This window comes from Dryobates pubescens, chromosome Z (assembly GCF_014839835.1).
Source record: "Dryobates pubescens isolate bDryPub1 chromosome Z, bDryPub1.pri, whole genome shotgun sequence".
Taxonomy (NCBI): Eukaryota; Metazoa; Chordata; class Aves; order Piciformes; family Picidae; genus Dryobates; species Dryobates pubescens.
Window position 1 is genome coordinate 113,196,208 of NC_071657.1, and position 267,924 is coordinate 113,464,131.

General features: G+C 45.1%; 2 protein-coding genes across 5 annotated transcripts; one reads left to right on the top strand and one right to left on the bottom strand.

The window, feature by feature from the left end:
* Nucleotides 1-13,543: 13,543 nt before the first annotated feature.
* On the top strand, nucleotides 13,544-231,373 carry FRMD4A (FERM domain containing 4A). The gene is made up of 24 exons (XM_009900274.2): nucleotides 13,544-13,762; nucleotides 91,829-91,894; nucleotides 125,316-125,410; nucleotides 133,054-133,146; nucleotides 146,766-146,850; nucleotides 156,749-156,805; nucleotides 159,265-159,287; nucleotides 167,647-167,730; nucleotides 176,303-176,368; nucleotides 176,571-176,628; nucleotides 178,320-178,406; nucleotides 193,290-193,366; nucleotides 197,509-197,647; nucleotides 203,887-204,028; nucleotides 212,940-213,073; nucleotides 216,271-216,393; nucleotides 219,479-219,707; nucleotides 220,861-220,917; nucleotides 221,400-221,637; nucleotides 222,061-222,225; nucleotides 224,000-224,859; nucleotides 227,401-227,497; nucleotides 229,194-229,265; nucleotides 231,262-231,373. Exons 1-23 carry the CDS (start codon nucleotides 13,670-13,672, stop codon nucleotides 229,261-229,263), a joined length of 3,138 nt encoding a protein of 1,045 aa, XP_009898576.2. The 5' UTR covers nucleotides 13,544-13,669; the 3' UTR covers nucleotides 229,264-229,265; nucleotides 231,262-231,373.
* A 7,341-nt stretch (nucleotides 231,374-238,714) lies between these two features.
* Nucleotides 238,715-256,690, bottom strand: PRPF18 (pre-mRNA processing factor 18). 4 transcript variants are annotated; one of them, XM_054178073.1, is made up of 12 exons: nucleotides 256,612-256,690; nucleotides 255,150-255,227; nucleotides 255,002-255,028; nucleotides 253,698-253,718; nucleotides 252,118-252,222; nucleotides 250,574-250,687; nucleotides 248,199-248,345; nucleotides 246,021-246,089; nucleotides 244,852-244,992; nucleotides 243,860-243,931; nucleotides 241,508-241,663; nucleotides 238,715-239,015 (listed from the first exon to the last, which is right to left on the bottom strand). In XM_054178073.1, the coding sequence occupies exons 1-12, from the start codon at nucleotides 256,675-256,677 to the stop codon at nucleotides 238,935-238,937; spliced, it is 1,077 nt and encodes a 358-aa protein (XP_054034048.1). In that variant the 5' UTR covers nucleotides 256,678-256,690; the 3' UTR covers nucleotides 238,715-238,934. The 4 variants fall into 4 exon arrangements, with proteins under 4 accessions (XP_054034048.1, XP_054034049.1, XP_009898575.1 ...); XM_054178074.1 differs by lacking the exon at nucleotides 253,698-253,718; XM_054178075.1 differs by lacking the exons at nucleotides 238,715-239,015; nucleotides 241,508-241,663 and adding an exon at nucleotides 243,497-243,706.
* Nucleotides 256,691-267,924: the final 11,234 nt, after the last annotated feature.

The following is a 267,924-nucleotide window of genomic DNA, read 5'->3' on the forward strand; positions in this document are numbered from 1 at the left end:
TCCCTCTGTTGTGGTTTCCCAGATATAGCTCCATGTTTCTGACTGGGGAGCACTGAAAGGAAAGCAGCGCACACATTGCAGCTTCTGCTCCTATCTTGCACACATGGAATAATCCTCAGTCCCTCAAGTTGGACTGACAGCTGACACAGAGTCCAGGCATCATCTGGACTCAGATGTTCAGTTTTGAGTTCTCAGATTATCTGTGAGAAACTAATTTGCTACAGTTTGAGAACTAGCTTTGGCCACAGACGTTTTGGATTGGAAATCCTGAGGGTTCTTCTCTGCTCGGAGGTAACGTTTGACTTCACAATGACTCTGGCAGCTAAATTGGAGGATATTGAAGTGACACTGGAGCACCTACTAATGGATGTGTTTGTAAGTAAACTACAATTTCCTATTTAAAGTGAGATGCTAATAATCCAGAAGACAGTGTACAAATTTAGTGGTGTATCCTGGTGTTTCACTGACTTAATTCCTTTGCATTTCCCTGTAAACTGTGTCTCCAACACTACTAATGTATTGTGGTATAGCTAAGATGCCTACTGGAAGCGGTAATGTGTAAAGCTGGAGCAGTGTGACAGGATACAGTGTGCTGGGTTTGTGTATCTACAATGTTGATAAAGTACATGAAAGGATGAGAGATTTGGTCAGTTGGCGAAATATCTTTGTAAAAGAAGTGCATAGACAGAATATTTAAACTGTGTGTCATCAAGTGCCCTTGGCTTTAGGATTTTGGCAGCTAATAGATTAGAGTCTCTTACCACTTCGACTTCTGAGTTAGCTTTGTAAGAGATAGAGGAACAAGCAAAAGTAGTCATGTTTTCAATAAAATTAAGTTTATTTCTCCTGCATGTCCCAAACACTTTAAATCAGTGTTAATCTGGAATTGCTTCCTTGAAATCATCAAAGCTCAGTGAAGCCATGTATGATTTGCTTCTGTACATCTGGGGCAAGAGTCTACCTGTATCATCTCCTTTTAAAACTTTCTTCAAAAGATCAATATATTTCAAAAGAGTTTCCTGCTTTTTCCAACACCACTTGGCCAGAGTTGGCCAGGGTTTGGAAGTTCGTCAGGGAGGGAAACAATAGAGGGATTTCCAGATCATCTTCTTCAGAAAAAAAAATTCATACCAAGGTGATCTGTACTTTCTGAATTTAAGCTGTAAGAAATAAGATAGCAAGTGACATTCTGGATTTTCAGAAGAGATTTTTGGCATCTCTTAAATGAAATGCTTCAAATATCAGGGTCTAGTGATGAGGAATCTTAGGCATCAACCACAAAAGTGGAAAACAGGAGAGCTTGCCAGCTGTCTAGCCCTGTGGTCCAATTACTTAGGTGTCCATCTGTGCTGTGGAATTGATTCAAGTCTCTCTGGGCTGTCCATTTCCCCTCAGCTCTTTGGGTAGTGCCCTGCCCCTTTCTCACAAGTTACTGAAGTAGTGATAGAGGAAAATAGTAGGAGGCTGCATGTGAAGTACTGAAATACTCTTTGGGCTGTAAGATTTGAATCAGTCCAGTGTTTATTTGCCACTTTGAGTTCCACTCCTTTCCCAGCTCTAAGTACTGTGAATCTTGGAGACAATCCCTAAGGATTTAAATACTCATGACAAGCAAAGATGCAACATCTGCATCTCATGACCACAGCAGGCTTTGAAAGTTACTCTTTGTGGGAAGGGGTCAGTGCTTTCTTTGGACTCTTTGCAGTTGCTATACAGTAAACATGACATTACAATCTCTCTTGGTCTATTTGTAGCTCAGCATCACTTCTTTGAGCTGAGCAGTTGACACCTGGGAAGCTAAGATCCTCCATGGAGCAGGTGTCATTGAACAGTGGGTGCCTACAGGCATTTTGTTGCAGGGCATCTCCAAGCACTATCTCAGAGATTGCCAAGATCTAGAAAGCCAGGGCTGACTGAGCTGATTGAGACTGATTGTTTGAAGGATATCAAAAGCCTCTTGCCCTACTGAGAACCATCCAGCCCTATAAAACAAGTCATATGGAATTACTTCTTCTTGGCTTTTCATGTCCCATCCAGAGCACTGTTTTGAGGTTGCGTGTGGGCTTTGTCTATTCATATGTCCATCTCTTGCTTTCATCTAAATATTTTTCCTCATGGGTTGGTTTGTTTGTTGGGGCTGGGGGGGGGGGGGGGGGGGGGGGGGGGGGGGAGGGGGGGGGGAAGGAGGGGGAAGGTTGGGGGTTTTTTGGGTTTTGTTTTTGCAAAGAGGGTGACAGTAGACCAAATAAAATATAGACAAATTTCACCAGAGCTGCAGGTGGTCTTAGTTCATGAAGCCAACAGAGCTCTTCTCAGGTTGTGTTTCGAACTGACCCTCAATTATATAATCCCATAGAACTATCAGAGCATCCCCAGCTGGGACACTGCAATCACAGCTGAAATTGTGAGGCAGGGACATATCTATGTGGTGTCATGCTGTGCCATGCCAGAGCCCCAGCTGGCTCTGGAAAAGCTGGTGTGTCTGTGCAGCATTGTGCAGAGCCACACTGCAGCAGTGTCACTGCTTCATTCCCCTTGTCCTTCTGCAGAGCCTGGGGCTGTGAGACTCAGAATTAATAAGTCCAGGCTCCACATCTCACTTTGACTGTGAGAACTGTGAATCTAACCTAGCCTCTATGGAATGCAAGGAAATAAGTTTTCCCTGATGAGCAGCCATGCTTTCAGCTATCTGAGGTCTTCTAGAAACTACCTAGGAATCATGGCAGGAAGAGTTTCAGATAATCTAAACTAAATATTCCAAATGCAGAATCATTTTGTCTGACACTATCAGGCACAATTTTCAGCCTTTACACATATACCACCTTGCCTTGCAGCTGTATTTGATCTTAAACTGTTTGTCCTTTGAGCAATGCTAAAAATAATCTCCTGGATACAGAAAAGTAAATAAGAAACTTAATAAACTTAATATGAAGGGCAAAACATAAAGCTCTGGCTGTTATAGATCATTCTAGCAGCCAGGTTCATTTGAGGTCATTAATTCATTACCAGGTGTTTTGCTGTTATCAGTAAGACTGGGACTTGGGTGAGGAGTGTGGGGCCAGATCAGTGGGCCTGAACAGGCTGCAGGCAGATGGACTGCCAGGTAACAGGACCCTCCTGGGAATGATCTTGAAGTCTGCTCCATGTCATGCATCTTTATCTCTGTCAGGTTTATTGCTGAAAGAATGAAGCCATCTGTCACTGTAATGCTCCTCTTCCAGTTCTTCGGTGCCCTCCACTGCTCCTAACCAGGCAACCACCTACAAAATTGGAGAACTCTGGTCTCTGGACCCTTGATTTTTTTTCCTTTGAAGAAACCTAGTTTTAATGATTGTCAGGGGGGCAGGAACCCATTCCCAGTTCAGTGGGCCCTGAGAAAGCCCACTTTAACAGCGTGTACCAAGCTGGCAGGCCCATTTTGTCACAGTGTAGGAAGGTTATAGTAGACAGCAAAGTTTTCAAATAAAACTGAGACCCAGCTCAGTTCAGACTAACTCACCTTGATGTAATTGGCTTCTGCAGGAATACAGGCTGGAGGAAGACCATAGATTGGATCAGTTTTCCTCTGGACAAGGTTTTTAACTAAGTTGTCCTGCAGGAATTCACCATGAATGGGTTCAGCAGAGTTCCACAGGGAGGATGGCAAATCTTGGCAGCAGATATATTTAACGCTTCCTCTAGAAAGCTAATATAACATGGGAACATTTCTTAAAATAGGTTTTCCCTTTTTTATTGGTGGGGACAGACTAGAGATTTGCATCTGCATGACATGAGCTGCCACTTCCTTGTAGGACAGGGTGTACTCATTGTGTTGCCATCCCTCTATCAGAGAAGCAGCTGTTGCTGCACTGATGCTTCCTTTCCTGTTTCCAAAGGGCATTGGAGAGCTTTGCTGGGCTTTACAAAGTGCGATAAAAAGGAAGTCTCTGACATGACATTTCATAATTAGCTGTCATCACCATCAGGTTGCCACCAAGCTGCTTGGTGAGCTGGGACTTGGCTGACTGGAGAAACACAAACAGAGCAAAAGGGGCCTTTGTAGGGAGGCAGTGCAGGCAACAAGCTCAGGAGGTCCCTCTGGTGTGCTGAAAGGAAAAGGAGGTCTGGGTAAGAAATACAGGCTGAGTCCTTAGCTCACTATTTGCAAAAAACATCCCTGAAAAAAACCCTCCTTGCCTCTGGACATGCTTAATTATTCTTGTGCAGTCTATGGAAGAAGACCTTTGAGTGACACCTCAGGACCAACCTTGCTGACTTCCAAGCCTTGCCTTAGGCACAACTAGAGGAAACCTCCCTGATACATCATGCCCAACATGCCTGGGGATGTCTGGGAATGTTTGGTAGTGAGCTGGGCTGTGGAACCTGCCCCACTGATATGCTTTCCTTGCATTATGGATGTGGCGTTAGGTCTGTTAGAAGCAGGCTCTCAAGCAAGAAAGCAAAGAGAGAATAATTTTGGTGAAAAAGTGAGCCTGAAGCAGCCAAACATCAGCTGGCCTCAAAAAGGAGATTGAATTCTGAAGCAGGTGTGACAGAGCTTTAGTGGATGTCCCAGGAGAGAAAGAGAGATTTAAATTAGGTCTTTCAACCATGAACAATGTATCCCTGGCCCACTCCAAACATCACCTGGGAAACAACAGGCAATTTATCTCCAGTGGATCACGGGGTCTTAGACACCATCCAAACACAGTTAAGCCTGCTAAATCCACAGACCACTCCATACCTTCACCTACATTCCTGCAGACATTTATTTTTCCACAGCTGGCTCCTCAGCCTTCCCTCCACCACACTCCACAGATAAGTAGATATTTATGCATATATGTGCACATCTATATTATATGCTTTTTAAAAGCATGTGTATGTATATATGTAGGAAATGATTTGATGAAAGTGACATTCTGGAGGGCTTCCTGGCATGCAGAAGGCCTGAGATTGCTTTGCCCTGGGTGGACATAGCAATTCAAATTTGCTATGCTCCAGCCTCCTCAATCACTCTGAGAAATAGCTGCTCTTCTCCCTTCCCACACTGTCAAGTCCTGGCAGCACTTACAGCAAAATAGCAGGGACATGCAACTTAATCTCTGTTTCTAATATCATAACAGTCAGAGGAAATTACCTGGGATACTGCAAGTATTCTGGCTCATTCCTCTGCCAGCTAGCAATGAGAGGAATTAAAGTTTGAGTCAACCTCCTGCATCCAGCCAGTCCTCAAGCTGCATATTTGAAGAAGAAATCAAAGCCTGAAGAGTCCAAACTGAGAGACAGAGGTGACAAAGGAGTCAGGGCTCTCTGGAGTACCTTGTCAATGGGGATGGCACTGTGAGGTGGACATGGTCACAATGCCCTGGGGGGCTACCAATGCCCCCATATTCAATCAATTCAGTATTTTAAAATCAAGCTGCCAAGAGAGGCATTTAAGTGACCTGGCTCTTCATGAATACTAAATAGCAACAAAAGCAGTGGAGATAAGTGCCAGATCTTCTCATCACTCCACAAACAGGGAAACTGAGAGACAGGGGCAGAAAGTCTCTAGCTTCCCACTTTAAAAAAAAGCAGAAATATGACTTCCAGAATCCCAGTTTGATGATTTGTTTATACTCCCTCCAGAGTATAAAACTACACCACAATGGCAAAATAATCCAGCCATCAATGTTTGGGTCACAGATCCCCAATGCCATGGATCAAGAGTGCCTTTTGATCTAGCCCTACCATGCTTTAGCACATAAAGGTGTTATATTTGTCCCTCCTTCAGGCAATTACATCATCAATTTTCCTATTTTCTCATGCTGTCATCACTGGTAAACAGTAGCCATTCCCACAGCTAGTACTGAGGACAATCTGGAGAAAGGAATGGTGTAGTAACATGGCTGTGATGAACCTGCTTCAAACACCATCTGCACAGTGAGCCCTGCACAGAGCAGCCCCATCCTTGCCGTAATCAAACATTCTTACAGGTCCTATCGACTCCTAGTGTCTGTGTTACATTTTTCTTATTAACCATTGCAATAATAAGACATCATCAACATGCAAAGTGGCAATAAATTGTGTAGCTTTGCCAGCCTGCCAGGACTTGTTAATTGAAGAGCATGCAACAAATTCATATGTGGAACAGTCACAAATCATTCATAATGCAAAAGCATGGGTGCTACCCTCACTCTCTACAGTGTAATGGATATTTCCCCATGTTTATTTATCAGAGAAATCCATTCTTTGAAGTAGTTCCTAAAGAGTTTATCTCTGGAAAGAGCAGCATCCTCCAGTTTATCCTCAGCATCCAGTTTTCAGGAGATTTAAAGCCTCGTTCTCTAGTGCTGCAGTCAGACTTTTTCCAGTGTAGTGGGCAGGGGCAGAATCAGGCCCCTTGACCTACACTAAAAGATGAGGTTACTCAGCATGATTGTACCATTGAGGAGATCCAATTAGGTAGATGTTTGTCAGGTTTTGTTTAGACACTTCTGAAAATGAGAACATTAAAACATCAAAGCAAGTCTTTCCAATGACCTAGTCCAGCACCATGTCTTGCATGGCAACTGACATCAGATGCCTACAGACAAGTGTAAGAGCAGGGCAAGTATGCAGCCACAGTCCCCACAGTATCTTCCAACCACCAGCTCTTTTCATTCAGGAATTTCATGACCCAGAAGTAGCCTTCAAATTTAACAGCCCACAATAGATGTTCTTTCATTAAATTGTTAAGTCATTTTGTAAACTTAGCCAGGGACCCAGGTTACCAGGCACAGCTGCCATGAAGAAGAAAAGCCACACTGTTGTGCTGCAGCCCTGTGCACAGTGTTGTCAACCACAGATAACTCCTAACTTCGCTTCCAGGAGAGTCAGGTTGACCCTCAGAAAGCCGTGGTGGAACAGAAGAACTTTGTGGAGCAGTCTAGGCTTGATCACCTATGCTCACACAAAAAGAAGATGGTGAGAATGAAGAGCTGGGAGTATCAATACCAGCAGGGATGTTAGCGAAGGCAAGGTAGCTAAACACAGCTACCAAGGGACACAGCAGAATTTCTGATAACTGGAGAGGTAAACCAAGCGTGACCAGTTATCAAGCTTATTTTACAATCAATGAGGAGACACTGACACTTTTAGGTATCATTCACCCCCCAGTAATGTAGGCAGTTGAAGCAGGTCTGGTATCTCAAACCTTGTGAGTGCCCATTTCTCATCACTGATGACAAAAAGGAGTCCAGATTACAAGTATACATAAAAGCAACCAAGGTTAGGAGAGGTAACCATCACTGCAGATGTCTCCTGCAACTGAGGTAGGGTGTTGTTACGTCTTGGCAGACACAGGAGAGCTGAAGCTCTAAAATATAGATGAGTAGGAATTACAAGGAGCATCTCCAAGGCTGAAAATCCAGAGTCAAACAAATATTCACATTTCTTAATCCGTCCGTGAAAAACCCACATAGAACAGAACCAAACAGGTTTCTGTATTTTGCCAATGTTAGCAGTTCCTCTTTTCTTACTTTGTGCAAACAGTTTTCCCCTCACTCAGAGAAAAGTCATCATTATTTCATGCCTGCAAGACCTCAACTACAAAACAAAATTTGCCTGAGAATCTGGTTTTCAGCTCTGATAAGACTTTAAAAAACCCGTCTAAACATGTCTCAGGGGTCTTCTTTTTCCCCTCCTTTCTTTAGGGACATGTTGGCTTTCTCTGCTATTCATGTGGCTTTCTCTTGGGGCAATATAACTCTCCCTCCTTCCCTCACACAGGCACATAAACTTTCCCACAATATATTAAGATTAATCAAAACAGAGTAACAAGGATGAAGATTTAAAAGAAAATTACACGGAACAAAGAAGGATTTCTCTTCACAGTGTTTGACATAGTCCATATGTCACATATCATGTTCAAGGCTTAAAACTAGCTCAAGGCCGAGTACCTTCCATGCCATGCTGAGCAAACCCCTATTTCTTCAAGGACTGAAGTAAATCAGCAGTGCCAAACACTACTCAGGAACAGCTTGCTGACCTTTTAAGACTTGACACCAGGATGCACCAAGTATTTGCACACTCGCAGTCACCAGGATTTGCAAAGACTTCAGACCCCTGAGAGAAATATTGCACAGTCATACTCCAGCTGAGTGCATGACTGCTATTGTATGCACCACATCCAGCCTCTGCTACGCATCCACAATGTGGGAATGTGGTGGTGGTGCCAAATATCTCCTCTTTTGTTTATGTAAGCCCTGGAAGCCAGAGGTGGCCTCTGCAATCCCTTTGTGATGTTTACAGGAGCATGTCTCCAGGGCAATGGGGTCAGGCAAGTTCCTTCCCTAATTAATTAGTGTCTCTCTGAGTTATGTGGGAACACAGCTGACCTACCAGCACAGTAAAACACAAGGGAAATGTCCTTCCATCTAGCAGAGGCCTCACTTGCTATCTGCTGCCATTCTTCTGGTCAGGGTTTTCCAGGAGCCTGTATGCACAGAAGCTGGGACCTCTTTACCCAGATGGGACCGCTTTACTACACACAGGACAGAGAGAGGGTGGGGAGAAGAACTAGAGGTGCGGTCTGATTCTGGAGAATCTGCTTGGTGGCATCAGGGGAAGAGGAAAGGTGCAGGTTGTTCCGTCCTCTGTCCTGAAGACATTTTCTGGAGTGTCTAGGTCTGTGCCCTGATTTTCACTAGAGGCTGTGCCAAGAACTTGCTGGTTTGGTGGACACAACATGTGATGGGTCTAAGTGCTTGGCTAGGTGAAGGCTCAGCAGGTGACATCTTGCTCTGTCACTCACTCTTCATGATATCCAAGTCTGCAATACGAAAAGCACTTTTGCTGGAACTTTTTGGAACATCCAGCATTACATTTTGGTTAACCTACAGCAGTGTGGATCACATAGGAACTTCTCTGAAACAAGGAGTACTTGGTTCTGGGTTTCTGTTTAGTTTTATGCTAGTCAGATCTACTAATATGTCTATGAACTGCAGATAGTTAAACAACCATGTTCTAGCACAATGGCAAAGTTGTCACAGGAGCCTAAATGTGTCTCTGTTGATACAAGTGATGGGCATGCTGCACATGCAGTCCAACACCATGCTGATTACTGCATAACCCAGAGCACCAAAACAGAGTAAAACAGAGCAAGAATCTCTATTCAACTGTAGGGCTGCCCTTCATGTTCAGCCTGGATTGCTGTTCCTAGCAGCAGCACTCACATGCACTGCTTTCCCAGAGGAGACAGACATGATGGTCTGTGTGGCCTCCAGACATGACACAGCATTGCCACACACAGGGGAAGCCCCTGGACTTTACTGTGGCTGAGGACCATGAACAGCCTTTCTCACCTTCACAAGCTGCTGGGTTATTGCCAGCTGTGATGGAGAAGGCTCGTACAGGAACAAAGCTCCACGTGGTGTGTTTTCTCACATTCTTCCCCAGGATAGAGTGATTGCAACATTTCTCTGTAAAACACCATGTAAGACTGGGAAATTGTTTGGTTTCCTTAACTTTTAAGGCAAAGTGGATTTGCAATGACAGCCTGCACTTATCTTTCACTCTCAGGCCATTTCCTTTACAGTCTGATTCTGGTTGCAATAAAACATAAGCTAAGTCACTCTAGAGACTGCAATCCCAAAACATCACCTTATTCTCTTTGTCTTTTTATTGCTTTACCATGTCCCAGCAAATCAGCTAGGCAGGATTCAGTGGGAAGTTAGAAATTCCACCAAGATTAATAGGAGCTGAAAAAGAACTCAAATACAAGTGGTTTTCCTATCAGGACTCCAGGGGCTTTGTTACTAATAGAGACCATAGACATCATACCAGATGGAGATAGACATCATACTGTGAGGAACTGCAAGGTACCCTTGTTTTCCTCTTATTCTGTTGCCATACTGCTGTATTCATGGAGTACAGAACTTAAACTGGGCGTTCTATACTGAGTGAACTTTCAGTTTTACAAAACAGTGTCTTATTGTTAGATCAGATAGATACCACAAACTGCATTTCACTCTGTGCCACTGCTGTCGCTGGTTTCCATTCACTCATCTCCCCTGTGCATACACTGACTTGAAATTTGACTCCTCCATTGCCAATATAAGACTCACTTTGCAGCAGTAAATTGTTTCTTTCTCCTTTTCATTAAAAAAAAAATCAGTATAAATAGCAATCTGTTGGAATGTGCTTTCCTCTGATGCATTGTTACTGCAAACCACTGCTCCTGGCAGCCTGCAATTATTACTGAAAAGCATCCACTGCTTTAAACAGTTTCATATTTCAGCAGTTAGTAAATACGGTGTGTCTCTTTTGAGGGTCTGTACTGGTAGGGCCAGGACACTCCCTTTCAAAAGTCTGGCTTTTATTTCCTGCTGTGCTGGTTAGTTGGAGATGTCCTGGCAGACAACAATGCAGTTGAATGAAGCCTCAGTGATGAGTCTTTATCATCTTAATTTGCCTCTGCAGTGAGCTACACAAGAGAGGGGGTTCTCCAGAGGGAAATTCAGAATTTCATGGGCTGAAGTGCCCATGGACATGCTTATGTCTGCCATGAACACCTAAACTCCCTCTTTGCAAACAACTAGAAAGGCTCTTATGAGAGCATGTTTTGTATTACCGACCCTATAGGCAATCTGTCAAACTAAACCTAATATTCTGTGCTATACACTTACCTCCCAATGTACTTTGAAGAGCTCTAAAAATAAGAAGCAAACATCTTACCCTTCCACAGACTTGATGATTATGGTTTGGACTTCTTTCTCCAGGTTCATACCACCTGGGAAATGATGAATGAGACCGGGAAGTGTATGTGCGTCCACATCTCCAGTTGTCTGTGATTACTGTGAAGGACACCGTAGAGGGGTGTCTAGGGTGCAGCACAGGGAGGGAAGGAGAATTCAGGCCCATTGAGATATGAAAGGATTTTGTTGGAACTGGTTCCAGTACTGTACAAATGGATGGATTTCTTCTACTTTCCACATGTGTAAGAGGTGTCCTGCAAAGGCTGGTGAGAGGTCTCAGGCACAAGCTGTATGAGGAGAGGTTAAGGGAGCTGGGATTGTTTAGCCTGGAGAAGAGGAGACTCAGGGGACACCTTATTGGTCTTTACAACTACCTGAAAGGAGGTTGTAGATGGGTGGGGGTTGATCTCTTCTCCCAGGCAACCAGCGCCAGAAGAAGAGGACACAGTCTCAAGCTACACCAGGGGAGGTTTAGGCTCGAGGTGAGGAGAAAGCTCATCACAGAAAGAGTAACTGGCCATTGGAATGTGCTGCCCAGGGAGGTGATGGAGTCACCATCCCTGGAGGTGTTCAAGAGGGGATTGGACGTGGCACTTGAAGCCATGGTTTAGTTAGTCATCAGGTGTTCGTTCTAGGTTGGACTTGATGATCTCTGAGGTCTTTTCCAACATTATTGATTCTATGATTCTATGATTTCTGTATTATTAGTCAGCTTCCTTGAGCAATGTACAGATTTGCATTTCATTTGAAAAAAAATGTATGCAAAGAACTTGTGGCTTATGGAAATGACTGTATGAATGCTCCTCTTTATCCTGTGGAGAAAATCAGTCTGTGCGGTGCTTCATGCTGGTACCACCAGACCATCCCTGATCCCTCCTCTTGATTGTTTACAGACACAGGAGGAGACACAGATTATGGCTCTTTGTCCCCTCTGGTGGATAAAGTTCTATCTGCAAGACTGGTCTTTGGAGATGGAGCTGCAGGGGGCCTTGCTGGCAGGAATGTGAGAATTTCAGGGGAAGAGGGCTAGAGTGAGCGGGAGCCCCCTCAGCCCAGGGCTTCAGATCAGATAAGTAGGGAGATCTTTGCTACTTTGCCCTCATATGAAGCATTAACCTCCGAGGTCTTGACTCAGGCTGAGTGAGTCTTTATTCAGGCAAAGCTCCCAGCAAGGGAGATCGCAGCTGCCTTTGTCCTCTTTCTGCACCGGTAGGTTTCCAGTGGGTCTGCTGGTGTAGGTAGCTGGGAAATGCCAGCCACCTCATGCTTAAAAAAGCAGGTAGGCAAACTGTGAGATGGGGTGGGGGGCATTAGCAATCATTACAAATTCTGCAAGAAGACCCTAACTCTGCACCTATTCCACATAAAGAACCTGCATAAGTCAGTCATGCTTAAGATATTTCCATCTTTTCCTGTCTCTGACTCTCTTTGGCAAAGACATATGGAGCTAATTATGAACAAAGGCCGATTGTTTGAATATTTAGAGTTTCCCACATCAAGCTGCTGCTTTTTTTTTCCCTTTTTTTTTTTTCTTTGACTAGTTTTAATGCATGTGCATATGCTGAGCAGATACAGAGTTTCTCTTCTTGATTTTAAACAGTTGCTTTAATGGCATGTCCCTAACACCTTCACCCTGGCTTTTGGACTTGGATCAAAACAAAGTATTTTTAGTTCAGCATTAAAATGAGAACAATGCATGGAGGAAGGGACTGGCTCCACAGCTCAGCAGATTTTGCTCTCCCAGCTAGATTGCTCTGAGGAAAAGAGTGTGGGCCAACATCTTTTCCGTTTTACTAAGCAAATTCAGAATGCCATTGTGGAGGATGGTGGACTGGGAAATCTCTAAACTGCATTAACTCTAAACTGCATCTGGACCAGTACCTGCAACTGAGCACCAAAATGAACACAGCTTCCAAACCACATGTTTACAAAATCATAGAATCATACCTGGCTCCTCTGGGACAACTCCTGGTGCTGCAGAAAGTCTGTGGGAAGAAAAAGTATTATTCTCATTTTCAAAATACTTGTGTACAATTTAAAGTCTAAATATAGTTTCAAACTTTTCTTCCAGAGAAAGAAAATGTCATTGTCTACTAGTCTCTGAAGTGGGTTTTTTAAAGAAAAACGAAGGCGTTAACCCTAAGTATAGAATCCAATATAATTATTTTTTATAAGGACACATAGAAGCTGCAAACATCACTGAGCAGCAGGTTTCCACTAACACCTGTGCTTCCAGAGATGAGAGTGAGTGCTTGTGTCTGTTCTTCGCATGTCTGCGTGCACTACGCTGCCCGGTGCCATACAGACCACACAGCCTGAGTCAGGGAGGGCTCGTGCTTAGCTGAGCAGCCACAAGGATCTGCTCAAGCCCTATTCTGGTTATATGCTTTCCAACATCTAGAAATATCTGATCTGAATATAGGATTTAACATTAATCTCTGCACCAGATGGTGATACACCAAATATTCTTTTTAAGGTGGACATGTGATCTATAGTACAGCAAACCAGAGGGCTCTGTAGTCACATGGCAAAATGTAAAACAACTTTGATAGAGCTTTTATTAGACAACTGACCTGGTTACCATCTGTAGCAACAAGAAACAAGCTTGACATTTTTGGAACATTCTCCCCAGAAGCTTAATTCTTCCACCTCTGTGGCACAGCAATCCCGCTGAGTGAACTGTGCCGAGAAACAGAAGGAAGCTAAAGATACGCTGCTTGAAGCATGTTGTTAAGGTTACAAGGCTTGGGGGTTTCCTTTTTTTTTTCCCCCTTTCTCTCTTTTCCCCCTCCTTCCCCCCTCCTTCTTTCCAGTAAGCCACGTCTTGACTCATACAGTCTGATGTGAAAACCCACTCAGCTCTTTGATAGTTGGGAAATCTAAATGAGTCTGTAAGTTCTTTCAGAGGAAGCCTGTGCATGCTGTGAACTCTCTCTGTCACACACACATTCACACACACGAATTACCTCTGCATTATGGTAGTACAGGCAGCTGTGACTCCGGGTAGGACACGAAGACTTTTATTCAAAATCCCATATGGATCACTGAGGAGACGCAGTGTGGAAAGGGTAAGCTGTGATTTCTTTGTCCTGAATGCATGCCAAGAGGATGAGGAGGGTACCATTTGATAGCAGTTGTCTGCCCCAGTAGCAGTCAGAGCTAATAGGGGTTATGTCATCCTGTGCAGAAATTACTAGTGGTGTGTGGCATGGTGTGTAGAAATTGGTGGGACCTGCATGGTGATGGATGGGATTTAATACCAGTCTGAGGTTGTGTGATAACTTAGGGTTGAAATTGGTGCCAGAAGGAGCAACAAGACAACATGCAACAATTAAAACTGGCTAAAGGCTTTGATAATACTCCACAAAGTAATAATTTCTGAAATAATTTCTGGAAAGGATTGTTTCTAATAATCATTACTCATTGGGATATTGTGATGGTGTGTGGTGGCACCAGCCTGTAGCAGTGGGGACTAAATAATAATGTCAAACAATTATAGTAAACAATAGTAGTAAATAATAATAAATAACAATAACAACAACAATAATAATAATAATGATGTCAGGGTGATGTGGAAGGGCTCACTATCAGTGAACATAGATGCAGGTGTCTGTCCCACCTGAGATGAAGAGCAAGCAGTGGCTGCACAGTACAATATGGACTATACAGTGCATGTTATGTCCCTCTGGTCAGTGACAGCCAAGGTGACACAATAGGACTGGCAGTCTCTATCTAGACAAAGTGATGCCATTGCTTTCTTACTGTGACAGGCATATCAGGAAGTCCCAGGGAAGCTGGAATTATGTCTTTAACTTCCTGGAAGCATGTTGCATTAGCAACAGCACCTGGGGAACCAAAGGGGTACCATTGCTTTGAAGGACTGACAGGCTGGCAAAGAGGCAGTGGCTGGGACATGAGCCTCAGCACAGAGAGTGATGCACACCTGTGAGCACACACCAAGCTCACACTGAGGCTCACACTGGGTGCTTCAGGTTGCCTTTGCCTCATGAGAAGCCTCTGCTGGAGAAGGCACGGGAGGAACAGCACCTCCTGGGGACAATGACACTTTGCACATCCCCTCTGCTTGTCACTGCTAATACCTCCTGAGATGATGCTTGGCTAAAGGAAATGGGCACAGTCTGCACTCTCTGAGCCAGAAGAGCTTTGGGCAGGGTGTACCAGGGGTGGGTGAGGGACACTGCATGGTCCATGGCTGCTGGTAGGTGCAGAAACTCTACAAGCCAAAGGATCTCAAAGTTGCTTTGCACAAGATTAAGGGAATCCTTTGCTCGAGGCATCTGTTTTGCTGAAAAGCAGATTGTTGGCAGCTGAAGCCACCTGGAAGTTTACTTCCAGTCTGCTGAATGTGTCACTCAAAAAAAGGTCTGGGTTTGGACATTTCAAACTAAATTTTTTTTCCTGACTTTTCATTCCAACTGTATAATTTCATTTGGATGAATACCATAATGCCTTCTTTTCTTTTCTTTTCTTTTCTTTTTTTCTTTTCTTTTCTTTTCTTTTCTTTTCTTTTCTTTTCTTTTCTTTTCTTTCCTTTTCTTTCCTTTTCTTTTCTCTTTTCTTTTTTCTTCTTTTCTTTTCTTTTCTCTTTCCTTTTCTTTTCTTTTCTTTTCTTTTCTTTTCTTTTCTTTTCTTTTCCTTTCCTTTTCTTTTCTTTTCTTGTCTTTTCCATTTCTTTTCTTTTCTTTTCTTTTCAGATATGAAAAAAAATCTCAAAAATTAAATGCAGGTTAAAAACTGTTTCATTTAACACAAAGAGGGGTTGTTTGTTTTTCTTCCTTCTCCATTTGGCAGAAGGGAAAGAGAATAACTTTGTGTCAACCTGAAACATATTTTCTTTGCCTTTCCAGTCCATCAAGCAAACCAAAGATAATCAATTATTCACACAACTTTGGTCTGCTATTGTTTCATTCGTGTTTGTTGCTTTGGAGTGCATTCAGAAAAGTCCTTCCTGGTAAATTTGATCTCTTTGGTTCCAGATGCCTGTTCTGAGGGGGGCCCAAGGCCGGCAGTCCTGCCTGCAGCCCTAACCTGCCCTTGGGACAGGTTTTATTTGTGTCTGCCTGCTCAGTGCCCAGCACCATTGTAATACTACCAATACTGTCCCTTCTGGAGAGACACTGCTCTTGCTGAACCAGGTTGTAGGAGGTGGGTTGGTGTCTACTGGCTTTGCAGCTGCTTTTGCAAGTGTAGGGAGGCAGAAAGTCTGATGTCTCCTTCCAGGGCAGTTTCCTGCAAGGTGGCAGATGACATTTTGGCCAAAACAAGCTGCTGCTGGCTAAGGTGAGTCCCTCCCTGTCTGAAAGGACTCAAGCTTTCACACAGGTCATACCTGAGACCAATAAGCCTAGACACGAGATATAACAGTGTGGAAAATGGGAGACAATTCTCCTCCATGCATGCACACATCCCCTTTGGATGCATGCTGTCCATACTGACCTCCCCTGGGAGGTCAAGAGAATTAATAGTGTTCAGCCTGGAGAAGAGAAAGCTGCATGGAGATGCTGCAGCAGCTTTTCAGTACTTAAAGGGCGCCCACAGGAGTGATCAGAGGGAACTCTATCAGGGAGTGCAATGATCAGATAAGATGAAAATGAAGGAGGATAGATTTAGCACAGATATTAGGAATAAACACTTAATAGTGAGGATGGTGAAACACTAGAACAGGTTGCCTAGGGAGGTCATAGATGCGCCCTACCTGGAAGAGTTCAAGGCCAGGATGGATGAGGCTTTGAGCAGCCTAGTCTAGTGGAAGGTGTCCCTGCCCATGGTGGGGGAGATGGAACAAGGTGATTTTTAAGGTCCCTTCCAGTGCAAACTATTCTTTGATTCTATGATTCTGTGTGACAGAGAGATGCAAAACCCAGCAGTCCTCTCACAGGGTGTTTTCAGAAAGTAACCCCATGGTAGGGAGCATGGAGATATCTGCAGAAGAAGGTGTCAGAGAAGGCTGGTATTTATGATGCAGGCAAGAATGGGTGCATAAGGATGACCAGCACTGCAGGGGACTTGTCACTGTATACTCACTTAACAGCTTCACACACAGCCCAAGTGAGCAGCTGCTGTCAGGGGGCTTTATATTGTTTTATTTTCACTGACACCCACAGTTTACTTCTCTCCTTCCCACTTCCTGACCTGAGGTTTAGGCTGCTTGTCAGGCAAATGCTGGAGCCTTACTATTATGGTTGCCAGAGGATTTGGTAGGATTATATTTGCAGCCAGCTCTGTTTTGTCCTAAATCTCTGTCCTTCCATTATTCTCTCCACCTCATCAGACACCTGGCCCTTGAGGTTTCGGTCAACTTGATTGAAGCATGTTCTCTCTCTCTGGAGCTACTCCCACCAGTTAGAGACTGAAGGGCAGATCACATGCACTTGGGGTCCTGAAGTTCAGTATCCACAAAATCCTGATGCAGGAGTGAAAGACCCAAAGTACAATCACAAGTGAGCAAGTTTCACATGTCAAGCCTGAGATGTGAGGGATGTGTACAATGTGTGGCATGCGCCCAGAAGAGAAGATGACTTTGCAAAGGCTTTCACAAGTCCCAGTGAAGATAAAAAAAAGGGTGCTAAATATTAGTAGCTATAGCAGAGACCATCAAACATGTCAGCTGAGGCAGAATTATGTTTTGTACTATGAAGCACACCAGCAGTCAGTGTCAGGTCTGAAACATGAGTTGGATTCATCTAAGTCAATGCTGATGTCTATGAGACATAGAATAATAGAATCATTTTGTTTGGAAGAGACCTTTAAGGTCATCAAGTCCAACTGTTAATCCAGCATTACCAAGCCACCACTAAACCATGTCCCTCAGCACCACATCTATATGTCTTTTAAATACCTTCAGGGATGGTGACTCCACCATTCCCTTGGGCAGCCTGTTCCAGTGCCTCACAGCCTTTTTGGTGAAGATTTTTTTCTTAATATCCAAGGTAAACCTTCTCTGGCACAACTTGAGGCTGTTTCTTGTCCTACTGCTTGCCATTGCTTGTCCTATTCATGTCCATTCTGGCCATCAGTTTGGGCTCCCTTCAGAATCACTGCAGAGACTGCAGCCAAAATATCTTTCAGGGGCTGCAGAGAGTTCCCCTGGACACCCTAGTCTGGCTGAATTAATAACTCCCTAAACAACAGCCAGGCCTCCTTTAATCAGCACATATAGGACACCTTGGTCCCCTAAACCAGGAGATATGAATCCCATCCCTGATAGTATTACTCAACACAGAGCCCCCTCCCCACCAGATCTTCCTTCTCTGCATCTCCTTCCCCCACCAGCAAACTCGTACGTTAGTTGTGTAGCCCTTTCTGCCTTTGCATTATTAATGTGAGACGGTTTATGCCTGTGAGCTGTTGTTATTGTATCCATGTGCTGCGGATGTGTGTGAGAGGAAAATGAATAGGAGGCCTGCTAATGTCTAACAAATGCCCAACACCATTCAGAGATCTTTCTGCTGTTTCAAGGCACTGATAAAGAAGAACACATATTTACTCCTTCTCTCATGACCTCAGTGGTTGTTTTCCAGCCACGAGAATGTTTCTCACCGCAAACACAAGGCATTGCTTCTTGAGTTAGAAAGCCTAGAGAAAGCATGCAGCTTTCTTGTATTAAAAAAGAGTAAGTCTGTCTTCTCTGCTGCCTTCAAGGCTCAAAGGATGATACCACAGATGTTGTGTAAGAAGGAAGGCCTCCTCCAGACTAAATGAAGTGCTGCAAGGAATGAATTAAGCTGGGAGAGATGTGGCCAGAAAAGCCATTTTAGATTAGGCCTTGCAGTTTGTACCCCAGCTTTAGGTCCCAGCTCTCAGCTATGGTAAACTAAAGGCCCCGTGCTCAATCGTGTCAGTGGATGTTTGCAGCTGAGCAGGATTTTAGTCCAGATTGGGGTTTTTATTTCTTGTGTCTCCAAAGAAGATAAGCCATGAACACTCATTCATATCATGACTTTAAAACATACCAAGAAGAGATAAATCTGCAAATGGATATTTATTGCCATAGAAAACAGATGGCAGAAGACAAAGCTCCCACATTCTCATCCCGAGATACAAGCACGTTAAGAATGCGGCAGGAAACGTCATTCCTCCTATAAATAAATTTCTTTTCAAAAGAGAGAACCCAGGGCTGAAAAAATTAATCAGTCTTTCTACTCTACAGGCCAAGTCTGAGGCAGGTTTTCCCACGCTATTCTGCAGTTTATGGTGATCTCTGCTTTTGGCAAGAGAGGATGCTGCCTTCAAGTAAATGCAGCAAAAGAATTTGAGTCTTGCTGCTGCACACACCTACCAGTCCTTTTACTACTCTGAGTTACTGATTTTCTTTTTCTCTTGGACAAAGTATAAATCAGTTATTCTTTTTTTCCAGCATGAATTCAAGAGTAAAGTGGTCAGAAACCTTTCACACCAAGGGCTGTTCTGCAGGGTCTGGTGAGGTGGAATAAGGCAGATCCTGCAGCATTCACGATGGAGTGATCCCCATGTATTAAAATCTCTCATGCAAGCCTCTATGAGTGATGCTGTGAGCACTCATTCTGACACCATGACTAAACGAGTGCTTCAAGGGAAGTTGATCTTTCCACTTCACACAATTTACTTGCAAACTCTTACACTGACAAGCAAGTCCTGCAGACCTTTGCCTAATACCTTCAATGGCATTTTTTGGACAAGTCTCTTACCTTGACAGCACCACTACCAATCTGATAGACACTGTGGTGACAGCAGAGTTGCTCATGTACTGTGAATAACAAAACAACAGTAGATATTTGAGTGTAGAAGTTGTCCAAGAGAGAAGAAAGACCTTGAAGCAAGTAATTCCTGTTGTCTTAACATTTTTTTCTGGAAGTCATTCAAGTTGCAAGGTGAGGAAACCAATATGCAAATTTTGGTGGGAAAAAAAGGCATTTTGCAATTTATTTGCAGTGAATGGTTCACCAGCCCAACACACAAAGAACTGTATGTTAAAAAAATAATAAGTAGCAGAACTGTCACCTGTATAATGTTCTGATATAATATCTTGTGACTGCTGAAACATCAATTTCATCTGCTTCATCTGAGCTTTATCTTTTCTGACCTGTTCACAGGTATTTTGGAGGAATTGGTTTAATTTGAACTCTACCTAGACAAATAGATGTTTGGCACACTCTCCTGGGCATCTAGAAGTTGTAATAGTTAGTGACACTTCTAAAAGGTGTAACAAATCAAAACAGACTTCCCTGTGAAACAGATCGGGAACTCTGCCAGGCTTTGTCCCCACAAACTGTACACAGGTTAACAGTGCAAGAGGTGAGAGGATGGCAGAGGCTAATGGATAGTGACTGGTGAACTCTGCAGAGTTCAGAGCCAGGATACTGCTCAAATCACCTTTCAAATGGTTGCAGCTTAATAGAATTATCAGAAGCTCTCAAGGCCTGGAGACCTCACGAGCACAGGTTCTGCTGTGAACTTTCCAGTGCTTCAGATTCTTATTTTGATCAGAAAATGAAAAGCTTTTTTCATTATAGGTTGGCATTTGTCATCTTTGCCTTGGCCAGACAGCAAGGGCAGGTCAGGGGACAGAGCAAAGGCAAGCCAGAGAACAGAGGCTGGGAGCCAGAAACGAGCCTAGTGTTTTGGACAAAGGGAAGGAGAGGATTATGTGAATCTGATCATAAAGCTCCTGATCATAAAGTTCCTGTAGTGTGTGGACATCTTTGGTCTTCCACCTAATAAGCCCACTCAAAGGTGTTTCTCAGGTAACTAGTATCATGCCCAGATCATCCCCCCACCAGTAGCTGAAAACTCAAGAGTTACAAAGGTTTAGCACCAGAGTAGTTACTTCCAGATTCTGCTCTGCAGCCCAAAAGACAAGAACTTACCCCTGCAAGGAGCTTCCTGCAAGAGCTTTTCCACAGGGAGACTGTTTCATGCAAGGTCAGCAGGTGATAATTGAAAGTAGTAGCTTGAGCATTTGAAATACCTTCCAATCTGCTTCACTCTGACGAGCTATTTCTAAATCAGCTTCTAGCCAGGACTTATCCCTGGAAGGGCTCAAACATGCCTTCAGCTGGGCATAGAAAGCCTCTGTATTTTTCAATTTATGATCCATGCAAGGGATTAAATGTTGCTTCAACAAATTTCCTAAGCAAACAGCATTTTCAAACATTGAGTGCAAAGTACAACACTGTTATTAATTTCTTGATCAATCTTCTCATCTGTTTAGACCAGAACACTCTAAGTGTATGAAAAAAATGAATTAAACACACAACTCCCCCCAAACAAACAAAGCTCTGGATGAGTAGCAAACTTAGCCCTCAGGGATATTTTCCATTTTCACTCTTCAGACATCTGTGGTCCAGACCAAGCACCAGCACAAGTCTAGTTAAACACTAGCAGTGACTTTTGTGAAGTTCACAAGCACCAGGGCCCTCCTAACCAGCCTGATGGAAATGATGAAAAAGGCCATTCTTACCAAAAGGATATCTGTTATGTCACACAGTTGATGTTTTGCTGATTCAAGAAGTTTTGAAAGTTGGGTTTAGATTTCACACATTCTTCCAAACTTCTGGTCAAACATTCTGTCTGAGCTTAGCTTATTTCCTGGTGAAGTATATCTTATTCTCATCGTGTCAATCATTTCTAATGGCTTCCAGGAAACAGTGACTTTTCATCCTACCAGCAGATGGATATGAGAGAATCTTATGCTTTGATTTTTCTTGTTGGGACCAAAGTATCAAGCTCTCCAAATTGCACAAGGAAAGAGTACAATTAGTCTCCACTTCCCAAAGATACCACATGAAAAGCTTTTGAAAAGATAATGGGCTGCAAATGATGCCATTTAGTCACCAGCACACACTCTACAGTCCAGCTGTACTTCTGGAATATATTTAGAAGGTGTAATTAGGGTTGTGAGCAAGTCTCTTAACTGAGGTTGAAATTCATTTTAGTTTCCAGCACTCCCTTTATAAAAGCCACCGACTCTTGGTGACGTGAGACCATGGATATCTATTTTCTCTTCATGTTTTGCATCATCATAGATTAGGTAAACTCTGTGTGAAATGGTAGCTAAGGACCAGTAACTTGCAATTAATGCTGATGCACTGAGCATCTGCCTTTAGAGATCTGTGTGCATGACAGGTACCATTTTATGGTTTACCATTTTAGTTCAGAACAGAAATCACTGTAAGAGTGAACCAATTTAGCCTTAACTCAAAAGTTTCCACAACAGGGAGTTTCTACCCTGCCAACTCCCAACAAATGATTGATGGGTCAAAATGTGTTTTGGAGAAAATGATCTAAGAGAGATTAAAGGTAGGAGTTAGGGTCTTGCTAGTGTGTATTTCACATCAGCTGCCTTCCATTTGTACCTTCAGCCAGCATACATTTACTTCTCCACAGCACTCCAAAAAAGGTCTCCAGCATCTTGCTTTATTAATCCTTTTGCTGTACATTCAGGAGCCACTGTATGTCTCTAACCACAACATTGTAATATTATTGATACTTTGGAGCATCTTAGGAAGCTGAATGAGGATGGCAATAAGTAACTTTCTGTCTTTGAGTCTTCTCTTAATCTATCTTAATGCATCAGCATACAGCAGGGAGGAGGAGCAAGGTTAAAACCCTGCAGGTAGTTTGTCCTCTTTAAAGGTCCAGGTTTTCACAGAAAACCAGGGAAAAAAGCAAGTTGCAAATATTTCACAGGCTCTCCTTTCCTCAGAGCAGAGATCAAAGCTGTTACTGTTTCAAGAGGGCAGAGCCTAGAGTTTCCAATTTTTGAAAACACTGTCAAGAAAATCTGTCAAGGCTAATGTGATGGATGGGCTGTTGCAAGAGGGAAGCTTAGCAATCCTGGATGACAATTTGAAATGATTCCTTATAATACATTAGGCTTCACATATTACAAAGGCTCCACAGATACTGATCCTCTCTAGAATTCTGCAAGACCCAGCCAGTGGTGCTGTTGCCACGTGGCAGCAAGGATGCTTTCAGAGTCAAGGTGAACTGCTAACAGTGCAAATCAGGAGGTGTACGAAGCAGGATTGAACTTCAGTGCTCTTGTTGGCTAGAAGTGCACATCCACATCCCCCTCCTACCTCTTCAGCATCTCTCCATCCAATCTGTGCTTGCAAGCCACCCGGGGGACTGGGAGTAGGCTTTCTAATTTTCACAATTTCCACTCTGAAATGTTGGAAAACTTCCTTTTTTCATACTGTACTTTGCTGTAATGTGGCCATTGCGTATCCTCCTGTAAACTTTCAAATGCACCAATAGTGGTGGTTTCCTGCAGCTGGAAAAAAGGGTTTGCTTTAATTACAGCAAGTGGGAACCTGGCCAAGGAGAGTCATAAAACCAGACAACATTGATTTTTGAAAGCACAGTTATGTTAGTGCATTCCAATGCATCAAGTCAGTCACTGGAGAGTGGTTAAGGTGGCCTTGGGGCCAACTTCCAGCTTCTGGAGGATGGTGTCAGCAACACAACAGGCTTGGGGAAGTGTGGCTGGAAAGCTGTCTGGCAGAAGGGGACGTGGGGGTTCTAATCAACAAGCAACTGAATATGAGCAAGCAGAGTGCCCAGGTGGCCAAGAAAGCCAACGTCATCCTGGCTTGGATTGCAAATGCTGTATCCAGTAGGAGCAGGGAGGTGATTGTCCTCTTGTACTCAGCTCTAGTGAGTATTTTGTTCAGTTTTGGGCACCTCAATACAAGAGAGACGTGGAGGTGCTGGAGTGAGTGCAGAGGGGGGCAGCGAAACTGATGAATGGCCTGGAGAATAAATCCTATGAGGAGCAGCTGAAGGAGCTGGGGCTGTATAGTTTCAAAAAGAGGAGGCTGAGGGAATACCTCATTGCTCTCTTCAACTACCTGAAAGGACATTGTAGAGAGGCTGGTACTGGTCTCTTCTCACAGGTAATTAGTGATAGAAGAGGGAATGGCTTCAAGCTGTGACTGGGTAGGTTTAGACTGGACATTAGGAAAAAAATTTTCACAGAAAGAGTGGTCAGGCACTGGAATGTGCTGCCCAGGGAGCTGATTGAGCCACCAACCCTGGTGTGTTTAAAGGTCATTTGGATGTGGTGCTTGGGGATATGGTTTAGAGGTGAACTTTGCAGAACAGGGTTATCAGTTGGACTTGGTGATCCCAAGGGTCTTTCCAACTTGAATGTTTCTGTGATTCTGTGAAAAATAAGCAGGCTGATGACAGCAGATGGTCCAGCCCCTTTTCTTTATGATCAGTCACAGCAAATCATGTGGTACTGGCCAAATCCTGGGTTGCAGCAGCATTCTGAAAACCTTTCATTCCTGACCTTTGGTTTTTGCTAATCCACAGATGCTGATATGTCCCCTAGACTGGAAGGGAAATCAATGCAAGATTTAGGACAAGGGTGTAGGTGGCATGAATGTTTTCCTGCAAAGGACAAGAGATGCTGTGAGGTCTCTGGACATCCCTTACTGAGCCCCAGCACTGGTGTTTTCTCTGAAGTCATCAGCTTCCCTTCCCCAGGAGTCCTCTATTTAAGGGACTCAACATTAAAGACCCCTGTTTTGGAGGGAAGGGAGCATAACATTTCTGAAAGTCAGCATATTTTAGAGAAATTCCAGCTGGAAACCCACAAATCCAGATACTGTGAATCATGTGAAGATGGATCAGGCATCTTCAGCCAGGCTGTGTACCACCACACGCTTGCACATAGCCGCTCTTCCGTGAGATAAACACTTTGCAAGGGGAAACTGCAGGAATGGCCTCAAATTCCCTCAGCATTATCCTCCGAGAGACCCTCTGTTGTTTGTGTTTTGTAGCAACTGCCCAATCAGGGAGGCAATGACCACGTCTCTCTCCCAGTCCCTAGTTCATGAAGCCAAGAAATACCAACGTGAAAAGGTCTACATTCTCATATCCTGGAATGAACTGACCATGCCCGGTCAGATGGGGACAGAACTCAGAGTATCATTTACATAGGCTTTTCTTCCCATGACTGTTTCCCAATCAGAGCTTAAGTAAACACGAGATCATCACCAATTTGTAAGTGCTGAGATTTATGTCTCTCCTGATCATATTTTAATAGAAGCAGCAATACACTTCCATTCTGGCTCCTTTGCCCATCTCTTAATCAGTCTTGTGACAAAATCAAACCCCTGATATGAAATCAAACAGATCCACAGTGTTCCCTGCCAAGGCAGTGATTCTTGTCCCACTGGACCACTGCCCTGTACAGTGTTGATTTTGGTGGGCTTCAGACATAAATCTTCCCTAAGACCACTTCTTTCACTGCACGGAATAAAAGCCCTATTGTTACAGCTACAACACACTTGGGACACATCTCCATTGCTCTTTAGACTAAAGCAGTCACTTAATAGGAGTGCTCTTACAGTTGAGTACCCTGTTCCATCTGCTTTCCATGATGGAGCGGCCACTGTACCAGGGGAAGGTGTGGGTGGTGGGGTTGTTGCTCTCTGTCCCCTCATTTTGTCTGAGCAATGGGGTGTAGGAGTATTTGTACCAAATCCTAGGCAAAGAACCATGATGGAAACCTGCAGTTATTTATACTCTTCATGACCACTGCAATAGCCCAAATGAGGTCAGTCAGGACCAGCTTTGCCTTGAAGCATCTGGTTCACACAGGTCAAAACATCATTATGAAGGAAAATGTTCTGGCTTTGCAAGGCCGTGGCATGCCTTGTCAGTTGATGCCTGTCCATGGCAAGATTGAGCCCCAGCTTCTGTCCCTGCTGTCAGGACCCTTTAGAGGTTGTCCTTCAACCCACGTGTGCATTGTTCATTAATGGCAATAGGCATTACATTGTCAATATTTGTCTGTGAGCAGGTCTGCAGGAACCAAGAGCTTACCATCCCAAACAGAGGGAGTGAGAGCCAAATCAGGGCAACATAACAGCAAGAACCACGAGTGTAGATCAAAAGATGTCTAGACCCATTGAAGCTTTGTGTCTGCATAGAGATCCTGCTGGGACTGAGCTCCATCTGGAGTCACACAGGGTGTGTGCTGCTTGGGACCTACAGGAGAGGGCATAGCATGGCATTTCAGGCTGACACAGAAGGCTTGGTGGGAGCTGCTCAGAAGAAATGGGAGTAGTCTTGCATGTGGTTGAAAAAGAATTGGATGGATAGAATGTGTGGCCCTAAGCAGTGCAGAAGTGAGTTTATTTCAACCACATGAAGCTATTCAACTTGTGAACAACATTAGCTGGGTTTTGATCACTCTCTTTTTTCCAAGCTACTGTGGTGCTTGGGCAGAACTTCCAAGTTCATCAGTCTCTTAAAAGTTCCTATATTTTCTTCCTTAGACTTGAGACTTCTTTTTTTTTAAAAAAAAAAAGGGAAAAATCTGCCATATCCTTCAGCTGCAAATGATTTAATAGTTCTTGGCTTTGTGTGATCTGAATATTTTCTTGTTCTCTTGCTTTGCAGCTGTGACCTACTTAATTACAAGCAGGAAACAAATCCCAGAGTCATTAGGCATTCTGCTTGGCTTGAAGAAAAGGGGGAAAAAAATTAAATCTCATGTTTTTAAATACTAGGATGTCCTTCTTAATAACAGGAAGTCAGGCTCCAGATTGCAACAGTGAACATTTGAATTCTTTGTGGATCAAGATAAGGACAGCAAAGAGCTTATAGGTTTTATATTTTTTACGGCATGGATGTTTTGTGGGCAGGGGAAATGACAGCCACTTCTAACAGCCAAAATGCGAATGAGTCATAAATTTTTGAATCAAGAGCGTAAATCCTCTTTGTTTTAACTTCTGAACAGCTTCAGTCTGTCTGCTCTGCACAGAGGCGGTGAAGTGACTGACTGCCTGCTTCAATCCACCAGCTTTTGATCCATTTTCTCCCCTTTTCAGGTGTGAGCAAACAATCTAGACAGTGAGTTTGGATTCCACACAGCAAATCGTCGGGTTGGAAAGCAGAGCGTGGGAGATTTTGATTCACTGTTCTGCACCTCTGCAGATAGTGTCTAGGCTTCTATCTATAGCTCCTCAAACACAGCACCCTGTCTGGGTATGCTGGTGGGGATGTGGGTGTAACAGTAGCTACAGAAAACAGCCAAGACTGCTATTCTCTGTGACTGGCTGTCCCACACAGGCACTTCAGTCCTCTTGTCCTTGTTTATCTGCAGCTCTGGGAGCAGCTTAATAATACAAATCTCTTAATGCATTATGAGGCAATAGAAGCTGATGTTTGTACAGGGTTTTAAGCCAAGCAACACAGAAGTGCAAGTTATCATCTTCTGTCAACTGTGTATGCATTATCACTGTAGATGGCATGCGTCCAGCCCTGTCCTACAACACAAATGGAGATTTTCCATTAGCTCAAACCACAGGGGTCTGTGTTTTGGGAGCAAACAGGGTAGAGGTCAACTCTTATGCTTTACTGAGAAGATCTAACTGGTCCCAGCTGGGGAGATGTTCTCAGCATGAAGATCTGCTGCAGTACAGTAATCCCCCTACGCTGACTCCTAAGTTCCCCATCTGCAGATTAATTGTGCAGTGGCAATAGAAACAGCCAAACCATCCCACATGAGTTTGGCCCTGTGCAGGTATCATGAATGCTTAAGTGTCTGCATACACTGTCTTGTGGTGCTAGCAGATCAGAATGGCTCACTCTAAGACCTCTGCACACCAGAGCCAACAGAGCAAATACCTTTCTCCATGGCACCTTTCTACAGGCATTTAGCATCACCTGAATGTAAACAGCACTACTGGCACAAGGAGCATTTAAATACATAACCAGTCTTCACCTCAGGGAACATTTATTCACTCATGCCTATTTTGATAATCAGTGTAGGAGCTTTCGACACGGAGGGTACATTACTGATTAAAGAGCTCGTAAGTGTTTCTGCTCGTGGAATATGACCAGTTGGCTCTCTAGTAGGCTGAACACATATTTACTTTTTAATGTAAAACAGCTTCCCTGAGATTTCATAGCATCTGACAAATGACAGTGAATTAATCTACAGAGGAAATGGAGATCCATAAAGTTATGAGACTCATCTAATGCTCCTTAGGAAACTGATGACTTTTCTGGAATAGGACCAGATCCCTCCTCATTTCCACTCTGAAGGTCACACCTGACCTTTTTATATTGTATCTTTTCTCTCTGTTTGGTGACAATTGCATCCTAACCAGCAAGAAAAGTACTTATTCATAATGATTGTAAGGTTCTTCATAATAAATTAAATACATGGGCATCAACTTCAGCAGGAACAAGCTTTCCTATCCAGAAGTGAGATCAAACATGAGAAATCTGGACCACCAATTCTCTGAAATATGTTCCCTTTGCCCCCCTCCTTTTCAGTGTAATGCTCAGCTCTTGTCTGTGAACAGAAAGGACTTTGTATTACACATTGAATACAGTGAGTGTTACCACTGGGTCTGAATCAGACAGACTACTTAAATATATCTGCAGAGTAAGTTGTAAGAAAATTTTCTGCTGAAATGGGCCATTTGTGCTGTGTGCAGGCTTGTTTTGCATAGGCAGCAAGGATGCCCTTCATTCAATTATCCATCTTGCCACAGGGCAAAACTGCAGACTGGCTTTTTATGGGACACAAGATTTGTCCTCTCTCCCAGGCAAACAGTGCCAGTTTAGAGATACCTGCAATGTGAAGCAGTGTCCTCCAAGCCACAGCCAAGGCCATTTTGACCTCTTGGCTGTTATGGAGGTCAGGCTCCATGAGGCTCTGAGCAAACTTATCTGGTGGAGCATATCCCTGCTCACTGCAGGAGGGTTGGACTGGATGACCTTTGGAGGTCCCTTCCAACCCAAACCATTCTATGTTCTGATAAGGGGTAGCAAGCAGAAGGTAAATGTATAACTCAAAATTATATGAGCACAGGTGTACTGAGGAACTTCTCATAGAAGGAAATACTTCTTTCAGTCATCTCAGGCATTTGCAAAAGCTTGAAACAAGATAAATGTGACTGAAAAATACAAACAGTCAGGTGTGTTCAATCCCTAGTCTGAAAATTAGTGTCCACCTGATGGACACAAACTCAGGTTTGTCTTGGTTTGTGTTACTTCACTCCTCCTGAACCTTGCCAGAGGCTGTTTTAGACAAAGGTGAATAATGTGGTAGGACAGAAGCTCAACTGTTGATGAGCTTTACATTGCATTCATACCCACCTCCTATATATGCTGGGGAGGTGGTGTTTCTGGTTTTGTCTGGCCAAAAACACTTCTCTGTATCATTTCTGCATATAATACCAGAGAGCAGCATGATGATAAACCTTGGAGTGATGGTCATGTTCAAGTAAGTGCTGCTTTGATTGGACACCATGGTTGTTACAGTCCCCAGCAGGATCAGAGTTAATCATAAGTCTGAGTTTCCAAAGTGAATAATCATATTTAAGATCTCACCATTCATTTTCTGTGGCTGTTCTGCACTATTTACTTAATACATTGTCCTGACCTACATCCGCTCCTGCAGTCTCATTCAACCCAGCGTTAGTGGAGAAAGAGGATTGAACAGCAAATCTCTGCACAATCTCTTCCACATTTTTGCCTAGCAGAAGTGAAAATCACTTTAGCTGGTGGAATATTAGGGACAAGTACAAGCCCAGCTTTATAGGATTCACTTACTTTTAAACCTTGTTAAATTACTAACACAGCTTACTTTAGGGAATGAAATGTGTATGATTTGAGGCTATGACATCCTCTCCTGTGTCAGGCAATAAAAAGCTCTCCAAAGTGAGGGCATGGAAGGAGCTACTGTTCACATAATGATAATACTTAGTGCTACCAGAGCACTTTGCATTTCCAAAGTGCTTCAGAAGTGTTATGATCAAGGTAGATGACTGGAATAGAAAATTTTCCTTCAGTTAATGTGAAGCAGCAGGTTTTTTTTTTCATTTTTGAACATTTTAGGCCATATGGACTTATGAGAACATCTTGAGGAAACTGGCCAGCATTTCTGACTCCTGATGTTCATACTAAAATGTAACTAGCAGAGAAAGGCTTCAATTTCTTGAATTTTCTCTGTAAGGGGGTTGTAGGAATGTCAGTTGTGCCCCACCAGGGGGTGAGGGTTGAAAGCTATTTATGTCTGGTTTTGGCAGTGTGTAGATGATAGACGGTACCTGAAGTGGTGCAGGTACGGCCATAGGGCAGCAGATCTTTGGGAGATACTTCCAAGTACAGCATCTTCAATTATAGCTCCAGAGAGGTGGGTTGCTCTACGGTGTCAGTAGTTCCTCTACAAGACTGTGGAGGTTCAGCCATTATCATTTTCCCTGTCTTGTAGCCCAGAGAGACTGAGATCATGATCTTCTGGCAATCCAAAATGATTACAAGGTCAGCAGAACCTCAGCTGATCAAAGCTCTCAGAAGAACATTATGGACATCCATACTTTATTTTATTCTTTTAAAATTCAGATTCAGTGTTGTCTAGTGTACCCCTCAAAGTCTGAGGATTTGGTTCTTCTGGTCATTGCCTGCTCCTTTTAAAACCCCTCCCTCAAACCTTTCCTTATATGAACAAAGTACAAAATCTGCAAAGGTCTATGAAATAAATACCGTCGTATCCAGTTCTTGCACTCCAGGAAGATTCCACTTCACACATAGGGGAAAGACAGTGAAGCCCACCTGTTATCATAAGGGTTAGCATGAGGGTTGAGACCACCTTGTCTAGAGGAGGAATAGGGCATTCAGAGACTCAGATTCTCACTTGGATTTGGTGCCCAGCATTCATTTGGATATCTTGGTGCAGTTTGTGTTTCAGTGCAGTACCAGGAGGGAGGTCACTTCTCTAAGTCCCCATTGAGGGCCCTGGCTCTCTGTGGGCACATGTGAAGGGCAGGAGTGAATCTTTCATATTGTATTTGATCACTCGCTGATGGGTCATCTCTAACTGTTCCCATCATATTAGCCACAAAATTGATGTGCACAAGGAGGAAATACAGCTAGTTAAACATCTCAGAAAAAGACATCTCCAAATTAAGAAAGCAAGAAGCTGTAACATGAAAGGGAACTTTAGACACAGAGATCTAACAGCGTTAATCCTCTTGACATTATGGAGAAATAAAGATCAAAAAGGCTAATGGATTTGAAATAATACCTAAAAGACCACACTGGGCTGGAGCTGCAGGGCCCACTGGGGCCATATGTTGGGCAGAAGCAGGATGTTCCTGGTATGTCTACAGCAAGCTCAAAGGAAACCGCCCTCCACCCAGCATGTCTGTCTTTCAACATACCCAAAATACATCCACACCCCCTGAAAAGCTGTGCATAGAGATTTACTCAGCAGCATACTGGAGAGGACAAACTCTTCCTGCTGAGGCCAGATTCTGCAGTCTGCCTAAAGGCAAAACACAGACCTGTTTCTTGAACTCCTAGTGCAGGCAATGCCTACCTACATCAGTGCACAGTAGTGGTTTGCGGGCTTTGAGGTGAGGAGGAGCTGTCTGCTGGGCTTGGTTTGGGAAGTCTACTGCCAGGCTTCAAAATCTCAGTGGCAGCCCCATGAAAATGCAGCAGCCCAAAGGGGTTTGGTGTTGGCTTTTTTCTGTCTTTCTTATATTCGTGGGAAGTAAGGAACTATTTTTACACCCTAGTGACAGCCTTTGGACTGTCAGTAAAATGTGGGAGGTTTCATAGTAAATGTTTTGTCTGACATTTTCTTAGAAACAGCAGGAAATAATCAGTGCCTAATTAGAGAGGGAATATTGAAAAGACCTGCAAATGTCCATAGGTCTATGTGGAGGGCTACAAAGGACTCTTTTTTTTCCTTAATTGACCTTACTGAAGGTGAAGTTCAGTGTGTTTTGTAGAAATGTAAGATGACTTTACAGAAATTACTCCAAGTGTGGACCTGTAGAAGAGCCAAGCTGCTGATTCTCAGTATGTTTTTTCTCCCTTCTTCTGCTATTCCCTGTAGCAATGACCTCTTCTGGGTTTTTTGGGTAAGTGAACACCTTCTGAAGGTTCTCCCTGGAAAAGAGCACCTTTGGTGGTGTATCTCTTGGCTCTGGAGAGGACAGCCTGTCATTCACAGAATCACAGAACAGTTAGGGGTTGGAAGGGACCTTGAAAGATCATCCAGTCTAAGCCCCCTGCCAGAGCAGGATCACCTAGAGGAGGTCACACAGGAATGCACACAGACAGGTTTTGAATGTCTCCAGAGGAGACTCCACAACACCCCTGAGCAGCCTAGTCCAGTGCTCTGTCACTCTTACAGTGAAAAAGGGTTCCCTTATGTTCACTTAGAACCTCCTCTGCTCCAGCTTGCACCCATTGCCCTTTCTCCTGTCATTTGACATCACTGAACAGAGCCTGGCTCTGTCTTCCCAACACTCACCCTTCACATTTTTATAAACATGAATGAGGTCTCACCTCAGCCGCTTCTCCAAACTAAAGAGCTCCAGCTCCCTCAGCCTTTCCTCATAAGGGAGATGTTCCACTCCCTTCATCGTCTTTGTGGTTCTGCCCTGAGGCCCTGCTTGAACTGAGGGACCCAGAACTGGACACAATATTCTAGATGTGGCCTCACCACCTCTTTGCCTGAGAAACATCCACGGTTGCAATCCCTCAGAAGCTGTGAGGTGGGACAGGTAATATACATTCAGGCAGCTTTCACCCCCTCAAAAAAATATTTTTTGAGTAATCAGCAGGAAAAACTCTGCAGGAAACCAAACAACCTGCTCTAATCATGAAGGTAAATCTACCCACTGAAATGCTCACTGGGCCTCCTGTAGACTCAAGTGACTTCTAAGGAGACTGCTCCAGTCTATCAGTTAAATAAATATGTAGGGGGGCTGTTTTCAGAAAATCTGATTATGTCATCAGCCAACTGAAAAGGCTCCTTCAGAGCTGCCCCTTAGTCTGTTGATAATTACTGAGTTGGGGTGGAGGTTGAAAGTCGCCTTTTGAGCATAGGGAAAGGCTAGATGCACATGTGGAGTAGCTAATTTTAAAACTCCAGCATATCCTCTATTTCCCCTCCTCTCCCCCTCTGCAGAATACCAAAGGCATTAGTCACATCCCACAGCAATCACTTGCTTTGGTTTGGTTTCTTTTCCCCCACTGTGTTTTCCTTTATCAAACACATTTCTTTCTTTTCCTTTCCTGTGCTTCCAGGCAGAGCTCTTATATACAGGCTGTAGCCTGGAGCAAATATTGTCTAGTCATGCTAAATAAAAACCCCACTTTTCCTCCAAATGAGGCTTTATAATAGAGATGTTCCTGGTTCCTTGCCTACAGTGTCACCTCTTTTACAGGCAGGCAAAGAAATCACTGAGGTGATGAGAATAGAGACTAGCAGCAAAGGCTGGACACCAAGCAAACACACAGGGCAAGAGAGAGGATGAAAGAAAACTGCACTTAGCAGAATAAATAGCTTCTGACAAATTTGAGGGAAATACTACTATGATTTTATTACTGTATTTGATAACAACACTCTAAAAATGCTGTCCTGTAGAAGCAATTAGATAAGAATATGAATATTGCAGCTGTGTTTTCCTGGCTCTCCTTCTGCCCTGTCAATGAGCTGATGAGCATCCTTGTGGCATTATTGTGATGAGCTTCTTGCTCCATGCCCTCCAATCCTCAAAGATCAAACTATGGATGGGGTCAGACCTGAAGAAAGCCAATCAGTAATTAATATCCCTCCTCCTTGCTCATCCAGGATATTAAATCTGAGACATCAAGGTTGCTGGGAAATGGTGACTTCTCTGCTCTACTAAACCAGCAGCTTTAGAGACTCAGTACTTGCAGGTCCTTTGTGATTTCATCTCAAAGTGTGGTTGTCTTGCCTACACTTCTAATATGCTTCCTTGGAAATGCCTCTATGTAGGCACTTCCCAGCTGACTCTCCCTCTGAGTCCTGCTGCGTTTTTGTGCACATTCCTCTGAAGGGAGAGTGAAATGAGTGAAAAAATAGCACTGGCAGGCAGCTGTCTCCAAGGACACTGGTCAGTACTGTGCCTTTGGTACAAATATTTCCATTGCAGTTCCTCCACCTGGTTATTAAACTTTAGCCCATAGGTGGAAGGAGCATTCATGTGTTCTCTTGGAAAAAGTTGTTGCAATTTCACTGCATGGATTTTCTGGTGATGTAACTGAACTGCCCTCATCGGAGGGAGTGAACTACCCTCATTCAACCCACCTCATCAACCCACCCTATGTCAACATAGATGTAAACACCATTGAAGTCTCCACCCAGACAAGCTGGTCCTGGGTGGAAATGGGAAGGAAACCAATCTCTTCTCAACATCCCTTTTAGGAAAGGATGTCAGAAGTGAACCTTTGCATCCATAGACTAAAAAAGTATCCAGCTCAGATGGAGAGAACTGCTTTTCTTTCTCCTGGGCTTGTTCAGATGAGACCTTATGAGTGCAAGCTCACTAAGGGTTAAAAATGCGTCCATGTGAGCTGAATCAAACTGATTTTAAATGGGTTTAATCTGTGCAACTTTCCAAGGTAGCACCCCTTGGGTAAATAAAATTCTTTGCAGACTATTGCATGTTTCATATAAAGATTAAGTTCCCTTCTGACTCTAAACCATATAAAGGCTCCAGAATAGACAGTTGGGTGGATGCCTATGCAGTGGCCAGTCAGCACAAGAACAAAAGGATGAAATGTTGCATGTGGCAAAGCTGTCCTCTTGCCTGTTCCTTGGGAGTGTTTGAAAGAGTTAAACCCAATACTGGAATGTCTTGGGAATGTTGGCAGAGGGAGAGCAAGCAGCTTTTTTCCTCCCTCTGGATGGAGTCCCAGGACTGAGCTTGCAAAGTGATGACTTTGGATCCAAGTTTGCTTCTTGGTTCTGCAGCAGAGAGCTGGGAGGTGATGCAGTGTAACCAAGAAACCCTTTGTGAGGGATGTGCAATTACCTTCCTAAGTCAGAAGAGGTATTTTTACCTCTTCTCCACTTGCCCCTGGGTGCAGCAGTGCTGGCTTTGAGAAGATCCATGGAGGGAGAAACCACATCCTGAAGGGCGTGTGCAAAAGGAGAAAGACACATCCCCAAACAGTTTATTTTGGCTGCTGGGTTTTGTTGTCGGGTTTGTTTTGGTGGTTTAGGTTTTTTCCCTTTCTTTTCCTTCTCCTTCTTTGATGGAAATTGCAGTGACTTTTTAACCTTGCAGTTCATAAGGCGCCTTGGGATTAGCTGATTGCCTCCGAGCAGGGAGTCCGGGGTGTTTCACACGGGCAGCTGGCATGGCTGCTGTGCTCTTTGGCTTTGAGGATCTGCTCTACAGCTGGGACAGCCTGGTGTGGAGTCTGACGTCCCGGGCTCTGAGGACTTGCCGTTTTGGAAACCTGAGGGTCCTGCAGCTCATGCTGAAGCCATGGTGCATTTCCAGAGCCGTTTATCAGGTAGGGTTACAAAACACCGAGCCAAACTGTCAACCCCCAGTACTACAGAGGGGAAACCCCACCATCCACCTTGGGATCTGCCACAAGTGCTGGGAAAGAGGACACACCACAGGCAGGGGAGGTCAGGTTTTGTGGGTGGTGGGATCTCCTCTGTCTGAACACAGGTCCAAACCCTCCTTCCCACAGAGAGGAAGAAGTGAATGCAGATGAAGGTTCACTGCTCTATTCCCTTTCATTGAGCTTTATACTTATAAGTGCAGTCAGCTAGAGCTGTCTTGCATCCTCAGGCTGGCTCTGTGGCTGCACAAGAGTATTTAAAACTTATCCAGAGTAAAAGTTGCCTAAAGACGCCTAACCTCTGGAAAACAGGCAAACACAGTGGAGTCTAGACTGCAGTAAGACTAGTTATCCCTACTTGACTTGTGCAATGCTTTTTGGCTTCTTCATCTTGCAAAGTCCAAGGCATCTGATTGTCTAAAACATTTGTTCTACTTGGTATGTGTTTTATGTGGTATATAGAGAGGTTTGGGGCTTGGTTGACTAGCTTCTCTAACCGCTTGCAACTCGAGCTGTAACAGCTCTGATAAACTGTGTGTTTCTGAGACTAGCTATGCTGGGTTAAATAAACTGAACATTACAGTCAAGGCACTGGAAATGGATGCCACTTAGAATAGCAACTCCTTCCAGTCCATAGAGGAGTCCAGCCTGAAATGACACTGTAAATCAACCAGTATCCAGATTACTTGCTTTTTTATCAGACGTAGATAACTGAGGCTAGACTTTATTCTGCTGTGGGGACAAACCTGTTACAGTATTTATCAACTTCACAGATTTGACTAGTGCTGGAGGCTGGATTGATAAATCAGTGTTTGCATTCAGAAAACAAAACAAAACAAAAGCATTTTCTGGTACTCCCATTTGCTTAGTATTTTGCTTTTCTGGTGCGTTTGAAGACTCCGTGTGTGAAGGCAAGTTATACAGAAGCCAGTTTAAAAGACTGTAGAAATTGTGTGTTACTTAGAGGGAGACCAATGCAAGGCTCTCAGTAATTCTGACAAACTTTGAATCAGCTTCAAATTAAGCTCTGGTTTCAGCAGACTTCAGGAATAGATTTTATAGCCTTCTTTGGAGCTCAGCAGGCATGGGCAGTGTGTTTATTTTAAGTATTGGTTTGTTCTGGAAGATGCCTGCAGCCAATAACACAAATCCCTTACCCAGAAGGACACTTCATCCTGCTGATTCTCTGGTAGCCCTGGGGCATGGCTTTGAAATCTACATGGTAGGTACCACAGTGATGGCTCCAAGTGAACCAAGTTGCCCACATTAGGCTGCACTTGACCAGTGTGAGCCTGCAGATCAGTTCGTTCAGAGGCTGTCCATGGTGTGGCGGTGCCCCATCCACTCTCTGCAGTTTGTTTTAGGATCCTGAACCTGAGGCAAATCAATTCTCATGGGAGGGGGAAATAGGAGGGCTTAATGATGAACACCCTTTTTACCCTCAGCTCACGTACAACCATTCTCAAAAACTAAAGAGGTCTTAGATGTGTCCAGATTCCTATTACAAATAACCTATGCCACCTTAGGGACCATGCATGAGGGGATGCTACTGCCTGGGATAACTCCTGGGACTGGTGGTGTTTTAATAGATTTACTCTTCTGCAAGCACTGAGCACATGCATTTTCTCCATTACAACATGCACCCATCTTCAGCTATTTCCCATGGTATTATATCACATTCCTGATATGTTACCACCTTTTGCTAGAGTCACCAGGGACGTGAGACTGGCAAAGGTGCCTTCCTTGCCATTCTAGTGGGCATCAATGCAGCCTGCCATTCACAGGACAGAGTGGACTTTGATAGTTGTCTGTTTCTCAGACAGAAAAAGTGAACATCAGCAACAGCTCAGTTAAACCATGTCACTTTATTTGTGAATGCCCATGAGCTTCCACTTCTTTGGAGAGGACCTGAAATGGTGAGGCAGATACCAGGAGTGTTGCTGCTGGGTGGAGGTTTGCTTCAGAAAGGCATCTCATAGCTCATCAGCAGAGAGACAGCACCAGTGGTATTATCAGTGGTGAGCATGAGCTGATAGTTACCTCCACACTTAATACTAACAGTGTTTCCTCCAGTAGCTAGCATGAAATTTACATATTGACAGGGTGTTTTAGTAGAATATTGCTTGGACAGAAAACCTGATGGCTTCATCACTTCCCAGAGATAGAGACTTCTCCACTATTTATTGTTTAGACAAGCAAGTAAGCTCTTGGTTCTGGTTGTTTTTGTTTCTGCTGTGTATTAATCTCTGTTGCTACTGCACCCTGAGAGCAAAGCAGATAAGATGTAGAAACTCTGCATGGTACCAGAATCAAAAAAGTCCTGAAAGAACACAGTAATCAGCTTTGTAAAACTGAGCAAATCCTTTTTGTACTCCAAAAAGTATGCTTTAAGCTTATGTGAGTTAATCAGATCTCAATGCAGCTGTGCTTCTGGATCCATTTGTTGGCTCATTCTTACTGAGACTGACTTGGAGGTACCACAGCAGCTTACCACATAGCCAGGCTCTTGGCTGAGCCAGATTCATGCTGCTGTGCACACATCACTGGGGAGGACTCAGGTCCTTTGCATCACCAATATGGCTGCTCAGCTATAGCACTGACTTGGAGAATTATCTTTTTCCTAGACTATTATCTTCATTACATGAACCCTGGAGAACATCCATGGGTTTGGTAATTCCCTTTTACTGTCCCATCCATGAAATATATACAAACAAAGAGAATACTGTACAGAGGGTACAGTCCAGATTTACTGCTAGTGTTAACAGGAAATGGGTTCTTGAAAACAAAAGGAGCTCCAGGCATTAACATAATCAGTGTAATTCCCCTTATTTCTGACAAGTGAGTCTTTGCTTTCTTGACTCTCAGGACACCAGCTGTAATGCATTAGCAGAAGTAGACGTAATAGCAATTTTAGTGTGATGCTGGATGTGACAGTCAGGATGCGATCGCAAGCACCTGAGATTCCTATCTTCAAATCCAAACTACAGTCAAAAGGATGGACTTGCCCAGGCTGCAATCTGAGCAGTAGTTGCTATATAAAAGCTTACACAACCAAAAATTATTCCTTCATTCTTGGTCTCCAGACTGGATTTGACTCAGATGCTGGGTAACTCCATTTCTCATTGTCTTTAATGCTATGGTACTCAGGACATCTGAAAACTGCTTTTGGTACCCTGGAGTTAGGTACCATCATCTGCCCCAGACCGCACATCTGTTCCCAGCAGGTAAATCTTCCTGCAAGTCTGCTTCAGTTCCCAGGGAGGCGCTTGTCTGCACAGTCTGGACAAACCCCTGGCCTTGTTCTGTTTGCCGTGGAGCCAATATTCACCAGTTGCTATATTTCAATTGCCATGAAGCCTTGCTGCATTTAAATTGTGTTTTGTGATCCACCATATGGTTTTCTGACTGCATTTGAAAAAGGAGCTTAACAAATAATAAACTTCCAGTCGAGGCTTTCAGGCGGTCAGTTGTGTAAGATGCCATAGAGCCGTCAGATGCTTTTTTACCAATGCCCAGAAGATGTCTGACTGCTCTGACCCACTAAAAATTGGCCTTGTGAACTAACAGTGCTTGCTTTTGCAGAAATATGTTTCAAGAAGTGGTGGAGGATGTCTGGTTTATAATGGAATAGGCAGTCAGTACTGTACTTCAACATCCTGAAGATATTCACTATTTATTTAATCTCCAAACCTATCAACAAATGTTCGACTTTCCTAGCTCTGTCTGTGCAGTGTCAAAGAGCATCAGGCAGGCCAGGACCTACATCTTTCATAAAAATGTGTTTATATGTCTGTCTGTTTAAAATCCCACCAACTGCTCCTACCACGTCAAAGGTGGACCACTGAGTGCAGAGCAGTCTCTCAAAGAGCTGTAATACCAATCACAGGTACTTAATTACTCACATACTGTACAAAGTAATGCTACACACTGCTTCTTATCTACCAAGTACTTGGAAAGGAGGTTAAGTAATATCATACTTATTTTACTGATGTACAGACTGAGGCAGAAATGAATGAAATTACTTCCTTGGGCTATAGACACAACCAGAGTTGGCTTCAGTACTTCACTGCTTCCCATATATCCAGTTATAGGTAACAGTTTTAAGGAAGGAGGTGGCATGTAACATTTAGGACCTGGATGTTAACCTAAAATGAGGAAGAGAAGAGAGCTTTTGCCATGCTAGCAGGAGGATATAGGCCCAAGGAACAATGGCAGGAACAACTGCAGAAGCCAAGGTATCACAATGGGGAAAGGATATCTGGGGGTTCTGGGCAACCCCAGCCCTGGGAGAGGGATTGATGCGTCTGTGGAAAGTCCCAGCTCCTGCAAGCCTGTATCAAGTTACAGATCACAGTATCACAAAGGTTGGAAGAGACCTCGAGGATCATTGAGTCCAACCTGTTACCACAAACCTCATGACTAGACTATGGCACCAAGTACCATGTCCAATCTCCTCTTGAACACCTCCAGGGACGGTGACTCCACCACCTCCCTGGGCAGCACATTCCAATCACAAACAACTCTCTCAGTGAAGAACTTTCTCCTCACCTCGAGTCTAAACCTCCCCTGGTGCAGCTTGAGACTGTGTCCCCTTGTTCTGGTGCTGGTTGCCTGGGAGAAGAGACCAACCTCTTCCTGGCTACAACCACCTTTCAGGTAGTTGTAGAGGGCAATGAGGTCACCCCTGAGCCTCCTCTTCTCCAGGCTAAACAATCCCAGCTCCCTCAGCCTCTCCTCCTAGATCCCAGGCTGCTAGCTGGTTTCCAGCTGTGGAAATCACCTTTGTGTCCTAGCCCCTTAGTACTGAGGATGGTTTTGCAGTGCTTTAAGACCCTGACACGTTATTTGGGCTGGAGCTGACAGCTGTCGCAGACCAGGAAGTGGTTTTTCATCTATAGACATGCAGATGTGCTCAGCCACATGAGCTTTCCTTGGGCCTTATGTTCAGATACTTCATTCCCCTCCTTTTCTACATGCTGCCATTTTATTTTCCATGAGAAGAATGCATCTCAGGTGTGTTTCTCACACAGTGCTGGCAATGGGCTGCTAATAGGTTTTCATTCTGCTGTCATGGGCACTGGAAGCTGATCTGAAGAGCTTTGGGGCTTCTCTTCCATTCACTTTGGAGTTAGGTTGCTAGCTCTCAGTACTCTGCTGGGTACTGCATGGATAAAGGGACAGGCAGTGGGCTCTGAGACATCCTCACAAACCTGTGTACCCTATCAGAAATGTGATCTTCCTCCTCATAAAGAAGCAACTTGGAAAATCCATTCTTGTTTCAGCATCATTCCTCACCCTGTTTGCCTTCTTGAAGACATCTTATTATAGCTAAGCACAATTAAGGATTCAGGAGCCAAAGAAGCCTGCCCTGCTGCCAGAAAAGGCTCTGCAAATCAGTGTCGAGCAAGAGGGAGGAAGGAAAAGGCTGAAATGTTAAACACATCATTTCAGATTGGTAAAACTTCCAGGTTTTGATTTATGGCTTCATCACCAAGTAGATTAATGTGGAATTCAAACACAACCAGCTCTTTGCTTTCCTTTCAGGCCTGAGGTATTAGCATTTGCCATTAATCTAGTCTGCTCCAGCATGATGAAGGCTGAGGAAACGGGAGATTAGACTTGTGGGATTGTTGGGTGGGCAGGAGAAAAGAGCCAACAAAATTCACTTTATTCAGGTCTCAGGTTGTAGATGAAGCTCTTTCCATCTCCTTCAAAGTCAGCAAACCCATTTCCTTTCTCTTCTGGTTTTGGGCAGAGGATTTTTCAGTGTGGTTGTTGATTTTCTGATCATAAGGACAACAGTGGATGTGGCTACTGGTGCCACCTGTAGAAGCATGCTTGCAGCTCTCTGTCCTCAGAATACTGTAATGCCCCAGTACAGCCTGTGTTTCAGGAGGCTTCGGGCCAGCAGGTTGAGAGGTGATTCTGCCCCTTTACTATGCTCTGCTGAGACCCTACCCCGAATACTGCCTCCAGTTCTGGTGTCCCCATCATATGAAGGACACAGAACTGTTGGAGTGAGTCCAAAGGAGGGCCACAAAGATGATCCAAGGGCTGGAACACCTCTGCTATGTGGATAGGCTGAGGGAGCTGGGCTTGGTCAGCCTAGAGAATACTCCAGGGGGACCTCATAGCTGCCTTACAATACCTGAAGAGATCCTACAGGAAGGATGGAGAGGAACTTTTCATAAGGGTTTCTAGCAGCAGGACAAGGGGGAATGGCTGAAGCTGAGGGAGAATAGGTTTAGATTGGCTCTTAGGAAGAAGTTCTTCAGTGCTAGGGTAGTGAGACATTGGAAAAGGCTACCCAGGGAGGCTGTGGATGCCTTCACCCTGGGTGTGTTCAAGACTGAGTTGGATGAGGCCTGGAACAGCTGAGTCTAGATGAGAGGTGTCCCTGCCCATGGTGGGGAGGTTGGAGTAGATGATCCTAAAGGCTCCTTCCAATCTGAGTTATTCGATGATTCTCTAAAGCCACCCCATCAGGTATTGTAATGGGGTTAGGCCCTTCCAAGCTTGCAGTTCGACTAATTCACACTTTAGTGGGGGGTAACTGTGACTTTTTTCCCTGATACTCTTTGCTGAGCTAGTGCACAGCCTCTTGGAGCTGCCCTGGAGCCTTCTCAAACTTTATTGCTACATATTTAAGCATTTATGAAACTTGAACTGCTTCCCTTAAAAAAAAAAAGAAAAAAAGACCCAACAAAAAGCTAAAGCCAAAAAAGCAACAGCAACTGACACAAATCACAAAGAAAAAGAGGAAAATAACTCTCCATCCCACCCCCCCACCCCCAAAAAAAAAAAAAATCTCCAGTGTTGCAGAAAGGGAGAATGAACCTCACATATTTCCAAAAACCATTTGGGAGACTTTGGCTCGTGGAGTTTCTCACCCCATCTTCATTCTAGATAGAAGCAAAGAGGGTTAGACAGGCAGAGGAGAGAAAAGGCAAGTGTTAAAAATGCAGCTTTGTCAGAAAATATATCCAAAACAGACACAAAAAAACCCAGATCAGCTTGTGGAGGAATCTCAAGCCATTTCTACTGGAGGCATCTTTTGAAAAAGCACAAGAGGTGTTCAGTTCCCATTCCCAGGTGTTTTTGCAACACTAAAATTGCCCTTAGCACTTGATACAGACCTCTGGTGCCTTTCTAGAGTTGGGAAGGGCCCTGGCAATCTGGTAGGATTTGTGCTACTGCCATCAGTCCCACTGTAGCCCCACAGAGAAGGAGTAGAGAGGAGGTCAAAATGTCAGTGATGAAAAATATCCAGCTAGCCATCAGTGCTTGATGACATTCTGGGGCATGCCAGAGCAGCCCACCCTGGACTGGTCTTCATCTCGTACTGCAAGAGGGCAATAGCAGGCCAGGTTCGGGTAATGCTAGAGCACTGCTTGGGATGTCTTGTCCAGGGCTGACTGAAGATTCAAGGTGGAGCTTACCTGAGGAGCACAAAGGGCTTCCACGCTTGCAAAATTTGGGGCAATAACCCTTTTGCCTCCTGGGTAGTCACAAACACCTACTCCCCTTGGCAGCTTGTGGGCTCTTATCTCTCCTTCCACTGCCTTAAGGACAGGGACAGGAACTATTAAGTCATGGTAGGAGTTGATGTAAGGTAGACTTGAAACACACACTGATACCCCTGTCCATCTTGACATGAAATTTTATGGATAGTAGGAGAAGATCAAGTGGTCAGGTCTCATGACTGAGCCTTTTTTTGGTTCAACAGATATGGCAGCCTCTTAAAAGGGAAAGAATATTTGGCATGGTTTTGCTCACATGTCAGTTTTTCCAACTTGCTTCCCTGTGAGAAACAGTCTCCAGTACGGAGTCTGTCCATGAGAGAGGAGTCTGTCTGCCTCTGTTATGAACATGGGCAAAGTTTTTGATGGTGTTAGTTCTAATACACTAATAAATGGGTTAGGATTGCAAATGCAACTTGAAGGGATACAAACCATCTCAGGGTTTGCAGGAGCTGGATCCAAAATGCTTCTTCCTAGACTTACCTATTTTCTATTCAGTGTCTTGAAGTGTGAGATGGGATGCAGCTCATTCTCCTTCAGTGATTCAAAATCTACACTGGTTCCTTCTGAGATGAGTGTCTTGGCATAAGTCACTGTCTGGAGATGCCTGCCCTTTATGCTGAAACTGGAAAGAGCCGAGATCACTAAACCCAGCTAGATGCTAGCTTGTTAAATACCCACAGTCCTGTGAGGCAGGGTGTAGTTGTGCTTGTTCGTATTGTGCGATGTGTTGATTAGGGAGCCTGCCAGTCCCAACAGGGAATGCTGCAATACAAGCTGACAGACCAGCTGTGGAGAGGTGACCACAGCCACAGGTGGGCCAGAATGGCCTCGAACCACAGAACCAGTAGCTATTTATTGAGAGCTTCATGCATGCTTTACTTCACTTTCCCACTGCCTACCAATCCTCAAACCCACTGTTCTGTCTTATTCTAACAGATGGTTTTTCCCCCAACTGCTTTTCCCGTCTGCTTCAGTCATACAGCATCTACATCCCCATCCTTTCTCACACAGTTCTGAGATACAAGAAGACATCCCATCACTTAGCACCCCCCGGGTGCCCGCATAGACACAGAGACCAGATAAACATCTCATAAACTCCCTTGGGTTCCCACAGCAGAGCCCAGTCACGTTCTAACTGTCATTCAGGGCCTGGGTAGAAAATGCTGGAAGCCCTCAGGAAGGCAGATAGCCATCAGAACAGAGTGCCCAGCAACCCTGCAACTCCAAGTCATCCAGCTTCAGCTGCTGCAGTTGATACAGCATGTTCTGTAGCAGGACAGACTCCCAGGCCCCTGCTTTTGGTAAAGAGCTTTGCCTTTCCCAGAGAGACATTTGTGAACAATTCAACCCTTGAAATTAACTGAAACTAGTGAGGAGTTTTGCCTGAAGAATTTTTGCTCAATTCGACCCCTTTCCCCTCAAAGAGAAATCCATCCTGAATGTATGGCTCAGAGTGACCCAAGAGCAGGCCCACTCACATTGGACTTCCATGTGTTTCTTCTCTTGCATAAAAGACAATGGTCATGGGGGAAAAATTTGCTTTTTCCTTCTTGTTTGCAATATGTCTTTGTTTTTTCACCAAAGGCATTGTGCAATGGCTGCCATTTCTTCCAGATGTTCTCCTGGAGCAAAGGTGGGGCTGACTAGTACCATTGATGTGATCCTGCCCTAATTGTGTTTGCAGCTGCATCCAAGATGCTGCCTTGAATCATCTGTATTCTTGCAGAAATTCTTTTTACATCCAACCAACAGCATCCAATTGTTTAGAGAAAACCAGTCGCTCTTAGGCAGGGGAACTTTGGGGGAAAATAAGCCCAAATTATGCCCTTGAAAGATGGCTTTCATGTGATAGCAAAAAAAAGAACATAAAAATAAAAGCTTTGAATGCCATCCAGGTCTCAGCACCAGAAGGCCCTGGAGTCACAGTATGTGCTGCCTCTCCTTCCATCCCTCCCCAGGTTGGATTGAGGAGAATATTAACTTTGACACCCACAACTGGCTACAGCAAGTATTTTACCAACATTCACACATTAATTCCTTATGAAGCTTCAGTATAAAGAACCATTTCTAGTGCCCTCTCTTTTTAATTCATCTGTGTGGTAGTTTAGGCTGGGTAATCTGTAATACTCTTCATTCACATTTCTCATGCACTGCATGTTTTCCTGTGTGCTCACAGAAAATAAGGCTTGTTGTTTCCTAAATGGAAAGCTTATGGACCCGAGTTGGAGGGAAATTGTCATGGGATTTCAAACCCTGCTTTTTTCCCTTCCCCTTCTTTCAGTTTGGGAGGTCTTTCTTTTAACCATGTGCATCCACTGAGAACTCAAAAAAAGCTGACAAAGCATAGCTTTGGGTTTGTTATATCCCTCCAGCTCCTGGAGAAGAGCTCCACATGACAGCCAGTGCTAAATCTCAAATACAAAATGTTATCCAAGGTCAAATTCCTCCGCACTGTGAATTCCATCTGCCCCCCCAGTGGGAGATTAGCATCTTTCAAACACCTGGCAGGAGTCGCCCAATGTCTGCAGCTTTGCATAACTTGCAAATCCTGTTGCATGCAGTTGCTTGCCACCTCCACTGGTCACTGCTTCTGTAGCTGCCAGTCACTGGGAGACGAGGGGCTCTCATAAAGCTCCAGGAGGGCAGGAATGTGGGTTTTACAGTCACTGCAAACACACTTAGCTTCACTTCCATGGGGCCTGACCTCAAGCCCTGTGTGCTTAGGGGCTTATGATCATTTCCATGCTGGTAGAGAAGTAGCTCATGATGAAGAGATACATGTTTGAGGACTGGGAATTTTTATGTTGCTTTAAGTTGCTGTACTTGGGCTGACCTCTGCTTTTCCCTGCTTTTTCCTTTCTTTTTTTTTTTCTTTTTCCTCCTTCTCCTAATGCTTTTTTACCACTCTTTAGAGCCCCACAGCCACAGGAGTCAGGCAGATCCTCATCTATGTAGGCACAGCTGAGACAACAACTTCAAGTATTGGTAGGGCCAGCAGTGAAGCTGGGCTTTGCAAAACCTCAAGCAATCAGTCAGGGGGTTCATAGAACCAGACTGAAAAGGAGGAATGGTTTGCACCAGACAAACTACATAAGGGTAGCCACTGAGATGAGGAGGTACAGAAGGAAGGGGAATAAGCAGCACAGGGGTTGGATAATTTCTAATTAAAGGACAGAGTCGCTATTCATCTTAGAAAAGAGAAATTCTGGGAAGTTTGCTGTCATGCATATTCTCAGCCATTCATCATCTGAAATGTCTCTTAATTGCCACTATTACATCACAAACATTCCCATAATTTATCAGTCAGAACCTCCTACAAAGGGATTCTTTCATTCAGGCATTTTCACAGAAATTTGTTCCCCTTGGACCATGGTCCTGTAACACACACAGACCAGGAATCTTTTCCTTCTTTCTTCTAAATGCCAGATGATTTTTGTAGACAATATGTTTCAATAAATATGCTTCTCATTTTCAACCTCTTTCCTCTTTGTCCCAAGATAATCAGCTCTTAACAGCTCTTCTTCCTCTTATGGTAAAAGCTGAAATGTAAATATTCAAGATGTCATAAGTGTCAGGAGCCAGCTGAGTCCTACTAACCCAGACGAAGGGACCCTGCCATGGGGCTGCCTTAAACATTTGGCTCAGCCAACAGACTGTATTTATAATGTAAACTCCCCTTGTCAGTTCCTAACTCCTGGCTTCAGATTTAGGAAATTTAAGATTGGGGGGGGGGGGGTTGTATTTTCCCACCAGTTAGTTGAGAGCTAAATTTTTTCCTCTCAGAAAAGGCACTTGCATGTCAAAGACCAATGACCTAAAAAATATCAGTAGTTTTGCAGTCTAAATATAGCCCAGGACTGAAATCCTGAATTCCATTGAAGGAGCCAGTGTAAACAGCCTTTGTCTGTGCAAGCAGGGGTGGGCTGCAGCCCAAGGCTGCTTCTTTATGTTATCACATACTGCAGCGCCTGGGTGTCCCAGCACCAGAGAGGGATGTCCTGGCCAAAGCCTTTCCCATTTATGGCCTTCATTACCCATCTTCAGCAAAGGGCCTAAAGATGCTGCCCTTCTGCTGGTTTGCACCCACTCATTGTAAGGGTTTATTTCCGTGTTTGTGAGGTGGAGAGCCCCAGGTTCAAGCACTGCCACTGAATTTGCCAAGGAGTTAGATCACAGTGGAAAGCTGCAGGGGCAGTCCCCCTTGTAAATGCCAAGATGCTCAGAAATTATTAAGCCAAGAAGAAGAGCCTTCATTGGGTGAAGAATAGCCATCATTGGGTGATGATGAAGGAGAAGTAATCCACTGCTGTCACCTGAGTCAGGGGCTGTGATTCCCAGTCACATCACTTTATAATAGCAAAACTAATCTTGTATTTATTTGTGGATGCTTTATCAGGCACAAACTCATTCCTCTGAATCATCTCATCTTACAGTTGAAACATATAGCAAATCAGAAGTCACTCCTGCCAATAGTGATGGTAGCTGAAGGTAACCAGGAAAGATGGACCCATATGCCCTAAAAAAATCAGGCATTGCCCAGGAACATCTCCCACCTACACTATCTTCAGCTTGGGCCAGAGTCTGTTATTTATTAATACATATGGGTAATGTCTTAATCGTTAGCTGAGGATGTGGAAGGCATGCTAGCCATTAGAGCTTCCCCTCCCTCACAACTTGGGAGGATTGGAAGTAAATGAAACCCAGCCAGGAAAATGCAGCAGGGAATATGATGTGCACAGTGTTGAAATTGTTTGTGAATGCTCAGGGGTGGGCAGAGCTAATTTTTGTCAGAGCTGATAGCTGTTGGTTTACCTCACTCCTTTTCATTTCACTAACCCAACTCTCAGTGGATCTCATTATCCTGGAAGTTGTCCAAGAGACTCCTCCTCCTCTAAGAGGGCTCCAGACACCTTGCAGGTCTCCAGAGACTAATTGCTATTTATATAGGCCAGACATAAGATTTCTCAGTGGAGCATTTTCTTCTGTGTCTCACAAGTTTATTGTGTTTTAGGGATGAGTGTATCTGGGTGGCCTCTTGAGGTTTTCTCCAAAGGTTTTCTCAAAAGAAAGGTCTTCTCCAAAAGCTTTCTGTTTGCATGCTTCTTTTCCCAGCATGTACTTCTCCTCTTTCATTCCTAGACACTATTTGCTTTGTTGTAACCAGGCTCCTGTCAGAGTAGCTGCATAAGCCCTAAGCAGGGTGATAGACCCAAAGTGTTGACAGGCCTGTAGCCTGGGAGAGTTGTACTGTCCTTGAAACACCATGTATCTGGTGTTTCAGATTCAGGCAGACCTGCTTCCCTTCCATCTGCTGTTTCTCCTCTTGCTTTTCAGTATTTTTTGCTCTGGCTCTTCCTGCCAGGAGTTGCAATCCCATCTCCTGTTCATAAGCAAATTAAAGTGCTTGCAGATGACACTGCTTCTAGCCTCTTCCAAGGCAAAGCCCAAATGCCACTTAGGATGCCAAGTGATGCTTCACATGTCCATGGTTCACTCCAGGAGTGAGTGCAGCTGAGTGACTGAGCATTGTACAGCCACAGCTGTGGAATGTAGGACCAGTTATTTGAAGACTCCTATCTTAGTCATCACTGACCTAGTTTGGGTCACCCATCAATATGCTCTTCCCTTTACATCAAACTACCCAGGAGGTCTACATGCAAAACAGAACACACCCAGAAAACAAGTACTCTGGAAGGATTTTGCTGGGCCATTTGGCAGCTTGGAAAATCTGACGGTCACTTATCATTTAGCTGCTTTGTAGCTATGAAAATAAAGGGACTTCTGAATTAGTACCACTACAGAAAAGTGAAGTCTGTAAACAGAATGGGACAAAGCTGTATCCCAAATCAGCAGTTGTTTTTGATACTCTTTTGGACTGGAGTCATCTTGAAAGGCTGGGAAGTGCTAGATAAGCCACTTCATTTTGGAGGGAAAAGACAGAAATCAGCAATGCTAATTTAATGGGTGAAATATATCTTTGGTCTCTTGCATTGAACCAAGATAAGGACACTGGGCTCTGCATCCAGCTTTGCCAGGGGAGCTGTGGAATCTTTGGATCTTGCATGACCTTTGCCTCCTGAGTGTTGGTGTTTCCTCCTCCCATTGTTCCAACCTGCTTTGGGAATATCTGAGCTAATAACAGTGCACTTCACTAGAGGCTTCAGGCAAGTTTTTTTGCACATGTTGCTATATGCATGTTAAACATATATCTTAATGTGAGAGAGTGCACAAATTTCATATGGACAGTACACTCTGAGTCATAGAATGGTTTGGGTTGGAAGGGATCTTTAAAGGGCATCTAGTCCAGCTCCAACTGTGGTAAGCAGGGACATTTTCAGCTACATTCCTGACCTGGAATGCTTCCACAGATGGGGCAACCTGTACCAGTGTTTCATTACCCTCATTGTAAAGAATTTGTTGCTTATACCTAGTCTGAACCTACTCTCTTTAAGTTTAAAACCATTACTCCTTGTGCTAGCACAACAAGCCCTGCTAAAAAGTCTGTCCCCATCTTTCATATACTTGCCTTTAATTACCAAAAGGCTGCAAAGTCATTCAGCACTGAGTTCATACAGGCAATAGTCTTGGGCTGGTTGATGAGAAAGTCACTGTACATAATTGGGACCATACACTGGGAAGAAGAGTTGGAATAATAACCTTTTTCTCTGCAGCAGGACCTGGTTTGGAAGCAAGGGTAAGTGTGTGATATGACGCCACTACCAAGACAAGGGCAGCTCACTGCCACTGGCTGACAGCCTGGGCTGCTCAGGCTTTCTTACATAAGCAAGCAAAATCCCCCTTTTCAGGTTCTTTTGTATACCTAGAACTTCAAATTTTGCCAGAAATCCAAAGAGGAGCAGTGAAAATTCAACAAATCTTTTTGCTGCCCATTCCCAGGCTGTGGTACAACTGATAAAGATCTTTCAAAGAGCTGAGGGTTTCATAGATCTTTTGATCTATGAAATAGAATCATAGATCTTTTGTTTGTTTCCTCATTTTTATAGAACCAGCCCTGGTTTGTTTGGGTTTTCCTTCCTGAGCATCTGGAGATTAAAGGTGTTTTAACTCATCACCAAATGGCTCAGCAAGGCAGCGTTAAACACATGCTGTTTGACAGCAGAAACCCAAATCACGCACTAGCACTGAAGATTAGCTGAGTCAGAAGTCTTCTATTGCCTTCAGCCTTTCTGTTTCTGTGTGTGAGGTCAGGAGTACATGAGAGGACCTGGACAACGGATTCCCTTTATCAAAGCACAATATTTACCAGCAAACTATCTAACCCGGGGGACTGACAAACACAGGAGTGAGGGACTGGGAGAGGCACAAAGCTGTGATGCACAGTACCACCTAGTGACAGAGCCCAGCTACATAAGCAGGGCAACCCCGCATTTGCAAAGTTCAGGATCCATTTCCTCATCCAATCTTTAATCCTTTATGCACCTTTAATCCTTTAATGCTACTGTCAGCTACTGTCTCCCGCGGGTCAAGGAACAGCAGCATTTGAAGCAAATGACATTGTTTTCTTCCTTCTCATAGTTTCCTTTTTGCAAATCAGACTTGGATTATGATAGACAGGACTTCTTGTTTCCAGTGAGAAGGAGACAAGGAATGTTGTTTTCTTTGCTGTGTGTGGTAGGCAGGTTGTGTTCTGCATGTATCACCCTCTGAATCACTCAGGAGGAATTCCTCGTTGCATTGTGCAAAAGGGGAAAAGAAAAATGCAAGCTCCAGTGAGTAATGCAGACTTTCAGGGCATCTGCAATGAAAAGAAATACCACAGCCTTGTTCCATTTATAGCAACGATGTGAAAGAGCAGTGTGAGGACCTCTGCTCAAGAGAAGGCTTCTAACCTTTTCCATTAATTTATTTTCAAAGAATTGCTTATTGAAGGCTAAGCTGCTTTTTATAAGCCTCAGAGGCTGAGTGTGTCTTTGTCCTTTTTTCATTATTGCTGCTCGTCTCTGTTACTCTGGCTTTTAAGAGAAAACAGTGACTGTACATGGGTGGTGGTTTTCTCCCTGTGGTTATCTGAGACAAGCCCAGCACTGAGAGGGGAATTTTGTCACCTTTTGGCAATGGCAGAATTGCATAGTGTGAAGTGAATTAGAAGAACTCCAGATCTGTAGAATTTCCCCATACTCCAACCCATGGATCTACCCAGGATCCATGCAGTTGGGCTTAAAAGGCTTTGATTTCTTCTCCTCATTAAAGTCTCTTTACACATGTTCTTGAGCAAGACCAAAAAGCCTCCACTAAGTCTCCATGAATGGGTGAGGGAGCAGACACAACTCCATATCTGGGTACCACCCTGCAGCTTGTGGGAGGCATCAGAAGATCACTGCACCTTCCTGTGGGGCTTCACACGCATATAAGGCTTCTGCGCACTTCCTCCAGGGTTTGCATCAATTACAGTTGGTCTAGAAGGGGTTGGGGCCACCACTACGCTCTGTGCTTTCCATGGACAGACAACAGGAGGGTTAGGGTAGCCTTCTCTTCCTCTTATCCATGAAAGGGCTTCATAGAGAAAGGATAGTCTGACCCTATCCTGGACCTTGCTGCACTAGTTGGTACAAAATCCCTTGCTTGTACACCAGGCAAGCTGAGGTGTTTGTCAGAGGTTTTATATCTTTTCTGTATTTCTTTTCTGTATTTCATCTCTGACTTCAGTGGAAGTCTTTGTCTAAAGACTGGCTGGTAACTCAAACCCCAGCCCTGTCCTTCCTTTGATTACTAAAATTTACTAGATCACTCAAGTGCAAAAAACAGCGTATTTGGGGGGTCACCAGCATGAATCTGTCCTGAAAAGGTAATGCGCAGTCACTGAGCACATTGCTCCCAACAAGAGCATCTGTTCACTGCCTGCCAAGGGATGAGGCCATCTCACGCACACAGTCATCCCACAGTGCACACAGCATTTCCATCAGGATTTCTTCCTAGGCTTATCCTTCTAGGGCTAATTGCTTTTTTCTTTCCCACAATCTGCAGTGCCGTGTCCAGCTTTTGAGCATAGCAGCCTTGGAGAAGCTCTTGCAGCTGGGTAAACATGGTTGAGTAAATAGGGCCCTTCACAATAGAGTTACCAGGAAATCCAAACACTGCAAAGGCCAGCAATTCAGCAGGGACATGATTATGTCATTACAAGACATTCTCCTCCCAGGCACCAGAAGAACACAGCCTGAACACTACCTAGCAAAGATGCACCTCAAACAGTAGGTATTCCACCCCACAGGTATCCAGGAGACTCTTCTTTCTTATCTTCTTTCAGTCATCCTTAGTGTTAAGGAGGAAGATGAGGTTCTACGGAGAGGCATGCAGATTTTCCCTCCCACTCAAGATGTTTCAGGTGTAACAGGCTGCACCAGCCCCATTCTCCATGCAGGGCTGAAGGAAAGATGGAGGGATGTTAAATGGGGAAATATTATCAGGCTAAGTTCTGTTCATGGTAATGCAGAGGTAAAAAGAAACTGATAGTGAATTGAATGCTGATTTACAACAAACTGAAGGAGATATGGCCAGGTCAGCTGCTTCTATGGGCACAGGATTATATGGGCTTTTAGGCACCAGGGTGAGGAGGAGAGGTAGAGGAGTCTCCATTCCCTTGCTCTTTCCCTGGCGTGTTGCAATGGCTGTTGGAAATTACAATGTCATTTACTTTACTCTGCATGTTTGTCTAGTGGCTTTGGCCACTGTGGTCTCTTCTGGCTCTTGGTTGTGTTTTTTTCCTCTGGGGCCTATGCAAGCTTCCTTTCCCCTGGATCTACTGTTCTTACACATTTCCCTGAAAAGCAATCATTAGCATGTAAAGTAACTCTCATTAATCTCCGGCCATTGCTGCAAGGCAAACTTTTCCTTGCAGTAAATTGCAAATTGTACCAGAATCTGACCTTGAACACAGAAGCCAATATAATATATGCTGATATGGACAAACTGGCTATGAGTCTCAAGTGAGCACATACCAAGCCAAATCCTGAAGTGAAGAATTAGGCAGCTTTATACTAACAGAGGAGCTGGCTTACTGCGTTATTGGTGTTTGTGAAAATTAATCGTATCCTGCAACAACGTTCACAGGATATGTTTGATTTATTACTAATCCTGTAGCACTCTTGCAGCCAGAGGATCTGCTGCCAGAGGATATCATAATGATGCAGCTGGCACCCCTGTTGCAATGGCCATCAACATAGTCAGTGGCACGCACCGGATCTGTCCTCCTCAGCAAGACTATTGCATTTGCTACTCAAAATGAAAACTCAGGCCCTGTAGCTCTGGTTATAAGTTTGTCTCCTATATAAAATAAGAATATTTTCTTCTGATGTATTCTCATACAAGGATAAATATATATGCACAGATCTGGCAAGCACATATAAGATTGAAAATATTTCCAAGTATTCAAATCTGCAGAACAAAACTGACTTTGTCTCAGTCTGTGGGAGTTTCTGTCACCCAGCTGTCCCTGCAGAGGTGTGTGAGGAAGCTGTGCAGTGCTCTGAGACTGAGATGATTTCTGATCAAGAATGGAAAGACATGACACAGCTACTGCAGTGCTGTCTTCCCAAAACACAGCTGGGTCTCCCAAGATTGGGCCACAGAAAAAGGAGGTGGAAGAAATTAAATTCCGTTTCTCAGAGGGTTTCTTGCCCTGGTTTTATCCTGGGCCTTGCACAACTTTGCAGGGCATTTTGGCATGGGTGCTTTTCCTGCCAATAAACTTCTTTCACTAACATTTTTCCAGTTTACCAAAACCCTACCCCTGCCTGGGGTCTGACCATGCAGACAGAATTAAATCTCTCTGTTGACCAGGAAAGGGCCGTGTCTATGCTCACACACCAACAGGCTTGTTAGAGGTATTTGGGGCAAAAGGAGATTAGATTTGTGCAGTTCAGCTTGTTCCCTGTGGAAAAGCTTGCTTTGTGCAGATCAGGAGAGTCTCATTTTCAGAGCACAGGTGATGAATTTCCAAAGGTGAAGATGAAATGCAAGATGAAGGTAGTTGCTCAAGAGGATCCTGCTGAGCTCAAGTTTAAGTCAGAAGACTTTACTCTGCTAGGATGTGATGACTTGGGCCTTGCTTTAATTCCCCAAAAATCAGGGATTTAGTGAGAAGGCACATAACCCATAGTTTTACATAGAATACATAGAATACATAGAATAGAATACATAGAATAAACCAGGTTGGAAGAGACCTTCAAGATCATCGCGTCCAACCCATCAACCAATCCAACTCTGCCCAAGCAACTAACCCACGGCACCAAGCACCCCGTCAAGTCTTCTCCTAAAAACCTCCAGTGATGGTGACTCCACCACCTCCCCAGGCAGCCCATTCCAATGTGCAATCACTCTTTCTGTATAGAACTTTTTTCTAACATCCAGCCTGTATCTCCCCTGGCGCAGCCTGAGACTGTGTCCTCTTGTTCTGGTACTGCTTGCCTGGGAGAAGAGACCAACATCCGTCTGTCTACAACCTCCCTTCAGGTAGTTGTAGAGAGTAATAAGGTCACCCCTGAGTCTCCTCTTCTCCAGGTTAAGCAACCCCAGCTCCCTCAGCCTCTCCTCGTAGGGCTTATGTTCCAAACCCCTCACCAACTTTGTTGCTCTTCTCTGGACTCGTTCCAGCAAGTCAACATCCTTCCTAAACTGAGGGGCCCAGAACTGGACACAGTACTCGAGGTGCGGCCTAACCAGTGCAGTGTACAGGGGCAGAATGACCTCCCTGCTCCTGCTGGCCACACTGTTCCTGATGCAGGCCAGGATGCCATTGGCCCTCTTGGCTGCCTGGGCACACTGCAGGCTCATGTTCAGTCTACCGTCGACCAGCACCCCCAGGTCCCTCTCAGCCTGACTGCTCTCCAGCCACTCTGACCCCAGCCTGTAGCTCTGCATGGGGTTGCTGTGGCCAATGTGCAGAACCCGGCACTTGAATGTGTTAAATCTCATGCCGTTGGACTCTGCCCATATGCCCAGCCTGTCGAGGTCCCTCTGCAGAGCCTCTCTACCCTCCAGCAGATCAACTCCTGCCCCCAGCTTGGTGTCATCAGCAAATTTACTGATGATGGACTCGATGCCCTCGTCCAGATCATCAATAAAGATGTTAAAGAGCATGGGGCCCAGCACTGATCCCTGGGGCACACCACTGGTGACTGGCTGCCAGCTGGATGTGGCACCAATCACTACCACTCTCTGGGCTCGGCCCTCCAGCCAGTTCTTAACCCATCTCAGTGTGCTCCCATCCAAGCCATGGGCTGACAGCTTGGCCAGGAGTTTGCTATGGGGAACGGTGTCAAAGGCCTTGCTGAGGTCCAGGTAGACTACATCCACAGGCCTCCCCACATCCACCAGGCGGGTCACCTGATCATAGAAGGACATAGAAGGATGTTTTAGACATCAAGACAAAAGCTTTTTTCTGTATTTTCAATACTGAGATAGCTTTTTCACTCCCCTTCTCTCTCCATCCTGGCCAATAAAGCAGAGGACAGGTGGTGCACAAGAGAACACTGCATCATGCGGGGATGCTTCCCCAGAGCAGAGTTCTCCTCAGGCACAGGCAGGATATCTGTCACCCACTGTGGTTGACCCTAGGGCAGAAAGATGTTGCCCAGCCTGGCTGATAATTATCCCACAAGGAAAGGAAACTGGCTGTGCAAATTGTGAAACATGAGGGCTGTCAGCATCAAGGGGATTCACACTGGGGATGACAGGCATGACCTGCTTTTCCTGCTCTGTTTGTTTTTTTGGTGACATGCTGTCATTCAGTGAATAATCCAGAGTTTTCCTCTTAGGGGCATTTCCCTTGTTCATTTGGTGCTGAAGATAACCAAGGTGAGGATGGGGACAGACACCCCACTCCCTGACTTCTACAAAACTTCAATCCTGTTCCAGTCATACTGGGGGAAACCAAATGAAAAGGGTATATATGTCCCCAAAATCTTGGGAGGAGGCTAGGGATCTCCCATCCTCCTCAAGGGAGAGGAATGAAGGTAGCTGGACAATCCCCTCTCCTGCTCCCTTGTCTCAAATTAACTTCCATCACAGCAGCTGCTGCATCCCACTGTACAGCCAGCAGTGCAAGATCTAAGTGGTGCTTACCAAGAAGGGCTCCTCATACATTGGCACCTGCTTTTTAATTACCTGCCTGCAATTAAGGATGCACAGGGCAAGGAATGAGCAGTTCCACAGCTGCAAACACCCCAAACAGTCTGTTGCAACTGGGCAGTTCTAGAAGCCTCAGATGCATACAGTCTGATTAAACTGTGATGGTACATGATGTGCAGCACTTTCAGGATTGCTTTCAGAATTGCTTACGCACAACTGTTCACTAGTCCTAGTTCTCCCTGATACATCCATTATTAGAACTACAACTGTACATTAAATTTGCACAGAAGCACATGTGTTTGTATGGGAAACAGTCCGTAAACCAAGCAAACTGACAGCATTCTTGCAGAAAACTCTGGCTTTATTCTGTGTGCACTTTCAAGAAGGGTAAGTTGGGTTCTGAGTCAGAAGATTTCTTGCTATGCCAAGAATCAAGATACCAGCCCAAGTGGAAAAAAGCCAATTCAAACACTAAAAGAAGTGGTCAGTCTCTCAGTAGCTGGGCTTTAAAAGTTGCTGGCACATCATGCCTGAATGAGTTGCTTCAACTGCAGCTCTGGGTCTCCTATTTGGGCTGAATCAAGACCTGCCCTCTGTGTACCTAATGGTACGTAACATTTGGCCACAAAGTCTCTTGACAGTGCACCAGGACAGCATTAAGCACCAAACATTTTGCATGAGATGTCACAGCAAGTTCAGACATGGGGACATTCAGGTCTCCCCTAACTGACTTCCCAATCAATACCTACAAAGTTCCTCAGGGATCTTGCTCTTACTCCTGTTTTCTCCTCAAGCTGTCTGTTGATAATTCTAAATCATAATTACAGAACTGTAATGATAATCCAATTACTGGAGCAGGGCATCTTTTCAAAAGCCTGTAATAGAAAAAGTGCAAACGTTCTCTAAATTCATGCTTTTGCAAACTGGCTTTGACAGGCTGTCCTCTGCTGACAGTACCTCACATCCTGCATACCAAGTACAAGAGCAACCTCAGTACGAGTCACTACCTACACCACGGCTGGAGTTTTGTTTTACTACATTGCCCACCTTATAGTGGAGTCCAGCAAACTATAAAGGCACCGAACACAGGTCCCATCCTGTGTGACTGCAAAGCTGGGGCTGCTCTGAGCATTCTGCAAGGGCAGGAGGGCAGAAATAATGAGCATTTTGAAGACAGGTGAGCCAGTGCTCTTTGCTTTTTGCCCAGAGCAGCTGTCTCCATAAAAGCTCCTGACAGGTAGGCAGTGAGCTGGGCAATGCTCTCATTCCTGTCAAACTCTTGTTTTCCTCAGCACACATGCCTCAAGCATCCTGCTTTTCTCTTATTGCCGTGCAAACTCAGGCAATCATTCAGGTGCAGGTGCTGTCTTGAAGCTAGCTTAATTCCTAAAATGTGTGGTTGGATAATCAATTGCTCCATTTGGCTCTTTTGAAGCCTGTCCTGGCAGGGCTTGGGAGCGCTGCTGAGTTTATCTCTTCACTTTACCCAGATCATTCCTGGCCATCTCTTCCTTGTAATGGGGATTTTATTAATTTTTTTGCCAAGAGGGATGAGCAGATGGGGTAGAAGCAACTCTAGGAGACACAGCCTCCACCTGCGGCTCCTGTATCTTCATCAATGGCTGTAGCACAGGAGCAAACATACCCCTTCATGAGCATCTTCTGCTTCTTAAGTCCCCAAAATGCAGGGTCAGCTCCTCCAGGCTAGTTGATGGTGGCTGCAAAGCAGTCACAAGCTCTTTCTGGAGTAATTTGAGGCATCATCCCTCCAGGAAACCTCAGGTATCTTCGGGTGTTAAGGCTTTTTGCATAGCCACAAGCTCAGGGAAGATCAAGAGCATCATAGCTGCTCAAAAAGGCAACATTCAGGAAAAGCCAGGTTAAGTTTATGCCTCCAGAGAATGATGGTATCCTTAAATGCATCTTAGAGGTGCTGTAGCCATAATTCTGGATATTGACACACTGCCAGCAGAGCCAGGGCATCAGGCTGACGAAGGGAATAGCAGGACCCAAGCCACTCACCCCACCCTGTCATCGGAGCTCCTGGTGAGGAGCACTGGAGAAACAGCCCCATCTACATGAACCCTTAGCTGCAGAGGGCTGCACGTCAGAGGCTAGGTTTGGCACATTTATGTCACTTCAGGCTCTGCTGGCTTCAGATGAAGGGCATTTGGGTACTCCATCTCTCTAATTAAGCCTAAATGCCACTTTTCACTCAGACAACCAGAGGCCACTGTAGATTGTACAGAGGTTAGCCACAACCTTCAGAAAACTATGGGAAAATACACTGCATTTGCTGTCCTTTGTCAAAATGCTAAATAAGAAACCTGCCACAGTTGGCAAATATTCCACCAAAAGCACAGGAGGCCACAAAGAGCTGGTTTTAAGTCAGCACTGCAACATTTGCATTTGGCAAAGACCCTGATCTGCACCGAGAGCCACGTGAGCTGTCTGAGTTTAGCATTGTGCCTTCAATGCATTTTTCACCCCACCTCCTCGTTTCTAGGGATGCCATTATCAACAGAGGACCTGCTTTTATTATTAAGTAGCAAATCAATCCAGCTCTGTTAAGTGCAATCCAATTATTGCCTGTAGTTACTGTAGGCTGAAGAAGTCATAAATAAATGAGCATGCTGTAGTTATTTAACATTTTTGTCCCGCCGTAAGCACCCAGACCATAAATGAGAATTTGTTTTATTCTGCACCAGCTGGGCAATGATTCTGCTGTGAATCGCTTGGTTTGGGGGGATTTTTGGTTGGTGTGGCAGAGGGCTGGCTGTGGTGCTCCGTGCTGGCCCAGACAATTGCAGGATAATCAGGGATAAATGCAAACTCCTTTTTCCTTTTGTTTCCAGCGGAGACGCGGGGCAGGGGCCTCTTCCTGCTCTTCTCACATTGAACCCAGCAGGAGCAGAGCAAACCCAGGCTCATGTGTCAGTCCGTGGGCACAGGAAAGCCAAGAAAAGGTGCTTTGCAAAACCCCAGCCTTTGCAAAACTCCCGAGGGGACAGGGATGAACGCGGTGCTTGCTTTTCCTTCTGTTACTGCTGTTCTGTTCCCAAAGCACCCCAGCTGTTTGGGTTTGGGTTTCAAACCGTATTTTTAGAGGGGTTTGGTTGTTTAGTGGAAATAGAGCGTCTTGTAGTATACAGGCACCTAATAACTCATTACCTCATTAGCAAGGTGCTCTATGAACAGCCGCACAAGTAAAACGGTGCTCAAGTACAATATAAACACGGTCACTGCTAAACAGACCCATTTAAAAAAGTATCCCTCACATCTGGCTTTCTTTTGATGCTGTTTTTTCCCTTTTTCTTTTCCTTTCCTGAAGGCTGTTTTTCTACTTCTGCCCATTAGGATAATTTTGAAGTGTCCACCCTCAGTTGGGGGGGAGCATGGAGGAGGCTTTGACCAACCTGGTCTAGTGGAAGGTGTCCCTGTGCATGGCCATGGGGGTTAGACCAAGATGATCTTTAAGGTCTGCTGCAACCCAAACCATTCTGTGATTCTGTGAGTTTACAATTATTATTCACTGCTTCTGTCAGGGAGTGTATAAAAATGACATTTACAGCCCTGCTCCATCATTTATGTGATTTTGTCCTTGGTCACTTTTCAATGCAGAAATCTTCATGAGTTTGGGAGGAGGGGGGTGGGGATCAAACGAACAAACAAACAAAATCACACATGCACAGAAAGGCTGATGTTGCATGAAAGCAGGTGGCACTTTCTCTATTCTGTTTGTCACAAGCAGCAAGCTATCTTCAGCGATCCTGTGGTTTAAGGATTTTGTTCTGAGAGAATAAAAGGATAAGGGGGAAATGGGGTATTTCCTATGGATTGCCTTGTTTATTTCCTTGGGCTTGCTTGTTTCTCTGTAAGGGGAAATCAGCAAGAAAAAAGAACTTCTAGTGAAAACCATGAATGATGGGAGATGGTTTCCAGATTTCCCTCCAGATATTTCCACAGCCCTAAATAAAATATTTGGAAAGCTGCTATTGAAATCAACTGCTCTCAAGGGATGCAGAATGGCCTATTATGGGATCTCCACTCTCCAGTTCTGGGTGCTGTCTGAATTTTAGCTAAAATAACTATCTGAAACCTTGAGATTTGTCATCCTGCTTCTTAGGGGGAAACCTTGTAGCCTTCTGCTCATTACCATGGATATGGTGTCTTGGAAATTCATGAGGCCAGAAGCCAGCCATGTCCTGATCTCCAGACCTTCTCCCATGGGGCAGAAGAGCAAAGTGGTGACAGTTGCACATTGATTCAGTTGCTCTAAAGAATCAAAGGCTAGAGCACACTCACACATATCCAGTGCATCACGTTTGAAAATTAAAAATCTAGTGACATGACTTGAAAGACCTCCATATTGCTAGGTAGGCTTTAGCCAAGAGGCCTGAATTCAGAGGTCATAAGTTTTCTCACTTGACCTGGGAAGTAGAAATGGAAACAGGCAGGTTTCTTCAGGGTATATTGGCACAATCCTCAGACTTAGTTGAAGGTCTGCACCAGCTCAAAATCTGTATCTGTGTTCTTCCTAGAGAGTATATTTACTTTGGCCACATACAGGTGGAAGTACCAAGCCCAGCTCTGTCAGCTGAGGGAACAGCAATGCTTTAAGGGCTCTGGGAATGAATGAGCAGAGAGATAACCTAAGTGATCACCACTGGAAAAAACCCGCCATTCACCACTGATTATCACACTCAAGGTCTCAAGAGAGGCTACAATTATTCCCTACTCCAAGTCTAGAGTAAATCAGCATTTTCACAGTAATTGCAATGTAGTAACTATTGTAGATGTTGATTTTTAAATAGAAAACACTGCTCAAACATAAGATTTACAGTCCTGTTAGTTAGCTTCAGCAACTTGGGAATCAATTACCTTGCTGTACAACATGACCAAAGATTATAGGGTAGCCCATGTAATAATTCATACTGCCATCTATGAGTGAAACTCTAACTCCAACATTTCACATAGAAAGACACCCTGCACAGCAATAATTCCAGTAATAATCATCATAACCATAAAAAGGGAAAAGGGCAGAAATGGTGGTTACAAAATATGGGAAGCCCTGCGTACATACAGAACACTGGGAGGTGATGAGAGCTTTGCCATTCTCAATCACATTTCAGACTGATAATAGCAGTAGGATTTTGTTAATGGATAAATTTTATCAGTTCAGTTCACTTGGTTTGGCAAGTGAAGCTCTGTGGCTCTGCTCCAGCAGAAGCACTGGGACACACAGACAGTGTGTTGTGACATCAGCAACACAAAACACACTACTGGCCCCTGTTAACCACTTGCCCTCTTGTCTGATGTCAGTACTGCTAATTTCTAGGATGACTTTTACAAGCAGCAATTTTCCTGTTTTCTCCCCACCTCTGTCTCCTGGCACTTGTTGCCACACTTGACTCTTTTCTTCTGCTTGGGACAGGAAAAATTTGGGCCTGTTTCTCCAGGTCACTCTGCACAAAGGAAACATCTTTCTTTTAACTCCTTTGAAACAAGACCACCCAGGTCAGCGTTTCAGACTGTGTTTCCAAGCAAATTATGGAGAAAGAACATTAATTAAATCTTTTTTCCCCCTGCAAAGGAATTGCCGCTGTGACCCTTTAACTATTGTCTTTGTTCATTTTCTTCTCATTTATTTCCTATTTATTTCAGTCCTCACTTCGAATGAAGCTGGCAGCTAAGCTTTTGAGCTTGAACCCTCAAAGCACAGTGTTCCCTCATAAAACAAAAAACAGTGAAAACATAAGAAAAATGGTTACCATCATTATAAAATGGAACCGGACAGGGATTCCAGATGCAAGTGTCCATCACCAGACAGCAAAAAGTTTGTACAAATTTATCAGACTACTCACTTGACTCTAACCAGCAAGGCACACTCCATTTTTAAAATGGCTAAGGCTCAAAAATATTAAGACTGCCTTAAAATAATCATAGAATCATAGAATCAATAAAGTTGGAAAAGGCCTTAAAGATCATCAAGTCCAACTTGTCACCCAAGACCTCATGACTACTAAACCATGGCACAAAGTGCCATGTCCAATCCCCTCTTGAACACCTCCAGGGATGGTGACTCCACCACCTCCCTGGGCAGCCCATTGCAATGGCTAACAAACTCTCTCTGTAAAGAACTTTCTCCTCACCTTGAGCCTAAACTTCCCCTGGCACAGCTTGAGACTGTGTCCTCTTGTTCTGATGCTGATTGCCTGGGAGAATAGACCAACCCCCTCCTGGCTACAACAATTAATAGATTGCACAGAGTTGTACTCTCTTCTCCTTCACCTTCTGGAATCAGCCCAGAAGAGCAGGTTTTCAGAAAAGCATCATCTGTCATGAGATTTGGCAACCTTGTGCTCTCAGACCGTAAGGTCACCGCAGAAAGGCAGCTGTCTCTGGAATGAGGAGGGGGAGAAGTGTCTGCCTGTGAGGTAAGGAACAGGAAAATTAGCATTGCTCTAAACAAGGAGGCTGAGCTGCAGTGGGGAAATAACATCACTGCCCCTCTGAGATGGTCCAAATTCTGGGAATGTGCAAGCTTGCTACACCCATGTGCCCATCAGATGTGGGCATCCAAGCTATGGGCCACAGAGAGACATACAGCCTTTCCCCATCCAGGCTGGTGGCTCCCAAGAAATTAGAGGAGGCAAGGGGAGGCTTTTATCTTTAGTTTTCATGATTACAGCTTGAATGTGCAAAGGATAATGTATGAATCCTGTTGAGTCTTCACAGGAGTTTGTCTCTGTTTTGGAGGTGCAGTTCAGTTGCATTCTGCAGCTAAGCAAACACCAGGGACCATGGAGCATCTGGGTTTTATTTCCTCTCCTTCTCCCATGCAATCTCTCATGAGAGCTGCTGTGGAAATTCTTATTTTGCCTAAAAATATGCATTTGAACAACTATGATGGTATTTAAGTCTATTTGATTGCTTTAATAAAAAAAACTTCCAATATACCGAATCTGAAAATGTTTTCAGTGTACTCCAAGTCTTACAAAGAAAGATTCTAGTCACCATCACAAATTCAAAGTTCGACTGCTTGGTTTGTTGTATGGCTTAATTACTGTGTATCTTGTCTGCCTAGTGGCTGCTGTAACTACTCTGAATACAATTTCTCTCCCTTCTTTAAATAAAACAAGCTCAAGGAGTTAGTGTAAAAAGTATCACCTTAGCAAGAGTTTTGGGTTATGCATGAAATCTGTATTTACCTCTCAGGGCTTAAGAAGTCACACTTCACAGTCCTCCTAGGAGAGAGGGAAGTGTTTTATGATCACACTCACATTATATTTGAGAATAGAGGGATAGTGTAAGGCAAGACATCACTCAGAAATAGGTGGGAGAGAATAGGCCCAACCATAACAAATATGTCCTTTCCCATCTTAAAAACAGCCCAAAGACTGCAAAAACACCACAAAGCTGCAGAAATTACCAACAATCATCTGACAAGTACTGGTTTTGCTGGTAGGCAGGCACCTCCATCATTTTCTGCAAAAACAGAGCAGGGGATGAAAAGTTGAGCATGTGGAGCATTTTTGAAGGCACAGCTAATAGGTGAAACCTTCACCTTTTCATGCAGGGGATCTGTGGCTTCAGGAGGTGTGAATTTGAGCTTCTTATCTCTTCTTTTGTGGAAGAAGTATCAATGTCACTTAACCTATGGCTTTGCAGACTTGTCTTCGAAACAGGCATCAATATCCAAGACTCTCCATCGCAAACAGTAGCCAGCAAGGGCTTTTAAGTCCTATTGGTGGGCTACTTGTAGGCTTCCCTGCCCTTTTCAGAGCTGGTATCTAGCAGCTCTGGGTCTGGGTGGCTCTGTGCAAACACAACTAGACTTGGAGACCACAGGGTGCTCAAAAACCAGGCCACAACCACATACAGAGTGGAAATGAGCAACCTTTATGAAGTGAATTAATCAAGTGCTTCAATCTCCTTAGCTGTGGGTTAATACTCTTGTGGTGACTGCCCTGCACAGAGTATCAGGAGAGCTGGATTTTGTTCCTGATGTGCTTCAGTAATGAAAAGGAAATTGTATTCAGAGGAGTAATAGAAGCCCTTGCTCCCAGAGACGTCAGATATGCAGCAATTAGATTCAAGTTAAACAATAAATCAAGGAACACTGAGCCTTTGGCTCTAGCAGAGCACCATTAGGACTTGTGCTATGTTTATTTAGAAGATGCTGAGTCCATTTAAAATGTTTTCATGTTAATGTAATTTGGGTGTTTGTTATTAAAGCGATTGACTGAGCCTAGATGCAAACACTATTGGTCAGATAAGTATTTTCTGGCAAATAAGATCTATTCACTGTACTTTTATGACGTGAAGGCTTCTTTGCTCCATGATTTATTTTCTCTTTGCTTCCTCTCAGGATTGCCTCATAAAGATTAAAAAAAAAAAAAAAAAAGCCAAAGTGACCAAAGTGTAAAGTAGGAATCGACGATTAAACTGTCAGAAATGGAGGGGCCTTTGTTAATCACTGATTCATTAGCTGGGAAAAGAAGAGTGGATTCAAGTTAGCACAAAGGCTTTGGTGTCACAGCGTTTGTGATTTATTCCCATCTCTCTCTCTCTCTCTCTCTCTCCAATGTGGTATGGGCTCTTACCCAGGTAAACTGATCTCTCTATGACTCCATTTTCCCATCTGTTCAACTTAGGCAATGCTCTTGACTCACAGAGATAGTGAACTTTGAATAAGAAGAAAAGGTTTCCTTAAAACCCATGCCTCCATCTGAAATTAGGCTACTTGCTACTAACACCTACAAGAGCTTTGTCTAGAACAGCTACTTCTCACTAAAGCCAGAAGGTTTCCCTGATTTTTTTGGGGGGGCAGCAATGGAGTAGAGAAAAAAACATTTTAAGAAATAAGAAAGTATGACCAAAAGATAACAGAAACTGGAAAGCAAGCTTACAACCCTTCTATTCCAATTACTAAAATTATCATTTGCCTGTGTCACTGGAGTATTTCATCAGCCCTTTTTTAATGTTGTAGTGATGTGTTCAAAGCATTTACTTTTTATTTGGTTTTTATTTAAAAAAAAAATTGTGAAAGCTGTTAATGAGCATTTTGATGCCACTTTGAAAAACTCTCAGGTTCTTCTGCAAAAATGTGCCACCCTTTGAAATAAAAAGAATTCCCAACTTGTGTAAGGTTTGCAGTACTCAGTAGAAGGCAGCACAAAACTACAAAAACGTTCTTCAAATCTGACACTGTTCAATGCACAAAGGCTACTTCAGGGTACCAAAAAAAACCCAAATAAATGAGAATTTGTTTTATTCTTTATAAAGTACTTTATTATGTAGCTCCGTGCAAAGAGGTACATGTAGGTTTTGCTTAACAGGAAGCAGGTTTCTGTGCTCAGATCTCTCAGCTGATTCATCTGATGTCCTTTACAATCATATGTTCTGCCTTTTGTCATCCAAGAAGGCTTTTCTGTGGCTTTCACCAGCACCAGCCAACTGTTACATCGGAGGACAGCGTGGGGGAGAATGATCTTGTCTTTCTTCAATCTTGCTCCTGAGTTCTTGCTGTTTACTTGGAGTTCCCTCACACAGATAAAATTGGTTCACTTGTTTTTGGAAGCATTAGATGTCCTCTTACCAGTCGCTTTCTATTTGTCTCTTCTCTGTGGTCATATCAGTGGTCTGCAAGAATGTCTCCAGGTCTCCTCCAGCCAAAAACTGCCCTTTTCCAGAATCATTAGTGCTTTCTGGTTTTCCTCCATGCTTCCAAACACCTTTGTCTTCCACCAGCCCATGTTTTTCTCCTGAGAAAGCCTTCCCATCTCCCACCATGACCCACTCCATTTTATGGATAGAAGTGGCCCCTGCCACATCCTCTCCTTCCTGCATTGTTCTGCTTTCAGGTCGTGTCAGATGAAGATGGCAATATTCTGGCAACTGGAAGAAGTTCCTGAGACAGAGCTTCACTCAGCTTTGAAGAACAGGCCAGCAGGGTCACACATGTCCCCTCTGTCCCATGAATGGGTAGAATGGCATAGTGAGGACCTGACTTCCAACAGAGAGGGAAACCTCTCACCTCTGCTATTCCTCCTGCAAGGACAAGGATGGCTTCCAGCACATTCCATTAGGAAGATCTTCTCTTTTCCCCCTGCTCCCAGCCCCAAGTGGGTACAAATTAGAAAGGGCTACAAGAACAGCCCCTTTCCCTGGCATCATGCCACTAAGACATGGGTCACCTATGGAGTGCTGGTGGTACACCAGGCTTATCTTTATTCCCTTATGCACACTTCAACTGTTCATTTTGTTTTGTTTCTTGGATGCCAGGATTACCCAGAGCTAACTGGGACACGGGTGACTTACACGTGACTTCCGTCCTGCTCCAGTCCCAGCCTGGAGCTGGAGGCAGCAGGCAGCATTTGCCAGCCCACAGGTCACAGCACCAACCAGCTGGAGTTGGCTTGGCCCCACCATCCCTTTCAGCTGCCTCGTGAATATCGAGCTTCATTTGCCTGAAGAGTAATCCTGCCAGCACACACTTTCTGTGCCTAATGAAGGGAGGATTTATTGCACCAGCTCTTTGGGAACATTGAGGTTTGCTTATTTTCCTCTTCAGCTCTTGAGATCCTTTAAGCAGAATCTGTGTGAAAACTAATCAGACACCCCAGAGGCTTATTTTGTCCAAGTCTAAAGTACTGCTTCTCCCTCCCCCCCTTCTTTTGTGCCCCAATTACTTAAGGGATTGTCCTGAAAATTAATGAAAGTATGGCATGGGAAATAACACCCACTGTTCATCTCAGAAGCAAAGCATTTCTGTGGAAGGCTTAGCTAGAAACATCTTGTGGTTTATTCAGCAGACTTGGAGATCTTCCCAGTTTGAAGTGCACTGCATCATGACAGTTGGTAGTGAATGTGCCCTATCTCTCAAATTGATTGCAGGTCCAGATCCAGGTATATGAGTCAGGTCCTGCTCCTGGCTAATTGCATTTTACTTTTCTGAATGAGATCTCTGTGGTTTCCACCTAGTTTTCAAAGTTCTCAGCATGAATTATCTCAAGGACACAATTCATCCAAACTTGTTATAGATGGAAAATGAGGTGATGAGGACAGGTACATGCAATCCTCTGTCTCTCTCTTGCTGACCCTGGTCTATGGAGCAGGTGAGAGCAGCCTGATGGCTTGAGGGACTATTTGGGTCATAGAATGGTCTGGGCTGGAAGGGACCTCCAAAGATTAACTAGTCCAACACCCCTGCAGTCAGCAGGAGCATTATCCATTAGATCAGGCTGTCCAGAGCCCTGTGGAGCCTAACCTTTAATATCTCCAAGGATGGGGCCTCAACTACCTTCCTGGCCAACCTATTCCACTGTTCCACTACTCTCATGGTAAAGAACTTCCTTCTAATTTCCAACCTAAATCTATCCTTCTCCAGTTTCAAACCATTGCCCCTCATCCTATTACTGCAGGCCTTTGTAAACAGTCCTTCTGCAGCCTTCTTGTAGGCACCCTTCAGGTAACAGAAGGCTGCTATTAGGTCTTCCTGGAGCCTTCTCTTCTCCAGGCTGAACAACCCCAGCTCCCTCAGCCTGTCCTAGTAGGAGAGGTGCTCCAGCCCCTTGATTATTTCAGTTGAGGCACATTTGGTGCATGGAAAATACAGGTAGTCTCAGATGAACAGAGGTAAGGACACTTGCTGCTACTTCAGTCAACCTACTTCAGAGCTCATAAGCACACAAGACCATGCTATGCCATGAATTTCAGAAGACCTGCATGAATTAACCCATAGGCTGTCCTGGTACTTCATGTTCTAGGATTGGCTGACCCATGTTGTGGTTAGAATAAGACAGCTGTATTGATTTACAGTGAGGTTCATGTGCCAGATTATATGATCTCTGAAACCAAATTTAAGCTTCCAAGTTACTTAGGTCCATGTTGCTTTCTAAGTTTGGGGACTTTTAAATCTTTATTACCACTTAAATATTACAAGTTGAGTTGTGCAATCAAATGGGAGTTAGGCTCTTAAACTCCTCCCACAGGGAGGCAAGCAGTTAGATGCCTTCAGCAAATCCTAAATATTCTGTGAAAGCATTTCCCTCACCTTCCTTGAGTTTCAGATGTACCATTCAGGGGAGGTGACACTGACTTCTGTAAAGCACTGCAACCACTTATGGATGCAAATCGTTGTGTAAGTGTGAATATTACATCATGACATGCCATCTCCTCCACCTCCTTAGTGCTAATTAATTCCATTCTGGGATAGACAATATTCATTAAGCTTTTCTGAAAATACTAGAAGTTCATGTAACAGCTCACACATTTTGATAGCACCCACAGTCCTATCACCATGTTCCCTGTGAAGTATTTTGATACTTTAATCTTTGCCAACGGGAGTGGAAATAAATTGTCAACAGTAGTTCTCCAGCACAAGGCCATGGTGTTTCTTCCTTGCTTTGTTATCAGAAGCAATTAAAAGGAATCAGTCCATTGTCATTTTGGTGCAGAGGCATCTGGTTGCTGGAGGTTTTCCTCAGTGTTTGTCAGAGTTAAATATTTGGGTTACTGCTCTCTTTTTGGGACTTGCCATGATATAAACCAGTTTGGGAAAAACACAGCTATTGCCTGTTTCTAATCATTGCAATGACAAGAGCTGCCTGCAGACTAAATGTTTGTTGGCTGGTCATATTCTTTGGGTACTGGCGACTCCAGAGACATTGTGAGATTACAGAAGCTCCTTGAAAAAAAGGATTCTTGCTACTGCTGCTGAATTATGACTAGGAAACATAGAGAGAAATGTGCTTAAGGTGAATATGATGGCTTGTTTTTTTTCTGAAAGGAAGCTGTTGAGGAAATCAAAGAGAGGAACAAGTTTTGTTAGCCCTCCCTCTGATTTTAAACCACAGGCACTCAATCCTTTCATCCTCTACCTCGAGTTCTGTGGCATCAAGAGATTCCCTAATGTACAGGGCCACCCCTCCTCTTCTCCCTCTCCTGTCTCACCTAAAGAGCTTGTAACCATCCAGTGCAGTACTCCAGTTGTGTGAGTTGTCCCACCATGTTTCTGTAATGGCAGCTGCGTCATAGTGTTACTGGTGAGCCAAGACTTCCAGTTCCTCTTGTTTGTTACCCGTACTGCATGCATTGGTGTACATGCAGTTCAGCTGGGCTGCTGATTTCTCAACTAACTCTAGTTTATGTCCCTCTCTCTCCTCTCCAGAGAGACTGGTTTCCTCACCCACCCCCTTCAAACCTAGTTTAAAGCCCTCCCAATGAGCTCTGCCAACTTTTGTGCTTGAACCCTCTTGCCCTTTCTAGATAGATTCACCCCATCTAGGTCCAGCAGGTCAGGTGTGGTAAAAGTTGCCCCTTGGTCAAAGAACCCAAAATTCCGCTGCTGGCACCGTCCCTTGAGCCATTTGTTGATGGCATGGGTTCTCCTGTTCCTCTCAGTGTACATCCCTGCCACCAAGGGAACTGAACAGAACGCCGCTTGAGCTCCTGCCCCATCAATCAATTGTCCAAGGGCCTCAAATTCCTTTTTGACTGTCCTGGTGCCCTTCTTATCAATCCCATTGCTTCCAGCTTGGATTACCAGCAATGGGTAATAGTCAGAGGGCTGGATTAGCTTTGGTAGACTCCTGGTGATGTCCCTTACCCAGGCCCCAGGTAGGCAGCAGACTTCTCTGTTGGATGGGTCAGAACAACATATAGATCCTTCTGTTTCTCTCAGGAGAGAGTCAGATAAAAATTACCCTCCTGTTTTTCTTTATGGCACTAGTCCTGATGGTTGGTGGGGACTGATTTGCTTTAGGCATCCCCTCAGATGGTTCCTCTTCTGTCTTCTCACCCACACTGCCCTCAACCTGCAGGGCCTTACACTTATTGTGCAAGGGCAACAGGGCAGGTGAAGAGAGCCAGGATGGATTCCCCATGCTTCTCCTTACAGGGACCTGTGCCCATCCCCTCTGTTTCCAGGGTTGCCTCCCTCAACTGGGAGAAGTCTGTAAAGCCTGCTCCCACACTCCCTTTCGCATTCCCTTATAGTCCTGAGTCTTGATACTTCATTCTTTAGCTCGGTCACCAGATTGAGAAGATAATTCACCTGGTCACACCTCACACAGGTGTTGTCTCCTTCCCCCTCCATTCCAGGTGCCAGGCTCCAGCATTCTCTGCAGCTAGCAGTCTGGACACCTGTGTGCTCGTGCACCGGCACTGTCTGGGTACCTACTGATTTTCTAGTAGCCTTTGGCCGAGTCGTTACCATGGCTGGATCTCTACAGGAAGGTGAAATTAAGTTTGGGGGTTTTATTGTTTGTTTTTAAATAAATATATTCCACCTGACTACTATATTTTGCCCAAGCTACCACAGGGGCTTCTGCACTCTGTGGCTGGCCCAGCACGCACTGCTCGCTGCAATCCAGCCGGGAGGCTCTCTTGCCACATGGCAGTCGCATGGCTTTGCTATCCCTCGTTTGAATTGCCAGCAGCTGACATCACCCTCTCGAGCAGGCATGCAAGATGACCCTGCCGGTCCTCGCTGTCTGCCGAGGTCCTCCTGCCCCAAAAAGTCCCCAAAAGAAACCAAAATAGAGCACCTCTCAGCTCACCTCAGCTCGTGCATGCCAATCCCAGTGCCAGTCCCGAACAGCTCTCTAGCCAAATGACCTCCAGCAATCATCGAGTCCACTCTCCCTGCAAAGCAGGTCTACTTGGGGCAGGTCACACTGGAAGATATCCAGGTGGGTTTTGAAGATCACTAGAGGAGACGACTAGTCAGACTAGTAATCAGTTTTTATTACAAATGTTACATTGTGAATTAGAGGATTAAGGAAATGTAGCAGGAATATCTCCTACTATTGCAGGGAAATGTGATGTCCTTGTATCAAATCTTATTGACTTGCTTTTGGAAGAGAAATGTGGTCCTGGATAGGTAGGAAAGGGATCTGAGGAGGATATACCTTGCATGTTCACAAATACAATGATCCAACCTCTTTCTGCATGGTGGTTCTCAAAGCCTGCAGAGGAGCTGAGCTGTTGTATCTGGTAAACCGAGGGGCTCCTCATCCATTTGTACCCCAGACTGTTTCCATGATGTGACACCCGTCAGTTCGTCTGTGAGTCAGGCCCTTCCCTGTAACATAAGCCAACTGATGCCCCAAAGATGTTGGAGGACATTAGTAGGATTGCACAGTGATGGGATGCTCTTTGGTCACCTCCAGTAGAAACCCCCACTGCAATATGAGGAATAAGAAAGGATGTTTGCTTTCTGCTTCTAGACTACTCCAAAACCCATGTGTGTTTGTCCAGGCTTTGTGCCAAATAAAGAGACTAGACTGTTGCAGGGAGCCTTCTTTTTCAAGTTAAGTCTAGGGAAACTCCCCACATCTGAGTCACCTTCATTATCCAGGTTTTGCTGCTATGCATGAAACAAATTACTTTCCAATTAGAGGCTTTTTTAACCAACCAGGTGAGCTCTTTTATCAGCAGCTGAATAATGCAGCACCACACCCTAGCTCTGCTTTGGAGACAGATTCTGCTGGGAGAGGATGAGTTGACTTTGAATGGTAACCTGTGCCATGTAGTAATGGGTGGGGAAATTACCTTGAGGCTTTGCTAGTTGAGGGATCATCCTATCCCAAGGGCAAAGTCCATTGCCTTGACATATTCTTGTAGAGCAACAAGCACAAACAGGCACCTGCACGGTAAGTGCACCTTTGAAGCAGCTTCACCTCCTGCTTTAGTGAAAGGCAGACTGGAAAAGTGATTTTTTGTTGCTAGTTCTGATCAGGGTTGAGGACTAGAAGTACATGTTCTGTGTTTTCACCACTGAAAACAGTAGAACCTGCTTGAGATATGTTGTGACCACTGTTGAAGGAAAAAGCCAAACTGGAACATAGGAGGTAATTTAAAGTTTTACCTCTGAAATGATGGATTTACAGATTTTGATGTTTGTGTTTTGATTGGTTGCTCCCCAGGGGTACTTAAACAGCCAGATTCTAGGTGTGGATTAGATGCACCCAGCAATCATTATTATTGCAATCCAGTCATGGTCCCCCTGCTTTCCTTGAAGCCTCCTGCTAGTGTGTCCTGACCTTGGGATTGCCTCCAAAGCAGAATTGGGATTCCTCAGTCTCTTGCTTGCTCTTAACCCTCAGCAGCCAGAGGCCAGAACTGCCTCTATATTTATCCCCTTAATAAAAACCAGCCCCTTGAATGGAGCAAATTGGATGGATGGATGTGCCCATGGCTGAATAGAATAGAATAAAATAGAATAGACCAGGCTGGAAGCGACCTTCAAGATCATCGCATCCAGCCCATCATCCAACCCACCTAATCAACTAAACCATGCAACCAAGCACCCTATCAAGTCTCCTCCTAAACACCTCCAATGATGGTGACTCCACCACCTCCCTGGGCAGCCCATTCCAATCGCCAATCACTCTCTCTATGAAGAATTTCTTCCTAACCTCCAGCCTAATCCTCCCCTGGCACAGCTTGAGACTGTGTCCTCTTGTTCTGGTGCTGGTTGCCTGGGAGAAGAGACCAGCCCCTACCTGGCTACAACCTCCCTTCAGGTAGTTGTGGAGAGCAATAAGTTCTCCCCTGAGCCTCCTCTTCTCCAGGATAAGCAATCCCAGCTCCCTCAGTCTCTCCTCATAGGGCTTGTGTTCCAAGCCCCTCACCAACTTTGTTGCCCTTCTCTGGACACACTCCAGCAACTCAACATCCTCCCTAAACTGAGGGGCCCAGAACTGGACACAGGACTCAAGATGTGGCCTAACCAGTGCAGTGTACAGGGGCAGAATGACCTCCCTGCTCCTGCTGGCCACACTGGTCCTGATGCAGGCCAGGATGCCATTGGCCCTCTTGGCCACCTGGGCACACTGCAGGCTCATGTTCAGCCTACCATCGACCAGTACAGACCCATTTTTATTATGCCTGTGCCCTTAAAGACAGGAGAAGGAACTCTCTGGTTTTTGCTTATCGCACTCAAAAGAATTTTGCAGCCCGGTGTCCCCTCCCCTGAGACCCATTGCAGAGAAGAGGACATTGAGGCTCATGGCATCCCCGTGCTGGCATGGTCTTCATTTTCATTCTGAGAGTAGATCAAACCCAAAAATATCTCCATCTAAAATCAGACATCCAAATTATTCACCACCATGTTGAGAGAGAGGCTCTCTTATCTTCCTACAGGGCAAAGAGGAAATTGCCTGTAACCCCTGTAAGCCCCAGCTCCATCCTGGCCATGAGCATGCTCATAGTGGCATAAATGTCAGCTAAAAATGAAGAACGGGGCTCACCTCCACATCTCCCCTTGCAAATCAGACCTCTTCCTGTCCAGCCTGTGCCAGAGCATGGCACAATGCAGTCTCAGGATTTTACCTGGTAGGAATAAGTCCAGTGCCAGAAAGAAAATGCTAATGGGAAGCACAGCAGCAACACCAGCAGCAAGTCAGAGCTCTGAGTCCAGGTGTCATAGTGTGGTTGCTTCACACTGTGACTATTTCAACTAGTGCTTTTTGGAGTCTCACACAGGTTGTCCCTCTCAGCTGGTCTAATTATTTAATAGCAATACCTTTCCATCATGGCTACTGCTAGTACAATCTATAACGATGCTTGCTTTATTCCTGGGCAATAATCTCTGTTAGTGGGTGCATCACAAGTTGCATCCATCTCCCAGCTGGGGGAAGGTGGAGGAGAGGGATGTGAACGGGGGGTGCCCCTCCAGCATCAGAGCTGCAGCCTGGCAGGAGCTGTGCTGCCTGCCCATCCCCATGGGTGCCTAGGGCCTGCACTGCCCTCCTCTTCCTCCTTGCCACGGCTTCGTGAGCACTGGCAACAAGAGCAAGCATCCCCACTCCTCTCGCCCCTGTCCATTATCATTTCAAGGCGTGCACGCCTGTGTCGGGGGTGTGAACGCTCCCAACCCTCGCACCCTTTCTCCCTCGGTCCTTCCTTTCCCTTCATCCTCCTCCCAGAGGCGAGGGAGAGCCCAGATGTTGGCAGGCCCAAGCCGGGTTCATCTGTTTCACATGACCCAGCGCCAACTGCTGCTCGCTGCCCTCCTCCCTCCTTCCTCCCCCTCCTTCTTTTCCTCCCTTCCCCTCCTCCTCCTCGTCCTCCCCAGCTCCAGCCTCGCAGCGCGGCAGCGGCCGCGCAGGAGCCGAGCGCCGCGAGTCGGCAAGGCGGGGAAAGGGAGGAAGAAGGGGGGAAAGGAGGGCTAGAGCATCCCGCGCCGGAGCATGGGACCGCCCTAGGGCCGCCCGGGAGCAGTCCGGGAGCCGTCCGGGAGCGGAGGGAAGGGCCGCGCCGGCCCCGCGCATCCCCCCGCGGAGACGCGGGCGATGGATGCTGTGCGGTAGAGCCGCGGCCTGCCGACGTTGGTGCAGCGGGGATGCTCTCGTCCCGGGGTCGGAGCTGAGGGGCCGCCGGAGCCGCCGAGGGAGCGGGAGAAGGTAACGGGGTCTTTGTCTGCGGAGGGGAGGCGAGGCGAGGCGGACCGGGGCTCCCCTTCCAGCCCCGCGGGGAAAGCCCAGCCGCAGTGTGCGGGGCTGCTCCACGCCCCCCTCTCTCCATTTATCCCAGACAGAGAGAAATGTGGGCAGCATCTGCTTCCTCCGTGCTTTAAAAAAAACCACAAAACCACAAACAACCCAGCCCCGATATCCTGAATTCGGTGGGCGAGTAACGGAGGCAAGCCCGGCGGCTGGGTTTTTTTCTGCACTAGAGGAAAGGAGAGAGTGTAAGGGAAAGAAGCTGTGCTGATTTCTTACAGCCCCCCCACCCCCACCCCACCCCCACCCCCTCCAGCAATCTGGATGCCTGTCCCCAGTGACTGCTAAGATGGTCTGCTCCTTCCCTTTCCAAATGGCTGAAGCAAGTTTAATGCAGAGCTGGGGGCTTTGCAAAGGGTAAAAGCCTTGTGCTTGTTATTCCTTTGCCCTATGTACCTTTTCCTAAATCAGGGCTGCAAAAGTTGCCATAGATGTAGGGCTAGAAAAGACAAATAAATAGCTCCGTTTCCAAACTGTGTCTGTATGGGTGTATCTGCATGCCTTGCAGACATGCTCCGTGTAAGGAGGGTTTCTGGCCTCATTGTTAGCCCGCTGGCTGCCGGGGAGGGCACGAGAAAAGTTGTTTCAAGGCTCTCAGTAAAATTTCCAGGAGAGACAATTGTTTCTAATAATAGCCCTGGCAGCGGGTTAGCAATACAACACACACAGATGCGGGAGCCAGCTAGCAAATCTCCTCTCCCAGGCAAGCCAGGTTGCAGGGAAATCTCAGCTCCCAGCTTATTGCTTTGGTTTGAGGTTTTAAAACATCGTCTTGAACAAAAAACCCGGCACCATTCGCCCTTTCCACCGGGAAGGGGGTGTGGTGCTTGTGCCTGCACACCGCGTTTCGTGGGCATGACTGACCCGGGCTCTTCTGGTGCATCCAATATCGAGAGAGGCTGGCTGAATCCTGGCTCTGCCCAGTGCCAGCTGGTCATCAGCGTTTCTCGGACTTCACTCACTCTAAATTCGCTCCCAGGGTCTGATGAGCATCCCCCATCTATGCATGGAGGGGGTTGTAACCAGCATGGGTGTCTGTGCCATTTTCCCTGCCTAGAACTGCCTGCCAAGCAATAGAGAGATCTCAATGGAGCTAAAACTATCAGACTGATTCCCTTGCTCCTTGCAATGATGGCAGGGGGGGAAGCAGGAGGGCTTCTGATTGCTCTGATGCCTCCACACTCACTTCAGCCCACATTGCTAGCCCTGACTGGGTGAAGCTGCACCAGCTCAGTTTGGTGGCTCAGAGCTCCTTGTCTCAACCTTCCTAGCACAAGGTACTGACAGCTTGTCCTCTTCTAAATACTAATATTTTCAAGGTGGCTTTAAGTACCAGTGTCAAGCAGGGACATGCCATGTGTTGCAGGAGGGAGAGCTGCTCATGACGTGGCTTCTGCAGCCCAGCTGTGCCACTGAGCAAGGGAGGCTCTGGCAGAAGCTGTGGAGAGCTACAGATACGTTGCTGCTTGTAATGAGAGTCTCCAGCTCAGAACCAGCTTGCACTGCTGCTAAGGTCATCCATCTGAGGACTGAACTGGCTGAAGGAATTTTCACTGGTCACCCTTCACAGTGTGAATGGTCCAGTCCAAATCAGTTCTCACAGTGGGCATAAGGGCACTTGTGGGGCGTAACATGGATTTACTGCCATACATCTGAACTGGTTATCACATTAAAAATGCAAGTCAGTATTTGGTGAGACCTATGGTCACAGCATTGGGTCAGTCAGGGCCATGCACCAATGCAGCATCACTTGGTGCAGAGAGCATAGTCCACAGAGATTGTGTCAAATTGTTTAGCCAAATTAAGAACTTTGGTGAGAGATTTGGGTGTTGTTAATAAGGACATAAGACTGGGAAAGACTTCCCAAGTCATGGAGTCTGGTCCCATGTAACACCAGTTATTACAGACATACATATCCCCCTGGTTGCCACTGTTGCTTTTTGCGTGGGTAAGAGCAGAAGGTTTGAATGTAGCTCAAGAAAGAGCAAAGTAAGACTGATTGGTATGGCTTAGGGGAAAAAAGCTGGTTTAGGGAGAATTCAAAAGGGGCTGGGAAGTGACTGAAGTCTCAAATCCTGATCCAATAGAACTGCAGAGAAGGAAGGATCATGTATTGTGATTGATGAGACACACAGGAAGGTAGAAAGAGTGTGTTGGCACACCACCAACTAAATTTGAGGTCAGGGCTTAGTGGTGTCCCCTGAAGATGCACTGTGTAACCCACTTCTTGTGAACTAAGCAGGAGCAGGCTGGATCATCAGGGACAAGCAAAGGTTGCTGTCAGGCACAGAGCCATGCTCACAATTGGCTCTCAGGGACCTTGGGTGTCTTTCACTCAAAACACTCTAGGTTTGAGGCAACCTGTATTCCTGTCGCACCTTAAAACTCCACCTAGCTGGAAGCCATCCTACAAATGCCCCATCTCTTGAGGAGGTTGTAGGTGGCAGTGCTGCAGTATGATCTATAAGCAAGTGATAGTGGCTTTCCTGAGATTCTAATGTTTCATTGCAGGATGGAGTGTGCTCAGGTGCACAGACAGATTCCAAGGTCAGTTGGCATTGCTGGTCTCCAGTCACCCTTGCTGGTTTGCTCCTTCTAGCAGCTGGAGGTGTGGATTGCCCTGCAGCCTCAGTGCAAGCAGAGCCTGGCAGCCCAGCAGGCAGGGAGGTCTGACAAGGTTAAGTTGCTGTAGAATGACTTGGGAGCCTCCTCCACTCCAAATTTGTTTTTGTCCTGACCTCTCCCAGGCTATACAGTTCCCTAAGCAAGCAGTGGATTGACCAGCATTGCCTTGGGGACCACTGCAACTCACAGCATTCCCTGGTGTTTCTCCTTCTCCCAGACTTTTAACAACTTAATCTCCGCCCCTCCTGTAACTCTCAGTATGTGTGATTTCCTAGAAAGCCAGAGTTTTCCAAGGCTGCACAGTGAACTGGTGGCCCTGCCTTCTGCTTGGGACATGAATCCCATCAAGGACCAAAAATTGATCGGACTACTTTTCACTCTGATCTGACACTGAAAAGAGACCCCAGCCACATATTTGATCAGCTCTTTCATGCTGACAAATCACAAACACGTAGGGTTGATCCTGCCTCTCTCTGCTCCACATCATCTTTGCTCTCCACCTACTTATGGTGCTAGATATCTTGGGTGCATTTCCATGGGTTGGGACCTCACCCCTTATCCAGTCTTAAAGTGCAAAGGAAAGCAGAGGAGCAGGAACCATCTGATTCTCAGTGAAGTTAGCTTACAATCTTTTCTGTCTCCTTGCTTAGCAGACACATTGTCCTTCTGTTCCTGTCCTGAGCTTCTGTGTGGCATTTTCACATCATGTTAAACAATTACTGTGTCCCACCATCAAGAAAAGATCACTAGTGGGTAGTAAAATGCTCTTTCCACACTATCTGTGCCGGTGGGACGTGGTGTGACCTAATGTAGTAATCTTTGCAAAAAGTCCTTGAAGGCACAAGAAGAGACACAAGTTGAGCCCTTTTTTACTTGAAGTCCCTGTAAAAGGGTCCACTGAAAATCTCCTTGAAAGCTGAAAACAGGAAGAGGTCCCCTTTTGGCTACAGAATTGCTTTGTGCTAACACTTCCACATGTAATGTGTAACATTTTGACAATGGCTGTTGGGCTTGCCAGCCCACAAGGCTCAGTCTCTGTGTTTAGATTTATTTTTTTTTTCATCTTAGAAGTTCCCAGATCTCCCAACCAAAATAAATCCACCCTTGTTTGGGTTTCCTGACCGCGTGGGATTGAACATGGCTGCAGCTGTACCACACACGCTGCAAGTGCTGTTGGCATCCTCTCCATTCAAGCTGAAATATTTCACACCAGGAAGTGCTTTGCAGATAGCAGAGCAGTCACAGGCTGACCCTGCTGCTTTCACACAGGGTTTGTGAAGAACAAGCCAGGGCTGGAAAGCTGACACATCAAGTGTGGAAAGACAGCACAAAATCTGAAGATAAAACATAGTGGTTGTCCTGGAGAAAGGAGTAGGGATGAAGCTCTTCCCACTTTTAAAAACAGTTTTGCCCTTTCTCTGCGTGGATAGCATCTCTCTTGGCTATCCCCACATAGGGTTTTATGAAGATGCCCATCATCTCAACATGTGGCTGACACGTGTGTGCTTGTGTACTACCAGACACTCATTTCCCAGTGAAATGGGCCACTCAAGAGGACATGGATGATTTAGGGAATGTGTAATCAGATATAGTGCTTCCTTTGTGTGCACACAGCCCCCAGCATGGAAGCATGCTGGAAAATACATTTGATAGGTACCTTCCACTGTCTGAAGTGGTCTGGGCTCCCTGAGATGCTTTGCAGCACTGTTGAGGGTGGTGATGCAGCCATTGCAGGTGTCGCCTGGGCTTGTGCTTCAGGAGGTGGTAGGAATGGTGGAAAAAGGAAACTTGTGCCTCACCTAGACCAGAGAAAGATGGAGGGAAGCACTGAGTCTGCTTTGCCTTGGTGTTGCACCATGGAAGATGCTTTCTGAAATGTTTTGGGAGTGCTGATGGCAATTCTGGAGGGAATCTTTGAATCTAAAGATTCTGGGCTGTGTACTCTCTTGTTCAGTCCCCTCTTGCAGGTACACCATGCATAGGTGGTAAAAGGCTGCTCCAAAATGGAAATCAAATCCTGGGAGCTTAGGGCTCAGAGGTATTAGATCCAGCTGCTGAGTTTGCAGACATTGCATCAGGCTGTTCCTTCTTTCCATCCTTAACTCTTTTGCATCAATTCTGCATTAAAGACCTGCTGAGTTTTCTTCCAGAAAGGAATATCCTTCCCTGGCTCTTAAAAAACAGATGTGTCTGGTACAAAGAAAAGTTTGAGTCGAGGAGTTTATTCCAGGTTCCTCCTGGGCAGAGGTTACAGGATATCCTTATTTATTATGGTGTGAGGTGCCCTGATGCAGAGAGGACCCACTGTTGCTTCACCAATAGTCAAAGAGTCAAAACATTCTCAATATAGGTGATGCAAAATCCTGGCATTACGCAGAAGATGGCTGGGATATGAATGCACAGGCCATATGTCCTGGAGATAGCTTTCCCTGCTTGAGCTCAAAGTGGGGCTAGTCTTAGCTCTCTAGTCCTCACCAGACACACAGCATCAGGAGTTATCAGGACAAAGAAAGGCAAGTATGACCGCTCATGTTCCTCCAACCATCTAGGTGTACAAGCAGAATGTATGGAAGATGTCCCAGTTCTGCCCTGCTCAGCACAGACTGTGCTCTTGAACAAAGAATGAGCAGAAATGGTCAAATCAGACTTTTGAAGGGCCTGTTTCTATAAAACACCTGGATCTTTGAGGATGAGTCAGCTGCTTGTCATTTGAATGTGCTCTTCCTCTTGCCCTGTCCTTCCTGTGAATGCCTGCTGGGGGATGATGAGGATGATGTCCACCCATCACCAACCCCATCAGCTGCTGCAGCTCAGGCAGAACCGTTGGCAGCTGCCCAGTCTGGGCACCAGCTGCGGCACTGGCTCTTGACATCAAATATATGTCAAACTTACTGATTAGCAGTGGCTGCAAACAACCTGGTGACATATTTTTCCACTGGAAGCTTATCAGTTCTTAGACTGTTATTCAGAATGTGAGGGAAAAAAACCTCACAACAATAACAACAAAACAAACAAACCATCCCCCCTAGCCCCCCCAAATCCAAACAAACTAAGAGCCAATGAAACAAGAAGCAAACAAAACAAAACTAAACAAGGTGCAAAAAAACAGTGCAAAACACCCAACATTTCTGTGCAGAGATTAAGGTTTTACACTTCTCCCCCCACCCCAATCTGGAATGACTGTTGCAAGCGTGTTTTCTGTTATGTGTAACAGCTTACACTGCTCAGTGCTATTGACCTGCTCTGTTACAGAATACCTGAGCGATGCACTGCCCAGCGCCTTGGCTCCATTGATCAGGGCAATCACCACTCACACTTCCGAATGCCTAGTGCTACAGCAGGTACAAAACACTCAACCAGCACTAAAAAAACACTCTGAGCCTTAAATCCTAATTTGTTCTTTGAAAATATTTCACACATATTACTACTTCTACTGCCTTGGGTCACTTTGGTCATCTTCCTATGAACCTACATTGATTTTTTTTTAACTCTGCAGCAAATCACATCAGTTTAAGTAGCAAATAAATCATCCTGTTCTCCTCTATAACTAAACCAAACCTCCTGCAAATGTTTTCCCAGAAGACTTGAATGCTATCATGTAATTACCACCCTGTCTGGGTGCACAAATGAGTGATATCTGGAACAGTTTGCTGAAAATATGCCATATTTGAAATGTAAAACTACCCAAAAAATGCATTTTTATATATGTTTACAAAGAATTAAACGTCTGATGTAGGAGAGATTAACAGGCATGAGCATCTTTGGGAATAATAATAATAATAATCTGTTGCTATGTGCTTTAATGCCACATGGTTGTTACCATGATGATGACTCATGGTGCTTGCCACAGTACATAGCAGGGAATCAACCAGAAAGTGACCAGAAGTCCCTACAGAGATGTTGATCTAACTTACAAAAGGCTGTGATGTCCAATACTGGTAAATGATTGCCCTGGCAGATAATTTAAGTCTTTTTCCCTTAGACCATGCATAGTGAACAGAGTAAACATGGAGCTCCTCCAGGGGAAACAAGACTCTTCCAGGACATAGCACAATTCTTTTGTGGCTGTACTATGATCAAGAGTTGATGAAGCACCTGTCCCAGGACCACTGGCTTGTCCTTGTGCAAAGACACCAGTGAGCATCCCATTTCACTTCTGCTGTTGATATTTCTTTGGCCTGCATCAGGGACTGGCAATCCAAATGATGGATCACAGTCCCTGTACATAATGTGCAAACGTAGCATGAAACTACGGAAATTGCCTTAAAGTGATTATTATCTAGAAAATAAGTTCACCCTGGGTGAGGCAGGTTGGCGAGCTCACAAAATAAAGTTGTTCTTCACATAGTTTAGCTGAGCTGAGTTAGCTCAGGGGAAGTTTGCATACAGGGCAAGTTATCCCGATCCTGGGTGTTAACTGGGAAGTTGGCAGCAAAGAAAATTGTCTACCTGTTGACTTATTAATGTAATGGGGATTACGTTTTTGCTCTGGGTTTTGTGTTAGCGATGCTTTTGCAGCCTTTGGCATATGGATGAAAAGCATGGTATGGATCAATAGTCCCAAGGTCCATAAGGTGGGATGAAGCCATAGGCTACCCTAGCTGCTTGCCTCCCACTTCCTGTAGCATGTGAGCCTCTGGTTGCAATGGTTTCACTTGGGCTGCTCTGTAAGGAGTGATGAAGAGCTCAGCAGGATTGCAGCTTTCATCTCTTACCAGGACTTGTGGTCAGCTCCAGGAAGGAGGTTTTCTACCAGCTCCATGAGGCTGTGAAGGAGATTAGAGCAGGAGAGGATGGAAACTCCATCCCCTGGCTCAATTAAAACTCATCTGCATGGAAGTGCTGACCACAGGGAAGAGCCCCAAGCTGGCAGGAGGATGAGCAGCTGGGCCACTTCAGCTGCACAATTACTTATTTATTATTTATTCCCCGTGCAGCCCTCACCCATGTGCACTGCACATGTGGAAAGGCTGTAGGAGCAACACAAGCTTCCTAGGTAAAAGTAGAGGAGACAACTACAGGATCTCAGTTTCAAGCAAGGTTTTAAGAGCTCTGGTGTGTTCTTGACCTAAAAATGTTGGCCCAAAGCAGGTGTCCACATTCAAACAGCTGCACAACTGACCACCTGAGTCAAAGTTTATCAAGACACACTTCTCCTGAGTGCAAAGGAGGTTGCAAATCTGAGAGGTTCAAGCCTCCTGTGGCCAGTGAATGCTTTAAAATAATCAATAATACTGAAAACTCTGTCACTTCCCTGTGGTCAACCTCAGCTCCAGAGCTCAGAGGATGCCCTGACCAGCCATCTTAAAGCTCCTACAGCCTCCATTCCTGCCTTGTAACTAGTAGGGATAGTGCTTAGAAGCTGATATATTTTTAAGCTGCCAATTGTTTTTCTGGCAAAGAAAGTGAATGGAAAGGTGTAATGGTGTGAATCAGAAGAAAATGGGTCAGACTGAACCACCAGGTTAACCTGGCTATTTTCCCAACACAGACGTGAGGGAAAAGTAACACAGAAAATCTCGGGATTGAGATCCGAATAGAGTTTACTGATCAAAATCAGATAAACATGGTACAAAATGCATTATTACCTTAGTCTGTTTGCAGAAAAAGCAGGGTGCAAAGCAGCAGCAAGCAGAAGCAAGGGAGCCAAAAGCCCAAGCCAGAAAACTACTCCCCCATCCCTCCTTGTCCCCATGACGAACCAGTAGAAAAAAAACAACACCCAAAACCCTGGAACCCAGAAGCAGCAACTGGAACAGGAAGTCTCCCATGTTGCAACCTGAATTTCAAGCCCTGTAATACCTTGTTCCAGCCAGCACTTTTGTTTTTTGAAGCTGGCATGACTGGAGCATGGTATGAATAACAGCAGCAGGTTCAACTCAATCCATGACAAAAGGTAACAAGGCTGAAAAAGTCAAACATAGTGAAAAGTCTGGATTGGGAATGTCTCTCTTGTATCAACATAGAAGGCGGGGAGGGCACAAGGTGTTCTGTGTCCCTTTGCATTTTAAAGTATTTAGAGCTGTATTATCTTTAGGAAGGGAAACAATACGTGACATAAACCAGCACAAGGTCCACACTGGTGAGGAAGCTGGCTTCTGCAGAAAAGAACTTTATCTCGGGATATAACTGAAATCAGGCCTCCAAAGCAGGCCCCTCTCAGGGCTGTGATTTAGGTGTCTGCAGGGTAATACCCTGGTTGGTTTAAAAAGCAGCATTGGAATTAGATTTAATTCTAACTGCATGGCTCAAGTACTGAGTGTTTTGAGGTTAAGACGTGCCGTTCCCAGCTTTAAAGTTCACCTGAGAGTTATTGCTTGGTGTTGTAAATGGACTTAAGGACCATAGGAGACAGTTTTTCATTTCAGCCCTGATACAGTAAGCCACTTAAACACTTGCTTATGTCACACTGAAATAAAAGGGATTTATGAACACAGCCATGTACTCTGCTGAATCAGAGCATTTTTGCTGAGTGCTGTTTAGAGGAAGCACGAGAAATAACCTGTGCAGATGTCCTCGGGTGATGTGGGAGCCTCAGCAAGGCTGGAAAGTGCTAGGCGGAAGAAGCAAGGAGCCCCTGGGCAGGCCGGGAACTCTTTTGTCAGCTCTCAAGACAAAACAGGGAAGTCACCAGGGTCACTCAGCCTTTAGCTCCCTTTAATTTTTATCCAGTCAGTCCCCATCAGCATCCACACAATGGCTGGGTCACGCTTTTCATGCCATGCTTCCACCAGGATGACACCACAGCTGACACCACCCCACCTGCTTGCTTGCTTTCTAATTACTGAAACTTTCCTCTCCTGATGAATGGGTGTTTGAAGAAATGATCACAATGCTTGATACAGCCCCTCATAAACACATCCCCAGCACAGATCCCTCACATGATGGGTAATATCAAGCTCCTCCAAGAGGCAGCAACCCTCCCTTCCTGCAGGTCAGGAGAGGGTTTTAAGAGCTGTGTCTGTAACCATGGTTTCAGCAATTTCATCTCCATTCCTTAGTCCATGGGTAAGAACATTGATTTTTCAAGGGATTGGGAAAAAAAGGCTTGCAGTGAAAGCCAATGGCTTTGGGCACAATATGTTCCTCTGGGCCTGCCCAACTGGTGGGAGATGCCACATCACTGTTGACTTGTGTTTTCTGGCTATGAAATGTGCATGTATTTCACACAGCCGCAGAGTATGTCCTTAAGAGGGAAACCCATGCTGCATTAGAAGGTGGAGTATGGCTATGCATCAGCCACCTACATCTCTTTGCACCACCATTATCCACATTTGCAGCATCTTTCCTGGGCCCATCTTTTCAGTTCCAAAGCTACATTTGCCACCAAGTTCCCTGCTTCTCTTTCTTTGAATATGCAACAACTTCATTCTCCTACATAAGTACTGCTAGAAGATGACAGGTGCCTGAGGATACAGCTGGGATACCATTCCTAGGGAAAAAAACTGCCGGCTTAGAGCTAACCTCCCCTGTTCCAGAACACTAAATAGTCTCTCCGTTAAAAAGTCATCACGTGGACAAATCTGAATGTTAGAAGTGTTGTCTAATGGATTCCTATGCACTGCAGTAGGAAACAGTGGTACTTAATTCTGTATTGGCTTATTTCAGGAAGTTCGGATCATGTTATGTACTGTGTCACTGACCATTAGACACAGGGCAGAACACACAGACCTGTGCTCTCTATGCAAGGATCCTTGTGCCAATTTACAATAATTTTTCTCTCTTTTGAAATAATAATTACAAACCAGACTTTCAATTGTTGGTTTAAGAAAGGTGGAAAATAGTTGGTAGAAATAAGAATCATATTCAGAACAAGGGTATCTCCCCATCCTCAGACCTTTGAGCCACAAAGGCTCAGGCAGAAGCCAGCCTGCCTAAATATGGCCCATTCTGGTGAAAAGGAGGAGCAGGGGAAGTGAATGTGCATGAAGACTTCAGAGATGGACTGTAAGATGGCATGAACAGTGCTGAAAGCCATAGCAATGTGATGTCAGGGCAAGACACTGTACAGAGGCCCATGACTGGGACAGATGAACCAGATTTACACCAACAGCCATCTCTTTATTCTTCTTCAGGGATTGTTCCCATTGAGTCACAACCAGAAGACTGTAAAAATGAGCAAGCCTCAAGGGCAGGCCCCTCTGGGCAGCTCCCCAGCTGCCCAGCCGTTGCTGTTCTGCACCAATGACAGAGTCAGCTGTAGCCATGTCCCCTCTCCCCAGGTGTGCGTGCAAGGATCAGTCATGTAGCTCAGCTCTTTGCACGCTATTTCACAGCCCTCCTCATCCCAATCACTGCCAGTATTATTTACTAGGTGCTGATGCACCTAGCTAGCAGCTGGGTAGGATGCTCTGCAAACACAGAGCTTTGAAAAAAAATAAAAATCCATTCCTTCAGGATCCTGAAGTGTGAGTGTAGAACAGGACGTGACAGATGGATGCAAGCAAGTGAAGAGACGGTGCTGGTCAGTGCAACAGACGGCCAGTTACAAGACCTGCCCCAGCTCAGCACAGAGAACTGTTACCACATGTGCAGACATGGAAAACACAAAAAAATCCGCCCCCCCTCTCTCCCTACAAGCTTAGGAGATGTCAGGCTGAGAAGGCAGCAAGAAGTGGTCAAGTGGGAGCAGGATGTTTAATCTAAGAGTTTATTGTAATCAGCAGGCTGTCATCTCTCCCTATCTCCTTTCAACGGGTCTGTCCAAACAGCAGGCTAAGCCACACAGATTTTTGTGTATTCAGCACAGTAATTGCCTCCTGTACAGGCAGTGAGCATTTAGGAAACATTCTGCCTCCAATTATAATTTGTGATTTAAGTCATGGAAGAACACGCCATATTCCTCCTGATTTCTGCAGTCACTGGCCTAATGAAACGTGCCGCAGATATTTATAGAACTGCCATTGTAAATAGCATTTGCATGTGGTGCCTTGGAGTTATTTAGTGTGACAGTGCTTTCACCAGGAGGATTTGTTCATTTTGAAAGGGAAAGGTTCCCTTTGGAGCTGTTTCCTCCCAGCGCCTTCGCTGTTTGTGTTGGGTGGATCAGTTCTGCGGACAGTTGCTGATAATTTAGTGACAAGGCGATGGGTGCACAGGGATTAGCTGAGCGTGGTATGGGTTTTTTGGGCTGTGTCACAGACAGTTTATAGGATTTTCTGAGACAGTGTTTGGAGTTATAGCAAAGATGAATAGAGAGGAGAGCAGTCACTGGAACAGTTTATGCCACAGAGCGAAACAACTGCCAGCTTGCCTTCCCTAGGAAACACATTGTGTAAATATTTGGGCAGAAGCCTCCACAGGAGATTTAAAGTCTGTGATAAAGGTAACTAAAACATTCTTTCTTTGAGAAAAGCAGCTAGGATATGGAAGATCCCATGAGTAACCACGAGAGAGATTTCCTTTCTGTAATATCCCTACATAAAAGAGAACAAGTGCATGTCAGGTCTTGTTGGTGCTGGTGGGTCTCAAAGCATTTTACAAAGGAGGTCAGCATTAGTTTTCCTATCCTCAAGGTGCAGAAGCCAAGGAGAGGAGAAAGCACACATGCTTTGTGTATGATCAGCTCTCCTGCACGCTAATCCAGCACCTTATCCACACAAACATGTTCTTTCAGCTCTTTGCACGCCTTACAAGCGCTATCTGTGTCTGTACATTGAAGATACATTGACCCTGGTCTTTACACACTTGTGTGTATAAAAGACAGAGCTTTTGAGAAGCGCTCGTGTTCAACTCTTCAAGTGCTTGAGGGTCAGGCTGCATGGGCAGGCACTGAAAGAAGTGGCAGATTTTCTGAAAAAAAAAAAAAAAAGTGATGTACTGAGCTGTTATGAAAAAAAAAAATTGTTCTGTATTTTGGCACATCCTCCCCATTTGAGTTGGTGATAAATCTGGCCCATGAAACGCATGTGGCCCATATTCACACCCAGCATGTGTAGCTCCCTGCCATATGTATGAACTGTTAGCACTCAGGAGTGTGTAATACACTTCCATATCTTCATACATCTTGAGAAGCATTAGAAATTTGAGGGGTTGATATAGATACAGCATGCTGGCTCTTGGAAGACTCTTCTGGGTGGAGCACTAGAGCTTGGATCTAGTCTTCTATCCATCATGCTCTTGTCACCTGGGAACTGTCTCACCTAACTTGAAATGTCTGGAATTCTTTCTGCTTTGAGAATCAAGGGCATCTAGACTGTTAGGTTAAACCAGACACTTGACTTTTTACCTTCTGGAGTTAGGGTGAAAGGCTGTTGCCCTTCAGAAGGAAATTGGGAAGCTGTGTTGGTACAGGAAAAGACACTCATTGAGGCATGGTGAAATCAAGGACTTGGTCAGGAGCAAACTCTTTTGGTTCTCTGCCACAACAAGTATTTTCTTCTGTCAACAGCTTCTCTCAACCATTGCTTCTTGTGTCTTTGCTAGGATTTTACTTTTCCATGGTGAAGGGAAAGCCATGGTGCTGTGCCTCATCTAATTTTCCCCCACTCTTCTCTGGGTAAGAGCCTTTGGAGAGGGGCACTTCAATTCACTCCTGATAGTCTTCCTTCATCCAAGCTCTGGTGCTGCTCAGCTCACGCTTAGTGACCTCCTGCTCCCACATTCACACTTATAGGGCTTTGGGGCTCCCTGACTTGTTCCCTAAGAGCTGGCCACAGCCCCACCCACAGCAATGCAGCAGATACTATAGATCAGCTAATTTGCAAAGCTTCAGAAGCACATCCTCCACACAGCCTGTGCTAAATCAGTTCCTTCTTGCTGTGCTTTGAAATGTTCCTGTTTCTTGCTCTGACAAACTAGTAGAGTTTGTATCATCTAATGATGCAAAAAGCACGTAGTGCAGGCTTCAGATACCTGGTGGAATAATAAAATGGAGAGAAGGGAAGGCAAGACCATCATATTTTAGCTTTTGTCAAGTAGAAATTCTGCCTTCTACCTTATTTTCTTTTCTCTTGGAAGCATGATTTGATTCTAAGGGAAGTGAAAAGCCCCATGGCTGGGCATCCTGCCTACAACAGGAAATACTGTAACACGTCTCCAGCCACATACATACATTGCGGTCCTTTTGAGCTTCAAGCTCAAGACAGAACTAGATGCTTGTTCACTGTCTGTGTTGGTACCTGGGCTTGGATCAGGGTCTAGTGTTAAGTCTCTTTCTCTCCCCTGAGGCTGTGCAGTGGCTGATGCATCCTCTTCAGCTCCTTACCTTCTCTTGTGCAGAAAAGCCTAAGTGGAAGCAGCCTGCAGACCACCAGCTGGGGCCATTAACCCATAGAATGAACCTTCAAACCATTGAGAGGCACAGAAACAAGGTGACGCTAAAGAAATATTTGTGTGCCTTGCTGTGTGTTCACACACTGCATGATCAAATCATAAAACCGATTGTGGCCTTTGACAGGCACTTTGCTGAGGGACAGAACTGCTGGGGACAAGCTGATGTGAAAGCAGTGTACAGTTGTCCAGTTCCGGGCCCCTCAGTTCAAGGACAGAGAACTGCTTGAAAGAGTCCAGTGCAGAGACACAATGATGATGGAGTGGAACATCTCCCTTCTGAGGAAAGACTGAGGGAGGTGGAGCTCTTCAGATTGGAGAAGAGGAGACTGAGTGGTGATCTCATTCATGCTTATAAATATGTGAGGGGTGAGTGTGAGGAGGATGGAGCCAGGATCTTCTCAGTGATGCCCAATGATAGGACAAGGGGCAATGTGTGCAGGCTGGAGCAGAGGAGGTTCCACATGAACATAAGGGAAAGCATTTTCACTGTGAGGGTGCTGGAGCCCTGAACAGGCTGCCCAGAAAGGTTGTGGAGCCCCCTTCTCTGGAGGCATGCCAAACCTGCCTGGATGTGTTCCTGTGTGATGTGCTCTAGGTGATCCTGCTCTGGCAGTGGGGTTGGACTGGATGATCTTTTGAGGTCCCTTCTAACCCCTAATGTTCTGCGAGTCCCTTTCCCATTTTTTCAAATGATATTCACAAATACCTTGCAATTAGTCAGGTGCCATGTTCTGTATTTCAGAGCTTCATTTTATTCAGGTACTTCATGTTCCTAGCTGTTTGCATTTGGGATTTATTAAGCAGTGGAAGCACGAAGGGAATTTGAAACTCTGGGTTGGAAAAGTGTGGAGAACTAGAGAAGCAAGTGCTTTGCTGAAATGCTAAAGCACAAAGTCAAACATCTCATAACATCTTGCCTCTTCCCCCTTTCACCTTCTGTTTTTTTATTTCAACTTCGTTACAATGGATGGAGCGTAACACAGGAGAGCTGGGCTGTGTTTCTATCTCTGCCATTGCACGTTATTGCCCTGGTAAACTCACTTCTTGCCTTGGGTAAAGTTGTATTAAAACTGGACTATCAGTGCATACTCACCATCCCAGGGATGCAGCAGATGTGTGACAGTAAAAGGACAGGAGAGATGCTGAAGCAGAGCTCAGCCACTCGGATTTTTATCTGCTGGGGTTGCCCAGCAAAACAAGCTTGATGTTCCTCATGCTCACATGAGCACAACCCCCACAGCTCTTATTCCAGGCAGAGCAGACTGTTGCAAAGCCCTTCTGTGAGCCTCTGGTGTAGCTTTACAGCTGAGCTGAAAGCTGTTTAATACAGACCTCATAAAGAAAAATCTCACTCACCAATTTATATACCTTATGAGAAGCCATATTTTGCATAGGATTGCTTGCTGGGGGAAACTCTCGTAAGAAGACAATTTATTGCCATGGCAGTAACTGTCTGACATTTATGAGAAGCCTTGTTTTACAAGGCTTTCCTTTGGCTGCAATGCCAGGGCTTCAGTTGTGCTCATGGAAAATGAGAAGGAAAGTGGTATTATTTAGTGAAGGAAAGTGATATTATTTCACATGCATGATACTCCAGAGGCCTGCTGGTGGGAATAACAATGGGGGTAAAGTTTGCCTGGATTGCAATGGGATTGTGCATTCCAGGATCATAAATTTGGACTGAGTTGGAGGGAAAAGCTCATTCTGTCTAAAGCGGTCTCACAATAAACTCTGTAGCTTGCATGGTCACTTGAGGTTCAATAGATTTCTCAACACATCTGGTTTTTGCTATGGGCATGAGACTGGGGTCAGGGTAAGTGTTGATCTTTCCTGACACCGGGAAAGGTGGAGATGGATGTGGGACAGGAGCACCCAGGAGAGTCGGACAGGCTGTGCCTGCAAATGGCAGGGTAAGGGAGAAGCTGATGGAGACAGCCAAGGTTGCTGCCCCCATGGCAATGGCCATACACCACCTGAACTCAAGCAGGTGATGTTGATGGTGCCAGCCTCCTGCATGCCAGCAAATTCAGCATTCAGCTCCACCCAGCCACATGTGGATGCATTTTAGCTTGCAGAGCTAAAGCAGAAGGATGAGCTGTTCTTTGTTAAACCCCCAAGCCCACACCTTCCCACTCTCTGTAAAGCAGCTTTGCATCAAGGGCTCAGCTCCCCTCAGTAGGGAGAACTGATGGCTGAGGGCAGTACGTAGGGCACTGTGGCAGCCACATCCGCAGGAGCGTTTTCCTCCCAGCCAGGCTCCTGTGGACCTCTGCTCCCTTCAGGTGATGCTTTTGGACCCACCACAGCAAGAAATATCATTAAAATGATTTGGGGATTTATACAGTACTTAGGAAGGCACCTTGGCTAGAAGGTGGTGGGTCCCTGGAGGACTGAACTGTACTGTGGGGCTGAGCTGGGTCCATGCCACTGTGTGTAAGTGTCATAAGGCAAGCTCACTCTGAGGGTCTGCCTACGTGCTGCCTAAGTCATGCTGAGGAAAGGATTTCCAAGAGCCAAAGAGGCTTAGTTAGTTCATATCCCATTAGCAGAGAGTGGGGCTGTGCCTGTGCATGTTGAAGGGCTTGGAGGAGTTGAGCTGGGATCTGTAACTCTGCAAAGCAAAGTTGCTCCTCACTTATGGTGCTCTGTGCAAGAGGAAAACCAGGAAAGGGCTTGACTGACTGTAGAGGAGCTCCTTCCTGCCTCAGGTCATTTATTCATTAGCATCCCAGTCTACAGAACCTTGAACATCTTGTAAAAATCTTCTATACTCTAAAGTTTTATTGATGTTATTTGTTAACAGTTGTAATAAACTATACTGGTGTGGAAGCACCTTTGGATCCAAATAATCACAAGTGGCTTCCATGGTAGATCAGATGGGGATAATCCATTTAGCAGGGCCTGTGGTGACAGGACAAGGGGTGATGGTTTTACACTGAAGGAGGAGAGCTTTGGACTAGATATAAGGAAGAAATTGTTTACAGTGAGGGTGGTGAAATATTGGAACAAGTTGCCCAGGGAAGTGGCAGATGTCCCATCCCTGGAGACATTCCACGTTAGGTTGGATGGGGCTCTGAGCAACCTGATCTAGTTGAAGGCATTCCCACTTACTGCAAGCGGTTTGGACTAGATGACCTTTAAAGGTCCCTTCCAAGACAAAATCATTCCATGATTCCAAGATCTTAAATAGGCCATCCCAAGTAGGACAAGCCCATTTTGGGATTCAGGCCCAAATGAGCAGCTGGTACAACCCCAGGGAGCACTGTCAGCAGAGCCCAGGGAGCAGTCTTGCTTGCTTGGTGCTACCTCTGAGATGGCTGAATCACTGTTGTTATGAGGTGTGGGGGAAACTTTTCTGGATGTCTCCTCAACTAACCAAGCTGGCTGCAAAACTGGAGGCTGCAGTATGAAATGTTGGGGCCCTTGTGCTGCAAACCATCCCTCTGGCCTCGTTTTTCACAATCGAACAACCTCATCCCAGCAGCTGCATCCAGGCAGACTCCACACACTCCTCCATGACAGCTACTGGGGTGGATTTTCTTTTTCTCCTTCCAGCCTTTTCTTTCTTTTGGTGCCAAAAGAATGGGAATTAATTGCAGGGGGGGGAACAGAAAATCAAAATAAAACAAACCCTAAACCAAAACAAGACCAAAAGCAGAGCAGTGAATGGAAGCCTTCAGCCTGTGCTGGGAGAGACAGCAGTGTGCTGAGCCCTAACATGCATGCCTCTTCTCTCTTGCAGATGACGGAGGGTCGCAGATGCCAGGTGCACCTCCTTGATGACAGGAAGCTGGAGCTCCTTGTTCAGGTAGGAACTGCATATTTTGCCATATGATAGTCTGTTTTGGCTGCAGATTTTCACTTGGCTCAAGAGAGAAAAGGGTTTCCAGCTGGTTTTCTCCACAGCTTCACACTGTGATTGCCTGCGGAGCTCAGGGAGGCTGTGCTAGTGCTGGGTGGGAAGGATCTGCAATGACCTGTCTGTGGGAAGGACTAATTCAGGATGTATTTTGCTTTATTTATTTCTCAAAATTGTCCCTGTAACTGCCAGTGAGATAGAAAAGCAGCTCTGGTCATTTCTGACACTGTTCACTATATCCTTTAGCTATTTCTTGAGGCATTGCTCAACTTTGAGAAATCTGCCTTTTTTTTTTTTTTTTTGTGAAAAGTATCTGCCTACAATACCTCCAACATGTGTTTTAATCCTCCTTACTTGCCATCATGTGTTGCTGGGGTAGGATGCCAGGCTCTGTGCCAGAGGTAGGTATGCCACATGCATCCACCTGTGTCAGAAGTGCAGCTGGAACAGAAGAGGCTGCAGTGGTGGTGCCACAGGACAGCATTGCTTGAGATATTACAGAGGTTCTAAATCATGTCCAACACAGATATACATTAAAATGAGTCTCTGCTCCATCTGCCCTATTTTTTATTTTTAAAAACAATGGAAAATTAGCAAAAATGAGATTCTGGTGCTGACTGTGTAATGATGGGCTACTGGAAGCTTTCCTCACAATTTTGGCTCATGTCTCAGAGATCACCAATGGGTTAATAACAAGAATGAGTGGAATGTCTTTCCTTTTACAAACTGCTGGCCAGCCACAGACAGCCCAAGACACAGGAAATGAAACTTCCCATAGTGCCCAATTTCCCTGGTTGCAGCTGATAAGCCAGGAACCAGGATCGTATCCTGCCCAGCACAGACAAAACTGAATGGGGATTGCTGAAGGCCACTTGAATCACCGGAAGCACATTCAGCCTCACTTTCTGGAAAGCTGCTTAAAACCACCAAATGTTCATGGGTAACCGTTTTTCAAGTACATAGTCACTGAGGAGGTGAAATCCCTCAGCTCTCCAGGACACTCAGTGTGGTCAGCGAGTGCCTGGATAACTGTAAAAGAGCCAGGCCAGGGCTGGAATGAGAACAGCTAAATCAGGATGACTAATTAAAACAAAACACCGTTCCAATGGTCTCTGCACATGAGCATCTCTGCACCATGCTTCACTGGGCTCTCACTGATGCTTAGCAGCTGGCTAGGGGTAGTTTACCCATCTTCATCACAAAGATGCAACACTCTACTATAGCACTGCTCACAACATTAATAATCACAGTTTAAAATATACTGCAGGGAATATATATGAGCTGCCCTGGTCAACCTGCTTATTTGGGGTTTTACCAATAACACAAAAACCCCATAGTGAAGATGAAAGTAGGGGATGCTGGTTTAAGAAGCTCTGTGCCCTCTTCTGAGTGAGCAGGAACAATATCATGTGACATTATTTTAAGTGGGAATTTCTTCTAATCAATACAGGAAGTGAATTGCTCTGTAAATCACACTTAACTAGTCTGCAAGTGACCCGTGCCTGAATTTTAGTCATACAATAAATTGTTTTACTGTTTTCAAGTAATGTATGAATGGAGAAAGCCAGAAGGGATGATTATGAAAAATTATTATCCAGAAAAAGCAGTGACCTCCGCTGCATGCATTGACCCAGCTCTCTGAGCAGCACTGTCTCCCTCAGATGCTTTTCTGGTTAAATGAGGCTTTTCAGTGCTGTCAGGTAGACTCTACTCAGGGCAACAGTAAATAAAACACTTTGGGGTAGAGCAGATGACAGAAGAAGAAGATGTTTGGATTTCAGTAGGTCTCCAGTATTGATACTCTCTGCAGACATAGGCACATCACTTTGGTTTGCTTCCTATTAAGCACAGGCAAAGTCTCCAGCTTTAGGGTGGTCCTAGTGCTGCTCCACCACTTGAGGCAGAAATGGTCTGATGCTACCCAGATGAGAAATGCTTTCCTTGGCACGTCCCAAATTAACTAGCTCCCTCTGGGAGCAACATGCACCTCACCAGGGGAAATCTCCACAGCTGACCCATATTGTTTGCAACTTGTGGTGAGATTTCAGAGAAAAGTTGCATTGTAATCTCTGAGCACCATTATTAATACCTTATCTCATAGCTGAAGTGAATACAAAGATGTAAATAAAATGTTCATCCATCCCTGGGCTTTTGGCTGTCACTTCAAGACTGTATTTTTCTGTGGGGATCTTGCTATGGGCTAGAACAGAGGGTGATTTGTTGGTTTATGCCACAGAAAAGGTTTCTTCATAGCTGTGTTGAGTCTTAATATCTAGACCTGCATTGGCTTGAATCACTTAGGACCTAGGCTCTTAAATTCTCATGTGAAAATTCCTCCTTCCCACCAACCTCAACCTTTCCTGAAGCTTTTCTATAGCTAATTTCACACTCCTGTGGCAAATTTATGAGGCACCACTGGGAATTGGTAGAATGGATTTCTCCACCACGGGTGAGGTCAAAACAACATCCTACTGGATCTGGCTTTACGCAGCCTTGCAGTGCTTGGGTATGTGATGTCAAGTGCTCTGCTTAGAGAAGGGTTCAGGGATCCTGCTGCTGTGTTTGGGTATGGATAAGCACAGCAGAAGAAGCTGGTTCTGATTGAAAGAGGGAGATGGGTACAGCTTTCTCAAAAGGCTGCAGAAGGGCTCATGGAGCACCTTGAAACTGCTTAGGCCAGTGGCTCTGGGGAGCTGAAATTATTTCCTCTCCAGCTGCCTTGAGTGATGCTGGGCAGATCTGGGAACGATCACGGTGTTTGCAAAAAACAGTGTACTAAGCATATGTGCTCCCTTTTTTGTCTGCAAATTAGCTGTGATCAGTCTCAGGGGTTTATGAATGTCGTTCAAAATGTATCAATGGATGGCTAACGAGGACCACACTTCAGGTTGCAAGACGATGGCAAGTGGGAACTGTTCTCCCACGGTTGCTCACAGGAGTCAGCCTTGACTCTGAGACAGCTCCACCAGACCAGATTGTAATGTTTTGCACCACAAATTCTCTTCTGAAACTACAACGACCCTTCAGGCTGGCCCCAAGGCTGTTGCCAGTGGGACCCCCACATGCACATATGTTTTATTTGCATTACTGAGCCCCAAAAGTGTGATTTGGGCTCAGAGGCAGCATTTATAACCTCTTTCTGTGAATGCTGGCTTGCTTCGGTGTTGGCACCTAAAGCACAGGCTTAGGGTTACCACCATCAGGGAAGCAATCCTGGTTTTACTCAGTCAAAGGGTCCTGACTAATGCCTTTTGCTTCCAAGCTGAGCGGCTGCAGTGTGGTAGAGCAGCAGCTAGGAGAAAGCAGAAACACAGGCTTTGCAGATAAAAGAAAGCCCTCCCCAACGTGCTTTGTCAGACAGATGCTGAAATTTAGAAGGGCTAATCATAAACAGAGACAGAGGAGGATCATATGGAAATCTCTTCCTGAGGGTCTGAAACTCAAAGCCTGTTTGATTTGGGATTAGGAAGAAGAGTTGCATTTGGTATGTGTTTCATTTGATAAATGCCTGTTGATCTGGTGTGTGGCAAGTTTACATAGGATATTTTTTGGACAGTATTTTCTTTCTGTGCAGGAGCAGAGCATGGCTCTTTGGATCTCCTACAATCTGAAGCAGGTTGTTGGGGTTTTTCCCCCCCTCTTTCTGTTTGGCTCATGTTTAGTTTCTAATGCAGATTTTTGGGTTTTCTTTTTTTTAAGTGTTTTTTAAGTGTTTCTTTTTTTTAAGTGTTTGGCTTTAATCCTTTTCAGTGAGTGAGTTTCTTTCTTGCTTCTGGAAAATGTATTTTCTCACATTCCCCAGTCTCAGCCTTCCTATCAGTGATATGATTTCCCTATGACCAAATATCATTAGTCTGTTGCACCTGAAAGGTTTGTGTTTCTCTAGTTAAAGACTTGCACAATTGGCAATACATTCCCTTTCATCTGGGGTTTTTAGAAACAAGTCTCTTTTCCAGGGTGGCTGAACCAGGCAGCTTGGCTTGCTCCCAGCTCATGTGCCGGCTGCCGGTGCCTGTTATCTGACAGCAGCTCCAGCAATTGTCATCCAAAGTGTAAAGCCTCCTAATTCTTTCACTCTGGAAGAGCTATTGCAAAAATAGAACTCATCCAAGGCTCCTAGCAGAGCGGTATGTGGGGTCTGGAAGGCTCTGAAATGTAATCATAGGGAAAAAATGGGCTTTTTTTGTTTCAGACTTTCTCCCCAGGGAGCACTGAGCCTGATTTGGAAGAGTTAGGGTGAGATGTGGGGGTCAGGACCATGCTCACCTGTAGGTGTTTGGTTGGTTAACCCACACGTTATCACTTCTTAAGTACTTCCTGCTGCCCAAATAGCTCAGGGTAAGCTAGGTAAGCTTGTAGCATTTCTGTCTCCCAGCTACAAGGCAAGAGCATCCAAAACTATGTGAATGCTAATGTGTGTAAATGCCTAGCCAAAATTAATGTGATGCACAGAACATCCCTTTCCAATCCTTTAGCCTTGTGCAAAAGGTGACTGGCTCTGCTCTGAGTGGATCAGAAGTCCTTTGAAACCCCAGGACTTGTTTCTAGCATGCCTGCTGGGCTTCAGCATCTCATACCCAGCAACCACTCCAGACTGGGAGATGCTGGTAGCTGTGAGCTAGCACTGGGATGGCAAGATACCTCCTGGGCTAGTGAGATGCCTTATGGGCTGGTGACTTACTGCCACATGAATAGCTGGCATCAGCGTGACTGACCCGGTGGAAATGTTCAGTTCAGAGCACACCAATGTCCCTTGCTGCTCTGGGCTTAGCCTCACAGGGGCCTGGCAGAGGCACACAGTCCCGGGGAACATACAGCATCTTTTGAAAGCAGTAACTCCACTAATAATGGTTAGAAGGAGAAATCCAATTTTCTACTCTCCTCCCAGATGCTGTAGAGTTTTTGGCAATAATTTCACTGTTGCTCATGGTCAGGAAATTACAGTCAGTGGGAATTTACCTATGTTTCCTAGCTGCCTCATTCCTGTATGCCACTAAGTGGAGCTGGTACAGCAAGCAAAGGCTCCCTTCCAGGAGGTGCTAAGGATGGCACCTGCCTGCCATTGGGGAGAAGTTTTCTGATTTTGGATAGAGGTTTTGCATGAGGACCAGAGCAATACACCACATCCTCAGACTAGGACAAACAATCTCCTCTGGGAAGTCACAACATTTGCAAGGAAATGAGGTCCAGCCCTGCTCCATTGCTGGAACTGGGGATTCCTTTAACAGTACTCAAGCTGATGCAGAGACGCAGCCTCATGGCCCTGGCCATAAATGGAGACATTTGGATGCCAATAGCTGTCCTCGTCATGTGACAGCTCGGCTCCCTGTAGCACTTGCAGCCTCTTCTCCAAAAGTGCTTTTTACCATCACTACAGAAGGCAGCAGCATCCAGCACTGGGCTGGGAGTGGGTGAGAGGGTGAGTCCTGATTCTCCAGTTCCACTACCCTTCCCTGACACCCTTCCAGGAGCAGCACAATGAATATGTTGCTGGGGTTGCTTATAGGCCATGTCCTACAGGACACAGAGAACTGGGATGGGCTGGCAGTGCTACCTTTGGGTGAGTGTCGGAGGGAGGCTTCCCTCAACTCTCTTCCCACCCAGCCTCTTCATACCTACAACAGAACATCTGGAAAGTGTCCCTTCATCTCAATGCAAGAGCTCAGCTTTGGCTTGGCAACTGTCCTCTGAGGGGATTTGTAGTTTTGGGTCGGTGTGTTGCTCCTCTCACCAAAAAAAATGGATATTTTCTGCAGGGCAGCCGAGTAACTGGAGACCAGGCTGAACTTGAGTGGGGTTTTCTGCTAGGAATCTGACAGAATCCAGTCCCCTGCACTGAGAAGTATGTGCCAAAATCGGATTTGGATCATAATTTAAAATGGATTGTATGCGAAAGGGTGCTCAGATCTGCCTTCTGGAGAGCAGGCTTTATTTCCTTTAACTAACTGCAAAGCTAGGACTCTGATATGTCTGATTTCCAAACCAAATCCTGATTTACGACAGTAAGGCTATAGTCAAGCTCAGTATGTGTTTGGAATATTGCAAAGTAGAATTTTTACTGTCTTTGATGTTAAAAATTATTGAGATCCACAGCTTTGGATCAACTTGGGAGCTGTAGAAGTGTCTGAGGTGGGATTTACATCACTGAGACAAACCACACAATTCCCCTTACACAGCCTGTGGCTCCTGGCAGTGTGAAGCTCTTTGTCTTCTCCAGGAAAGTCTCCTCTGGCCTTCTACCACCTCTTGAGTCCCTGTTTGACAGTTTTGATCATCTTAAATACAACAAGCATGGCTACAGATGAGGCAAATATATGTCTGGATTTGCTTACCATGAGAAGTGGAGGGATGAAGGAGATACTGCTCTGCACAAAGGGTGGTAGGAGCCTGGAACAGAGATTTGAGTCTGTGGTCTCACTAAGCAACCAGTGAGCTGTGAACAAAGAGCTTTTCTGCTGAAAGTTGGCTGTTTACCAAAGAGTAACATTAAGAAAATATGTTTACCATTGCTCCATGGGGAAAGTGATGCTGGGAGGGCTGTTAGCTTTCCCAGTCATCTCACCTCCTACAGACAAGGTTGTTGCACCACACCTAGATGTTGCCTTAGATGGGATTGGGGGTAAATTAAAACAGGACAAGGTGAGCCAAGTCTGCTCCCAAACCCAGCCTTTTAGCCTACAAGGTGTAACTGTGTTAACCTGCTCTACAGAGCCTCACTAATTCCCTCAAAAATCATCCACCCCTGCTATCCATGGCCTGAAGAGCATCTGGGGTCATGCTGGAGGGTCGTTGCTCCAGGATTCATTTCTCAGCTTAAGCTCCAGTGAACCCAGAAGCCCACAGAAGTTGAGCCTAAAGGGGAAAGTGTTTGCTGGGAAGTGGAAATGGAAGAGCACGGAGGCAGAAAAGAAATAAATTTGATATGCAGAGGTGGAGAGTGAAAATTCAATTTAGGAGCCAAGAAGGACCTCAGAAAGGATGAAGGTGGAAAGGCTCAATTGTGAGGGCAAAATTGAAGAGATGTGTGACAGGAGGTGGGATGAAAATCTCAGGGAATTCCTGAACAAGGCTGAACTAGGGTTGGAAGAGCTTCTGCTGTGCACTCTGGCTTGACTCCAGCAAGGCCAATGCAGTGGTGCTGGCCACAAGATGCTGGTCCAAGCACAGAAACTTCCAGATGTGCTTATGTGTTCCAGACTCCCCTGAGCTGGCTTTGAATGTCCATGATGCACAGTGAGAATGAACGCTGCCCCTGTGCTGCAGAGGGCACTTGAGGGATGGACTTGCTGGTGGAGAACAAACCCTGTGGTCAGATGCCAGCAAGGCAGGCTGCAGGGAGCAAGCTGTCAAGTCATGATAGTCAGTAAGGTTCACTGGGTGCAGGATTTGAAGAGGTCAAGTAGGGCACACAGCTCCAGGGCAGGGATCAGCCATGAATCCAAATGGGCAGGGGGCACAGAAAACCTCCAAGGGGATCTACTGTGCACTAAAGGTCATTCTGGTCAAGCAGCTCTAGAGAAAGCCAGGCTGTGTCTGGAATTGCAGCACTAGAAATTAATGAAACCCAGCAGGAATAGCTGTGTCCCTCCAGATTTGTTTCTCAGCTACCTGCAGGTCGGCATAGGCATGGGAGGAGCATCAGCAGAAGATGGGACAGGTAGAGGCAGGGGGTAATAGATGCTAAGAGCAAAGTGACCCTGGAGAATGAGTCCAGTTAGGGCTGACCTCTGGCCTATGGCAGAGGTACTTCTGTGTCTTGAGATTAACTGGTGGGATGATGCTTCCCTGGACAGCACTGCCACGTGTGCCCCTCTTTCTGAGCTTCCTGCTGTTTTCTCAACAGAGCTCAGAGTGGATTTCATCCTTTCATACCCTAAGACCCCTGTAACCAACCCTACATGTCTGTCAGGTGCCACATGAGGAGCCTCAGGGAGCAGAGTCCCACAGTGAGATGTTTACAGCATCATAATGCCAGGGAATGGCAATCATGCACCTCTATGGAGGGAAATGAGGGTGTGATTTCCAACAGCCTGCATAATCAATATCCCTATTATCAGTCTTTCAGAATAAATTACATTTAAACTAATACAGGCTGGGGAGCCATCCATGAGCTGCCAGGAGAGAAATAAGCTGAAGACATATGTTTATTCATAATGCATATGGTGAGAGCTGGATGTCTTTTACAGCTGGCCAAATACAAGTGAAGACATTCACTATTTCCCTTTTTCAGTTGTTCTGCTAAAGTCTGTCAAATATGCTTAATTGTGGGCACACCTGGTGCTTTTCAACCTTATGGGGTGGCAGCTAGGGACTAGCCCAGTGAAACATCTGGTGAAGGAAGAAAGCTCTTCCCTTTCTGATGAGTTAATTCCTAAAGTTTTGTAGAGCATCAGCTATTTAAGCTGCCCTGGTGACCTCCCACCACATATACCAGTACAGGAGTGGTATCTAATGGCTCTGTTACAGAAAAAATGTCTCAGTCACAATTGCTTGGAGAAATTCAGAAATTTACTATTGTTTCTGGGCCAACCAGCAGTGGTTGTGAAATACATTATTGTAGCCCATGAGATGCTGCTCCAACCACAGACTCCCCAGTGTCCCCCAGCCTTTCTTCCTCCTTCTCAGGGTGCCTACAAGGCCCTGCCACAGGGACCCACTAAGTGCAAAGGTGGAATTAAATGCATTTCAGCAGCAGGATGATGGGGTTCAAATGAACAGAGCTCCTTCTGCTCTCTGCTTCTACTCCTTTGTGGTAGACCACGTCTTGTGTCAGTGCTACATCCTATTCCTTACCCCCATCCCCAGCTTGCCTGGAGGAGTTCAGGAAGTGTTCAGGGGGAGACTTGATGGGGTGCTTGGTGCCATGGTTTAGTTGTTTAGGTGGGTTGGACTGGTTGATGGGTTGGATGCAATGATCTTGAAGGTCTCTTCCAACCTGGTTTGGTTTATTGGTTTATTGGCCTGAGCACCTGCCTGAATCAGACCATGGCAGTCACTGATGAGGTTCATCTCATTTAACTTGAAGCACACACAGCGTAGGCATCTGTGCCCAAGCTAGGCTTTTACAAGTGGTGGAGAGAGGAGGGCACTTGCAGGGTATGGCTGAGCTCATCCTAAAATAGACTGTCTGAATTTTTTTCTCCTTGACTGCAAAAGTAGCCTCTGCAATTACATCTTAGGTAGGTCTTCAGACTGCAGACGGTTATGTGTGACCACATTAGTCCCCCTTTGGCTCTGAGTTTTCCTTATGTATCCCCCTGCCTGGATGAGGATACCCAAACAGTAAATCCAGGTAAATGTGGCACAGGAAAAGCACTGCCTCCTGGAAGGCAATGGGAATACAACATTATTTTTTATAGCATGGTCTGAGCAAGTAGTTTTGAAAAATAATAACCTATGTACCAGAAGATTTCAGAAGATACTGAACAATCCAGAAGAGAGTAGCTCAGAAGAAATGATGAGCAAGGCAGCATAGCAGATTTGTTTTCAAGCCAAGGTATAAAGATGTGCATTTCTAATCTGAGCTGGCATTTCAGGATGGAGCATTTCTCCTTATTACTGCCATTGCACTGTGCAGTACAAACACAAGGTTGATAGTGAGAGATGCCAGACTTGATTGTCTGAACTACATTACTCAGTGTATAGAAAATGGGTTTCTTTTCCCTTTCCCTTTCCTTTTCAGCCTCAAGCAAATGCAGCTCAGACAAAAGTTCCCAACATTCAGCCAAAAGGTTCTTCCTTCATCATGGCAGAATGAGAGCTTCAGCCACAAGTGAGGCTCCTGGGCTCAGGGGTATTGTACATAATTAGTAAAAAGGGTTTTAAATTGTTGCCATCTCACTGGGAAATAGTTTTATTTCTCTTTCCCTTGAAGCAGGTAACCAAAAGTTGCAGCAGACCATGGCTGTGTGGTGTCAAGGTGAGATGGCTTGCCCACAGTAATGCATTCAGGCTGGTTAGTTTAGGGCTCACACAGACATGGGTTTCAGCATCTGATGTCAAAATGGATTTGTCCCTCTCTCTGGTGGTTTATGTTCCTGGATCCTCCTCCTCCAGGGATGTGCTGTCTTGCTGACAGTAGCATGCCTGTAAGCTCAGTGCCCCGAGAAGGAGTGCAGCAGGCACAGCATCCACTACTGGCACAGAAAGACTGCCTGTGGCATTTGTGTCAGCTGTGATAGGGGATGTCATCAGAAAAAACATCAGCTTTTCTAATTTGCAGGACAGAGGAGATGGCTTTTAGCTTATAATTGGGTCATGGTTTTGGAAAAAAACCCAAACAAACAAAAAAACCCAACCAACCAACCAAAGAAACCTGCATGGCCTCATAATGAGCAACAAGACATGTGCTCATTCTTGCCTTACATTCCTCTCCTGAACTCTCCGGGAGAAGCAATCCCTTTGTATGAGAAACTGTTATCATCCAGATAGGATATTTTTACTTTTCCATCTGTCTGCACTCAGACAGCTCATCACCATTATATTTCAATGAAAACTCTTTTGTTATTACCTTTGCTGGGAAAGTGCCTACATTTGGGGGGGAAGAAACATAAATCTAATCCTGCCTTGGGAGGAAGCTTCAGTCTCTGTCTCAACTTTGAAAATGATGCTGTCTTGGTAGTAGGTCAAACCAGAGACTTGGAGGTAGAGCTAACAAAGTATGCCAACTTTAGGAAATGTTTCTCTTTGGTAAAACTGATCAACACTATATATTTTGGCTTAGTGGTTTATCTCTATCTTTGGAGTGGACTCTCCCCACTGCTGTGCTGCCCATCGCTGGGATTCCTGTTACCAGAACAAGAGTAGTCTGTCCTGTACAAGCAGACAGCAGGCCAGCAGTGCAGCCTGGTCCCTGGCATATCTGCCTTTATGAGCCACCATTCCCTGCATTCTCTGGAATAACATGGAATGAGCAGTACAGACATTTCCTTATCCTCTCATGGGCACAGGCACATTTTGGGCTGCTGGCAAAAGACTGCTGATTTGCAGAGGTACCTCTAATTCATTGCTGGTGTGCAATCCTGTGGTTATGGTGGAGGATAGAGAAATAGAGAGGCTTGAAGCAGGAGGTGCAGCAGTGACTAGAGGCGACCTGACAAGATTGTGAACAGGCCAGCAACTCTCAGTGCATTCCTGCCCTCCTAGTTTGGCAGCCCAGACAGTGTTAGAGACTTGGGTTTGTCAGAGCAGATCTTGTACGTCTTATGTCTTGAAGTTACACTTGTCTCCTGGAAAAGAAACTAATTAAGGAGATTTGCCTTTGCCCTTTTTAAGAATAAAAGAAAAGGATCCAGCCAAGCCATTTACACTTCGTTTTGTCTCCTCTCTTTGAAGCCAGGACAAGCATTTCATGCATAGAATTGGTCTGACCCACAAAGCAATATGGGCAATGCTGTTGCTCATGCTTCCTCAGTCTCTCTGATGTTCACTGAAAGGAGACCATCCCAATATCCATATATCAGCCTCATACAGCAGGCAAACCATTGCATAGGATGAGGCTTTGGCTGCTGAGGAGCTCAAAGGCAAAAATATTGAGGGAATTTGGTTTCTCTTGGTTATCAGGAAGGCTGGCTTGTTTTTTTGGGGTTGTTTTGGTTTGTTTTTTATTTAGTTCTCCCTTTTGAGAATGTTTCAGCAGTAGATGACTAATAAGGATACCTTTCCACTTAGACTCTGCCTTTACTCCTATCACTAATGGACAAGGGATGTACAAGATCATTTCTCAAGGTTCAGTTCAGGCTTATCTTCTATAATTCTCTAATTTTTCTTGTCTTGAGTAACCAGAGTGTTTTTATACATAGATTATATGTACTAACCTGCTTTAAAGAGGAGGAAGCACTATCCATGTCCCTCATCTGGTCCATCTCATGGAGACTGGTGCCAATTTCTTTGGGCTCCTGGTCCATCTCACGGAGACTAGTGCCTGTTTCTTAGGGCTCCCTTAGCTCCTCTGTGCCAAATTGAGATCACAGGCAGCAGCTGGGTTAACCCTCAAGCCCCAGCAACTCCAGTGTCCTTTGTCTCTGCACCCACGTCCCATTCACTGGCCTTCTGCTACTGCTTTGGCTACCACAGCTCTAATAGTACACAATTTGCATGCTCCAGCACAGCTCTGGGGCCGAGCTTTGGGGCCAAGCTTTGGGAGCAGGGGGTGACATTTCACTCCTAGCAGGGTACAATATCTTCCTGAAGATGGACACCACAAATATTTCCAGGGTGGTCACTTGCATATTTATAGAGGATTTTCCCAAATTATTCAGCAAATGTCTCTGTTATAAAAGCATTGAGCGTCAGGCAGACTCAATATGATTCAGAGCTTGTCACAAGCATTATGCACAGCTCTAGCACTTGGGCTTTAGTGGATGATTTTAAGGCAGTCCTTTCCCTGAAAAACATTATGGAGGCAGCTAGCATGAATTATTATTTATTTTCACTGGGTGGACAGTTGATCAGTGACAGATGTTTCTAATTGCATTAAGCAAGTGGAAATAATGAGAATTAGACAGCAGATTCACCAGGAATTTACATTTAGATTGAGTTACAATTTGCTGTTTAAAAAACCCACAAACCAACAACAACAAATGCAATGTGGACTCATTGGCTCTTCAGCAGAAATGGGAGCCCATTATTTTTAACTATTATTTGATTATTTTAAAATAAGCTGTGTTACTGTACTTACAGATACTTGACTGACTCAATGTGATGATTTAATATGTGTGTATTATGTCTCCTGAAAAAGATGTGGAACAATGACATTGTCCATCAGCAAACACCTCTGGGCCATCTCATTTAAACTGTATTCTTAGCCTGAAAGGTTGGGCTAGATGATCCTTGAGGTCCCTTCCAACCTGGTGTTCTGTGAATCCACCTCTCCACCTCTCCATCAGGGTCATATTGAAAACCAAACACAAAACGAGGGCAGCTACAACCACATCTCATAGTGCTGGTACAAAATTTGGCCAGCATCTGGTTGGCGGTGACTGGATTGGGCTCACCCAAACCTTTGGCATCCCTGACAAATTGAATTAAGTTGCGCTGATGGAAGACAAGCTGCATGCCCCTCCGTGGGCACCACACTATGCGGAGTGTGGCAAGAATTTCAGGTTGATTATCCCCGTGCCATGCATTGAGGGCAGCTGATGTAAAGCCAGCCAGAGCAGGGCAGAGGTGGGTTCACCGTCTGCAGCAGGGTAGGGGAGTGAGCAGGGTGTTAGCACACAGAGGAACAGCATCTGCTGCTTCCAAATGACACATAGATGACAATTATCTCCCAATTCATGCCAAAAGGAAATGAGCTGTGGTTCAAACCACTGGAGATTTTTCTTCTGGGACTCTCATGGCTTTTCTTTAAAATATATTTTATCTCCTAGATTTCAAGTTCAGCTTCAGACACAGAAATGTGTGAATCCCCCATCAGCAGAGAAGGGATCTATGTGCAGAATATCATATGTCTCTGTTAAGTGCAGAATCCAAGCTATAGTAATTTTTTTAACTAACTAGCTGGCTCAGGTTTTAATTATTTTTTTCTTCCTTCTGCCTAATGAAAGCCTTACCCAGAACTCCTTGAAGTCAGAGAGTCTTGTCTATCAGCGTCAGTAGGCTTTGGATCAGATTTCAAATCACTGATACATTATTAATTACACATCTGGGACTCCCTTTTCAAAGAGTTCATTGTTAAATAAATTCACTTTTAGACATTAAGACTTGGCATTCTTCTGCACTTAGAAGTCTGGCAAACCAGCAAGAGCCATAGGCCAACTTCTCTTCTGGTATTGATGGATAGATCTCTGCTCAATAGCAGTGGTTTACACTATAAGGATATAACATATCTCTTTTCTCTCATATAGCCACTTTCTGTCTCAGACTAAGTCTGTGTTTGAAACTTGCCTTTTTTATGATTTCTCCTCATTTTCCCACAACTTTTCTCTATCAGCAAGAGTTCCTTTCTGGATCCAAAGAATGCAGGCAGAAATACCTTTGCCATCAAGTTTCCTTTCTCTTCAAAGAGATACTGGCACCTTTTTCATAGGACAAACTGCAGTCACACCTTCAGAACCTCCCAGAAGAGCAAGCAGGCAGGCAACTATTTCCCTGGTCCTTATGGCAAATAGAATGGAAAATGTCTTTCTAAACATTTATGATCTTTACTGTAGCCCTCAATAATCCAGTTCAAATCCAGCCATCGAGACATTAAAGTGACCAAGGAGCTGGTCTAGGAGATCCATTTACCCAGAGGGATAGCATTCTGGTAAAGGAATATGCAGAAATACAGATTCTCCTGCTGTAGTCCATTCAGAATATAGGAGGTTAGGCTCTAGATGGAAAGTCAGAACGTATTATGTTGTGATTTAATGGCACAGAGTATTCCCTCTTTGTAGTTGAAGGCACAGGGACCAGCAGCCCATATGGGTGTTTCCTGTGCTACAAGCAAGGATCTTCTAAGCTACACTCATCCCATCCTTTGCTTCTACAAGGGCTACCTAGACAGTTTGGGAAGGAGGGATGGAGCAAGTCCTTTCTTCCTTCTTCTGGTACCAAATTAGTTTTAAATGGCTGAATGGTTCTGGTTACTACAAATGTCCAAAGGGAATTGTGGGGCTTCATCTGAATTATTCATATCATAGCTACACATTTCCCAAAGCTTCCACATAATTGACAACTGTTTAAGTTATTTGGAACAGAAAATCAATGAAACACAGCTCCCACCATTTAAATAATGAAGCTCTGAATGTTTATTGGAGGCAGATACCCACTGAAGCCATGGATTGCTTTCAATGCAGGGGATAAAAATCACCACACAGTTTTGGAGGGGACTGTGAAGGAAGAGGGGGAAGAGGGCATTGAAGCACTGGGGCACTCAAACCCCTGAGCAGTCAAAGCTATTTCACCATTGCAAGTGAGGCATATCTCCTGTTTCATCACAACAAATTCACCTCCCTCAGCTTTTCAGAAATCACATTAAATACAATTATACTCTTCACCCTCACTTTATAGAAAGTTCAACTCTTTCAAGAACTGCAACCCTTCAGCATTAGAAATGATAGAGGCATTTAGTCCTTGCAGTAGGAGTGAGTTTAGGGGTGAGTTCACAGCTATCTGGTAGAACACCAGAAAGGAGAGAGAGAACTGTCACACAGGCAGCATGGCTACTGACCAGTCAGCAGAAACGCCTTCGGTTCTCAGAGGGCCATCAAGGTCTCCAGCATACATCAGCAGCAACTGACAGCAGCATGACTGATCGCCAGACTGGCACAGTTTGGCTCTGTCACTTAAAGAAATAGACTGGGAAGAGCCTCTCTAATTTCCCTGCCTGCACTGCTGCTTTAGGATCTGCTTCTGCCCATCTTTCACATTGGGTTTAATGAAAGCATGGACAGACACAGTTACTTATTCGCTTGAATCTCACTTTGCAGTGAGTTGTCTGGGTGAGACTCAGAAACTTTCAGGACACTGGCAGAGTGGCTCCACTCTTCTTCAGGGAAGAGGAAGGACTCCAGCAAACCTTGAGAGCAGGCAGCCACTATCCAACCCATGAGGGAAGTGTGGTCTCTGTGCCAGTCATGGCGGAGGGCATCAGTACTTGGGTTGGTGACAATTTGGATGAGAGCTAGCAGCATTGTAGGGTTTGGGTCAACTTGACACCAGTCTATCTTCCCATTCCTGGCAGTACTGAGTGAGATTTAGCTATTTTGAGGAATAAAAAGCTGTGCTGTCCTTGGGTTTTGAAAGCTGGTTGCATTTTGGTAGCTTTATCTCAGCCCTTTTAACTCCAGCTGGCCCAGCCCTTGACTAGCAGCTTCCTGTGCCCTGCCACTGTGTGGTGCATTCAGTCTGTTCTTGGCTCCTGTGCAACATCCCTGAAGAGAAACACCCCAAATCTCATCTCTGGGACACCAAGCCTGTGGGCAGATACATGACATTTCAATTCAGAAATGAGACCACCTTGGGGAGCCAGTTCCAGTCCCAAGCCCATAGATAATGACCACTAGGGCCAATTACAAACCCTGTCCTCAATCTTCATCTGCAAAAAGAAAATGAGGCAGCCAAGGGTTCTCTCTACCAGAAACAAAAGCTCAGAGGGAGAGAAGTGGATGTGACCATTGCTTTCCATTGCCCCTTTCCCCAGGCAGGGCTCTCCTACTTCAAGTGTGGGAAGTGGTGGAGCTGGTATCAGCATCCCTTTCTCAGCTGATCTTGTTCAGTTGCTCCTCCCCTTCCCTCTTCCCACAGCCATTACACCAGCCGTGGGCCAAGGATCGCTCCTTTTCAGGAATCAGGCTACCTTTGTTTGCTTTCTCCTGCTTCCTCCTGCTTCCAAAAATCTTCCCCAGGTTTCCATGGTTCTTTACATCAACTGGCTAATTCTGCTGTGGCCCCAGCACGTGGGTCATCACCTGCATTTTTGTGCATCTACATTTTCCAATTATTTCCTCAGCAGCTGTTTATCACTCACAGTTTCTATCTTGCCTGAGTTCTCTCCTAATCACTGTCTTATTTCTTCTTTATTTTGTCTTTGCAGAAAATATAAAAGGATTATATCCTATTTAGTAAAAGACACTCACTATCTCATCTGGTCATTCATTTCATCCTCCTCTTTTTTAATAGGCCTGCTTTATCACCACCACTTCTTTTTACAAACATCAGGGGAAATAAACCTTTCTTAACCTCTCCCCCCCCTACCCCTCCCCTAATTCACATGGTGAGCAAGTGTTATTTTGCTTTCTTTTCTTTCAAGCTGTGATGATGGTGAGGCTGCAACTAGGAAATGAAGCCCAGCAGCGTCATCCCCTTCTCATCCTTCTTCAAAGCTGAAGGGAATTAGGAGCAGAGATGTTTGCAAGGGGGAGTAGTAGGACCCTTTTGGGCTGCAGGCAGTCCTGGCAGGCAGTCCTGGCAGGCAGTCCTGACATGCATCAAGATGGTCCATGTGCTTCAGTCACACCAGGTTTTAGTGTTCCTTTTGTTAGTTCAGCAGGTATCAGAGGAGAAGTAACTGAACATTCAGAAGTGGAGGCAGGACTTGTCTGTACCCAAGGTTTCTCCATTGCAACTCGATCTGCTTTCTGAAGTGTCCTGTCCCTGTCCCTTCTTTGTTGACATGGATGATTGCTGGATATGATGACTACCACAACTCACAGAGATCAGCCCAGGGGATGCAAGCAGCTTCCTTTCTGTGTTCTATGACATGCTGGACAGAAAATATTTTGCTTCTAAGAGACACATAGTCAATTGGCTTCATGTATAGGCTCTGAATGTATAGGGAATAGTGCAGATAGTACTTCATATGAGTAGCTAAAGGCAGGGGGACTTCCTATCCTTTTGCTGATGACATTTGTTGACCTTCATTCTTCTACGAAATAGCCATGGATTTATCACAAGCTTAAAGCTTGATCATATTCAGCACCTTCTGCTGACTCAAAAAGCAGAGACTCCCCTGGGGTGCTCACCAAGGGTGGAGGGACCCTCTTTCTTGCAGGACAAGGTGTGTTTGGCCCTACCCTGTGGCCCAGGGGAGTGAGTAGCACACCCACACACAGGAGATTAGAGGCCAGACTATCAGTAAGGATGCACTGATTTACTGTGCCTTGGGAGCTGGACCTACACCATGCATAATTCTTTCATTCTGATTCAGGGTTAAAGCAGTTTACTTAGCTATCCCATTTCTTGTGGTCTCTGACCATTTGGTTCCCCTTAGCATCTGAGCTTTGCCACAAGGCATTAAGAAATGTAACCAACATCTGGCAAATGAGGTTCAGCTACTCTCTCCTGACCTTCCCAGGGGAAGAACTGTCCGTCTAATGTGTGGTATTTTCATAGCATGCTTTATATTTCAGTGTTCTAAGCCAGAAGCTTCAAAACATTGTGGTATCTTCCTCATACAGCAGCTTTATACATGCAGATAATTAAACTGATGAAAGCACCCACGAATCCCAATATGCTTCAGCTCCAAGGTCTTTAGGGCAAGGAGTGTGTAATATTGGTGTCTGTGTGAAGAATCTGACAGTGGAGTCAACAATTTTGACTATATCCCTAGGCATAAGTATGGGTAAAAAAGATGACTGCACAAAAGCCTATGCAGCCATTTTGCTTCTAAAGATACCCCCTTCTCCAATCTCAGCACATAAGGATGTAGATCTCTTCAAGTTTAATTAGTTTCCCTGCCCTCACAAGTAGTGTGTAGGACATCTGTTGGAAAGAGTCCAATGGAGAGCTGTGAGGATGATTGCAGGACTTGAACATTTCTCCTGTGAAGAGAGACTGAGAGGACTGGGGCTGTTTAGTCTTGAGAAGATAAGGCTGAGAGGGGGTCTTATTAATGGCTATAAATACCTGAGGGGTAGGTGTCAAGATGAAGGTGCCAGGCTCTTTTTGGTGGTGCCCAGTGATAGGACAAGGAGCAGTGGGTACAAGAACACAAGAGGTTCCTCTGCAACATGAGGAGACATTTCTTTGCTGTGAGGGTGACAGACCACTGGAACAGGCTGCTCCGAGAGGTTGTGGAAGTGTTCCTGTGTGGCCTTGCCCTAAGTGATCCTGCTTTGGCAGGGGGGTAGGACGCAATGATCTCTGGAGGTCTCTTCCAACATTCTGTGATTCAGTGATAAAACAGAAAGATTTAATTCTGTGCATCAGACCTATCACCATTATTGATTTTATTTACTTTTATTGCCATTACATTTGCTAAAATCTGATCTTCCCACAACTCATAAGATGTTCCTGCAGGTTTTGCATGTTATTGACTTTTTCTAAATTATTTTAATGGGTTTAGAAAATATGCTAAAAATAAACATCCACTTAGCTTATTTAATATTTTCACCTATGAAGAAGTGACTTGGAGTCAGGATGGAAATAAAGATCCTTATTCAGGAGAGATATTTAAAAAGCAAACAGAATATAAGGATGCAGCTAAGCTAGTGTGTCTTGGGAAATTATTTTTGCTTTTCCACATCAGCAATACCAGATCAAGAGCATTTCCAAGCACCAATTTCTGTAGGTTGGGTAGAGAGGGATGGACATTTCTACAGTTGATTTGAAACTGGATGAAGTAGAGCCCTTCAGAGGTTTACAGTCGAAAAGATAAATGGGTTGTGTGAGCTGTCCGATTTCATTATGTGCCCTAGCAAAACTCTTTCTTTAATGTTTGATAGAATTATGATCAAATATTTCAAAATAAAACTGCTGACCTCTGTAGAAATTGTTGTTGACCTTGTCAAGGTAGGTTTAATGCTTAAAAGGAATATCAACAGTCTCTCAGTGATATAAAACTTCAACAGATGATGCCAAATCAAAATATATATAGGAGGCAGCTGTTTTTTTCATGCTGGCCAAGCTCTTATCAAACCCTGTTGTTGGCTGAATGTGAAATGGATTCCTGACACAGAAAGTTGGCTCTGAAGCTCGTTTATTTGCCACATGTGATACAGATGGATAATTTAAAACACAACTGACTTTCCTGTAGTAGTTGACTACCCTTTTTCAAAATCAGACAGATCTCCAGAAACTGAAAGGCAAGCAGACATAAAGACCCAAAATGTTTTAAGCCAAACATTTACAATACAGATTGTCTGCATAAATTTGACATGTTGGAATCACTTTCTTAAACTAGGTCATAGAACTTTCAGCCCAGCATGCTGCAAAGAATGCCATATCCACGTCTTTTTTCCTTTGCATTAAGGCAAGGGTTTGAACCAAAGCCATGTACACAAACCCTCTTAACTCCACAGCATGTGCAATTTGCATCTTGAGCTGCTTCAGTCTGAATTAATTTAGCACCAATCTCCAATTGGAGAGCTCCATCTAATCTGGTCTCAATCCATCACTGCTGTGTTACGTGCAAAGGAAGGTGAAAAACCCTCTGCAGACTCCAGTTCTGTGATAAAAGTGGGAGATATGCTTAGTCTCATCAGTCTCTTTGCTTGCTTTAATTGATTACAGATACTAGCAATGAAATCCAAAATTCAGCCAATGTCTCACATAGTATCTCTGTTGCAGGGACAACTTCCACAGGCTAAATGCATTTGTGTTGCAAAATGAGAACTTTTTTGAGTCTTCACCAAGCTGGGGGAAAGAGGAGTTGCCTGGCTACCCAGGCTTCTGCTATGCCACTCACAGATATCAGGGTGTAGGAACACGCGAAAAGACCAGTTATACAAAGCAGAAAACTTGTAGCCCAGGTAACAAACTCTGTTGTGTTACACCATTGTAATTCAGCAGATCATCACATTCCTGCTTCACAGTAGGAAGCAGGCTGAAAGCAGCATTCCCTTCCATCACCTAAGACAAGCTGGGGAGAAAAAAACACCACAGTTTGAGTTTCTCTTGTATTTGGGTAGTCCATGTCTGGGGACTAAACCCAAGCCTGAGCACAGCTCTGCTACTTGGCCAGGTTTCAGTGTCCTTCATGGGGCAAACCTAGGGGAGGGCACAAAGCCTTGTGCTCTGCCTGTTGGATTAAGAAAGCACTGGGCTGGGCTGGCTGGTTGTGGCTGCAGCTAGGTGAGAGGCAGAAAGGATGGGACATGTCATGCACATCTGAGCTGTGTCTTGTCATCTGTGCAAAACATTGCTGCGGAACCTGCTACCACATGAGATTATTATTCTGGTTTTCCATCCCTGGAAAAATGGTGGAGTGGCTCCTTCTGGAGGGCATCTCAAGGCACTTGGAAGAGAAGAGGGTTATCAGGAGATTCACCAAGGGGAAATCCTGCTTGATTAACTTGATAGCATTCTGTGATGCCATAACTGAATGAATAGATTCAGGGAGACCAGTGGATGTGGTCTACCTTGACCTTAACAAGGCATTTGACACCGTCTCCTATGGCATCTTAGTGAGCAAGCTCAGAAAGTGTGGGATGAAAGAGCAGACAGTGAGGTGGATTAGGAATTGGTTACAAGATAGAGTTCAAAGAGTGGTGATCAATGGTGCCAAGTCCAGCTGGAGATTTGTAATTAGTGGAGTGCCCAGGGATCAGTGCTGGGACTGGTGCTGTTCAACATCTTCATCAATGACATTGATGAGGGAACAGAGTGTCTGCTCAGCAAGTTTGCTGATGACACCAAACTGGGAGGCTTGGCTGATACAGCTGAAGGCTGTGTGGCCATCCAACGAGACTTGGACAGACTGCAGAGCTGGGCAGAGAGAAACCAAATGAGGTTCAACAAGGACAAGTGCAGAGTCCTGCATCTGGGGAGGAATAATAAACTGCACCAGTACAGGCTGGGAGGTGATCTGGGGGAGAGCAGCCCTGTGGAGAGAGACCTGGGAGTCTGGTGGATAACAAGTTATCCATGGAACAGCTATGTGCCCTGGTGGCCAAGGTGGCCAATGGGATCCTGGGCTGCATTAAGAAGAGTGTGTCCAGCAGATCAAGGGAGGTTCTCCACCCCCTCTACTCTGCCCTGGTGAGACCTCATCTTGAGTACTGCATTCAGTTTTGGGCTCCCCAGTTTAAGAGGGACAGGGATCTGCTGGAGAGGGTCCAGCAGAGGGCAATGAGGATGATTAGGGGGCTGGAGCATATGCCTTACGAGGAGAGGCTGAGGGACCTGGGGCTTTTAGTCTGGAGCAGAGAAGACTGAGAGGGGATTTAATAAATGTTTATAAATATCTGAGGGCTTATAAATATCTGAGGGTTTATAAATATCTGTCAGGAGAGAGGGGACAGGCTCTTCTCACTTGCTCCCTGTGATAGGACAAGGAGCAAAGGATGTAAGCTGCATCACAGGAGGTTCCACCTGAATACAAGGGGGAACTTCTTTACTGTAAGGGTCACAGACCACTGGAACAGGCTCCCTAGAGAGGTTGTGGAGTCTCCTTCTCTGGAGACTTTCAAGGCCTATCTGGATGCATTCCTCTGTGACCTGAGCTAGATTGTATAGTCCTGCTCTGGCAGGGGGGTTGGACTTGATGATCTCTTTGGGTACCTTCCAACCCCTGACATCCTGTGATACTGTGATCCTGTGAACACCTGAAGTCTGTTTGACTACTGATGGTCAGTTTGGGACCATTCTTTCTCTGATTTAGGTCATAGGGGAGGAAAGTCACTGACTTTTTGCTAGAAGAAACAAGTCAGAACTTCTTCACTGGCTCATGGACTTTACTGGTGTCCATCTGGCTAAGCTCTCATTCCCTTGAATGAGGTGAATAGATCCATACTGACATCGAGAAGTGCTTCCTGGCACAAGCTATCCCTCAAATGATGCTTGGGCATTGTCTAGAAGATTAGGTCCCACAGCCCAGAACTGTGAAATTGATGCTGCATTCTGGAGACCACTCAAATCTGTGCCATGGCCCTCTGCAAGTTACTAGTACTGACATGGCCAGTGGTCCTTAACCAAGAGTCAAATATGCCCAGTCCCAGTTATATGGAGATTAGGTGACCTCTCAGATGCTTATGACACTGGGACCTCGGAAACAGTGTTTTGCTTTGAAGCATAGATGCTTCTGTCTTCTGCTTATATGAAACTGATGGTCTTCAACCAGGGCAAAGTCCTCCTGTGTGTGGGTATCTTCCTTCCACTCTGCTGATCTATTGCCTAGATTGTTATACACAGAAATCTCACAGACCTTTTGTGTAGCAGAAGATGGGAAGCTACAGAATCACAGAATTACTGAGGCTGGAATAGACGTCTGAGACGATCGAGTCCAGCCTATGACCTAACACCACACATCAACTAGACCATGTCACAAAGTGCCACATCCAATCTTTCCTTGAACACCTACATGGGCAGTCTGTTCCAGTGTCTAATCACCCTTTCTGTGAGAAAGTGGCTCCTAACATCCAATCTAAACATCCCCTGGTGCAGCTTCAGGCCATGCCCTCTCATCACAAGTTGCCTGGGAGAAGAGCCTGATCCCCACCTTACTACAACTTCCCTTCAAGGTCCAAGACATGGAGAATAATTTGAAGGGCTAGTGAATCTAGCAATCATAGCTGGGAATACGTTTTAGCCTTTGAAGGAACTGGGTTTGCTTGAAAGTTGATTATTTGGGTCCAGATAAGTGGGGACCTTTTCTGTATCAGTCTGAGTTTTTGCCTCATAAATTTGCCCTAAATTCTCTGAAAGCTCAAAGAAAATCTTTAGTCAAAGATGTCACATTTGGTATGTATTTTCATTAAGGCTGTATTAATCCACAGAATGCATTTCCTGACAATACTATAAAACCCCCCATGGAGTTCAGAGTGGTCTCCTGAAAACACAGTATTTGCTAGAGTAAACACATAGCAAAGAAAGCAGCTGCACAGGATTGTCTCCAGGAGTGTCTTGAAAAGCATGAAACAGATTTGATGTTACATTAGGTTTTGAGAGAAACCCAAAAGGAAGGTAATAGAGGAAGGAGCTTTCTCTTCCAGCCATTCAAAAATAAACTTAGAAAGTTTACATAAAGAAAAATAAAAGTTGCATGCACAAATTGACCCAGGGCAACTTTATAATTTGCTTCAGTGATGGTTTCATGGTTGATTAGATGAGCTGGCAGCATCCTTGGCAGTGCTACAGAAGCAATTTTTGCATCCATCAGCATAAGGAATTCCACACTTTCCATCAAATCCCTCCTAAAAAGATGCCTACTTGCCCTTGTAAACTGGGTTTGTGTCTGTGGTTGGCCAGATCTCACTTGGTTCATGCTCCTGGCTGTGATTCAGTTGGAAAGGATTCAAGGGTGGCTGCAGATGAGGTTGCCCTGTGTGATCTCCTTTACTGCCCAGAAAGATTACCCAGGGGAATGTCAGAATTTTGACTACTTGCCTTTGATTCTCAGGCCTCTGGAAATCCAGTGCAAAGGTCCTTACGTGCATGCACAGGTCAGTGATCTGGTGTAGGGGAGGTACACTGGGAGATGCTGAGCCTGGCACAGGTGTTCCATGAAGGTGATGTGCATCTAACCAGCACTTCCACACTGCACACCACAGAGATGCAGACTCTTGGGGGATCCCAGGCAGAGACACCTTACAGTGTGCTGTTCTGCTGGCACCTGAAGCATCCAGACTACATCAGTCTGAATGCCAGGCACAGCATCCTCTCCTTCCCCCCAGTCCTGCAGGAGACAGTTATGCATATTCCCACATGGGATATAGAGCTCTTAGCAGTCACCAAATCTCTATGTGCTTCAGGGCTATGGATGAAAAAATACATGTATGCAAAGCAGAGGCCAGCCACAAAACTCAGCTCATCCTTCTTCCATCCTCCGGCTCTTTCAGCAGTTTGTGGGAACATTAGCTGCTCCCAGCAGAGACAGAGAATAGGTGGAGCAGGCAGAGAGCTAGAGAAGGAAAGAGGGAAGCACTGACACTATTGTTATGTGTAAGAGAAAGGTCTGAGCACAGACAAGTGAAGATGTCCTAACACCCATAGCAGCTGGACAGTCACTTTGGATGCAGTCACCTGAAAACTCTCTTGGAACCACGGGATGATACAGAAGAAAACAAAGAGGAATGGGGTCCCTGGGCACCGATGCAGACCCCCATCTGAATGGGGGAAGTGTGCAGCTGCCTCTACATCAGGCAAGAAGGGGAAGATGGACGCTACAGACCCAAAAGTGTCTTTTTCCTCCCACCAACTGTTTCTCATTTTGGCTCTGACAAGAATTTGCCATGCAGATTTGGGTCAGCTCATGCTCTCCACTTTCTCTAACTACAAAAATATTTAAGCAGATTCACATTGCTAATAAGTAGGAAAATTAGAGAGCATTAGCTGTGGCTTCTGACTTAGGATATAGAGTTGCAGGTATTAGCTGAACCCAGAAAGGCAGCTATCTGTGAATATTTCTAAGGCAAATTTTCAGTAGGGTGTTTCTAATCCTTTTACCAGACAGACTTTTAAAAAAACTCAGGACTTTTTTTGTCTTTGTCTATCTGACCCTAACAAATCTTAATTCCTACAACTTGGGGGTGTTGATTTTCCAAGAAAAACGTCAGCGGCACTCTGTCACCACCCTCCATGCTCTCGATGAAGCTGCTGGAGGCAAGTTGTCTCATTTTACTATGTAAATGAAGAAGAGATTTTTACAGCCAACCACCAACTCTGGGAAAGAGGTGCTGCATGTGCCAGTGCCTGCAGCACTCCCACCACTGGTCTCTGACACCATTGGCGTTCAGCTGTTTCATGATGAAAACCAAGACGTTCTCTCTCCAGGCATCTTGCATTTCAATGGATAATTTTTAACCCAGCCTGCTTTGATTATATGCACTCCATACATTGACAGAGTAACACAGAGATGAGGATGGTGGATCTATCCCATAAGGGGAATTGCAGTCCCTGAAGCCCCAAGCCTTCAGGCTGAGTGGTTTTGTACGACGTTATTATGCTGCATTCAGAGGAGAGGATAGCTGAAAGGGCTGTGATTTGATATTTACATAACACCACTATGGAGCCACTTTGGATTCTCCTATTTTTCAAACTGCATAAAATGGGTTAAACAACAGGATGGCAGAGCCAATTTGCCAAGATAAGAATTGCCAGTGACTGACAGCTCAATGGCCTCTGGATGAAAGATTTGGGTGTTTCATGCACAGGGAAGCCGGGATGGGAGGGTGTTGCAGTCTGTAGCTATCATGGGCTAATGAGCTGCCTAATACATCCAGGTGTAAGGGTGCTGCTGGGCTTCGGCAGATAAGGCTGCTGGCCACTGAATGCCCAGCACCAGAGTGGCAGCACAAAGGGTCAATATGGGCATTCTTACTGCCCTTATCACTGTGGTGGTGGAGTTTTGTGGCTGGTTTTAGGAGATGATTTAATTCAGCTGGGACACCTGGAGTTTGCCTCATTAGCAAATTATAATAGTTGTTGGAAAGGAAGAACTGTGCATGAATCACCATTTTGCACTTTAATTTCCTCCTGATTACTCTGCCCAAGGCTAGAGATAGGCAAAAGCTGCTGCCAGCTGATGAAGGAGCATTGTATTCTGCCTGGAGGTACCATGTGGGGAATGGCCATGTCAGGAATGATTCTATATTCATGCAAACCTCTCCTTTTTCCACCTCACCTCTGCTGCTAATGGACTGGCCACACCACACACACACACCACTTTATATTTCAACTCAAGCCACCAAAGAGATGTTCTTTGAACATCCAACCTTTGAACTGGACTGAGTCAGGAAGACTCAAAAAGCTACTTTGAACTAAATATGTATCGTGATCTGTCCTGCAGAAACCAAACCTGCCTGGGAGCTCACCAGACAGCATCTGTTATGTCTGCACTCATAAATAAAATAGGCTGGGTCTCGCTGGCTGGGCTGCAAGCCACAGGGCACAGCCCAGCTTGTTCCTAGGAGTAAACTCCCTCCCTCCCCCAGACATGGAGACCATCCTTGGGACTGTGTCTGATAGATGTAATAATGACCTTCCAGTACCTGAAGAGAGCCTACAAGATGGATTGAGAGTGTTTACAAAGGCCTCTAGTGATAGGATGAGGGGAAATGGCTTCAAACTGCAGAACAGTAGATTTAGATTGGATGTTACGAGGAAGTTCTTCACCATGAGGGTAGTGGAATACTGGAACAGATTGCCCAAGGAGGTAGTTGAGGCCCCATCCCTGGAGATCTTGAATGTGCCCTGGTGGCTTTGGCTTGGAGGATGCCAGTGGGCAAGCCTGCAGGACATGCTCACAGCTTTGATTTCCGGAGCCCATTCCTGACCACAGCTGGATTATAGCACAAAATCAGCACAGGCTGACCACCAGTATTACAAACACTCCTTAGCATTGCAGCATTTGATGTAGCAGCATCTCATCTCTATATTCTCATCATGTATCTTGCTCTAAGCCTCTCCATCAAGGAGACAGAGGATTGCAGTGGCCTTTTTCATCTAACGAAATGAGTCATTGCTAAGAGTGATCTAGTTACCTGGTTCCCACAGTTCAGTGTGTCTCTGTGCTGGATGGATTCAGGCCGTGTGTGTCTGGCCATATGTTGAAACTATGCATTTCCCAGAAGCATTCTGCCATAGAGCATGGACAACAAAGGACAACAAAAAATGCTTTTATAAATATATTAATGGCAAAAGGAGGGGCAAGGACAACCTCCATTCCTTAGTGTACACAGAGGGGAATATTGTAACTAAAGATGAGGAAAAGGCAGAGGTACTTAACACCTTCTTTGCCTCCATTTTTAATAGCAGGATAGATTGTCTTCTGGACAACTGGCCTCCTGAACTGGCAGATGGAGTCAGGGAGCAGTATAGTTCCCCTGTAATCCAGGAGAAGTAGTTAGAGACCTGCTCAGCCACTTGGATCCCCACAAGTCCATGGAACCGGATGGGATCCATCCTAGGGTGCTGAGAGAGCTGGCAGATGTGCTGGCCAAGCCACTCTCCATCATTTTTCAATAGTCCTGGCTCACTGGAGAAGTCCCAGATGACTGGAAGCTGGCCAAAGTGATACCCATCCACAAGAAGGGCCAGTTGGATGAGCCAGGGAATTACAGACCTGTCAGCCTGACCGCAGTGCCAGGCAAGATTATGGAACAGGTCATCCTGAGTGCAATCACACAGCACTTAGAGGATGGCCAAGGGATCAGGCCCAGCCAGCATGGGTTTAGGAAGGGCAGGTCCTGCCTGACCAACCTGATCTCCTCCTGTGATCAGGTGACTTCCTGGTGGATATGGGAAAGGCTGTGGATGTAGCCTACCTGGACCTCAGCAAGGCCTTTGACACTGTCCCCCACAGAAAACTCCTGGACAAGCTGTCAGCTTGTGGCTTGGACAGCAGCACTCTGTGCTGGGTTAGGAACTGGCTGGAGGGCTGAGCCCAGAGAGTGGTGGTGAATGGTGCCACATCCAGCTGGCAGCCAGGCACTAGTGGTGCCCCCAAGGATCAGTGCTGGGCCCCATCCTGTTCAATATCTTTATTGATGATCTGAATGAGGGTTTTGAGTCCATTATCAGTACATTTGTGGATGACACCAAGTTGGGGGCAGGTGTTGATCTGTTAGAGGGTAGGAGAGCTCTGCAGAAGGACCTTCACAGGCTGGGCAGATGGGCAGAGTCCAACGGCATGAGATTTAACACATCCAAGTGCCAGGCTCTGCACATTGGCCACAACAACCCCATGCAGTGCTACAGGCTGGGGTCAGAGTGGCTGGAGAGCAGCCAGGCAGAAAGGGACCTGGGGGTACTGGTTGATAGTAGGCTGAACATGAGCCAGCAGTGTGCCCAGGTGGACAAGAAAGCCAACGGCATCCTGGCCTGCATCAGGAACAGTGTGGCCAGCAGGAGCAGGGAGGTCATTCTGCCCCTGGACTCAGCACTGGTTAGGCCACACCTTGAGTCCTGTGTCCAGTTCTGGGCCCCTCAGTTTAGGAAAGATGTTGAGTTGCTGGAACATGTCCAGAGAAGGGCAACAAAGCTGGTGAGGGGTTTGGAACACAAGCCCTATGAGGAGAGGCTGAGGGAGCTGGGGTTGCTTAGCCTGGAAAAGAGGAGGCTCTCTACAACTACCTGAAGGGAGGTTGTAGCCAGGTGGGGGTTGGTCTCTTCTCCCAGTCAGCCAGTACCAGAACAAGAGGACACAGTCTCAGGCTGTGCCAGCGGAGGTTTAGGCTGGGTGTTAGGAAGAAATTATTCAAAGAGAGATTGGCCATTGGAATGGGCTGCCCAGGGAGGTGTTGGAGTCACTGCCACTGGAAGTGTTTAAAAAGAGACTGTATGGTTTAGTTGATTAGATGGTGTTGGGTGATAGGTTGGACACAATGATCTCAAAGGTGTTTTCCAACCTGGTTAATTCTGTATTCTGTAATTAGGGAAAAGCTATGAAATAGGGGAGGGCAACTAGATAGGCTTGTATGACAGTTAATAAACCAATAAAATATACTTTGTGTATGCCTGCCTTTCTAGGGACATACTAGCAGCTGCTAATACCATGTCATCTGTTTTTTATTCATGGCACTGCTGGACTGTGGCTAGATAATCTGTCTCTATAACTCACTCATTTCTATGTACAATGGGAAGCTGTCACTGAGAAACATGCTCTTCAGCCAAAAATGGGCAGCCTGTCTTTCACTGGGGAAACACATGACTCTGGAGTTCCTCAGGCAGCTCATATCCCAGTAACACTGTCTTAATTATATTGAATATTTAATACTGAAATGCTTGGGGTTTCTGCTGTATTTTTCACAGTGACTGACAGAATGATCTTCTGAAGCCTCAGAGAAATCCTTGCTGGTTGAGATAGGCAGATGTCACTTCCTAGGTGATGAGCCAGCTGAGGCACCCATGGCTTGGTAAGATAAGCTCACAGTTGTACCCATGGTGGCATCTGGGCAGGCCAGGATTTGGCTCAGGTCAGGTTAGATATTTACAGTGCTTATCCTCAGCTGAGTCAGTCATCATGCCCTCCTGGAGAGAAATAGGTATTTGTAGGAATTTGAGCTGGGTTTAGGATGATATTAGATGCTCCTAGAAGCTTAACATTGAATCGTAGAATGGTTTAGCAGTAAGGGACCTCTAAAGGTCATTTAGCTCAATCTCCTTGTGGTGAGCAGGGACATCTTTAACTAGATATGTTGCTCAGAGCTCCATCCAATCTGACCTTGGATACTTCCAGGGATGGAGCATCTGCCATCTCTCTGAGTAACCTGTTACAGTGTTTTGTCACCCTCATCCTAAAACATTTCTTCTTTATATTTAATTGAAATTCATTAAATTAAATTAAATAATTGAAATCATTGGAAACTATCACTCCTGCTGCAGCTCAGGCTACAGAGGGGGCTCTAAGCAATGGGCAAATGGAGGGAAAAAGCCCTGACAATGCCAGTCAGCTGTGATCCCATACGTCTTTCACTGTCTTTGGTGCCTTTTCACAACCTTTCCTGTTGCAGCTTCAAGTCACTGAGCTTGTGTTGAGGCTCAGTTCATTCCCTGCCACCTCCCAATACCACTAATAAAGCTCTCCCTTTGAACAAACTTCAGTTGCTTTGGAGGGGCGGAAGGGCGTGAGTTTATTGCTTCAAGGCTGCAGGAGCTGAGGTTGCAGAAGAGTCCCAGAGGTGCTCGCTGTGCTCCTTGCTGCTGAGGCAAAAGTTTTTTGCAGTAGCAGAGCACTACACAGCATTTCATATAAACCTCATAGGCATGGCCCAGGGCACAGTCAACAGTGTCTGGGTCATTCTTCTTACAAGGAGGCAGTGCCTAATCTTTCCTCTCCTGCCTCTCCAAGAGGAAAAACCTCAGGGTACTTCTAAGCCAAATTAGACTTCACAATAGAGTTTCCCACTCTGCAGATGACCAGGAATCCCCTGGATGAAGCGCTGATGCCATCACACATGGCAGGTGGACCCACTGACCCAGTGCTGAGGTATTAACTATTGTGGGAATAGTGTTTGCAAATCCAGAGAGGCCAGGCTGCAAAGTGCTGCTTCTCACAGGCTGGAGTAGGCACTGGGGAGTACAGTCAGGGTCCAGAGCGGTGAACATACTCAGTTGACTGCCATCCAGAAAATCCTCAGGGACAGTGTCTTTGGCTGCAAATCAGCTAGTGCATGCCAGAGACTTCACTATATGGGAGTAAGGGTCCCTCAGCCCTTCTCTCTGGCAGAGAGTGTGCTCCCCAGGGCCACAGCTCCAGTGTGCTGGAACCACAACCAGGATCCTGCTGATTTCTCTGGTTCACAGCACGTTGCTTTTTATGTGCATTTTTGCTAAAAGAATCCTGTAGTGGAGGGAGCAGCAGGAGAAAGTCTGGCTGAATAACATTGCTCTGACAACCCACCCCCACCAGCAATGCATTCTCAGCCCTCACTGCTCCAGCTGAAGGATTTCTACTGGTATACCCCAACCCAAGTTCAGGCCATCCAGCTCCAGCTCTGACATGCTCCGCCAGGCTGGGTTTTTTTTGATGCAGGTTAAGTGGAGGGTGCAAGGGTAGTGTGGGTAGGAAAAAGCAGCAGATGCAGAGTGGTCTCAGCAGCTGTCTGGGCACCTCACAGTGTACCACAGTCCATTAAGGACACGCTTTGGTTTCTGGTCAGAATGCCACTTGTTATTCCTGATTTATGCCAGTGGGATTCACAAGCTACCTTGCTGGCCACCCTGCTGTATAGGATGTAGAAAGTCATGGGCCTGCTTTCTATTGATTTCCCTGCTCTCAGAGACTTCATCTTCTTCAATGCATCTGTGACAGAAGTTTTATTAATGCAAAATGAATATCCCTCTGGAAAACGAAGTCCAGAAATTAATAATGAATTAAAACAACTTGCCACAGGCATTGCTAATGAGCTCTTTGTCTGTGAGGCTCACATGAAAGGGGGTCATTGCTCAGCCGTTCCCATCACCAATGGCAAGACGATTAACCGTTAACACTGTGCTCGTGGCTCTCTCCTGAGACAGCGGCATGGGACGCAGCTCAGCTTGTGCCTGGCAGGGTTTTCCTCCCCTTATCCCTGATGTGCAGGGATGTCTTGAGGAGTCTGACACCTGGAGAAAAAAATCACTTTCCTCCTCTCCTCTCCAAAGACACAGGTTGCCCATCTGTGGTGGGAGGAACAGACTAGAAAGGACAATAACCTTGCAGAGCTTAAGAAGAGAGTGGAAAGTAATCTTGGAGGGGACTAGCAGGGCTTAACTTCACTGCCGTAAGCCTCTTCAGGGACTCCAGCCCAGTAACTGAACTGGCACTGCTCCAGTTCTGGGCCTGCATCTATTGTTCTTCTTCCTTATCCTGCCTTGTCTGCTATCACAGGCTTTGGAGGAGGTTCCATGGCAAGGGCACTGGAGATCAGGCACCTGCAAGCCTTGGCAGGACTGTGCTGGGCAAGGATCAGAGGCTACTGGGCAGTAGAAAAGGGAAAGCCAACCATGCCAACCACCTCTCCATGGCTTTTTCAGCAACCAGATCTTACTCAGCAGAAAGAGAGAAGAAGCACTTTGTGTTTACCAGGCTTGCCTGGGGAGGGCGGCTGAGGGCAGGCGCTTCCAGGTGCAGCTCCCCACTTGTTACTTGGGGCTCGATGCAGCAGTGCATGGGGGAAGGGACCCTGGGCACCACTTCACAATGTGGCTGGACATAAGAAGGGGATTTTGCCCCTTGTCCACTGACATGACAGTGCTGACTGGCTGGAGCCAAAAGACCCAGCAGTTCCCCACACCCACAGGCAGCCTGTTTCACCATCAGCCATTTATTGCTCTCTTCTGCTTTCTTGTGAAATATGAAAATTCAGCTTAGCCCCTCCAAATGCTTAACCCAGACTTGAGAAAATGCTGCTGTGTTTGAGGCATGCTTTTTGGTCACCCTTGTGACAGTGCTGGATTTGGGGACATTTTGAGAGTCTCACAAATCTGTTTGGGAGTTCAGTACAAATGAGGATTTGTTTCAATAAGAGCTGTGTTTGTATTTACAGATCAGTTAGACAGCACAGTTCCTAAGTCCCTTTCCCCACCCCACCCCACCCCAAATTTTCTGGACAGCATCATCATTTCATCTCCGTCAAATAACAGGTTCACGTCTGGGGTAACTCTGACTCAGCTGCTTGGCAGACTTGCTTTATTTTCACTGGGTTTGCAGCACAGGGATTTGTGGATCAAATACTTGTAAGCAGTCACCAGGGAGCATTGTTGGGATCTCTGACCCCATCTGTGCCAGTGCTACTCTAGCCATTGTAGCTCTGGGATCTATGGCTTCATCTCCCTGGACTCTTTGTACCCCTATTTCCTACCAGTGACAGTCAAGAGCTCTGTTATGGCCAAGACTTCAGTAGTCAGCAGAGGTGGTAAAAAATCATAAAGGCAGGAGGATATATTAGACTTAAAAGTCAAATAAGTTTTTGCAGACAAGGTAGTAATGCACCATATGTCGTACAGAGTGAACAGTTCCTTTGAGCTTGGCTTTTATGCTCTTACAAAGGGCATTTTGAAAATGTGTTACTTTCCTCTCTTTCTTTGCAATTGCCTACATTTGAGGATATATCCTTATCTCTAAATCACAAGCAATACTGAATGGGATACTATTTTGTTCTGTCATTTACTTCTCATTTGGTCCTGTCACATCCTATCTTTTGGTAGTATGTATTTTCTCAGAGTTATGAGCATATATCTGTCCTGTGCATGTGAGAGTGGGTGTCTGAAATGTGTTTGCAAGGATCTTGATAAAAAGCTTTAACAAATATCATTACCAGAGAGGCATGAGATAGCTGGTCATGGTAGATCTGAACACGGGCAGGTCATCTGTCTGCAGAGACATTAAGCACTGAAGAGGTCAGAATTGCTAGGTTTTTAGTACACAGGAGGGAAACTACTCATTTCAAGGAGTTAATAATGCTTGCAATTTAACCTGAACACCAGCAGTGGAATACCTTCAAGGATAGTGTTTCCCTTCATAGGCACAGTAAAGTTCTGGACCAGTTCTCTTCATTAATCACTTTCTTTTGTTCTTCTTTTCCAGCCAAAGCTTTTGGCCAAGGAGTTGCTTGACCTGGTTGCATCTCATTTCAACCTGAAGGAGAAGGAGTACTTTGGAATTGCATTCACTGATGAAACGTAAGTGTGAGAAATCAAAGACCACCACAGGAAATCTTGGTGGCTTTGTCCTAAGCAAAATGACTGACATAGAAGACCTGTGTACCCCAAGGTCTAGGGAGGCATGGACCCCACCTCAGAGTCTGTCTTGTACTGCTTCTTATTCAGAGTGCTAGAGGCCTCTCGCAGCAACTAAGAATGGCCAGAGGTGTACATAGGCAGTATCAATCCCTTCATGATTTTATGCTCAGAGTTGGTGTCATTTGGCCTTGGTAAAAGGTTAGCTTAAGCTAGCTCAAAATTATCAGGTTGGCTGTTCAATTAAATTGTTAATCAGTTTACTCACTGAAGCAGGCTCAAAAGTAATGTGAAATTATTCTGAGGAAATAAAGGCAAAACAAAATCGGCCACACAAATTTAAAGCTACTCTGTTATTTCTGATGGTTTAGATCACAGATTCTTTAAAAAATGGAAAAATGAAGTGTAGGAAAGGATGGGATTACCAAATTTGATGTGAACAAAAGTACTTTTAAAATATAAAATATCTGTTGTGGAAAGAATTTGACCTTACCAAGAATCACAAAACAGCCTTATGGCTGAGCTAAACCAAAGAACGGGACTGTCGCACTGCAGTCTCCTTAGGTGATCTTGAACCCCAGCTCACAGAATTCTAATATTACCACAAAATTAAAAGTTTGGTCTCAAACAGGCCTTTTCTACCCCCTGTTTAAAGGACAAATATAAAATTAGCACAGGAGAAACATTAAAGGTCTATCAAATGCTACGATTACTCCTACACTGTGACCTCTGAGTTCCTTCTACTGTTTCCCAAATGCCTGTAGCTAGACTTTCCACAACATATGGACTATGTCTTGCATGCACACCCACCATATTCCTCCATGGTTTGCAGTAGGGGTTTTTAAAATACTAATCAGGAAGAGTCTTTCCCACACTTATGTTGTTTTAAAAAACCCAAGATTTTCAAGCCAACACTGTGTTCCCAGAGCAGCTGAGTTAGCAGTACTGCTGTCACGAGCCAGCTCCGCTCATGTGGCAGCAAAATGCAAATTATCTGCTGGAATAATGATTCAGGATCAGGTAATCAGAGGCTGCTGATTGCACAAACACATCCACATTCATCTCAGCACTGATCACCCCTTTAGAGACATATCTTTTGGCAAGCACCTGCATTGGGTAGCCTAAGGCCATCTCAGGACGAAGGTCCCAGGAGAGAGAAATACTCAGCATCTGGCAGGTGCAGGAGTGGGAGCTGAATCAAAGGAGATCTCAGAATTCATCCCATCGCACTGACAGGAGCAGCTCAGCCTTGTAGGAAATCTCCAACCTGCAACAAAGTAATGTGACTGATTCTTAAAGGAGGAACAGCAGGAGGCACTGAAAATTTTTAAAGCAGGAGGAAGAAACTGCTTCTCACCAAGGTGCTTTTTCTTACTGGAGAGAGCAAGTTATGCAAGCTGCAGGAATGCCATCCAGGGAAGCCGGAGCAGAGTGAGAGATTAAAATGTTCCTTTAACAGTTCCAGCTGCACAGGTTAAACACAAGAAACATATCAGACTACAACCAAATAGCAGCTGAGCAAGTCCAATCTCAGGTCAGATGAGTGGGCATGGGACTCCCCTGGGAGTGCAAGGGAAGCTGATGAGGAGGTGTCAGCACTTAGAGAGAGCCCAGCCTCCCCTAGGCCTTCCATGTTTAACACAGAGAAGTGTGACCAAAGATCTGGGTTAGCAATGGGAGGAAGCATGAGAAGGTGATAGAGCCTGTTGAGGCAGTGCTTGAAAGTGAACAGCAGACGCAGATAGATGTGCACTGCCTGGACAGGCTTTCAAAGGGTGAGGTGATGGCATCTGCTCACTTGATCACCTCCTTAACCCATAGTCAAGATGGAGCAAGGTGCATTTTAGATGAAAGATTTGGGGACACCATCATTAAGGTGAGTAGATGCAAACCAGAAACAGAGCAGTAAGTCCCAGCTGACGTGAAGTTTGATCTACAGCTCTTGTGCTGCCCCATAGTGAATCTGACCTTCTGACCACTGAGACTTCTTCAGTGCTGCAAAAATAACCTTGGCAAAAGTATCTCTTCTTCACTTGTAAAAAACTTTCCATAGATTTGGTACAAACAGCAATTATTTTATTTGACTGAACACAGCCAAAAAAAATTATACTGGAGAGGATGGCCTGAGTCTTGGAAATAGGTGTCCCATGTCACTTTCAGCAAATAAACTGAGCTGTCTGTAGCACAGGTCTTAACCTGCAATGTGAAATACAAAAAAAAATCAATCAAAAAGTAGGAAAAACAATCTCCTAATGTACATTTGCAGAGCACCTAGCACACAGAAAGAAAGCCTGTAGTTCTGAGACACAAGCCTTCAGGGATTTTCTTCTCTTCACTCTTTGCTGACTTTTCATGCAGCTTACGTGAAGGGACCTCATCATAACCAGCTAAAACAGAACAAGCTTGGTTTATAAATGTAGTCTGGGGTTGGCTAAATAGCAAGTTTAGAAAGACGAAAAGCCACTAACATATTAAATCAATTCTTCTGTTTAAGAGTATGAGCTCTATGGGAGTAATTTATTTAGAAATTATTTGGACTGGGGATTTCCATTCATTAGTTGTTCTCTATCATGACAACCTAAGAAGAAAATCAATAGCAACAACCTTTGCGTTGGCGACGTGATAGTTTCTTGTGATAATAGAGGGTCGTTACTGCAGTCAGCGTGACCAAAATTAGATTGTCAGGCTATTACGGAGGAGGCTTTCTATTTTAATGATCATAGGAACGTTTTATGGTGTGAGCTGTGAACGGCAGGAGAGCACAGGTCTAAAGGGTGTCCCTGTGTGGCATGTGGGGCCAAGCTTCATGTGAAACCAGAAGTATATTCTGGTTGACTAAGAGTGAAAAGGAATGGAGAAAGGACTTCATTTTTTCAGTTCAGCTCATTATGGATCTCCACTAACTGCTCTTTCCCTTGGCATCAGCTCTTTCACCATTCACTAAGAGCAAGTGGTCAGGATTACACTTCTGTTCACTGCAGACAACCCATCTGGACCACAGGCAGTTTTCCACATCCTTCATTTGTCCTTAGACATGAGTCACCTGCTCCATGGACAGCTACCAACTTTTGTATACCACAGCTCCTCCTCTCTCTAGGTCCAACCAAAAGCTTATCAAAATTCTTTTGCTCCCAGAGGAGCAAATACATAGGATAAAAACTGCAAGACATTGAGGCCCACAACACTTGTGTTACGCCTGGGCTAGAGACTGCACTAAAGTGATAAAGTGATCCTATGGCTGAGAGGGTGACAAGGGAAGAGCAGGGTATCACTCCTTCCTGGAATGCACTCTCATCTCTGGGAACTGAAGGGAAGCCTGTATCCACCCTGCAGCCATGTGGCAGAGCCACAATGAGTGATCAGGTGTCTCAAGTCCTCGTTGAACAGCCAGTTCAATGGAGGGTGCAGCTCTCAGAATAATGTTCTGCTCTGGTGTTAGACCAGTTCCTTTGTCACACAGTACATCACCTCACAGAGGCTGTATAGATAAATTCATACAGCTCCTTGAGATTTGCATCCCCTTCAAATATATATGTCTGTTGAAGGACTAAGACCTTGAACAAGAAAATCTGTGAGCTTAAAGGGTGGGGGCATTGCTTCTGTCATGATTGATGGATAAGTAAAATAGTTTATAAGGTTTCTGGTTTGTGAATTGGTCTTTCTCAACGTCCATTCAATTCAGCATGAGTTTGACACTGAAAAGGCCTGAGCTGGTTTATTGGTCCAAATACCTTTATTACACAAATCAATGTGGATCCACTTTTCAGAAAACTGGCCACTAACCAGTGAAACTATGTAAACTGAACCACCTGGAGGCAAAAGAATTCATTGATGTACAACTCTTTATTGAAAGCCCTGATAAAATAAAACAGAACTACGGTATGCAATCGACCATATGAACCCTGGGCACCAAAATCTATAGCCAGTCTGTAACCTAAATAGACCTCATTTATTTTTCCAAAAGCAATTATTTCTTTGTTACTGACACACTAGTTTAACTGCAAATGTGAGTACAACAAACAAAGAATAATTACTTGGCTGCCAATGTTCTTCCTCCCTATAGGTCACCCCAAACTGTTTTCACCATGATTTGTGAATACGGTGGAATAAATAGCCAAATGGACAAATCGGTGGTGACAATGAAGCAAAAGCTACTTTGTGTCTCTAAATCAAACCATGACGAAAATCCAGCTAGACACGGGCATGTATGAATAGAATCCCAGTGCAAAATACCTAAATTGGTCCATGTGAACTGTCAGGATTACTACACACCTCAGGATATATTGCCCATACTTTTCTCTGTCTTACATGGGATTGTGCTCCATGAATAGTTCTGCTGAAGACAGGAAGACAGCTTCCAGAGCAAAGCATTTTGTGGTGTGACAGCACTGGAGTTTGGTTCCCTGATAGACCACATTCACCAGTGAATGTTCACTGCTGCTGTTCTCTACATGCCACACATGCCCACCTTAAAACAAGGAGTTAGGTGACAATGTGCAGTGCAGAAGTTCTGAGCAATGAAAGGTTGTAAGCGGTAATTGAGTACAGAGAGCAGTTAGCTTCTGGCAGTGATTTAAGTGACTGAAGTGACTGAAGAAGCTTGAGATGCAGATGAGAGTGGTGAAATTCTTCAACCCAGGAATTCAGTGGCGATTAAACGTGTACACACAACTGTGTATGTGTGCACCATAAATGTGTAACCTGCTGTGCATATGTACATGCATGTATTCTTTCTGGACTGATGGTATCAGCCATATTCTTTATTAAAATGCGGTGAGAATGAAAACAGCGAAGAAGAAATACCTGAAAGTTACTTATAGCTCTGTGCACCATGGCTTCTCAACCCTTCCTTGTACATGTTAGGCAAACCCAGACATTTCTGTTGAATAAACATAGAAGTAGACAGTAAGCCCATTGTCAACAAATCAGTTGCGGTGGGAACTGGTGTGTAATGCCATCAGCTGGTGGTGGTTGCTACTTTGGTGATACAAATGCAGCTGGACAGGTTCAGGATAGGATGTCAGCCTTAGTGTGGCTTTTCCTCGCTCTGACAGTGTTTTGTACACTGGCTTATATAGTTAAATGCTTGGTTTTTACTTTGACTAGGAATTGGTGAGCATGTCTAGTTTCAATCTTCATGCATACAGTGGCCTTCACAGTTAATTGCCGCCTCCCAGAAACCTATTAAATGAAACAGAAATGTTCAGGACAAACCAGGAAAAAGGACTGATTTCAAGAAGGGGAATGCAGTGGGCAATGTGGACACCTCAAATATTTGGGCTGAGAATCTTTCAACATGGTAAAGAAAAGGGGTAATGGGTACAGCTTGCTACTGGGGAGATTCAGACTGGATTCCAGAACAAAAATATTTCAACATTGGAACTGCCACACATGTCCAGCTACACAGCTTGCTGAGAATGAGACCACTTTACCCATACACTCAGCCCCATCAACATGGTCGTCTTTCCTCATGATCCCAGGCAGAATCACTGCACAGTACTGTCCTAGGCTGGGCAGACTTGCCATCAGCCCAATTACTGCAATAGGGATATACGAAATTACTACTTTGGCTTGAAAATCTGCAGTATGTCACCTCTTTCCAGTAGCCATGCTGCTGGTAAGTCTGTACCCCTAATACACAATTTGGGCTACTCTTTACCTAGAGGGAAAAAAAAAAAAAAAAGAAAGAAAGAAATGTTTAAAAAATTTACTTAGAGAAAAAAACTAATGAAAAGTTGAAATATTTTGGAGAGAAAACACATAGATGTCTGGAGAAGGGGACAAAAAAGGGTTTGACCCTTTTTGTACACTAAAAGATGTCCAGGACGAGTTTGAAATGTCCCCAGCTCCACACGTCACTTACATCTAGTTGAGATTCTTGCAAAATAAAGGCAAAGGCTGCTTAAACTGAATGCCTGACTTCTATATGGCAAAATTTGAGGTGAGTTAGCCTTTTAATAAATGTCTGGTCCTGATCACAGTGCAGTGAGGAGTGGAGCTCACAAGTAATTTTGAATCCCTTAGAGCAAAGCAGCACGCTGTGCTGAGGTGAGCACGCACAATGTCCCAGCCGGTCTCTAAGGCAGCCTGCAGCTGCCTGGGCTTGAAGGTCCCAGAGGAGCCCATGCTTTTCTACATCTAAATAACCCAGGGCAGCTGTGCAGAAATTCAAACTGAATGCAGGTGATTCAAAGCCTCCTGAAATGTTGCCCTTTATTTATTTTTCTAGAAAAGATGGAGTGAGTGAGCTACAAACCCAGTTAAACTGCTATAGAGGTGATGCTTACATTCTAAAGGGGCTTCTCAGCTGCCCAAAGCACACATGATGCTAAGGGGAAACAGGCAGACCCCTGTGAAAGCTGTGTGTGTTTGCTGACAGGGTATATTGTGAAGGCTTGTGGGAATTCTAGAAGTGAATTTGACACATTTGACACTTTTTTTTTTAAACAAGCCTTTGTTTTTCCTTTTTTTTTCCCTTTTCATTTTCAGTGGAATGAAGAGCTGTTCTTGAGGATTAGCATGAGCTAGCAAATAGGCACTGGAATAGATCTCAGGACATCTGAATTCCATTTCCTGTTTTATTTGCTGCAAGAGTCTCCCCCAAAAGACTTACATTCTCTCTCCTCTTGCTCGTCTAGACAGCAGAGTGCTGAAGGCAAGGGCTGCCTCTTCTTCTGGGTGAAATCTGGTCTGACTGAAATCAACAGCAAAATGTTCACAGGATGCAGCCCTAGCATCACTGAAGGCAATAGCAAAATTCCTGCTGACTTCAGTGGGTCTTGAATTTTACCCTATGGTGTTTCCACAGTGCCTAATTTAACAGGGCCTTTATCTCAGCTGGGGAGTGAGATGCCCCAGTAATACAAATAATGGTATTTATAAAATACCTCTCTCACATACACAGCACTTGACAATGTGGGGAACGTGACAAAGAACAGAGCTTCTTCTGCCCAGGAAAGCTTCCAGCAGCAAGGCACAAATGGATAAATTATGGGAGAAAATAGCAGAGATAGGTACCATCCAGGCTAAAGAAAAGCAGCATGTGGTAATTGGAGCTGGAACGCTTCATGGAGCAGCTGTTTTTCAGGAGCTCTCTGAAGGAAGAAAAACGAAGGCTAGGCAAACCTAGAGAGGATATTGCAGGCCTGTGGGTGGTAAATAAACTGTCTGAGGCTGCAGAGTCAGGTTTAGCCTTGAGTGAAATATTGCAGGTGTTGTGGAAACTCTTTAACAATGAGGACTTCTAATGAAAATCTTGACAGACTTTTAATGATATGACTGCTCCAGGGGTTTGTAATAAAAAGGTGAAGCTCATAACATTTTGGGCTGTCCTGCCTGCTCAGTGCTGCCAGCTTTCACCTTGACAGATTGAACTTTAGCAGTTCGATTCCCAGACTGAAACATTGCTAGGATGATATCGCCCCCGCTCTTCAAACATTTATTGTGTGGCTTTCAAATACCGTGCAATAGCTGAGGGCAAATAGCACGAGCTTCAGTTCATCTTTTGAAACACCTCAGACCTCATTGCCATGAGTAGTAAGAAGCCTCTTTGGTGCCAGGCTCAAAACTGTCTCTTCTCTTGGCAGGGGACACCTGAACTGGCTTCAGCTGGACCGCCGAGTGCTGGAACATGACTTCCCCAAGAAGTCAGGACCGGTCATTTTGTACTTCTGTGTCAGGTAAGTGCATGATGGCAAGGCCTTCCCATGGGATACCGCTTCTGTAGAGGCCAAGAACTGAGGTTTTCGGTTTCTCCCACTGTAGGAACACCTGTTGACAAACAAAAACTTTTACAGAGGTTTCTTTTGAGCTCTTTACCTTTGAAAATTCACCTTGCACAAGTGTAAATAAGTAGTAGTCACACTAACACCCATAGCTGCCCACAGAGAAACCTTGTATGAGGACAAGATCAGATGTTAAAATCTTTAAATTTTTATTGGTGGGTTTAGAACTCCTTTGTTCTGGCTGCAGAACAAAGTCCTCTTTCTGCCAGAATAACCAACCTGAGCCAGCCACCTGGAGCTTCCTTGCTGGTGAGCCATCCATTTCCATTGGATTGTGCCCAGGATATGCATTATGTCAGGGACCAAATCAATCCCTGTTTAGCTGTGTCCTCTTTGCCTTCTGGATTCAACCACATAATGGTCTAATGAATCACCCAAAACCAGCCAATGGCATTTCTGGACTGGACCAGTCTAGGAAGGATTTAACGAAGGTTATGCCAGCTTGGGAGAATTTCTCTTCACGTGGGAATTTTGCAAGGAGCTGTTAGTGTTTGGAAGCTGATAGAAGATGTCAGTGCTCTTGTGTACACAGCATCTTTGCTTCCAAGGGAGACATATTCTGAGAAGAAAAATGTGATCTTGCAGCTTTAAAACACCCAGAGAGAGTTTGGGGGGTTGGGATGGCATATGTACAAAATTAGGTTGAGGGTTTTGACTTACTTTTAATGGATAGCTCATGTCTACAACGAGCCAGTGCAGTGTTACTGTGTCTTTTTCTGTTATCCTTTCCACTTCAGTGTTATATTACATCTGACATCACTCTCCTTCATGTCATAGTACCCACAAAAAAAATGAAGACCTACTTTTGAGTTTCTTCCCCCAAGTGAAGCTTTTTTCCCCCACATAGTGATTGTCATTCATTTAACTTCAATTACAAGGGAGGCTTCTCAAGAGAAGAGGCTCTTTGTTCTGTCATGTCCCTATATTTAGTGGTGGGAATATCTTAGGACACATCAAAACTGCACAAAGCCCCATGACTCCAGAACTGGTCTGCTTTCTCTCCCAAAAGGAGAGCTCAGTCTACATTTTGGGTGCTTCAGACCGCAAGGGTAGATCCAGAACTGAACATTTCCAGTGTATATGATTCAGAGTCACCTGCGCTTAGAACTACACAAAATTGTTGGTGCTCTTCTGCAAAAGTGTTAGACTTTTTCAACAAGAAGACCACAAAACTAACCAACCAAACTCATTAAAAACACAGCAGCCCTGTTATCAATCATCTTGCCTATGGGCCAAATTGAGGAGTCCGTGCTAAGGCAGGGATCCCACAGAAAGCAAGGAAATCTCTGAGCAAGGGTTGAGTGTAGATTTTAGCAGTGGAACTTCTAATTTTGTGAAAGTCAGTGCTACTGAGCCACTCTCATATTCATTTCAAAGACCACTCAATAAGCATAAACGCTGCCATCTGCATTGTTTTATGGAAGTTGGCAGCACGGTGGAGACAAGTGATTCTAGCAGGATCTTAGCCAAGGACTATGGATCCATACAACAGTTAGTAAATAATTGACCTCTCCTGTTCTAGAATCATAATCCATAGAGGAAAAGCCATTGCTCAGTATCTGTGAGTGAGTGTGTGAAAACCAAACCTACCATGGCTTGTACTGGGTTTTGTGGTGGTAATGAATGGATTGTCACACTGAGTTACGATTTGGACTCAAAAGCCAGATGCCTCAAAGAGTTAGGAATGGGAATTAATTTACCATGGCTTTTCTACTGAATTTCTTCCTCTGTGGATGTCAGATGCTGGCAAGAAGTTGAAGTTTCCCAGCACTTAAAGAGTTCCCATGTCTATCCCCAAATCTGATATGAGCAGAAGGCAATTGGAGAAGACATCAACTCCAACCAGCTGGCTGAAGTTGGAAAGGCCCCCACATATCTGTTACCGGGGGTTTCAGCTCTGGTCTGGGAACTAAAGCAAGGGCTGAAGGAATGGTTGTGAAGAAACTCGCAAATAAATGGGGTTTGATTTTGACAATCTTGGGGGTGCACAGCAGCTTGCAGAGCCATCCATACTATAAACAGAACATTCCTTCTCCCCTGCTTCCATTAGAAGGAAAGCAGAGATAACTGACATTGTACTGTGCCTAATTACAAACACTTTAATTAAGGGGCTGTGTGCCCATGACATTTACTGCATCACTGGTAAAACTTTGCTTATGTTTGCAGATGCCTCTCTTGCATTACCTCTCCCAAGCACTGCAGCTGAAAAAGCTTAGGGTGATGCTGGAAGTCCTAATTGGGGAGATAGTAATGCAAGTAACTGGATGTGCCAGATGTTCATTGCAGGGAAATCTGTTTACTCTATCAGGATTTAGTAATCATATGGGGGGTTTCCCTCTAGTTGAAGCAATACACGATTTAACCACACTGGGTAACTACTGAAGGCATGAAGCTTCAGGCAAGAACAATAAATGGTTGTTTTTAAAGAGAAGAAGCTACAGAGGAACTATTTTCACCTTTTATGTGACCATGGAATTTGTTTTTACCCTTAACATGCCTGGAGCAATGTTGATGGGCAGCATGCCAGCTAAAGATTGTTGTAGATTTTAGATCACTCTAAAAGTACATTTAAAGGAAGCTTTTAAGCAAAGGCATCTTGGAAGAACTGAAAATAGGAAATTTCCTGAGCTTTGCAACATGAAATTCTCCTCCCTTATTTAAATCTCTGTAGTATGGTTGAAGCTCCATCTTTTGACACGCATTCCCTACATGTTTAACATTGTTGAACATTGATGTCCAGTCTCTTGACTTTATTCTGTAATCAAAGATTAAAAATTTCACAGCACTGTGTGAACCAAGGAGGATTTTATAAGGCTGTTCTTAGCATTAGTTCAGATGAAGTTGCTTCTGGCCTTGTACACTTGAACAGATAACCAAAGCCTCTCTGTCTTCAGGTTGTCATCTAGCGCTCCTCTGGAAGCTTTCCACTGAGAGCAACACAGGAATCTAGGAAGCAATCAGAACAGCTTAGGCAGCTGTGAACTGCCCCATGGCTATCGTGCAATATTATTTCATGAGACTGCTAATATCTGTTTCTATAGGTTTAAAGCCATACATGAAAGCAAGAGGCAGTGCCATGTGTCTTGCAGGGGAGGTGGGACCTCTGGCAACAGACTGGAAGCCATATTTGTTCTCATCCTAGAATTAGCTTCCCTGGGTGGCTTTCTAAAGCCCTGGCCACTTGGTTATTGATGAAAGTCATTCCCTGCCTCAGAGGGTTTATAGTGCAGACAAACCAAGTCAGATCAAAGTCACAGCTAAAGTCCAGGAGACGGGGGTGAAAGAAGGAGGGATTGCTTTACTAGCTGATTTTACAGAGGTGTATTGAAATCAGAAGAGAATAGTGAAATTGCACCAATGTGAGCTGCATGGCAAAGGACAGAGAAACCTAAATAGAGTGTAGAGACACGGGCGGCAAGGAAGACAGCAGAAAACAGAGCTAGCAGAGGTTCAGATGAAAGTGGTTGTAATTTTGGCAGAGAAAGAAACATTTTGCTTTGACTCAGACAGGAGAAGGAAAGCAAAGTTACTCCCTTTGTGTAAATCTTTGGGTTGACAGAGAACCAGAGCATAGATATGCTGTTTGTTCATGGAAAGTTGGCCAGGCTTTGCAGTGAATTCTTATCCTCAAACAATAGCCTTGTGGGACTAGCAATCCTCAGCTAGGGAACCACCAGCATGGGTCTGAGCTCTTTATCTTCTGGGTATTTATCATGCTGTTAGCTTATATGAACAAGCTCAGCAAACAGAATTGACTTCACTGGGGGCTCTTTTCCCAGGAATGAATGTATGTGTTCCCAGGGTAGCTCCACCAGCTAACCAGTGACAAGTCACTGTAGAAGTTGTCACGCTGAATCAGAACATCTCTCACATGGAAAAGCATGGAAAAAAATGTGAAATAAATCCTTGATACTCAAATACATTGTGGGGCAGAATTTGTATCTATGGCCCAGCAGTATTCACATAAAGGAATGCTTGTGTCCAGCAATGTCTGGCATGTGTTCATATGTACTGGCTAGGCATGGGAAGTCAGCATGGGAGCAATGGGGGCTCAGGACTCTCAATATTGAGGCCAGATGTTTTGCCAGGTTACCAGTTACTACAGAACAAAATGGCCTTAAATAAGAGACCAGCACTGAAACACAGTGTAAAGCTCACTGCTTCCTTTAAGTTGAAGGAATTTAGCTCTGTGTGCACTGACGGTGGTCCAGGTCAAAGGCAGGTGGGGCAGATGTCTGAGATGGGACTCACCATGCCAAACTTGAGGTGTCAGGGTTAATAAGTGCAGCTTCCCTGTGTAACCACTGGAAAGAAATAGGCACTTTTCAGGAAAAAGTCATCTGACATATTTCAGATTACTGCTTTGGAAGTTCTGTAAGCTGCAATCTAAAGTACCTGTGTTTCTTGACTGATCTCAGACCCCTACTCAGATGTAGTCATCCACACTGTAGCTGCTGCTTCTCACCTGATTAATCCCCTCTGTGTACATCAATGGCAGCCTACAAATTCAGAATATTATTCCAAACAGGGTTGGCACAGCCAGGTTTGAAGAAGCATTTCCCATCTATAAGATTTTACCAACTACCTTGGACCACATTTCAGCTGCTAATGAGGCCTTATGCTATTTTAGTTTTCCAGTCCTCCTTTGTAGCCAGTATTTAAACCTGTATTCCAGGACTGATGTCAAAACTAAAAAAAGCAGGAGACCGTTTAGAAACAGCTGATCCTGAAAGGGAGACAGTGGTTGCTATTACAGATTGTTCATAGCACTAGATGGACCCTACAACTCATCGCTGAAATGTGTGGCTGCCTCCCACCGTAGCCAGAAGACAAGCATGGGCCACAGATTGAGGGCACCCTGCTCCCAACTTCCCCAACACACGTGGCAATCCCAGCACACCATGGCTGTGTGTGTGACTCACTTCCACTCAGCTTCCTTCTCTTAGAGGAATTAGATTAGGGGTGGTGATGACAGCAACCTGCTGCAGGAGAAATAGTGGAATAGAGCCACAGTAAATTAGCCAGAGCAATTTATTTGTCTCGCACATAATGGGCTGCTTCTCCATCCACAGCACTCCCCACCAGAGAGGAGTATGTGGTGTTCCATTGCTTTGCTTCAGACAGGGAATGAGGAACCAGCTCCTGTTTCTCCTCTCTGAGGAGGATGAAGGATCAGCCCTGTCTCTGCCCTGTAATGTGAGACAAAGGTTTACAGGTACTGCAGAAAGATACCCAAGAAGATTATCAAATACATCCATTTTGCAGCCAGGAGAGAGGGAGAGAAATGGCAGAGCTTACTCCAACTTATGGAAATACTTCATCTCTACCTGCTGGCATGCAGGAGAAGGTGCTGGGGAAAAAATCATACATGCACAAATTGCTCTGACCCTCTGCTTTTCCCTGGGCATCTGCTGGCCCGTCTGCAAGGGGAGATGCGAGAGGGGCAGTGCCAGACATGGCTTTGGCAAGGAGCTTGATCATCCCAGAAGAGTTCAGGGAACCGCTCTGAGATATTTCAGGTGCTCTGTCCTCATGCTCCTGGCTAGTCATCTCTACTCTGAGCTACCTTCCAGCAGTGCTGTCTCCCTCACCTGCTCTCCCTAGCACCACTGAACTGGTGAGTCCTCACACCAAGCTTGCAGGCAGTTGTTACATACAAGTGGAGACAAAGAGCCATCTCCTGCTCACAATATACCTCTACAGCTCCATCCACTGCTGGGATGCTGTAGAAACAATAGCAAAAAAACCCAGGATATCAAACCTACATAAGCAACCCAGTCCAACCAAATTTCTTTGAGGGGTTCCCATGAGTTGCTCTGGTCTGGTAAAGCTGTGCCATAAGCCAGGTCTCTTTGTACAGCATGTGTTTTGCTGGTTGGTGCTCATCAGCTGTGTGTGCGTGAAGCAGGGGAATCTCAAAATCCAGCAGCCCTGCAAACCCTCCTCCCAGCCAGCCACAGTGTATAAATATGGCCACTCAGACCTTGTTTGTGCTGGAAGACAAGGCTCCCTGCAGACAATTTATTGCAGTCTTCTCAGGGTGGCCCCCTACTCTGTTCACCCCGGGGGAAAGTGTAATAAATTGCCTGTGGGGAGGCTTTTCTCCTCAGAGTCTCTTTAGAGAGATGAGAAACTTCTGTCCAGTCAGAAGATTTACTTGTGTGAAAACTGACCTTTGCTTGAGGAAGGGAACTAATGGGGCTCTGCTACTTAGCACACAGCTCTGAGCTAAGCCATCCATTACACACACATCTTAATAGCAGAATGACTCTTGAGTCCCATAACATCATTTCTGTTTTCTGCTTAAGTGAGAATATATTTGTTTAAGTGGGCTGTGTTTGGAGAAGGGGATAAGTTGTTTTTCCTTTCCAATCAGCTACCCGAGAGGGAAATAAAAAAGCAGCTTTTAAAAAATGTGTTGATTTGAGCCACATTTTGAATGTGTTGATGCTAGCAGCATTGTCTTGTCTAATTTTGGGAAGCATTTAGACAGGATGATAGGTACCATACAGAAATAATGGATGCTGTCAGTGTGAGAATAGTACCTAATTTGGATCAAGCAGCAACAGCTATGTCAGTGCCTACACACAGATTCTCTGACTGGGTCAAAGTCATGCAGACATTGTTGCCATTTTCATTGCAATTTGTGCATATCTACCTTACACCAGTGGGTGTGATTTGCTGTCACGAGTGAAGCAAGCAGAAAGGTCTGCTATCAGAGGTCCCATTACTGTGGCACTGAACAAAGGAGGTAGAGTGAGTGAGTGAGTAAACCCCATGCCAGATTTCACGGCCAAGTCATATCTTTGTGTGCTGCTGACAACACGGTGGACTGGCTGGAGGGATTTCTGTTCCTCAGATGGTCCAAGATCTTCAGATCTACAAATACTGAGGGGTGGTGTTATGCAAGACAGTGCACTCTACAAGTTACCTCTAATAGCCAAGATGTCACTCTGGCTAAGGATCAAAGAGCAATAATGAGCTGGGGTGGCACTCAGGAGGGTGTGGGGAAATTGCCCTTGTGACTGAGGAAGAGGAGGGTAGGAAGATAGCATGCTTCTGTGATCTAGCCACTGCTCTCACCCTGCACTTGGAACAGATAGCCACATCACTCAAAGTCAAGAAGAGCTGCAACAAGCCTTTTTTGTACAAAGATGTACTTTTCTTGCAAGTCAAGCTCCACAGGACACTTCAGGTGCGGTGTGATTTGCTGAATATATGGTGCTGGTTTATGGCTTGGTCAGGCCTGGTTCCCCACCAGGTATGATCACAAAGGGTCCATGGTACTGAGGGCAGTGCCTTTCCAGGTGAGGCTTGACAGTGTAACCAAACATCAGAGAGGAATGTGCCTGCATTATCATCCTGATTCCTTCCCCTTTGTATGATGATATTGAAGCACTTTGTGGTTTGAAAAGTCTCCCAGGTGTACAGCCTGGAGCAGAGGAAGAGAGCTGGTCTGTGCATATTCCAAAGCAGATCCCTTAGAGTTTTGTACACGGAGAAGATAAGGCATAGGAATGAGCACAAGTCCCCAAAGCACAAGGTTTTCTAGGAGTTCAACGGGCCAACCTCTTGCAACCACTGGGAAAAAATGAATGGGTGGTGGGTGAATGTGCAAACAGCTTCAGAGTGAAGTACAGCTGGTAGGAAACAGAAAGGAACAGCCTCAGGTTCAACATCCACAGCGTTTTTTGTTAGCTGCAATTCCCTCTGTTCCTCAGATCAGTCACCTCCAGTTTCATGGCTTCCTTGCAATGAGGTAAAAGTTGATATAGGTCCTCTGCATACCAGTCCCGGGTGCTGGGTGAAAGAGGCCTGAGCATGGCAGTAGAGTAGAGGTCAGGACATAGGATCAGAATCAAAATTAATGTAGAAGGGGAGGTAAATGGAGCTTTTTAGCTGACTTCCATTCCTGGGTGATTACTTAACAGTCCAACTATTTAGCATGACCATTGTCTGCTTTAAGTGTCAGCACATAAAAGTGCACACCCATGACTATTAGCAGGTTGGAACATAAAAGGAGCTCTGCAGCCTGAGCTGCTCAGAATACTCATTTAGCATGAGACACTGGACATAATGACATCTGCATTTAAGTCCATTAAACCGATGCATGTGATTTTTCTTCTCCTGGTTAGCAAATGGCCTCATATTTTTCACATTATCCTCTGAGGTTTTGAATGACATGGTGAGGGATAATGAGCCAGACCCCAGGATGGATGAGGCAGAAAAGGGGTATTCTCCTTTATCCCTTGCTTTGTAATAATGAAGTTAGAGTCAGACCATTGACAGAGCCACTGAGGTCTACTGACATCTCTGTCCTGAATCCTAACCAGAATGGAGTCAACCACCTGGGAAGGACATGCAAGACACCTCTGCCCATTTCAATCCTTTTATCTTGCATCTGGATTTCCCACCTAGGGCAGAAGGAAACACTGGGGAAATGAAAATCAAAATCCTTTTGCTTCATTATCACTTCTTCCATGAAATCTCTTTTTTACTCTTTATTTTCCTTTTTCATGGTAAAAATAATGTTTTCACTGGTGGGAGAAGAGCCCTTGGGATTGTTATGCTGGAATTTTTCCCCTTTCTTATTCTTACTAGGCCCAAGAGAGGTGTTTTGCCTCCCTTCATGGAGGCAATATCACAGGGCTGCAGGGGAGGTAACCCCTTTGCAAATACTGAATCTCCAGCTCCTGCCCCTTGGAAAGGTCAGGAACTCACTCTAAAAACACTGCACACACTGTTATCATGGTCACTTTGATCAGCAGCAAGCATCTTCAGTGGCATCCTTGGTGTCCCAATCACTGCCTGGCACTGCTCATCTCTGCTCTGACTGACCATTTCACACAGCACTGTACCAACACACCAGAGCCACACACATTGGCATGGCCTTTTCCCAGCTGCCTCCTGTGCCCCTGTGGCCACCCCACTACTGCCTTCCTCTAGAAGCAAGACTTTTGAGGAGTGGGGCTTGATAGGACAGTAACAAGAGAGTGCTTTGCTATGCCCTGGCTCTCCAGATGGCAGAGGGACCCTTTGTGCTACTCAAGCCTCCAGTTTCAATTTCTTGGGTTTTTTTCTGCTAGAGGCACTCCTCAAGAAGATGCTGTTACTTACTGAAGCCAGGTGTTGAACTATTTTTGAGGATCTTCCAAAGCCCTTTCAATATTTTCTTTTAATTTTATTCAAAGAAAAACACCATGACACCAGAATGGGAATTTTGGAGTGTTTCTCTCTGATGAAAAAATGCTTTTGTTGTTGGATAAAAGCCTTTTGGACCAACCAGTTCCCACCAGAGTCAAACAACACAAGTAGGGTGAAATCACTGCCCCAGGATAGCTCTATACCTGAAGTAAGACAAAAAGAGCACAGTGAAGTATTTTTACTGGTTGTCAGCTTCTACTTGGAAATAAACACAGGGGCTTGTGTTGTCCAGTGCTAGGACAGCATTATTTCCACAGTCAGGAACTTGACTGCTCAGAGCCCGGTCCCTGCTATGTGATAGATGGCCAAGTTCAGGCTGACAGGATGTGTCCAGGGCTGTATATTAAAGGCCATGCTAAATGTTTTTTATTTGAAAATTTCTTTTCACTGTGTGGAAATTGAATGCATCACATAAAGAGTGGTCAGGCATTGGAATGGGCTGCCCAGGGATGTGGTTGAGTCACCAACCCTGAATGTGTTTAAAGGTTGTTTGGCTGTGGTGCTTGGGGATATGGTTTAGGGGTGAACTTTGTAGAGTAGGGTTATAGGTTGGACTTGGTGATCCCGAGGGTCTTTCCAACCTGAATGTTTCTGTGATTCATTTTGTCTCTCATTGTTCACAAATGCACACCACCAGCTCAGGTGCTTTTGGAGGCCATTTCTCTGATAGTCTTGAGGCCTCCTATCCCCACTGAAAGGACAAAGCACAAGTGAATAAGCACCTTCCCAAAACTGCTGACTTTTGCCCATATGCACACTCACAACTGGGTTCACATATGAAGCTAGCAGATGCAGCCAAGGGACTGACTCTCCATCTGCTGAAGAACCAGGTCCCAGCCAGGCATTTCCCCCTTCTGCAAGTCAGAGGTGAGCAAGTGTGCCATGCAAAGGAGAAAGTACAGTAGTGCCAGTTTCCCATCACCTAAGGATCAGAAATTTCCACAGCTACTTCTCAGAGGCATCACTGTATAAATGTCTGTGCTTGGTTGGATACGATGGGAATTGTTATTCATCACAGCATGAGAGGGCTTAAACTGTCTCAGAGCAAGTTGTCAGTTAACCAATGCTTAATAGAGAGCAATCTGATCAGTATGAGACACGGCCTCACAACTAAAAAGCCTTAAACGTTTCAGATGCAGCAGCTTCTGAAGCCTTCCAAGGTACCTCTGCGGTGCTCATTATCATTTTCCTGCTGCTGAGAGGGAGTAGTCAGAATATGCACTTTATGTTCATTACCCAGCATAGTATTCACTGGTCTATTTAATTAATGCTTAGAAAATGTACTTGATTAATTATAAGCTACTGGGGGTGGGGAGGCATGAGGAATGCAGAAGCAGATGAATAACACTGGCATATCTTCTAAAAATTTAAAAAATACTTATTTGGTTTCTACAAAGTCTTCTTTCAGGCACCTAGTTTTTCATAGCAACAGTTGCTGACTATCAAGGATCCTCTTGCAGGAGCTGCTTGAGGCAAAGCTCTTTGTTGGTTGTATGGCAAGAGATGTAGGTAGTGAAGCTGAACTGTTGGACACATTGTACTGCCTGTTTCCCTGTCCAACCCATCCAGTATTTCCTGGATATATCAGCTTCACACAACATGGAGGAATGCTGCTCTCAGGGGAGTCCTCAACAGAAATCTGAGACCTGACCCTTAAAATTGATGAAAACATGCTGTAAGAAAGGGTTTATAAACCTAACAGGCAAACCAGGCAGAGGCGGGCAGAGGATGGAGGAGTATTTTCTAAACTAAACAGCTCCAAGCAGCTAAATGTTTTTCTGAAGGTCATGTAGGAAACCGGTGTCCAAGTCAGGAATTTACCCCAGAGCTGGTTCATTGCCTTAGCAGATGGATGCTTTTTCCTGCCTCCCTAGTCACTGACATTGGTCATTGTAAAGTGCAGACTCCTTCACTGTATTTAGAAAAAGTGGTAACAGGAGGAGGGCTGACAGACTCACCACCAGTGCAAAATAGGTATCTTTCCCTCCCCTTTCTGTTGTTGCAGCATCAGCTGTGAATTCAGGGGAGTCGGCTTCAGTTTGGGTTTTCTGAACTTGCCACCTAGAAAATCCCACAAGAGTTCTCTGCAAATCTGTTTTCTTTTAAGTAGCACCAATTTTCTGACACACATTTTGTATTAGTCTGGGTGCATGTGCGAGAGCCAGTAGCTTCCCAGCACACTCTCCATTCTGGAGATTGCTTGAGAATTTGGTTTTCTTTGTGAAGATGAAGTATCATATGCAGGCTGTGTGCTCTCAGAGACTCAGTTCTGTACAGAAAATTATTTGGGTATGTGTCCTTGCGAAAAGCCTCAGGAAAGATCTTTGCAGCCTTAGGAAATGCAATATTGCCCTCTAGTGACGATGAGGATGGTCTCATCGGAAACCAAAAAGCATTCTGGCTAACCTTCACCAAGAGTCAAAAACTGAATAAATGTTCCCATTTTCTTCTGGCCCTGGAATTAAAGATCCTACCATCACAACTTGGAAAGCACTGGCAGAGGTCATAAGCAGAGGAGGTCCTTCAAGAATCATCAAATGCATAAATTTATCATGTTTCTCTGTGAATTCATCAGATGGAAATCCAGCTGAAATCAGAGAGCAAATCTAGTAAAAAGGTGCCTTCTTTAATGTAATATATTTTTGCATTTTTAAAGCCAAGTGTATTTTTATTTGAGGAAAAAAAAATAAATGAGAGAGAGACAATTTCAAGGAGGTGAAACCCACTGGAAATCAGGGGGTAGTGGGGGGAAAAAGAAGAAGAAAATGTTTAAATTTTGTGCTTCTTGATCCCTACATTCAAATATGTGGGGGGTTTATTTGGGTTTTATTTTTATTTCTCATTTGAACTCCTCAGGAGTGAAAAAAGGAGGGATAATAACAAGAGCACTTAAGCAGATGAACAAGAGCTCAAAATATTTCACTTTAGTAAGTAAGTAGTTGGTATCTGTCAGGAAATAAACTCTTTTGAAGAGTCTTCAGAAGACACTTAGGAGCACAACAAAAATTTTACCTTTATCCCTAAAAAGGTTACATTTAATGCCCTCGATTCTGCAAACACCTCAACACAGACAAGCCCTCCAGTGTTTGTGAGAAGACCCGAGAGTTTTAAAAGGTCTCACAGCTCCACTCCCAGACAGTAGGGTCAGGGAGTAAAGTTTCTGGATTTTAACCCAAATTTCTAAGGTACCTCTTTTTTAAAGCTTCTGATGCAGACAGCATTTCCCTGGCACTTTTGCTATTCAAATTGCCTCTGACAAGGCACGATAGTACTGGAATTTATGTAAGAAACATTGCTGCCACTGTACTGAAACTTAAAGATCACTGTAAAACAGGGTGAACAAGCAGATGTTTTCTTTCTTGTTTTCTTTTTCCCTGATTTAAAATACAAAGTAAATGCAAACTTCACTTTAATCATTCCCTAAACCTAAGCAGGCTTTCTCTGTTACTACAGGAATGCACAATACACTTACATGTATCAGTCACTCACTTTGACAGTATCCTGAACTTTGTTCCCCACAAGGTCACTAGACAAAATTAAGAACTGGCATCTCAGAATCATTTTTGTTGGAAAAGACCTTTTAAGGTCATCAGGTCACAGAATCACAGAATATATCTGGTCAGAAGTCCAACCATTATCTAACTCTATCAAGCTGGTGCTAAACCATGTCCCTCAGCACTACAGTCAATTCAAGTCCGTAGTAAAACTCTCATCAAATTCTTTGCCCAAGGATCAAACCATCAAAGCAGGCACAACATGGAGTACAAAATAAAATAGCACATATCATGGACTTTCAATGTAATTGGAAATATTTGGGGTAATCAGAAATGCAATTGAGTGGGTGTCTCTGACACTGAGGTTTGGGCTCGTCAGCTAGTCAGCTTGCTGCTGAGTTCTGATGACCATAGCTTGCTACATGGTTTGATCCTTGGGCAGAGAATTTGATGAGAGTTTTGCCACAGGCAGGTTAGGGTTATAAGTGAAGAAGATAGACCAGAATGTGATGGAGAAAGCAAATTTTACTGGCAGAGTAAAGGATTAGTTGAAGTTTTAAAACAAAACAAAAGATTATTTCAACAATCATCCACTTGATGATCCATTGCCTTTGGTATGGCTGGGGTAGTAGTGACTGATCATGTCGTGGAGCACGCACAAGCCATTTGCACCACCCCAGTCTGCCATAAGCAAAGAAACTTTATTTTTTGTACACTCATCATGACTCCTCTGACCACATTTTTCATGTAATGAGTGCATTTTCACGTTTTGCCCTAGTTTCCTCTTGTGTCTCACCTTTCTTGCTTTCCCTTCAGGTTCTACATTGAAAGCATCTCCTATCTAAAGGACAATGCCACCATTGAGCTGTTTTTCTTGAATGCCAAGTCCTGCATCTATAAGGTAAGGGTTTGGGGAGCTCCGAGTGGCACCGGTCTGGGCTGAGATTCCAGGGTCTGCATCGCTGACCCAAAACTAACGTTGCTCACACCATGACTTTGAGATACAATCTGTTTCCTCCTCCGACCCTCAGCCCCTAATTACCCTGGCCAGCCTCCCAATCGGAGAGAGTTTCTGAGGTAAAACATCCCTGCAAGTATCTGTTATGGCTGACAGAAGGAAATCCGCAGCTGCTAAAATGATAAACTGGCTTGTATTTAGAAGGAAATGTCTGGGTTTGTGTTAAAAACTCCGCGGCGGCGGAGGCGCCGGGGCCCGCCCTGGGTTGAGCGGGTGGTGTTAGCACTTCCCACCTGGAGAGGGCGCCAGGGCCGCGCGAGCTGCGGGGCGGGCGCCACCTTGTGGGCGTCTGGGTAGAGGAGCCGGAGCCTCGGAGGTGTGCGGGTGAGGGAGTAGGTGCGTGTCCGGGAGCGCTCTGTGTAGGAAACAGCGTGCAAGGGAAGCCTGAGAGAGGCTGAGTGCGGCAGTGGGGCTAGGCGTGGTGGCTGAGCGTGTGAGGGGTGTGGAACTGCACACGCGTGGGCCTGCAGCTGAGAGTCTGTGTCTGTGAGCATGATGGGGCTGTGCGCAGCTACGTGTCTGCGTCTGTGCCACGGCAAGTTTGTGCGCCAGAGACCCCACCTGGAGTACTGCGTCCAGTTCTGGAGCCCCTGTTACAAGAGGGATATGGACATGCTGGAATGTGTCCAGAGAAGGGCCACGAGGATGATCAGAGGGCTGGAGCACCTCTCCTATGAGGACAGACTGAAGGAGTTGGGGCTGTTCAGCCTAGAGAAAAGAAGGCTCTGAGGTGATGTAATTGTGGCCTTCCAGTATCTGAAGGGGGCCGACAAGAAGGCTGGGGAGGGACTTATCAGGATCTCAGGTAGTGATAGGACTAGGGGGAATGGAATGAAGCTGGAGGTGGGGAGATTCAGGCTGGATGTGAGGAAGAAGTTCTTCACCATGAGAGTGGTGAAGCCCTGGAATGGGTTGTCCAGGGAGGTGGTTGAGGCCCCGTCCCTGGAGGTGTTTAAGACCAGGCTGGATGAGGCTCTGGCCAGCCTGATCTAGTGTGGGGTGTCCCTGCCCATGATCCTTGTGGTCCCTTCCAGCCCTGGCTGATACTGTGACTGTGTGGCTGTATGGGGGGTGGGAGGGGTGTCTGTGGCTGTGTACTGAAGATCACCTTGTGCAGGAACAGGTCATGCGTGGGGAATATTTTTTGGGTTTTGTTTTGGTTGTTTTTTGGGTTTTGTTGGGGTTCTTTTGTACGCTGCCTGGAAGTGCCACACTTAACCTGGAGCTGCTATTTGCAAGGCATTCTGTGTGCCAGAGATAAGGGTGTCCTGGCACAGCCTCCACCTCCCTGGCAGGGTACCACAGCAGAGCTGCAAAACTGATCTCTCCCATGCCACAAGCCAGCTTTACAAGTGGAAAGGTGGGGCCCAGAGCCCACGGGGGTGGAGGCTGGCTGCATGCAGACCCAGACAGGTGGGCTGGATGAGTGGCTCAACGTGTGGGTCTGGAAAAGGGTTTTCAGCAGCTGGGATTCCCTGGGAGGATCCCTTCTACCTCCCTCTCTGCTGGCAGAGGCTATTGCCAGTGACTCACCTTCCATCTGCCAGAGAGGAAGTGGTAGGAAAAGACAGCTGTAGTCAGGGAGTGATTGTACCACCACACCACAACCCTCAGCCGCTTTGAAACCTGCTAACCAAACCAGCTTACACTGAATCTGTAGCCTTGCTTTCTGACATCTGCATGTCCTAAAATCCAGGGGACTAACTTTGCATCCCTTCAAATGCAGGGTAACAGCCAGAAAATGCCTTTTTTTTGCAGTGCCCTGAAAAGAGGCACGGCTGCAATTAGATGTGCTTAGTCAGCCCACTCCCACAACAAGCTCAGTAAGCATGACATTTTGGTTCCTGGGGAAAGTTCCTTTTTGAAGTATTGCCAGGAAAAGCTTACACTGTTGTTCTTTTTTTGGAGAACACTTCAGAAGAAGAAAAGGGGGGAGGGGAAAAAAAAGAGAGACAAAAAAGTGCCTCCAGATCTAGGTTGGTCTGTTTCAGTCTGATCTCTCCTGAAACCATTACTTTGCACATTTGAGCTGATGGTCATCTCTATCCAAAAACAGCCCTGCTGTATTCCCAGCCTCCCATGCAGGTCCTTCCCCCTTTGCCATCCAGCCACAGTAAGTTATGCTGTGCTATTTTAAAAAGGCACCAAATTTGAAAGTTGGGTGCAAAGTCTCTGGTAAGCCAGAGGGCATGCACCCAGCCCGTGTGCCTGGAGGATTCATCTAGGTGGAAAAGGGGATTCAATGGCTAAGCACAGCCAGTGCTTGTCATCCCTGCAGCTAGCAGGTGATGTTGCATGCTCCCAAACCTTGAAAGCTTCCCTGTTGCCAACAAATCATTCCTTGTTGGACTTCCCTTGAAAAGCTTCAAGCCAGATCCCCCTGCAGCCCAGAAAGACCACAGTGTGTGTGATGTAAGTGTAGTTATACACTTGTGATATGTGCTAATGTTATGCTAGCTGATTTTCCAGGCACACATCCTCAATGTCCCCATGCCAGGGCTGATCAGATTGGGAAAGAATGAAGCGGTTGCCAGCTGGCTCTGCGCTGGGTGCTGCACTCCTCTGGTTGTGCCTACTGCCCCTCCTTGCACACCCACACACCCAAACCTTTGCACAGAACAAGCTACTTCTGCTCAGAAAGGCCAAACCACATTTGTACTACCAAATGAGACAGTGCTTGGCATCAGGTGCTACCTCTGGATCAGACAGGCTACTTAATTACTAGCACATTCTGGCATAGGTTTTGGCCTGTACCAACTAGCCCTATCCCAGGGCACTGTTCAGGGATGAGCACCTGTTCTCAAAAGGCAATACAGCTGAGGTAACCCCATCTAGGACCAGAAGAGTGTTTAGTCATGAGCCATACTGTGCCACATATCCTTGGGGGCAGAGAACAGTATAGGCTTGCCATAACATTGGCATTAGTTGCAGAGGCTGATTTGTCCATGAGATGTCCTTGGTGCTTCAAGATGGGAGGAAGACCAGGCACCCTGGTTCTACTCCACATTGGTCCTTGCTATGGGATATGCCTGGCTGCTCCAGCCTGGCCCTGACTGCAGCTGCATTGACAACTCACACCAGTGCTTTCCTTGGCACACACACATCATCAGGGCAGGTGCCTGCCTGACTCAGGCAGTTCAGCTTAACCAGAGATGGTGTGTTTTATTACTCGTAGCAGAGCTGCTCTTCAATCCCCGAGGAGTTGTTTTGAAGGAGGTGAAGGGAGTAGTTATTTTAAAAAGCTGGCACTAGTAAAAGCCAAGGACACCTGGATCTTATCCTCTGTTTTGTTCCCTTTGTTTCTGATTTTGCCAGAGACAAGCCAACGCAGCAACTGTGGCTTGTAAATGAGGTGTGGCCATGACTTGGCTGGAGCTATATTTAGATAACTTGTTTCTTGCCAGATGAAGTTGTGGTGGTTTCAGCCTTAACTGGAGTTTAATCTACCAAAAAATAATCTGGAGTCAGTTTGGAACTAGGAGAAGTAATTTTTTTTAAACAAAATATGTATATAAGCAATAGCAGGGAGGATTTACAAGGGTAAGGAATAAGGATGAAGAGGAAAATATACAAAACCAAATTTGGATGGCCTTCTATCTCCCTCAATGTATGTGGATTTCAGTCACTTAGAGAAGCGTGGATGCAGCAGGGAGAAGATCAGGCCCAACCATGCAGCAGAACCAGGAGGCCAGCAGCAGCTGTGGATCCTTTCAAACAGGAAAGGCAGGAGCAAAGAGAAAGAATGCTGCCATGCTCCACACTCTCCCCCTTTTTAGTCTTTCTGGACAGGAAGGGGGAGAGGAACAGACCAACTTAGACCTGGGGGACTCCTCCTCCTGGGAGGGGGAAGCCAAGTCCACCTGGATCAGGTTTCTTTTGTCCCCTGGGGGAAGCAGGGCTCTTGCAACCCTCCCCCCCCCCCCACCAGGATTGGTGTAATCCAGCATGGTCCACCCCTCTGTTCCACTTCCACTTTCCTATCACAGTCCCTTTTTCTAGTTATGAAAAATGTGGTATTAGAGTTCGTGATGCAAGTCATTCTTTATCCTGGCTGTCTCTCTCAGGGCAGTCTCTCTGTGATAACCTGTGAGATGGCCTCCATAGAGATGCCCACTGATATGTCCTGAGCCCACCGGTATGTGGCATCTCTCCCTCGGTGGCCAGAAGTGTCATGAGCCCAGTGAGCTAATAGCTCACCCTTGTGTTCCCAGTCCAAGTCTGGGAGATTTTAGCAGGCAGATCTGCTTGGTGGTTGTGTTTGTGTTCCTCAGTGGCTCTGCTCTTGGGGGTGTGTGTATCGTACCTTTATTGGCAGCCTGTCCAGACGGGCAGCGATGTCTTGCCACAGGTCAGCGGCCCAAACAGGCTTCCCTTTTCTCTGCCATCCATTCTTTTTCCATTCCTTCAGCCACCCCAACAAGGCATTGGCTGCCATCCAGGAATCAGTATGGAGGTATAGCACTGGCCAGTTCTCCCATTCTGCTACATCTAGGGCCAGCTGGACAGCTTTTACCTCTGCGTACTGACTGGATTTGCCTTCTCAATCCCCTGCTTCTGCCACTTGCCCTGTCAGGCTCCAGACAGCTGCCTTCCATCTCCGCTTGCTGCCTACTAGCCATCAGGACCCATCTGTAAATAGAGCACAGCCCTTTTCATTATCAGGGAGATCATTGTATGGGGGAGCCTCCTCAGCACGAGTCACTGTCTGCTCTGGTGGCATTCCCAAGTCAGCACCCTCTGGCCAGTTGGTGATCACTGCTACTGTGCCAGGGTGTTTGAAGCTCCTCATCTGAGCTCGCTGAGTTATCAGGGCCATCCACTTACTCCAGGTAGCATCTGTGGCATGATGTGGGGTTGAGCCTCTCTCTTTAAACATCCAAGTCAGGACTGGAAGCCTTGGACCTAAAAAGAGTGGTGACTCAGTCCCAATTACCTCAGAGGCAGCCCAGACACCCTCATAGGCAGCTAGGATTTCCTTTGCTGTTGCAGTGTAGTTGGCCTTGGAGCCTTTGTACCCCTTACTCCAGAAACCCAAGGGCCTGCCCCTTGTTTCACCAGGAGCTTCCTGCCACAAGCTCCATGTAGGACCCCTCTCACCAGCTGTAGTGTACAGCACATTCTTAATCTCTGGTCCAGTTCAAACAGATCCCAGAGCCATAGCATGGACCACCTCTCATTTTATCTGGTCGAATGCTACCTGCTGCTCAGGTCCCCACACAAAATCATTTTTCTTCTGCGTTACATGGTAGAAAGGTTTCACAATTTGACTGTACCTGGGAATTTGCATTTTCCAGAAGCCCACAAGCCCCCAAAAGGACTGTGTCTCTTCCTCACTAGTGGGTTGCACCATAGTGGCTACCTTATTCACCACCTCCTGAGGGATGTGGCAACAGCCATCTTGCCGTCAAAATCCCAGAAAATGAATCTCTCTGGAAGGCCCTTTCACCTTGCTTCTCTTTGGCAAAGCCAGCCTCCAACAGGATATCTATTATCTTCTTACGCTTCTCATAAACCTCTTCTGCTGTCTCACCCCATACAATGATGTCATCGATGAACTGCAGGTGCTCAGGAGCTTCAGCCTTCTCCAGTGGAGTCTGGGTCATCTCATGGCAGATAGTACTGCTGTGCTTCCAGCCCTGGGGCAACCTATTCCAGTGGAATTGAACTCCTCTCCAGGTGAAAGCAAACTGTGGCATGCATTCTTCTGCAATGGGAATGGAGAAAAAGGCATTAGCAATGTCACTTGTGGCATACCGCTTGGCCACCTTCAACTCCAGCTCGTACTGGAGCTCCAGCATGTCCGGCACAGCAGCGCTGATCGGAGGAGTCACTTCATTCAGGCCACGGTAGTCCACGGTCAGTCTCCATTCCCCATTTGCCTTCCACACTGGCCATATTGGGCTGTTGAAGGGGGAGTGAGCCTTGCTGATCACCTCCTGGCTCTCCAGTTGTCAAATCAGTTGGTGTATGGGGTGCAGATAATCTCTGTTGGTCCTGTATTGCCTGCAAGGTACTATATGAGAGGCAATAGGTAACTTCAAATCCTGCACCTTATGGCTGCCCATTACGGAGGGGTCATCCGACAGCTCAGGCGTGGTGGACAGCTGTTCTTTGCCTGCAGTCTCTACAGCTGCTACCCTAAACGCCCACTTGTGCCCCCTAGGGTCCTTAAAACATCCCTTCTGCAGAAAGGCAATGCCATGAATGCAAGGTGCATCTAGACCAGTCACTACGTTTTGCTTTCCCCACTCAATCCCAGTCAGGCTTATCTCAGCCTGCTGTACAGTCAAATCTTGTGAGCCCCCTGTGACTCCTTGAATGCTTACAGGCTCAGCCCCTTTGTACCTCGATGGTATCAGGGTGCGTTGGGACCCTGTGTCCGCCAGAGCTCGGTACTTCAGGGCTTCTGAAGTGCCAGGCCATTACACATAGACATGCCAGTACACTCTGTTGTCCCTGGCCTCCACCTGGCTGGAGGTAGGGCACCTCTAATGCTGGCAGCAATGCCCACACTTGTCACAGAGTCCTGTGTTACTAGGAGAAGGGTCTCTTGAGTGAGAGGGACCCCTCCAGGAAACTAGGGCAGCCCTTCTCCTGGGCAAGTTATCCCCATTGTGGCCACCTTGCAGTTCCTGCACTCTGTTCCAGAGGGCAGAGGTGGGTTGGCCATGCCAGGTGTCCATGTTCTCTCCATGGTCACAGAGAATCCTCCATAGAGACCCCCTTGACATCCCCTGATTATCTTGGGGTGATTTCCTAGGAGGAGAACGCCTATTCATGATTGCTGAAACATGGAGCCATTGTGAAGGAGAAGGGGAAGGGGGAAAAGAGGTATCATTTCCCTTTTTCAGTTCAGACATGGAGGCCTTGAGCTCTTTAGTCATAGCTTCTATGGATGAGATTATGGGTCTCTGATTTACACTGTCCTCATATTTCCTCAAGTCACTAGCAAACTCACAGACAGTTTTAGGACTTCCTTCCTGTCCAGTCAGGAGCATCCCTTCTAGTGTGTGTGCATGTTTTTGAGGGGTACCCTGGGTGAGTTTCTTTATGAAGGACCATCTCATGGGCACTTCATCTGGGTCTGAGGGGAGCTGGCCACCTCCATAAATTATTTCCAGAACAGCCATCTGTCTCAGATACCGTATGCCCTGTTCCATAGTTGTCCATCTAATTGGGGCCCAGGGCAAGTCATCTTTTGAGCAGTACTGGCTCTTCATGGCATTGAGGATCTGGGCCCAAAGAGTGTGTGTTCCATTGAGTTTTGCTAACTCTTTGTCCAAACCAGCCTCACGAGCCAGGGAGCCTAAAAGCTTCATCTCCCTCTTATCTAGGTCTGCCGTGTCCACACCTTCATCTCAGGGCCCAGCTTAGTATTGTCTCACCCTCTTTCCATGTGTAATCCAGACAAGTTTGTCTTAATTCCTTTCTGGGCAGAGATGTAATTGTTATCATCTTCTGATCTGAGTCATTCTCATCCACTGGTGGGTTCTGTGATGTGCTAGGTCCCGCTGACATGTCTTCCTCACCATCCATGTTTGGAGATGATTTTTGCATCTTTTTCCAGCATGTGGGAAAAACTATGCGGGCAGGAGCATCAGGGGTTAAGTGGGGAACTGCCGGTGGGGGGGTAAACCCTTGTGTCTGGGGCTGAGGCTGAAAGCAGGTGGCTCTTTTGGCTGGGCAGCACTCACTTCAACCCAACCCAACCTAACCCTTCCCTCTTTGTGCCCCTGTTTACACAGTGCTTACAGTGTTCACAACACCCCTGAGTATCAAGAGTTTACAAAGGATTGTATCGTGCCCGTTGTCTTTCTGCAGAGTTCTTAATGGTTTAGCACCTCCCTCTCCCCACATGGCTAGAGTGAATGCTATTATGAGTTTTACATTTAAAAATACAGAACATAACATTATATAAATGCAATTTTCACTGCCAGTGAAATTCATAGAATTTAGAGGTACATGCCCAGCTGCAGTGGTAAAGTTTTTATCCAGTCAAGCAGCACCTCTATCATTAACCAAGCCACATGATAAGCTATTAGTTTATAGATATGGGTCCAAAAGATCCAGCCAAAAACCCATGCAGAAGCTTGGAACATTAGAGTCTTCAAAATTAACATCTCTACTTCCAATCCTTTTTTCCAAACAAGGTATTACTTTTCAAATAAAATATTGTTTTTCAAACCCCATGTTGGAGCACCAAAATATTGTGGTGGTTTGAGCCTTAACTAGAGTTTAATCTACCAAAAAATAATCTGGGGTCGGTTTGGAAGTAGGAGAAGTAAACTTTTTAACAAAAAATATATATGTAGCAATAGCAGGGAGGATTTACAAGGGTAAGGAATAAGGATGAAGAGGAAAATATACAAACCCAAATTTGGATGGCCTTATATCTCCCTCAATGTATGTGGATTTCAGTCCTTTAGAGAAGTGTGAATGCAGCAGGGAGATCAGACCTGACCATGTGGCAGAACCAGAAAGCCAGCAGCAGCTGTGGGTCTTTTCAAACAGGCAAGGCAGGAGCAAAGGGAAAGACGGCCACCATGCTCCACCCCCCCTTTATAGTCTTGCTGGACAGGAAGGGGGAGAGGAACAAACCAACTTAGACGTGGGGGACTCCTCCTCCTGGGAGGGGGAAGCCAAGTCCACCTGGATCAGGTGTCTTTTGTTCCCTGGGGGAAGCAGGGTTCTCACAACCCTCAACCCTCCCCCCCCTCCCCAGATGGGTGTAACCCAGCACAGAAGTAAAATATTAAAAACAGCAGCTTAAATAACTTCAACAGAAAAGCCACCACAGGAGTGAGCTGAACAGTGAGCCAATTTACATGGCCACATACGTAGGAGGCAATGTAGGAGTTATAGTAGCAGATTAGAGGTCTAAAAGTATCTTAGTGAAGCCCACTGTCTTCCCAAAAGCAGGAACCAGAGACTCAAGGAGAGCATGCTTAGCTGCAAGATTAATGCTCACACCATCCCAAGCATCTTTGATGTCGGGTCTGCCCCACACACATTCAGAAAGAGCATTGCCTGGATCGTTTGGTTCTGTGGCAACTGTATCAGGCACAGCTGAAGGACTCTGAGAGGATCTCACAGGACTGTCAGTGTCCTTCATGTGACCATTGTGTCCAATTAAACAGTCAGAATTTCATATGATCTTCCAATATTGTTTTCATCAGAGGCTGGCTTCTATCTTCTACCAGAAGATTTACTGACACAGCTCGTTCTCAAAGCACCTCCAGCCCCAGTGCTTGTGGGGATAAAGGGTCTGAAACAAGAGCTCCCATCCTGCAAGAGGGAATATAACTCTCTTGCCTGTGAGCTTACCCTCAACAAGTTCTGCAGGGGCTTTGACACAACCTCAGTGAAGACAAATTCATTTCTTCTCTGAGCAAAGGACAAGGCTTTCCTGAAGCACAGGTGATGTTTTGAGGGAGAGAAAAAATGTATTTCTCAGACTCCCTTTCACTAAAACACACAATAAAAATTACCCTAATCTTCCTGCCTCCACCTGCTTTCTTTTCCCTCCTCCCCAGGAATGCCTTCATGAAGTTATACTTCATTTACCAAATCATTACACAGAATATTTGGCTTTCTCCACACCTGAGTAGGCAGGTTCTCCCTCACTTTGGTCTCCAGGAGCACAGGGAATGCTTTGAAGCCTACCCAGGGGAGAAGACTAGCACTGCATGCTTCACTGTGCAGTAGGCAGGAGGAGATGCACATCCTTCTTACAGGTGCTCAGACTCAACTCCCTTTTTCTTTGTTTTCTTCCCCTTTCCAGGAACTCATTGAGGTTGACAGTGAAGTGGTGTTTGAACTGGCTGCATACATCTTGCAGGTAAGCACTCGCCTTCTTTCACTTCATGTTTCTTCATACTGCATTAGGTCTTTGAATTTGTCAAATCGAAAATGGCTGTAGGAAAGTTCCCCTAATTGCAGGAGAAAGATCTTTACACAGTTTTCAACAATGAAAAATGGACACAGTAGACTCTCAAAGCAGAGCTCTCCAAGCATGCAGCAGATTCCACTGCCCAACATTTTATGTACATAAATGTATATTATGTCTGTGCTGACACCAATATTCAAGACCATGGAGTATGGTGTAATGCCAAAGAAAATCTAAGCAACAAATGCAATTTCCTAGGTGAAATCCATCTGCAGAGGTTTCTTGTCTAGTGAGTTTACTTGCATTTGTTTACCCAAAGGAGCTGAGCCCTTTGATGAACTCTGTAAGCTTCTACATATGCAATTGTCTGTACTCTCCAACATGGACAGACTAGCTTAAAGAATTTCCAAAAAAACTTCTTTGAAAGTCCTGCTTCTTAGGAAGAGGGAAAGGGTCAGAGAGCAAATTACCAGCAGCTTTTGGTTTATCTCTGGTTCCCAAAGAAGAATCTTTTCAGGGTAATGGAGGATTTTAATTTTCGTGTGTGTGTAAGAAATATTTTTAGAAGCATGACTGTGGGAGCAGACCAGAGGTAACTGTCAGGTGATCCTTGTTCCTCTTCTGTACAGTGAAGTTTTAATAGATTTTTTTTACATCATCCTTGAAGCTATGAGGAGCCACATGAGCAGGCAAGCATCTCATCAGGGTGCACTACTAAATAACAATGCACTGCACTTCTCTAGCACTTCCCATGCTAAAGAAGCAATTAATGCAGAGGGATTTGAATCTTCATGTAAAGCATTTTATGTAACAAAAATGGAGTGAGAGAGTCAAGATGAAGGACTCAATTAAAAGCACATTATAGAAATTACATATTGGCTGTTGGGGGAATAGACATCAAACAACAGGCTCATTGTGAGAACCATGGTTATGAATCTATTGTCTTCTCATCGTAATGAATAACTTGTGTGCCTAGTAATTGTGCAGCCAGGTCCAGCTCTGCCACTGTAAACCTTGCAGCTGTGATTGTTTCTCATCACAAACACAGGATGCTATGTGTACTCCTGTAGTAGTTTGATGTGTAACTTAATGAAAACAGTCAAAACAAGCCACACCTCGGCTCTCTGTAACCAGGAATTACTACAACCTATATTTGTGACAGGATCTAAGCAAAACAAGAGGGAGCATACTGCATTTTGTTCTACTTCTCACTGCAGCATTTAGGTCAAAGAATGGAAGTGTGGAAAGCCTACCCTACAAAAACTGGTTTTTAAATTCAGTGTGCCCATCCCTGTGGAGACCAGGGCATATCCTTTGGGTATTGCTCTGTGTTGAACTATAATCATGATATGCTCAAAGGCTCCTTTCAGTGACCCAGAGGAGAGCTTGTCTGCCCTTCAGTTCACTCAGAGGGAAATGGGAAGATAGTAAAAGACTAGAAGATAATAAAGGACTGTCAGAGCTCAAATTACTTGGTCAGAAGCCTTATTTCAAATTGTTGTGTTACCAGAACAAAGCAATGTACGACCAAGGCTCTGAACTCTATCCTCAAGACTGAAATGCCATTGGAAGTGGGCTGACAGGTTTTTTGGATGGCAGTAAAGACAAAAGATCTGAATGCAAAACGCAGTCCTCTGGGCAGTGGAAATTCCCTCACTGCACAAATTACATTCTTGCATTATGCTTTCTGTGTAGCTGATGGCAAATAAGGTGCTTTAGCCTTCATCATGTGAAATGCAGATTGCCTATGGAAAATGTAGTGTGTATTGCACCTAGTGAGGGGAGGACTCACCAGATTCTGAGGGCTCACCAGATATGAAGTAAGACTCATCTACTAATCTAACTGCTGGACTGGAACATTACCCAGCTCTTTAACAGCAGGCTGTGATGCTAATCAATAGAAATATCCAGATCCAAACACTCAGCAAGGCCTTAAAGACACGAGTCTTGCATCCCCTTTCAAGCTATCAGTGAGATAGCTTTTTGTGAATCAACTTTTTTGAAAATAACCAGAATACTTGTAAGAAGAGCCAGGATTTGCAGACTGAGAGGCTACAAAGTCAATGAGACTTCAGAGACCTTCTAGTAATGTAGCATTCCACATTGACCAAAAAAATGTACTTCTTTATGCATTATTTCCTGCAGCTTCTTGGATATCCACTAGCAGAATGAGGAATTATTTGGCTCTGTGTTAGGCAAACCTTTTGTTTGTTAATCTGCCCAGCTCACTGCCTGTATCATGGCACTTGACATTAGATACTGGTTCCAAAAAATGCATGGGGAATCAATTACAACAGGAAATTGCTGCTAAATGAATTTTGCAAATGGAAAATCTTTAACAGACTCTTTCTTAATTTATTTTATTTCTGTTTTTAATGATCCATTTTTACATTTTCTTCCTCATTTTACAGGAGGCAAAAGGAGATTTTTCAAGGTAGGTGAATTTGAACATTTTTGCCATTGTGTGCTGTGAGAATGAATCTGCTAAAATCACCATGCAAGCAATGCAACTGTAGATGTGTAGCAACAGGAATCATTGCTAACATAGGCATTGTATTTCCTGAAATTATTTCCTCACAAAGCACAGCCTTTGACCACAGCATGCCTTACAAACAGCATTGTTTGTGACTTTGTTGTTGGCAAATCTCTTTATATGCCCGTGAAGTTCAGGAAACAGACTAGTCTTCGGAAGGAAATTGCTAAGGAAATGCTTCTACAAACACTGTTACATCACTGATCCAGCCACAGGCAACACTAAAATTCCATCAGTAATTGATATTTCAGCTTGAATTTGGACAGAGTTCTCAAAATCACAATAATTGATTTTGTTGAACTTCTGCTATCCCTTGAGATGAATCTTCAGACTTGCTGTAAGGAATTCAAAGAGATGACTGTGCTTGGTGCTTCAGAAGACTGTTAATAAAATGCTCAAGAATGTCCAGTATCTCTCAGTTACAGGTTAGTAGCAGCCAAAGGTCAGATAGCTATTTGACACCTCATGTGAGAAACATGAGGTCCTTCATCTGAAGCTCAGGAGAGCTGTCTGTGCTACAAAAATCACCTACTGCCTATATTACTATTGCTGACCTGAACATGAGTTCAACTGAAAGACCACCACAACATCCATAGAAGTTAGTTTCAGAGACTAAACCAAGGTATGAATGGCCTGTGAGGTTGAATTGACAGATGAGCTTAAAGAGGAATTTTAATTCTGTTGGCATTGAAGTACATTAAAAAAGACTCTAATGATAACTCTGTGCAACCAATAGGAGGCTGTGAATAACTGTCAGGTTGTACCTTCTGGTGGGCTGGGACTTCTACCCAGTTAAAATTGAGACAAATCAGCGAAAAGGAACAATGCATTGTAAATACTGCCTGCCCATTGTGCAATCTGAGATGACACAAGGTAACCTTTGCTAAAAGGAAGTTTAAGTTCTGCCTCATCATTTCTTAAAACCTTAATCAACTTGCAGAATCCCCACTTGCGTCTGACCCCAGACACACTAGACCAGTCTTGCTTAATTTTTCAGTCCTACCCAATCGGGAACAACTCAGCTATTGGCAGTGTTTACTTAGGGGGTACTGGAGTGAATGTGGCTCTTTCACTTTTCATTCTGGTTTTCAATGCACTGCCAAGTGCTTAGCCCAGAAGAGCTGGACCAAGCAGTGTTTTGCCATTTAAACTTGTGATAAACCACATCATCCACTGGTTTTGCTATGAAGAATAATATTTAATGTTTCTCAGAATATCTTGGACATGATGCAGAAACAGAATCACAGATTAAAACACAGAGTAGAAAGGAATCAGATGGCTCTGGGTAATAGGACTGAAAGCATTTTATCTTCAATTATCTGTTTCCAGATCAGAAGTGGAAACAGCCAGTGCAAAGAATCCATCTGATAAAAGCTATTTGATGTCCCTTGTAAAAGGAATGGTTGAGTTTATCACTAGGCATTTCTCTAGGCCACAGGGAAATGAGGAATCTTCTCTGAGAGCACAGAAGATACCTCAGCACATTAACTGCTGAAGTGAACTGCTTCCTCTGTGTTGGTGTGGCAGTCATCACCATTCCCATTAAAACAGTGACTTCTTAGTCCCTTACACCTGTAGATCATGATGGTTTGAAGAGGAAGGCAGAAACCTTACATCCAAGTCAGGCAGAGAAGTGGTGTCCTAACAACTTGCCAATGTTGCCATGGATCTTCATTTATAAATAGGCTTTGATGGCAAATCAATCTGCCATAGTAGTGGAGTTTAAAGCCTGTTCTTGAAGGAAGGTAGAAGAATGCTACTCTGACCCTCTATGGTCTAGAAGACTTAGCATCTCCAGGGATGTCTGTCCAGCAGCTCCCCTCTAATGTGCACTGACATGGGTTCATGTGCTGGGTGAGAGCCAGATGCTACTGAAGTCAACATAAGGTCATTGTGGTCAAGGTTTAGCCTGCTGAGGTTTGTGGTTATTCCTATCAGCAGAATAAAATCTGGAAGGCCAATCAAGGCTTGGGCCAGCCAAAGGAACTGCAGATGGTGCCGGGTTCTGCACATTGGCCACAGCAACCCCATGCAGAGCTACAGGCTGGGGTCAGAGTGGCTGGAGAGCAGTCAGGCTGAGAGGGACCTGGGGGTGCTGGTTGACGGTAGACTGAACATGAGCCTGCAGTGTGCCCAGGCAGCTAAGAGGGCCAGTGGCATCCTGGCCTGCATCAGGAACAGTGTGGCCAGCAGGAGCAGGGAGGTCATTCTGCCCCTGTACACTGCACTGGTTAGGCCGCACCTTGAGTACTGTGTCCAGTTCTGGGCCCCTCAGTTTAGGAAGGATGTTGACTTGCTGGAACGAGTCCAGAGAAGAGCAACAAAGTTGGTGAGGGGTTTGGAACATAAGCCCTACGAGGAGAGGCTGAGGGAGCTGGGGTTGCTTAGCCTGGAGAAGAGGAGACTCAGGGGTGACCTTATTACTCTCTACAACTACCTGAAGGGAGGTTGTAGACAGACGGATGTTGGTCTCTTCTCCCAGGCAAGCAGTACCAGAACAAGAGGACACAGTCTCAGGCTGTGCCAGGGGAGGTTCAGGCTGGATGTTAGAAAAAAGTTCTATACAGAAAGAGTGATTGCCCATTGGAATGGGCTGCCTGGGGAGGTGGTGGAGTCGCCATCACTGGAGGTTTTTAGGAGAAGACTTGACAGGGTGCTTGGTGCCATGGGTTAGTTGCTTGGGCGGTGTTGGATTGGTTGATGGGTTGGACGCGATGATCTTGAAGGTCTCTTCCAACCTGGTTTATTCTATGTATTCTATATGTATTCTAAATGTTCTGATTTCTCTTATGGTTGGAGTTCACTTCAATGTTTGAAGTTATTTGATGCTGAAATGCTGTTTGAAACAGAAGTGGCTACTCTTTGAAACACAGAAACTCTTCAGTTGTGAATGCCTTGCTACTGAGATTTAAAGGGAATATGTTGTGCACAGCAGCATACATTGCATGAAGGCTGAACTCTTGAACTCCTGCTTTGTTTTTGAAGAAATAAGTTAATTCTAAAGGGTTGCATGCTTGGAATGCAGACTGCAGCTTTCCCACACCTGTCCTGTCTACTGCCACCAGCAGATTTATAGCCTGTGAGACTACAAGTTTGTCTTTGGCCCTGATCCAGAAAAGTGCATAAGCACTGGTTCATTTGCAGTGATGGGAAAATTGCTGTTCTCCGTGGGAGCTTTCCTATGAGTCACTGACAATCCCTGAGCACCTCAGGTGCTGGGATAGGCAATGCCAAATTGTCACAATTTCTGCTGCAGGTCGACACCTGCCCGTGGTGGCCACAGCACGGTTATCGCCAAATTCTACTGCACCCAGCTGATGGATCACAAGGAGCTGGGTCAGGACTCCTGAGTTTAGTTGCAAGTCTACTTTATGGGCCTTATGAAAGCTCAAAAAGCAGAAATTATCTTGAAAACTCTACCAGTTAGCTTTTCACCACTGTGAAACACTGCAAACCCCTACGAACCACTACATCCACAACAGCAACTCCTACTGCTGCTTTTGAGGAAATCATTCCATGCCTCAAAATAATGACTGTGTTCATAGAACTCCTCTTTTCTTTCCCCCAAAAGGGCTTATGTGCCATTTCAAACCATGTTCTACATTCTTTGATAGCGTGTCATCATGCATGAGTCTCATCATTTATTCTTGCCACCTTGGAGTACCACTTAACTTGGGCATCACAATGACTGCCCAGTGTTTGATAAGCCCAGAGAGAAAACATCATCAGAGTCACCTTTATCTATCTTGAACTAAGATGCCACAACAGCCCCAGCAGATCATCTTGGCACCTATAGTAAGCATTTTGTCTAAGCCCCTTTCCATTTGTAATGCTTGTTTCATTACAAAACCAAGACCACCAGAAACCCTGAGCTCCTGAACTCATTAAGATGAGCTAAAAGTATTTTTCAGTGTTTGCTCTAAGTGGCCTGCTCCAACTCTGTGTTTTGTACAGAGTTGTACATAAGACACATCTCTTAGCTGGTACAGATTTAGTCAGAGCCAGATTTAAAATAACAAATTATTTTCCTTAAGAAGTTCTTAGTCCTCTGTATTAAAGGAGAGTGACTTTCCTGCTGTATAACAGAATCCCCAAATTCTTCAGCTGACAAGACTGAAACATGCTTACATTTAGGCTGGGACATACCACTGAATTTAGGACATCAATTGAGTACCCTGGTTCAACTGATTCTCATGTTGAACAGGACAATTAAGATTGGATCTGTGCTTTTCAATACCAGATGCAAAAATTTTCACTTCAAAGGAACAGGATCACATATATAAAGCTCCTAAACTAGTATCCTGCAGACAGATGTAAAGCTCAAGCTAATCTTGTTTCTAGCTGGGAGCTGAGTCACACTTGGTTGGCAGAGTGCTGGCAGGAAAATTCTCAGGTCCGTCAATGAACACAAATCCTGCAGGCGTGACACTCTTTGGGCCTACACAGGGGAACCCAGGTGCCAATTTTGGGAGGAGTATCACTTACTGCTAAAATAGTTGCGATTTTCCCTCTAAATTAATCCTACTGGATTTAGATTCCAGTCTGACACTGACCAAAATACTTGGGAAGCTCACACCAGCTTTGGCTTTAAATGTTCAGAACCCAGCTCTTCAACCCGAAACAGCATCTGTGTCAAAGCAGCTATAAATAACATATACTGATCATTTGTCTCTCAGTTTGGGGAAGGGAAAGAAAATCTCCAAGTAAAACACAGTCCTGAACTGCTGCATCTCAGACAGGCTCTCTTTGCTTGATTTCTTTTCTTCCCGTTAAGCAATATGAGACATTTCTAGTGAACTCCAAGTATCTCCCAGCAACATATGAAAGAATAACAAGGGAGGAAAGCAAGCAGCCAGTTTCCTGTTAAGCAGAACCCTCATTTCACTGTTTGGGCAGAGGGTAATCTAACAGTTTCAGGCTTATTTTTCTCTGTGTGTAACCAAGTGACATATAATCTATTAGAATTCATTCAGGAATTACAAAACCCAGGCTGCATTCTTGAAACCTTATGGAGAAGATGCTAAACACTGTATTCCAAATGGTACCATTTAGACTGTGATTCTTAGGCTCTGCATTTGCTCCTGCACTCCACAGAATGAATGTTCATGCTGAGGAGAGGTGATAAATTTAATCTGCAGTGTTGGTCTATTACTGGTCATTGTTATTTCACGTGCTGGAAAATGCATGGATTTCCTGAGGCACATGTAATCTTGCTCAAAATTAGTGCAGCCAGTTTAAAACAAACAAAACCAACCAACCAACCAAACTACTTGTTTTTCACAAAATGAATCATAGAATTCTATGATATGAAAATCATATTTATTAACTGGTAAGGTAGGCTTTTTAACCCCCTGCGTAGATAGAAATACTGAGATGTGGTGGCTAATTTATTTAGCCAAGACTGATTAAACAAAATACCAGAACTAGGATCAGAAATTAGTTCTGTTTGTTAGGTCATTCTCCAGTCAGCTGACCTTATTGCTGTATATCTAACCAGCTTTCAGGAACACATGCAGATATTTTTTCCAGTTGAGTTTTCATATTGTTATTGTAATTTCCACCAATGTGAGGGATGAAGGCTTAGAGGACACAGAGAAAGTGTGTCTGGAGCCTTTCCCCTGTATATGAATAAATCTGTATCAAAAGCATCCTGCCATATATAGCCTGGAGGTTGGACACTTTCAAATATCAACTAAATGCAGCACAAGTGACCGGATTAAACAAACACTTTCTAAATACAATAATAAAATAAACACACTGAGATATTTCACTAGAAAGAGAGGGAGAGGCAGTAAGTACAAAGCCTCTTGTGATCCTTCTGGAAACATTTAAAAAATTACCAGGTTTGGTGGTGTAAAAGGAGCCAAAAGGAAATTGACCTCATGGCCACTAGTTCAAATGCAACCTGAGTCATTCTTTTTTTCCCTTTTCTTGATCTTCATTCTTTTGGGAGTCTAAATTCATCTGTCTTGAGATGAGTCTTGCCAGAAGACTTAGTGAATATATGGACGATGGAATGAAAAACTTTTGTTTCTGGAAGTGATTACCTGAAATACATTTGGTGCTTTGAAGTTGTGAGGCACTGCCTCTATGGTATTTTCTAGGTATGGAGCAGAAATGAGTCTCATCACTAAGAATTTCTTTTTCCCTGAATATTTGAAGGCTTTGAATCACAGTTGCAAGCTTTGCTCCTCACTGACAGAAAAGACAGAGCTGGTGTTAGCCCTGTCTTTTATGGGAGCTCTTACTGATACAGGCTTTTTTCCCAGGCTCTGAAGGATGATTACTCACCACTAATCTTGCCCTGTTTAATGGTTTTCTGGTCTCAGAAAGTCCCTGTTTGGAAATTACTCCCTGTTTTCCCAGAAAAGAAATTTGGAAATTTCTCAACTTCCTTCTATGAGCAGCCAGCCTCAAAAAAATCTTCACTTGAGTGACTGCTACTTGTGCTCTGATTGCGCTGAGTTTGGTTTTGTTTCCTCCCAGTTCCTTTCAGAATGTCAGAAAACTCAGTAAGAGCTCTGTGTGCGCATGCTGTGGAGGACACATCTCTGGGCAGTCCCAGCAAGCTCTGTAAACAGCAACAGCTTGTTTTCTGAGCTGTCAGTCACAGAAGAGAGCAGACAGATCAGCAGATCTGGTTCAGACTTCTGCAGATATTTATTTGACATGGAAGAAAATCTCTGAGCACTTGGACTTACAAAGGAAGATCTATCTGACAGTCAAAGGACTATGGGAATTAGGTAGCACTGGGTGTTCAGTTTGTCAAGAATTGCTTGACTTTGCATATGAGGTGCTACTGAATGGCTTTCTAGATGCTTAACAAGGAAGTGACTGCCTTAGTCACCTCTGTAAGTGCTGTTCTGTACATGTTCACTCTGCAAAATTTGAACCTGACTGGGACTTGGGCATAGATTTCTCTGGACTAGAAGTTGTGGTCCTGTTTTAAAACTACTCAATTGGTTGTCAGATAATTACCATGTTAATGGTAATGAATGCCTGTATTCATACTCCAAATGTCTGCTCCAGGATTTATGTTAGTGGCTCAACCTAGCAATTAACCTGCAAACCCAATTAAGACAAACCCACCGAGGTCTCAAGCAGAGCCTGCTGTTGGGATATGCAAACGGAGACATGCTGTAGGAAGAGTTTTACAACAACTGAAGCAGTATTGTGTCTCTACAAGCCACCAGACTGTCCCAGAGACAAGAACAAACAAACAAATGTCAGGGTGACTTGGGATGTCCAAGGGTTGCTTGAGGCTTTAGCAGATTTTAGGATGTCTGGCCTACAGCTGAGGATACCAAGACTAGCTGTCTGCCTGGTTAATGGCAGAAGGTGGCAGAAAAAAGCCTGCTATTAAGAAGTAAGCCAATAACCATTAATCCTTTGGCACTCCTCAGTGGCTCTCTTGGCTGGGTATTTCTATGATTTCAAAAGTAACAGCAACACTGCCTTCCTTCCTAAGCCTTTGAGGGATTGTTGGTTTTTTTTCATATGCACACAATTCCTTGTGTATTTAGAAGTAAGAAGGGAGGACCTTGGGATTTGTAGGGAAAAAAAATCCCATGGTTTCATTTCATCTGCAATAGTCTGCCTCTCTTTTCTGGACTCAGAAAGTCCCTGTTTTGAAATTACTCCCTGTTTTCCCTGCTCACCAGTGTAGAGATGCTGCTCCAGCATCTGAGATTGCAGGAAGGAGAATGTTTGTAAAGTGGTTGGGCCTGGTCCCGCGGAGGGTTTTGTGTAGCAGGACATAAATTCAAGCTGGGATCTTATCAGTGAAGATGTTGTGCAAGGTCAGGTCACTGGGGTGAGGAGCTAAGAGCAACCTGTGATGCTAAGAAAGCAAATCATTACTTTTTGCAGCAGGTTGTAAGGCTTTGAATAAAGGTGAATAAAGTTGTATCTGAAAGCATCACTTTTTTGGTCTCTCCCTTCATTTTTTTTTCCTGTGTGTGAACATGTCCATGGGACCCTGATCAATTGAATGTGACATTGTGGCTTTTGTGTCCAGTCACTGGTAGGAAGTGCTTCAACATAACCATCTGGGAGAGCTTCTCTCCAATTTTGATAATAGAGGAAAAAGTTAACTGGGCTGTCATAAAACAAATAAAGAGAGAAGGAAAAGGAAACTCCATTGCCTTATGCTAAGGAGGAACAGATGTAGAGTCATAGCAGCCTGCCAGCTAGGTCAGGTCATATCAAATATTGTGGTTGTTTTCTTGTAGCCTGATCCTCCTTTTGAACTCTCTTTCAGCAATGAAGTTGTAAGGAATGAATTAAAGAAGCTGCCAGCCCTTCCAACACCAGCACTGAAGGAGCATCCTTCCCTCGCTTACTGGTAAGGTATCATTCTGCTGAGCAGCTTTGCAGTGTCTTATGCAGGACCTGGCTCCAGCATTAAGTGATCTCAGAGCGGAACTAGGATGCAGGGATCCCTGCCTTGTAACTCTGGCTCTGCCACTGACTCATTGCATGATTCAGCACAAGTAAGGGCTACTGTCCCGGGCCTCAGTTTCCCTGGCTGCCAAATGGCTGTGGTAATGTCTGGCCAGAAAATTCACTGGAAACATGCAAGTGTCCTGATGAAATCAAGAGGCCTAATGTGCCGTTTCCTTTCCCAGATTTTTGCATCTGTGCAGTTTTCTCGTTTTGAAAGCTCAGCATTTTGCACTGCTCTGTGTTAATTTTGAGAGACAGAGCTTCATCTTGCAGGTCCTCTCTGTATGGCATAGCTGAACTAAAAGGGATGTATCTCTTCTTTGATTTGAACTAGGTGATGTTTAGAGGTGGAAGCTTGTGATCTCTGGCTTTATTGCACTGAAAATTAAACCCAGGGTAGGAGCAGGGCCACAATTAAATTTTGTATGCCCCACACATAGAGTCTCTGTGCCACCCTGCATATCCCTTTTATCTGTGCAAATAGGAAAGAATTTAGGGAAATACTGTTCATTAATTGGGAGATGCTTGCACTTGATTTTCTGTTTGTTTCTCTTTCATGTTTGTCTTTAAAGCACTAGGCTGTAGGCCTGGGGGTGGAAGTGAACTTCTTTATCTGCTACTCTTAATTTCAGTATCTCGGTAATCTGAGGATGGCAAGAGGGAGCAAATCACTTTGTGGTATATGATCTCAATTCTTCCCTTTGCCATGCAGGCCATCCACTTTTCCTAGCATTGCTACAATACTACAATTAGCTGGACCTCATGTCAAGCTGTAGGCAAGCTGGTCTGTGAGATCTCCCAATAACTTTCTGAGCACATCAGGAGAGATTCAGAGTCCCAAGGTGAGGTTAGAAACACTAGTGCAAAAGCTGTGGATCACTGCAGTCTCATGGTGTTTCTGAAAATATAATTAATGTAGGCTTCACTGCAAGCAGAATGGTCTCTGTTTTGGACATTTTCTTCGTTTTTGCACAAATTAATCCACACATTCATAAGAAGTGTACTTCCAGCCAAGTAGGTGGCCTGGGCTGACTGACAGACTGGTAACTCAAGTTACAAGCCACCACAAGAGGAGTGGTGGGAACAACTAGCCATGAACAGGGAAGGCAAATCTGACCCCTCAGCAGCAACATGGACCACATTTAGTCACCTGAAGCAAGAAGAGCCATGTAAAAGCCTCATGCTCAGAATGCAAATACTTACAGTTATGCACAAGGTTCAGTGCTCTGTGCAGCTGTGACTAATTTTGCAGGAGTTCTCATGTGACAGACAGCATGTCACAGGGTGGGATACTGGTTGTGGCTATTAGGGGAATAAATTCAGTGGCTACAGTCCTGTGACTCCCTTGTGATTTTACTTCAGGAACCAGGTCTCAGCGACCTCTTATATATAAGTAGTTCATTATTTTTTAATGGTGGCTTTTTCTCAAACACCTTCTGAAACCCAGAATAATCTCAAGAGGCCACTGGGCAATTAGACAAAAAGCCTCTGAGGTGCAGCTCAACTTCACTTATCTAAGAGGGCGGATTTTAAAAACTGCTTTTTCTGACACTTTGGCATCTCATGCAGAATCATCCCAATTACATGCTGGATACAAATTTCACCCTGTTTTTCCTGTGTGCAGTCAGTTTTATGCTGCAGCTCTCCAGAATTAGCACAAAACAGTAACAGGGAAATGTCCAATTCCAAAAGGAAACATCTAAAACATTGGGGGTGAATAGATAATTGCTCTTCTTAGTCTGTAAAACACAAACAGACAAAATAACTCTCTGCTACATTGTATAGGCTGAAATGGACTAAGAGTTGGTAAACTAAGTGATAAGGTAAATACTGTGATACTTTCAGCAAGATATTATGATAGATTTGCATGAAATAATACATTATTTCCATCACACACCATGAAAAGCATCACCTGTTGCTCCTGTCACCTGTTGCTCCTATCAAACATAGCAAACATTCACTGTAACCTCTTCTCAGGGGGTTGTAGACATCACAACAAAGATGAAAGTTCTGGTGTTTATGTCATACTTAGCCTGGAGAAGAGGAGACTCAGGGGTGACCTTATTGCTCTCTACCACTACCTGAAGGGGGGTTGTAGTCAGGCCGAGGTTAGTCTCTTCTCCCAGGCAACCAGTACCAGAACAAGAGGACACAGTCTCAGGCTGCGCCAGGGGAGGTTTAGGCTGGGGGTTAGGAGGAAGTTTTACACAGAGAGAGTGATTGCCCACTGGAATGGGCTGCCTGAGGAGGTGGTGGGGTCGCCATCACTGGGGGTGTTCAGGGCGAGGCTTGACAGGATGCTTGGTTGCATGGTTTAGTTGATTAGGTGGTGTTGGATGATAGGTTGGACACGATGATCTTGAAGGTCTCTTCCAACCTGGTCTATTCTATTCCATTCCATTCCATTCCATTCTATTCTATTCTATTCTATTCTATTCTATTCTATTCTATTCTATTCTATTCTATTCATCAAGTTTTTGTTTCCAGCTCACTACAGACTAACAAGAATGAGTTGCACATCTTGTTCTCAAGCATCTCTTAGCATAATGGATTACTGGTGAAGCATCATGAATTACTGCTATTTTTTCTTTTAAATGAAAGCTGAGCTTCTGCTCCTCCCACACAGTCCAGGAACTGGAGCCCTGAGCTTTGATTTCTCTTGTCCATGCATGGAACCAACTGCCAGTATTTATTATATTAGACACAAAACTAATCACACTTAGACAGGAGAGAACATGTGTTACATCACAGCACTCCTTTCCAGACATTGTAATTGCATTTTATCCCAATTCAGAGCCTCTCCAGATAGCCAGGCAAGTACTAGGTTGCCAATATGATGGCAAGAGGAGGAGATGTAGCAGCACAGAAGTAGGTGCTAGAGTGGGATTTTCAACAGGCCAGAGGGAAGAAAGGCTTCTCCTAGGTTCCAACAAACATTGAGTGCAAGCTTATTTTTCACAGCCTAAAGCATCAGCACTGACAGAAAATTCACCTCCAAATATATCAGCTGAAAATTGCTGTTTAGTTTCTCTCATACAACACAGACCTGAGGCTCTGATCCTGCTCATGGCCCTCTTGGCCCAAAAGATGCTCTGTTGGCTTCAGGGGGACATTATATGACTGCAAATAAAGATGTTAGTGAGTTCAAAACTATAATCAAGATGGACAAAGATTAAAAAAAACCCCAGTAGTCAGGCACAGCAATGAGTGGACTGCTATTTAAAACAGCTCCATGTGCTGGGAAGAGAGCGGGGAAACAATTACCTTTGAAATCTGAATCTGATGATGGGGAACTCTGGCCTTGCATTTGCTTGCAGGTTGTCTGGTCTGCAGTTCTGTAAGCTGCTGGGACAGTAGGAATTTCTTGATTATTCTAAAGATCTTTATCAGAGTTGTCTGCTGCAGGATATCATCCATGTACTAATTTTTTGCATCTTTGAGGGGAATGGTTTATGATCTGGCAAACAGACAGCAGTGCTTCGGCAGCCTCTCTGTCTCCACAGTAGTTAAGCATCCTCTGTCAGCCCTGCATTATGAATGAGTTTCTGTGTCACTGACACAGCAACAAGTCAAAGCAGGGGGAGTGGAGATGTCAGATGGTGGCCCAGGCAGTGTCCCAGCACTCTCCCAGCTGTCAATAGCAGGATGGCAGCTGCTCAGAGATGAACAGCTGAAAGGAAAAGGGAGAATGCTTATAAGCTCTGCTAATCCTCCATCTGACCTGTGAATGATTTTGCTTGTTTTCCTTGGCACATTACCCCTCTATCCCAAAACTGGAAGCAGAAAATGACCCCTGTGCTGGATGATCCTTCCTGTGCAGGGAATGAAAAGGAAGTTCAAAGAGCTGTTAGAAGAAGGTCTGTCACACAGCTGGGGTAGGATCCATTTGACCAGAAACATTTCTTCAGTGTAGACATCTCAATTTGAACTAGGTGCCCTGAGCTTCCTTTGCTGTTGGGATGAATTGTGCTCTGGAGTGTCTGTATCTTTTCCCAAAGTGTGACTAGCCCAGTGCTGCAGAAAGGTGAAAGGCAACAAATCTCACTTTCAAATATTAATGGCTCAACTGATCATTTAGGCTTTACAATTTTTGTCCAAAAGTAGAAGCAAGGGTGATACTTCTCTGGCATAACATCTGTAGACTTCAAATCTTTGCACAATTACAGAATCACAGAATCACTGAAACATTCTGGTTCAAAAGATCCTCAGGGTCACCCTACTCTAGAAAGTTCATCCCTAAACCATATCTTGAAGCACCACATCTAAAACTTTAAATATGTCCAGGGTTTGTGACTCAACCAGCTCCCTTGGGCAGCCCATTCCAGTGCTTGACCACTCTCCATGAACACATTTTTCCTACACAATCACAGCTTGAGGCCATTCCCTCTTGTTCTATCACTAATTACCTGTGAAAAGAGACCAGCACCAGCCTCTCTACAATGTCCTTTCAGACATAGCTGTAGACAGCAATGAGGTCTCCCCTTCAGCCTCCTCTTTTCAAACTAAACAACCCCAGCTCCTTCACTCACTCTTCATAAGATTTATTCTCCAGGTCCTTCACCATCTTCATTGCCCTCCTCTGCACTCACTCCAGCGCCTCCACATCTCTCCTGTATTGAGGAGACAATACTCAAGGTGTGGCCTCACCAGAGCTGAGTACAAGAGGACAATCTCCTCCCTACTCCTGCCAGACCTAGCATTTCTAATACAAGTCAGGATGCCATTGGCTTTCTTGGCCACCTGGCCACACTGCTGGTTCATATTCAGCTCCTTATTGATTAGAACCCCCAGGTCCCTTTCTGCCAGACAGTTTTCCAGCCACACTTCCCCAAGCTTGCAGCATTGCATGGGGTTGTTGTGACCCAAATACAGGACCTGGCATTTGGCCTTGTTGAAGCTCATCCTGTTAACGTTGGCCCATTGAGCCAATATATCCAAGTCGCTCTGTAGAGCCTCCCTACCCTCATGCAGATCAACACTCCCACCTAATTTGGTGTCATCTGTGAATTTACTCATATTAAACTTTATGTCTTCATTAAGATCATCAATAAAGACGTTAAACAGAAGTGATCCTAACACTGAGCCTTGAGGAACACTGCTTGTGACCAGCCACTAGCTGGATTTAACTCCATTGACCACCACTCTTTGGGCCTGGCTGTCCAGCCATTGCTTTATCCAGCAGCGTGTGTGCTCATCCAAGCCACAAGCAGCCAGTTTGTCCATGAGAATTCTGTGGGGAATAGTGTCAAAGGCTTTTTGAAAGTCTAGGTAGAAAATATTCACAGCCTTTCTCTCATCCAATAGTCAGGTCATCCTGTCATAGAGGGAGATCAGGTTGGTCAGGCAGGACCTGCCCTTCATAAACCCATGCTGACCGAGCCTGATCCCCTGGTTGTCCTCTATATGGTGTGTAATAGCACTCGAGATGACCTGCTCCATGCTGTTGCCTGGTACCAAGGTCAGATTGTCAGGTCTATAGTTTCCCAAATCCTCCTTTCTTCCTTTCTTATAGATAGGTGGAAAGGAAAGTAAGATCATCATTGTCCTACAACAGAGGCATAGAGAGTGTTGTCTGCATTTGTTAAGGACAGTTGGGTAGAATATTTTGAGTACGGGTTGAGAACATAACTTTATTCATCCCATGTTCAGGAAGGCTCCCTGACATCTGATCTGTCCTTTTGAAGGGAGTGGGCCATTGATTGGCTTCCCCACCTAAGGATTATAGCCCAGGAACATGTCCATAAATTTATAGTAATCATTGTACGAAAGCAGAGCACATCCAGAATCACATCAGGTAATCATCCTGTAGGCACATCTTTACTGGAATGGTATCAATATGAGAAGCTGATCTCTACAATAAACTGTAGAGAGTGGAAACCAAAGCTAAGAGCATTTTCCACTGGAGACACTCCATTGTTTTCTGACAAGTCACTCCTGATTTGTTCCTGTCTGAGACAGAGACGAATTGCATCCACATGTAATCATGGTTTTAAGAGGTAATTTCAAAGGGCTGTAAGCCCTCTCTGTCTTTTTTATTAAGAATGATATTTTTTGGAGGTCGTCCAATACTGAACTCTGACATAATTTGGTTACTACACCAAAGGTAATCCTGTTTATGATAATCATGGCAGAAGACCCCAGGCTCTGCCTTCATGTGCATACCCATAATTTCGTCGGTACTTGCTTGGATCAGTGGGCTGACTATGGTTTCATAGCTCTTGAATTTATAGCTCTCAGATAATTTTCTAAGCATTGAAATTACTCGGAAGGATTTGATGGGAGAGTTGGACCATTGCTTTACTCATGTAATTTGTCACTGACTCAACCAGCACCCTGCACCCGCTGTGGCATGCTGGTGGTGCATCCTTCCTCCTTGCCCTAAGAGCAGTCCTTTTATTTTCTCAAGTGACCTTTGGGGAAATCAGCTGGTGAGTAAGAAAAACTCCCAGACAAGTTACAGGCTTGTGAGGAACAGCTGGCCCTGAGGACAACACAACAGACCATCTACGTTGAATTGATCTCTGCCATATACACTTTCTGGTCCTCTTCCTGCATTACCAGGGATGGATGCACAGTCCTCAGCTCCCCTGTGCCAGACCTCAAGCCCCATCTGGGCCTAGCACCTCTTGTTTAGCATGTCACAGTGCAGTTTGTCACACAATAGAATATCCTGTGTGTGATGTCACAGCAGGCTCTGTGTGGCCTCGGCCTGTGACATGACTGAGGGTATTACAAAGGCTGTGCCCAGCAGAGGCAGAGAAATTTCTTTCTAAAAGAGATTATAGATCCACACAGACCTCTCCAGCAAAAGGATGCATTTGGAGAAGGCACCAGGGTTGTCCCCATGGGCATCTCTGAGCAGTTGTGCTGAGGTCATCTACCAAACCATCCCACACTGCTGTGCTCCTTCACACTGCCTAGCAATAAACCCAGATTCAGTTCTGCCTGGGGAAGGATTACCACATGGTGGGCAACAGTGTGGCTCCCATTAAAGACCCCATTAGGGGCCCCAGCTGGACCTAAGACATGCATGAAGGGAGCAGTGCCAGTTCACATGTGCCTAAACCCACAGGTAGCATATTTGCATTAGATAGACACTTGGTACTACTGGAAGCTACAGTGCTAGGTGGGGAGTACACAAAGGTGGCATGAAAGTGGTTTAGGTTTCCTTCCTTTTGGACTAACGGTCTGTACAGCATCTTGAGAGGACTCAACAGATTCCTTATCCTTGGTGTTGCAACATAAAGAGCAAGAGAGTGGGGTTAAACCTGAGGACTTGAATATTCTGTCATGCAAATGTAACAGAGCTGGTCCTGCAGGCACTGCATTGCTAGAAGTTAGAGAAGAACCAAAGTCAGACCAGTCTGAAAGTATCAGGTGTGGAGGCTGTAATGATTTGTGTGGCTGTAGATTGAGAAGAGTCCTACTGAAATCACAGGAGAGTGCTGTGAACCTTTGAAAGGAGATGCTCATCCTATACTTTGCCATGCTACAACCTTGGTAGCACAGCTGTTCGTATGTATCTAATAGCTCTGGTTCTGTTTAAAAGTGAAATCACAAACATCTCTCAGTCTGTCATTGGCATCATTCTGATCTGCTCTTGCATGCTGAATGTCTAGTCTGTATAGATGAATGTCCAAGCATGCATGTACCAAACACACCTAGAACTGTTCTGTGACACAGAGGCCCACTGGTATAGAAGAGCATCCATCTATACTGTGAAATTCTTTCAGTCTCCACAGCAATGTTGGGAATAGGCCCTGGCCCATGCTAACTCCCAGGGCACAGCCAGGAATTGCCTGGGGGAATAAAGTCATCATAACCCAAAAGTCTGCAAAGGCACATCAGAACTTTAACAGCAAAGGGAACTAAGTCTGAGTGTGCCACAGTTCAATGTGTTGCTATAGACATTGCCTCTGTGTGCACTAGGACTTTATCTCCTTGCTGAGAGAGATTTCTTCAGAGTACTTCTACATGTGCACCTGTACATGATTTTGTGCAGTTGCAGTGAGGACTAATCTGTGAGGCTTGGGCTATTACAGGTCGTCAGTTTCTGAAACCTTCTCTAGCTTTCGGAGAACTTGGTAGGGTTGGAAAGAAGCTGCACCAGCTAGGGCAAAGCAGAGATTGAGCAGCTTCACACACATCTATTTTTCACACATTGTAAATATCATGGGAATCATTTGTAGGAAAGTAATGCAGAGAGGAAAAAAATCTGCATACATAGATACCATGTTTGTGAGTAAGAAAAGATGATTCCAGAAAGCCAGCTCCAGGAAATTAATTTTTATTCTTAGTCTGTGAGTCTGCCTTGTTTACCCTGGGCTCCATCAAATCCCCTTATCTAACACTTTTCATTGACATCTTTTGATTCCCTCAGACAGTAGCTGTGTTAACAGAATTATCTCTTCACCTTCTGACAAGATTCTTAGTCATGGTACTGCCATAACATAAAATATCTTCCTTTCCAGTGAGGATCGAGTCATTGAACATTACAAGAAACTAAATGGTCAGACAAGAGGTCAAGCAATTGTGAAGTAAGTGAACTTTTGGTGACCATTGTTTATCAGGAAGTGTTTATACTGGACTGTAAATACAATATGTAACTATGTCTTCCATCTCATCAAATGATTTATTTTTAAGTACTCATGTACTTAATTATTTAATAATTAATGCCTTTTTCTCAGATCATCCTATCAGCTTCCAAGACTTGTCATTCTTTTATGTGTTATTTTGCAGTTACATGAGCATTGTAGAATCCCTCCCAACATATGGAGTGCATTATTATGCAGTAAAGGTATGTGCTGCAAAAAAGGCTCAGTTCTTGAATTAAACTGTTTTTGGAGAGGGAGGGAGGGAGGGAGAGAGGGAGGGAGGGAGAGAGGAAGAGAGGGACAAATAACCATCCTGATTCCAGAATACAATACACTGCTACTAAAGTCTGGTTTCACTTCCTGTAGAAGAATAAATTTATTTTGACTCTGTAGTGAATGTTTGGTAAACACAGCTCCAAAGAGGAAAATCCTGCTCGTGTTGATAAGGCTCTTGCAGTCCTATTGTGCTGGAGATGTTCAGCCCACAAGCTGCAGCAAGCTCTGGAGATCAGACTGCTCCCAGTCAGCAACTAACTAGGGCCAGCCATGACCTCCAGACTGCAGAGATGTAGTTAGATGAATACAGATCTACCTATTTTATGCCAAATCATTGTCAAATACTCTACAGATAACACATTGCCCTCCGCAGACAGCTCTTCCCTTCTAATTATGTGGATTTCATGCAGGCATTCACAAAATCCCTTGTTCCTTTTGTCTTTTGTCACCAAATCTTCCACTCTCCTATTATTATTATTACTTCCTTGCCTAACTAGCTGAATGGAGTTGTTATTTTTTTAAAGTAGAGAAATCAATAAACATAAAGAAAGATAGGTCTGCACTCCCCAGAGTATATTCCCTCATTTATCACTCCTGAAGTTTTGATGTGTTTCATCGTTATCTCTCTGCACAGATCATACATGTGTAATGTCTTGCACACATGGGGTACCATAAAAACACAAGTATCTGACAGAACCTGTCTCAAGGAGAGGTGATTCTAGTCTGTTCCTGCTAATGTGTGGCATTTTGCCAAAAACATTAGCCTCATCTTTTGGCTGAGGTCAGGACGCCTCCAGCACCATTTGAATCCAGATCTCTTGGACTACTCAAGATCAAGAAAGATCTGGTGGATTGGGCTGGGTCTTCAAGCCTGTGAACACTGGAGAACTACCAAAGTGAACTTCCCATGATCAATACGTACTGATGAGCAGCAGCAAGGCAGCAAATACTGAACATAACAGGGTTTGCTTCAGCCCGATTGGGGGGTTGGGTTTTGGTTTACCCTGCCATCTTCTATCACATTAACAGAACAGATATAATTTCATTGAGGTCTCCAGTAAATTGCAAAGAGGCCAGTATCAGATATCAGCCATTACTCCATAAGGCCATTTTATTGCACACTCAGACAGAAAGCATTTGGGTCTGAGCCTGCCAGACCTTATCACTTGGTAGCTCTCAGATCCCATTGCTGCTGCATTTCCAAGATTAATGCTAAAATCTCTGCACATAATTCAAGTCAGCTGGGTGATTCGATTTCCTTCCTCTCCAATCTCTGAGTGTTCAGACTGAATAATTTACAAGGAAGAGAAAGAGGATTCACCCCTGCAAAAGGGACCCATGTCAAACCTCCTCACCTTCCCTGACAGCATTTTGAGTAACTTGATCACATGGTGATGCATTTAAAATGGTTTTATGTCATGGCCAAAAGCGAAGCAGATCTCTCCTAAACACCACAGAGCTTTGTGACTTGACAAAATTCAGCAGAGGTAAATTTAGCAGCACCCTGGACATTAACAGGTATTACTTAGGGACAAATCTTCACTTTGAATAACAACCTGGAAAATCTCCATCATTTCCCCATCTCATTTAATATCATTCCTTCTGTTTTCTCTTCCAGGACAAACAGGGAATTCCTTGGTGGTTAGGACTTAGCTACAAGGGGATTTTTCAATATGACTACCATGACAAAGTGAAACCAAGAAAGGTAAAGTGTTTACTTTCCTATCAAGGACTGGGCTTGCCAAGCATGTTATAGCTTGATTTGAGGGCGTGATATGTGCTAAATGCTGGCATTGATCCATGGGATTTTGAAGGATGTTGATTTTCTCTCAAACTTGTCTGAATGTCTGCAAAAATTAATGGACAGAAGTATCTTTTAATGTATTAAGTGTTGTGGCATGGGGGAGAAATAAGCAGCACTTAATCTTGCAATTTATGCTTCCTTTACGCATGGTTCATAAGACATATATGGGAAATGCAGGACTGCTGTGTGCTTCCATCCACTGGCTATGGCACAGGTTGAGCATGCTCAACCAACCCATGATAGTGTATTGTCAGGCCATAAATGGTCTGAGAGAGGCAGGGAAAAAGAAATAGGGAAACTTCTTCCATTTATTTAAAAAAAAAAAAAAAAAAAGCAGCATGGTTTTCCTGACAGCAGCATTACATTTGACAAGCAGCAGTTTCACTAACTGTCAAGCTGGCAGGGAAAGATAACTTTCATCACATGCCTGGGGAAAAAAAAAAGAAGTTTGTGCCAAGTGACTGATTTGAATAAGAACCTAACTTTGAAACATTTCACAAATTGAGGCATGGCATGCACAGATCTGATCATGAGCCTTGAGCTTGGTCAGTGACGACTAGCCATGCTGGTCTCTTTATTTGTATTTGCAGTGAGGCTTTCAGTGCATCTGAAAATCAGGATTTGTCTCAGTCCTTTCAAGTCATTTCAAATCCTTGAAAAATCCAGCTAAGGAACATCCTGTTCATTTGGGTGGAAGAATGTTTTGATCCCCTGAGCTCATCCTACTAGGCAGAACCATGTGTTCTGATTTTCCTACCTAGGATGCCATCTAATATAAAAAAGCTCACCTCTGAGCACGTCCTGCAGGTGGGCATACAGTCTGATAGCAGCAACACTTGTACTGCAAACCTTTGGAGATATCAGGAGGCAAGGTATTGGGCTTGTTTGCAGGCTGCAGAACAGGATGATTTGGATCAACCAGGCAGCTCTTCTGTGGATGCAAATGCTTCAATGCTGAATTTGTGCACTGCATTTCTCCTTGCATTTTCTCTGTGCCAAGGTTCCCTTTTCCTTTCTTTCATCTCTTCTGGTCACGTTCAAGCTGCACACTGCCTGGTGCTCACGGATAGCATCTTCTATTAAAATAAGCCAGATTTAAGGTTATGGTACAAAACAGCAGCAGCAGGAGGCAGTAGGAGACAATGGGTGCCTTGATGAACTTTTATTCACTGAAGGCCATTAATGGGAGGTTTTGTTAATTGAAGGAAAGGATGAGGACAGTAAGGAGGTCTTCACAGAGCATCTGTGCCCTCCAGTATTTGGGATCAATCATTACCTACAGGGCAAGCCATATTCACACATGACAGCTTAAAACACGTCTAGGCTAGGTGTTTGCACCCACATACCTGCATTAGTGCCAACCCTCCAGGGAAGAGATCCTTAAAAGATGCCTTCAGAATAAAAAAGAATGTCCTACCATGACAGCATTCATCCATTCACAGGCTATAGCAATTTCTATCAGTCCTGATGGGATAAGAGGGTTGGTGGAGAGCAGCAGAAGAAAGCAGAAAATAGGTCAGGTACTCTGAGAGAGGAGACAGATGTTTTCACTAGAATAGTCAAGCCTCCTTTCTCAACTTCTGTTTTCTCAGCCACACAGGGTGATCTTCTCTGTAGCACTGGTTTTAGAGTTTGATAACATCTTGGGCAGCCTTTATCTCTTTCCACTAATTTACCCCTCAAATCAGAGGCTGTAGGCATCTCCTACCCTTTTTCTGCAAGTGTAACCTTAAAATAGGGTGCAAATTTTCTCTTACTGGTTTGCTTTGTATGAAATCCAGGAGACCCAAACCAGTGCTGCTGCCTTATGTACAAATCACTGAGAACTTCTGTGGCTTAACAGAACTGGTCACAGATCTGGGAGGGAAGCTTGGGTGGGAAGGGAGAGCAGGAATTTCCAGGTTAGAATTTGTCCACTGCTATAATCCAGAGACCAAAGTAGTGAAAGGACAGCCTAGATGATAATTTCTCTGTTACAGGATGCTTGCAACCCCCATCTGTTAGTAGGGCTGTTCCAAAATACACAGCCTAAATCATAAACAGGGCTTGGATAGAGTGGCTGAGGTTTCATTATTTCTCCATCGAGTGCTTTTACCCTCTGTAGAGCAAGTAAAAAGACTTCTTACCCTACACAGGTGGTAAAACCCCTCTGGCGAGAGCAGCTCAACTGCCTCAGCAAGGTGCAATGTTTAATTCTCCACTAATTAGATTGTAAAATTGCCCTTGATAATCCTGGTATCTGGGAGCTTTCCTGCTCCCAGATTCATTTCACTATACCCGCATGGGCTGGTTTAAATCTTTGCTGTGCAAAGGCAGAGGGGTAAACCTTACTGAACTTTCTGCAAGGTAAAATTAGTGGGGGCAGGTGGAAAGAAATTGTGTCTCTTCTGATCTTTATTATTTTCTTCCTGCAACATTGCCAATGCCAGAAACAAACTGAAAAATTGCAATGGAAAAATAAATCTCCCTGGAAGAAACACAAGCAGAAAATTGTATCAAGAAACCAGCCAAAAACGAGACATACATATTAAATGCATGTAGAAAACTTGCTTGTCTTATAAGGGAGATTTAAATGGTTTTCTATTATGTCATCCTAGATAGATTTCCATGCTTATTGTCTTTGCAAGTAAAACTGTAACCCACACTAAGCAGTTGAACCTATCTCAGGCCATCCCATTAGCAGTCAGTCAAACCCACGTTGTTATTAAATTGCTGGAGTAAATCAGCCATGTGTCTCTAAAAAACTAACTAGATTTGTCAGCAAGCTGGGTGCATCTGGAAAGCAGGATTGAGGCCAATGCAGGGCCAGAATCTGATCATGCTTGTGCTATTACTACTCAGGCATAAGTCCTCCAGCATCACTGGGAATGTGGCTGAGATGGGTATCTGGCACCTAGTCCAAGGTGGTTCAGATGGGAATGCAGGGCTATTAAACTGGAATGCAGCTGGGCTGCAGAGCCTGATTTGACTCCATGCTTCTATTTTTATGTTCCTTCCTGCCTATGCTTGAATTCTATGGGAGCCCTGAAGCTACTCAAAACCATCACTCTGAGCCTTACCGTTCTCCTTTCTGCTCTCTCCTGAAAGTTCAGGGGCTAGCTTACAGATTCAGGAAGCCCTGCTAAAGGCTTCCTCATGAATGTTGCCTTTTCAAACTTGGATCTGGGCTGTATCAGTTACGATCTGACAGCTGTTCATTCTTAGATATTAAATAAATGCACAAGTTTCAGTATACCCACAAAATCCATCAGTGCATTTGGACAAGGAGAATGGATTTTTAAGTGTGTCCTGCCAAACACATGCTGAGGCATTCAGAAGTTTAGCAGTGGCTTGCAGAACCAGTGTCATTTTTACAGCAGCAACCCACAATATCCAGGATGGGCAGAAGCCATCTCCTTATGTGTCAGACTTGGCTTCCCTGTGAAGAGAAAAGGTCCATCAAGGTTTGGGTTTCTAAAAAAAGCACAACAAAAAGTAGTCATTGTCTTGCAGGGCTTTACCCACCTTGGGTCAGCACCTCCAATATTCATGATAAACCAAATTCTCTGCGGCCAGATCTTCAGACAGGATGTGCCAGTACCATGCTCCACAAGCTGCTCAGGATGTAGTGACCAAAACCACCGTTTTCAGAGAAGGGTCATTGGGGTTTGTTCTTTTGCCTGCAATGCAGAGCAATTGGAAAGACAGAGCAAGGCACTGCAGGCCCCCATGAGGCTGTATTGTCTGTGAGTGGTGTTTTTTCATTTTAGCCATCAGGTAGGGATGTAACTCCACTCCATCCCCAGAGACCTGTGCATGAAGCAGAAGCAGCACAGCCTGGACCTGTGAGACCAGCGTGCCCAAGCAGTTGTAGTAGCACTAGGCATGTCTGTTCTGCTGGTTTTCCCACTGACTTAAGAGCCCAAAGGCATCTTCTAGTGCACACAGTTTAAGGATTAGTAAACATTTAACTCCAAGCTGAAGAATGAATGATTAACAAAGTCAGCCAAAGGACTTCCATATGGCAAATAAACAGACAGAGGTATTGTTTAACTTGTCACCTAAAATAAAATAACCTTAAAGGAGAGTGCGGCGGCATTCAGTTGTTTTGCAAGAAGCACTTCTATGTAGTGTTATCTCATTTTTTTCCACAGAAAGCTAGTGGCAACAAAATGTAAGGTGAACCTTTTTCTCAGACTCAACAACATTATCACTGTTTGCATTCTCTGGTTGACTGAAGAGAACCTGAGGGGATTAAAGAGTTTTGGAAACAAGACAAAATGTGAGGCATCCTGAAACTCAACTGTAGCTTGACAAACTTTTCTTTGTGATAGCCAAACATCAGCTTCTGTCATTTCTTTCCAGCTTTAGCATTTCTCTGAGATGAAATGAGTCATGCTATGAAAACACTCTGTCCGTTTTTATAACATCTCCACAATGCTTTATGGATTCTCATTACAGAAGAATTTAATTTGTATTAATTAATACTGTTGTGAATCCAAACCAACAGTAATGGATTGACTTCTGTTTTAAACACATAAGACCATGGTCTGGGTTGGACCCATCCCACCAAGCAATACCAAGCACAAGTAAAATCAGTAGCTTTGAGTGTCTGATCAGAGAGAAACCACCTGCTTGTCAACAGCATGAGCAAAGTATTCAGCACATTAATTGTGTCCAGAAAGTGAAAGATTGCTGTGTGATAACACCTGGCCTTTTCCAAACAACAAGAGATAGAGTCAACTTTCCCAACTCCAGAGGCAAAATGAGGTATTTACACAGGAGGAGCAATAACCTAATTAAGAGATGCTTTATTGCAGAACAAATAGAGATCCTCTCTGCTTTAGGGCATAATGAAGCATTGTGAAGTCAGTAATTGCACTGATGGAGTGGTTAAACTTGTGCTTCCTGTGGTGAAGGAATGACAGACCAGTAACTTAAAAACCCATAAAGCAGGGATTGATGTGAAATGGATAGAATCTGGTGAACGATGGGGAAGAGGAAGCTGACAAATTTTTCTCTATCCTGACTGATCATAGAACATGGGGACAGTCAAAAAGGCAAAAAACCTGTGACATTCAAATCACTTACAGGGAGACCAATTCAACTGCATAACTTCTTGCTACATGATACAACAGAGGTCATGAGCTTTGAAGGGTTGAAGATAGGACCAAAAGTGTGATGCTCTGTCCACAGTTTTAACATTTAATTGGTTGGTTTTGAACAGGAGAGGTGATAACACATCATGTCCAAGGAGCGTGTTTGATTTGGCAGAAAGCTGGTTTCTGTTGTCAGAGGCACAGAGCATGTGTAATACTCCTTACTGGCATGCCACTGAGCCACAGGATATACTCACAGAGAGCTGCCCTTTCTCTAGAGCATCCAGAATCAAGTGAGATCAGAGACAATATAAGTGGGCTCTTCATGGAATGGCATAATTTCTTAGGACCTTTGCAAATATCATAGCATTGCAGACAGGGATAAAAGATTTCAAATTTGCAAATGGTACAAGAGGAGCAGAAAACATTTCCAGGAAATACTGGCTTAAAAGATAGTGGAATCTCAGTGGCATTGCTGTAATAAATTATTCACTAGGATTAGCTGACTGTTAAGGACTACCTGCTGACTACTTCTGGTCAGCACTTTTATTTCTTTTCCCCTTGCTGATCATTCATGCTCTTTGGATTATGGACTTGGCTGAAAACTGAACCAGTCTTCAGGTCACAGTGGGTTCAGCTCATTTTATAGTGCAGTAATTCAGTCTGGGTTTTGTATTTGGAAATGTGGAGCACTGGAGGTGTGAGACATACAAAGCAAAGATCCCTACCATGCTCTTTCTTCTCACAGAAGGAAGTTGCTCACCCAGTTTCCTTCCATATCAAAATGTAAAACCGAGACTGTGGCTGATGAAGAGCAGCCATAGTTTCAGCCCTCTGCTGAAATGTCTTATTCCATACCTGTTACACAGGAGACCATGTTCTCACAAGCACCTGGTTTTGCTGCTGCTTGCATTGGATTTGGTGTGTCTACCATCCATCACCAGGCTCTTCCCCTTTCAGTACCTACAACTCTGTGCCTTACCGCTGCACTTCACTATGCCAGATAGTATGTCAGAGCACTTGGGCTAGAAAGCAGGGTTTTGTTCTTCACACTGAGGATTTCTTTGGGACATGGCTGGACATGCCACTGGGCTGTCATTCAGTGAACATGGCTTTTGGCAGCAGTAGCAGCTGAAGTGGCCCTCACCACCTTCCTCACCCATTCAAGCCTGCCACCACTGCTTGTTCCCTCTCCTAGACCCTTTCCTCAGTCATGCTGGCATAATTATGTGGCTGGGAAGGAAACTGCTCCAGAGAAGGGATCAGACCTCAGCAAAACCCAGCCAAAAATGTGGTAATTTTTAACCTCCCAATCCCATTCACTGTCTGGCCCACCATCAGTATCCTACAGCACAGCTAAAAGAGCTGGGTATGGGTGCAGGCTGCATAACTTACTGCAGACACAGAAAGAAACTGCCATTAACCTACACAGTAGCTTTATGGAGCAAGACAAGGGGTTCCATAGCTTGGAACAAGATGGAAGGTATTTGACTGCATGGAATTTGCCATGGTTGAACAAGGATGAATTAACATTTTGAGTTATTATCACCACTTCTTCTCTTTCACAGACAAACTAGTAAAAGCTTGCTTCAGCTGTTTCTCCCAAACAGGGCTGATCTCAGACCACCAGGTAGATTGTCTATGTAAAACAGCTTCTTAAAATCATAGAATAGTTATCCTCATTTTCCATTATCCAGGTAAATAAGTAGCTTGATCAACTCTAATGCTTGTAAACATTAATCTATAATCTAAGGCACCACTGTTTTATAAAGAAAATAGCATTATTGTGGTGTTTTGGTGTATGTGTACTGTGGTGATACTATCAGGCATAGAGTCCCCAGGGCTTTCTGTAAGAATGTACACTCACAAAGGCTACAGCATGACATTCCATCCCCTGATCCAGCCATGTCAAGCCCATGGCTACCATTAAATATAGGAGTAGTCCCTTGCTCTAACTGCTTTGTCATATTCCAGTCTCAAAGTGTAATTGTCTATAAAAGCAGCAGCCAAGTCTTACATGATTCTGCAGTGCACAGCAGGAACTTCAACAAGGCACAAAGACAATCACTCTGATAGGACAAAGTGAAACAAATTGGACCTCAGTGCCCTGGAGTTAGGGTGGAGATCTGGAGTGAGACTGAAACCTCTTCAAGCACTTGTGCTTGGCTCTAATGTGGCAGCAGGCTCCCCACGTGCCCCACCCTCCTCAAATGCTGTCTCTTAGATCATCAGGACTCTGCTCCAGAGGCCTGAACACTTCTATCACCAGATGAAGCCAGGCAGAGACCCAGGTATTCAGTGGCTACAAATATGAGGCATCTTTAAGTCAGTGGCATGGGCAGGAGGCTCAGAAGGTCAGGCATTACAGATCATTGCCATGTATGTGGGATTGCCGCATATCATATGGGGGCAGCCTGTATGAGGACATCCAACATCACAGGAGTGCTTTTAGTCACACAACAGGACCATGTAGCACTTGGACAAGGGGCAAAGGTTTTAAGCAAGAGAAGGGTAAATTTAGATTGGACATTAAGAAGAAGTTCTTTCCTAGGGTGGTAGCGCAGGGAGGTGGTAGAGGCCCCATCCCTAGAGACACTCAAGGTCAAGCTTTATGGGGCTCTGAGTACCCAGATCTCGTTGAGGATGTCCCTGCTTACTGCAGGGAGATTGGACTAGATGACCCCTAAAGGTCCCTTCCAACCCAAACCATTCTATAATTCTATGATTCTATGTGTGTTCATGGTTGTAGCAGTGTGGGGTGTGGATGGTGGTTCCTGTGTTTTGGTCCCAAGATATAGAAGTGCTTTAGTCATGCTACTAGAGAAGACAACAAGATCCTTATGAAAAAAAGTAGCAGGAATGGTGGGTGGCATAAATTATTCATAGGTTATAGGCTTAGCATTCTTTATCTAATACATAGTATATTACATCAGAAAGGAGAGATCGTCAATGCAGAAATATCTAGGCACTTTGATTTGCTTGCAGAGGATAAAAGGCAGAAAAATTAACTTACAAGAATCAGGGGGAAAAAATGTTCTCCATCGACCTATTTATTTGGACACATTCAGCATGTGACATCAATGTAATATCCAACAGCATCTACCAGATGTAGATGTGCAGGGAAGGTGGATTCAGCTGTATATAAGTCAAAGACTGATCTCCCAGTCTGTATACAGTTACAGACACAAATACCAAGCTGCATTATGTAGACAAATAGTGCTTTGTCCAGTTCTTCCTTCTGTGATCTGATGCTTTTCTGCCTCTCTGAGCCAATAAATCATTTTGAAATTTAATAGGGAATTGTCTCTTCATAATGGAGATGAATGCAGAGTGGTGATTACATAGATCTAGACACAATTTCTGTTTGGTCAAGCCAGAAATATCTGTTGGGGTGGTGTGGTCCCATGAGAACAGCACACAGTAAAAGGGATCTCAAATTGGACCAGAAATTGTTTGTCTGTTTGGCAAAAAAAAGAGTCCTGAAGCCTGAGGGGAAGAATTAATTAGATAGTGAGCTGGGATTGCTGACAGACTCTGAAAGTCCTGCTTAGCCAAGTCGCTCTCTCATTCCATGGCAGGAGGACGGCAAGCCTCTGGGAAGATCACTGGTGTGGTTGTTTCCCAGATCAAATTGCACAGGAAACCTTTTCACTGTTTTGTTTTGTTTTGGAACTGAATGAACAACGACAACAAAAAATACCCCAAACTAACAGAAATACAGGAATTAATGGAAGTGTGGCAGGATGGAAGGCTAAATTATGGTGCAGCCGCATCTCATGTCCCGGGGCACCTTCAGCAACAGGTCACACTAATTCACAGGTGACAACCCACAGAAATCTCTTGGTAAATCTGCCCCTGAAACAAGAGCCCATTTGTTTAAGCTAAGATGGTGCTGCTCTGCATGGACCAAATCCCTCCTCATTCACTCAACTAGTTTGACAGAGGTATGATTGATGGCAGCAGGGTTGGCTTGAGGCAGAACACAAATCCATGTCCGGAAACCACGGTCCCACTGAAATCACTGGGACAAAACTGCCATTGACTATGCTGGAGCTGTGATTTTCATAGAGGTTAAGACCAAAAAGGGACTGTTCATAACCTACCCCCTGACCTCCTGCATAACTCAACCCCTAGAATTTTGCTTACTGGTTTGTTCAGTAGAGTGAATTATATTTCTGAAGAGGAATTTTTTTATTACATTTGTTTTGCCTTTAAACTGCAAAACAAGGGTTGGGAGTTTGTAGTTTCATGCATATACTGTCATTGGTTAGTTCCTTTGTTTAGTACCAGTTTTAGGACTGGGATGTCATCCAGGGTTGGCCCTTGCCCCTAGCATAGGCAATGGAAGGGGTTTCATTTTGGGCTGTTAGAAATGTGCCACATTATTTCCCTGCCTTTCCTAAAAGCCTTTCAAAAGCATTCAGCCTGGGTGATAATCTATACATTTCTGCATAGTCTGATTTAGCAAGGCATTAATCATCTCTGAAGCTGCAAGACTCGAAGAACTGGGAGACATCATACAGGTCACTGAGTCCAACAGCAATTACAGTTGGTCATTTGTTAGATGCTTAGAATTAAAGAAAGGGCCAACTTCAATTAAATCAGGGACCGCTTCAGAGTTTGATCAGGTTAGTGTTTGTCATCCTTCACTGATTGCTGTGGGTTTGAGGGTCTTTTTATATATCTAGTCAGAATTTCCCTTGCTGCAGCCCAGCAACCTGTGTCCATAGTCTTGTATACATTTAATGAAGACCTCTGAGAAAAGTCTTTCACTATCTCCTTTGTAACCCCCCTTTAGGTCAACAACAAGAGCAGTAGATCCTGCTGGTAGATCCTCTGTAGACTTCTGCAAACCATTTCATTCTGAACAGCCACCAAGCCTGATATCTGAAACCCCTGAGAGTGTATGCAGCACTGAGTAACCCCATTCTGCTTTTGGTCCATCTCAGGTCCTTCATGTGAAGACATGCACACAGGAAAGGGAAAGAAAACAAGACACCAAATACCTGGGCATTCATATCTGGTTCTTAATAGACACAATGCAAAGCAGTTCACACTGTCCCCACAGGGTCATCCAGCCACAGTGCATGCTGTCCAGTTCAGTGCCAAGTCCAGCTCTTTTGGCACAGAAAGCAGAAGACAATATCAAGGACCCAGTACCTCAACCCCAGGATAGAGAAGCTTGAAAATGATTCCAAAATGTTCTATTTGGGCATGTTTCTCTATGAAACATAATTCAGAGGGCACTATGTCTCAACCACCAGTTCTGCCCTTCAGCCACCCTCTGTTTATTCTATGTATTCTATGTATTCTATGTATGTCTTGTCCTTCAGCCATAGGCCAACACAGGAGACGGCAAAAGCCTCATTGCTGCCAAGGGTTTCCAAATGTATGGCATGGTCCCTCTGATCGGTGTTCAGACAAGGCTTCCCAAGCACAAAAACACAGAGCAAAGCCCAGTGCCTAGCACAGACTGACTCAGCTCCCAACACCTCAGTGAAGTCCAGGTCACCCAGGACATGAGTGACCAAGCCAGAAACACTCCTGTGTGTCATTCACAAAACACCCTCCCTTCTTTATCAGGAGTCTCTGGCATTGTTCAGATGCTTTCATGTTGACCCTACCTCCTGCTGTGTGCAGACACCACCACACCAGCCCCATGGTCAGTAAAAATGATAAAGACTTTCTTCAGACTCACATGGCTGAAAAGCTTGCAGGTCCCTGGGCCTCCTCCCCTCTAGATTCAGCTTAATTAGGGAGCTGCCAGCAGACTACAAGTGTGCTCACAAAAGAAGCTTGCAATCTGAAGGGCTTTGACTGCAGCTCTCTATAATTAGTCACAAACATCTAGTACCTGGCAAGCATGCCTGTCTCTTGGAAGGGGATTCCAATGAGAAAATTCCTGTAGCTTGCACCTGAATTCTCCACAGTGCACCATGCAGCACTCAGATCTCTCCCCTGGCTCCTTTTCTAAGCTGCCAGCTTTGCAGAAAAGCCATTTCTGGCACTTTGCTTCTTCACCATAGCCTCCCCACCCACCACAACATATTTTAAACAGTACACATGGTCCAATGGGGAACAATTTTTCCCTCCAGCATATGTGAGTTGATAAGCTGTCTAGAAAATTCAAGTGCTAGTGTTGAGTCCGGTTTTATTGACATGATGGAACAGAGCCCATGGTGGGAATAGTTCCCCCAGAGGAGAAGGGAATAAGGGTAATTATTTTCTTCTCTTTGAGTAGCCCCTTTCCCTTCCACATGCATGTGGGAGTGTGCAGCTGTGCTCTAAAGCCAGTCTCAGAGAGACTTCCTGAAGTGTCTACAGAAGATTAAATGATCTCATGTGCAGCCTGTAATGATGGCCACTACCAAAAATTGTTCCCATCTGAAAGCTGCCCAGTGCTGCATGATCTGAAATGGACTGCTGACCTCAGACAAGATCCCAGTGGGCAAACCACCACATCACAGAAACTCAGTGCACCGCAAGCACCACTAATTGTCTCCTTGTTTGTAAGCTCTGAGTGAAGGCAGCTACTCAAAGGCTGGGGAGCTCTGTTCTCAGCTTCTATTACTAAATGACTTTCTCCTAAGCCTCATTTGCAGTGTGTTAAGGGAGATGCTCTCCCAGTCCCTGCTGTGAGGTACCATTTGTCATTATACCCCTAATAAACTCCAGTAAAGACAATATGAATTGTACCACCCACAACGGCAGACGTTGGGTTTAGTCCTGCAAATTAATCAAACATGATCGTAAGTCAAATAACCCAAAACTAGATGCAGCCTCAGTACAGGAAGAGGTGAACCTGCCTGAGCATGGCAGCATTGACTCAGACTAGCCCCAAACCAGCACACATCTGTTGTTGATGCATTTCCACAAGGCTGTTGAAATTACAACCAGCTCCCTGCTGTGGCTCTTATTCCCCAGCGAAGGCTGCAAGCACCAGTGTGGCAAAAGGATCTTGATGGGTAAAAATTATGCTTCCATTTAAGAAGACCTACTAATGGCACCTTGTGCATCTGTCACTGCATTAACAACATCAATTTGAAATTACGTAAGCTCAGCAACTGGTGAAAGGAACGGCTTGCTGACATTAGGTCTGGCTGAAGGGAGATCTTAGGCTTTGTTCCTCCCTGAGGGCTTGTGACTGGCTAACAGAAAAATAGATTCTTTCTTGTGGGTATTCACAGTTTTGAATAGTGTATTCCTTATGTATAGGAAGGTTGGTATCTCTCACATCAATGTGGGCAAGAGGAATGGGAGGTTGCAGAATAGTATCAGTGGAGCAAACGGAGTGTAGAACATGGGCCATGGGAAAAAAAAGACACAAACTCAGGTTATGGGGTCAATTTCACACCCTACCTCCCAAGAGGCTGGATTTACCTCCTTCAGCACCCTGCCCAGAAAAACAAAGAAACAAAATACAAAGATTCAGTGATCTAGGAAGCTGCTCAGGTGCCCAAAACATGGGTGTCTAATGTCATTTTAGGCACTGGTAGTGATCCAAGTCATCTGTGTGGGGCTGGCAGATGTGGTACCAGACCCTCCTGGGGCAGCAGCCAGGGTAGGGGACCCCAGGGCACAGAAAATGGCACTTGATGCCTGCGTTCAGGCATTTGAACAGCTCCCCCAGCGTCCTGTATGTTTGGACAGTTGGAGTTAATCATCGAAGGGAAACAGAGCTGCAGTGAACAAACTGAGCATGGTGAGGTTTGGTAGCAGAGAGGACAAAGTAGGAATGGATCCAAGCACAGGGGACAGTCCTGCAGAGTTTGAGGGAGGAGGATGTGAAGGAGAGCGTCCAAGGAGAGCAGCTGCCAGCAGCTTCAAAAAGGGTTTCAAATTCCTTCTGCACCACACTCTAGTTTAGTCAGAAATGACAACAGGGGACCCAGGGACAGAGTGATATTTTCTGAAGGGTGTGATCTGCTGTTTTTTCAGACTCTTATGTGTTCCACATGTCTGAGTGCCTCCCAAACAGCCCTCTGCACATGCCGTGCTGCACGACCACATCACCCTCCCCGTCTTGTGGAGGGGCATCTGGAAGCACAGAGGGATGATTTTGGCAGCCCACATGGCACTCTCAGGCTTGACCCTAGTTGTTGTCTGTGGGAGTTTAGACCCCAAACTTCCTTTTTGTGCCTTTGAAGCTGGGTGATTGTAGAGGAGACAGACTTCACTTCAGGCCTCAGCTCCCAGCTTAACCCTTTCACCCCCTGTCTATTCTGCCTCAGTGGGTAAAACAGCAAGTACTTCTGCACTTTGCTTGGTGGTTAAAACTTTTATTGGAGATTAATTTTTCCAGTGGATGAATAAAATAATCCCCTAAAGACACCCCTTCAAGCTTCCCAGCCCTCCTGGCCTCCTTCCTCTCCCCATACCTCTCTGCAATGCAGAAAGCCCAAGAGTATGGAGCAGCTCAGTGCCTGCCTTTCACCACCCTTCCTTCCAAACAGCTCATAAGAGAAAAAAAAACCCACCTCTTGGCTGGAAACTTTTACAAACACAAATATTTTTAGTTTTGCTGCACTGAAATACTAGTGAGGAGAACACTTTGTGTTTGTGCTTGTTTTGTTTTTTAGATTTCACCTCCACCAGCAGCTTAATCAGTGCAAATCAAATTACTCCTCCTGTTTACTTATTTCCAGAGCGCTGACACTGGCAAGTGGCTTATCTCAGAGTGGCAGGAGGTAGGAAAGGAACTGCACAGAAGCTGCTGGTGGTAGTGGGAGAAGGAGTATGATCCAGGAAAAGTTTTGTTGGCTCTGCTCCCTAGTGGCAAGGTTACACTCCCCAAGTTATGCTGTTCGCTAGGGGCAGATCAGGAAAGCTGAACTGTGAGATGACCAGAGGTTAAAGCCTGCCTCCTCCTTGTGGAATAGCAGCCTGGAAGCCAGGGTTTGGATTTTGGCTTGCTCATTTGTAAGGAGGAGGCAGTGGTGGACCCGTCTGTGGCAGTGCTGGTGTGGTGGTTTGCAAAACTGACACAGTGCTTTGCAGTCACCCCATCCTTTGTGCTGCTTGTGTGGTCAGTCTCCCCTCCTGCCTGGGGGACGAGGGCTATTTCAGGGCACAGGTGTGAGGTGTAGAGACCATGTAAGCACATCTCACCGCCCAGGAGCCTGAACACTCAGCAGACAGGCAGAGACCCCCCAGGGCTGACCCATGCTGACTCAGGGATGAGGGCATGCAGCCAGCACCCAGGAGACCTCCATTTTACTCCCATGAGTATGTCATGCCTCAGTTTGCCCCTCGGTGATAGCACTGGTTTTATCTGGATACTGTATGGAGATGTCCAGACAGGGCAGCCTAGCAGCAGAAGCAGGAACATGGCATTACAAGGGAAAAAACAATCGAATCCCATTTCTCCTGTGGCTTGCATGTCTTTAAACCGTACTAAGTTCTGCAAAGTGAAACCGCCCCCTCCCCGCTGCCCCCCGGCACCGAGCCCGCAGCAGACGGCAGGGGCCGGGAGGGAGGGAGCCTGCCGCCCCCGGGGCTGCCCCAAGGTCCGGGGCGGAGGGAGGGAGCCTCCCGCCCCCGGGGCTGCCCCAGGGTCCGGGGCGGGGGACGCGGGCGGGACGCGGGGCCGAGCCGGGGCGGAGCGAAGCGGAGCGGGGTAGCCCCGCCGCAGCGCCGGGAGGAAGCGGCGCGGCGGGCGGCGTGAGGGTGTTCGTCGAGGAGCCTCACCCATTTCTTCTCTCCGCAGATCTTCCAATGGAGGCAGCTGGAGAACCTCTATTTCCGCGAGAAGAAGTTCTCGGTGGAGGTGCACGACCCGCGCAGGTGAGCGACGAGACGAGCCGGGCTAAGCCACGCAGAGCCAGGCTTTTCCGTGCTGAGCCACGCCGAGCCGGGTCGTGGGAAGCGGCGCTGGCCGTGACGCTGTGTGAGACTAGCTGCCCTTGTAGGTGGGGAACCCGAAAGCAAGGGGCCACGGGTGCCAAAGTCAGGGGCTGCTGCTTCCTTTCAGCGGGATATTTTGGGTTCGGGTGGCTGGTTTTGAGGATTTGTTTCCCCTTGACTCGTACTGGTATTTTCCTCCCCCCCTCCTCTCTTTTGGCACCTTCTGAGCCCCGGGGCAGCATAGATACGGTGCCCTGGCTGCCGTGCCATCAACCCCCGTGCGTGAAAGGAGGGTTGCCTTGTCCCCGTGTTGCACTTTGGAGCCTGGAGATGGGCGCCAGGTTTTGTACTCACACGCTTCCTTGTAAATAAATATTCAGTAGTGCAGCTGAAAGGAATGGCAGGGTACCAGAGGTTTACCAGCAGGCTGGATGAAAGCCCATCAGTCTTTTTGGCACGGGAGTCTTTTTTTCTTGCTTAAGAAACCTAACGTGGGAGAGAGTGAGTTCAAGTGACTGTGCTGCATCTAATCAGTGCATTCTTCACCCCTTGCTTGTTTGCCTCAGTGGGTAGTTATTGCAGTGACCAGTGTGTATGTTGCTCTTTAAGTTGTGCTCACTAAAAACAATGTCCCTCTTGCAAAGTAAGTATGACTACGACTGATGGAAACCAGCTCTCTTCTCAGGCTGATTTGATGTGCTGCTGGTAGTTGTGTGTTTTGCTGATTGCTCAGCTGTGATCCTGTTTCACCTGTTTCCCATGCTGATCTATGTACTAATATATGTACTTTTCTTAAGGGAATTTTGCATGCAGTTTCTGTGCTTTTTTTACCCTGATCTAAACACAGTCACACCAGTACAAATGGTGCCTGGCTCCATAGGTGCATTTTGGTAAAGCAAAAGCTGCATAGAGCAGTTCCTATTGTTGTGTAGCTCCAGGTCAGCAGGGCCTTGAGGCAGCTGCTTAATATTAAGTATGTAAATATTTGCATGAAATCTAGTGGAGGAAATTCCCAAAACTAAGAATATGCTGGGAGATCTATCAGCAGCATGAGCTGAGGGTGGTGCACTCCATCCCCCACTGAGCCTCCAGCAGTGGGCAAGGTGTCAGAAACACGTGCTACAAGCAACCATGAATGAGAAGTCCCTAAACACCAAGGCTGGCTGTTTGCTGGAAGCAGCAATTGTAAGGAAAAGCAAGCAAATACCTCTGGGACATAACAATTGTGATGATATTTGCAACTTAATGTCATGCATGAAATGTGACCGTGCAGAGGAAATTCTTCTGTCTCATTTGTGCTTGGATGATAGGAATTACTGACACGGAAGAGCTTCCATTTTTTTTATTCCATTGTGCAGTTTCTCTGAATTAACACCAGGAGGACAAAATCAGGTCCCAGGTTGTCAGCCTGGTACTTTCTCACTAAAAGGGAATGAATTCGGTTGATTTTTGTGTCCAGAGAGTACCACCATCCGCGCTGAGCTGGTACTCTGGCTATAAAGCAGCAAGGCATATTGCAGTGGTGTGGTGGGAATCGAGATAGGGTTTTAGTCTCCCAGCCAAGTGGGATGGACTCTTGTGAGGAGTTGTTCAGTGTGTGGAAGAAGAGGAGTAGCCAACACAGTGCATTCCTCTCTATGTAGCCAAACCAGAGCCTGAGTCAGCAAAGCCACACTTGGCAGGAGTGCAAGTATGGCTCCATGGTTGTGGCCAGGGCTAGGCAGCACAATGTATGTTTTTAAGTCCTGCTTCTGTCTATGGCTTCCTGTCCTTAACAAGCCATTTAACCTCTCTTCATTGTGGTTACTTACTCCGTAAAGGAGATAAATTATTTGTTTTAGGGGGTATTGACAGGGTTCATTCCATAGTGCATGTGGCATGTGTGGAGGGAATTCACAGAAAAATCACCAATGGGCCATTGCTCTCAGGTCTCCAAGAGACAGCTCTAAGGAGCAAGTCCACAGCTCTCACCAGCTATGTCTGCAGGCTTTCTAACAGGGTCTGCAGCTTTCATAGAATCATAGAATTGATAAATTGGAAAAAAACTTTAAGCTCAGAGTCCAACCAGTATTCCAGCACTGCCAAATTTTGATGGGAAATGTGTCCCAAAATGAAGAAAAAAAATGAAGTTGCTCATTTTAGGGTGGGAAGATGGATGGCTTGCAGTGTGTTTGTGGGAGTTCAAAAGGAGCAACTGCATTTGAGCAGAATAGGATGGCACCAGAATTCAGACTTCCACCCATGTTTGAGCGCCTTAAAGCCTTACATGCCAATGTGCTGCAGTGGTTTCTGTCCCTAAAACCAATATAAAGCATCCAGAGTCAGGTCCCCTTTCCAGCCTCAGCTTCACGAGTACCTCCTAGCACAACCTTCACTCTTTGTCCAGTGACTGGGATGAGACAGCCCAGCACCCATCCTCATTAGGACCATCAGCCACTGTTCTGTGCATCCAGGGACAGTTTTCTTACAAGAACAATACTCATGGTAGGACAAGGTCTTCTGCTTCACTTGCAAAGGATTCAGCACAGGATAGCACTGAAATAAAAGATCCCACTTGTCTCAGACCTTGTTTGCATTGACTGCAGCTGTTTTCCAGACAAATTTCACTCCAATTTGTAGTTTCACAATTTAACTTTGAACGTGTTTTGCAGCACTGGAAAGACCCTGACACAAGACCTGTCAGCCCTCTCATTGTGCTGCAGGGTTTTCCTATTCTTTCATGCTTGGTTCTGTCACAACTTTCTCTGACCCCATGTCCCCCTCCACACGTTCGTTTCCAGTTTTGGTCAGGGCAGTAGCCCACAGGCACCCAGGGAGAGGTGGCCAGGGCAAAGTGGAGAACCACTGCTTTAGCAGGCTTGAGGGCTTCCAAGTGCTGGTAAGAGTCAACCATCCCTTGCACTGCACTGCAAGTAGAGCTTGTGGGCTGTCCTGCAGTGTCGCCTCCACATCTACGACACAGAGAGTGCTTGCTGGCTATGGACTGTGGCAGCCCCTCTGTAGCATACCCTGCTCCCCAGGCTGTCTGGTAGTAGTAGTCCCTTTCCACCATCCCTATCCCCCTGTGAAAGGCTGTAACAAAAATGTCACATTTCTGGGCTAGTCTCTGTAACTATGTGCACATTCCTCTCACAATATTTCACTATAAGACTCTTCTTAACAGACTGTAGTAGAGGACCTTGTTTATTTGGGGCTCTGTAGATCAGTGGTTTGGTTTACTCCAGCCAGTGCTACATCCCTGCAGTGACAGGGGTTCTGCAGAGCAGGATGCTTGGCACCTGTGTGTACTGGTGCAGTTAGAGGTGAGGGGTAAGGAGGAATAACCAAGCAGTTTTGTACAGCTGTGAAAGCATGGTGAAACCTATCCTGTGGGTTTTGCTAATATTTGAGGACAATGGGGAGTCCCAGGGAGGAAGCATTTAGCTCTTATTTTTCCTGGTTTTATTTTCATTCAGCTAATCACTGAGTAACATTCTTGTCTCCAGGGCACTTACAGAGCCCTCTCTGAGCCTCACAACTCCCTTTTCCCATACCATGTGGCAGGTCCTACTATATCTGTTTACAAGTGGGGAAAATCAAGGTACTTGAAGAGGTTCTTCCACATTCTGTGAAGCAACTATTGATCCTGTAGATCTTTAGTTGTCACCTGGGTCCTAACATGTGTGAGAGGCCATCCAAAGCCAGAGGCAGTGAAGAGTGTGAGAGTTTGGCCTTAGGTGTTTGGGCATGTGATGAGGCAGAGGATTCACACATGCTTTGGCATTGGTGACTCCCCTGTGATATGTGGCCGGTCAGCATCAGCTCAGTCAAACCCAGGAATACATTGTGAACTGGACAAACTGGTTGACCTTTACTATTAGTCCTCTGGAGTTTGCCAGCTTGAGGAGCTCTTTAAATAAATGCTCTCCTGGCTTGATTGCTGTTCTGTATGCATCTTTCTTTTTCCTGTTTGCACAAGGGTTTGTGCAGTAAAGACAGCAGCTTTTACTGTGGAGTCTGTGATAGGTTCTGCCACAGAAAACAATATGAAGAAACCTTGATGTAAGCCCAGTGCATTCTATCAATTCTTTTCTCCTCTCCAGGGCCTCTGTGACCAGGAGGACTTTTGGGCATAGTGGCATTGCTGTGCATACGTGGTACGCCTGTCCAGCACTAATAAAGTCTATCTGGGCTATGGCCATTAGTCAACATCAGTTCTACCTGGACAGAAAGCAAAGCAAGGTAAGCCTGTTGGAAGTTGAAGTGAGTGTTGCAACGAGTGAGTCCTCCTCACTCCCCACAGTCCCAGCAAGCTTGGGTTGAGGTGGTGGCTCCTTTCCTGCCCTCTTTCCACCCAAGATCAAAAAAAATGGCAAACTGACTCAAAATATCTGCTGGCTTTGGCCAGAATTAGGGTATTTATATCAAATTCTTGACGATGGGAGTGAGGATTGTGGGACAGGTTGCATGAACTGTGGTCTTGATCTAGTGCTGCACTGAGGGCCACTCAGTACACAAAAGAAACCACCTTGAAACCAGAGGAGTGTGTGTTCTCCCTCTAATTCCTTTCATTGACAGTAATTTTAGGCATACTTAAAGCAACAGATCACTTTGATCACTCTGAGATCGCTTTGAGACAGAAGAGACACTTCTCATGCAGACACCTCTCTCCATGTCAGCATGTTGATGTACAACTTTACAGAGAAGACAGAGTCTGTACTGAGTGGATACCTTCTTACAGAGCTGCCTGCATTGCCTCCCATCTCTGGTAGGGTGGCAGGAATGTACAGATGAGTGAAACAATCTAAACATCTGGCTACTGCTGAAAGCACTGCCTGCATTTTCAGTCAGGGATTGCTCTCTCCCTTGCACAGGCCCTAGCCCTATCAGGTCCTTTCAATTCAGCCCACTAAACTGGCAAAAAAATTATTTCTTTTTCCTGCTTTTCTCTGCTGTGTCATTTTTATGCCAGTTAAATGAAATGAACTGGCTTGTTGAAATCATTTGAAAGGCCATCAGTGTGCTCTTAGTCCAGCTTGCTCTAAACCCTTCTGACATTGCTTTCCCCATCAGGATCCCCATGACTTTATTGTGAAGTGGGTAACACCTTCAGATGCCTTGGACAGAACACATGGCTACACTCACTTTGACTATGTCCCATCTAATGCAAAAAAAACCCAGGATTCATCTTATTTGCTGTCACCTATATTGAATGTAGGTACAAAACTAACTTCCCACCCCTGCCTAAGTGCTAGCTGGACAAAATTGCACGCACACTTGATACCAAGTAATGCTTTCTTGTCCCCCTTCTCTGCTCAGCACCACCAAGACAATGCACAGCCCTCTCTGTTTTTCTCTCAACAAAAGCAACTCATCAAGCAAGCAGAAGTTTGGGGAGTTTTTTACTTTTAGCCAGATGGATTTGCTGATCTAACTGCAAGGTATTTAGGTCACAAGCAATGAACAAACAAAAGGAGATTCCCTCCTCCTCCCATTTCTTTGTAAGAAATTGGGTCTCTTAAATGCCCAGGACTTCTTTTGTTGTTGTCAGATTGTGTTTCAATCTGATCTCCTCTCTCACACGCCTACAGATAGCACCACCTCTCCAGCCCTCGTTTGTCAACCTGTCCTGTCTGTGACCATGTCATTGTGCTTTGTCACAATAATCCCAGTGGTCACACTGAGGCTTTGAAGTTAAGGCATACAAATATTTGTCCCTTTCTCTTAAGGGAGCTGGTATTTTAGTCTGTTGTCCTCGTCTTTGACACGATACTGTCAAGATTGATAGATGAATCTGTTTTAATTGATCTGTTCAATTCATCCTGCTGGTCACTTCAGGACGCTGTACTCAGATGCTTTGGAAACCACTAAAATATATTCTAGGGAAATGTCTTTGTTTTAGCTTTCAAGGGCTTAGACAAACATTTATTTGAGTTTCAGGTCTCATGGGTTTGCATCCCCTTAATCTTAGCCCCTACTTCAGCTGAATCCCCAGCTTCAAAGGAAAACGTAGGTATTCCTTCCTTTCATGTCCAAACTTGGCATTTCATATAGTTTTGATGAAAGAAAGAAAAACAAAAACAAACTTAGAAGAAGAAGCCTGCTGGAGTTCACATTAGCTAAGCCTTTACTCCAGTGATGTAGATTAGATGGCAAGAGATAGGACATAATGACAAAGCAAGCTTGGACTCTGTGCTCCTTGTATAACTGGGCACCGCTTGGATCCGGACCTTATGCACAGCTCCACTGGAAAACCTCCTTCACCTGATTGTAAAAATAAATAAAATCAACTTTGCCTTGGTTTTGACTGTTTTGCAGGGAAGTGAGGTCCCAGCCTAAATCTTTGCAGCCTTATTCTATGTTGAACTCCTGCCAGCTCATGAGTTCCTAGCATCTTGCTCCCTGCTGACCTATGTCTCCCTGCAATCGAAGCGTAACATGGAGACTGAAAAGATCCCCAGCTTTCCAAGTGAACATGTCAGCAGGCAGAACTCTTGTCAGCTTCACTTTTTTTCAGGAGACACAGGTAGCAAGACTTCAAGGCATGTCTTTGCTCTGTTGACTGCACTGAGTCAATCAAACATTTGGCCTAGAAGCCTTGAGAAGTCCCATTTTGTGGGAATTTCCAGCAGCACGTTCCTCCAAGTGCAAGGCTTTTTCACTGAATGAGCCAGTGGAAAATAGGCCAAGGGTTTAAAAAAAATCACCTGCAGCAAAGCCCCATCACTGTAAGCAAGAGGGGTAAATTCATCCCTAGTGTCTGTCTACTCTTGCTTTTCGCTGATGGATTTTTCTTTATCCTCTGACCCTGTCAGAACAACACTGCGGATCAGTTTGGCCCCGTGCTTTGAAATGACTCATGAATGAGCCAGTCTTCCTCCATGTAAATGAGACTTGGCAGGTCTGTGCTAAGTGCTTTAGAATTTGTGAGCCTGGAGGGAGGCAGGGCCCGAGGGAGTGCTAATGGGGTGTAATCCAGCCTTCCACCATTGTGCTGTCAGTGCAGAGTCTAGCCCAGGCTGCTGCTCAGTGGCCTGTGTGAAATACACTGTTGGTCTGATTCCTGCCGTTGATGAGTGGCTGTCCAAAGCACAAGACCACCCGATGATGATTGGCATTGCTGAAGGGAGCAGAGGCAGCAGATGTTGAGCAGCATGGAAAGTTAACCCTGTTCCTTTCAGGAGATGTTCCATCCCCACTGTTTAGCACAACTACGATGGGATCTAAAACCTTCTCCTGCAGCTTTGGCAAGTTTGATTTGCACCCTTTGTGGAGGAAGCTTGCTCTGCCTTGCTGATCCCGTCTGCTCCCTTTCTGGTTAGTTTTTCCTCTCTCCCACCTCCAGAGACGACAGGCTTTGGCCTTGTATCATTTCTTCATTTGCCGTACGCAGGGCACACTTCCATGCACTGCTGGCTTGGCCTGCTGGCCAGGGCCACACCACCATTCCACTGCAGTGCCTTCACTCAGCGTTTTGGTTGGTGCCTTGTCGGTCAGGTAGAGCAAGAGCGTGCCCTAATTTGCAGTCTGAGTATGAATGGAAATAAACTACAGAGCTTCTCACTGTAACTGTCCTACAAATACAGGAAGACCAGTACCTCGCAGAGCGGGAGGGCAGGATATGTGGGTCCAGAATTGGGATTCATCCTCTTCCTAGACATCTACTGCAAGGACTCAGTATATTAGGTTAGGCAGATACTGTGGCTGATTAGTATGGCAGTTCCTGGGGTACACGAGGTATACGTAACCCTACATAAATGTAGGGTCTTGCAGCAGATGTACACCTGCAGGGCATAAATCCCCCAGACAGCAGCAGCCTGAAGACTTGTTACCTCCAAAGATCTGGTATTGCAGCAAGACAGCAAATTATGCTCAGGCTCCTTATCAAGATTGCAGCAGCAGGAAATCTTGTTAGGTAAAAAGTTACTTTCCTCTTCACCCAGAGCTAAAGCTGTCTGGAGAACATATTTCACAGACCTTTTTTCTGACCAGAAACATCAGGTAAAGGAATCTAAAAGAGTGCTGTCCTTCTGGGGCTGATTTTGGGGAGGAGCTGCTGAAAATGAGAAGTAACTGGTTGTAACAGTGTCAGTGGTGGGTGCCTGATATGCTCTGATACCTTGGCAGGTAGTTCAGCCTCTGCACTCAAATGAGTGAGAGCACACACCCTGTTCTTGGGGGTGTTGTGCAAATAAGCTTGTGAGGCATTTGAGTACCTCTGAATGGCAGTGGTGGAGACTAAATACCCAAGAATATTAAATGATGGTAATACTTCTGAGGGTGGTTTTAGTATGAGGCTCTCCCCATGAGGTCATCATATGGAGTCTTAAACTAATCTTAAAAACACAGTGTGTAGCAGGGAGATGTTTTACTGCCCTTATTGTTTCATTGATGTGCAGAGGCAGAGGATCACAAAGAACTTAAGAGGCTTGCCCAAAGCCCCACAGCAAATCGGTAGCAGAGCTGAAAGTGAAACTCAATGTGGTGAGCGTTCAGCCATCATTTCAGCCTAAGCTCTTGTTAAAATAATTTCTGCTTCCTAAGGATGTGAAAAAACACTGCAAATCCCATCATGGCAAGCATTCTTTGTACTCCCATCTTCTGCTAGTTCTAGTGGGAACAGAAAACTCCTTGGTACGTGACATCAATCAGCTTCTGATTTGTTAGCACTGTAATTATGTGCCCATCACCTAACTGTATGACTAGAGCTGAGATTCTCTTCTGGCCTTGAGGTGCAGAGGTGAAAGTTCAGGTGAACTGGGACTTCATCATCCAGTTCGACAGAAGACTTTGTGCAGCTGGAGAGCCTCAGCACTGTGTCCCAACAACTCTCTGGGTTCTAGAAAATAGAAATTGCAGGTCAGTGTCCCTGCAAAGCCAGGGTAATTAGAACTCAGCAGCACAGGACTTCTGAGATTTGGATGATGGGCTGAGCTCCAAGCTCCTCCATCTGTGACTAAGGAGCTCATATGAGGGTCAGCAAGCAAGAAGCCGATGTTCAGGTCAGTGATAAAATAGCAACCATCTCTGTGTGCCATGTTAGACAATGAGCTTCTTCATGCTTGTCAGTTCCCTTCTTATTAGCATGCCTTGTTACCTGAAGTGAATTCAACAACCAATACATCAAATAGAGCTCAGAGCATAAGCATTAGCTCAGAAGAGGCAGGAGGAAATTTTCCATGTGGACAGATTATTCCACAATGGCTTAATGAAAAGTTTCTTTATATTTTTTTGTGAAGTGCTTGGAGATGACCCCAGTCACAAATAAGAGGACTAGAGAGGGTTGTTGTGATGTGGCAGTTGTTAGTTTAAGGTAATCCTAAGGCTGTACTGGTCAGCAAAAGGACTGAAAGACACCCTCATATGTAGGGTGCATCTTCCTGGTGGTGCTGGGGCTCTAACTGATGGGCCATCTCCAGCAACTTTGATCAATATTCTTGATTCTTTTGTTCACGTTAAATGCCTATTAGAGGCTGTCAGAGAATGGACTGGAGATAGAGAGATGGTGAGCTGCTCATGGTAGGATTTGTCTTGCAGAGGCAAGGCAGCCACTAGGAATGAGTGAGCCCAATCCTGCAAACAGCAGCTGTTCTCCTTTCATTGCTCAGTGTTGTTAATCCCCTTGTCCTGCATCTTTTCTTCCTTGTTAGCTCTTTGGGCAAACCACATCTGCGCTCACTGCTCAATAAAGATGAAGGTCTTGGGTTATGTCACCTGAACTTTCTGGGCATCTTCTTGTCTCAAATCCTTCCATAACCAATGGAGAAAAGACATCTTAGGAAGTCAGCTCGTCCCCTCCTAAGACAAGTTCATGCAGTATGCATGTTTACTTTCCCCTGGAGATGCCTAGACTGTTGACATTTGGTGGTGTACAAGGGACTACTTGTGTTAGTGTGACCAGTTACTGACCTGGGACTGACGGTTGCTTCTTACTGGAGTAATGCTAATGCTTTGAAGATGTCACTCACAGTAGGGGCATTGCATTTTGCTTGTTAGTCTGGACCATAACCTGAAGATGTTTTCCTGCCAGGATTTTCTTCCAGGTCCTCATGACAGCCTGTTTAAACTACGTCCTCACTCTGTCCTGGCCCAAAGCTCACTGCAGGTTTGGAAAGGCTTGGTTTCCTTTAGGTGCTAGAGATGATCTTTAGCCTTCAGGCTTTGCAGTTTACAATGTTGGCATTTTTGAAGGTTTCTTGTTGTATGTGGTAACTCAATAGCTCCATACATAGTTTAAGAGGGGGAAAACATCCATGGCAAAGCAGAGAAAATAACAAACAACAGGAAGTGATGTCAGGAGTGCACCTACTTGAGAATGTGAAAAGTGCAGCAGTGAATACTGTGCCAGATTGCTTCTATTCTTGTAAAATAAGCCACGTTTGCTGTGGAGGTCTGTTTCCTCCCACAGCAAAAGGGCTTTTTTTCTTCTGTGAGCTTTAAAGAGTTGTCACATCATTACTAATTCCTGTGTCCATGTGCAGTCCAAGATTCATGCTGCAAGAAGCCTGAGTGAGATTGCGATTGACCTGACTGAAACTGGAACGCTCAAGACCTCAAAGCTGGCCAACATGGGAAGTAAAGGCAAAATTATCAGTGGCAGCAGTGGGAGTCTTCTCTCATCAGGTAGGTTCTTTATTCTGTAACTGGAGAGAATATGGTGGGCAGTGCTGTGATGTTGGTATAGTGGGGGGCAGCCAGAAAGTGCAAAGCAAAATTGAAAGTCACTTCCCTTTAGGTTTTCTGTCTGTCCAGGTGTTAGTCAGTCTTTCAGCATGTTGCCCCACAAACAACACAGGCAGCAGTTTCCCCTCACTCTCATTACTCCTGCTCATGTCCTCTTTGGCCCCAGGATGCCATCTCCAACCTCTCACTTCCCAGCTGAGACCTGGTCTCTCTTCACACTTCCTGTCATAATCACACCTTGTTACCCAGCTGGTCCTAAGGTAAATGCATTTGTGAAGGAGCTCCATCCAGCCTTGAGGAAGCATTCAGCCAATGCAGCTCTCTAGGGAAACTGAGACTGGGAATTGGTGATATCCCTCAGCAGTGTTCAGGCAGAGTGGTTTCTTTACAGAATGTACATCTGCCTTGCCTTTGTGTTGCTGGAATTTGCCTAGTGTCCCAGGCTCAAAAGAGCTCTTTGCTAGCACTCTCCAGCATACTAGTGTGGGGACCAGGAGGTTTCTTTTGTGGCTTTAGAGCACCTTCCTGCTATGAGGAAGACGTAATAGACATAATCTGTGAAAGAGACCCAAGAGAAGTTGATGTGGAGAAGAGCTGGATCATCAGAAGACCAGGGAAGGGGAGTTAGGAACTTTTCTGTATTTCTTTGAAACTCTTCTGTCAGTCTGAACAAGCCAAACTGTGTGTCAAACAGTGCTGAATGGGATTCTAGATTGATAGTTTACAAAGAGTTTGAAGCTGCTCAGATGAGAAGCTCTCCAGGAGGGCAGAGTTGCTTATATCAAGATAATAACAGTTCCAGTCAATTAATTGTCCTCTGTTGTATCAATTTACCATAACCAGTTGTGTTGTGTACACCAGAGAATAATTTTCCTATGCTGGACAAGGGAATAAATGCTTTGAAACTGAACCCACACTGGTGCAGTATTCAGCATTGCATCACTGCATCCTTTAAGGCTCTTAAAAGACACAGTTTCCTACATGGAAAATGTCCAGCAAGGGGTTAAAATGTGCAATGCTCACAGAGCTCTGGAGCAGCCTGCTGTGCATTTCCTTGGCTTGCCTGCAAACAGAGATGCCTTTCTGTTCCTTAGGTCCTCCTGATGGAGTATACAATCCACTGTCTGTGCCTCCCATGGCTCAGGGAGTTGCAGTTGCTGAGCAGCTTCACTACTGGCGTTTGGTTGCTGGAGCTCTTTGTTTGTTTAGAATTTTTCCAGCACTCCTGCTGGAAAGTAAATAACATTAAGTACCCTAAGGAAGTTATTAAGGTCATTTCAAGATTTCAGCCTCCTGGGCACTATTTCCAAGTTTTCAAGAGTTACTTGGTAGTAATCCTGTTTTCATGTTAATACACTGACTTTTAGCCTTCCTGGAAAAAACAAACAAACCAACCACGGGGGAGTCTGCCTCTGCTCTTACACTGGGAGAGCAACAGTCAAGTGAAAGCCAGCAGAAAATTAGGTCCATAAAAGCTTTTGTAAGGATGGCACTTACAAGGTTATGCAGGTGGAAACCCCAAACCAGGAGCTTTCCATGCTTTTATTTCTGTATTTTTTTGTTCCCTGCTCAAGTCCCTTCCGGGTGATCATGGGATTTGCAGGCTCGGAGAATTACCTTACTGACTAGAGCTATGCAAAGGCCATCGACCAACTGAGGCCTGGATAGGTGGGTTGGTCTATCTAGGACTGTGTGAACCTCAGTTTTGGTCAAGGTGCTGCTGGTGAGCCAGGCAAGCATGGCCCCCTTCATGCTCCTGTGTTCAGAGCTTTCTTTAGTCGCTACCAGCTATGAGGATGGGGTCTTCACAAAATGCTAAGGCAAGCTGCCACTGTGTGCCTTCCAGCAGCTGTGAGCACACATCTGGAGGGAGGGAAGTGTAGAGAGTGGATGTCAGAGGAGGACAGATACCAAGGAACTCAAAACACTGAATTGCTTCCACACAGTCACCCAGACCCCTCTGCTCCAAGACCCCTTTCCTTCAAGCCTGACTGGCAGAGGTGACACAGCCTTGTCATACTGGACGGGAGGGAGCATTCACTGCCTATCCTGCTGGGCACAGTCGTGGGCTCTGTCCTGGCCTTTGCATTTCCTCCCATTGTCCAAAGATTATCAGCACAAAGTCACAACAATGATGAGTTATCACAGTACAGCCTGCACACTGGAGAGAATAAGTGCAAATGATTAAGTGGCCACAGTAGATTTCCTGGCTATAAATACCCCAAATGACTCAAAAATCACAAAGGCAGAGCTGAATCTCTGTCCCCACTTTCCTACTGTTCTCTGTCCGTTTTTTCTTGGAAATTACTTGTAGCCATTTCCTCTCCATCTCCCTCCACTGAAGGGGCTGTCAGCACCATGAGGAGCACACCAAAGCTGGCATGTCTCCCCTGGGTTTGCAGCAAGGCTACAAGGAAATATTAGTTGTTGGTTCCAGCTGTTACATTGTCTGGCCAAGATCCTGCTGTGCCGTGCAAAGCAGTCGCTGCCCCACATCACTTAGAGCCTCAAGACACAACAGCATGGAAGTGGAGTCTTATACAGGGACAGTGATTTCTCTGTGGCCACAGAATTCAGGGCCAAAACATAAGCTCCTCCAGGATTCCCAGGCCCTTGATCTCAATCTATGCCCACTGCAGAGTTGTAAGTTTTATACTTGATGGTTCCAAGTGCATTTATGACAAGCTTACTCTTTAACTTTTGACCTCATTTGTGCTCTGAAGGGGCCTCCAAAATAGGGCTGCTGGGATTTAGCTCAGGGATCTTCTGCTCAAGATCTCTGGGCCATCCCTGGGCATGGGGGGCAAGATGTGCCCAGGTATTAAAGCTCTGCTTCCATACTGGCATGAACCATAATCAAAGCCAGCAGAGAGAATTATTGTAGCAAAATCAGGTTACATGTAAGGTGGATTTGTTCTTCAGAGCAGCCTGTGCCCTAAGAGCTCTGGAAGTCTTGTAGCTATCAAGGAGTCTCATTACTACTGGGTTATTGCTGGGCTGAACCCCAGACTGACTTCTTCATCTCAGTGGGCAGAGGAGAGGCCACAGAGGAGCACCTCTGCTTTAGCTCTGCAGATGTGTTTGAGGAGCTTCTGCTTTCCTGAGCCCCATTCCTTCATCTGTAATGGAGGTTTCCTGTTCGGGGGCCTCTTCACATTTGAAAACGCCACAAGAGAGCCCAGCCAGATGGTCCCCTGGCCCCCAGCACTCCATATTCCAGCTGGACCACCCTGGCTGGTGCTGGAGCAGATAAACAGCACCCTGACAGCCTCCAGCATGGCCCCCGAGCATGGAGCTGGTGAAGACGAGTTGCCCACAGAATCTCTTAGCACATCCTGTGAGGTGCAGCTCCAGCTGGGCTCCTGCACACCACAGAGGATTTCCTACTTGTCTGGCAGAGACAAGAGAGAGCAGCTGGCTGGGCTTGCTGGCTGTTGTGTGCTGACATCCTGGTGCAGTGAGTCAGCCCAAGCTCTGGCATGAAGGAAGTGTGGAGGGGACCTCCCCTCCCCTGCTCAAGGGACAGTCTTCCATGGGGACCTCAACCAAATGCCAGCAAGCTGGAGCCAGCAGCCAGATGTAGTGTGAAGAGTTTGCCATATTTAGATGTGTTTTTCCTGGAGCAGAAGGCTCACAAAATGAGAGAAGAGTTGCCTGGATGCTATTGCCACTCTACTGCTCAGCTGCCTTGTTGAATCTCCTTTCTTCAAGCCATGGTTCTGTCTGCTCCTCAGCATCACATCTATCCTCCCTGCTTGGTTTCATCTTTCTATCTCTTTTCCAAGCTGGCTTCACTCTGCTACAATAGTGGAGGAAATGGAGACAAACAGTGAGTCACTGTTAGGGCTTTCCACTCAAAACCAGTGGCTTGCATTGCTGTTGTCATCCCTTTTGACAAGCTATAGAACAAAGCTTGTCTTGGGGCTGATGCCTGGTAGCCAGGAGCCCCTGCAGGTGTGCACAGGCACAGCACATCACCTTGGTCAGATTCTTTTGGTTAGAATCATAGAATTGTTAGGGTTGGAAGGGACCTCAAGCATCATCTAGTTCCAACCCCCTGCCATGAACAGGGACAACTCACACTAGATCAGGTAGCTCAGAGCCCCATCCAGCCTGGCCTGAAAAACCTCCAGGCTTCATGTCGCCATCAGCTTCACTAAGAGCATCTTGACCTTACCAGTATTGGAGAGATCAGAAACCAGCCCGTTAGCACTGATGAAGCAGCTCAGCCATGAATTCTGCTGTAGGATTGAGTTGGGCAGGGAGGACTATGTTCTCTTCCCATTTCACAGGTCATGTTCTCCTGCCTATCAGTGGACGGAGAGGCCACATGTGAAGGAGACAAGCAGAGTATCCACACAGTAGTAGGATATTAAGTGGGTGCTCAGATCACCAAGACCTGCATCTCATCCTGTATGCCAAGAAGGAAAGGATGTGTATGAGTGCCTTAGTCTTGAAACTAAACCAGCACCATCAGCTATAAAACCAGGCCCCGATTCAGCAAGCTCCTGGTGCCCAACAAAGGCCTTTTGCTTTCCACCAAGTGTGCTTTCACAGCCCTCTTATTTTTAGGGACATGAAATGGTTCTACAGAAATGCGTGTTAAAATGAGGAGTTTGGTAAATCTTTGCACAGCAAATGGGAAGAAGGCTGAATAATAATAACAGTTTTCATGGAAAGGTTCAAAATTCATGCAAAGAAATTACATATTTCAGCAATAGTCCTCCTGCTTTCTGCATTAGGAATTAGCTCTAATTGTGGGAGAGAAAATACCTGAGAAAGCCTCCCAGTCAACCATCTCTGTTGCATCATGTTAGGACTGATCTTTCATCAGTGTTGATGATCCCCTTTGGATGGTACTGGGCAGCCGTGACTCAGTGAGTATCACATTTAATAGGACAAATTTAAGGTAGTATCTGCTTGATTGGTTTGGATTGTGCTAGTCTTTGATTATTTCTTTGGTTGTTTCTATGGTCTTTTGATTTGTTCTGACATTTTTGGGTCAGTTGCCCCTGGGTTTAGAAGTGGGTCTGGCCACAGACTTGCTCAAGGCTGGATTAATACAAATGTGAAGGAAAGAGTCTATAATGAAAGGGATAGGCACCCCAGCAATACAAAGCACTGTTCTCTGCTCCTTCACAAGCGTCTTGCATGGGTGTGATTGTCTTGACTGATCAAGTTTCCATTTGCTATTCACCTGTGAGAACAAGCAGAGAACCAGCCCATAAAATCTAATAATACACTCAAAATAGGACTCAGCTTTTAAATAAATAAATTTAAAACCCCAGGTAGAACAGAACCATTTCTGAAGGAGAAACTTCAGGAAATTCTGAAGAAACAAGTAACTCCTACAGTATGCCCAAGGGATCAGCCTAGTCAGATATGGTCAAGCTAAAAAAATCAGCATCCATCACAAGCCATAAACTGAGTGGCCTGTCCCCAGGTGTTTGAAGCCTCACTACTGTAGAAGAGTTTGTGATATACTTGGAAAAGTTTAATTTGAGCTGGTTCTTTAGTGCCAAGGAAAAGATAACTTTGGTTTCAGCAGTAATTCCATTGCTTAACTCAGAATATGACAGTGTGCTTCCAGATCTTCCCCAATTCCTTTGCTTTCAGGGAGGGGTGAAAAACAATGGCAAGATGTACACTCAGTGGACACTTCCACCCTCTCAGGGTGGAGACCAGTGTGATTCTCACAGAGGGTGAGCACAGCTGGAGCAGATGCCTTGAGCTGTCTGTGCTTGATTTGGGGCCGTACCAGCTCAGCCAGAAGCTGTTAGTTTTCTTCTTGTCAGCGCTGCCCAAATCAGCATGGGCGCCTGGCCAGCGTTTAGGCTATTCCTGTGCTGTGAAATGTTTGAGCATCTTTGTAGCTGCCGTGGAAACCTGCAGTGCAAAAATGAGTTGCTTTTAAAAATAAATCTGAGGCTGGTGTGGAGGTAGGGAGCAGAGAGGAAGGAAAGCAGAAGAGCAGTTGAAAGGAAAGCATAGGTCATTAAAGTTGTCATACAAGAGGAAAAAAAAACAGTGTTGAAACATCTGTTGGAATCATGAGCAACTTTTTTACTGAGACTCAGCAGTTTGTTGGCAATTCAGTGAAGAAACTGAGCAGTTCAGCTTTTGCTAGCAACTGCCCAACAGGATTACTATTAAGAATTACTAAATGCTAGAGAGGGCTCTCCCTGCCAGTGCAAAAACAAGACTGCTCTAGGAGATCCAATCGAGTTCTTGTAGCACAGATGTGTTTGCAGAATTGAGTTATGTTACTCTCTAAGGGCAAACACAAATGAAATTAGGATAACTAAGGCTGAGGGAGCTGGGGTTGTTCAGCCTGGAGAAGAGAAGGCTCTGGGGAGACCTAAGAGCAGCCTTCCTGCAGCCTACATGAAGGCGGCAGAGGGACTGTTTACAAAGGCCTGCAGTGATAGGATGAGGGACAATGGTTTGAAACTAGACAAGAGTAGATTTAGATTTGATGTTAGGAACACGTTCTTTACCAGGAGGGGGGAAAAGATTGCCCAAGGAGGAGATTGAGGCCCTCTTCCTGGAGATATTCAAGGTCAGGCTTGACAGGGCTCTGGGAAATCTGATCTAGTTGAGGATGTCCCTGCTTACTGCAGGGAGGTTAGACTAGATGACCTTTAGAGGCCCCTTCCAACCCAAGCCATTCTATAAACTACAGCAACTAAACAGACCTCTTACCATGAGGTTGCCCTCCTTTGTATGATGATGCTCCACCTAGATGACTTCTAGAGAGCTCTTCTTCCACCTCCCCTGCTCCATGACAGTCCAATAAAAGGTATGAAAAAGTGGGGTGGTGTTTCACAGAATAAATGCCAACTGTCTTCCTGTATGAAAACTGCAGAAGATAGAAAGGATCTGTGGGGTTCTCTGCTTCCCCTGGGCCAATGCAAAATTATTTCACAGCAGTTTGCCTCAATCCTCCTTCAGTTTAGCTTTAATGGTCTGCTGAAATAGCAGCAATGAAAGATGAAGCTGAAAGTACAGATTTCGCTCTGTTTTGCTGCCAAAACAAAGAGTTGTTCTCAGGTTTGTTCCAAAGCTCTGTGAAACCACAGCAACATTTCAAACCTCCTTGGGCTGAGTGTTTTCATGGTACACTTGGAGACCAAACTACAAATGTATCTAGAAGCCCCCTTCACCCCCATCCTACAGGTACACAGAAAATTCCTTGTAGCATCCTGTTGTAGATGATTCCTGCAGATAATAAAGGTTCGATTTCTCAGTACCATTGCTCTAGAGGGGCAGGTGGCCACCCCAGAGTCACCCTGGGACAGTGGGTGTTGGGACCACTGAGAACAGGAGTTCAAGGCTTTGCGGTAGGTATAAATCTACAGTACAATGCAAGATGTCCTTGCAAATCACCAGACACAATCCAAGTATCTGAATGTAGGTGTCTAGTGGAGTTTTAGGTGGGTTAGAGTATCCCATTGCCAGTCCAAAAGAGGTCTCACGGGGTCCTGTATCATATCCACCACCCCATGGAAGACATCTCTGATACCTTAGATCACTTAGATATTTCTGCAACAACCACCCCTTTGCTGCTCAGCCCAGCTTAAAACCCACTGCAGAGTTTATTAAAAACGAATCAGATGCAGACTTAGGCTGAGCTCCAGGGCTGTGTGTGGAGCTGTAGCTCTTGTTGTCATCTGTGGACAGAAATGGGATGCTACTGCTGCATCCACCACAGGTACCGGAGCTCAGCTTTCCATAAGCTTAAGGTGGATGCTTTAAACTATAGCTGGAGCTGAACAACAGTAAGCAATATGAGTTAAAAACACATGGAGGTGGCATTCACACCTTCCTAAGCTTACTTTTCATCTCACAGTGTGGCCATAATCCTTATGTCCTTACTCGGTGATGAAAGGAGGCATTCAGAATATGCAAACAAGGGGATGGGAGCAAAGTGACTTCACTACAAACTCATCCCACCCAGAGGTGTATTAAAGAGGGTTAATGCTAAGTATATCCTGAAAAATCAGCTGCTCAAGTTGAGAACCCTAAAATGGATGTAACAAACAGCCCCTTCTTTGAGATGCTACTTTTTGGATAGCAATTGATGCACCACCACAAAACAAAATAAAATCAGGAGCCCCATCAATAAGTTCCCTTAAAGAGCTGAAGTTACAAATGCTATCATGACATCTGAGCAGCAGAGTCTTGACTTTATGTATGGACAATTAAGTGGAAGTTGCTGAGTGATTGCCACTGGAGAAGTCAAGGCATTTGGACATCCTGTTTAAATATCCTGACCCGCATCTTTGTGAGAAACACCTCTATCCCAGAAGGACCTGTGGGTTGATGGCAATTTGGTGTCTTTTACAGGGATCTCGCTAGCTAATTTTGTGCCATTACAGGCACTGTAAGTGGAATGAATTAAACACTCTCAGAGGTCTTTTCCAGACTCAATAACTCTGTGATTCTTAGCACTTGCTGCTAGGAATCTTGCAGTTCTTAAGAAGTAGGCTGTACTCTTAAATGGTTTCTCCTAGTCTTAATTTCCAAAAAATGCATCTCCGGGGCTTCATAAACTGCAATGGTTTTGCTATTGAGAACTTTCTTTCTAGGCTCTTTACATGAATAATTTTCTTGCTTTCATTTTTCTGGATAATGACCACAAATGGCTTTGTGTGCCTCACTGTCCTCTCTCTCTCTGTTAGTTGAAACATTAAGAATTTGCAGTAAACAAACATGACTGGGTAACACCTGCTTTATGTCACAGTCTGATTTCTCTTTGGAAGGACTGCAGCCAGGCTTTGGTAAAATTACAGGCACTCCAGATGTGTACTCTGCTGTCAGCTGGCCTAATGAAATCATTGTTTATTGATAGGTTCCCAAGAGTCAGATAGTTCTCAGTCTGCCAAGAAAGATATGCTGGCTGCGCTGAAATCCAGGCAAGAAGCTTTGGAAGAGACACTGCGCCAGCGCTTGGAAGAGCTGAAGAAGCTGTGCCTTCGAGAAGCGGTAGGCAATGGACATTCTATAACCTGTGACACTTTGCTGCTTGCATTGCTATGATATGCTGGTTGTTTGAAGGTGGGGAGGAGTCAAGAGAAGAGATGCCTTCCATAGTAATCTTTTACAAAGCCCATTGTACAAAAGCCTCGGGAAGGTCCAATTCTTTCAACTGCAGATTGCAATCTCCCTTCCCTCACAAAGGGGAGGGTACCAAGTTGGCTTGGGGGTAGGATGGTGCTCAGCATCCACGTCAGCGGTTTGAAAGCACGTGTAAGGTGCATTCAGCCAGGTTTCAGAGGGAATACACAGCTTTTGACTTCACTAGCGAAAAAAACGCCACACTTTTACACTTCGATCTTGGAGCAGGCCTGACCTTACATACTCTTCTTCTGCCAGCATGTTCTTACATACAGCAGACAAGGTCTCATCTGCTCCATGTAGACTTCCTTCATCCAATAAGGTCTGACACTGATGGACAGAAATGGCAGTGTGGTGGCAGACCTTGCAAAGAGGAACCACAGTGGTCTTCTCAGAACATGTAAGACAGCTCAGGAACACATCTAAGCATCACACTCATTTGCCAGTTCATTCGTGGAGTACACAAGGAGACCAGTTTAGAGAACAATTTAATGTCTGGGGAAATCACAGCCCTGCTGCAGATGGGTGGAGATTAGCAGCAGCATACACTTAGGTCATTCAGCAATCCTCCTTTGTTTACTGGGCATGAAAATCTGAATTTAATAACAAATCATGATGTGTGACACAGCAGGAAGTTGGTTGTAGGCAGTGGCACCAAGATCTTCCAGTTGTTCCTTGATATTTGTTGGGTATCTTGCTTTTGACAGAAATGGGGAAAATAGGTCACTGATGCAGTTCTCGTTGCAACTTGTTCAAGTGAATCTATAGTTTTAGCACCAGGGAGCATGAGTTGTGGAACATCAGCAGAAATCTCCTCTGCCCCAACTCCCATCCTTTACTCCACCTAAGCAATCCTTTTTGTTCTGGCTGCCTTCAGCAAACAACTTGTGCTGATAAAGGTTCCAGGGATCAGATTGGATAAGTCCCTTTGAGTCCAAAGCTAAGATCATCTGCAGAAAGCAGTCACACGCTCTTTGGGGACTGATGGACAAGGTCTGGAGGGCTCATCATGGAGAAACTCACCACCTGAAGCTAACTAACACTGCCTGACTGTTGATGACTAATGCCTTGCAGCAGCACCGTATGCAAGGGAAGATGTCCCTGTGACAGTTGCAGGAGCTCACAACCCAGCACCTTCCCTTTAACCCCAGCCCAGTCTGCAGTGCAGCCTCAGGCACTTTGCAAGCAACTGGGATGCAGTCAAAAGCTCCCACAGGGCCATGGAGCTGGTGGTAAGGAGTAATATCTCCTTAATGTGCTGCAGCAAGGCTGGCCAGAGCCCATCTGTCAGCACTTTAAGAGCTGGTGGAAAGTGTTCATGCTTTCCGAGGGTGATCCAAGAGAGGTAGTTGATGGACACTTGAAATCTGACCCCATCTTGCAACCCTACAGCTCATCCATCAACAGCCTGTAGTTTGAAGTATTTCCTGTCAGGCTGCCCTTCATCCTTTCTGCTTTGGCATGGGAATGGCCAAAACAGAGGGAAAAGGCATGAAACCAGGAGAGAAAAAAGGGTTAAAAGTGGGGGCATAATCAAATTAGCATGGCCAGAGCCATTCCTAATAGTGGCATCAGGTTACTTCAGGCCATCACTACTCCAGTTACTTATTAATTTAGACTACATTTCAGTACCATGCCTGTGAATACTTTTCAGCAGCTTATGGAGGCAGTAGCCCACATTAATTTCAATCTTGGGCATTTTACAGAAGATATTAACTCTTTCCTCACTGCCATGCTTCATATTAAGTTATGGGTTATAAAGAAAATATCCTTGTTTCTCTGAGGAAAGGATACAGGAGTCTGCATGTCAATGCAGTGCTTAAAGCCACATCTCACTAGAAGGAAGGCATTTTGGAAGAGAAGCTGAAATAAACCAGTGAGGCTGGCTGGGAGACATTGCAACAGTGCCTCTTGCAGAAAGGAGTTGTGCACATCAGCTCAGAGCTGTGCTGCAAACCGGTTTTGCTGGGAATTGCTTAAAGGAAAGATTTGAAAAGGCCAGATCCTCGTTTCCTAATGACCTGAAAAGAGTAGAAAGAAAAACCCCATTAGGGAGCAGGGGGAGAGGCCAGGGCAGGCAGGGGCCTGAGCTGCACACTTGCGTTAAGGTCAGCTGCTGTTCTTTGGGATTCAGATGATTTAGGTTGCTCTGCCAGCTGGATTCTCTCGAGGCTGATGCTAAGGAACACAAAAGCCTTTTGTCTTTCACTGGGAGACTTTTGAGTACAAGGAGCCAGGCTGTGCTGGTAGTGAGGCTCCTGCCTTCTTCTGTAGTCATTTGAATGCCTTCAATTCAGATATGTGTGGCTGTATGGTGTAGTCCAGGGAAAATTACCCACAGCATTAACATCAGCAGTGGCGCTCGCTGCTTCCTGTGTTCCAGTTATTCCTCAGTTCCGTGAGGTTTGCTTCAGATTTTGAACAAATCTTTGCAAATAACCCCATCAGTCTGACAAGGCATCATTTAATATTGCATGACGTCACTGGGAAGGGGCTCTGATACATGAAGTGTTATCAGACAGGTAACGAGGTACCAGGAACTGCTTTTAGTGACCGTTTGCACTGCATTCTTCTCGGACACATCATGAATCAGGTGGAAATGTTTTTCTGTGCAGGTCATAACCTGCAGGGCTTTAGCCAGTGAGGCTTTCTGACTCAGCAGACCTGCATCCTGCATGAAGGCTCTCAGATCTGCTCACCCCACTCTCAAAAGCAGCTCAGCAGACAGCAGCTCTTTCCTGCTCATGCTGCAGCAGAGTTGAAGGGATGTGTGCTGCAGTCTTTTCATCCCCAGGCCTCAATACCCTAGGGATGGCCACCAACCAGAGACCTAGCCAGGCTACAAAATTCATGTGTAAGTGAAAGAAAAGCTCCCCACCCTCAGTGTCAGGTCCTGGGACATGTTGGCAGGGCTGGGCTCCCTCCTGTATGTTTGTCAGCTGGCTGAACTCGATGTGTTGTTGTTAATGAAGGCCTGTCATGTCACGGTCACAGTTCAAAAGCAGTGTTGTGCTGTGCTCTGCTGCAGGATTTCCCAGATCACTAACAGCATTTTCTGCTTACAGGAGCTCACAGGAAAGCTGCCACGAGAATACCCCCTAGATCCTGGGGAGGAGCCACCTATTGTAAGGAGAAGAATAGGAACTGCCTTTAAACTGGATGAGCAGAAAATCCTGCCTAAGGGAGAGGTGAGGCTGTGCCCTTCCCTTCCAGCCCCCTGTCCCCATCTCAAGACTTTAAGAGGTCCACTGTGCATCTTACAGGAACCATCAGTCCTACAGTCATTTTTGCTTCAAATGGCTATAGTTGGTCATGGTGCCTTCTTTTAATATTGATTATAACAGGGAAGCAGTGAGAGAGTTGCTGGCCTTAGCTCAGACTCGCAGAGTAAAGGTTGACCCCTCAGGGGTCAACCCTGACTTTGCTGCAGGTAACAGAAATAGCCTGAATGACCAATTCGACCGTGGCAGTCCCAAGTGCTCTGTGACTTGTGTGAGTAGGGAGCAAATCAGGAGCCTCTTGAGCCACATGAGGCCTGCTGCAGCCCTGTGCTGTTATTGCAAACAGCCTTTTGTTTTCCATTTCAGCAGCAATACAAATTCTGATCTGCCCTAACCAGGGAGAAAAGCATCGCAAATATCCATCTGAGCACTGCAAGAGCAAGATGAAAGAATTTTGCTCCTCAGTCCTCAAACAAAAGAGCCTTCATCCCTACCTATGGGGAGCTGGAATTATGTTTTTCTAAGTTTGCCAGGGAGTGTTTGTTCTCTTCCCTTGCTCCCACAATGAGCTGGGTCAGTGCCCTGAACCGTGGCTGTGAAAACAGGCCTGCAGCAGCTGTAAGGCGGGACCGGATTCACAGAACAGCTATTGTCTGCAGAGACACATTTGTCTCAAGACACTTGTGTGTATTCCAGTCTCGAGTTTCCTTTTTATTTTCCTAAGAGGAGAGACTGAAGCTGGTGTGACCGTGTGGTTTAAGGCTCTGTTCAGCCAGGGAATTAACTGTTTGTCGTTTTGTTGGCATTTTCCTTTTGCTGAAAACAAATAAACAGCTAGAGCTCTTTAGTTTTTGTTCTCAATGGAGCCTGGGAGAGGAATTCCACTGAAGTCAAATATTCATGAACTAGCACATTTAATTAAAGGGAAGCATGGCTTAGCTGAGTTACTCCTAAAACCCCTGCAGTCTGTTGGCTGCTCAGTTATAACCTGATCTGCAGCCTGCTCAGACCTTACTGCTACAAGACTCCAGTGGCAAGGTTGGGTGAGGAGAGCACAAAGGTAAAGCAGCTCCTCCTCACTGCCGACACTCTGCCTTTTGGCATCACCAATCCAAAAGGCTGACTCAGCCTTTCTCTACCTCCCTTTTCATCTGTCACACTTGAAGACTCTGTTGAAAACCATAAATTTCTGTTCTGGAAGAATGGTGTTGAGCTGCGTTCATTTGGCTGCCAGTTTGAGAGCATTTAGTGAGGCCAGCAATGATTTTCTTGTGCTTTTCAGCAAGTGCCAGAAACTGAATTGAAAACAAAAGGTGAAATACTCCCTCAGTCACGTAAACTCAGAACTGTTATTACCAACTATGACAAGCATCTGAAGCAAGACACTTCCATCTGAAGGCAGGTGATAGCCCTCATTTTCTGAGGCTTTATTTATAGGGGCCTCACTGGAAGAAAATAGACAATTATGGCCAGGAGAGAAATTACATTTTTTTTCTAAGATATAGTGAATGATTTAGAACTGAACTTGTGAAGGCCTGAAATGACAGCTCACATCAAATTTACCATACATTTATTAAGAGTTTTGTCAGAACAAGACTTGCAGGGAAGGGTCCTGTTGTATTTTTTGGTATCACCGCTACCTGGTCTGGAATTCCTGACTCTGGAAAGGATTTTACCAGAATGCAGCAAATCAAGTTCCAGGCCTTAAAGCTCCATGGCATTAAATTCACTTTTAATAGGTTTGGCACTGATTGAGCTTATAAACTCTTCAAAGCAAAAGGAATCTGTTAAAAATGTGGGGGGTGGGATCAACCTTCAGTAAAGTGAGGGAAATGATAATTACAGTTTTAAGGCAATGCTGACTCACCACTGACAATGAAGGGATTTTACTTTTTAAGCCAGAAGCCCAGAACAGAAACTTCAGAGAATTACTTCAGTCTGATTAATTCCCACAGCATCGGTTCCAGCAGCATTCACTGCTGCTAAACAAAGAGAAAGGATTTGAGTTTGCATAATGGGGATCTCCCTGAATATATGGCTACCAGTGCTTGTGACCTGAACTCACACCATTCCCTGAAAGTCAAAAAGCTTGTCATTTTTTTCCCCTACTGTGTAAGGTACTGTTTCCCCCTTTCTAGCAGAGTAACTCCCAAGAAATGCATTGAGCTGGGGAAGGTAGCCACATCCATTGCAGATTAGCAAGGACCTTTTGAAGCTCACAGCCTGGGGTCCTGGTACAGATCAAGAAGCTCTGTATCAACTTCTGCATTGGCATAGATTGGCCTAAATCCCTTGACTTTGGACAATAACTAAGCATCAGTAGTTAGATTTCAGGGTAGCACTTGGTTGCATTTGCAAACTTGGCTAAGACCATGTAAGGGCTAATGTTCAAGATACTCATCCTTGCTGTTACACATTGCTTGCTCTGAAATCACCTTCCTGGCTCAAGAAGACCATTTTCTGGTGCACTCAGTTGCAGCAGCCCATAATTACTTCAGCCCTTACTCTCCCTTGGGTTTGATGTCCATATACCAGGGATGAGGAGCCTATCTTTGGCTTTTTTACCCCAAAGTTTGGTGGGTGCCAAGTGAACCTGTCAAGAAGGTTAAAGATGTTGCATCAATACATAGCACTGATACCAAATGGGGCTCAAATATGGAGATAAGAAACTGGGAGAAGGAGCAGATGGGAGGCAGGTGTTGCCCCCAGATGGGTGTGAAAGAATGGAAGTGTCAGCAGTGGAGCACCATTGAGCTAGGCCATACTGAACTTCATAAAAAGCTAAACAGAGTAGCAGAATTAAGGTTGAAACACACATGTCCTCTTTTTATGGGTCATCTCTTCACCAGCTGTGCATCCAGTCACTCATGAGCTGATTAAGGTGAGGTGGGTATGCTCAGGGAGGCCTTGAGATGAAGGGAACAGCACGATTGTGGATGCTTCGCTGATGGGAGAGCCTTGCCTACAAGCCTCTAGCCAGGTTGAGGGGAAGCTTTCATATAGCTGACCAGGAGATTTTGGTGGCAGCCAGAATCTGTTTGCCTTTCCTCAGGAGGCAGAACTGGAGCGCCTGGAGAGGGAGTTTGCCATTCAGTCTCAGATCACGGAGGCTGCTCGGCGCCTGGCGAGCGACCCAAACGTCAGCAAAAAGCTGAAGAAGCAGAGGAAGACATCCTACCTGAACGCCCTGAAGAAGCTGCAGGAGATCGAAAACGCCATCAACGAGTACCGCATCAAGTCTGGGAAGAAGCCAACCCAGAGAGCCTCCCTGATCATAGATGGTAAGTGGCACTTGGTGCCATGGCATCATGGAATGGCCTGTGGAGGGCAGCGAGCCAAATTCTTGCCTTGAGGCACAGATTTTCCCACCTTCATCTGCCCTCTCCTGCTGGGAGGAGTCCATGGGTGTTGTCAGATGGGCATCTGGGCCACGTGCTGTGTGCTGGGGATGTGCTGGTTCACAGCATTAGGAGCCCCATCACACTGTAGATGCTGAGTGTGTCAGGAGAGCAGGCTGTGAGTCCTTTGCTCACCTATAAAACTGCTCTGTTAACGTCTCCTCCCGAGTGCTGCTTTACAAATGTAATTAATGTTAGCAGATTGGGGTGAGCTCTCTAGCTGAAAGGCAGCTGTACAATCAAAGTGGTAGCACATCATTGCCGTGTTCAAGTGCTTGCTTTCGTTTTCTTTTTTCACAATGTAATTCTCAGGGCACTTTATGGTTTACTGGGTTGTTGATTGGTTTTTCATGAAATCCATTAACTTTCTGCTGTGGTTCTTTCTCCTTTGCTGATTTTGCCCTTTCCCTTTGACTTGCAGAGCTTTTCTCTGTGCCTTTGTAGCAGGAACTGAGATTAGAGATGCTATATTTATGACCTGGGTACCAAGTTGCACCACAGTCACGGATGACAGACAGCCGTGAGGACACGGGATGGGGGAGGTAGCTCAAACGTGTGTACACTAAGGACATGAGAGCTTCTCCTGCTGCTAAGGAGGATGCTCAGAAAGCATTTCCCTCAATTACACAAACCTGTAGGCCTTTAGTTAGCAGCAGGATGGTCATTTTAAGAAGACAGAGATCAAACCCAGAGTTCTTAAGACCCCAGATATAAATCTTGCTAATGGCACCCTGCCATTTTGCATCCTCTGGGAATCTCAGCTCTCTGCTGTCACTCAGTCCGAATCCCCATGAATTGAAGAGTTAGCAGCGCCTTGAAAGGCCTGAGAGCCCTGGCCTGCAGCTCTGCCCTCCAAGACTGAGAGTGGGCTGACTCTCTTGTTTGTAGGAATCTTGCCTCTCAGCAATGTGAGGAGGAAGACGTGGGTGACTGCTTAAAGCCAAGACTCAGAGGACAAAGATCACAGTGCAGTTCAGCACTCCATCACTGAGATTCTTAGGACCATTTGACCTTCTTTGTGTTTTCTCCCTTCTAGAAGGAAACATTGCCAGTGAAGACAGCTCCCTCTCAGATGCCCTTGTTCTTGAGGACGGTATGTTGGCTGCTGTATGTTTTAGAGGGCAGGAAGGAAACAGGGAGGGGTGTGTGAACTCCTGATTGACACTTAAAATGGAGGAACTGTTCTGTGTAGTAATCCATTCAAACATCTCAGCATCAAAACCACTTGGTTTCCCCTGACTTCACTTTGTAGTCAGACATGAGGCTTGGAGCAGTAAGTATTGCTGAGGTTATTGCTCTGAATTCTTTCAAAAGACTGTCCCAGAATGCCCTCTTACTTTCTCTTAAGGTTTCAAGTGTTTTGACGCATCACACACTCTTGCTGGCCATTCCCTCACAAAATAGGAATGTCAGCCAGAGTAGTTCTGAAAGTTGGGTCTTCACAATGCTCATGAATGCAACCAGGGAAAGTGGGGTAAGGAAGCAGACTCTGGAGGCTTGATAATGTTCCCTGGGGCTGTTCCTCCATTGGAGGTATCTCACAGATGTCACCTCTCTCCCTTCTTATCTTCACAGAAGATTCTCAGGTCACCAGCACAATATCCCCTCTCCAGTCTCCACACAAAGGACTCCCTCCCCGGCCGCCCTTGCACAACAGGCCTCCTCCTCCCCAGTCACTTGAAGGCCTCCGCCAAATGCATTACCACCGCAATGACTATGACAAGTCCCCCATCAAACCCAAGATGTGGAGCGAGTCATCTTTGGATGAGCCCTATGAGAAAGTCAAGAAACGCTCTTCACACAGTCACTCCAGGTAAGCCAGCTATCTCGGAGCTCCATCACAGAGATATCCTCTGCTTTCGGGAGGGATGGATGTAAGCCCATTCAAAATTCACAAAGTCATCCCTTGCCAAAAGGAGACTTGCAGGTGTTTTGGCCAGTAGGCACATCATAAAAATAGGCTGCAGCCACACAACTGTAGATTAGTGTCTCAGTGTTACTTAAAAAAAAGAACAAAGAAGGATGGTAAATCATCTGAGGGTTTTCAGAAGGCTTGGCCTTGACCTCTGGCTACTGCAGAAGTGTAAGTTCTGGGATGCAGCTCAGAGCAGCAGCTGACCCAACTCCTACTCACCCCGGCAAGATCACAGGCAAATGCCTGAGAGCTGGAAGGAGGTGTAGGAGCCCCTTCCCCAAATTCCTTCCCAAGACCTGAAGCAGGGTGTTTGCTCCGCAGCAGTCACAAGCGGTTCCCCAGCAGCGGGAGCTGCGCTGAGGCGGGAGGGAGCAGCTCGCTGCAGAACAGCCCCATCCGGAGCCTTCCACACTGGAACTCCCAGTCCAGCATGCCCTCCACGCCCGACCTACGGGTACGCAGCCCGCACTACGTCCACTCCACGCGGTAAGTGCCCAGCTCCAGGCTCACCTTGTTTGCCCTGACATGAACACTCTTGGCTTTAGCTTTCCCCTGGGATATGAATTAATGCCCTCCTCAGCAGCGGACACAAGCCAGTCCTGTTCACCCGAGAGGCTCATGTCTCCTGAAATGAGATCCTGAAATCACTTCAGATAAATATGATCCTGCCCCGTATCTCTCCCTCAAAGTAATCCAACTCTTCTTCCCGCTTGGGACCTTTCATCTCAGGGATTGTTTGTAGGCACTACAAACCTCATGCTACTTTTTAAAGGGATGTGGTCCTGCTGCTCACTTCTGCAGTAAATTCCTCCATGGATCCAGCTGGAGATAACACATTTTTTCCCCGTGTGATGCACAATGTTGGGTAGTGTGATTTCTCCCTCAGTGATAAAGTGTTTGCACATGTGATCTTATGTGGAGAGCCTGTATAAAGCAATCCATGTGAGGATCCAGGCAGCACTGGAATAAGCCCAGAGTTGACAGAGGAAAAGAGATGAGAAGTGTAAGGGAAGTGATCTGATGTTTGTGGCCCAGTATGACTCCAGTTTTCAACAGGATCTCCACAAGCTGCTCAGCTGCATTGCTATTTTGCTTTCATGGCAAACTCCATGGACACTGTGGGAAGCAGAGCTGAGCCAAAGCTGCGTACTGTTGGGTGTCCAGCTCTAAGGGGTAGTGCTAACATCAGCTAGCTCACTATAAATCAAGAGTTATGCCAACACATCTGCCTTGGGCAGAGACAAGGCCCTGGGTAAAGCTTGTTAGCAGTTTTTGGCTGGGAGTACTTGAGGTACTCCCTTTCAAAAGTGTGATGTTTCTAACACTGGAGCTGAGCCGTGTGAGGAATGAACCTGGCACAGTGCTTGAGAGGTGGCCTTGGCTGGGAAGGGGCCCTTTGGGTCTTTGAAACAACTATTGTTCAGTCTGGCTCATTCATGAACTACATGCCCTGGCCTTGGCCATCCATCATGAGGGTGTGTGACTCATCACAGGGTGTTCCTGCTCCTTGAACAGGTGGCTGAAACTCTCCAAACAGCCGGGCTGAGTAGAGACCACCCAGACTTGCTTGTGAACTGAGCCTTATACACTTGTAATTCGGGGTGGTTGCCTGGAGGGCTGTTATCCACTGACAGTCTAACATGTGCTACCCATGGCTGGGGCCCTGTAAAACCTTGCTGCTTGACAGAGATGACTTTTCCAAAGGCCAGTGGAAACATCACTGAATTCTGGCCTGAGTGTGGGCAGTCTGCCTCATACCAGGTGGATTGTACCTGTGCAGGGCATTCACAAGCTACCTGAAAGGGAAATCCTAGCACTTGTGAGCCTAAGGTCTCGGGAGGGAGACCTGCAGGGCTGGAGGGAGCTGAACCAGCTAGCACAGGGACAGTGCTGATTCAAGCAGCTCTCTGATGGGACACCATCAGCAAAGCTAGCACCTGAGGTCTCCAGGTTGTGCTTTTCAGACTGGGTCTTTCCCTGGATTGCAAACCACAGAAAAATCAGGCTGGGCAAGGGTTTATGTGCCTTGTGGTGCTGCAGACTGAATGTCACCACCAAGAAGACAAGAGGAACAGGAATAGGACCTAATCACCCACCAGCCTCCATCGGGGAAGCAGGTTGCTTTGCAGGCAGCAGCCTCAAACAGTGCTGGAGGGTCCAGGTTTTCCATGCCCTCAGATTCCCCTGCTAGCAAGGGAGATGGGGAGTGGTTTGTCCTGTTGACTTACCAGCCTGGATCTTTTGTTCCTGGTACCTGCAGGTCAGTAGACATCAGCCCGACCAGACTGCACAGCTTAGCTCAGCACTTTAGACACCGGAGCTCCAGTTTGGAGTCACAAGGCAAGCTCCTCGGCTCAGAAAATGAGACAGGGAGCCCTGATTTCTACACCCCAAGGACTCGTAGCAGTAATGGCTCTGACCCCATGGATGACTGCTCTTCCTGCACCAGCCATTCCAGCTCTGAGCACTACTACCCTGCTCAGATGAACCCAAACTACTCCACCCTGGCAGAGGATTCCCCATCAAAAGCCAGAGAGCGACAGAGGCAAAGGCACAAATCGGCAGGCAACCTGGTCTCTTCCAATTCAGGAAGCATGCCCAACCTAGCTGCCAGGAACGGGACAGGGCACCATCGTGTCTACCTGCACAGCCAGAGCCAGCCCTCTTCCCAGTACAGGATCAAAGAGTATCCCCTGTACATCGAGGGCAGCTCCACACCCGTGGTGGTGCGGAGCCTGGAGAATGACCAGGAGGGACACTACAGCGTCAAAGCACAATTCAAAACCTCCAACTCCTACACGGCAGGGGGGATGTTTAAGGAGAACTGGCACGGGGATGAAGCGGACTCTGTCAGGCTCACCCCCTCCCGCTCGCAAATCATAAGGACTCCATCTCTGGGCAGGGAGGGCCACGAGAAAGGCTCAGGCAGGACTGCGGTGTCAGACGAGCTGCGGCTCTGGTACCAGCGGTCCACAGCCTCCCACAAGGAGCACAGCCGCCTGTCGCACACCAGCTCCACCTCCTCGGACAGCAGCTCCCAGTACAGCACATCCTCGCAAAGCACCTTTGTGGCACACAGCCGGGTCACGAGAATGCCTCAGATGTGTAAAGCAACATCAGGTGAGAACTGGGCCTGGGCAAAGGGGTGAAAGGGACGGGCGCTTCACGCAGCCCAGGTTCTTGCCAGACATTACACCCTGGCTGGAAAGCAATGCCAGACCAAAGCATGTTATCTGGCCTTCACATGCTGTTCACCAAGCCTGTAGGGGTAACACTGGGCAAGCCTTGTCCGAAACATTCATCAGGAGGTATTTTTTTTTCAATGGCTCTTACAACTTTGTAACAATAGGCTCAAAGACAGGAAGGGATTGAAGCCCTGTTGTTGCCAGGGTCTTTCCTCAAGACTGCACTTGTGTTTGGAGTGATGGCAGTAGGGACTGTGGGTAGAGAACCTGGAGAGGTGGGGGCACTCATCACAGCAAGGAGAGGAATGAAGCAAGCAGGGACTCAGCACAGACTAGAAGAATGCATGTCCTCAGTGAAACACCAAAAGCATGAGAGAGGTTAAGTGAGGAGCACTTTTCCTCCTGTGAAAATGTTTGAGTGATGACATCTTTGTGCACTGCTGAGACTTGGTTTTCCCATGCAGCTGCAGTAGAAATTCAGAGGGCTGAGGTTTGTGCAGTGCTAGGCCTCTGTCATGTACAGAGCTCTGCACTGCTCTGTGCTGTTAATATTAAATGGTAAGAAAACAGTCATTCATTAAACTGAGGAGGCTGCTATGCCTTATGAAACAGTCCACAGTTAAATATTTACTGGCCCTAAGTCAGCCCTGGACAAGCTAGTTTGAATAGATCAAGGACTTGGTGCCATGGTCTAGTAGTCATGAGGTCTTGGGTGTCAGGTTGGACTTGATGATCTTTGAGGTCTTTTCCAACCTTGTTCATTTTATGACTCTATGACTTGCTGAAAGCCTGAATCCATCTCTATGTGGATGGAACTGCTGGTTAGTTTGTAATGTGCCCACTGCCACCCTTCCACATACCTCAGCCATGGTATGGGAGACTGTATTGCTCCAACCTTGCTCAGTGCAGGTCCTCATGGCCTCCCTGAGCAGGCCAGTGCATCATCCAGCTATGCTGGCCCTTGGCCTTCTGACATCCCAGCATGTTGCCTGGGCCCTGGTAACCACCACGCTCACAGCACTGGGTCTTTGTGCTCTCTGCTGAGTCCAGCATGGATTCAGAGAGGTGGCTCCTCCTGCACCACCAACAGCTACCCAAAAAGAGGCTGAGTAGTGCATGATGCCAACACTCAACAGAAGGCCCAGATGTGTACCAAGACGATGAAGTAGCTGCTAGAACAGTCCTGTATCTCCATTTGAAAACCTGCCTTCCCATTTCTGGTTAATGGCCATTTCTGTGCCTCCCAGCATCTGGAATGCTTGGCCTTGCTTAGCTTTGGAAGCTGCACCAGTTCAGTTAGGGAATCTAGAAAGGAAAGGTGATGGAGTTATGTGGAGAGTATGTCAAAACCACTGTCAATCAGTTCATTCCCCACCCAGCTGGGTCTTTTAACTCTAAATGTGGCAGCACCTTGGTGAAGTGTACTCAGTAATCCCAGTGTGTCCTGACCAGTTGGCAGCATAGATTGGGTTTGCCTTCAGAGTCAGCTCCCCATAACAGCTGTAGGAGGATGCTGACCTCAGAGGTTGTCAGCTCCTAGGAGCAGATTAAAATTTAGTTTTCTCTTCAAGTATCATAAAGAATTTAACAGTACAGAAGAGAACACCAGGCAGAAACATCCATCATTTGAGAGGAGCAGCCCTAGTTGATAGGTCTATTGGTCTTCACCCTGTCCTTCAAAGATCATCCTAGGCCTATATATCATTTCAAGGGTCAGCACTGTATGGACTTGAGGAGGAGGAAAGGTGAGTCAGGTGGACTTTGTAGCTTGACCCTAACACACGGAATTCCTACAAGAACCAGTGCCACTGGTACATTTTTAGTACAGCTTGCTTCTTGCTTCACTGAGGTAAGATAAAGCCTTCCTTCAGTCCCACAGCTGTAGTGTCAGCAACTGCAGCATTACACAAATGCACAGTGAAAGGTAGTTGGTAGTTTTTGAAATCTCCAGCTCTGTCTTCCTCCTTTGCACACGAAGCAGTGTACTTGTCCAGACTCTCACCAATGTCAGCTCTGGCAGTTAGGGACACAGAGGATTTCCCACCATCCCAGAAACAGGAGGCTGACCTTGGCAGGCTTGGGCAACTCCAGTTCAGGTGCCACAGCCAGACCCTGCTCTTCCAGGCAACAGCAAACCCATAAGCTTTCATGCTAGGGAAAAGAATGGCGTTTCACAGGCAGGCTCAGGAGTGTCTGAGTGGTTATATTCAGCTAGAGGCTGGGCTGGACCAAAGCATTCCTGCAGATCTGAGGACACATGCAGGCCATGACAGGCAGCAGTGCCAGCAGCAGGCTGGCTGCTCATGTCACATTTGAGCACAGCAACCCAGGAACAGGATCAGGTCTGACTCCCAGGCTGTTTGCTCACAGCTGGACATGTTTCTGCTGGTCTGACCAGCTGATGTTTCTGACCCACCCTGACACTTGCACCCTCACCTCACTGGTTCTTTTTCTCCACCCTTTGGTTGTTTTCCAGCTGCCTTACCTCACAGCCAGAGGAGTTCGACACCTTCGAGTGAGCTGGCAGCCACGCCGCCGGGCAGCCCCCACCACATTCTCACATGGCAGACTGGGTAAGTGTCTGGGATCGCGGCAGACCTGGGGAGAAAAACCTCCCCGCACGCAAGCAAAGGGAGAGCACAGCTGCGGTCAACAGCTTCCAGGTGCTCCACAGCCTACACCAGCACACAGCACTTTGCGGCCTCCTACCCATGCTCTTGTAGAGGTGGAGCTCTAGCTTAGGCTGACCAAGACATGGCCGTGCCATCCACACCCAGCAACACTGCTTCAAGCAGTGCCAGAGGCACAGGGCAAGAAGCCTCGCAGGTTCTTCCTGCTTGGACAGTCTCCTTCCAGTTTGCCGTGTGTCGAAATAGCTGATTTTGCTGAGCAGCCATCATGTCAGCTGCCTAGACCAAGCAGCTCTTTGCTAGGTGCCTGCCAGGTTTGCCTGTGCAGCAACCACATTTTTCTGCTAGGCTTTCCCTAGCAATGTGTCTTTGTGACTATTAAGTGCATCTTTTTTCAGCTACCACTAACTTGACTTGCTTCCCCAAAGCATGAGCCATGATATGCAGGTAGTCATTACTCATGGTCTTTGGCACCTCTGTGAGGCAGGGAGCTCAGGAGTAAACAAAAAGCCTCCTGCAAGCTCCCACAGGTATTCTCTAGCAATCTCCCGTACCTCTGTCCTGCCCCATGAAATAAAGATCATTTCCAGATCCTGTCTAACTCAGCACATGTCAGACTTTTGCTTCTAAATGGAGATTGGTGAGATCAGCTAGAAAGTTTCAGGCTAGAGACCTCAAAATGCTGTAGGCCATAGAGAAGGAAAACAGGTCCCGAGTTGTGAATTGGGACCAGTTGTGAACAATTTGCTGTGCAGCCACTGGAAAATCTCATGCTCTCTTCATTTCCTGTGGTCACCTACAACCAAGTTTGACCTCTGTTTCTGTCCCAACACTGCTCGTGACTGCACTTCGACGTGGCAAGGAGGACAATCATAATCACAGTCCCCTTAGGCTTACCTTGGATTTTAAGTTCATGCATTTGATGTCCAACCTCACAGGGCCTTTGCATGTGCCTCCAGCTGCAGAACAGGAGAATTTCTCTGGTCTCAGTTCACAAAAAGTCAAGGCGTAGCAAGATGGCAGCTATCTTCACTCTACACTCAGATTTCTATCCTTAAGAGTTTGAATTTAGACTCAAATCTTAGTTTCCATTCCAATTTTAATTCCACTAAATACCTCCACAATGATCAGAAGTAAAACAGGTGAGCAGCCAGCTGAGAAATCCATTTGGAACATTCCAACTTATTTTTCCATTGAAGACAGGTCCTGCCCCCTGTCTCATAGCAAACATGCACCAAGCCCTGTTCTCAGCTGGTGAAAGTAAAGTTATCTAGATTTATAGCATAGGCCCTGCACCAACCACCAGTGCAAAGAGAACTGGAGACAAATCTGCACTTATTTCACACCTGAGCATAAACCCCAAGGTGTGTGTACAAAGACAGCAGAGGCAGATCAAATTTGCCATTAGCTGCACAGCACGAATCCCTCACTGCAGGAGCAGGCTGTGTTCTCCCAACATGACTCAGAAGCTTGATGGTTCTTCCCAACACGTTTTTGTGTCACTAACTTTCTCTAAAGATGATTCATCACCTTGTTTCCCCCACTGGATTAATAAGCTCATAACAAATGTCTGTGTCACTTCTTTTCTTTAACATTTCCTCTCTCCTCTTTCCTCCTTTTTTTGCTCTCCTTTGTTCAGAGAAGCAACAGACAACTCACCCACTATGGATGAGTCTCAGTCTCCAACCCACCAAAGTACTGATGAATAGAGGTATAGTAAGGGAACGTTTTGTTCTTTCATCCTTCTGCCTTACAGTCTGTGAGCACAGAGCAAATAACCAGCATCCCGCTGGCCCAGAGGAGCAGCCCTATTTGATTGTCTCCTTGGGTTTTGGCAACAAGGCTTCTTTCAGCTCTTGGAAGAACAACTTGAAAGCATCTTGAAGCCCTCTCTGTGCCTTTTCAGCAAGTTTGTGGCTGTGGCACTTTCCTCTGTGAAAGTGGACTTTAGGCCAGCCCGCTCTTCATTCACACAGAGGATGAACAGGCACAAAGAGCACGTGGTACTCTTGTGGCTGGGTACATTTCAAAGCAGCATGGACAAAGTGCTGTGGGGAGTCTGGGAGCAGCATGGCAGGGGGGCAAGGCTGGGTAAACAGGGACCTCAAAGGACCTAGACTGAGCACCCAGCAGTGCTCCAGCCATGATGCCAAACACCCTTCTCTCCTCTTTCCCTACCGCAGAGCTGCGAGCAGCACGGTGCTATGTGGAACAACGAGCAACCCTGGCGCTGTTCCTATGGGAAGACAGAGGGGGAAGGGTGGAGGGAACAAAAAACCCTCAGACTATTTCTATTTTAATTAAACTGCCCTGGCCATCTGACACTCTCATTTGAATCTGCAATGATTCACAGCTGGCATCTGTCAAGTGTTTCAAGCCCAGCTTTCTAGAGATAACCCATAAACCCTCATAGTCCATCAGAAAGCTGGGGAAGAAAAGGCTCTTTAACATGCAGATGGTGATGCCCTTGCTCAGGTTCCTCCCAGGCACTGGTCCCAGGTGTAAAGTAGGACAGAGGAAGCAGGAACTGCCAGACTGCATCAGAAATGAGATTGGTCCTGCAAAGCGGGGAGGGAAGCCAAGGAAGGAATAAGAATCCCACAGAAAAAGGACGGAAAATGCATCTCCCACTTTTAGCCTCAAAACAACCTCCAATGTAGAAGTAGGTTAAAATCGAAGTGTGAGGGAGAGACATCAGTTCTGAATGACGCTATGCAGACACAGCAGTCCCTTTCCAAACCATCAATGAGATTTTGATCTCAATGTTTTCCTCTGGCAAGGAGCTCTGGAGGATAAGCCAGAAGACAACCCTGAACAGAACTTTAAAGAGAAATAGCAAAGAACATTCCCATAAACTACCTGGTTTGCTCTACACAGGGAAACACAAAGCCATGCAGCAGAAGCAGCACTGGCTTCTCAGGAAGGGTGCCCCAAGTTGAGGACTAGGCTACCTATGACAAAACTGTCTTTTCCACATTGGTCCTGGCACCATCTCTCCACTTGATTCCTAGCTCATCCCTGGAAAGACACCTAACTCTGAGATTGCCAGGTGATGCACAAGCCTTTGCCCTGAGCAGAAGTGCTACAGGAAACCACCATTACCCTCTTCCTTCCAAAGCCCTGCTGGGTACAGTCTATGACCAGAAGGGCTGCTCTTCAGACTTGCTCCTTGGAGAACATCCTACTGAAAAATCTCTCTACCTCAGTTTACTACTGGGCAGAAAAGCAAGACAGAGCTCCTTTAGCCAAGGCAGAGGCTGCTGCTGTACCTGGTGAGGAAAGAGGCCACACAGAGACAGGTCAGGCACCACCTGTGGTGGGACAGACACAGCTGGTAGGGTCAGCCACAAGCTCTGCTCCCTTGGAGTGCAGCCTGCTAGCTGCAGGCTGAAAGCACCACAACTCTGTTGCCATTCCAGCACCCAAAATTCAGGGGACTCTGGCTGTGGAGAGGCTGCTGAAGCTCGGCCTTCTCCTGCCTCCTCACACCCATCAGGTTGATGGGCCAAACAGGACTGCTGGGCAAGAGCAAACTGGGTTAAAGCAGGGTCCTGCATGCTGAGCCCACCCCAACTGTCAGCTCTAGGGGTACCTGCAGGGTGTGAATGAAAAATCCTGTGTTCCCACCCATAATATAGTACCTTATACCCATGGCTGAACTTTCCAGGAGCTCTCATTGTCTTAACAAAGTTTCCTTTCTCCTGCAGGACTTACAATGATAGCTGTTTCCTGGACTCTCCTCTCTATCCAGAATTAGCAGATGTCCAGTGGTATGGGCAGGAAAAAGCCAAGCCTGGAACTCTAGTGTGAACCCCTGACCTCAAGTTAATCACATCAATGCCATTCTGAGATCACCTCACTGCCTCTCATTTGCCTTACCCAGCTGCACTGTCACCCAGCACCAGCTTCAGCTCTAAGCACTTTTCTCACGATGCAATTCAAGGCCACACTTACAGAATGCCGGCCCCGCACTGTCCACCATGGCCCACAGCAGAACCTGCTGCACGGGCCTGCCACGGCCTGCAGGGCAGCCCTGCAGACAGGCAGCCCTGCAGATGGGCAGCCACCGCCACAGCCAGCCAGCAAGTCAACCACTGATTTCCTTTGAAACAAGGGAAGCCTTTCAAGGCTTACAGCAAATCTAGTTGTTCCACAGCATATAACAGCAGTAAGAGTTCCATGACCTGCAATCTGAAGCCAACAGAGTATTAATTTAAAGGGGGAGGTGGAGAGGAAAGAGGGAGGGTGACAGAGGCCAAGGAATGGACATCATAGTCCTGAAACACTATGGACTCAGTCTCGCAATGAGACCCACACTGCCAAAGATCAACGCACAACATCGGCAGGATGAGTTTGCTCAGCAAGTTCTAGTCACAAAACCTCTTTCTTATTTAACTCAACAGCAGACTCAACCACCTCCTGTAAAACAGCATTTCCTTCTTCACTTTGAGCCCACCTACAAGCAAGTAAAACAACCTAACATACTGAAAAACACCCTGGATGTCTGGGCTGGTATCACAGCATTTCTGTCTACAGGCTACTATTAAACTGGACAAACAAGGTTTACAATGGCATTATCTAAAGCAGGGGCAAGTACTGACAGCAGCCCTGTGGCTGACACAGGTGGCACACCAATGCATGAAGGGGCTGGGGTTGTGTTGGTTGCTTTTTAATACTCTGATGAAGATAAAAATTGCCAAACCCCCTTTCTACAAGCAGATAGAGCAAATAAATTCTGACTTCTGCACAAAGCGTTAAGGTGAAGTCCAGGGGAAAGCACACGGCACAGTGAAGCTGCATCACCGTATCTGTTCGCTCATCTTCCCTCCCTTAGCACCAGTGTAGCAAAGGGCTCGGCACGGCACAGGCCGCGTGGGAGAACCGGTCTGTCGAGAAGGAAAGGCTCCACAACCAGCAGCAGACAAGGCAAGCAAGCAGTCACCACAAGAGAAAGAAGCAGCTGCATGAGGTGTTGGACACAAGCAAGAGCTGCCTGCTGATACCAAAAGGGATCGTATGAGAATCACGAAAGGAGCTGCAAGTTTACACACACTTTTCAGCAATGCTTTATACACGTCAAGCCATGGAACTTTAAAAGGCCTCAAAGACACTTTTGTACCAAACAAGTGCACAATCTAGGTGGATGTTGAAGCTGGCACGTCTAGCCTTCACTGCGGTGCTATGCTGTTTTTATTGCCACTAGATGGGGGGAGGTGCCCGGCCTTCCCCCGTTTGTGCGTGCAAACGATGATTTCCTATGGGAAAGGCATTAAAAGAAAGGCTGGAGGGGGTTACTTGGTGAAAAGCAGAAACTGAAGTTAGCTTTAGTTTAAGACAGAAGAAAACCCAGTGCGAGTGTGTGCGCGCGCGCGTGTGTGTTCCAAGAGTAACAACAGCATCTACCAGACAAAGTAGGGCAAAACACTGACAATTAACCACCACAACTTGGGGGGCTGCCACACCTTTGGTATTCAGATTGCTGGAAAACTGCATTCCAGGCTGTAAGAGAGAACAGGTTCTTTGGAATCAGGCTGGGAAGCACCATGGGCTTTCCAACACTCACGAGCAGCTCACGCGTTCCACAACACATTCTAGGTACCTTTGCTTTGGTTTCCTGTGCCCACCTACTGAGTTGCTGTCTGACATTCTTGACATGGCAGGGAGGTGGCCTTGGTGAGATGGGGACAGCAGTGGGCAGCAAAGACTGACGTTTCTCCAGGGAAGTCCATGGCAGAGCCAGGAAGGAAACCCTTTCATGTTCACCCATGAAGCATAAATGAATATGCTTCTGGAAAAGAAAAAGGCACATCCTTTTGTATACTGGCAAGGGACTTTTAAAGGTAGCCACACAATCCTCCTGCTCCTGAGCTGCCAGGAGGAACCACCACAAGAGTACCCACCCCCTCTGACAGTACTTGAAGCCTTGTAACCGATTGCTGGAAGAACCAAGAGCAGCGAGGTTGCATCCCTTATCTGGGAGTGCAAGGTGCTGTTTTCACCGTCTCTTTGTGCTATGGGGTCTTTAACATGGGAATTATTTCAAGCTTCTAATTGGATTTTTAGCTGGATAAGATAGCACTGATTAGTCACATTTACTGATGAGATTGGGTAGCTAAAGTGAAAGGATTAAGGAAGGACCAAATTAAGCAGCAGCAAGTAATTTAGCCCAGATTTTTTTTAGGGGCTCTGAGCAACTGTCTGTTTTCTTTTTAATTTCCCTGGTAAGTGGTTTTGGGTTGTTTGGTTTGTTTTTTGGCCTTTGTTCTTTCTGTGTACCTTTTAATTAAAAAGAATTCAACAACAGTGGCACTATGAGGCCTCTGGGCAATACAGGAAGAAACTTTAATTCCTCCAAGACCAGATATGCAGTTTTGCAGCAAAGGTTAAAAGGTGGCAGCCCTGAAATTGGCAAGGGGAAAAAAAATAAATTGGTTAGCTGAATTGCAAACAGGCTGGAGTAGAGAAAAAAGCTTTCTGGAAACGGACTGAGTTTGGCTTTGTGTTCTGCTTTTCTGTTCTGCAATCAAGGCACATGTGAGCAGCCAGTCTGGTAGTAAAGACAGATTAAGTAAAACAGGTTTTACTGTTTAGCTCAATTCAATTAAACACAAATGTACATAAAATGTTAATCATGTGAGATTAACATATTTAAAGTATAAGGTGGAGGGGTATATACATAGCTATTCTATACAAGCACTTGACTACCAACTTCACCCCTCCTGGACTTTTTTATTTTCCAAGGCTTCATCTGCCACCATTGTGTTCTCAGTCTCCCCTCTGTCCGGGCAGGGGCTGGGAGGCAGGGTTTATTTTTTAATGCTGTTCTATGCGGTCAAGTGTTGAAAATGTTGAACCAGTCCAATTTGTTTTCACTCTGTATTAGTTTTAGTTTCAGGCATAGCCAATCCCCATTCAGGTGCTATCAGATGACCAGTTACTGCTTAGTTAACTAGATGTAAAGTTTTACATATATATTAATGTCAATAGTTTTGTTACAAGTGTGTAAAATGGACTCTCTAGTTTAAAAAAAGAGGGTGGGGGGGGAAGAAAAAAAATTAGGTCTCTGCTGAAATTGATTTTAGAGCATGGAAAATGATTTTACTGGGTTCTGTTCAGCTGTAATCAAGAAAAAAAATATGTATGTTGTAGAAAACGGTGCAGAATTAAAAAAGATCTGCTTTTAATTTATTCTTTTTGTATTAAGAATTTGTATAGTTACCTTTACATTTTGCAGAACGGTGTTGTCAACACTTCCTTATTAAAGCATTTTCAAAATGAAACCTTGCAGTGCTCTTTTCAGTGGGCACAGCGCCTCAGGAGCCCTCACCCCGGCTGCCAGAGGAACCTCCGCCCACATGTGCGCACAGCTGGCCAGGGTTCCCAGAAGGGACCCTTGTCTGTCAGAGGACTGACTGCAGGAGACATGAGGCATCCTCCCTGAAAATCCTGCCCTTCAGAGATCCCTCAAGAATGAGCCCTCAGCAGCCCCCTGCTTGCTCTATCGCATGTTCTCACAAGCACCGGTCTCAGGGGCTCAGGAGGTGTCTCAGGCCATCAGACACCTTGTGACTGATTTCCCACTGCAGTACATGAGTGACAAACCCAGCTTTTACATGAGCTGGATGCTACGGAGGCAGGAGGCTATTAGCAGCAATGCCAAGGTCCCTAGGACAGGCTTAAACACCAGCTCTTGCCCCGGCCACTACTTTGGTTTTGTTCCTGAAGAAAGCTCCCATCTCCTGGCTTAATCTCTGTTGGTGAGGCAGCAGCTTCGAGACTGCACTCAGCAGGCGCAGCTCTAGCTCAAGAGGGGGCGTGCCAGCGCTGTGGGGTTAGGGAAGCTGCTTCCTATCACTGTTTGCTGCTCCATGGGCAGTGGGAACCTCTGCAGCCCCCAGCACCCCCTGCACAACAGCAAGACAACTCTAAAGAGCACTGCATGCTCCCCACAGAACTGTGCAGAGTTCTCAGCACCCAGCAGAGTAACACTTCTTTTCCTTTATCCCCACTGCCCAGGGAGCTCCCATCCACTCACACATCTCTTGTATCATGCACCTAACTCCTCAGCACCACAGGGCATCAACCCAAAGGCAGAAGCAAGCATGGATTCATAGGGCACAGGATATTATGGGTATGAAATACGCTATTTCCTGTGTCCACCTACAGGGTTGGACACTTGGGACACCAGAGGTGTAACTTACGTGGCAGTAACAGGAGGCACCCAGCCTAAATTGCCACAACACCTGAGTCAGTTTCATTCTTTGGGCAAGACTGGATCTATTGTGGAGCTTATATGGCAGCTGGCAAGAGAGGAACCCAGCTCCTCAACAAAAAAACCCACAAAACTGTTCCCACATGCACCTCCTTCAACAGCCCTTCCAGCAGCGCAGACAAACTGTAACTGGGGAATTACAGGCATTTAACTACCATGGGGAACAGTAACACCAACACAAGACATACACTGCATGCTTTGGGAGTACCACCTCACACAGCCCCTTCCACTACCAGGCTAGGGAAGGGCTGGGGGACTGTGATCAGGGGCACTGAAGTCCCAAAACTACCCCATAGATCATTATGGTGAAGGCATGACATCATCCTAAGGCTACAAGTCTTGGTATTCAGCACAGCTATTTCCGCCTAATGCAAGGAATTATCAGAAATAAACATCTGGCGAAGCCCAGAGGGAAAAGTCTAAATCACTGAACTGAAACCTTCCCTCCCCACAAAAGCTGCCAAGCAGTGTGACAGCTGCGCCACACCCACTCGTCCCTCCATTAGGCTCGGGTGGGTTGGGGATTTTTTTTGGCTAACAGGCATTATTAACTATTTGATCATGGTCTGGTAGCTGTAATTTGGGGCCATCCAGCTGCAATGAGCCTCCACGCGATGATGAAAAGCAGCTGCCCCAACCGTGTCCCCCCCGCTTCGGATCCTCCAAGGACCGAAGCAGGCTCTCACGTGCCCGACAGCAGATGGAAGCTCTTACACAGCTCCGCCGTGAGAAAGGGCTGCTCGCTGCTTGGCTCCCCGCGCAGCACCGTTCCACACGTTGCGAGGGGATGAAACTCTGCCATCACAGGATTCATCCAAGGAAGGCGACTGTCAGCAAGGAGACACGTTGATTAAATTACAGTCTTTCAAACCTGATCATACCAAAACATTCCGAACCCAAATTCACATCCCTACAAGAGAAGCATCTCTGCTCTGGGTACCATTACAGCTCTCCACAACAATCAGCTCTGAAGCGGGAGGGAAAGCCCTACCCAATACTGTTACAGATGCCCAAAGGTATCCAGTTCCTTACAATGCTCCTTAAACCATGCCCTGGCTACTCACTAGCTGCACTTTCCAGGGAAACTGGAGATCTTCTATAATTTGAAGAGTTCAAAACTAAGGTCAGGAGGAAGATTTAGAAAGTGCTGAAGAACTCAGAGTGAGTAGAGGGATAAAGTTGCAGTGCTGCAAATGTTTCCTGTTGTAGCAATGGCTGCAAAGAGGACCTGCAGAGAGCACTGCAAAAGAATAATCATCACCAGACACCACTGCTAATGAAACCCTTCCGTGCTCCTGACATCTGCCCAGCTTCTTCCCACAAATCCCACCTTATTCCCCAAAGGCCCCTCCCCAAGCACCAGTGAGGTCTCACCAGCTGCCTCTTTATTACTTCTAAAGTGTTTAAGCTCTTGACATTTTCTCTGGGGTCAGACATTCCAAACTGAAATCTCCTGCATCCAAAACAGCACTTTGGAATGCAGAGTCCACAGAAAAGCCTGAAGTTCCTTCAAGACACTCCTCCAAACTCACTGCCAGCATGAACTCCCCAGAATCGCATCTCACTGTGCCACAGGACTCTGTAAATACTTACAGGAGATCACAGAATCATAGAATGGTTTGAGTTGGAAAGGGCTTCCAAAGGACATCTAGTCCAATCTTCCTGAAATGAGCAGGGACATCATCCATTAGATGTCTCCTTCAGAAGACACAGGTTCCCACTCCATGCTTCCAGTCAAGGTGAGGACTCCAACACACCACTACACTTGGATATTGACACATTTCTTTGGTGAGTGGTTCTGTTCACATTGTGCCAGGCATACCACTGGGCCTACTACTGCAGTAGCTCAAGTCCACAGCTCACAAATGCCAGATGTACCAGAAGATGTACCTGCTGCCTCACTGGAGTGGTTACAGGGTATCAGATTCAACCAACAGCCTGACTCCAAGCCCAGGCAGTCAGGACCTGATCCTCCTATCTCTACTCACTGCAGAGGCAGAGGAGCATGCTCTGCATTGGCTCTACTGGATCTGTGGGGCCAGAGGTGACATCTGGATCATCACAGATGTGGGTAGTGACAGACCCTGCAATGACCAACCATTTGTTCGGTGCTCACTGCAGGTCCTAGAAAGGCCTCCTTAAGAGAAGAACCTGTTAATAGTGCTGCGGAGGTGGTGCTGTTCTTGTAACGAAAAAACAAACAGATCATTGCAGCCCAAGACTTTCATCCTGCAGCACTGATAGAGCTTCAACATTTCACTCTTCATGCAAAATTTGACACCATCCTTTCTGGGAGTTTCCTCACCATTTTCAGTCAAGATGTGCAATGGTAGAGATCTGTGGCTCCTAGCAATGCTGTTCATGGTCATTGGGAGGTCTTAATTATTTTCTATGCAATGCCCAGCAGACTGAAATTTTCTCCAGATGTATAGAAATGGGATTTGAAAGCCTCCAGAGCCATAAGATTACTTCCCTTAAGCCCAGGTGGTTTGTATTAAAAATATCATTACCAAAAAAAACCCCAAAAAACCCCAAAAGCAGCCAAATCAGATGCATTTAAGATCAAAACCTTTTTGCACAGAGGCTGGCTGTATTTTTCAGCTGAGAAATATATAAACCTCCTTTTTTTTCCCTTCCCTCCTGATAACTACCACATGAAAAGATTAGCCATTAAAGTCATTGTATTAACAGAAATAACCAAGATTCAGATTCAGCTGCTTCCCTCTGATCATCTCCCCACATAAGTCTCTGGTAAGAGAAAAGGAGCCAAGAAAGCTCCACTGCTGAACTGAGCCTCACCTAAAGCTCTATGGCATGGGAAGCAGTTCAGTCTGTACAGTTCCCTCAATACCTCATTGAACTACAGGCATAGGTCATGGTCATTGTCCTGCTCTGCATCAGAGGTGTTCAGCACAAAGCATAGATTTAAAAATAAATCTCAGTAAGTGGGGACTGTAAAAAGGCAGCTGGAGAAAATCCACTGCTTTATGGTGTCTTGCAAAGCCCACCCTAGGATCCTGCTGGTGTTAAAGCACAAACTCTGCCTTCTCAGTCCTCTCTGGGTCTTGGAGATCATGGCCTGAGTCACGCCTTGGACACTGCAGAGCCTCATAACGCGTTGTACTCCACACACTTGGATGGGTCTGTGGGGAAGTGCTTCTGGCAAATGGTCATGAGCCTCTTCAGCCCCTAGGAATTAACAAAATGAGGACAATTCTGTAATAAAACTGCAGCTGTCAGACAAATTGAGCAGCCTACACAATTTCTAAGCTTAACCAGAGGAATTCCAGACAAATGGCTGCTACTTTAGGGTTGGGTTTTTCAAGTTTGGTTGCTTTTCCAGCTTTTAAGTTTTATGAACCTTCCTGCCTGCAAAGTGCCAGGTTATCTCCAATATACTTTGTGACATAATACAAGAGACCAGAGATGCAGTCCTTCACAACAGATTCATAGTAGTAGACAGTAAGTTATCCATGGGACAGCAATGTGCCCTTGTGGCTAAGAAGGCATTAAGAAGAGTGTGGCCAGCAGGTCAAGGGAGGTTGTCCTCCCCCTCTACTCTGTCCTGGTAAGACCACATATGGAGTATTGTGCCCAGTTCTGTGTCAGTTCAAGAGGGACAGGGATATGCTAGAGAATGTCCAGTGGAGAGCTACATTGATGAAGAGACTGGAACATCTGTATGATGGGAAAAGGCTGAGAGACCTGGGGCTGTTGAGCCTGGAGAAAAGTAGACTGAGAGGAATTGCTATAAATCAATTGCTACAAATATCTGAAGGGTGGGTGTCAAGAAGGTTCCAGTCTCTCTTCAGTGGTGTCCTGTGATAGGACAAGGGGCAATGGATACAAACTGGAACACAGGAGGTTCAACCTCAACACGACGAAAAGCTTCTTTACAATAAGGGTGATGGAGCACTGGAACAGGCTGTCTAGAGAGTTTGTGAAGTCTCTTTCTCTGGAGACTTTCAAGACCCAACAGGATGTGTGCTCCTGTGTGACCTGCCCTAAGTGGTCCTGTTTGGCAGGGGGGTCAGGCTATCTCCAGAGATCCCTTCCAACCCCTACCATTCTATGACAGAGGAGATTCCCAGTAATGCCTCTACACCACTACAGGAGAAAATACTACTACCATCAAGAAAAGATATTTAAAAGAAACCTGAATATTAAAAGTCATTTTATAGAGCAAAATACAATTTCTGACACCAAGACAAGCTGCAGAGCTACAAGAAGAACTGAACAATTTCTCAGGAAGAGAGGTATCAGTATCACTCCTCCCCATGGTGGTGCCACACCTGACCTACACCATGGAAGCAAACTGAAGTAGTTATCAAGGAAAAAGGTAGTGTCAGCTTTTTGTTTCTTTCAAAGAGAAACCCTGTGCTTGTTCTCTGTCAAGTCTAACATAACAGTTTAAAACAGAAAAAAAGATTCACAGAACGACACAATGTTAGGGTTGGAAGAGACCTCCAGAGAGGAAGGACTGCTGAGAGATCAAGCAACACCCCAGAGTGGAGATTTCTCTGCTGGAAGAGTGGCAAATGGACACACGTAGGCACTTTCTCAACAAAGTTGGAGAAGTATTATGACCATTTGAAGGCCAACAACAATCCTCCTTCCAAGTTCAGATTCCCTTTTTAACACAGACTAACACCAAAACTGTTTGGTTTACCATGAGCTATTTCAGCCATTAAATACTTCCAAGCAAGTATTGCACCACCTGGAACCCATCTCTGAAGATGTGCAATCCATGTGCCCATTTTCACCTCAGAAACAATTGTCAAATTTAATTTACTGGCTCTCTGTCTGGAGCTCCCCTTGACTTCACAATATTTTCTCAGGTGATACTAAAGACTATAGCTGAAGAGAACCCAGAGGTTCTATTTGTAGCCCCAGTTCAAAGAGACTCAAGGTAGAAGAAGTTGTATTTTACAAGCAATCTGTTTGCAGATATCTGCAAAAGCTGAAAAGCAATGGGAGTCCTCCTGCCATAGCAACAAGATACTAGCAGAACCTCTGACCTCCACAATGCTGCTCTGGGGGCTTCAGAGTGAAGCTGAAAGGTCTTTAACTCAATGAAGCTGCAACTGGCAAGAGGTAAATACATTTAACAATACAAGGAAAGAAGATCTGTTTCCTCAGACCTGTTCCACCCACTACACTGAAACATCAGCAGAGAACACCACCATGGCTATTAATTCTACGAACAACAGCACGTCACGACACGAGCATGAATATGCACGAGGAACTGAACCTGGAATTCTGAGCCCACATGTTGAAGAAACATGCTTAAAGAATGAATGCATTTATCTAGCTGCAGAAATAGTCAGACGGACTGCATTTCATGGTATAAAATTCTACACACAATGATACAACCATGAGTTAAGGAACTCTGGAAAATAAAGCACATCTTCACAGCTACTTTGGTGTTCATACAGGATCACAATAGTTAAATACAAAAACATCCACTGGACTTGGCTCCTAGCCCAGCATTGCAGAGCCTTCAGGTCCAAGATGACCTAATAGTGACCTATTAAACAGATTTCATGCTTGACCCAAACTAAGGCAACTGTTCCATTTTTAGGACCTTCTGATCACATTACCTGTAACTATGAAACCATAGAGATCTCAAACATCTCCAAATCTGCAAAGCAAGTCAGCTGGATTTTCAAAGCTAATGTTACCTGAATATACTTCCTTTGAGTCTCATCGTTGAGAACGTGGGCTACGTGCTTGGAGAAAATCTTTTCACGACCCGTTCGAGCGTGGATGCCAACCATGGTGACACCAATAGGCCAGGGAGCATTTCCAATAGCCATCTGAAGATAGGCATCATTTGCCTGAAGGAACACAGTGTGTGCACACTCAGCAAAACAGAAAGGGCATCAAAGCAGAGCATTTTTGCATTGCCAGATACAACAGCAGCAGCTATTCCAGTCTCCGTGAATCAGGTTTCATTGCACAATTTTACCACACACCTTCCAAACACACCTCATGGTTACACTGAGCACTGAGGGAAGAACTATGGACAGCACCTACAAGGTGAGGAAAGCAAGCACAGGATGAGGAAGTCTGATAGATTTTAAACTAAATTTTACTGGGACTATTTTCAACTTGGCCTTCTCAGATTCTAAAAAAGCCTGTTTGTTGTCATCACCTTCAAGTGTAGACTAGACCAAGGAGCCTGGCTGTAAGCACAAACCACTGCAGGTCTGTGTCCTGTGCACAGAACTGAGATCACCTGGTATATGGGAGTGTTCTGGGGCCTCCCAGGGAAAGAAGTGAGCCTCCAATGAGCCCGAGATCCAGCTCTCTATGACACTGTGTTAGATAAGCACATTGTTAACACTGTTGATGGACAGAGCAATAGAAGCACTAAATGAATGTGAAATTTTCTGATGAAAAGAGCAGATCCCATTTCTAAAGCTGCAGCAGACAACATCCCTGGGGAAGAACAGGGATAAAAGTTGAAGGGACAATGAACAGAAAGAAAAGGAGAAAAGAAGAGAAGTACAAAGCTTAAAGCCGTGACAATGGAGTACCAGGAAGTGAGTGGGACAGGCATACATGCAGTAATAGGAGCACAGCTTCTAGAGGGACTTGGAGCAGGACACCACTCCGCTGTTAGCAAGCAGATGTATGACTCACTGATAGCTCTTTATCATCTCCCACTTAGAGACTGCACAGTAAGTAGCACACATGATCAGTGGCTGCATTTCTTCCCAACTGGCACTGACCAAACTGGGAGATGAATAATTAACAAGGTGGGGGGCTGCAGACTAAACCTGAAGGGACTTAAATCTTCACCCACATGAGGCAAAACCCAAACAGTCTTCAATACCTACTTGCTGAATTAAATACAGTTTTGTGATGAAACACAGTATGTGATCATGTAATTAAAGATCTTTTCTTTAAAACAAAGGCATTTCATCCAGCAAAGCAGTAAGAATTTGTGGCTGACAATATTCACTATGCTTCATGGAACAAAAAAAGCAGGACAACAGCAGACAAAGGAACAAGTCTCTAAGGAAGCAACAAGGATACAACAAAGGATCTTTAAAAGTACAAGGCTTATTAACCTAATTTTTAAAAACCACCACAACTTCCAAATGTGCATTCAACACCCCCCCATAGCAGCCTGTAAAGTTTACACAAAGCCACCTATCTCCAGGAGAAAGGAACACAACTGATTAACCCCTGAGACGCAGCACATTCCTGCATGCTCACGGCTTTGCTTGGGAAGGTATCGGAAAACTAATTTTGGCATCATGATGATGACCAGAAGGAAAAAAACCAATATCCCAACACAAAACCCTGCTGTCATGCATCCCACACTTTCAGTTCTACTTCCAAATGATTTAGATTATACTTTCCTTAGGCCACCTAAACTTTTTTCAGTACAAAAGCAGGTTTGCTTGCTTACTTGGCAAGTTATCACAATCTTCACAAGAATAATAAATAGGAGAAATGTGAAGACAAAATACAGCTCAATTTCCTCTGCATATACAAGCTGCAGTACCTTCTGAAGGCAGCTACAAACAAAACCTAACCCTGCCTTTGATCCTGTGTGCCAAACTACTTCTGCTTCCTGCAGTAAGCAGATTTTGTCCAAAAAATGTTTTTATCAACTTACCTCAACCTCACCTGACCAGCCAATGTGAAAAAGGACAGTGCCTCAATTAATTCCTAATTAATTAATCAACCATCACCTTATTGCTGTTAATTCAACTCTTTCATTGAACCTTAAAATACCAGGTTTCCCATACAAGATTCCTCTGAAACTTAATATGACCCATCTCTTTGTACTTTCAAAGCTCTGCAGTTTCACCACCCTCAGATCATCTTCATACAGGTTGTGGATCAAACACTACCTGGAGCCTAACCTATAACAGACATTTTTAAGGTGGTTTTTATTTTTGTGTGTGTATTTCCAGCCATGTATCTTCAAAATGAAAGAAGTGAATGTTGAAGTAATCAACTCAAATCTGTTAGAACCACATAGTCCAACCATGCTGGAAGAGTGTAGACAAACATACCTTCACATACTCTCTTTGCAACATGAATTTAATAATATCTGTTATTGATTCTTTGATGTCTGCAGGAAGCGTCTACAGAAGAAAACAAAACCAGACATATTTACCTCAGCATAGCAGCTCAGGAAAAACATCTCACTCAGCAGTTGCACAAAGTTCAGCACCTACCCTAGCTTGAGGAGTTTAACATAGGAACTTATCTTTTTTTATTTAGAAGAAGGATCTGAAGCAAGAGAGGTTAAGTGGTTACACCTTATAGCTAGTGGCAAAGTGTAAAATATAATCTCAGTTCCCTGTCATCTTTGCAAGCCAATGAACAGGTGATATATTAAGCAACACCTGGAAATGAAGTGGGTTGGCAAGTTTCACTGATCAAGATAAAAAGGTCAGAACTGGGAGTCTAGACACAAATCCTAACCAACTTACTCATCCTCTCTGCTTCAGTGAAGATAACATCACCTTAGGAAAGGGAACTTTGAAAGCAGAAGTTAAAGTGGTCTTACAGTGCATCACAGAATGTCTTAGGTTGGAAGGGACCTCAGAGATCATTTACTCCAGCCTCCTGCCATGGGCAGGGACCCCTCTCAACTGGACTCAGCTGTTCAAGGCCTCATCCAGCCTGGCCTTGAATACCCCTAGGAAGGAGGCATCCACAACCTCCCTGGGTAACCTATTCCAGAGTCTCAACACCCTCATACTGAAGAACTTCTTCATAGGATTCAGTCTAAACTACTCTCCCTCAGCTTAAAACCACTGCCCCTTATCCAGTTGCTATATGCCCTTAAGAAAAGTCCTTTTCCAGCCTTTCTGTAGGATCCCTTCAGTTATTGTAAGGCAACTATAAGGTCCCCCCAGAGTCTTCTCTTCTCTATGCTGAACAACCCCAGCTCTCTCAGCCTATGCACATAGCAGGGGCGTTCCAGCCTTTGGATCATCTTTGTGGCCCTGCTCTGGACTCGCTCCACCACCCACAGTGGCATTTAAGTGTGACTCACCCTCTTCCGAAGCTTTCTGAAGAGAGGCCTCAGGTATGATTCTGTTTGCTTTTGAGTGGCACTGTTGAGCTTCCCCTGCACACCCCGTTTCACATAGTCTTCTCTGGCATTCAGCTCCTTAGCCCAAACTCCAAGAAGAAACTGTGAGGAATGAATAACTTTATGTCACAGTGCCATCTAGTGACTTTCTCAGTAAAACAGACAGCAACGGTGGTTTAGGCCACCAAGGTGATACGGAGTTTTTAGAGAAATCTGAATTAAGTAGGGCAAGAAACCTCTTGCAGAGGAATAGGCAAGGAGGACTATGAACAACTCTCTTATAAAAACGTGGGTAAAAGAGGGGCATGCATAAAAAAGGTAAGTACAAGGAAACAACAGCACAGGTATCGCTTGTGGGAGGAAGGAGGGGGACATAAAAGAGCAGAAATTCTAAGTAGAATGCTGATGTTTCACAGCTAGTTGTGAGGCCAAGGAATGGTAAAGATCACAGTGAAAAGTCAACACAACAGAAAGTAAGCATGACAAACATACCTTCTGTCCACCTGAAAAACCATTTTTGAGCTTTCTTTGACTGCCCAACCCAAACTACATTCAAATGCCAGCGTACCTCATACATAAATTGCTGTGCCTTTCGGTGATCACAATAGCTAGAGAGGGACCAGCTGAATCAAATGAGAGGCAATACAGGCTTCTTGTCAGGAAACAAGGAAACAATTTTCTACTAACCACATGAACCTGTTCCCTCCCCAAAGCCCATGAACTTCCTTTAAAATGCTCTCACTTCACACAACAGTAGCAGGTGACATTTAACTTCAGCTTGCAGCATTCCTGGGGAAGGGAGGCAGGGATTCTTTGGAAGTTTTCAATGCCATAGAAGCAATACTGCCTCAATTATCACATGGAAACCAAAGCCACATTTATTTTGTCTGGAAAAGCAGAACCCCATTTTGAAGAATGATGCTTTCCCAACAGCTCTTTCCCAGGTCCAGCAGAAGCCACTATTGTGACCAAGGCTGTGGAGTGCCAAGCATTTAAGAAAAAACACATCTTAAGCATAATATGTTTTTCTCTCCAAGCAGCTGAAACCATCCCTTCTACTCACAAAATGTATCTAAAATAGTTAAAAAAGGACACAGCTACAGAATAATTAATCTTTTAGAGTCTGTTACCTTCAAGAACTTTGTTATGATGTCCATATCATAGTGGTCATCACCCTGTCCTAAGGATTCTCCCAGAGCCTAGAAGGGGAGGAGAAAAAGCAATTATTTCCACATTATCTAGAAGTTTGCCACCACCACAGCAGAGCATGATCTACAATATCATGAACTGTAACAACTTCAGTAATAGGACCATAGAGCCACAGAATGGTTTGTGTTGGAAGGGACATTAAAGATCATCTAATTCCAACCCTGTGCCACTAGACCAGGCTGCTCAAGGCCTCACCCAACCTGGCCTTGAACAACCTCCAGGGAGGGGGCATCCACAGCCTTCCTGGGCAACTTTTTCCAATGTCTCACCACCTTTACAGTAAAGAATTTCTTCCTAATCTCCCCTCTCCCAGCTTCAAGACCCTCCCCAAGTTTCTTGTAGCCCCCTTCAGTTACTGGAAAGTTGCTGTGTGTTCTGTCCAGAGCCTTCTTTTCTCCAGGCTGAACAGCCCCAAAGACAAAGGCTCACCTAAAGTCTGCTCTTTCACTCCTGTGAAACTCCATTTGCCTCTCTCAACACTCCCGCTTTCTTCTGCCCTGTCCCTGATGTAATCCAACACTGCTGCCCTTCACACAGGAGTTCCCCTCATTGTGCTGGGGCAGAGAGAGAGAGAGGAAGAGTGCAAAGGCTCTGCTTGGCCATTGCTGTGTGCAAAAAAAAAAAAAAAAAAAAATAGAAAAAAAGCTGAAGATCAAATGAAGCACACACAGAGCCCAGCCCTGGCTGTCTCACCTGCACAGGACAGTGGCAAAATGGGCATGGGGAGAGAGGTGCTGGCTGTGGGTCCAGCTCTGCCTCATAGAGTGGCTGCACAGAGGGAGGGAGAGCTGCACCAGTGCAACCCTTCTGCACCACTTCACATTGAAAAAACCCTCAGATCACCTCCATTTCTTTCTGGTTTGAGTTTCTGAGTGGGTACACAGGCTGGGGTGTTCACGAAAGGCTGAAGTCAGTGTCCCTGGGGAACCTTGTCCCCACATGTCATCTGAAACGCTACTTAGGAAACAGAATGAAATGGCTAAATATGCTGCTGAGATTGATCTACTAAAAACTAAGTCAAAAAGCCAATATGGTTATTTCTGAAAAGCCACTAGAATACTGATTTTTCATTCACTAACCACTAAATGAGTGGCATAATTAGCAGCTGTCTGACAGGGTAACTGTAGGTGCACTGCCTTTTTTTTTTGTGATCCCCAGAGCCATAAATTAACCCAATAATTTTATTAAGCTGTTTCAATTCTCTGATGTACTGAAGCTTTTTACCACTTCATTTAATGGCAACTGTGAAATGGAAGGACCAAATCTGAAAAAAACCCAAACCTAAATAACCAAACCCACCAAAAAAAATTCCAGTAGTATGCTCCAATACTGCAGCTTCCTGCTAAATCTCAACACTTAGGATACCAGCAGTTTTTAGAAAGTTTTCCCAGTAGGTATAGTTGGATTTGTAATCTACATCCATTTTCCTCACATTTCCAAAGTGAGTTGTAAAACCTCCTAGATTTGGAACCCAGATCAGTGTAAGCTTTTATGCTCAAGGGAATTCCGTTAAAGTAACATAAAATTAAGGCTGCAATGTCTTCAAACTTTGCAGAAAAAGATGACTTTCAAAGCTCAAACTAAGCCTCCCCTACTACCTGAAAAGGAAACCTTATCATAACTAACACACTGATAAAATGTGGCTCCACTACAACTAGCATCCACTCTGGTACTATAGTTACTCTGAACCAAAATCCCTTGCTCACCAAAAAATCTCCTCTAATTTCAAACCATTGTCCCTTATCCTATCACTGCAGGCCTTTGTAAACAGTCCCTCTGCAGTCTTCTTGTAGGCCCCCTTTCAGGTACTACAAGGCTGCTATTAGGTCTCCCCAGAGCCTTCTCTTCTCCAGGCCTTGCAGGCAACTCCTGCCTCCTTTTTCATGAGGTGTTGTAAAGAAAAACCACTTGAGTTTTCACATCTACTGTAGGTACCTGTAGTGGGACTCAATGCTTAGAAACCTAAATTTTCTAACAGAACATATTTAAGGATACTTTGAACGCTCAAGCTGGTTGCTGAAACCAAGATAACTTTGTTTAGACAATCCCACAACATACTCCATCTAACATCCCTTAACTAAAATCTACCCATCACATACTTCTAGTTCTTCAATAGTAGTATTCTCCTCATGGACTTTCAAATCGTTCTGTGAGTCATCATCTCCTGCTTCTTGTCCACCTACAATTTCGTTCAGATACTGCTGGTCAATCTTATCCAAAGCAGCTTTCAGGTCATTTCTCAGGCCCTAGAAAAAGCAAGACATTATAAATTTACAGATAAACTCAAGTAAATAAGAGCAGTTCGGCACCGTCACTCCGAGCATCCAACTTCTGTTTAAGAAAGGACAAGTTCTGTAAAAGCCTGCATACGTGTTTAGTTTTGTTGTCTGAATTTTAAACAACTCAAGAAACAGTTTCTGGCTTCAACACTTAAAAAAGCAGATCCATGAACTGCTGCAATGTTCACACCTACAAAAAAGACCTTTTAATCAGATTTTCTCCAGAAAATCACGGAGGACTGAACCAACTTCTAGGAGTTTCTTCAAGACATTTTCTTCAATGTAAGGCACTGCCCCACCATAAAACAAACACAGAACAGACCATAAGCTCTACAGTCCTTCACATCTGCCCTGAACACTTGTACAGAACAAAGCTATAAATAAGGCAAGTAACATTACTTCAGTACTATCACCTTAAACATTTCATGGAATCATAGAATGGTTTGGGTTGGAAGGGATGTCCAAAGGTCATCTAAGTCCAACCCCCTATGCAGTAAGCAGGGACATCCTTAACTAGATCAGGTTGCCCAGAGCCATGTCGAGCCTAACCTTGAGTATCTCCAAGGATGAGGCCTCAACCATCTCCCTGGGCAACCCATTCCAGCATTCCACCACCCTCACGGTAAAGAACGTGTTCCTAACATCCAATCTAAATCTACTCTTCTCTAGTTTCAAACCATTGCCCCTTGTCCTATCCATACAGGCCTTTGTAAACAGTCTCTTTCTATCCTTCTTGCAGGCCTCCTTCATTTAGGTAGTTTCCCTTTATTACCAGTGATTTAAACATAGCAGAATGTTTTATGTAGATTAAATGTTTAAATCACCTCCTCTAGAGTAGGTGATTGGAAAAAAAAAGGTAGAATCAGTTTGAAACCAAATATATACATAAAATATTAAAAGCTGCTTTTAAATAGAACAAGAAATTCAGCTTAGTCATAGGTAGAGGACTTGAATTCTTGAGACATAAAATATAAAGCTCTATAAAGGACTATGACATTTCTTACTCTAAGATAAATTCAGCCACTCCACTGGGAACAGATATGCACAGCTATTTCCTTTCTTCCATCACCATACTTGACTGTCTGGAACATTCCTATTAATCACATAATAGTCTAAAAATGTCTGAACCACAACCTGGTTATAGTGACTATCTACATTTTCAGCAACACGTAGTAACAGGAGTGACTCAAATGTAATAGAACACAAAAATCCAACACAGTATTATTCATGACCCACTATTTCCCAATACTCATACTACTGTTGTCAGTGTCACCAGAGGGGAGGCTTTCAGGAGCAAAATTTATTTTATTTTAAACATTTAAATCTGTTCATCTTTTTTTTCTTCAAAAGGCTTGGAGAGGAAAAGGCTTTCCTTTTCTGGGCAGCCCCAGAAGAAGAGGTTTCAAACAATTTAGCTTGGCACAAGTCAAGGAAGAAAATCCAAATTGTCAGTCTCTTAGCTGGGCTGCAGATTTGGTTAACAGCAAACATACCTCAGGTGCACCTCCTCACTTAACTGATTTATTCTTTTTCCCTTTCAGAATTGATCAACTACAGTATCTTTTAACCATTTCTTAAATTGATAGCTACTTTAAAAGGGACAGGGAAGAAAACGAAGTTTCCATAACAAAACATAGTGCCGGAATTAAAGGATCTGAAAAATCATCTACATACCAGAAAGACAGGATGCAGTCCTCCTTTTACTTACCTGTACCTTCTCAGGGACACATATAATCACAAATACAGGACAGTTTTAACAGTAAATGACCATCTTCTCCACCAGTGTAAAAGCAGGTGACAGAAAAGGCTGGGGCATCACTCCCACCTGGAGGTCCCTTTTTCAACTGAAAAGGGCCTAAAAGGCTCCTAGGGGGAACTGTCTAGCATGAAGAATTGTAATTGTGTACAAAACTATGACAATGCATGAGATGGAGCAGATATTTCTCATTGAATAGAATAAACCAGGTAGGAAGAGACCTTCAAGATCATCACGTCCAACCTATCATCCAACCCACCTAATCAACTAAACCATGCAACCAAGCACCCTATCAAGTCTCCTCCTGAACACCTCCAATGATGGCAACTCCACCAGCTCCCTGGGCAGCCCATTCCAATGGGAACTACCCCCCCCCCTTTCCTGTTTCCCATTGAGTTATCTTACTGCAAATAAGCAACGCACAGCTAGCCAGTCTTACCTTGTTCACTTCAGGTGCAAGGATTTCTATCTTCCTCAGACGCTGAAATGCATCATAATCTGTTTCCCCAAACAGCCTGATGGGCTCACCCCTCTCTCGTAACCTCCTGATAACCTGGAAAGAATCAAAGCACTCCCTTACACAAACTCCTAAAGGAAGTGCAATAAAATCCTGAGTGACAGATTTATTTACTTTACTTAGAATAACAAGCTGAGCCAGACTGGAGAGGAAATGGCAGTATTTTAAGCAGCAGGAAAATGTTCCAGACACTTTACACTCTAAATATAAAATTCCCACAGTATTTCAGCAAAAGGTCATTCCAAATACTACCAAACTCAATTTTGCATTAAATCTCAAGTCCTTTGGTAAAGCCAGCTTCCTCCTGCTCTGACTTGTTTAAACAAATACACAAAAGTCACCCCTCTTGCAGAGTTTAAAAACTGTTTTTAAAAAATCTCAAAGGAACTTGGCAATAATCTCACTCATCTGCTTGTCCAGGGCAACAAAAACACTCCCTAACTAGGCTGCAGGTCATCCCAGCTCATCTGCAAGACTAATTTGCTCAAAATCTCATCCTTAAGCATTTGGCAAGTATTAAGTCTCAATCTAGTGTCATAGTTACCCTAAAACTAAGTATAACAGAGGTGTAACATCCTTCCTTGGCTGATTTGTAAGTCATAGGCAAAGCCAGAACTTCATTCTCCTAATTCCTTATCACATGCAATGCTTCTAAATCTCTTTATGCTTACCACAATTACCATCAGCAATACATTTACTGCTATGTGGATCACCACACAACATTTTGGTGATCAAGAGATGGGCTTTCCCTTTACTTTATGTCACCACTTCATTACCCCAACAGACTGGCTGGACAACAAGAAATTAAATTAATTGAGACATTAATTTGTTTATTCAGTTCAAGTGTCTTGTTGGCAAATGTGTTACAAAACCAAGGTGGACAGAGTGCTGGCACAGCAACACCTAAACCTCAACCAAAATTGCACGGAAGCAGACCAAAAGCAGTGAGCAGTTAAGTGTTACACAGGACATACAGCCCAAAGCTCAATCCAAACATGAAACCAGCAGCCCACATTACAAGTCCTGTCATATGCTCCTGTGAAAAACAGTAAGTATCCTGCAAAATTAAAGGGACATGTGACATCCTTAGATGAGCCCATCTGTGAATTTCAGTATCTCCAAGATCAGAATTTATTCTGTGCTTCTAAACTTCCTGTTTCTCTTCTGCTTTGGGGTATAGATGTGTCTGTCTGTGAACACTCATTCACAGAGGTGTTATTACCCTTAGGAAGGACAAAGGGGACACCAGTTGCTCTGGCTTCAGGACTTTTCCTTCTAAAAATCAAGGTGAAATGACAAAACTTACTTTCTAATTTGGGGTTCAGACCAATGAGGAACAAAGAAAAGAAGCTTATTGTTTGTACTGCCATAAACAGTACACTTCACTGGAAAAAGCATCCCTGACAAGAAATTCCAGGTGCATTTGCTGTAAATTCAAGTACTGTGTTTATGCTGAGGGATTTTACCTCCTGTCTGGAAAGGGTCATTGGTAACTTTTCTTCTGCCAGTTCAAGTTCCAGCACTGGATTTGATGAACTCAGTGGTTTCTCCTCTTCCTCTTGCTGCTGTACCTACATTCGACAGACACAGTTACTAGTGTGCCAGTGGAAATTAACCCATATATTTATAGTAGTGTAAAGATCCAGGAACTCTAGAACACAGATTGTAATATGACAATATAAACTTCCAAGTTTCATACTTTTTACTGTCTAGAATTGAATTTTACAGAACAAAAAAACCCACTTTTAAAAGTGTCAATATTTAAACAGCAGTTCTGCATGTGGCAGGAATCAGTCTCTACAGCAAATGGAAACAACAATTGCTTAAAGTTTGGCAATCACTTCAGCAGGCAGATGTCAGCACTGGTGCCAAAAACAGCAGAACCACCCTCTGCCTGTTGATTCCTGCCCTTGCTCTATCCTCCTTAACCATGCAAAAGCATCTGCATCGCTATGTGATGAACCAGATGGGGGAAATGATTCAAACAGAAAATAATCTGGCAAACACAAAGAAAGGTGTTCTTCCCAGCCCACTGATCCTCCTCATCCAGCTCACCAGGTGTAGCACATGCATGGACACAAGGGTAGAAATCAAAACCCAAGGGCAGGGAGACAGCAGGGCTTATTACCTACAGCGTTAGTAAGCAGAGCACCATTACTAGTGATCCACAGTTTCTGATGGGTTTTGAGAGGTGCTTTCTAAGGTAATACATCTTTCTAACAAGCTTGCCATAGTTTCTTGTGGGTTTAAAAAAAACAAAAGACACCTCCAACTCCTCATAGGGATAGAATCTCATTAACAACTCAATCTAAAAGAAGGTCTCTGAATCAAACAGAAGTTTCTTTCTTCATTACTCAATATTTTAATAATGCAAAACAACTCTTTGATCAAAGTAACTGTGAGACATCTGTCATGTAACTGTAGTTCCCTTTATAAGCTCAGATTTGACACTTCTGACAGCACAAGCAGATTGCTGTTGGTAATACTCCTATAATAAGGAAACATTTCCAGTACTCACATCTTGTTTTCCCTAGAATCCCTATTAGAGTTTATTTTCTCTCCATACTTGCTAAAAGGGAAACACTCCACTTAACCCCGGAGCACCCTGTAGCACTCTCTGTGCATGGGCAGTGCATTGTCATTTCCAGTCTCTGCTTGGGTTGACCAGTTTGGTGAACACATTAGATGAATTTTTCTAAAGAAGCTTTTCTATTCTTACAGACCAGCATGCAAGATCTGTCCTCCAATGTCTGTGTGAGTCCATGTGGCTGTAAGGATCCATCTCTGTGGCTCCAGCTACAGGATTCAGCCACAAATCTATATTCAATGCTACATTAGCATACACAGGAATCCGTCCTACAACCAAAGGTGTTTGGAACAAGCTAGGGAAGGACAATCAAATCAAGACTTAACACAGAGGAAGGGGGAAAATAAAACTTCCATCAATGCAGGAAAAGGGGAATTGATGTGGGACAGAAAACATGGAAAAACTGTGTAAATATATGTATACAAAAGAAATACAAGCCCACAGCAGAAGGATACGTACACATTTTAACTTACAAACATTCTTGAAATCAATCATAAAGAGACAGCAGCATTGGGGGGAAAAGATTTGATCCGTTCTGTCAGCTGGACTCCAGGTGACAAGCAATATCTTTACCACAGTTATTTTGGTTTTCAAGCAAGTCAAATTATTACAACTTATTAAGTCTAAGCAAAGCAAACCCACATTCGAATTTAAAAAGAAATCAGTTTATATTCTACATCTTATTAATGCAGTAAAGTTCAAATGCAGAAATCTGGGAGGCTCTAAGAAGGTACTAAATTTAAAGAAGCAACTTATTTCAAAACCATTATCAGGGTTACGTTTCTAAGCAAAATTGGTGCTGCAGCAGCACAGATAACAGTGTTTTAACTGCCACATGAGGTTCTGGAGAATTCAAGCTAATGCTCAAAAAACATCACGTAGTCATTTCCACTTGGAAGAGTGACCGGATTCACGTAACACTTTCTCATGACTACATGCTGCAAGATCCAGTAATATTTTTGGCACTGATGTTCAAATATTCCACAAACAGATCAAGGTTTCAGAATAAGTCACTAACTGGGTAAAGTCCAATTGAAAAAACAAGCTCCTATTTGTGCCCAGGAACAGCAAACGAGATTACAAACCTCTGTCTTCCACAGGAGAACGCATACCCCCTCCCCATACACGTACCATCAGGCAAGCAGACACACACACTTGTGAAAAAAACAACAACAACCAAACAAAAAACCCCAACAACATTCTTTCCATTTCAGTAAACTACTGCTCTGACACTGTTACCAGACAGACAAAGCCTTCCAGATCACTCATTTGTTGCAAAATATGCCCCAGGTTTCCAATTGTTTTCTAATATTTTGCCAGCAAGCAAATAAATGCTGTTGTTGCAGCCTTTCAGTGCTGGATGGTTGACGGCCAAAACCCAAATGGATCAGAGTTGGCAGATCTTTTACATATGCATCCATACCATACTGATTTCTTTTAGAAATTTTGACAAGACCATGAAAATAATCTGCATGGATAAGATTATCCAAGTTTATCCATTTTATTCCCAAAAAGGGGGTGGGGGAAGGTGGCTACATCAGACCCAGTGTTCATGCCTAACAGCACAATTTTAAAAGAAAGGAAGACAAGCTTTGATCCCAAGCCACTTCATGCTTTCCACACCAAACAACAGGGGGGGGGGGGGGGAAAAGCTCAAAACAAACCAACAAATAAAAATAAAAGCCAAACCATAACACATACTTAAGTAGCTGAATATCATGCATATCTTTTCCTGCATTGCAAAGGGGTTTGGAAACTCATACCTCTCCAGGTGGCTTCTCATTTACAGGCTAATGTATAACATTAATAGATTGAACAAAGAACAATTATCATTAACAACATTTATACTTTGAGAATAAAATGTAGACTTCAAAGTAAACATACAAATTCCTGGAAGAACAGCTGCCATACCTTGTAGCCGCATCTCTGAAAGTAAGCCTCCTCCTCTTTTTTGGCTAACTCGCTGCGTTTGAAATACTTCTTATTTCCCTAAAAGAGAGGAAAACTGTTAACAGTGCACAGCTCTGCATGCTTGGACAAAAACACCTCCAACTTCCTTCCCTGATTTGGCAAATTCAGTTACATCTTTTCACAGAGATGGCTACGTTGGCATGGAAAGTAAGCTAGTTGGAAGTACCTCTGAAAATCAGCAACACAGTGTGATTTTGCAGCACATATGTATAAGCAGACCTAAAAGTACCGTGTGTTCAACAGTTTATACATATAAAGCACCTATCGCCACATCCTTAAATATTCTTTGGAACCACTCTTGACAGATGAGGTAAGAACAGGCTTCAGCTTCCAATCAATTTTAAAACAAACAAAAAAAGCCACCAGACTTTGCTGCCAGCCTGCCTGGCTGGTGTTTAATACTGCTACTCCATCAGAGTTAGAGGGAGAGCTATTGTGAATGGCAACACTTTGCAGACGACTTCACCAGCTGTGCTACAGAACAGCACAGGTGTTGTAGGAGGAGCTTGTTAGTATCAAGCTTCACTGCAGATGTGCAAAACCAGGCCCAGGTTAGGGCCCAGGAAAGTTGTTTAATTAAACCTGATAAAACATGTCATTTCACATTAAGTCGAATAGGTAGGAGAAATCACCTTTGTACAAAACACTCTGTAAGCTTGATTGGTGCACCTGTGTAGAAATACATTTGGTAAGACCTTCCAGGCACACAACAGCTGGCAACTGTGGTCACCCTAAAGCATCTCACTTGATTAACTATTACTTCTTTCTATGTACTTTGCCTGCTTGATCTACAAGAGCCTCCAATTACAGCCCCTGACTTCAGCTACTAACACCAAAACCTACATTCAGTGCTGTGAAAGCACTGTGTTTCACTGTATTTTTTTAGCTAACACATAGCACACACACCTCTGCAATCCTACTACTGCTATGAACAGAGTGCAGCACTGATGAGGCAAGGGAACACATAGTTCGCCAAAGGTCAGACATTGCTCTCATCTCAGTACCTGCAATAAACAAATAAATAATCCCGTTCCAAAAGGCAAAGGCACACAGCAAGGCCCTGAAGCCAGGCTGCTTCTGTATTGTCAACCTCAAACCCTTCCTGACTTCTTCCCTGACCTCACTCCTGGCCACTTCTGCTCCTCTTCCTCACCCGGACCGCTGGTGACACTCCCAAACCTTACCCTAGACCGCCCCTGACACTCCTAAACCCCATCCGGGGCAGTTCTGAATCCCCTTACCCAACTTCCTAACTAGTACGCTTCCTCTCCCCTTCGCCAGCCCCATCCCGGGCCTCTCCCAGCTCACTCGCGCTCCGAGCCTCCACTTTAGGCCGTTCCCGCCACCTTCCCCCGAGCCCCCACGCCAAGCGGCTTCTGGGATCCATCCCGTCCGCCCTCACCCCCACGAGCTCCTTCTCTTCCAGCTGCTGCCGCTTCCGGCTAATCTCTCCCTTCAGGATGTCCATGACAGCCCCAACCACCGCCGCCGGAGGTGAGGACTGAAAAACAACGGCGTCACTTCCAGACGACTGCGCCTCACGGGCAGGACAGCGCCCTCTGGTGGCTGGGAGGAGTGCGCAGGGTGCGTGTGTGTCGTGTGATGATCCTGCGCGGCAGCGTGACGGTTGGCAATGTGACTGTGCGCGGGGGCAGCTGTCATGGCTCAGCTGCTCCGGGCAGAACGGAGCGCTGGTCACTGTGCCCGGGGAGCACAAGAGGCTGGTTGCTGTCCCCTGGGGTGGCATGGTGGATGTCAGTCTTCTTTCCCAAGGAACGAGAGGAAACAGCCTCAAGTTGCACCAGGCAGGGTTTAGATTGAACACTGTGAAACATTTCTTCACCAAAAGGATCAGGCATTGGCACAGACTGCCCAGGGAAGTGGTTAAGTCACCATCACTGGAGGTATTTCAAGTATTTTTTAAAGAAGTGCAGATGTGGTGCTGAGGGATATGGTTTATTGGTGAACATGGCAGTACTGGGTTAATGGTTGGAATCGATCTTAAAGGTCTTTTACTGCCCAAATGATTCTGTGTGCCTGGTTGCTGGCCCCAAGGAGCATGGGAGCCCAGCCACCCCAGGGCGCAGCAGCCACAGAGGAAGGAGGGGGCCCTCGCTGCTGCTCCCAGTGTGGGTGGGCCTCCACCACCAGCCAGTTCACTCTGGAAGGCTTAACAACACCCCAAGGCTAATCAGAGCTGTTTCATTGGCTCTGGGATGCCCTCAGGTGAAACTACACCAGAGAAGAGTGCAGGGCTTGACTGCAGGGTGCTTGCAAGTACCCTGCACCTTCCCCTAGTGCGGGTACTAAATCACTCAAGAGATGTGGAAGGCTTGCACTCCTGTCCTCTGTGCACCTGAGATGCTGTGTTGGGATTTAAGTGTGATACCTGGTTTCTGCTTTCTCTAGGCCTAGAGGACTGAGATAGCTGGTAGGGACTGAGTAGTGATTATATCCAGGAAGTAAAAACTACCATCTTTATTAGCTTGTGTTCTTGTCACCAGGCATACAGCATTTGCGACACGGGCAACAGCACAAAGCAGTCTCTTATTTTGCTTAGGTACTTGGGTTTGTCCAGTAATTTCTACCCTGTGGCTTGTGAAGTCCAATAGGTCCAGAAAAAGATTTGAAGAATCTCTAAGAATGACCAGTTCTTGCTATGCTTAAATTCTTCAGGGATACACCTTCACTAGAAACAAAGGCCACCAAACTGTGAAGGGTGAAAGTCACCATAACTTTAGTTCCTCTGTTTTGCTCAGGAGCAGCCTGGCTGGTAGCAGCACCTCTGGCTCCTCTAGCCTTATACTATGGCAGGTGGCAGCTCTTGCATCCTTCACCTTTAGATCCTCCTAGACCTGTGATAAGCTCCAATAGCTAGTAGCTATTTTAGAGGGTTATAACCACAACTGGCTTTTCACCTACATTAGATGACCTGAGCCACACACATTTTCTTGCAGAAAATGGCCTGTTGGTTCTAGGGTGTTGTTTAAAGTCAGGCTGGAGCGGTATGGATTTAAAAATCCTGCCCTGCTTTACCTCAGGCTCGAATGCAATTGCTTTGCAATGAGGAGGGAGGAACAGTCCTCCTATGCTTTTTTGTAGTTCTTCTAAAATAAAATTATTTCACATCTAATGGTGAAAGGATCCAAAAAGGTCTCGGTAGAGATGCCCAGGGGGATGTGCCCACACTTGGGTAAAAACATAAATCAGGAGGCTGCAGGAATACTCTGCAGTGGGCTTTATGACAAACAAATCCAGATGCTTGTGTCTGAGTCCCAGCTGTCCTCCTCAATTAACTGTAGTGTAGATGTAACCCCAGACCTTACTTCATTTCCTGCTCTGGTTTGACATTATATATCAATTAGAGACAGTACAAACTGAAGGAGGAAAGCCAACTCACAGAGTGTTCACAAGAATGATGCAATTATTGTGAGGTAACACCTAAAGATCTTCCAGTTTGGAGAAATGAAAACAAACCAACAAGCTGGCAAGGAGGAGTATGAGGGACAAGGAAAGCAGATGAACTATTTATCCTGGTAAAACAACTTTGGACAGGTTTGAAATCAATGCTGTGCCTCTAAAAGGTGTCTAAAAGTTCACTAATGATGACAGACCCTTCCATGATTGATTTGTTGCCCTTTTCAAGTACTCCTGGTTCTGTGCTCTCTTGCCTCCAAATCAAAACATCCTTTAATGTAAATCCCCTCTGTGATCCAGACAGTTGTCTTGTCCTGTGGAAGAAAAGTGGCAATCTACAAAGCACAACAATCCCCGAGAGTTACTGTCTGTATGCAGATAGTTATGGATGTTGGCTCTGGTTTTCTAAGGGCATTCACTAATATCTCCCCTCAAGAAAGTAAGGGGGGGAAAATTTGTGTCATCCATGTCCTCAAGATTTCTCTTTTTGAAGAGATTAGAAAATCCTCTGATGTACAAGAAATGGTGGTACTTTTTCTTTCACTGGCAGCTCACGAGGAGATCCACACCAGCTTGGTCTCTGATTTCCAGGAGGCTGTTTGACTCTGGGATCAGGGCAACATTTTCTGAGGGACGTGAGTTATTGAGATGGTTGTGTCATGTCTGGGCTGGACTCTGTTTAAAGCTTCTCTGTTCTTCAGAACATATTCCTGAGGGTATATCTATGCCTGCTTCATTATGGATGTTTTGTCCATTGACTGCCTCCATTCACACAGGCTACTTGGTTGTAGAGTGGATAACTGGAACACTGCTTGCCAGATGAACTCCTGGCACACAGGAAAGCTCACACGGTGAGCTCTGCTTCTAGCACAATGGAAACTGTGCCTGTACACCTCAAGAGGATTTCTCCAACTCTCCATTGCTCTGAGGAATCCATAGATTGTGGAAGCTGCTTAGCAGCGTGTTACGAAAGCAGACATTTCCTTCCCTGTGCCAATCCCTCATCTGTGCAATGATCCTTTTGATGACATCAGTGTATAAGATATTTTTAACATGTGAAGTGGGTACTTATCAAAGCCATATTTCAAACTATTAATTTATCATATATATGCAATACTCATTAGAGTCAATTAGATCACCACTATAAATCCTTAGCACAACTACTTGTTTTCTACTGCTCCTGTTTTGCTTTTAAAGGCAGTAATGCTGGCTTGGTACCACAAGGACTGTGTATTTCTGTCTCATATGTGATTAATAAATGCTGTATTTGCTGTCAGGGATGTAGCCAGGCTGTTAAGATGTCCCAAAACCACTTGCAGAGCTCACTGAACTGAGCTTGTGTCTGGAAGCAATAGTGTTACTCATGTTTTTTCTAGATCCAGGATTCCGCAGACCTCTGGAACAACCCCACAGAGTTAACCACAAAACTACTTTGAAGTAATTTGCTTTGCAAGGTTCTGTAGGAAATCAAGACTGAAAAGGGAAACGTAGAAGTTACTCAAAATCTTGTAAGTAATAGAAATACAAGCTTAAAACAAGAGGTGTTTCATTCCAGTTTCTTGATGATTAAGTGATCGCTCAGCTTTATCGGCTGCAAGCCAACTGTCAACTTAGAGGAAGATTATGGAAGGCAGCTCAGAAATACATCATTTCACTTGAACAACCCAGATGTCATCCGTTTGCTGAAGTGGTGAAGCTGGTCAGAATTATTTCGGTTGTGCCCCATTGTTGCATTCAGTTTATATTTTGCTGTTTTAAGGTTGTATTCAGTACCTTACGAATATCCAGTTTCATTTTTCTGTTTGATATTAAAATGGGGGAAAACCCCAGTGTTTGCTTTCACTTGCACACAGGAGGCAGAACTGATGCCTTAGAGCTGACCGAGACTACAGAAGAATGCATTTCAAGGAAGGCAAGGCACAGATCACTCTTGGAAACCATTTTCAGATAGGTGTATGGTTCCTTTCGTTAATCTTCAAAATACAGTAACAAAACAGACATTTGATAAAATGTCCTTTATACCATGACTAAATACATCCACTCTGGCAAAGGGAGTTCCACATCCACTCTCACTCTTTATTTAATGAAGTCCTTAACATTTTGGAAGGGATAAACCCATCTAGCTCCCCATTCTTTGCCCTCACTTTTACTTTGTTTACAGGAATCTCCAGCTTGTCACATAGATGCATAGAATCATTTATGTTGGAAGGGACCTTTAAAGATCATCTAGTCCAGCCCCCTTGCAGAAAGCAGGAACATTTTCAACTAGATCAGGTTGCTCAGAGCCCTATCTACCCTGACCTTGGATGCTTCCAGGGATGTAGCATCTACCACCTCTCTGGGCAACCTGTACCAATATTTCATCATGCTCATTGTAAAACATTTCTTCCTTATATCTAGTCTATTTCTACCCTCTTTTAATTTAAAAACATCACCCCTTGTCCTATTACAACAAAGACAGAGCCTGTTAAATGCAAGATATGACCTGCAGGATGTTCTTCTAAAGAGATTGTTCTTATCTTTCTTATAGGCCCTCTTTAAGTATTGAAAGGCCATAATAAGATCTCCCCAGAACTTTGTCTTTTCCAGGCTCACCAACCCCCACACTCCTAGCCTTTCTTCATAGGAGGGATGTTCCAGCCCATTGACCAATCTTGTAGCCCTTCAGGGGACTTGTATTCTGCAGGTCACCTCTACATGCATGACTATTTGCTCTAAGCAGGCGTGGTAGCACTTCTGCTAAGGTTTGCAAATTGCACTTCCCTACAATTCTTGCATTGAGGATATGTCCATCCTCTTAATTTAGTGAATTTAAACCACTCACATAGAGTAAGCTTGATATTTCTTATTTACCTTTCAGAATTGCATGAACAGTAGCACACAATCTCCAAGAGTCCAACCTGTCACCACAGACCTCATGACTAGACCATGGCACCAAGTGCCACGTCCAATCCCCTGTTGAACACCTCCAGGGACGGTGACTCCACCACCTTCCCTACTGTTCATGTCTGCCAGGACAGATCTCTGTACTGCACCATTAAAATACTTTAGAAAAGAAGTGACATGCATATGGATGTTAGTGGTTAGTAAGACTACTGTGGCTTTTAGAAACATGCTTGAAATAACTGTTTGAATGATAATTATCCTCTGGTTTTGATAAAGGAATATTTAGTTGAATTCTTTAGGTTGTCTAAAAGATGGACGGATGGATTGATTCCTATCCCAGCAGCTTCATTATCTGTAAAATTGAGGTGATATAAAAAAACCTTTAAATTTCAAACCAGCTAATTATTGCCAAATTGGCTGGTATGGGAAATAGCTGAGAAAGATTTTGTTGTTTCAGGAAACAGTATTGGTAACTCAGCTTATGGCACTGTGTCATCAGAGCCCCTAATAAATCAGTCCCAAGATGTCCCTAAGGAGACATCTTGGATAGCAATGACCATTTGTGACTGCTAATTCAAAACACCTTGCAGAAAAATGATCATACTGCTTTTTGTTGTTGTTGATATTTCTGTGGATGTTCTTTCTAGCACTCCAGCAGTAAGGGCAAACGGTGTTAAGTGGAGAACATACTTGCTCTCGGCACCAGTCTGCACTACAGATATCTAAGCAGCAAACTCTTTCCAGGAAAATTCAGTAACAAGACTAATGCCTGCAAATGCAGACTGGTTTGTCAAATTCCATGCACTGAGTTGTAGGTCCATACAATTGTCTCTATCCTCAGCCTTCCCCATGGTAAGGTCTATACTTCACAACCCTCATTTTTGAGACGTTTCAGCTATTTCCGAATTATACTTGAATAAACATAACAAAGACATCCCCCAAAACACCAAACAGATGTCACAGGATTGTAGAAAAGCTCATGAAAACACCTATTTTTCTTCTGGTTCTATGTGTATAGAAGATAAATGGTTGAGTATGAAGTATTGTACATTTGTGTTCATTAGTTTTTGTTCAACTTAAGCAAGAAATCTCTTTAAGTTGTTACTGAATGATCTGTGTTGTCACTTTAATCCCTGCAGTATGAGTCCATGTCAGAGAAAATACCCATTCGGGTGCATTGGCTGCCTCAGCAGAGAGGTCAGGGATTGAATGGGTGATGGGAGTCCTCAATATCTACACATCTCTGAAGGGAAATCCAGAGGGGGGCACATTAATGAAAAAGCTGCTGTATATATCTTATTGTTGAATAAAAGCATCACTTTTCAGATGTTGTCAGTCTGCAGCCTGACACAGATATTAAATTCACATAATCTCTCTTTTAAAAGTGCATGTGTGAGTAGATTCTGAACTGCATTGTACCTTGCAGTGAAATTTCATTTTTGAAAACTCCAAAGCAGGCAGGTGGTTATGAACATGTCTTAAGCTATTTCTCCAGCCTGAAATTTAAGTACTGTTTTGAAAACATTCAGGAAAGTAGAACATCTTAGTAGAAGCTGCAGTAACTTTTCATGAATTTATTTTAGCTTGCATCAGTATTCTGAGCTACATGGATTATAATTTAGTAGAGAGAGTCTCATTGGGAGAGGGGATTGAAGGCGTTGAGGCAGCAGCCCTGAGAGTTGACAGGGATGCTAATACAGCCACGGCAGAAGTTTAGAGAGCAGATCAGAGCAGCTGGGTGGGCTGATAGAGAGGATCAGGGCAGCCCAGAGGAGCAGTAAGAGGATCCAAATAAGTGGATTAGTAGCATACCAAAGCACACATTACTTTTAGTTTTCAAACTCGCATTGATTTTAGTGCAAGTGCATTTACTAATGTGTGGCAGGAGAAACGGAAGCGGATCAAGGCAGAATCATGACACAGAGAGCAGCTCCCTCTGGCAGGCTGGAAACGGCATGAAGGCTGGGCTGGGGAGGCACAGCATCATGTCCCCACATCAGCCTCAGTCAGGACTTAGAGGAGAATTGCTGTTGTCTGGGCTTCTTCATCCCACAGCTTCAAGGAGCTGTCTAACACTGCTAAATGCTATTGTTCTGCAGCTGATTCTGCGTTCATTTTCTGTCCGTAGCTCCAGTGACTGACTCTTTCCATGACTGCACTCTTAGATCTCTGCCTTCAGCTGCTCTGACTAGAGCAAACTGACACCAAAATGTAGGTATTGCAAAGCACAACCTTTGAACTTTTCCTAGCAGGGGACTCACTGGGCTGCTGGACCCTGAGCTGAGCCTGCCAGTTTGAGCGAGACTGCTTATCCTAGCTGTGTTCAGGCTGACAAGATTAACAGCAACTCCTGAGTTACCCACAGCTCAAACATGCCCTTTCCTACAATTCCAGCCTAGTTTTACACTTCATCTATTTAGATAGAGGTGGTAGCAATGCAAAGACACATCCAGTCTAAGATTTCTAAGCACCATTACTCTTTACATAGCACAAACTCCAAAGTTCTAGGAAAAATACTGAGCCCTACTCACATTGTTCTCAGTTCCCATGAAGTACCTTGGGCTCTTAAGTGGGTGACAGCTCTTGATTCCTCCATGTTGCAGACAAGCATAGGACATGCATGTACATGAGCAGACTTTTTACTCTTCTACATTAGCTTTCTTTAAAACATTGTTGAAACCTTTTCTTCTTTATCCTCCAACCATATCTGTTGCTTAAACACTTCAGTGTCCCCATCTGCTCCTCCCAGAATTCAAATCCAGAAACTGGTTTGTACTAGGGAAGAATTAATAACTTAATATCCAATTATCCTAGAAGTATTTGACCAGAGTGGATGATCACCAAACTTTGACTCTTAGACTACATTGCCCTTCCTTGCAGGCTTAGTCCAAGTTTCACATAGAATGACAGAGGGGAAAAAGAGCCCAGCCTTACAGTCAAAATGGGGTTTGAATCCTGATACAGAAAAGTGCAGAGGGTTCATAACCATACACACAAAGAACACTTTGTACAGAGATTTGGTTATATTCTTCATTGTTGAAACAGTTCTGTAATGTTTTGGTCTCCCTAAGCTGGCAAAGAGATGAAAACATTGTTCCATCCTGTAGTTTTTTGTTTTAAATTTATGAGAAAGATTAACAACCAGCAAATTGAACAAGAAGCTATTTCTAAATAGTGTCCCAAAAGAAAAAGAGAGTTGCAGACAGAGACATAATAAGATGTTGAGCACTGTAACTGAAATGGTACAGAAAAAACTTAAAAGGGATCAGAAAACAAGTTAAACTGCACTCCTGTGCCTCAGAGTTCTTCAGGGCATCCAGAAAACAGGAAAGCTGGAGAGAGACTTTTCATAGGACTCTCTAGCAATAGGACAAGGGAGAATGGTTTGCAACTGAAAGAGAATAGGTTTAGACTGGATCTTAGGAAGAAGTTCTTCAGTATGACGGTGGTGGGACTCTGCAATAGGTTGCCCAGGGAGGTTGTGGATCCGTCCTCCCTGGGGGTGTTCAAGGCCAGGTTGGATGAGGCCTTGAGCAGCTGAGTCTATTTGAGAGACTAGGCCATTCTATGATTCTATGACCCAGTCCTTGGATATGCCAACACAAAAGCCCCCTTGTAGGGAAGGTTTGTAGTAAGACAGCACAGCATCAGCATCACCTATTATTAAGTTGGGAGCTGAAAAAAAAATACTGCCTATGTATTTTGTGTGACCACAGAAACATCACTGAAAACCTGCAAGGGAAATGCTACCAGAGTTTATGAAATCTTCAATGACATTTATTACACACAACTAACCAAAAGAGCTAAACTATTAACCTGTCGCCTATGCAGCTTCTCATCTCCAATTTACCTCTTCACCCTTCTCCTGCTCCCTAACATCACACTGAACTTCTTCAGGCTCTAAGTAGTTAATATGACAGTGGGTAGCCTCTTCCTACTTCACCTGGCCTCATGTGGATTCCTTGACATTAGACCTAAAGCCTCTGATCAAATCATTGATTTTGTGAGGCATTTTCCAGTATTTTTCCATCTGAAAAGCTGAAGGAGCTCTTAGCACACCCATCTAATTCTCTCCTGCTCTAAGACTCTTCAGTCTTCTCTGTCCCACACCATTATATTTCCTGAATAATAATCAAAATACTGCAATTAACTGGACAGACCTGTGAGCCTGGAAGCAAAGAGAAAGTCTGGGGCATCCTAATGTGAAGAGCACTGCTGCTCTTAATACTGAAGCATTACTAGATTAATTATATTTAATTGGTTAGCTCATGATCTTCCATCTGAAATGAAAATTAAAAAAGCATTTTATACACCAGAAAATTGTTTGGAAAATTAACATCAGTTAGAATGGGGATGGGATATTCTGAAAGTAACTTGCAGCATAATGAAATGGTAAGTAGGAAATAGTCAGGGATAATCATACTGACTTGGGATATGTCACAAGATAAAGTCCTCATTTAGTTGGCTAATTTCATGGTGTTTTGAAAAACACATTACTCAATTAATGGGCTGATTGGGAAAATACTTTGTGACTATTCATGAATGTATACAAAATACTCTGAATTTTCTGTCTTTTTACCAGAAAAAAAGGAACTATGGATTCTTAATGTGTAATAAGGATCTGATACTGAGACATTAAGTGAAACAGAAGATGAAATTAAAAGCAGACTGCCCCTCAGAGCCAGTGCACTTCATCCCAAGTGACTTGGCTGCCACAGTGATACAGCCGGCAACTATCTAGGGTGACACAAGGCAGCCATTCTGAGGGAATAAAGAGGACTTTCATCTCCGGGTCGCTCCAGCTAGAATAATGCAATGGTGGCCCATGACAAATCAGCAGATGGTCCAAGTCCAGTTGTAGAAGAACCACCCCAAAATACTCCACAACAAGTTCACAATTTACTCTACCCAGGAGCCTTTGCATTCTTGATGTGTTTTTTTTTCCCAAGTCATGGCTGAGAAACATCAACAGTACAGAATGGAACGCTTGGTTTTCAGCTACAGGATCCCCCTACATGTTGTATGGATAACTAGAAGACTTTGACCTAAAGTCACCTTGTCCTAATTTCTAATTCACTTTTATGCAGATGAGATGACAGGATTGGGGCCTAGGTACCTAAGATGGCTAAAGCTTTTATATGTTAAAATTGCAAGATTTGCTCATCTGGGTAACAATAATTAGGTTTGCTTGCACGATCAGGTTTATTCTGCACATAGAAAAGAATGCATCTCTGTAATTCACAAGTAGCAAAATGAGAAATGTTAATGAAAAAGGGGATGTGCTAACTCTCAGAAAACATTACTTGAAACTACAGTGCCCAGACTGAAATGTCATTTAAAATCATGAGTGTCCCTTTATGTGAAAAAAATCCAACAAAGAGAAGATCTAGAAAGGAGAAAGAAAGCAGCTGATGAAGCATCACTTTTTCATAAATTATATCCCAAAATATTTCACAAAATTGAGTAACGGAAGAAAACAGAAAAGACCTTTTCATTTTGGTAGCACATTCCTTTGGCAAATGCAGGATAAAGCCCATCATGTGAGTTGAGCAGTAAATGAACGCCTTATGCTTTATAAAAATTCTCCTATTGTCCCAGGAAGGATGAGAGTCAAACAACAGTTTCAGCAGACTCGTTCTAGCAGTGCTCCAAGTCTGGTAAATAAAGTTAGCAGACAGGAATCTGCAGACTGCTTGGGGAGAAAAAGAAAATTAAAATATATCTACTCTTTTTATACACAAAATGTAGGTACACTGCTACTGCCTATCAGATCTAGCCGTGCTGTGCTATACCAGAGTTTAATACGACTTAGAAAATTTAGCAAAGAGCATATGACATCCATCTACCTCTGCTGCTTCAGCACCCTCCCAAAAATATATAATGCAGGATTTTAAATAGTACGTTAGCCCAGTTTCCTTTCACAAAGTCTTACAGCAAAGTTTAGGAAAATTCCAAAAGTAGCATATTGATTGCCTCTGGGATTTTCCACTTAGCAATTTAATAGAAAATTACACCCTTACCCAATCTGTGAGGTTTCCATCACCTCCCTCATGAATTTAATTTTCCAGACTCTAATAAATTTCACTATTAGGCATATTTTCTGATAATGCTTTGCCATTAAGCCTATTTTCCAATTCAGAACCAGGTACACTCTGCGTGGCATTTGGACAGCACCTTGCACAAGAGAATTCAGCTCCAACTGTGCCTGTGCACAGAGTTACAATACAAAATCACTGTTGTTAACACTCAATTTACTTTCCCCTTACTAATTTTATGTCATTATTCCAAGCGATCGGGTCAGTCAATATTACTGGAGCAAATGGGATTCTCCTGCAGAGACCAAGGGAAGATCTGCATTTGCATCTGTTGGAGTAGGCGTATGCGAGTATCACATACTCTTTTCCTTGTCACA

Excerpts from the sequence above, each read along its gene's own strand:
- PRPF18 (XM_054178073.1), bottom strand. The coding sequence starts at position 256,677 with ATGGACATCCTGAAGGGAGAGATTAGCCGGAAGCGGCAGCAGCTGGAA. Across the intron at positions 252,223-253,697 it reads ATGTTTGTAAGTTAAAATGT|GTACAGCAGCAAGAGGAAGA; the intron begins GTACGTATCCTT and ends TGTCGAATGTAG. Across the intron at positions 250,688-252,117 it reads TGACCCTTTCCAGACAGGAG|GTTATCAGGAGGTTACGAGA; the intron begins GTAAAATCCCTC and ends GATTCTTTCCAG.
- FRMD4A (XM_009900274.2), top strand. The coding sequence starts at position 13,670 with ATGGTAGTACAGGCAGCTGTGACTCCGGGTAGGACACGAAGACTTTTA. Across the intron at positions 167,731-176,302 it reads CATCCTTCCCTCGCTTACTG|TGAGGATCGAGTCATTGAAC; the intron begins GTAAGGTATCAT and ends CTTCCTTTCCAG. Across the intron at positions 193,367-197,508 it reads GAGGTGCACGACCCGCGCAG|GGCCTCTGTGACCAGGAGGA; the intron begins GTGAGCGACGAG and ends TCTCCTCTCCAG.